Raw genomic sequence first — 288,358 nt, forward strand, 5'->3', positions numbered from 1 at the left:
TCTCATCCACCTAACCTTTAAAACTAAGTATTGGCATTATGAAAATAGGTATCCTTCAGGTTGATGGCACACTGCCAGCCCCACAGTGTCAGCCATGGCTCAGCTGGCAGCACCCTCGCCTCGGAGTCAGAAGGTTGTGGGTTCAACTCCCACTCCAGAGACTTGAGCACAAAAATCTAGGCTGGCACTCCAGTGTAGTACTGAGGGAGTGCTGTCTTTCGGATGAGACGTTAAACTGAGGCCCTGTCTGTTCTCTCAGGTGGATGTAAAAGATCCCAAGGCACTATTTCAAAGAGCAAGGGAGTTATCCCCAGTGTCCTGGCCAATATTTATCCCTAAATCAACATCACTACAGCAGATTATCTGGTTATTATCACATTGCTGTTTGTGGGAGCTTGCTGTGCACAAACTGGCTGCCACATTTCCTACATTACAAGTGACTACACTTCAAAATAGTACTTCATTGGCTGTAAAGCGCTTTGGGACGTCTGGTGGTTGTGAAAGGCGCTATATAAATGCAAGTCTTTTTCTTTATGATGCTGGGCAAAGTAATCATAAATTAATCCAGGAACAGTGCATCAAACAGCATTTGAGTATCAATAAAAAAAAATGCATCCAACCAAACTTCAAAGGATCTCCACTCGCCTAGTGAATGAAGCATCAATGCCATAGTATATACATTTCATGAAATACACCTCATTTATTTATGGCACCTTATGTTGAGTCCTATTTGATAACTGCACAAAAAACTCAAATTTAGGTGAGATTCCCGACATTGGAATGCACAGACCTAAATGGAGGAATCTGAAACCCGGATATCTTTGGTGGTCTTTACTCACTGATTTGCAAACTGCAACAGAGAGCGCCTCTCCCCCTCAGAGTGATTGGACTGTGGACACTCAATCTAGGCTGCCTAACCTCATTTGGTGAAGAGACCATGTTGATTTTCGTGCTCTTCCCTGCTGCCATTGCTAGAGTGGGGATGAGATTACTTGGAGAAGCATCAAGTCTCTTTTTAGGTATAAAAGTGCTTGTGCACGGGAAGGTGCCGCTCTCTCCCGATGGTATCGTGCTTGGGAATTCATGCTTCAGGTAAGCATTGCCTGCTGTATCTCTTTATACCTTGATGTGCCTCCTGATACACTTTACCATGGTTTGTGGAAGAAACTGAAGGCCCTGCATTTGTTGTGCTGTGTAAGGTTCAACAGATTATAGAAATTTTATTCGACACAGTTCAATCAATATGAAATATTTTTAGTAAACTAAGAAAATCAGCTCTGAATACAAGTATTCACCAAATCAATTTTTTCCCCTGGTTGTGTTACATTGAAAATAGGCAGTGTTGTGACGCAGGTAGGTCCCTATTAGGTAGAAAACACAGAACCCCCCCCCCCCAAATTATGTACATCTTGAAACTTACTAAATGCAATGTATTATATAAATGAGGGCAGTTTTTTATTGAGTAAAATTTTGGTTGTTGTGCATTTTTAAAAAGTCATGCGTGTATATATAACAAACATTTAGTCAATTTAAATGGGAGAGTTTGGAAAAGTTAGTTCTGTTCTCATTGGAACAGAGAAGGTTAAGAGGTGACCTAATAGAGGTTTTCAAGATGATGAGAGGTTTTGATAGAGTAGAGAGAGAAAGGCTATTCCCTCTGGCGAGTGGGTCAATAACTGGAGGTCATAGATTCAAAATTATTAGCAAAAGATCTCGAGGGGAGATGAGAATTGTTTTTCACTCAGAGAGTTGACTGGATCTGGAACGCTCGACCTGAAAAGGTGGTGGAAGCTGATTGCATAAATAGCTTTAAAAAGGGAGTTGGACAGGTGCTTGAGGATGACGAACTTACAGGGTTACGGACAAAGCGGGGGTGTGGGACGAAGCACGACTGCTCTTTCAAAGAGCCAGCACAGGCACGACGGGCCGAATGGCCTCTCTGTGCTGTAAGTTTCTATGACATAATACCATGAATTTGGCTTTAAATAAACAGCTATGCAGTGAATGCACCCCACTGAAATTACTTGCTTGGTCATTTTCACAGGGTAAAAATAATTACTTTATGTGCATACCTTCAAGAAATGTGCAATTTCCCCTCGTTCCTGGAATGCATAAAATCAAACAGCTAAATTTCAATACAGTGCAGTACTGAGAAATATATTGATGCTGTTCTCTTTACATTAAAGTATCCCTGGAATGATACTTTGGGACCTTGTTTATCTAGACATTGTCTACAATCCTGCGTCTGCAAACATCATATGTAAACTCAACGGGAAAGCTGACTTTTCCTACTTTGCACAGAGCTGTCAATTGGATTAAAGGCGGCTGATGGACAAATATGGGACACTGCAATTATGATGGTTTATGTTCCTGGGGAACTTTGTTTCGATAATCTTGCTATTTACATGCAGCTTTAAATCTCAAGTCACTCAGACTTCGAAACTTCTTTGTGTCTCATCTGTTTTCAGTTGTTATTAGTTGTAGGCTAATTATTCTTTGACTTAATGTAATCTGAGCCAACCATCAAAAACAAAAATGAGCAAAAAGTATTCTGAAGCATGTCTTTCATTGAGAGATGAGGCGAGAAACATCTGGATTTTGCGGTCAGAATAACGGTGAGGCTATCAGCACTCACCGTTATTATGGAGTAAATCAGACAGCAACTTCTGGTGTCTGCATGTGCACAGTAAAAAGCAGAAATGAGGAATTTGCCCTGCTCCTCCAGAGGCTGCACTATACCGGTACCTCACCGAGAGACTCGGCATTGAAATACGTGGAAGGGCGTGAAGTTGCTGTATTTATCCACTAGATACCCACTAAACACGCCAGAAAAAGTTAGGGCTTGTCCAATCCAGTGTAAGTGAACTTTTAATGGTGTGATAAGTCTTAATTACTGCCAAACAACCTCTCTGGCACTGAAAATTAACTTTTACAAGTGTGGAGTCTCATTCCTTCAGATTTTAATTATTGTTGGCAATTTAAAAAAGTTATTTTTTTTACTTTTTCTTTGTCTCTTTTATCTCTCCTAATCCCATCTTTCTTTCCCTCTCTTTATTTTACTTTCTGTACATGATTTGGCATTGAATTAAATATTCTAACTTACACTTCCTAGGTTAGACTCTGCGAGCCTCAGTAAGGATTCTTCAATCTGATTAGTTGAGGAGACACCCTGTTGCTTTCCCTGTTCACACATGCCACAGATCCCCTGTAGAGGGTGTCGCGCTGTATCAGACACCTGATGACCGTAAGTTGCAGCACAAAGGCCCATGAAAAGTCTGTGGGCAGCTGCAAGCGTAATGAATGACAAGCGCCGTTCATTTGCTGCTAACCGCAAAATCCGAGCCATTGTAAATAATGGGCCGTATTTTCCGATCGGAGGCTTCCCGCGTGTGGAGGCTTCCAATCTGGAAAAATCTACGCACTTACCTGAGGGCTCCCGCGGTCCGGACACTTCCGCTCCTGGGCCTCTCCAGCTGGAAATGCGCAGGGCCCACGTATCCCAGAGGTGCAGGCAGTTCGCAAGCGTCCCTGGGATCACATGGGCCATGGGGAGCCAATAGGTGAAGGGAATCTCCCTTTATACACTTGAAAGATAGACCTGTCAAATATATGAATGGAGATCACCCCAAAAACACTAAAACATAAAACAATTTTTTTTTAAATCACATTTTTAAAATTAGTTGAAATTACAATAAATTAAATATTTTAAACAAAAATTTAATGTTTTGAAAAAAATTAAAGTTTTTTACAAAGTATTTTTGAATGATAAATGAGTGAAAAGAATGTTTTAAAAAAAACACTTTTTTCAAATCTTATGCTGGTAAAAGGCCTTACGCCCACTTTTACCAGGCGTAAGATTTCTAAGGGTTTTCCGCGGGCGGAGGTTCTTCAGAAAGCGGAACTCTCCGCCCGCAGAGGCCCTTCTCCAGGGCAGGCGCCCGATCTGTCAAGAGGATTCTTGACAGATCAGAAATGCCGGTTTTCAACGCATGCACTCCGCCTGCCTGAAACCTGCATGTCCAATGTCCCTACGGGCGTGTAAACATCGCGTACATACCCGTAGGGATCGGAATATCCAGCCCATTATATCCATGTATTTGTCCCAGATATTAATTTAAAAACATAAATAATAACACTCACTATATAAGGCTCCTTCTGGAACAGTTTTCCCTCAATCAAGGTAAGGCTCATAGGCCTGTAATTTCAGGATTCATCCTATTTGATAAAATGGGCTACTCCTGCCCCTAGCCATGTTTTTGTGCACTGTGCGGCAAAGGCCTCAGGTATGGCCTGCTTGGCATTAAATTACCTGCAATGGCCAAATAGCTCTAGCCCGCGGCTTTGCTCCTGCTGGTTCGCCATCGTTTAGCTGAAACAGTCGCACCCCAGCAGGGAGTTTCCACCTGCGAGGGCTTGGATCACAACCCCCTGCACCCTTCCCTTGAGCAGGTAAGACACAAAATTACCTCTTTCCATATGAGGTGGAATGTGGAAAGCTTTTCCAAAGGGAGCCTGTTGTCATCTACCCGAGTGGACAGGAACAGACTCCTTGGATAACATGCCTCCTTAAAATTGGACTGTGCTGCAAGGTTGGAGATCTCACTAAGCCGCCTTCCATAGAAACATAGAAGATAGGAGCAGGAGTAGGCCATTCGGCCCCTCGAGCCTGCGCCGCCATTCAATGCGATCATGGCTGATCATCCAAATTCAGTACCCTGTCCCTGCTTTCTCCCCGTATCCCTTGATCCCTTTAGCCTTAAGAAATATATCCAACTCCTTGAATATATTTAATGTATTGGCCTCTACTGCCTTTTGTGGTAGAGAATTCCACAGGTTCACCACTCTCTGGCTGAAGAAATTCCTCCTCATTTCTGTCCTAAATGGCCTACCCCTTATCCGTCGACTGTGACCCCTGGTTCTGGACTCCCCGACCATCGGGAACATCCTTCCTGCATCTAGTCTGTCCAGTCCTGTCAGAATTTTATAAGTTTCAATGAGATCCCCTCTCATTCTTCTAAACTCCAGCGAGTACAAGCCCAATCGACCCAATCTCTCCTCATACATCATTCCTACCATCCCAGATATCAGCCTGGTGAATCTTCGCTGAACTCCCTTCATGGCAAAAACATCCTTCCTTCCTCAGATAAGGATCCAATCTCTTGGGTGGAGTAAACGGACTTCATTCAGTCCCAATCGGCTCGCTACCCAGGCTCTCCGGGACAGTTGGATCCCCCCAAAAAAGCAAAATACAGGGAATCAATATAAACAGAACTGGAAACACGCTGCAGAGAGAACAGACAGTTGATTGTTCAGGTTAGATTCTCCTTCAGAACAGAAAACATCTGGGCTTGGGAGTCTCAGCGGAATCTGGGTGGTATCGACCGAAAAATAGCGTTCAAAAGATTGCGGAATTTTAAATGCGAGTTATGCCCATAACCACTTACCTCGAGTTTCCGCGATCTTTTGCGCTAGGTTCAAAAGTCAATTTGCACAAAGCAGTCCGCTCCCACAAAACTGGCTATGCCCCCCAGGTCAGCATGGTGCGTGTCTGCCGATTGTGGCCGTCAGGGATGGTCTTCACATTGTGCCCAGGTACAGGCACCCGTGGTCACATTAATCCATCGTTATTGACCCGCAGCCACCGCGACCAGCAGCCAATTGAAGCCTCGCTCAAGTCTATCTCTCATTCTGATGCTACAATTACTTTCAATTCAGTTTAAATGAGTTCAAAATCAGTCAATTGATCTGCCCTTGCTACACATAACCTGTGACCAGCAATAATTGAAACCACTGAATGGCCTGTTTCTTCAGCTGCAGCAATGACTTGAACATATTTTTAGTTGAAATTAGAAATTATTCAGTAATCTTGAGGCCCCAGTGGCCATGTTCCAGCCAATACTCGATTATTCAATTACACTGCTTGGTTACGCTGATTCGTGGGAGATTTTGCGTTTGGGTTTATGCAAATGTGGTTTGCATGGAAACTTGGGTGTAACTTCACCGCAGTGTTCAGCATATGCCGGCCGCATTTTCCCAATTGCACCCCTGGCAGAAACTCGAGCCCCAGGTCTCTGCTCGTCCCCGACTGTTCAGGTGGTGAAACCTACTGCCCTGAAACATGCGGTCAGCGACCTTCATCTTTTCCACGTCAACAATCACCGGGGCACAACTTCCTGTAGCGACGTAATCGCCCAAATTTACGTCCATTCGTACGCAGAGATTTCCTGGGTACCAAATCCGATTGTGGTGGAGCGTAAATGTAATGTAAAACTGTCCTCTGCTTTCGCCAGTGTTCCAGTGTTGTTCCGACTATCAAATCTCTCTACAGCACGTTAAGTTAACCACTCAACACTACTGTTGTTCTGTGGGTTGTAAAGAGGACAGAACGTTTTGCTTCATACCCTATAAAAAAGATTAATTTTCTTGATTTAACATCACTTACTCGCACACAACAGAACGGAAATGTAGTTTCACAGCTCTCCCAGCTCACTGTCATCATTTTAACAACCAATTATAGGGTCATTTAACTTCAACATCACTGAAAGTTCACAAACCTTTTAATCAAGTTGTGTATTTAGGGGCTTATTCAAGTAATAATAACTACTATAGAGTTAGACTCCATTCCCTGTCGAGTACCTTACTTGTGTCAAATGAATTAAATTTGAAGACATGGATGGAGAGACTTCCTTACATGTCTATTCTACAATGTAATTACAGCCTAAGGCACAATAAAATTGATAGGTGGTTTCTGAATTATTGACATATCCACGCTTTAGAGCTGAATGAAATGAGCCAAGTGCTTTAGCCACACTGTCTCTGGTTTTGCATTCCAGGACTGGGATTGTATTTGTTAATCTCTTTGAAGAGTGCAAATTCAAAGGAAGCCCGTCTGCCTGAAATTCTGGGTGTAAATTTACCCATTCTGAACCTGTGCTGAAGAAGGAAATTTGTGTTGTATACTCTTTCGGATAGGGGTGGAGATATGCGAATGAGTTGCAGAGGGTCTGGGTGAATGATTCAAAGAATCGTGCAAAGGATTGAGGAAATTTGGGCGTAGTGCAAGAACTGGCATAAATCACTCGCGCCCAAATTTCCTTGGTATTTTGCACCACAAATATGCATTGCGCTGCAATTACGCTGTTTTCTAGGTGCAAATTGACATGAAATTCATGGCCATCATATCAACCAGCCGTCTCCTTGCTTGTACCGCACGACATTTCCATGACTGCACCACAGACCCTTTTAAAGAACAGCAGTTCTTGGCACTGTGACCTACATCTATTTTTCAAACAGCTCCTAATCTTTTTGGCACCACTTGTGTGTTCTGATCCGCTGTATGGAGGGGTTGATCTGCTAGTTCAGCAAGTAGCTCGCCAGATGAATAACAATGGGGGAAATGACCTTTCACCCGCGGTAATGATTTCCTGATCATGAAACTGCTCGATTGACCAATACTTCTGACGAAGCAATCAAGCTGGAGCTGCTTCAAGAACCTGATCCCTTAATATTAACTGACAGAGTCCCTTATAATCAGATACTCCCCATCTAACCAAGTATCCTTCAGCTAGGCTACTAATTCTCTGAAAGTACCATGTGGCGCTTTCTGCAACACATTTTGCCCATATGGTTTGCAATTTCATAGTCTGCATTGTTAGAGCCACGCGTGAAAATGCTGCAAATATTTTACCAAATGATGATGCAGGCCGCAGGGCTCATGAAGTGCCCCCATTACACAATATTCAATAGATTAGCTATTTTGAATTAAAACAATAATCTTCCTCTTTGAAAATATATTTAATCACAGAAATCCCACAGTGCAGACAGAGGCCATTTCGGCCCATCGAGCCTGCACCGACACATATCCCACCCGATCCCCGTAACCCCTACACCAACACATATCCCACCCTATCCCCGCAACCCCACGTATTTAATCCCCCTAACAGTAAGGGTCAATTTTATCATAGCCAATCAACCTAACTCGCACATCTTTGGACTGTGGGAGGAAACCGGAGCACCCGGAGGAAACCCACGCAAACACGGGGAGAATGTGCAAACTCCACACAGACAGTCGCCCGAGGCCGGATTCGAACCCGGGTCCCTGGCGCTGTGAGGCAACAGTGCTAACCACTATGACAATACAGAGGATTAATGGATGGAAAAATTACAAACTACGCACTCGACTTTTAAAGATGCCCTCAGTAAGCGTTACTCCCTGCTAGAAATGTCAGATTGTGGAATCGCATCTAATATTAGATAATGGACTTAATTTTATAATTTGTCAAACTATCTGATCTCATTTTTATGAGTTTCAGAAGTTCTAGTGTAGGTTGCTCAATTGTGTACCAGTAGCGATGGACGATATAATTTCGCTAAGTATATGAAAAATAAAATTACAAACGTAATTTAGCATACAGCCGGAATCAAAAGTTGAATTTTTGTAATTCTATTAACTCATGTTCAAAGCAGAACTGCAAGCCTTTCAAGTACTGCGACAAAATTCTAGTTATCTTCATGATAAATCAATGCGTTGCTGTTGGAAGAGGCTGCGTTTCCAACTTGCATGCTACATATTAATACAAGAATGATAATACCACTAATATAGTGAGTACACTGCACTATTAGCTAAATAAATGTTACCCAACATCAGTTTAGCACATGAAAAGCCTAATGATCTTAGACAGCACTTTAATACTCTTGCAGCTATTAGCTCATGTTCAAAGCAGAACTGCAAGCCTTTCAGGTATCGCTACAAAATTCTAGTTATCTTCATGATAATTAACACCTTGAAAGGAACTGCATCATAATAGAACAGGTGGGAGCAGAAATATTTCTGTGAGGTACAGGTCGGAACAACACCTCTGCAGTAGAGTTAGATCCTTGGGTGCAATCGGCAATTCGGGCACAAATTGTGCTCAAAATGCCACTAGTTTTCTGAATTGAATTTTTCGTTCAAGTTTCTGCTCAATCTCATTTGCATATCACCAAACGTTAAACTCTTCCATGATCCAGCGCAATGGGGCAGTGTTTTAGAAAGGACGTTTTTTTTCTTGCATTAAAAGATATTCTGATGTATTTAAGCGTGGTACCCAGGTGCAGTTTTATTAATACAGCTACATCACCAAAAATAAGCATTTTTAGAAAGCGTCTAGTCGACCAACTGTGAGTAACCAGATTTTAAATAACTGAAAAGGACTACAGAACCATTTACCAGTTTCATTGGTGTACTGTAGTCAGTTTTAGTAAATAAAATATATTAATATTCAAAAGCTTTTAAAAGGTGCGTATTAGTGCCCTTGCACCTAAAAGAGAAAGGTTAATTTTAAGAGCCTCCTCGAAGGCCTGCAAACGCACGATGCTGATAATTAGATCTGGGGGCGTGGCCAGTTGTGTGCAGAGTTGGCTTCCAGCAACATGTATTTTTAAACCAGCGCAATAGATCACGGAAACTTTTTGTGCGGGACATCATTTGCGCTTGAAATTCTGCAATGTTTTGCGCTGGTTTGGCCGATTTCGGGTGAATTACGCTGAAAAACCCGCGCAAGCGAGCGGAAACTCTAGCCAAAGTATCATGTAGAACAACAATCTGCAACATATTAGGTCAAATGCATTGAAGGGTTGAGAAGGCATCATAAACCATTAAACATTCTGCTGCCCCAATGTGATGAAATATTCCATTCATCACTGCCTGTGACTGTGGTTGGTTTCAGGTTTCCCCTCACCATTGTATTGCCTGTGACTGTGGTTGGTTTCAGGTTTCTCCTCACCATTGTATTGTATATTGGAATGTATGGAATGTGTTGTGTGTAGGGCTCCGCCCATACCTGGCCTCTATGTAAGCCAGCTCAGTCTGGCCTCATATCCAGTACTGCAGAGCTCCAGATGGAAGATACCTCTCTCCACTGCGTGTTATCTTCTAAGTTAATAAAAGCCTTGTTTTGTTCCGCTAACATCGAGTCTCGGGATTATTGAGGCACATCACCCAACACATTGCTGAATTAAATAAATATAGATTTAAGTATTCCTTAGTGTTGTCTGTCAGTGGGAACACAATGGTGGATAAATTCTATTATTTAACAAGCTAGGATAGCTGAATTTATATCACAATGCAATAGTAGTCTGAATATTATACAGTAATGACATACACTGTACAATGGCACCACACAATAACTTAACAAGTGTTTTTTTTATATTCCATGGAGATAGCATCACAATCGAGGCTAGACAGCACTATGTTGGGGGTGGAGTTGAAGTAGATTCACATCATGGTCAACCAGAACACTAATCCATACATCAGTCAAACTCTCTCTCTTTGCCCAATCAGAACAGAATAGACAATGTGCTGAGGAATATGATCAGTGCTCTACCCTCAGTGGTGACCATAGTTCACCTGACTGTTCCTGGAGCTTTTTCCATCCAACATGGGAGATAAATTCTGAATCATGAATCTTCCAATTGTGCTCTAGCATTCAGTGTGCTGCTGAACAATGCAGAGTGGCCGGGGGGGGGGGGAATGTAACCACTTCATCATACCATCTTGAAACAAGTCAACAACCCAACACCCTGAGTGTTTGACATTCCACTTTTTTTTTTTTAAAGTACCTTTTCAATGAACAGTATACAATATGGGGAAACAGTGTTATAATAAATTTATTCCATGTATGAGCAAAATGTTTGCAACTCCTCCATTATGCAAGTACTGTAGATTGCAAATGCTGCACACTTTTATAATTTTTAGGCACAACTGCAGTAATATAGCTTCTTACAACACAAATTTGAGGATCTCTTTTGTTCATTTATTCAAGTGCAAGTACTTTAAGGATGTTCCAGTCCATAACTTATCTGTAAGCACAATTCAAATTGCCAGGTTCAGGAGCAATGTTCAAGTTTCTCATTGAGTGATTCTTCAGATACAAACTGATCCCTTGCTTTGTATCCAGGCCTGTTACCCTATGTGTTGGCTTGACTATCATTTGGTCACAGCTAAGGCTGCTGTAAATATGCAGGCTAATAAATTGGGCAGTTTCTTAGTTTTACTTTGTGTTTGGTGAGAACTTACAAATTCCCAACATCTCAAACATCTTGAAAATAGAGACCAACAATAGTAGGAAGAAACAGAACCAACCAATATTCCACTAAATAATAAAACAAATCCAGATAGGATGGATTCTGCATATGCTGTCGGTCGCTATTATACCAAGTATCAGGACTTGGATTTTCCATTAAGGCACATCAATATGCATTGACAATTTGGAGATCTCTAGTTTGAGGTTTACCCTGGGAAAACTGAGAAGGACGCAATGTTGGTTCTCCACTTGGTGGTTCTTGTGCTTGGAATTTTTTTCTTAAAGTCTTGCGAGCAGATATCCAATCTGCAAGACCTTGCTCCCGCGGAGACAGGCAGCGGTGATTTTAAAGTGCCGTAAAGTATCAAGGCTTTCCTCCCACCCAAAAAAACATGTCTGATTTGCTTGTTGAAGTACCCACTTTTATGTTATTGTAATGTGCACAAAGATAACAATGGGACATTCTGATGCACTATTTAATACTTTAATAAACATACGTTTAGTCTAAGCAAAAGTCCTACTTATATATGGTAAGTTTACAGCATACATGGCAATTCCAACCATTGCAATTTTTTAAAAAAACCTTGAAACTGGTATGACAAATCGACTAAGCCTGATATTTTTCCTCAGCAGAGATGGATGTTGCTTTGAGACAACTGTGCAAAGATTGATGTTCGGATATATTTTAGAAGTGAAAAGTTATAATGCCCCCAAAACAGGAAGGTAATTATTAAAAGTTATCTGCACCTGCTTCACAGAAGTGAACATATTATTAGCACAATGCACTCTTCCGAATTAATGATTCAACTCTCGTTTCTGACTAAAACCCAAACTGTATTCTACAGGCTTCACAAGGCTTATATATACACACATTATGTGACTGAATAATTTCCCATTCACACAACAGGTTTTCACTGTATAAAAATGTACAGCGGTTTTATTGACATATACATTCCATATGTTTACAGCTGCAAGATAGGAGGCACACCCAGTATTGCACTTCATTAAAATTTCAGGCTCAAACATAACCCCAGAAGTTTAAATGAAAATTGCAGTGTAACGTAGCAACTTTGTAATACACCTAACACTGATACCATATATACATTATGATATTCATACACAACAAGCCCTAACACATCCTCAACAGTCTATCAAATGAACCAGAATATACTCTCAACCCGTGACGTGGTTACGATTTTCAAGAATACTGTACAGGGTTACCCAAAAGTAGTACTCTGTGTACTTGTAGCAATTTTTCAGATGTGTAATTTGGAAGCTGTCCTTGTCCATAGATCCCAATTGCTTTTAGAAAAAGCATCTTCTGCCAAGGTACCGTGTAGGTGTGTGATGCTTTACAGCCGAGGATTACAACGGCAGCATGCAAACACTTCACAAGTTTAAAGCCTTTTGGAAAACTCGAGTCATTTACAGCAATAAGTATGTACACACAAAAAAAAGAGTTCATTTTTGTGCACAACGTTGTTCTTTCATTCAGGTGATAGTGAGCCAACCCAGTTTGCTGACTTCAGTTCAGAAACTGAAGAGACTGAAAGGCTGGAAAATCTGAAGGAGCTTCGCTGTTGCATGTTTAGAATGTATGAGCATTTCTGCATACACCACAACCCAGAGCAAATTCTTCACCAGTGGTTGGGTGGACAACATGAAGAGGACACTCTGCTCCCTCAAGCTGTTTCCCTTTAGGACCTGGGTAAGAGAAGATGAAATGCAGTTGGGTCAGGTAGTTAATCATTTATATGCCAAAACTGAAATTTGATGATTGAAGCTACAGCTTTAACATCTCTCTACTGCTCCTGCACCACATACGTGAAAAGAGAACTGAACTTCTAATAGGTAATCCCACCTCAACTCCCCTTTCATTACTATTTATTCTTCCATTTTTCTTGTATTGATACTACGATAGTCACTGTTCCTCTCTTGTTCCTCTGAAGCTGCTAATACCCTGTCCTGTAAGTGCTTCTTCCTCTTTGCATCCAGTGTTGAAATTAGGATTTATTGCACCATCTACTTAAACTGCTCCTTTCCCAGATTCTCAGAACTGTGGAACTCCTTACTTCCTTCGGTTGTCCCTTCCTTTTTCCTACAAGCTACAGGCATTTAAAACCCAATCTTAGCTTCACTTAGCCACCACTTAATTAATCCAATCTTTTCTCCCCCTCTTCTCAAGCTTATTAGCTCTTCACCCAAGTTTCTCAGTTTAAAAAAAAAAATCACAGAATTCATAATTTCCAGAACTTCCATAATAGTGCTTAAAATGTGATGACATTACATGATCAAGGATAAAATACATCTCCGACAAATAGCAGTGCACAAACAAATTTCTGGCAAGTATGAGACTTAAAGGCTCACACTGCCGAGTATCCAGGAGATGTGGACACAGAGGAAATCTATGAATTCAGCTTCCTCTTCTCAAGCCCATTTCCAATTTTGCCTCCAACTTTTTCCCCTCCCCAGTGCTGAATACTGGGCTATGGTTTGACAGGCACCAGCAGGTCCCTGGGACTTCACTCAAATGATCATTGTTCTCATACCAGCATGATTAGAGAGAGGTGGTGGGCAATATTGCCAAATTTGACTGTCCTCACAGATGCTTTTCCAGCAAGTCATTACTTACCAATCAGGAATGTGGAAACCTTGTCAAATTCTCCTCCTCAACTAGGGGCCAATTCCAAAAGCAGCTCAACTGCTGACCTGACTGGTATGTGCTGGCAGCACACACCAATTATTCCACCTGGTACCTTACTGATCTACTCACAAATACATCCTTCCTTACACATGCATGCAACAAAACAGTACAACATGAAAAGTTTTTAAAAACGAATCCAGAAGCCCAAGTGCCATATTCATACTAGAACTAGCCGCGCCTCTAGCCAAGCTGTTCCAGTACAGCTGCAACACTGGCATCTATCCGACAATGTGGAAAACTGCCCAGGTATGTCCTGTCCACAAAAAGCAGGACAAATCCAATCCGGCCAATTATCGACCCATCAGTCTACTCTCAATCATCAGCAGAGTGATGGAAGGTATCGTCAACAGTGCTATCAAGCGGCACTTACTCACCAATAACCTGCTTACTGATGCCCAGTTTGGGTTCCGCCAAGACCATTCTGCTCCCGACCTCATTACAGCCTTGGTCCAAACATGGACAAAGGAGCTGAATTCCAGAGGTGAGGTGAGAGTGACTGCCCTTGACATCAAGGCAGCATTTGACCGAGTGTGGCATCAAGGAGCCCTAGTAAAACTGAAGTCAATGGAAATCAGGGGGTAAACTCTCCACTGGCTGGAGTCATACCTAGCACAAAGGAAGATGGTTGTGGTGATTGGAGGTCAATCATCACAGCCCCAGGGCATCGCTGCAGGAGTTCCTCAGGGCAGAGTCCTAGGTCCAACCATCTTCAGCTGCTTCATCAATGACTTTCCCTCCAATATAACGTCAGAAATGGGGATGTTCGCTGATGACTGCACAGTGTTCAGTGCCATTCACAACTCCTCATATAATGAAGCAGTCCATGCCCGCATGCAACAAGACCTGGACGACGTTCAGGCTTGGGCTGATAAATGGCAGGTAACATTCGTACCACACAAGTGCCAGGCAATGACTATCTCTAACAAGCGAGAGTCTAACCACTGCCCCTTGACATTCAACGGCATTACCATCACCAAATCCCTCACCATCCTGGGGATCACCACTGACCAGAAACTTAACTGCACCAGCCACATAAATACTGTGGCAGCAAGAGCAGGTCAGAGGCTAGATATTCTGCGGCAAATGTCTCACCTCCTGACTCCCCAAAGCCTTCCACCATCTACAAGGCACAATTAAGGGGTGTGCTGGTATACTCTCCACTTGCCTGGATGAGTGCAGCTCCAACAACACTCAAGAAGCTCGACACTATCCAGGACAAAGCAGCCTGCTTGATTGGCACCCCATCCACCACCGGCATACCGTGACTGCAGTGTACCCATCTACAAGATGCACTGCAGCAACTCGCCAAGGCTTCTTCGGCAGCACCTCCCAAATCCACGACCTCTTCCACCTAGAAGGACAAGGGCAGCAGGTGCATGGGAACACCACCACCTCCAAGTCACACACCATCCTGACATGGAAGTATACCACCGTTCCTTCATCGTTGCTGGGTGAAAATCCTGGAACTCCCTCCCAAACAGCACTGTGGGAGTACCTTCACCACACGGACTGGACTGCAGTGGTTCAAGGCGGCGGCTCACCACCACCTTCTCAAGGGCAATTAGGGATGGGCAATACATGCTGGCCTTGCCAGTGATGCCTACATTCCATGAACTAATACAAAAAAGTTTTTGTAAAAAAAAAAAAGGTATTAAAATGTCTTATGTATGCTTTGAGCATATTACGTTGCATAGTGACCAGTTACTCTAAACAGACAAGAAAAGATATACTACCTGCAGGACAATGGGGGAGTTCTTCTTTAGGGATACTCGTCATTCTCTGGAAGTCGTCATGGCAAGCATTACAGAAATGTGTTGTTCCAAAGCAAAAAAACACTGCCACAGAGCAGCAATACCGACACTTGTATTCCAGGAAGTCAGTGCCATGTTTGGGGCACATCTGTCGAAGAATATTAACATGTCATATACTACTAACAGATTGCATTGCTACAAGATTGAAAACTGTAATCTAAATTCTTGATTGGCTTGTTACCAGCAATGGGATATGTATTTCTGAATTTGAAGATTAATGATCTTTTGTCTCCCTGACCTTACAGGTGGGGAGATGACCTGTTGCCAGACCTCTGTCAATGGAACTCCTTAATCCAGCCTCTAGGATGAGGAAGTGCCTGGCATGTGCTTATGACAAACAGCATTGCAGTTTGGGGAAACTTGTACTATTTTGTGGCTTCTCTCTTTACCCCTCCCACCCACACAAACCATAATGTTTGAGTAGAATTTAGTCTACCTTTTTTTAAAAACTCACTAAATTACCTAGAATGTCATTATTTTAAAGAATTTCCAATGAATTAATTTTCAAACAAAATAAACAACTTCAATGCTGTAATATCACATTTAAGTAACCTCCAGAATATGGGTAAACAAAGAATACCTGCGCTCTAGAAACATCTGAGCAAGCACCGCAGATCAATTCCCGTGGGTCATAGTCATCACCCTGGCCTGCTTCAGCATCACATCGCGCTTCACCACCAAAATAAGCCTACATGAAAGAGTTAGCTGTATTAATGTAGGCAAAAAATAGAAGGCTTTCAACTCAACGCATACAGTCAACACTAGAGATACTGTCACTTAAGTGCGCAAACCGTTTTAAGAAAGTGAAAAGTCTGTAAGTGACTTACTCAGCTCTTAAAGATACAGAATGTGTGTTCATCTCCTCCAAGCAAAATCCTAAAATGCATTTTGACTGCTTTATATAGCCTTCAAGGTGGCAGTATAACTTTTGCTTCTAGAATGCCACGCAACCTCAGGCTTTACAAAACATTAACCTGGGAGACGTTGCCAAGTTGACTGGATTTCTTCAAATTTGTTTTCTTTAAATTGCACTGAAAATTCTGGTTATATTGTTGGTTGGATTAAAACGCTCCCTTAAATATTGGCAGGACCAAAATGTGAACTTGGGGAAAAAAAACACAAAAGTAGTTGAACTTTACTCTAGATTTCTCTTTAGACTGAACTACAATGAATTCCAGTGAAACCAAGCACTGATAAGTGGCAAAGAAAACGATTTGTGTGTGCAGACAAGAAGAATATCTGTTGCTGATTTGTATGTAGAGGTTGAACAACTGATATACACTAAGTGTATGAGTCGAAAAAAAATAATTTTCAATAAAATAGTGTGCTGCAGATGATTAAGAGACTAAATTACTACTTTAAAAAAAAGTTAAGATTGACCACATGTAAATTGACAACTTCTTTTATGGGTCTATCTTTGTTGCATCAGAATACGAGTTTCCTGGTTTGATTGTATTATGGAATACAGACTGCCCCCCTGCCATGTTACGATATCACACACTGTTTTCTGGTTTTAACAGAGCAAAAGGGTAGTTAATAACATTGATAAAATGATTCTGCTTTGGGCTATATCTCTGAAAAAGGAAACATCAGGCAGACTGTTCATTCCAACTAAAAGGTACAACTAGGACTCAAAATCCATCAGTTAAATATGACTTCTTCAAACGTGCACCTACCTTCTTACACTTGTAGCAGACGTAGTAAGCGTATCTATTCATTGCAAATCCAGCAGGATCATTGTAAAAACGAACACCTGGAGTAGTGATAGCATCACTTTTGTGTAACCCTTCATATTCTAGCCTCATTAGAGCCTTCCTCCTTACATCTTCATACAGGTCTTTGATGGGATCAAGTAGATCTTTTAATACTAGATGATTTATTTTGTTCTGAAATTATACAAAAAGCTGAAGTTTTTCTCAAATTCGTCACTTGCTCAAATCAGTGCTGCAAAGGCTAATCCACAGTGTAAATGGAAATCAATCTGCAGGATTCTCACCTTACATATTGGACATGCCATAAATCCAAAAGTTATTCTTGGGCCAAGCCACTGATTTTCAAGAACTCGTCTACAGCAATGTAGATGGAAAACGTGACTACACTCCAACTTAAAAGAGCAAAACACATGAATCAGTCATTATATAATGTTGGGACACGCACAGACCGTAGATCTTTAAAATATACAACAAATTTCTTCTATCTTGATAGTGAACATGTAGAGATCTGTGAATGACACGAGCACAAATAAACATTGAAACTTGAATTTCTTGGGTTCGTGCTCTCCTAATGGTCAGCTAAAAGGGTTGGACCAGCTTGGGTTGATAAGTGGTAAGTAACATTCACGTCACAAGTGCCAGGCACTGACCATCTCCAACAAGAGAGAGTCTAACCACCGCCCTTTGACGTTCAACGGCATTACCATCGCCGAATTCCCCACCATCCTGCGGGGTCACCATTGGCCAGAATCTTAAATGGACGAGCCACATAAATACTGTGGCTACAAGAGCAGGTCAGAGGCTAGGTATTCTGCAGCGAGTGAGACTCACCTCCTGACTCCCCAAAGCCTTTCCACCATCTACAAAGCACAAGTCAGGAGTGTGAATGAATACTCTCAACTTGCCTGGATGAGTGCAGCTCCAACAACACTCAAGAAGCTTGACACCATCCAGGACAAAGCAGCAGATTGGCACCCCGTCCACTACTTAAACATTCACTCCCACCACCACCGGCACACCGTGCCTGCAATGTGTACCATCTACAAGATGCACTGCAGCGACTCGCCAAGGCTTCTTTGACAGCACCTCCCAAGCCCGCACCTCTACCACCGCGAAGGACAAAGGCAGCAGGCGCATGGGAACACCATCACCTCCAAGTCACACACCATTCTGACTTGGAAATATATCACAGTTCCTTCATTGTCACTGGGTCAAAATCCTGGAACTCCCTCCCTAACAGCACTGTGGGAGTACTTTCACCATCCAGACTGTAGTGGTTCAAGAAGGCAACTCACCATCACCTTCTCAAGGGCAATTAGGCATGGACAATAAATACTGGCCTTGCCAGCAACACCCACATCTCGTGAACAAATTAAAAAATGTCCTAGGATATGACACAGTGACAGACACAAGAGCCTGTCATAGCTGTAGCTTTGGAAACAGTCAGCTGGTAGGCCGAGAGAAGGTGCAGACTTCAACCTGGTACAATCAAAAACTGTTGTTATTGTTCAGCCTTGACAACAACTTGCATTTATATAGCGTCTTTAATGTAGTAAAACATCCCCAAGGTGCTTCACGGGAGCGTTACCAAACAAAAAGTTTGACACCGAGCCACATGAGGAGATATTAGGACAGGTGACCAAAAGATTGGTCAAAGAGGTAGGTTTTAAGGAACATCTTAAAAGGAGGAGAGAGAGAGGAAGAGGGGCAGAGAGGTTTAGGGAGGGAATTCCAGAGCTTAGGGCCTAGGCAGCTGAAGGCGTAGGCGCTAATGGTGGAGCGATTAAAATTGGGGATGTGCAAGAGGCCAGAATTAGAGGAGCGCAAATACAGAAAACATTCTGGTATCCGGCACTGACGGGACCGAGCTGGTGCCGGTCGATCAACACTGCCGGAGAAACGAGCGCTAATGTTAAAACATACGGAGCTCAGAGCTCCGTCTGAAGCAACAAACCCTACAGCTTCAAAACAGTCGGTGCAGCTTGCATGCGTCTCTAGCTAAGCAACAGCTTCAGCTAGGCGCTTGCAGAGCCACAAATGGAGAAAAAAAGCAACTACAAGTAAAAAAAAGTTATCTGAACCGACTCCTGAATTTTGCCGGTGGGTAGAGCATTCCGGATATTTAACCTCCGTTTAAACGAAAGTTTCCTGTATCTCGGAGGGTTGTAGGGCCGGAGGGGTTGAGAGAGAGATCGGGAGAGGCGAGGCCATGGAGGGCTTTGAACACAAGAGAATTTTAAAATCGAGGTGTTGCCGGACCGGGAGCCAATGTAGGTCAGCGAGCACAGGGCTGATGGATGAACAGGACTTGGTGCAAGTTAGGATACGGGCAGCAGAGTTTTGGATGAGCTGAAGTTTACAGCAACAGCGTTCCAATATTTTTGTTTTTTAAAAAAGTAACGTTAATTTAGCAAAATTACTAGTGGACTGCTGTTTTAAGAACATAAGAAATAGGAGCAGTAGTAGGCCATTCGGCCCTTCGAGCCTGCTCCGCCATTCAATGAGATCATGGCTGATCGTCTGCCTCAACTCCATTCACCGGCTCTAGATGCCCTTACTAGTCAGAAATCTATCGACTTCTGTTTTGAATATACCCAATGACTGAGCTTCCACAGCCCTCTGGGGTAGAGAATTCCAAAGATTCACCACCGTGTGTGTGAAGAAATTTCTTCTCATCTCAGTCCAGAATGGCCTACCCTTTATCCTGAGGCTGTGGCCCCTGGTTCTAGACTCCCCAGCCAAAGGAAACATTCTCCCAGCGTCCACCCTATCAAGCCCTGTAATAATTTTGTATGCTTCAATGAGATCCCTCTCATTCTTCTGAATTCAAGAGAATACAGGCCTAGTTTACTCAATCTCTTCTCATAGGACAGTCCCGCCATCCCAGGAATCAATCTCGTGAACCTTCGTTGCACTCCCTCTATGGCAAGTATATCCTTCCTTAGGTAAGGAGACCAAAATTGTACGCAGTACTCCAGGTGTGGTCTCACCAAGGCCCTATATAATTGGAGTAAGACTTCTTTACTCCTGTACTCAAATCCTCTTGTAATGAAGGCCAGCATACCATTTGCCTTCCTAATGGCTTGCTGCACCTGCACATTCACTTTCAGTGACTCATGTACAAGGACACCCAGGTCCCTTTGAGCATCTGCATTCCCCAATCTTTCACCATTTAGGAAATACTCTGCCTTTCTGTTCTTTCTACCAAATTAGATAACTTCACATTTATCCACATTATATTCCATCTGCCATGTTCTCGCCCACTCACTGAGCCTGTCGAGATCCCCTTGAAGCCTCTTCACATCTGACACCGCCACTTAGCTTTGTATCATCAGCAAATTTGGAAATGTTACATTTAGTCCCTTCATCCAAATCATAGCTATGATAGAGCTCTCACACACAAGACACAGCTTAACAAGGGTAAAAAAAACCAATTTTCATGAAGTTAGAAGACAATTTTAACAAGATTGAAAACAAGAGTCTCTAACTAACCAGGTGAAATTTATTTTAAAATGCTTAAAATTTGTAAATCAGAAATTTACCTCCATAAATGATAAGACTTACCTGAATTGCAGGAGCTGCTGAAAGTGCCTCAGTAAAGCAGATCATGCACATATCATCGGCATCTTGCTTGAGACATGTTGCATTTTTGTCACAGCCATGTAAGCAAGGTAAACAGTGCTCTTCGCTTTTAACTCCCCCACAGGGGTGCCCACAGGAATGGGTTTTGCCGCAGGCAGTTTTAGCATATTCCTTGTTTTAAAATGATTAAAAGAAACACTCAGTACCATGAAAACAAACATTTCGGAAAAGCCAGATGTGAAACAAGATTAAAAAGACATTATGCAGCCAATTAGATGAAGCGAGCCGTTTGAATCATCTGTGGTCGACAACATTCTGCACAAGACTCCATTTCACTCACCTGGCAGTCTGCATCAGAACACACGCTGCCCACCGCCGACAGCTCTGTTCCATTTCTTGATCCACAGAAGCGACATGCTTCAGGGCTGCTTGACGCAGGTTTGCCTATAAATGAAGAAATCAGATTTTGTTTAAAGAAAAAATTTGACGACTGCTTCTGAAGTTTTTATCGACATAAGCAAGCCATATATTTATACGCTTTATTTACATTAATAGAAGTATACTGTCCACACGTGTATGCTTCATTAACAAGTGTATGAGTAAATTACATACAACAGCGTCAACTGATGGCTTTGATCACAAAAACACCCGCTCTACAATTGATTTCTCCCTCCCAGATGAAAACCTAGATATTATCAAATTCACAAACAGGTCACTAGTAAGCATACCAGTCAAACCTACTTGTGGGAATATTTACCATCGATCATGATTGGCCAAATATGTTTTATTTTCAATGCGGAGCCTTTTTAACTGTGTGTTTTACAGTTTTGAATGTAGGGGAAAAAAAATAACAGTACATGTACAGAGTCTTTTCTCTCCCAATATTCCTCCATCAAAAATATTAAGGTGTAGTCTTCCTTGCTCTGCAGATACTATCTGAAGAGCAAGGACATTATTATCTCCATGCACATGTAGAAAATCCTGCCAGTCCACAAAGACACCTAGGACACCGTCCCTTTAAATCTGAATACATGCCTATCATATCTCCCCACTCTGATGTACATGTAGAAATAGATCTTCAGTTCTGTCAATAGAGGAGGTAAAAAGAAATCCAAATTACAAGCCCCAGTAGTTCATTGCAACAGATCGGACATAAAATAGATAGGCAGGAAGGGAGTTCTGTGTGTGGAGATCGCACTGCATTTGAAGAACAAGAAATACACTCAGGATGATTAATCAAATGCTATTCCTCAACTGTCAATCCTCACAAATATAAATATAGAAAAGCAGCTTGATAAAACTGGAGGAAGGGCTGAGTGATCTATCCTTTTGAGGCATGAAGAAGTTAGAAGACATATTTTCAATTTTAACAAGACTGAAAACAAAGCATCATTTTTCTCTTCACAAAACTGTTGTGAAATGGGTGAGATGATGCAGGAGGGTCCTCTTTATACCCTTCCACCGAGCTTGGCTCACTTGATCAACATACAAGTCCGCATTTCCTTTTTGAAAATATTGACTTGGTGTATCTTTCTTAGAAAGAACATCGACGGCACAGTTTTCTGGGAATGAAGCCAGGAATTACAATGAAACTGTTGCTATTGTTCGTAATTAGGAAGGACGGCAAACTATTCCCAAATAGTTTTTTTCCTGGCAAAGTGGACAGCCAGTATTCGGTTTAGCAATTCCGGGGAAATACCAAAATCCTCATTCGGAGCTATTTGCACTGTAGAATGCCTTGAGCATCTGTGCTCAATATATTCACGTCCAATTGCTGCAATAAACCGGATAATCTGCAAAGTGTTCTAGCCTCCTTCTGTGCTGTAAATTTCTATGATAAATTTCTATGGAATACTGGTACATATCAAAAGTCTTGAGGCACCAATCTGAAGAATTCAAATGAACTTCACCCCATATCCTCGATAGGGCATCATATACATCTGCAGCATCCCTGGTGATACAACCATATTGCTCCAGGAATATAAACAACTAGCTTTATGTCTGGAGGTACAGACAGCCTTTGTAAAAAGGTGTCCTCCATATTTTGTCTGAACTTGGTAGACCACGAATGAAGTCTGGGCAAACAGGGTTTCTTCCATTCATAAGAGCAACTTGCCTCAAGTTCTCCAAAACTGCCTTTGTGGTCCGTGTATGAGGGGAAAAGCCAGAAACCATAGAAAGTGCGCTGAGCTAATAAGCAACCAAATCAATAAGCAGTGAGCATCAACCACCTTATTCCCAATTCAAGGAATGGCCATGGACCACCACTGTACTCAATCTGAGGTAATTCGTCCCGGTATGCATGCCCTTCCCATCTACCACCTACACACACACAAGTGAATCTTCAGAGACGATGGGATAGACCTAAGGAGGCTTTGGATCAACTGATTCTGTTTAAGGACAGTCCATCAACCTCTCAGTCTCAGGTGTAACCAAGATTTTTGTATGCATTACTAACATCAGCAACACCTGCTTTGAAGCCAGCATTTTCTTTAGGGCATCATGGTCTGCTATTAAAACTACTTAGGCAAGATTGCCATTTACTGTATCTGCAGAGAGTTGAGATGGTCCTCATCAGAGGCTTAAGATCTGCTCAACGAGTCTTCAGGAGGCAAGTTACTCCTCCATTTGCAGGAGGATAACTGCATAAGAATTTCAGCTAATAATACCTGGTATCAAATACAGATATCGGCATTAGTCAAGAACCTTCTCAATTATTTTAGACAATGAAGCAGCTACTTTAACCAGGGCCAAAGTTTGCATCTGTGGGGATAAATCGATTGTGGAGCCAGTGAGTTTCATCTGTGGACAGAGGTAAATGTACCTCACAATGACAGATAATTATTTCAGGTGACAGTTCCACTTCCCAATGAAAGCTGGACCAACAGATCCAATGGCACCCCTAAGATATTTGAATGCCCATCATAATTTTGGATGCTTCCATGGAAGTACCCCAATCACAGTATAGCAAGCTTGGAGTGGCACTTGAAAGAAGACATGCCACATTGAGCAAGCATTGTCTTATTGGCTGCAACCAAGATGTCAACTACTTCTGAAGCCCCTGGCACAACTACCTAGCACTGATGATATGAAACAGTTTTCACAGTCTGGGTCAGCAGACAGCTGGCTTCAATGCTGCGCCATCTGTTGCAAGGACACCTGCAGTTACCATGGAGAGTAAGGCTAGCATATCTAGTGGTAAAATGTTGGAGTCCATTATTAAGGAAGCAGTAACAGGACATTTGGATGAGCATAATTTAATCGGACAGAGTCAGCATGGTTTTATGAAAGGGAAGTCATGTTTGACAAATTTGCTCGAATTCTTTGAGGACGTAACAAACAGGGTGGATAAAGGGGAACCAGTGGATGTGGTGTATTTGGACTTCCAAAAGGCATTTAACAAGGTGCCACACAAAAGATTATTGCACAAGATAAAAAATCACGGGATTGGGGGTAATATACTGGCATGGGTGGAAGATTGGCTGTCTAACAGAAAGTTGGGATAAATGGTTCATTCTCGGGTTGGCAATCAGTAACTAGTGGTGTTCTGCAGGGGTCAGTGCTGGGACCCCAACTCTTTACAATCTATATTAACGATCTGGAGGAAGGGACCGAGTGCAACGTGTCCAAGTTTGCCGACAATACAAAGATCGGAGGGAAAGCAGTGAGTGAGGAGGACATAAAAAACCTGCAAAAGGACATAGACAGGCTAAGTGAGTGGGCAGAAATTTGGCAGATGGAATATAATGTTGGAAAGTGTGAGGTTATGCGCTTTGGCAGAAAAAAATCAAAGAGCAAGTTATTATCTAAATGGAGAGAAACTGCAAAGTGCTACAGTACAAAGGGATCTGGGGGTCCTGGTGCATGAAACACAGAAGGTTAGTATGCAGGTACAGCAGGTGATCGGGAAGGCCAATGAAATCTTGGCTTTTATTGCAAGGGGGATGGAGTATAAAAGCAGGGAAGTCTTGCTTCAGTTATACAGGGTACTGGTGAGGCCACACCTGGAATACTGCGTACAGTTTTGGTTTCCATATTTAAGAAAAGATATACTTGCTCTCGAGGTGGTTCAGAGAAGGTTCACTCGGTTGATTCCGGAGATGAGGGGGTTGACTTATGAGGAAAGGTTGAGTAGGTTGGGCCTCTGCTCATTGGAATTCAGAAGAATGAGAGGCGATCTTATCGAAACATAAGATTGTGAGGGGGCTTGATCGGGTGGATGCGGTGAGGATCTTTCCACTGATGGGTGAGACTAGAACTAGGGGGCATAATCTTAGAATAAGGGGCTGCCCTTTCAAAACTGAGATGAGGAGAAACTTCTTCAGTCAGAGGTAAGTTGTGGAAGCTGCAACATTAAATAAATTTAAAACGGAGATAGACAGTTTCCTAGCTGATAAGGGAATTAGGGGTTACGGGGAGCGGGCAGGGAAGTGGACGTGAGTCTAGGTTCGGATCAGCCATGATCCTATTGAATGGTGGAGCAGGCCCGAGGGGCCGTATGGCCTACTCCTGCTCCTACTTCTTATGTTCTTATGTGTCAAAAGCACAATCAACTGTTGTCCGAAACTTGGCCGTACTTATATGCTGTATTGCTAACATATGGGAACGGTGCTATAGAGTGGTACAGTGGATAATGTCCTTGCAAGTATATTACAATTTTGAATATCAATAGACTTTTAATAAGACATTAATTGAAAACAAAACACAGTAAAGAATAGTGTAACTAGAATAGTACAGGTAGACTACCCTTTATCCGAACTTCCGAAAACCGAAACCCTCTAAAAACCGAAGGTTTTTTTGTTCAGCGTAAGTCGTGCGCACGACCCCGACCCCCGCCGACCCCGACCCCCGCCCCCGACAAATTTCCCAGTCTTATAAAATACCTTCTGAAATCCGAAATTTTCCGAAAACCGAAACACGGCTGGTCCCGAGGTTTTCGGATAAAGGATAGTCTACCTGTACTGGTAAAATTAGCTTAAAAGTTAGGTCTTCAATTCTCACCCGTGTGTTCTCTGAACTCTACCATTGCTTTCATGGTTTTTGAGTCTGCAAGTGCCATAAGCCAGAAGAGCTTGGTTCTTCCACAGCCTTCATGAAGATCCACTTTAATTGCTTCCTCCTCCTCTTTAAATACCTATAATTTTCAGAAAATTTGAAAACTAGATTATTTCAATGGGAATGATTAAGTGGAATAACTTGTCATATTGGGAAAGTTTCACCTTAGAAATGAACTGTACTTTTATTAGCACCTTACAGAGCAATGACTATTGTCTGTATAACCAAGTGTAAATAACTTGGCTTGCAAACTTCTGCTTATGTCGAGCTAACATAATTCTGCTCATTCATGCAACAAATTTAGAAAAAAAGATTCCACCACTGCTCTTCCACCTTTAAAAAAACAGAATCAGGAATTTGTTCATAACATTTTACAAATATTGGTGAAAGTGTCTTTCTGAAATGGTAATTTTTTTTTGCTCACAATTCAACAGAGGGCAAATAACTAAGAATATGACATTTGCAGAAATGTTGAGGGAAATAAATACTTTCCTAACTGCTAACTTTTCAAAAGTTGAATGTGGAGGTTGACAACAGATGAATTATTTCTCTTCTTTGTTTCCCCCTCTGTTGTGCACCATTCTTTGCACAAGGTTGAGTAGCTTTCCCTTTTTTTGTGTAGTCTTTTACAACTGGTTGTTTGAAGTAGTTTAGCGACCCAAAGCAGGGTTCCTATCATTAAGCTTTCTACAAGAGTGCAAAATATTGCTTCAAAACAGTTCTAACATTGGTTAATATTCTACAAAAATACTTTTAATTGACTCCTTGCCTGTCTTTGATGTGTTCTTGTCCTTCTGTGAAGATGGAGGAACCGGTCACAGTCTGTGCAAAGATTCCCACACACATTGCAGTGGATAATTGCTGGAGTCTCACCATCATCATGGTTGTCGCACATAGGCTAAGAAAAAGATAACTTGACTATTAACTTAGTCACCAATTAAGATAAATAATGCAGAAGGGAATGCCTTTGGCTAAGTGATGGTTCAAAGATAAAACAATAGAATGTTTCTCAGCGCATATCTCTAGGCAGGATTTATTGGTTGCTCCTTGCAAAGAGAAACAGCATCTTCTAAATATTAATTTTATATTGACAGAATAAGATTTGGCTATCCAATAAACCTTTATTTTTAAATTCAATACTTGTTTTCTACATAAATTAAAATTCAAGACATTCTTTAAACTGGAGTCAACAAATTTTTTTTTTGCATTTATTTGACTGCTTCATCTCTGCAAAATACAAAGTTAACTTTTAACTGGATACCATGTAAGTAAAGGACAAGGATCTTCCCAAACTTTGCCTGAAGGAAGTATAGTCAACAAGTATATACTGTAACTTAGCCATCATAAAGCATTATCTGGCTTCATTCCCTCAGGGGAAGAGAAAGGAGAATGCTTTCAGTATAAAGTTGCCCTAATCTATAGAATATCAAACAAACACACATTAACTCCTCCCTCTCCAGTCACCTACTATTTTGCACCTCCCATTGGACTAAGGAGCTGATTCAAATACGTTGGCACCACAGGAAATGGCAAACACGTCGAGATCAGCTTGGATGGCAATCCAGATATGGCTAAACTAGGAAAGTTATTTTGGAAGGGGGTGGAAAGCAAAACAGATATGGAAAATTAAGATAGCATGTATGAGATTTTTACCCAATTTTTTGTTGATAGATAGGACAGTAGTATTTTATACTGAAAGTGCTCGCCCCTACACGACACTAACCTTCAAGCTAGCAGTACAAATACAGGTTAATGGTAACCTGAATCAATATTCATAAAGGGTTAAAAACAGGCATCAAGTCCAAGTAATGAGGCGGCTTTTTTATATTATCCCCTCTTGCAAATTGGTTAAGATTTTTCAGCTATTTTATATTCCTTTCGTCATGGAAATATGCACTTGTTTATTTGCAGAACTCAAATGTCCACACTTTTTCTACACATTATACACAAACTGGAAGCCCCATTTCACTCTTGATCATAATTCTTAGCAGGTAAAATTTCTTACATCAACAAGAGTATAGAGTATGTAGTTAAAATAACCCAACATTTGGAAAGCAGTTATTGACAAAAGCAAAGTATCAATGGCAGAAATGCAAGATTCCAATGGCTTCCCTTTGATCAAGGGAGAGTTACTAAAAAGGTCAGCACAACCTCCTCTGACCTACATTCATTTGGTTTGGCTATGATGTTCAATATTCAACAGGCTTCTCTGCATTGGCTGGACATATTTAGTCTCAAGTCTACTAAGGCTCTTCCTTAGTTATTTCAACACCATTCATGGAATACACGTGTTGTTTATTTTTCTGTCTTATGTTCAGTATTGCTCGTATTAAATTTCATCTACCACCAATATGCCCACATACTTATTTTGTCCAACCCACGCTGTAATTTGAGTTGCTTCCTTCGATTCCAATTTGGTATCAACAAATATACCTCTCTGAATGGATGGTGTGGAGATGCCGGAGTTGGACTGGGGTGGACAAATGTAAGAAGTCACACAACACCAGGTTATAGTCCAACAGCTTTATTTGAAATCACAAGCTTTCGGAGCGCTGCTCCTTCTTCAGGTGAAGTGGAGAAATGCATAAAGACACAGCTTATATAGTCAGAGAATCATGTCAGATGTTTACAGGTAACCTTTCCAACTGCCATTTATCACACCTCGGCAGAGAGATAATCACAGCAGTCAAAGGTGTGAATGGTGTCCAAACAGGTCAGTCAGGGAAACATTACATCAAAGAACAATGAGGTGGGGTCAAATATTGCAGATGCTGGGGTCTGTATGTCTGTATGTCACCCGAGCACAACGCAACGCCATCCACGCTCTCAAGACCAACCGCAACATCGTCATCAAACCAGCAGACAAAGGAGGTGCCATCGTCATATAGAACAGAACGGACTATTGCAAAGAAGTATACCGACAACTGGACAACCAGGAACACTACAGACAGTTACCCGCAGATCCGACCAAAGAACACACCCGCCAACTCAACAGACTGATCAAAGCCTTCGATCCAGACCTTCAAAGCATCCTACATGCTCTCATCCCACGTACTCCCCGCGTGGGAGACTTCTACTGCCTCCCAAAGATACACAAAGCCAACACACCTGGATGCCCTATCGCATCAGGCAACGGAACCCTGTGTGAGAACCTCTCTGGATATGTCGAGGGCATCCTGAAACCCATCGTACAGGGAACCCCCAGCTTCTGTCGCGACACTACAGACTTCTTACAGAAACTCAGCACCCACGGACCAGTTGAACCAGGAACACTCCTCGCCACGATGGACGTCTCGGCACTCTACACCAGTATCCCCCACGATGACGGCATCGCTGCGACAGCCTCAGTACTCAACACCAACAACAGCCAATCTCCAGACGCCATCCTACAACTCATCCGCTTCATCCTTGACCACAATGTCTTCACCTTCGACAACCAGTTCTTTACCCAAACACACGGAACAGCCATGGGGACCAAATTCGCACCCCAATACGCAAACATCTTCATGCACAAGTTCGAGCAAGACTTCTTCGCTGCACAGGATCTCCAACCAACGCTATACACCAGATACATTGACGACATTTTCTTCCTATGGACCCACGGCGAAGAATCACTGAAAAGACTACACGATAACATCAACAAGTTCCATCCCACCATCAAACTCACCATGGACTACTCCTCAGAATCGGTCTCATTCCTGGACACACGAATCTCCATCAAAGATGGACACCTCAGCACTTCACTCTACCGCAAGCCCACGGACAACCTCACGATGCTTCACTTCTCCAGCTTCCACCCTAACCACGTTAAAGAAGCCATCCCCAATGGACAAGCCCTGCGAATACACAGGATCTGCTCAGACGAGGAGGAACGCGATGGACACCTACAGACACTGAAAGACGCCCTTGTAAGAACGGGATATGACGCTCGACTCGTCGATCGACAGGCCACAGCGAAAAAGCGCATAGACCTCCTCAGAAGACAAACACGGGACACAACCAACAGAGTACCCTTCGTCGTCCAGTACTTCCCCGGAGCGGAGAAACTACGCCATGTTCTTCGCAGCCTTCAACATGTCATCAATGACGACGAACACCTCGCTAAGGCCATCCCCACGCCTCCACTACTTGCTTTCAAACAACCGCCTAACCTCAAACAGACCATCGTTCGCAGCAAATTACCCAGCTTTCAGGAGAACAGCGACCACGACACCACACAACCTTGCCACAGCAACCTCTGCAAGACATGCCAGATCATCAACACAGATACCATCATCACACGTGAGGACACCACCCACCAGGTACATGGTACATACTCATGTGACTCGGCCAACGTTGTCTACCTCATACGTTGCAGGAAAGGATGCCCCGGAGCATGGTACATCGGCGAGACCATGCAGACACTGCGACAACGGATGAACGGACACCGCGCAACAATCACCAGGCAGGAGTGCTCCCTCCCAGTCGGGGAACACTTCAGCAGTCAAGGACATTCAGCCTCCGATCTTCGGGTAAGCATTCTCCAAGGCGGCCTTCGAGACACACGACAATGCAAAATCGTCGAACAGAAACTGATAGCCAAGTTCCGCACCCATGAGGACGGCCTCAACCGAGATCTTGGGTTCATGTCACGCTACATGTAACCCCACCTGACGCAGGGTCATCCAGACTCGAGTCGACATTGGCTTGTTCTCTCTACACAGATGTGGCCGGACCTGCTGTGATTTCCAGCCAAAAAAAAATGTTTTTTGTCTAGTTTTTTTTGTTTTTCCATACAGACCCCAGCATCTGCAATATTTGACCCCTTGTGACCCCACCTCATTGTTCTTTGATGTAATGTTTCCCTGACTGACCTGTTTGGACACCATTCACACCTTTGACTGCTGTGATTATCTCTCTGCCGAGGTGTGATAAATGGCAGTTGGAAAGGTTACCTGTAAACATCTGACATGATTCTCTGACTATATAAGCTGTGTCTTTATGCATTTCTCCACTTCACCTGAAGAAGGAGCAGCGCTCTGAAAGCTTGTGATTTCAAATAAAGCTGTTGGACTATAACCTGGTGTTGTGTGACTTCTTACATCTCTGAATGGAGTTCAAGTCCAGCTCATTTATGCAAACAAGAATGGTCCCAACATATTAACAATCCTTTTCCTTACCATTTGTTTTTGCTGGCCATCCTTCCCCATCCATCTGCCAGAGGAAAGCCTATCAACGTGGTCTTGATCCAGCACACACAGTGAAGCCAGAGCTAGCCATAGCTGAGGAGCAAAATGTTAAGCAGAAAGAGTTAGAATAAAATGTTAAAGCAGAGAGAGTTAGAATCTTATCCAACTTCCAGGTACATTTACTTTTGTTAAACCACTTTATTCTGTTTCAAATATACTTTCCATATAAAGCAATTAATCCATTACCCTGGTTGTTGTAGTACACTGAACAGGCACTCTGTATTCTTCTTCCATTTTTGTTAGAGCAATAATTGTTTCAGCAATAGCATTCTTTGTGACACGAGACCAGGCTTCTGATAGATGCCCCTAAAAATAGATAATTCTACAAGTTAAACTATTTTATCCAAACAGATAATCCACAGAAACTGGGGGCAAATTTATTCTTACTGGATATCAAAATTCTTTAGATTGGAATTCTTCACATTAGGTCTTCAGAATCTTCCACTTCAGCAGTAAGCAAATTAGTTACAGATTATGGTGATTGGTTGGTGAGTATTAAGGTTTTTTTCTCCAAATTAAAACAGTGGTTTAAACTAGGAGCGGGAAACTATAACATACTGTATTAAATTTATAGCTTAACTAGTTAAACTAATTAATATAACTATAAATAATTGTTGAATAAAGACTTTAATTAAATAAAATAAGGCTAGACTAGGGCAGGCTGTGTGTCTGGACTGCAGTATGTGGGAGTTTGCGAGACTGTTCCAAGCAAACACGTCTGCAGGAGATGTCTGCATCTCTAATCTCTATGGCTCGGAGTCATTGAGCTGGAGACACTCCGACAAATAAGGGAGGGGGAGGAATTTCTGGACAATTTTATCCAGAATACAGTCACACCCCAGAGGAAAGCACAGGTTCAGGAAAGGGAGGGTGTGACTGTTAGGGAGACAGGTAGCAGGGATTTAGGAGGTTGAAAAGGAGGTCCCTGTCCAGCAGGTACGATGTACTCGCTACCTGCGAGGACAAGGAGAAAGACTGCAGGGAGGACAGTCACAATGCAGACCAAGGCACCGTGGCTCAGAAGGCTGTCCAAGGGGAGGGGGGGGGGGGGGGGGGGCGGAAAGAGAGCAGAGTAGAAATATGGTAGTGATAGGGGACTCTATAATTAGGGTGATAGATAGCGTCCTCTGCAGTCAAGAACGAGAATCCCGAAGGGTGTGTTGCCTACCCAGTGCCAGGGTAAGGAATAGCTCACGGCAGCTGGAGAGGAACTTGGAAATGGAGGGGGAAAATCCAGTTGTTGTGGTCCATGTTGGAACAAACGACATAGGTAGGAGGACAAGGAGAAAGACTGCAGGGAGGAGGTCCTGCTGAAAGAGTATCAGGAGTTAGGATCTAAATTAAAAAGCAGGACCTCGAGGGTAATAATCTCTGGATTATTGCCTGAGCTACGTGCACATTGGCATAGAAGCAGACAGATCAGGAGAATTAACACGTGGCTAAAGCGCTGGTGTGGGAAAGAGGGGTTCCTTTTCATGGGATACTGGCACCAGTTCTGGGACAGGAAGGAGCTGTACCGATGGGACGGGCTCCACTTGAGCTGGGATGGGACCTGTGTCCTAGCAGTAAGGGTAAATAAGGAGGTGGCAAAGGCTATAAATTAGTCAGATGGGAGGAGGGACCCACAAGAAACGTAACCAGCCTAAATTTAAACAAAACCGGAAAAGAGAGTATAAGAAAGAATAAAGTAAGGTAGAACATTGATGGCAAGGGAATAAATAGAGTTATAGAACAGGAGTCTAAAAAGATGGTTAAACATAAAGTGAGAGGAAATCCTATTGAAAATGAGTTAAACTGTCTGTACAGCAATGCACACAGTGTCCGTAATAAAACAGGGGAGCTGGAGGCAAGCATGCGTTGCGAGGAACCAAACATAGTAGGGTTTACTGAGACATGGCTACAGAAAAATCAGGACTGGGAATTAAACATTGCAGGGTATAACATATTTAGAAAAGATAGAGAGGGAAAAGGGGAGGTGGAGTAGCTGTACTTATTAGGGATAACATAATGGCAGTGGAAAAAAGTGACGCAGATACCAGCAAGACAAAAATAGAATCCATATGGATAGAGATAAAAGATAATAAAGGATCAATCACACTAATAGGCGTAGTCTATAGACCACCTAATTGTGGAAGGGAGGTGGAGGAAGAAATATGCAGACAAATTAGGGAAATGAGTAAAAAATATAGAATAATAATCAAGGGGGATTTCAACTACCCCGATATTAATTGGACAGAAGAGGTAGGTAAAAGGGATAAAGGAATGGAATTCCTACAATGTGGACAGAACTCCTTTCTAACCCAATACATAAAAAGCCCAACAAGGGAGGATTTGCTATTGGATCTAGTAATGGGGAATGAACCAGAGCAGATAAGTAGTAAAAGTAGGGGGACATATAGGCAATAGTGACCATAATATAAGACGCTTTTTAAGATGATAATTGAGAAGGACATAAGTATGACGAAAACCAGGTTAATAGATTGGAGAAAAGCTGATTGAGGGGCTGAGAATAGAACTTGGGGGAAAAAAAGGGCAACAACATTGGCAAACAATGATGTAGAACAGCAATGGGAAACATTTAAAACAGTGTTCAACAGAGTGCAGGAAAAATATATTCAGCTAAAAGGAAAGAACAAACTAAACAATAATGAGACTCCATGGATGAATAAAGCCATAAGGGAACATTTAAGGGTAAGGAACGAGGCATACATTGAGTACATAGACAGCAAGGGTGTGCATGATAAGGGAGAATACAAAAAGATTAGGAGAGAAGTCAAAAAAAATAATTAGGGAGGCAAAGAGGAGCTATGAAATTAAATTATCAAGGAACATAAAAAAAAGTAAAATATTTTATAGGCACATCAATAAAAAAAAGTTGGGATGGGAATAGGGCCATTAAGGGATAGACAGGATAATACCACAGGTAACGATAGAGAGATGGTAGAAATATTAAATAATTATTTTGCTTCAGTATTTACCAAGGAGATAGAACAGGTGGACATGACATTGGATGATGCGATTAATAAGAGATAAGTGCATTTAAATTTTTTTAAAAAGGGGATATACACTAAATAAACAAATCAAACTCAGGATAAAACCCCTAGTCCGGATGGATTGCATCCACGCATTTTAAAAGAATCAAGGGAAGAGCTAGCAGAGGCATAACTACGCATATTTAATAATTAGTTAGAAAAAGGTGTAGTGCCCTGGTGGATAGCTAACATAATACCGATATTTAAGAAGTGGGATATAACATGTCCAGGGAATTATAGACCAGTCAGCTTAACATCGGTGGTAGGAAAATTAATAGAATCCCCACTAAAGGAGGTCGAGAAATAAAAATAGTCAGCATGGATTTCAAAAGAGAAAGTTTTGCTTGACCAACCGTATTCAATGTTTTGAAGAGGTAACAGAGACAGCAGACAATGGTAATGCGGTAGATGTAATTTATCTGGACTTTCAAAAGGCCTTCAGTAAAGGTCCCCCATAATAGACTGACGAACAAGGTCAGAGAATGCGGAGTCAGGAGACAAGTAGCAGAATGGATTGCTGGCTGGCTTCAGGACAGAAAGCAGAGAGTAGGGGTAAAGGGCAGCTATTCAGAGTGGCAGAAGGTGGGTAGTGGTGTTCCACAAGGATCAGTGCTGGGACCACTGCTGTTCACAATTTACATCAACGATTTAGACTTTGGAATCAAAAACACAATTTCTAAATTTGCGGATATACCAAATTTTGGGGGGGGGGGGGTGGGGGAGGATAGTCAATACTGAGGAGGACTGCAACAAATTACAGGAGGCCATTAATAAATTTGCAGAATGGACATATAATTGTCAAATGAAGTTCAACACAGATAAATGTGAGGTATTACATTTTAGTAGGAAGAATAGGGAGGTCACTTATCATTTGGAGGGTGCGAGTCTAGGTGGGGTAGAGGAACAAAGGGATCCGAGTACAAATACACAAATCACTAAATGTTGTGACACAGGTTAGCAAGGCCATAAAAAAGCAAACCAAGCACTAGGGTTTATTTCTAGAGGTATAGAATTGAAAAGTAGGGAAGTTATGCTAAACCTGTATCGAACCTTGGTTAGACCACACTTGGAGTACTGTGTACAGTTCTAGTTGCCATATTATAAAAAAGGATAGAGGCACTGGAGAGGGTGCAGAGAAGATTTATAAGGATGATACCAGAAATGCGAGGGTATACACATCAGGAAAGCATGAACAGGCTGGGTCTCTTTTCTCTTGAAAAAAGGTTGAGGGGTGACCTAATAGAGGTTTTTAAAATTCTGAAACATTTTGATAAAGTGGATAGAGAGAGAATGTTTCCATTTGTGGGGAAGAGCATAACTAGAGGCCATCAATATAAGATAGTCACCAAGAAATCTAATAGAAAATTCAGAAGAAACTTCTTTACCCAAAGTGTGGTGCAAATGTGGAATTTGCTACCATAGGGAGTGGTTGAAGCGAATAGTACAGATGCATTTAAGGGGAGGCTGGGCAAGCATATGAGGGAGAAGGGAATAGAGGGTTATGCGGATAGATTTAAATGAGGAAAGGCGAGAGGAGGCTCATATGGAGCATAAACGCAGGCATAGACTGGTTGGGCCAAATGGCCTGTTTCTGTGCCGTATATCCTATGTAACAGAACTACTTTTAAAAGGAACTTGCAATCTATTGAGACATTTATGAAAACTTGACCAAGATGATCTTTACTGTATTTAAGAAATAAACCAAATTAGTGCCAATTCATAATGTAGTCTATGTGCATATTTCCTTCATGTAATCACATGGTAAATTTGACTCCTTTGATTTTCCACAATATTTCTTGATGCTTCAATTATTCTTTAGCCATTGGCTCTAGCCCCATAACATACATTGCTGCCACTTTGAATTGCTGGCTAAAGCTCCCTTACAAAATCCAGCGGTTGATAACACAACTCAAATAGTCAACACATCCATCAACCAGAATAGCAGATGTGACGGAATCATTTTCAGTGAAGTGTTGCATCACTATGGCAATCCATAAAGTTGTGTATACAAGAAACTTTCGATTAACCGGCCCCTAAATAACCGGAAATGTCGGTTAACCGGCAAAATTCAGGAGTAGGTTCAGGTAACTTTTATTACTTTTTTTACTCCATTTGTTGCTGTGCAAGGGTGTAGCTGCAGCTGTTGCTAAGCTAGAGACGCTTGCAACTTGTGCCGATTGTTCTGAAGCTGTAAGCAACAGGGTTTGTTGCTTGAAACGGAGCTCTCAGCTCCGTATCTTTTACTATAGCGTTCGGTTATCCGGAATGTTCGATGAACCGGCACCACGTCGGTCCCGGCCGTGCCGGATAAAAGGAAGTTTCCTGTATATTACTATTCAGAGGAACTGCTCTGTAGTGCCAAACTTTATTATATGCTTATTGAGCATGTGCACAGCTCAATAGAGGCTGAGGAGGTAGGTGAGCAACTTCTAGTCGGGTCTCTTCCAATGCTCAATCCGCGACCTAGTTTTGAAGAGGTTTACAAGACCAACCCAGGAATGACAGCCTCTACTCGGTTCCTCACAGTTACATTGTGGCTAACTATGAAACTTGTTAACCCACAACAAATAGATGTGTCAACCTTCTACATCAGCAATCAAAACCCTTTTACTATAGAGGGTGAGAAAAAGCTCTAAAATTTACAAATATTTCTCAATGAGGCCAACTAAATCATCTAATATAAAAAGAGAAAATACTCAGCAGGTTATCGGTTTGCTCATTTCCATCAAATGTGATGCCCATATGCAACTCACTCTGAAAGCTAAACCTTCACCCTCTCAAAAAGGCCCAGAATAACTCTCAATTCTGTCCAATATTAAAACTTGTGAATGAAAGGAAAAAATCTTAAATTACTGCAAAGTACAATATACACGAACTAGTGCAAAACCCCAGATATCCAACATATGAAATTAAATTCACTTTGATATCCCTACAGTTAAACCATTTAGGTTTGCCATATTTAACATATACACAAAAACTGTTCTATTATTGATAATGTTTCTTATTGAAGGCTTTATAATGAAGTAACAATACCAGGAGATGATTACAACTTACTGCTGCCATGTCCTTGATCAGTTTAATGATTATTTCTGAAATTTGTGGGGGTGTGGAGCCTTTCATCCACCAGTGACTTTCACCTCTGCGAATGGAGCTGTGGAAAGACCGATAAACCATTAGGCAAATTGCTTTATCATCTTATTTGCAAGCCATTTTAAATAGGTTTTATAATTAATATACAAACGAGTCATTTGATCTCCTTCAGTTATCAGGAAACTGTGATGAAATCTAATTAACCATGCCAAGCATTTTGAGTGAAAAGTAGATTAATCACTAAAGGTGTAATATTCCTTTCAACAAGTCTCCTCCACAAACGCCATATCCATAACTACTACATCAGCACCGCTATGGAAGAACCCACACACCTGAATTACTGGAGCGCATTTTACAGTGTATGAGGTCCCTCATAATAATGTATCAGGCCAACTTTTAGTCTTTGTCCCGGCTCTGATCAGATACACAAGATAAACCTTCATAAGAATCAAATTATCCTACAAGACGACCCACTGTACAGGCTAAAGACAGCCCTGAAATATATTGGCCAGCTGATGGAATTAAGGAAATTAAGAGAAAAGATGGAAGGCTGAATGCTATCAGCAGTAGGAACCCTGGCTGCATTTCTGTTCACTAGACAAGGGATGCTGAGGCCAACTGTAGCCTTCTTACTGCCAGCTTGGGTAAGATAGCTGTATCAAATTTGGGACCGTCTGGTTTTTGTGGCTCAGTTAACCCAATGAACAATCTGGGAACCATGCAGGTGTTTTAATCAGTAGCATATACACTGATTATGGAGCAGCAGGAGCTGGTGATCAAATTAACAATTTTGCCTAAGCTATGAATAATGTGGATTCGAGAACTTGCTTCCAAGAATGCTTCAAATACGCACCAGTACGACAGGCAAAAAGAACATGGAACTTGAGAGGTTTAGTACTCCTAACAAAACTGATGCTACACAAAATGGTTCTATTACGTGGATTACATTTAGAACGTAGACAGCACCTCCCAAACCAGTGACCTCTACCACCGAGAAGGGCAGCAGGCGCATGGGAACACTACCACCGCCAAGTTCCCCTCCAAGTCACACACCATTCTGACTTGGAAATATATCGCTGTTCCTCCATCGTTGCTGGGTCAAAATCTTGGAACTCCCTCCCTAACAGCACTGCGGTAGTACTTTCACCACAAGGACTGCAACGGTTCAAGAAGGTGGCTCACCACCACCTTCTCGGGGGCAATTAGGGATGCGCAATAAATGCTGGTCTTACCAGCGACGCCTACATCTCCTGAATGAATAAAAAAAATATGCAAAACATTCTCCGAGGTCAGAAGTTCATCTTTGTTCGACTTGTATGACAACTTCCAGTTTATCACAAATATTAACATTTGACAAACAAAATCTAATCATTTACTTTTTGTGGCAATAATCACCGATTATGGCAGCGAAGTAAAAATTCCATCAGAACTAATTTTCCAACATGTCTAAAATAGCATGTGGGAGTATAAAATATAACCATTGTAATGTTAAAGCAACTAGAGTATTGATGCCATTTCTTAGTTCTCCTACAACTTAGAAGAGTCATTCTTACCCAGAGTTGAAGACCGACGGTAATGTAACGGTGGTCACCCCCTTCCCAGCAACTGTGCCAGGAAAACTACTCCCTTTGGCTTTTAACTGCACAGTGAGGGCTTTGGAAATGCATCCCAAGAACATGTCCAAAATTCCTAATTTATTCCAATCTCCTTTCTCTGTGGAGTGAATGATGTCGCTGATGTCTGCTGGCGGAAGAGATTTCACGCCTATTATGCTGGCAAGACGCACTGGCGTTACTTCTGGCAACACACGGCGTAGCAAAGACGTTACCTGCAAACATGAGAGTTTGAATTCCAGATCGTTTTTAAACGTATTGTTTCACGAAACACATACACTGGAAATAATAGCACATAAATATTCAAAAAGCATGTGTACGAAACTTGGCATTGCTGGTGCTTACAATTTTAAAAATTGGTTAAAAAATGATTCTCTGCTCTGGTGAAGTTTAAATAGATACAATAAAATCAACACTGACCTGTCTTTGAACCCTGGGTGAAGCAGTATGCAGTAAAGAGAAGAGGTCTTGCAATAAGGTGAGCTGCTGGGCCAAGTATTGTCTCCCTACATTGGAACCACTCAAAGCAAGCACCATAGAGAGCAATTCAAAACAGTATGCGTCCGAAGAAGCATCCTCATCATTTGGCTGAGAATTAGCATTTTCCTTGCTGGATATGGCATGTTCCCATTCCTCTCGCACACGTGTGGCTTCCATGCGTATAGCTTGAACTATATGCGCACATACCTGTTTAGAAAGATAATCAGCCGGTTTCAAGGATTGGATCAAGTTTGATCCCACAAGGAGTGGGTGAAGTTGAACACAGGTGACCCATTTACTTGATTAAGCGCCCGTGAAGTGCTTTGGGGCATTTTTCTACATTAAAGGCGCTATGTAAATGCAAGTATTGTTGTTGGGGAAACCATATGGTCTGTGATGGCCCTGGGAAGACATTCGACATGTTGAGCAGCACAGGCTTATGTGGTTGCCCCCATTCTGATCATCAGTGGAGCAACTAAAATATTCTCTGTTCTCAAATACTTCCCAGATGTTAGGTTGTGAATATAGCAAGCAGTATTGGAAAGTTTTCAAGCCAGTGAGCCTGCTTCAGACCTATTAATGGGATGGCTGGAGCTTTCTGTATTCATTTCCCAATGGAATAAAGTCTGCCTTTACTTTGTATTCAGATTTGAACTGTGTGTATTACATACAAAGCTTTACTCAATATTTTTTTCCATGGCTCCAGAAAACCGTGTTCCTTTGAGGGACAACTGAAGCATCCGCTTTGGCATCACTGTGTTAAGGTAAAAACTTCAATTGCTAGCGCAGGGAGCCAAGAATTTCCCAATACCTCCCAGTACCCAAAGGGCTAACCCCTTGAAGGACTGAAAATATTTCTGTACTGATTGTATGAAATAATCAAACACTCAACAGTATAATGTATTGTCTTGAAAACAGAGACAGCCAGCTCAAGCTGATAGGAAGGCCTACAATATGCTTACTTCCAGGTGTTTCATGTTTATTGTGTCAGCCATGGCAGCACCCTCGGCTCTGAGTCAGATGGTCATGGGTCCAAGTCCCACTCCAGAGACTTGAACACAAAAATCTACGCCGACACTCCAGTGCAGTATTGAGGGAGTGCTGCACTGTGCCATCTTTTAGATGAGACATTAAATGGAGGCCTCCTGCTCTCAGGTGGACGTAAAAGATCCCATGGCACTATTTCGAAGAATAGCAGGGGAGTTATCCCTCAATCAACATTAAAATAGATTATCTGGTCATCATCACATTGTTGTTTGTGGGAGTTTGCTGTGTGCAAACTGGCTGCTGCATTTCCTACATCACAACAGTGACTACACTTCAAAGAAAAAGTACTTCATTCACTGTGAAGCGTTTTAGGACGTCCGGTGGTCATAAAGGCGCTATATAAATGCAAGCCTTTCTTTAAGAGATGAATAATTACTACAATATACAATAGAGACTTAAATAACAATTTTCTGTGAAGATTCAATTAGAGCACAGCACTGGGCAGCTACTAATCCATGGACTACTATGGAGGAAACAACAGCTTGAAGTAGTTTGCAAATAAATCAGTGAACTAAGAAACAATCCAAGTACATAAAATGCCACTTGTATGAGAAATAACAAACCTGTTTCTGGAGATTGGTTAACTTGCTTCTGCTAAATATGATTCCGACCATGTGTTCCTTCAAATCAGCATCAGATGCCTTTATCAAAACAAGATGAAATCCAAGATGAAATATGGTCATTTTAAGCAAGCATGGTAGTTATTTACAATAAAAGTATACTAAGTGGATAGTTGTTATATCCGTACCTTTTCTTCTCCCTCTGGTGAAGACAAAATAGTCTTGTCTTCTTGCTCAGGTGTAGGTTCTGCATCACCACAAATCAGTTTGCCAAACACCTGCAACAATTTTATAAAGTCAGCCACATATCAAAAAGCTTAATTTATTCATCAGTTTTATCAACTAAAGAAACTCGGACAACTTCAATCCAATTATAGAAAGAATCTTAAAAACAAGAGCATACAGCATACCTTCACCAGGATGATGGGAAGTATAGTTATCAGGCCAGATCAGATTAGACTAGTTCCACTGGAGCACAAAAGGCTAAGAGGAGATTTAAAATTATGAAGGATTTTGATTGGGTAAATAGGGTAAGAATTTCCTTTGTTTGGGGAATCAGTGCCAAGGGGTCATCAACTTAAAATGGTCACTAAGAGTGAGGAGGGAGGGTATGAGAAAATTCTTTACACAGACTTATTATGAGCATGGAATGGTTTCTGGGGGGAGTAGTTGAAGCAGAGGCTACAGCATCTTTTAAAAAAGGAGCGTGAAAACATTTCAAACAGTGAAAGATACAGAGCTGAGAAGACAGGGCAGTGGGATTAGCTTTGGATTACTCTGGCAAAGACCAACGTAGATATGAGAAACCAAATGGACTCCTGTGCTGTAATCGTAAATGGTTCCTTCTTAAGAAATGCCTGCTTCCCATTCAAAAACCAGTCATTACCCCTCTTCTCAATAAACACACCCTCAAACCCTCTGTCCTTGTAAACTACTATCCCATCTCCAATCTCTTGGTCTCCAAAATCCGTAGATGTGTTGTTGGCTCCTAAATCCATGGCCACCTTGCTTTCAACTCCCTGCAAACACCACTCAAATCAGTTTTTTGCCCCGCCACAGCCCTAAGCAAAGTCACACATGACATCCTCTGTGACAGTGATGCATTATACCTCTTCGACCTCTCTAGCCTTTGGCAGTCGACCACACCATCCTCCTCCAGTGCCTCTCGGTTATCCAGCGCAGTTGGACTGCCTTTGCTTGGTTCCACTCTTCCCTATCTGATCATAGTCAGAGCATCTTCAGCAATAACTTCTCTTTCTACCCTGCACCCTTACTTTGAGTCCTTCAAGGAGCTATTCTTGGTCACCTCCTCTACATGCTGCGCTTTTGAAACTTCATCCACAGATGTAGGGTTAATGTCCACATGTACGTTAACTCCCCCCAGCTCTACCTCTCCACCACTCCTCACGGCCCTTCCACTGTGTGTTGTCAGACGGCTTGTCGGATATCCAACAATTTGCATTTATATAGTGCCTTTAACGTAGTAAAATATCGTAACAGGAGCATAATTAGATTAAATTCAACACCGAAGGAGACAGGACAGATGATCAAATGTTTGGTCGAAGAGGTAGGTTTTAAGCAGCGTCTTAAGAGACGAGAGAGAGAGAGAGAGGTTTGGGGAGTCCAAGAGGTTTGTGGAGGCAATTCCAGAGCTTAGGGCTGAGACAGCTGAAGGCAGGGCAGCCAATGGGGAGGCGAGGGAAGTGGGGGATGCACAAGAGGCCAGGGTTGGAGGATTTCAGAGGGCTGTAGGTTACATAGATAGGGAGGGGTGAGGCCATGGAGGGATTTGAACATGAGGATAAGAATTTTAAAATTGAGGCGTTGGTGGACTGGGAGCCAACGTAGGTCAGCAAGCACAGGGGTGCTGGGTGAACGGGACTTGGTGCGAGTTAGGAAATGGGCAGGAGAGTTTTGGATGAACTCAAGTTTATGGAGGGTGGAAGATCAGAAGCCAGCCAGAAGAATACTGGAACAGTCGAGTCTGCTCACAGTTACAACAGAGTCCAGTTTTACACAAATACCAATCTCCAGGTATTTTCTTTGAATTCTACTGCAAATTAGAAGTTATATGATTCTGCACATTTTTAATTATGACTTGCTAGACGAGAGACATATTTTACACATTATAACACCAGATGTGCACCGACAGTGGTCAATGAAAGCCATGATTCCGAAGAACAAAAAATGTAAATAGATTTAAAAATACAATATACCTGTGAGGTAATAAGTCGGAAAACTCTGAGGGTCTCTGCTTCACAGTTCTTCTGCTGAGCAACGCTTGCCGAGATTTGCCCGCCAATTTTGATGCTTTCACTTTCCTTCCATCCTAACACTTTGACTTGTCGAACTCTCAATGTGTTCTCAGGGCCTTTGAGTTCTATTTTAATGATATGATTGTCTCCTCCAGGAAGTTCACTGGTTACCCATCCCATATGCCTGGAATCCATGTCAGTCTAAGAACAGGAGGAAAAAAAAAGTGGACTCATGTTTATTCTTGAAAGCAAATAGATTTCTTTAGTGTAAAATCAGTTTTTAAACAAAGCAACTTTATTATAAAAATGAAGAGCAGCAACGTGTCTGTCAGGCAAGCTTAAAGATTTAAGTCTGGAACAAGAAAAGGTTATTCAGCACATAAAGCTCTTTCCACAGTCCATGCTTGACTATCTCATGGACATGCCTCCCCTCCAACTCAACATCTCTTTACTGTCTCTCATTTGAATCAAATTGATCTACAAACATTTCTGCAGCCCTCAAACCCTTTCCTCAACAGGTTTGGCGTTGTATTTTTTGCCTCTTGTACTATTTTATCTATATGGCGGAATTAACCAAGGTACTGAACAATGGTTATGAGACATCAGCAGTTTAAGATTACTGGTGGAAAAGAAATTAGAAGAAAGTTTACAATGACATGTTTCATACAACAAGGGGAAGGGGGAAGAGAATAAAACATACTGTAATAAAAAAAGCTTTGCTTCCAACAACAACAATTTCTTCCAAATTCTTACTTGTTTAATTCTGCTTAGATCTTCGGTTGCTTTTCCAGAAAAGAAAGTCATTGAAGACACCTTGTTCTGTAGAGGGGAAAAAGTACATTTCTAGAGTAAACATATGACAAAAAACACTTCATTTATCAAGAACATGCATTACAATTATGAGCACACAGCCGGCCGCCCAACCACCCCACCCTCCGGTTTAAGCTTTTCATCAGACCTTTGAACAAAGGTTACTGAAGGGAACTGCTAACGTTCTTCTTTTGAAATAAAAGATGCAAAGTTAAGTATTAAGAAAATGAGAAATAGGAGTCGTCGGCCGTACGGCCCCTCAAGCCTGCTCCACACCATTCAATAAGATCAAGGCTGATCTTCTATCTCAACTCCACTTTCCTGTCCGATCCCCCTATCCCTTGATTCCCTTAAGAGTCCAAAAATCTATCGATCTCAGCCGTGAATATACTCAACCACTGAGCATCCACAGCTCTCTGGGGTAGAGAATTCCAAAGATAACAACCCTCTGAGTGAAGAAATTTCTCATCTCAGTGCTAAATGGCCAGTCCCGTACTAAGTTTAAAATAATTGGCAAAAAGGCCGGGGCGGGGGGAAGGGAGGAGGAGACGATGATATTATCTTTTTCTCAGTGAATTATGATGATCTGGAATGCACTGGCGGAAAGGGCGGTGAAAGCAGATTCAGTAGTGACTTTCAAAAGAGAATTGGATCTCCACTTAAAAGGAAACATTTGCAGGGCTATGGGGAAAGAGCAGCGGAGTGGGACTAATTGGTAGCTCTTTCAGAGAGCCAGGATGAGTCGAATGGCCTCCTTCTGCACTGTATGATTCTATTGTAGGTGGTGTGCTTATCTGATGTATTGTTGATTCTGTATAATCAACACGTTTCAATTCAGAGTTATACGGTCTATCAGCATGGCCTTTTCCATCAGCTTAAAAAGAGATCGGGAATATATGGTGGGTACCGACCCTGATGTATATCCCCCACAGTGCTGTTATTCGCCCAGGACCTACAATCCCATATAATTCATGCACAAATTGCCATTTTAGTTCAGAGGAAATGGGAGCTTGCCTATGGAAATCCTTTTTTCTTTTGAGTAACAGTAAAAAGTATTCGGAAGAAGTTAGAATTGTAAAGCAAAGACTTTGAAATATTCCTATTTCTTACCCCCAAGTCTCGAGAGTTGTCCACATGAACAGATACATAACAAGCACAAATTCCTTTAACACAATTTATAGTTATGCTCTTGGTTTTATTCTTGTCTTCATCTCCCGACTCCCAGAAGGTTTCTGTTGATCCATCCGTCAAACTACCAATCATAGCTGGTCTACTAGATGTCTTAATATCTACAATCCCAGTGAGGTCTTTCAAACATGTTACTGTACAGAGCTCCTGCTGTGAAAGGAAAAAAACACTGATTTTTCCTTCTATGGGACATAACGCATAAAGAAAAAAAAATTGCTGTGACTCAAGGCCGATTATAGTCAAGAGCAACAATTAGCCTCTGGTCTTCTAGGTAAAATGTACTGATTTTTTTGACAAGATCACTGGGGAGGAAGGGGGGGGAATTGAAAAGAATGGAGAATCAATGCACTAAATAAGCTAACAATACAAATATGCTAGATTGCCTAACCTAGGTGTGGTCTTCATTTTTTCATTCCTTAAATAGCATTCAATCTCCACAAAGAAATGAACAGGCCATCAACAAAATGGAAAAAAAAACACCAGGACAGTGTCCCTTTAGGAATGTGACAGTCATTTGATCTTTGCCGATACCTACTTTGTGTGAAACCTGCTCTGGAAGCTTATCTCAGAGGCTTTAAAATGAAATAGCTGATATTCTGAATTGTTACAAGGAATATAATTGTACACAAAGAAATCTTCAAGTATGCACTAGATTAGATAAAGACAGTTTTTAAAGATTTGAACGGCACTTGAAGAATAAAGGAAGAATGCATCATATTAATTATACCCACATAGAAAAGCAGAGAGGTATTCCTCCAGTGGCTCAATGAGTTTATCCAGTATGCAGCTGAGCTGCAGGTCAGGTATGTCTCGATTTCGATCTAGCGGCTGTGCTGAGATAGCTGATCTCAGGTTGGGCAGTGATAGAGGTACCACAACTGGCCTCAGGAGGTGAAAATATCCCCGAGTGCTATCCAGTTTTAGCATGTATGTTGGGTGAGGAAAGGACTGGGCTCAATGGTAATTTGGTGGCTGCAAGACTATACCAAACAATATCTGGAACCAGGCAATGAGGGGCAAATTCTATACCTGGTCCGCTGTGTGGAAAGAAGCTAATCAGACTACACCCTCAAGAGTCTCATTTCATCTTGTTGCTATTAAGCAGAATATTTCTGTGTAAATGAGCTTTACCTGATTCAAGGCTTCATAACCAGACTGCACACTGATGTTAAAGCTTTCTTCACTATCGCCATCATCAGATTTAGAAAGGATATTATTGATGTGGTGGAAAACATTGCTCTGATGAAGGAATTGATGATCAGACTGCTTGAATTTCAGACTCCAGCATCTAGATACACAACCAATAAACATCAGTAGAGAAATACTTGTGATTCGAAGACCGATGCCATATTGGGGACTGGAGGTGGGGAGGGAAAGAGAAGGAAATCAATTTATAGACAGCCAAGGATTTAACGATTATACCTGGTCGATACTACCTACCCATCATGAAGCAATCTTCAAGCACTTAACAGTACATTTGATCATGCCAAGTGGCTGTACATGCTACATTTTCTAAATAATATATAATGGAATCGTGCGATTGGATTTCACTGCAAGTTCATGCAGTCTGGAGCACTAAACTAAGCAAATCATAGAATCATACAGCACGGAAGGAAGTCATTCGGTCCATTGTGTCTGTGCCGGCTCGTTTAAAGAGCTATCCTAAGAGCAAATCTTAATGTAGGTTTATAAAACAAAAACAGAAAATGTTGATATACACAAGAGACCAGTCAGCATCTAGAGAGAGAACCGACAAGTTAAAGTTACAGATGCAAATCCTTTTCCAAAACACAAACTGTTTTGAAAAAGGCTCCACACCAGAAATGTTAACTTGCCTACTCATGTCGCTGATGCTGACTGACCTGCTGTGTTTCCCCAGCAGTTTCAGTTTTTGTTTCAGATTTCCAGCATCTGGAACATACATACAAGTAACTAAAGTATAAAATCTTGAGCAGCATTTGAATATGGTTAACTCCATTTATAAAATGTTCAAATCACTTCCTGTTTCAATTGCTTTTTCATCACATGGATTTTAAACTCTTATTTAATTTTAAATATTAACTTATTTTTAAACCTTTCATGTGGTGGAAAACATTACTCATGATTAAAGAGCTGACGATCAGACTGCTTAGGCATATTACGAGAAATTTGAGAGTCTGATGTTCAAAAATACACTGGAATTGAACACGAAGCTGGAAGACAGTAATGATTCAGTCCATGGAGCTAAGTTTTTAACACTACATTCAAAGCACCTGAGGCAATATGTTGGCAATGTTAAAATCTCAAAACTATTTTCATTTCAGTGTAACAATGCAAGTATGAGACAGGATATTGTAACAGCCCATATTTTCTTTTGGGGGGGGGGGGGGGGTGGTGGAAATTTACACATCTACATAAAGTAATTTAAAAAAATTGTACAAAATGAAAGTGACAACTTTTCTGAAATTTTAAATTAAAAATAAACCCCAAACACTCATCTTTGTGTCATTTCTGTGGTCGAGTGCAGAAACATTAAATTTGTTTACTTAGTTGACTCTAGGAATCTTTGATTCCATTGACTAATAACAACCTCAATTAGGCGGCTATCCATCACAAGCTCTTTTTAAATAAAGAAAAACTCCGTACCCCCACCCTCCTTAAAGCAGTGACTCGGTGTATATAGTTCCATGGGTGCCAGTGACCCTCTGGTACCTCACCCAAGTGGTTATTCTTCAAGGTCTAGACACAGTGTCAGAAAAGTAATTCAACTGTGAGGGGGCATCAAAGCCAGGCCAAATCCTGTCCTTATCCATCCACATGCACTTTCCGGCAATGTTCATTGGACAGTAACCAGGAATGGAATCTTGGCTGATTTCCTCTTCCACAGCCTGCAGCTGCTGAAGCCAACTGTAGCACTTCAAGCTGATGTCTGCTAACTCAAAGATCACGGATTCAACCAAGGATCTTCTGCCCTGCATGACTTAGTAGTGCATTTACCAATAGTAACATGGAGTCCCATGAAGGAGATTTATCCCCCAAAAATTTGCAGGTAAGACAATTACAGGACTTAACCAGAAGCATTCCTTTAAGGACATTAATCTTAAGGGTAGGCCGGTTGGATAACTATTTCTGAATTGGTAAAAGTTATCAAATCATATGAAGATTATTCACAATTTCCTACTGATGCAGTTGAGGAAAACTGAAAATATTTTACAGCAAGTTAAACTTCAACACATACTTAAAAAATAAAATAAAACTGCACTTTACAACACAGAACCGGAACATTTTGTTCAGGTAGATGAATGAAATGTTGACAACTTAATCACTGCTCCTCTACTGTCCCAACACTAGAAGACTGAAATTTGATAAACAGATGATATTCCCTTCACATCTATGCAGTGTGTAGGATTCATTCTATATAGTTACAAAAGAGCAAGAGCCTACCGTAAAGCCATCTGCTGCAGTGAACTGCCACTGGGGAGTGACATCATCAGGTCTGAAATAGTTTGCAGCAGACGGTGGAAAGTTTGAGGCAAAGGATGAGCTGCTTCTCCTGCAATCACGATATCAGACAGTGGGTGCTCACACACTCCAGAATCTCTTTCCTGGTTTACAACATCAGAAAAAAGGCAATTAGTGGCTCCTTCGCTGAAAATAAATTTTGAAAATTGTTTGCAGTCTAGCAACATTGTTCATCATATATTTGCATCATCATATTCTTGGGAGGGAAGGACTTGGGTGAGGTGCTCAATAGAGGTGAAGGTGCTGGAGCAATAGGAGATTCATCTATAAATGAGATTGTAGATGGTGAAAGTCATGTTATTGAGGCAGCTGGCACCACAAACATAGCAAAAGGCATTGTAATTGTAGCTGTGTAGTTTAGTGTCAGTTGCAATAAGTGAAATCACAATGATCACGCATTGAAAGCATAAGTTTACGCATATGCTCGGCTGATTGAATATGCCAGGAGGGTGCATAGGGTTATTATCCATAACTAGAACTGGAGCTCTCCAATTGTTTCCTGACCCAGCTACAGAATCCAATGATCATAGCAATCTAAACATTTGACACGCTTCCCACTAGGCTGGTGCACTGGTGGAACTAAGGTGGGTGGGCACTTCCGCCTGTGGAATGTACTGTACGCGCTGCTGACCCTCATCTGTTTTCCAGGGTCAGCTCATTTACACATCAATGGCAACTGCCCACTAGCGAGCCACCACACATGATCTAGGAGCACAGAGGGGACAGGAATTGATGAGGTGGGTGCAGGATTTTAAATCTGGTCAGACAGCCATCACCTTTACTGCTGATATTAGCGGGGGCATCATCTAGATCAGCTCATAGTAGAGCACTAAGAGGCACATAGTGGAAGCTTTATTATCGTGATAGAAACTACCAGTAGGACTCAAATAGCTACAAAAAGCTATCAATAAATGCTGAATATTTTCAAATTTAATATTCACAAAGAATACACAAACCCAAGAGTAGAACAGATATACTCTCAAATACCACACAATTATAGGCCTCAGTGACAACCATTTAAAGCATTCAGACAATGAAGGAGAACTGCTTTATACACAAAGCTCTTTTGTTTGGCACCCAAAACAGTCTGCCAGTGGTGAGGCAGTAGCAAACATCTTGAGAAGAGGCTGGGAGGCATCACTTGCATTCTTGTGTCCATTTGTGGGCAGGCACTTTTATTAAGGGATGCACAAAATGCCAAAAATCCAGGAATTTCTACTTCTCGAGGCAGAACCCTGCCACTCTGCGACCCCGTGCTCATTTCTGCTCCCTCCTGTCCGAATTCTGTTTCACTCCAGCTGCACCAACATCGGAAAGCCGAAGCTAATGTGTCTAATTTCTGAATTTACCGTAGTATTGGTTTAATAATGCAGACAATCCAAACATCATAATTTCCTTTAGGATCATCACAGCGCCAGGGACCCGGGTTCGAATCTGGCCTCGGGCGACTGTCTGTGTGGAGTTTGCACATTCTCCCTGTGTTTGCGTGGGTTTACTCCGGGTGCTCCGGTTTCCTCCCACAGTCCAAAGATGTGCAGGTTAGGTTGATTGGCTATGATAAATTGACCCCTAGTGTGAGGGGGATTAAATACTTGGGGCTACGGGGATAGGGTGGGATATGTGTTGGTGTAGGGATTTTGGGGATCGGGTGGGATATGTGTCGGTGCAGGCTCGATGGGCCGAAATGGCCTCTATCTGCACTGTGGGGTTTCTGTGATTCTGTGATCAGACAAATATTCTAAGAGACTGCAATATTTAACCAACCTGTTCTATATTCTCTTTGTTCACCTTGTTATCATCAACTTCTTCATCCTCAAATTCCAAGGGAGCAGGAGTCAGAGATGCCACAAAATGCCAGAGAATGTCATGGAGAGCAGTTGTCTGAATTACACTGCACAATAGCCAGTTGAAGGCCTGTTTAAATTGAAAAACAGCCACAAAACATTTAGACTTTACTCTTCAGACAAAATGTCAAAGCTCATGATTAAATAAAACTAGTTCACTATCTTAATTAATCCTAAATGTAGATCATTTCTGACTTATCTGTTGAATGCATAAACTACATGCAGATATTTCGGTTGCTTAAAAATACACCTTGATTATTGTACTGACCTCCATAGCATACACTCTGCAAGCAGATTTCCTTAGAGCATGTCTCATAGCCATTTCCAACCCTTCCAAATCATGGTGTTGTATGACGAATGCTAGAACAGGCCACTGGAAATTTCGTTCTCCCTTGGGCAGCGAACTGTGAGCGGAGATCAGGCGAGAAAGCTCAGGGGATGGATGTCGAAGAAGAGAAGACCCCACTTCTGTTTAAGAAGAAATTTAGTGACTAAAAAGTTTAAACATAAATGAAACATGATTTGACATTAAAACATAAATTGGGGAGGGGAAGGAGGGGGGGCGGGGGGGGAGAGAAAGAGAACTTGCTGCCAAATTTTTTGTTTGTTTTTCACATGGCCAAGATTGTCGGACAGGAGGAATGGTGGAAATGGAATGGCGGCGCGCACAGACGCAGCGGCTTTGCTTCTCCCAGGACGGTGCTATTTACATTTAATGTTAATGTTATTTGTACTGGACTCATGGGAGCTTGCAAGATCACATTTCGTTGTTCATGTACTTGTGCATTGTACAATGACAATAAAGTTGAATTATTGAGTTTTTTTTGGGGGGGGGGGGGGTGGTAAAAAGTGCTGGAAAATGGGATTAGAATAGACAGGGCTTGATGGCTGGCGCAGACACGATGGGCTGAAGGGCCTCTTTCTGTGTTGTATAACTCTATGACTCTATAAAAACTCTACGATAAAATGTTTGTTTTATTGGATCAGATGTATAATCCATGATGATTGGGAGAGGCTCCCGCCAGCCATTCCAACACATGCAACAGCTGCGAGACTCACCACACCCTCCCAGTACCACTGTCAGCTGGAGTTGATAGTGGGCCCATTTTCAAGTAGAAAATACAGATAGATTCTTCATATATCTGCAAATTTGAGGAGCAGCAGCTTTGGGGCAATTTATCAGAACTGAAGGTTCTAACTGGCAGCATACACTGAAGCCCACAAACTTTTCTGCTGGCAATGTTCCCAAACGCATTCCGAATTGTCTTTTTAAAAAAGATATATATTAACAGAAGTTATCAAATTATAGAGGCATGATTCAAAAGCAATAAGGTACAAACGTAGCGCACTGAGAATTGGCGTTTTTTTTTTGAGAAAAAGGTTAAAAGTTTTAATGCGGGTGTAAACAGATTTCAAAAGAGAAGATAGGGAAAATAAGGAAACAGTAATTAGATGATGTCAAGCTTAGGTTTTAGAAGCCTGAAGACTGTAGAAGGAAGGAACGAAAGAGGGAGGCAAAGTGATGAGTCTTGATGACAACACATTGAGGGTGTCCGAGGGAAAGGAGGTGGAGTAAGCTGATACAAATGTAGGATAATGTCTTTGCAGCTAAGAATAAAGAGAGGAAATTTGACAATGGCACTGGTCACATCAATAAAACAGGAAGAGATGAGAAAGTTTGCTATGAAGAGAGGGAAGCTGTCAATGACAAACTTCTGAAGCTGTTTAGGTCTGCCATAGATACCTTCTCTGGTTCGGTGGCATCAGTTGCTCTTAAAGACATTTGAGCATCTTCCCTTTTATGGGAGTTGACTCGCACGCCCTATATAGAATCATACAGCACAGAAGGATGCCATTGGGCCCATTGTGCCTGTGGTGGCTCTGAAAGAGTTATCCAATTAGTCCCACTCCCCTTAGCCCTGCAAATTTTTCCCATTCAAGTAATTATCCAATTCCTTTTTGAAAGTATTATTTGAATCTGCTTCCGTAACCCTTTCAGGCAGTGCATTCCAAATCATGATAACTCAATGAAAAATGTTCTCATCTCGTCTCTGGTTCTATTGCCATTATCTTAAATCTCTGTCCTCTGAAAGGTTACTGACCTTTCTGCCACTGGAAACAGTTTCTCCTTATTTACCCTATCAAAATCCTTCATGATTTTCAACTCCTCTATTAAATCTCCCATTAATCTCTCTGCTCCAAGAACAACTCCAGCTTCTCTAGTCTCTCCACGTAACTGAAGTCCCACATCCCTAGTACCATTCTAGTAAATCTGCTGTGCACCCTCTCTAAGGCCTTGAAATCCTACCTAAAACGTGGTACCCAGAATTGAACACAATACTCCAGCTGGAGCCTAACCAGTGATTTACAAAGGTTTAGCAGAACTTCCTTGCTTTTGCACTCTGTCTTGATTTATAAAGCTAAGGATCCTGTATGCTTTTTTAATATCTTGATCAACTTGTCCTGCCCCCTCCTTTAAAATTGCACCATTTAGTTTATATTCCCGCTGCTCATTTTTCCTACCAAAATGCATCACTTCATACTTCTCAGCATTAAATTTCATCTGCTATGTGTCTGCCCATTTCATCAGTGTCTAAGTCTACTTGTATGATAGCATAACTTAGCTATCATCCCTTGTGATATGGAACAGATACTCATGTCTACTGCACATGTATTTCATCAATCTCTTTAAAGGTGGATTGAGCAAACACTTGGTGAGATGAGATTTGATGCAAATTCTTAAGCTGCTTTATTTTCCATATAGTGAACATACAGGATCATAGAAGCTTACAGCACAGAAGTACTAGAGAAACTAATGGGGTTAAAAGCCGACAAATGCCCTGGACCTGACGGCCTACATCCTAGGGTTCTAAAAGAGGTGGTTGCAGAAATAGTTTTGATCTTCCAAAATTCCCTGGATTCCAGAACGGTCCCATTGGAAGGTAGCAAATGTAATACCGCTATTCAAGAAAGGAGGGAGAGGGAAAAGAGTGAACTACAGGCCAGTTAGCCTGACATCAGTCATCTGGAAAATGCTGGAATCTATTGTTAAGGAAGTGGTATCAGGGCACTTAGAAAATCATAACATGATTAGGCAGAGTCAACACGGTTTTATGGAAGGGAAATAGTGTTTGACAAATTTATTAGAGTATTTGAGGATGTAACTAGCAGGGTAGATAAAGGAGAACCAGTGGATGTAATATATTTGGATTTCCAAAAGACATTCGATAAGGTGCCACATAAAAGGTTATTACACAAGATAAGGGCTCATGTGGTTGGGAGCAATATATAGTAGCATGGATAGAGGATTGGTTAACGGACAGAAAACAGAGTAGGGATAAACGGGTCTTTTTCAGGTTGGCAGGCTGTAACTAGTGAGGTGCCGCAAGGAACAGTGCTGGGGCCTCAGCTATTTACAATCTATATTAATGACCTAGATGAAGGGGCCGAGTGTAATGTATCCAAGTTTGCTGTCGATACAAAGCTAGGTGGGACAGTAAGCTGTGAGGAGAACACAGAGTCTGCAAAGGGTTATAGATAGACTGAGTGAGTGGGCAGTAAGGTGGCAGATGGAGTATCATGTAGGGAAATGAGAGACTTGTGCTCCAGAACTAGCCGCATCTCTAGCCAAGCTGTTCCAGTACAGCTACAACACTGGCACCTATCTGACAATGTGGAAAACTGCCCAGGTATGTCCTGTCCACAAAAAGCAGGACAAATCCAATCTGGCCAATTACTGCCCCATCAGTCTACTCTCAATCATCAGCAAAGTGATAGAAGGTGTCATCGACAGTGCTATCAAGCAGCACTTACTCACCAATAACCTGCTCACTGATGCCCAATTTGGGTTCTGCCAAGACCACTCGGCTCCCGACCTCATTACAGCCTTGGTCCAAACATGGACAAAGGGGCCGAATTCCAGAGGTGAGGTGACTGCCCTTGACATCAAGGCAGCATTTGATAGAGTGTGGCATGAAGGAGCCCTAGTAAAACTGAAATCAATGGGAATCGGGGGGTAAACTCTCCACTGACTGGAGTTATACATAGCACAAAGGAAGGTGGTTGTGGTTATTGAAGGTCAATCATCACAGCCCCAGGACATCGCTGCAGGAGTTCCTCAGGGCAGCGTCCTAGGCCCAACCATCTTCAGCTGCTTCATCAATGACCTTCCCTCCAACATAAGGTCAGAAATGGGGATGTTCGCTGATGATTGCACAGTGCCATTCACAACTCCTCAGATAATGAAGTAGTCCATGCCCACATGCAACAAGACCTGTCCTATGATGAGAGATTGTGTAGAATGGGCCTATACACTCTGGAGTTTAGATGAATGAGAGTTGATCTCATTGAAACATACAAAATTCAGAAGGGGATTGACAGGGTAGATGCTGAGAGGTTGTTTCCCCTGGCTGCCGTGTCTAGAACTAGGGGGCATAGTCTCAGGATAAGGGGTCGGCCATTTAAGACTGAGATGAGGAGGAATTTCTTCACTCAGAGGGTTGTGAATCTTTGGAATTCTTTGCCCCAGAGGGCTGTGGATGCTGAGTCTGAGTATATTCAAGGCAGAGACATATAGATTTTTGGACTCTAGGGGAATCAAGGGCAGGAAAGTGGAGTTGAGGTGGATGATCAGCCATGATCTTACTGAATGGCGGAGCAGGCTCGAGGGGCCATATGGCCTACTCCTGCTCCTATTTCTTATGTTCCAAGGCGGTCATTTGGCTCATCATGCCCATGTTGGATCTTTGAAAGAGCTGTCCAAAGGAGTCCTGCACCCCAGCCTTCTCCCCCTAAACCCTGCAAATTAGTCCTCTTCAAGTACATGTCCAACTGTCGTTTGAAATTTCCTATGGAATCTGCTACAATTGGTTTCACTTATTTTCAGCAATACAACATGATTTGGAATAATATAGAAATACTCAACACGCTATGCTACTCCATTTCAGTGGGTCATCTTGCTTGACTTAAAGCTAGATTTATTTTTAAAATCATCTCTCCTGTATTCCATCCTTCCTGCAGCCATTTGCTGCCTGACTGCTTCCTGCTTTTGCTGCATTCTCTTTTGTTTTTGCTAAGCCTGACTCTAGTGTCAGCTTTTAGTCAACTTATTATCCCCACAAAAAAAAGGGGACTACACCAGCCTAACTTGGCAATGATCCCGGATAGAGTTGATGCAGAAAGACAATATGGAAACTGTAATTTATGAACACAGGTGACACTTATTCTTCACATTTCTTTTTCTTCCTATAGTCATACAGCTTTTGGTAAAACCTTTAGCACATTTTAATGAGCATTTTGATTTTGACAAATGCAATTTTTGATTTTCACGTGCATGTGATATCAACTTAGACAATTTTATTCGCATGTTAACATTAAAAAAGTTAGTTCTTTGTCACATAGGGGGTCTCAAACAAGTTACAGAATATAAATAATATAGTGGACCCTCTCTCCAATCTGTGAAGGGCAGAGAGGTTAGAAATGTGGCTGCATACGGTCAAATTAGGTTGGGTTATTCTGACTTCTACTTTTAAGAGGTACTCTCAATTTAAAAAAATAACAATGTACAGAATATATTTCAGAAATTAAAGAACAGGTCCTAAAAGGGGATTCTGCCAATCACATTAGACTGGCCTGATATGGTTATGCATCAATTGAGGCTCGTGCTGCCTATGCATTCCAAATTCAAGAATGGCCCGCCTTTTCTTTAGAAGCAACTGTGAAAGAGACACTAAGAATCTACAAAGACCTTCTGGTATTGAGGCTGAATGGCAACTACAAAAAATTTCAGCAGGGAAGGGTGGTTAGACTCCTTTTATGCATTTCTAGAGTGTGAACCCACAAGTTAAGTATTCTGGTTAAACCTTTGGCAAAGGACTGATTGATGATCCTATTGATCAGGCCAATAACAGTATCACTTTCTAGTGTATTCCAACTGAAGTGGTATATACAATGGTCTAGAATTTGCTGTAACTGGTCAATGAACGGCACCCGCCGTTAGTTAGACTCGCCTGTGCCCGTTTGTGAAATTAATAAGGCAAGGACTGAGAAGAAAGTGTAAGTTAGAATGGTGAATTCAATGTCAAATCAGATACAGTAAGAGAAAGAGAGGAAAAGAAAGATTGGATTAAGACAGAGAGAAAAAAAGTAAATAAAAATCTCCAATAATTAAAACCTGACAGAATGAGACTCCACACTTGTAAGAGTTATTTTTCCAGTGCCAGAGAGGTTGACTGTCAGTAATTATCACTTATCGCATCGTTAAAAGGGTACTTAGGCTGAAATGGATAAGGCTTAACTTTCTGTTGAGTGTTTAGTTCGTATCTACCGTGCAAATACAGCAACTTCACGTCGTGCAATGCAATGGTGATCCAGTCGGCGAGATACCATTTTCGTGAAGCTAACGCCGGAGCGACGCATCTCCAACCGCAACTTTGATTTCCGCGCCTGAAGTTGCCGTGGCATTTGCACATAAATAACGGTGACGCCAATAGCCTCACCGTTAATTTTGACAGCAAAGTTTGGGCCAATATGTGCTTTTTAGATTGTGGATGTTAGCTGGTCTCCAAGGTATTAATGGCCATACTGTGGTTTGCTAAGATTTTCGATGCATTTTTGTGACACAAAAACATAGAAATGAAATTAAAGACAAAATGTTATGCATCATCACCATAGCAGCTACAGAAACCTCTCACCTGCATCACCACTGTTAACTCTTCGCCTAGGAATAGCCTTCACACGGGCAGGTGATATAGAGTGTTGTTTGTCATATTCCGATGCAACAACGGAGTACGATCGCTGGAAGACGCTACGTTTTGCTGTATCATTTTCCATTATAGGGCTGGTTTCAAGACTATAAAAACAGGCACAATGCACCATTACACAAACTCGATAAGAAAGGAACTATTAGTTTCTAAAACACCCAGAACATTCATCTTTAACACTACATGCCATCAATAAACAATTCTGTTATGGAAGTACCTAGGAGGCATTGATTTCAGGTTAGTTTCAGGCTCGTCAAAGACATGAGGGCAGGCATCTGGTGTGACGGATATGTATGGCGCCGGTACAGAGGTGGAACGAAGATATCTCATTTCATCTTGGAAGAGGTGATCATCATGGTAGCCAGTAAAGTTCTCTGAATGCTGTCTGTTTGGCAAAGTTTTACAATTGTGAATCAAAACTAAACAGCAGCAGCAAATAAAAGATTTTCACAAGATAATACCTATTCAAAAATCTATATATGTTAAACCCAATTAGAAACAGTGGACAGCAAGGAAAGTGATTTAAGTTAATTTGAAGAATCAATGTGATTTCATGAATGATACTCAATCCTAATCAGATCTCTGAATCAGAACTATCAGTGCAGACAAACTAAAGATCAATGTTACAGTGGGTAAATGGGAGCATTTGGTGTGGTACTGAATCATGCGGGCCAGAAAGGTTCCAGATTTGATCTCTGGTGTGTGCGGAGAAGCTCTCAGCCAGGGAAGCAAGTGTCCTCAGTCTCTCTGGGCTATTGAGCAGGGGTTTGGGGCGGGAGGATCAACCACGGCTCCTACCATTTAATATCTAGTGACTTTCCTCAGGGCTATGTGCAGGCTGCAGCAGCCAGGGTGCTGTTCAAGTTCTGTTCTCAGTAACTAATAGCATCTATTCTTCAGATTTCCAAAGTTGGCCATTTTTTTGATCGGTTGGTGCAAGATTAGAAGAATTTTGTGTGTGACTCTGCAAACTTACTGCCATACTCTCCCAAACAAGCCAGTTACTCAGGCAGGTATGTTTACCTCTCATCGGGTTTCTGCTTGTTCCTGATCCATCTCTCCTTACTGCTGGTCCCTACCGTCTTGCCACCACTGCCAGAAACCTTGTACAGTAGTTGGTTCCATGACTACGCCCCCCGCCTCCCCACCCCAAATAAAACCTATGTTAGTTAAGGGAACTTGATTTTAGATAGGGGCTAGGGTTGAGATAAATTTATTTCTTAATTTAATTGAAATGGAGCGCGTTGAGTTCGAACGGGAAGACTCTGTGCGAGATGGATTTGGCAGGGAGGGAGGTGGGATTCCATTAAGGGGGAAGGATAGGTTTTGGGCTATTTGGCCTTGTTACCACCCCATTTCTGCTACCAGTGCTTCCTCTCACCAAGCTGATAGTAAACTACTGTGATTGGATCTTTACTGAGAAAAAAGATGACGTTCATGTATTTCATGGTACATTTATGCAAAGAATTTTTGCAAAATACTGGATTTCTCATGGCGTTGCTTTTAGAAAAAACACTGGGCCGGATCTTGCTGGAAAAATAATAGCATATTAACAACACAAGACGTTATTAATGCGCAAATCGGACAGCAAGTTCAGGGGATGAAGAGATACGCCACAAGTTGTGAATCTCCAGAACTTGTGCGCTGATTTACACTACTCCGCCATTAGCTTCGCACAAATGGCATCTCGCCCTCAGGCGTCCATCCATTATTTTTAAGAACTGGATATGCACATTAATTGTCCAGTAAACATTAGGCCTGGAACTTAACAGCGCAAGTACGTTTTTAACGACACCATAATTGTTAATGCAATGCCAATCAACCTTTTGGCCCCAGAAAGGGAAGAATTTAAACTGTTCAATCTCATACCTGCATGGAGTAAATTGTTGAGATTTAAAAAATGCCAAATGTTAAAAAAAAATTTTACTTTTCTTTTGTCTCTCTCCGAATCCAATCTTTCTTTCCCTCTCTTTATTTCTCTTTTTGTACCTGATTTGTCACTAATGTATCCATTCTAAATAATCCTCATTCTCCATCGTTTCCAATTCATTCTCAATCCTTAAATCTCTTTGGTCCCAGATGCCCCGTTGCCCTCGCCGCGATTCACTTCCAGCAACTTATGGTGCAAATTTTTTATTTATTTATTTTTGAGTTGAAGGGTTTAGGGAAAAAGTCTATTTAACAATGCACGCCGCGAGATGCCCCATTATTTTAGGGTGACAGCAGCATTTTACCATGCAATATAGAAAGAATTATTGCACAGGTATATTTTCACTCTTATTGGGAATAAAGTGCATGTTACTTAAAAATAAATGAATGTAAAATTCTGTATAGAAATTGGAAATTAGTTTAACCAAAAAAATAGTTGAAGTTATATATAAACAGGTTTTAACATTAAGGCCTAGAAATTGGGTTGGGGCGCCAAAGTGGCGCAAAAGTCGCCCGAGCGCAGGTTTTAGCGCAGCGATCGGAGTGATACCGATCACCAGAAATTCAGTTTCAGTGCCCCTCGAGGGAGACGGGGCGAGGCTCGAGGCGCTCCACGTCCCTCTTAGGGTGCTGAAACTGATTATCGCAGTGCAACGTGCCGCAGCGCCACATGCTGCGGCACGGCACGCTGCGGTACTGCAGGCCTTCCTCCCACTGTTAAGGGGGAGGTGCCTGCAACAGCGCAAACCCTGATCGCGAGTGCCGGCAAATGAGCCAGACACCAAGGAGAAGTGCCGGGCTCTCGGGAAACAGCCGGCAATGCTGCGGGGGGGGGGGGGGGGCGGAGGTGGTTAGGAGGCTGGGGACGGAGGTGCTGGCAGGCGGCCGCCCAAAAAGCGGCCGCCCCGCACCTCCACCTTAACTTGTGCTGCTGCCGGCACAGTAAGGCCCCGTGGACCGGGCGCGGGTAGCGAGCGGCGCAACTGCGGCGTTCGCTACCAAATATCACGAACGGGGCATGAATGGGGCACTGCGCACAACGATGACGTCATCGGTGGCGGCGCAGCGCAAATGCCTAACGCCACCATTAGCGCCCCTACTGAATATCGCCAGAGACGCAGCCAGTGGCGCTACAGCCACTGACTGCCTCTTTAGGCGCTAACAGGTGGCGCTACTCACCCAATTTCTCCCCCTAAGAGTCCTAAGTATAAAAGGAAATGCCTGTTAAAAATGTTTGTAAAATAGGTTAAATTTTGATTTAAAAGGTATTCCTATAAAATTTACATCTGTAGATACTATTGGGAGTGAGACAGGGTATTGGGTCTGAGTATTGCCCAAAGAGATTGCCAGGACACCAGAGATAAGTGTATTCACCACAAGGGGTGGGGGGGGGGGGGAATCTTGGGCAACAGGATTATCTGTAGCCAGACAGGGATAGCTGGGTCAGAAGCCAGTGCATATGTGGGGCATGGCATTAACATATGCTGGGAGGAAGGGAGTTTGGGACCCGACCAGGTAGGGAAGGAGCAGAAACCAGATGGGAAAGGAGGTCTGGGCAAGACTGGCGTATTTATATTTTTTTGAAAATATTGCATTGCAACATCCTAACAATTCTAAAGCTGTGCATACTTTTAGAAAAGTTTTTCTTTTGCCTTATGTGAATAAGACCAAGTTATTTGTGAAATCCTACAGGGTGAAGGGTTGGGGTTAAAGATTGTGGGTAGAATCAAACTTTGCATGCACGGAGCCAATGCGACACAAAAAAGGGTATTCTTTCCACCTCTCCCACTTCAACAAATTCTACTTCATCCTTACCAGACTTGCTGGTTTAGGTTCAGTTTTGATGGCCAGACAGTAGATGATACTGAATGCCAAGACACCAACTTGCCAATTAGGTGAAGTGACGGCGGTGTGGGGCTACACTTATCTGCAGGAGCGTACTGCAACAGCAGGAAGGGCAAGGGCATAAAAATAAATCAAAGGAAAAGCTGCAGGCCTACAACAAAGACTTTGGCAGATCAGTTTGCATGATGTAAATGGATACCCCAACACTTTGCAGCTTACAAAGGCAGGGATATATTGGAGCAGGACTGTCCCCCAAACCGTAATGAGGTAAATGATTAAGCTATTTTTTTGGGGTGATAATGGGTGAGGGATGAGCATTCTTCAATAGTACCATGCATCATTAATACCCAACTCAACAGGCATGTGGTACCTTAGTTTAACAATTCACCCGAGATAATATAGTATTACTTCAGTGCTGTCCTGAAGTGTCAGTCTGGATTATGTATGCACGTACAATGTCTTGAACACAACAAGCTTCTGACTCAGAGACACGAGTGCTACCAACTAATCTGAACTGGTATGATAGTCAAAGTTTCAGTAAACATTTACATTTGTGCTACAAAATGACTTAATTTTTTTTGTACAATGGGATATCATCCTGTCCAACAATGCAATATTATCAGATTTTTATTGTAAAGGAATCCTCATCACTTTTGAGCAAATCTGTTGTACTGTACCTTGCAAGGGTCTGTAGATAAAGGCATGGATATTTATTGGGCATCTCATCAGAGATGCCCTCTTTCAGACTTGGAAGATGTGAATGAAAAGGCCTTGGGGTATGGTAACAGAGAATATTTGGTTCTGCAGCACTACTCAGCGACAGCAAGAACATAGAGTTTGCTTTAATCACTTGATGAGCTTCCATGGAGGGCAAGGCTCGTGGGGTCTTCACCTGCACCGGCTTTTTTCTGGCTTGTTTAACCTGAAAAAGAAAAGTACCAACATTGACAAGGTGCCTTTCTTCCCAAATTAAAAACAAACAGAACTATGAATATCAAACAGAAGGATAAAAAGTATAATCCATGTTAGGTATTAAAAATAAAATCACTAAGGCAGAAATCGAAGTTATTTTATTTATTTAGGTCTTAATCAATGTAAAAGTTAGAGGGCCAATAGAAACATCTACATTTTTATTTCTAAAAGTAAAAGGTTCCAACAACTGATGTTCTGCAAGAAGTACACTTTAAATCAGACTGCAGAGTTCATGCAAGAGCACAATTCGCATTTACTAGTAATAAAAGGCAGAGCACCACTTTTCTTCAAACTACTCCCAATGATTTGGGTAGTTCTACCTTTTGGATTATTTTCATTGCAGTGCCACAAGCCGACATTAATATAGGGTGTGTTCGAAAATAAAAACAGCAGTGTACAAAAAATACAATTTCACTCTTCACAGCATAAGCAGTACTTTAATTCCCCATCATACATTTAGTGCGTAAGGTGCCAGTACAAACTTTGAAAAATGTAACAGGTTCAGACACCAAGCACGCATTATAGTTTGGTAGGACTGCAGAATCTGGTACCAAGTTGCTTCTCTTTTTATTTTGATGGCAAATTACTGGGTGACAAGGCAAGAATCTCAAACATAAATATCAACTATACCTAAATTTGAATTGATCATTAATGGAACGCATTCTTTTAACTTTCAGAGAATCCCTTCCCAAAATGTTGGCAAGACAATCATGCAGCACATAAATGCTTCAGTGTTTCTTGTCTGAACACCCTGAAGAGAATTCTGAGTAACACTGGACGTGTTGGCACTCATAGCTAAATAGAATACTGGCAAACCGTAAATACTTCCACCTACTTCAACTTGATTTTGGTAAAATTTAACTGCATGGCGGTGAAGGCTTTATTTATTTATTTATATTCGTTCATGGGATCTGGACGTCGCTGGCAAGGCCAGCATTTATTGCCCATCCCCAATTGCTCGAGAAGGTGGTGATGAGCCGCCTTCTTGAACCGCTGCAGTCCGTGTGGTGAAGGTACTCGCACAATGCTGTTAGGGAGGGAGTTCCAGGATTTTGACCCAGCGACGATGAAGGAACGGCGATATACTTCCAAGTCAGGATGGTGTGTGACTTGGAGGTGGTGGTGTTCCTCCCATGTGCCTGCTGCCCTTGTCCTTCTAGATGGTAGAGGTTGCAGGTTTGGGAGGTGCTGCCAAAGGAGCCTTGGCGAGTTGCTGCAGTGCATCTTGTAGATGGTACACACTGCAGCCACGGTACGCCAGTGGTGGAGGGAGTGAATGTTTAAGGTGGTGGATAGGGTGCCAGTCAAGCGGGCTGCTTTGTGCTGGATGGTGTCAAGCTTCCCGAGTGTTGTTGGAGCTGCACTCATCCAGGCAAGTGGAGAGTATTCCATCACACTCCTTACTTGTGTCTTGTAGATGGTGGAAAGGCTTTGGGGAGCCAGGAGGTGAGATACTCGCCGCAGAATACCTGTTGCCACAGTATTTATATGGCTGGTCCAGTTAGGTTTCTGGTCAATGGTGACTCCCAGGATGTTGATGGGGGATTCAGCGATGGTAATGCCGCTGAATGTCAAGGGGAGATGGTTAGGCTCTCGCTTGTTGGAGACAGTCATTGCCTGGCACTTGGGTGGCACATGTGTCCTGTTTTTTGTGGACAGGACATACCCGGGCAGTTTTCCACGTTGTCGGATAGATGCCAGTGTTGCAGCTGTACTGGAACAGCTTGGCTAGAGGCGCAGCTAGTTCTGGAGCACAAGTCTTCAGCACGACAGCCGGGATGTCATTGGGGCCCATAGCCTTTGCTGTATCCAGTGCGCTCAGCCGTATCTTGATACCATGTTGCGTGAATCGAATTGGCTGAAGACTGGCTTCTGTGATGGTGGGCCCTCAGGAGGAGGACGATATGGATCATCCACTCGGCACTTCTGGCTGAAGATGGTTGCAAACACTTCAGCCTTGTCTTTTGCACTCACGTGCTGGTCTCCACCATCATTGAGGATGGGGATATTCATGGCAGCTCCTCCTCCTGTTAGTTGTTTAATTATCCACCACCATTGACAATTGGATGTGGCAGGACTGCTGAGCTTTGATCTGATCCATTGATTGTGGGATCGCTTAGCTCTGTCTACAGCATGCTGCTTCTGCTTTTCAGCATACATGTACCTGTGTTGCAGCTTCCCCAGGTTGGCACCGCATTTTTAGGTATGCCTAGTGCTGCTCCTGGCATGCTCTGCTACACTCCTCATTGAACCAGGGTTGGTCACCTGCTATGCACTGTTATTTATTATTTAGCTTAATTAGACAGAATATTGGAGAAGGGGGCATCAGAGTTAATGTCTTGCTAAGGGTTTCCAGCAGTTTCTGTTTTTATTTCAGATCTCCAGCCACTGCAGTATTTTGCTTTTTGATTTATTGGAGGGTTGGCTTAGGAGCACAACGAGGTTTTACCTCCGAGCTAGATGTAGCCCAGACAAATGGAATGAAAGTCTTCCCTTTCTCCATTGGCTGCAAAAATCCGACATGAAATTGCACAATCTCAAACCAGTTCTTCAGCTAGCATAAACTGGCATTAATTTGCCAAGTTCACTCAGAGAAGCAGCAAGAATGGTTGATGAATGGGAAAAAAATGCATACTGTTCATCTTGGTGCATGGGGAGTGCTCGGGAGGTTGGGTTTAAGGTATGTTGTTGAGGCAAATCTACTGAAATCTAGCTTCCCGAGGGCTGACTTGGAGGCCCCTAAAGGAAAGTGTTCCACTTACAATATTGATCACCACAGCAGAGACAGATCTATATAGAATATACCCTTGTAGGGAATTCACTTTTCCACAAATAACACAGGTTCAAAGATTTGTACCCGTTAAGAAATTGATCTTAAGCCATTTGATTTGAAGAGTAACCTGTTGAGCACAATACTTTTTTAAATTATTAGGCAGTTGAATGACAAACTTGGAACATATACAAAATGTTGTGAAAATGTTTAGAAACAGTAATACCAGTGAGATACAATGCCTGAGAATCACAGGGTTACAATGCTCCCCAAAACTCTGACAGGGCCCTCTTATCCAAAAAAAAAATTGGACAAATTCTACCCATGACCTAAAACTCTGAATCCACATAGGACTCGAGCTACGCAGTCTGAAGTAGCACGGTGGGATATTTTTCCCCCCAGAGTGCGCTGCTCAGATCGCCTTTTCTATGTACAGAAGTTAATTTTATCACATATACAAAGGAATACACACCTTTTCACGAGCTGCAGCTTGTTTCTCACGGAGATATTTTTCTCTGCAACGGTCACATACAAGATACCAGGTGCTTCCTCCAACACCACCATCACCACAGTTCCCTGCCCATCCGCCACAGAAGTGACCAATGCTATTATAGCCCTGTCCTCCAGCATAACGACCACAGCCTTTAGCAAAAAAAAACAAAAAATCTTTAGTCTTTATAGATGAAACAAAAATTGATTAACTTCATATTCTTTGAGGAACATAAATTTAATGCCAATTCAAATATCTGTATAGAATTAGTGACAATCACAACCATAGATATCCTAATAAAGTAGACTCCAAACAGAAGTGCAAACCCTGGCCTATGTTCAGTCTCCCAATCTGAGCCACGAAAGCAATGTGGTCAAGACATATTAATGCATTGCCAACAGGTTTTATGAAGTGGGTGGGAAGAGTTGCCAATGATTCCTGCTGCTGGTTGCAATCCAGCAACACTCGCCCAAAAGTGTGCATCTATGGAGGTCAGGTGAAAACAAGATCAGGTTCAGCTGTGATGCCCACTCTTGTATGGTTGATAATCTCAATGACTCTTGGGCCATGATATTAATGGGGAGAAGGGGAGGCAGATATCGGCCAAAGAACCCAGCAAGGCCGGGGACGTGGAAGCCCTGCCGACCTTAATAGCAGGGCTTTATTAGCATACTGACGAGTTGCCTCCTGCCCGAGTGCCGGATGAATTGGCGGCCTGACCAGTGGGCAGGAGGTCATAGCCAGTGACCCATGGGGAGGGTCCCCGGCACTGGGAAGGGAGTATCAGCTCCGGGCCATGATTGGGAGTGCTGGGCAAAGGCTGGCAACAGGGAAGGCTGGAGGAGGCTTTCTTGAGGGGCCTGGGGGGAGCACTCCAGCTCCTCCTGGCCCTTAAGGAGTGCTAAAATAGCCACTTAGCTTGGAGAGCCAGCAGCTCCTGCCTTGGATCAGCAGTGAGGAATCCCACAGTTCGGGCCTCCCCTCACTCAAATTGAGTCACGGCACCGATGGTGTCATCAGTCTATGACTTTGGTATGTTAATTAGGGCCCCGCCTGCCTTTTGCAGGTGTGATTTCTGCACTGTAAAATTGAAAGGGGCAGGAATGGTGTTGGGTTGCCCGATTTTGATATTTTAATCCCACCTTCCCCCCTCAACTCCGACCCTCTCCTGCCTGTCGGGTGGGGGTTAAAGCTCAAGCAGTTTACACCCTGACTGAAATCAGTCTTGAAACCTATTGCCAACTACTAATCTACAAAGTTCAAAAACTGATTAATTGTTGCTATACACAAAATGAATAACAATTTGCTGTTTTTCTCATTTAAAATTCAGCAGCCTTTTGAATTGAATCCTAAAAACCAAGGTGTACTAATGTGACTACAACTGTGAAGATAAATAAAAACAAATATACTTATGCTGTAGATACTTTTGGTCTTTTTAACTGATTGACTAACAAATAAATAAGTTAGTTACCTGGATGAACTTGTCTCATGTGATACGTTACTGGATATTGATGAGATTCACCACACAGCTCACATATCGTGTCTTTCTCAGGGCCTCCCATTGCAAGCTGTGCCATTTCTCCAAAGAGATTTCCTCTCGGTCTTGCCTCCGCTTTGTCTTTTTTCTTCTTTTCTTTCTTATTCTTTTTGCTATCTTTTTCATTCTCTTTTTTCTTCAATATAGCACTTGAACCAGGGCTAGGGAAGATCATGTTCTGAGTGGCTGCTTTTATGGTTGCCATTGAGATATCCTCCCAAAAGGCAACAAGATGTTGCAAAGTAAGAGGCAAAGGAGACCTACTCTTCATAGAATGATGGCTCGAAAGTTCAAAGGCTGTTGAATCTACCTTTCCATCTTCATTTTTCTCAGGCAGTGGGGGTTCTTTCAGCATTGAGAGCACCTTATTTTTATTAATGCTGCCCATTTTAGATATGTCTGGGCCATGAGGAGAAATATTAAACATGTTTAGAGCAGATGATATTTCCAATGAATGCCTATTCTTTAGCTTAGTCTCTCTTTCCTCTAGACCTTGTTGGCTGTGAAGGTTGCTTCTCATTGGTGCATGTTCTTTACTGAGGTCAGGATTGAACTTCAAGAAAGATGAACATGCCATTGCATCGTGGACAATCCCTTCATGCCATAAGAAAGCTGCAAACACTGCACGAGCACATTCTGCGACAGAAGGGGACATTGCTTGTTTCGGTGGCTCAACAGATGAATTACTCTCCTCCTTGAAAATGGTTCCCATTTTTTCCTTCTTGGGTCTAGTGTGCCTGGCAGTACTCTTACGACTCATCTTGGGGGACGATCTAGTTTCTTGTTCTTCTTTGGGTGGGGCTTTTCCAATGCTGAAATGGACCTTTGGAGAGGAGTCTTCAGGGTTTTGCATTTCAGCTATTTTTTCAGAGACTGTATCTGAATTACTGGTTGTTGTTAGAGTACTGGATGTACAGATAGCAACTATCTCACTGTGGAGATTTTCTTGCACTACCTGGGGCGACGGCGCTCTGTTCTCTGTGTTGGTGGCAGTTTTTGCCTCCTTGGGCAGTAATTTTGGTTTAGGTGAAGTTGACCGCCCTCGCAGAGGCTCCGTCAGAGGAACTTTTTTCTTACGAACTGTATCAGGGTCCAAAGTATACGAATCAGATTTTGATCTCTCCCGTGGTGGATCCAATCTAATTTTTGCAGCAGTGTTGGCTTTATGAGTTAAGTTTCTCTCATGTGGAGAAGATGGCCTTGGAGAATTAGGACTTGCTGGGCTCCCTTTCCCAGATGATCCCTTCTGCTTTGGCAATGCTGACCGTGACCCTGCTGTTGGTGACTCTGCCCTCAGTCCAGCAGTGGTCTTCTCATCTGTTTTTAGTGACTGCAATGTGTTATGATTTGGGGAAAGGGATCTACTATGAGAGTCTGATCTCAATTTGGCAGCATCGGATTTAAGCATAAGAGATTCACTTGCAGACAGATTTTCTGCATTTTTTGTCTTTGTTTGTTCTGCAGCAGCCTTGCTGATCCGACCTTCAATTTTTTGCAATCGATTTTCACTTTTGTGTTTGCAGGACAAATCAAAGTTTCCAGATACTACAATGTTTCCTTTATCACCTGAAAATCATTTTGGAGAAACAATCATTCACTACTTTACCTTTAGAACAAAAACAGCCTATTCCAATACAGGTAGACTATCCTTTATCCGCACTTCCGAAAACCTCTAATAACCGAAAGTTTTTTCGTGGAGCGTAAGCCGTGCGCACGACATGACCCGAGTGGCGCCAAACATGACAGGAGTGGTCCGGGAGCTCTGCCATTCCCTGTGAGCAGGGCAGAGGGTCACAGAGTTCCCTCCTGGGTAGGAGATTGCAGGCCGAGCCGGGCAGTGTGAAGGAGGTACCGGGAGAGTGAACCCAACAATACAGCGGCCCGTCCGATAGTCTTTTCTTCCCCCACCCCCCGACCTGAGTTGCGGGCCAGCTTAGTGTAGGAGTCAGCCGATATCCGGCTTTCCCACAACTGGCGGCGGCAGTCGAGCCCCAGACCCCCGCTAAGTCAAGGAATTCAGATACGGAGCAGGGGGAGCCGGAAACCTCGATCTAACGGCAGAAATCAACAGCCGTTTTGTTAGGTTTTTTTTCTTCCCCTAGCATTTTTTTTCTTCCCCTAGCATTTTTTTTTAAACAGTCAGGCTGTGGAAAGAGTCTCTGTAGCTTAGCAACAGCTTCAGAGACGCTTCCAAGGCAGGGCCCGAGTGTTTACAAGCTGTTGGTAAGCAACAGTGTTTGTTGTCAAAACCTTCTGAAATCCGAAAATTCCAAAAAACGAAACACAGCTGGTCCCAAGGTTTTCGGATAAAGGATAGTCTACCTGTATATACCCCATTGTCCAGCTGCAAAGATAGATGGAATTCCAGTAACACTCTTTAAATATGGTATTTTTAACAAGTAAATTTAATGCACAGGTAGCTTCCCTCCTTTCCTACAACAGTTTTTTAAGGCAAAACATAGAAGGAAGGAGTTTAAATACTTTATCTTAGCGTGAACATTTAAAAAAGAACTCTGGTTTGGAAACTGCAGTCCTGGCCAAGCACACAGCAGTACTGAGCCCAAATAGCCTATAAATAACTTTCAACAGATTAGATTAGAGCTTTTGTGGACTTTAGCTGTTTGAGCCATGGATTTGTCACTGTCCACTAACGAGCATTAGTGTCACTGCATAATAATACAATTCACATTCAGGTCTTGCTGCCTTGTAACATTGATGAGCAATTGTGATTTTTTTAAATTTTGTTTTATTTTATAAAAACGTGACTGAAAATACTTCAGATAAATAGCTGTTCTTTTGGTGCAAGACTACATTAGCAAAGGACCACTAAAGAGGTGTGGTGATCATTAACAAAAAGACCTGCATTTATATGGCACCTTTCACGACCTCAGGACGTCCCAAAGCGCTTTATAATGGAAAAAATGAATCACCAAAGCTGCTTCTATGAATTCTAAGCAGATTATCATGCTGGTTGATGGTCCAAAAAAAGTCAGAACAACATTTGCATCACTGGCAAATATATTTTTTCAATACAACTCTTTACATATCATTTCCAAATAAACCCGCAGTTTGATTTTCCTTTGCCCAGAACACACTGGGCATTTAAAAAAATGAACAGAGGCAGAACAAACATTTTTTAAAGTCGAAGGTGAAAACTACATCAAGCACGCCTCTCTTTTTCTCCCTGTTGATCCTTGAAAACAAACATTGAATGAAGCTCTGCTTTCAATTAAAAGTTTCACAACTAAAGTCCTCATTTTGTATAACTTTACATAAAAGAACCAAATTGCCATGGTTAGGCTATTGTAATATTGGTATTCCATAACTAGCTTACAAAATGGGTAAATAGGTCTGCAACTTTAATTGTAGAAGGAAAAGGATTTTGCAGTATAAAATACCATATTTAAGCCTTCAATAACTGCAGCTTATTCAAAAAGCCATCATTGGCTTGCCCAAGATTTTTCCAAGAGATAATTAATAGCTTTGTTCACAAACTCCAAAATAATTTTTAAATCTCGAACCCCACCCTCCAGAGCTTTGCGAAAATACTGTTCATTTCTGCAATACATACTAGGGAAAATTTTAGTTTCAAAAGTATTAGCAGAGACCAGTATAAGAAGCAATAAATAATTTTATATTGTAAGGTTATCAAAACATTGGTCACCGAATGTGCAAAAATGTAAAAGAAACAAATTTCAACATGAATCTATAAGCAAGAGCAAAAGCAGCACTGTTATCCTCTGCAGGAGTCCAATGTTCATAAAATCAGATCTTTAAAATTCACTGCATGCATACCCACCCTTTGACTTCAGAGATACAGAGCAGACACCTGACCCAGGCCCTGCGGAACTATTACTTTTGCATGAGCGCTCACGTGAAGCAAGGCTGCGTGATGAAGTGTCTACAGAGGAAGACAGTGGCAGGTAAGCAGCAGAGATTCAATGACAGAAATGCTACAGCAGCAAGAATAAGCAAAGAAGCTGTTTACAGATATATTTACATGTAAAGCACAGACTTAGTCAGCTGTATGCTTGCAAAAGAACTAAAACTTGAAGTTTTGTTTCTGATTTTAATTCTGACAATTCACCACATTTTGGCATTTTGTCAGTGCTAATGCAATGGAACCAAATACTTTTCTTTGTTGTATTTTTTTTTTAATTTTTAAAAATAATGAGCATCCCAGCCTGCACAAGTTACCATCAAGTAACATAACACTGTAAAATCTGCATCAAAAGACATGCTTAAAATTCATGTATAAAATTAAGTTACTACAGTACTCTACTGATGGAAGAGGGTATATAGAACTACAACAGTAAAGCCACAGGATGGAATATGTTAGGCAGGTGAGACAGACAGACTTACTCAGAAGCTGTGGTTGAGACTGCGGCAAGGAAAGGGGCTGTCCAAACACAAATGGGCTGTGAACAAGGGAAGAGGAAGGCTTTGCAGCTTGACCAAAGACGCTAGAAGCTGGGAGGAAAGGCGGTGACTGAATGGCATTCAGTATGGCACTCAGCTGGTCACCTGTAGCAGGCAAAATTATGTAAGACTATGTTTGGCTCCTTCACTCCCTCAATTGATACCTTCCAATGATATTATATTTGGCATGAAAGTCTGAGGAACATGAATCTGGGGTACACAGCCTATTATATTTTTCATGCCACCACATTTATCCAGCAAGTTAAAAACACGTAGTGGATGAATCAAGACCTGCAATCTGCTCTTAATTGTTGTTGAACTGCTTTTAAAGCATTTAGGAGACGATTCTTTATGACTAGGATATATGGGCAATCATTTCTAAAATCTAAGAGATTACGTTGTAGTAATTTAATAATATAATTCCCATAAATCTGGAAGACTACCATTCCAAATATATACGCTCACAAGTAGTAACATTTTGGACCTCAATTACTATCTCTGAACTTTGTCTTGAAACCTTTCTACTGGATAAAAGCCAGCATGGATTCTACTCACTCTACTCTTTTGGGGTGAAAATAACAGGAGCAAACAACCAAGTGTCCCTGGCCTAAAGGACCTTTCTTTATGAGCTCGTAAACAGAACTTACGCACATCTACCATCAAAAGTACTGTAAGAGTTCATTCTGCCGTGGGAAAATTCTCAAGCATTATGGGGATTTCAAAGAAAGACAGAGGCTAATCTTTCCCAAGTCTCCTGGGTAGCTATTTTCATTACAAGGATCTGCTTTGTTTGCCAAGTTTCAGATGTGATTCCCTCTTCTGACTATCCTGCTAATACCAGGGAAGCAGTGATTGTTGGGCAAAAGACAGCTTCTTTCAAGGTCCTTGTTATTCTTCTGCCTGGCTCTCTTTGAGGGCTCCCTACATGACTTAGAGTTCTCGATATTCTTGTGCTGAGAAGGAACTGGATTCACTGATGCATTTCAATCAATACCATCATATCTTTTAAAGTCATTTTCCAGTGCTTTAAGTATTCATGACATTTCTTGCTGAATAGTGTGCAACAAACTATGTTCGTATCAGCTTGGCTCAGCTGTGGCGCACTCATCCAAGCCAGAGGCTGTAGGTTCAAGCCCCACTCCAGGACTTGCACACATGATCTTAACTGACACTTTGATGGCGGTACTAAAGGAGTGCTGCATTGTAGGAGGGCGTGTCATTCAAGTCAAACACTAAAACAAGACTCTGCCTGCCTTATCGGGTGGATGCAAGATATTCCATGGCACCTTTTTTGAAGAGGAGGAGGAGCATGGCATCCTCTGGTGCCCCAGTCAACATTCATCCCTCAACCAACACCACTAGAACAGATTAACTGATTGTTCATCTCAGTTCTGCTTGTGAGACCTTGTTATACAAAACTTGGCTGCTTTGCTTGCCTACAAACAAGTGACAGCACTTCAAAACTAATTACAGTAAACTCTTTCGTATCCGGCACCTACGGGACCAGGATGGTGCCAGTTGATGAAAAATTCCAGGTAACAGAGAGGCAGGCAATTTTTAACAAAAAAAAATTAAAACAATGGACTAACTCGGCCACCGCGGGAAACTCGGACTCGGGAAAAACAAAAAATGGATGGATTCGGCAAGATTACCGGTTATCTATTTTGCCAGTTATTAAAGAATTCCGGATGATTAAGTGTCGTTTAAACAAGAGTTGGCTGTGAAGTGCTTTGGGATGTCCCAATGTGACAGGTGCTAGTTAAATAAAAATACTTTTGCTTTTTAGGCATCTCTTGAGACTGTATGCTGGCAGAAATGCAAGCACTTACTTTTCTTGTCATTTACTAGTGGGGCCTATACTAAGACTGACATGTTTTGAATTGTATTATCTAAAGTCAATGAAGCAAACTGCAAATTTTTGACCAATGCTGCACCCCAGACCTTGGTTGACAAACAATACAAAAATAACCATGCTTGAACACAGGAAATTGATGACTGATCCAAAGCCTTTCCAAACTTTTGATGAAAACTGTAGTAAGAGAATTTAACCACAGGAGAGCCAAATTAAAATACGCAGCATATCTATTTTGCAGGGTGCCAACAACTGAATCAGAAGAAATGTATACTTCAATCTGTGCTCCAAAATGGTTGACAGGGATTTGACGAGTGATCTCCAATCTGTAGAACTCAGCTTCTTTTTTTACTCCCAAAGCTGTCACCTCTATGCCCAAGTCTAATCTGCTGTCACCAAAATTCCGAGAGTCAGTTTTGTATCTACTTGGAGAAAATGTTTCACCACAGAGGTTTCAAGAACCTTCTGTCAGATATTACATTAATGGTTGACAATTATTTCCAGGGCACATGGGTAAAGCACTGTCCACACTCTCAACCACTCAGAGAGGAACACCATTCTGAAATTAAAATCAACCTGCTGGAAAGGACAATGCCCAGAGATGCTAGAAAACAGACACCTATAAAACAGAAGGCCATGTTGCAGCCTCAACAGAGATTGCCACAAATTATTGAGAAATGCATCACTCAAACATGGCGAAAACCTAGTCGCTGAAATGTGGTCCCTGCCGAGTCTTGAGAGGAGCATAAATGAGGATAGACACAAATGGACAGCTACCACATAAAGGCATTCCCTGTTCATAACTTGGAGGCAAAAAATTAGATTAAAAATTGGCTGTCTCAGAGATTGTACACATTGTGTATTTTAGAATTTCCTAAGCCGCTGGTAAATTGCAAAAATTGAAGCAAATATCCTTGAGGTTATATTCTGACAAGCACAATCTTCAGTCAAACTTCCTGAAGAATTTGAAGCAGAGGTTATTTGTACTTTAAGAGAAGAGCACCGAGTAGGTGGAAGTACAGGATTGGACAGAGTACCTCAGGACTACTTTTGGACAAGACCAAGAATAAAATCTCCTTTCTTGGCATGTTTGAAACTCCTTTACAGCACCAAAGGAAAGCCAGCTGGTCAACAACCTTGGTTCAGCTTACAAAATGACTCCAGTGTAGGGCTTCCTGAGCAATGTAAATGGACGGATTACTTGGAGAATCCCTGCTAGATGTACATGTAACTGTAACCTTGATTCCCTAGCCCAAGCACTGGCTGCGATATACCTCCACAGATCCTTAAAAAAAGACTGGGTCCTTTGTGAGTTCAAGGAATAGCTTCACTGCTGGGTGGCTATAGGAGATGCACTTGTAAAGTATTTGTTCACAAATCTTTATGGTTAAATCCTGACTTATAAGTGCCTGAGCTCTTCGTAGAGTGCCTTGTGGCCACAAAAGAACAGATGGTTTAGACAGTTATCAATGGGCATTATCCATTCTCCCTCCACCCATTGTCATTTTGGAGGAAACTTCAAGAGATGCGACTGGTGGCAATTATACAGATATACAGAATCTGCTACTTGAACTTGTTCTCTGGTGTGCAAAGTACTTATCCTAGACAAGTGCTTTGCCATGCTTCTGCTGATTCAGGAGTTTGACTGAAAAGTAATCACAGAGAAACATGAAGCAGTTCAGGAGGTGGTGTACAGAGACCATGTACTTTGGCTGTGAGAGGATCTATTAGGCTGGTCTTTACTACAAACCCCTTGTGCTTACTGGTACACAAGGAAGGAGGTTGGTGCAAAAGAGGCCCCTCCTCCTCCACTCCCAAAAAAGAACTCAAACAGGCATTTTGAGGGATTTGAAAATGTTCAACACCTGGGGAAGATGCCTTGAGACACCTTTGGACCAAATATACATTAGAATTAGAATGTCTGATCCAGAATGGGTTTGGCAAATAATGGATGTCCAACTGCTGGATGAAGAAAAACTCTGTAAATATAGAGTGTTTTCTGGCTCCATCAGGGCATTAGCAGCTCTTGAATCTCAAACCATACCACACTGGACGAAGTGTGAAACAAAGGCCTACTGTTTCTTTACAAAGAGGAAAGTAGAAAATAAGTATTCCATGTATTGTTAACCAGGCAACTCTAGGATTCCCTTGCATAGCTCACAGCGGCCAGTTTTAGAGCAGTACTTGGTCAGGAAGTAAGTCAATTAGGTCCTTGTTTGACCAGGAATGGTGCCAAGATAGTCAAGAACTAGGAAGGGGGGGGGGGGGGAAAAAAAAATTATGAGGGAACTTAATTTTAAACAGGGCAAAAAGGCAGCGTGCGGAGGTGAAAAAAGATATTAAATAATTTGACAGATATTTTACACATGATTGAGGTCATCAAATCTTGTTGAATACACAACAAGCTTGTTGAATCATGTTGTGCTTAAAATGTTTTCCATAAATAGGAGACAAAGATAGAACCTCTGCATTACAGTCCATTCATTTTGCAAGTCAATTAACAGAAAACATTTTAGACAAAAGTAATTAGATTCCTAAAATGTACCACTATGACCAAGTGAAAATTTGGAATGGATAAGGAATTTCTATCGAGACACAAAATGAATTACACGGCAAGTTACTTAAATTTCAAGCTGAGTTTTGAACATTGTGCTGTACTCGACCAATGTTACAAAGTCGCTGGGTGAATGAAGTTCAACAGATTCCATTGAATTAGCAAGGAAACAAACTTTATTTTGGAAGGAGGATGGCAAATGTTACCTTGTTACAGTTGTTAAAAGTAATATTTCTTCCTAGCTTTACTTGAATGCAGAAAAACAAATATATACTCCATAATATCCCCCACTTACCAGGCTCTGTGAAGGACCCTAAATCAAGGTCTGCAGTTACTTCATCTTTAAAAAAGAAAAATTGAGATATATTTAGCAAAAACCTCGTTAATTCAACGTTATTGTCAAGTTACTAGTCTTTTAGTTGCTTTAACACAAAATGGAAGCAATGGGGTGAATGAGCAATGATCGAACATAGCACATGTGACTCAAGCACCAGTATGTAAAGAAGACACCACTGAATTATCCTCAACATTTGCTTTGAAAATTGCTATGGCATATTTTGAGACACACCCTGAAGGAATGCTCCTTTATGCCAGTAAATATGGAGCTAGGAAGGCCCTCACTCCAGTTAATTTATTATTTCAAGAGAAGGGAGAGCGAGATTTCATTTTCAACAGCAATGAACTTAAGTATTTATCTTTTTAGTGGAACTGGACACAAGAGCTTAGGTTTCCTGATTGGCATAACATATTTTAACACCGGTGGTAATTTCAGGTAAGCGATAAGACACTTAGGATAAAAACAAGTTTACTAGCTATTAAAGTTAAAAAAGAAAATCTGAACCCAGCGAAAATTTAGGCGCCGACGAATAAGTGACAACAGGAATCCACTTTGATGCCAACCATAACACACTTCAAATACAAATGATTGTGTATGTTAAATATGGTTGATATTGCGTAGGCGCTACTGTACTTAAAGTATACTAGTAACATCTGTAAGTAGTCAGTCATTAATTATATCAAAGTCTGTCGGAAGCCTTTCCTGCTTTCCAAACCCCTCACCCCGCAAAAAACGTGGAATGGAGAACGCTCTAATCAGAGCATTTTGAGCCCAATTAACGAAACACCTCCTTGAGAATGATTTCTGAAACATACATGCATTTGTAAAGTAATCTTGAACTATTTTAAAATAATGGAGTTGATCCTTCTCAACACTCCAAAGCTCTTACGTCCTCTATGATACTGAAAGAATCTTTTGGCTTTTTGTTGGCTGCAATGTTGCAAAGCACCATGTGTAAACGTTTCACCAATTAACTGCTCTGACTTCACATGGTGCCTCAAGGTCTGCAAGTAAGTCAAAGGGCAGCACAGTATGCTGCTTTATCATTGAGTGGTAGGGTACATGAGGAACTACAAACATACATGCAGCAAGATCTGCAGCCAGATGAGCCAAACAGAGGCGTTCTCCAATAAGAAGAAACGGAAAAATATTAAACACTTTTGTACACTTAAGATGCCTGGTTGCAGTAACAGAAAAACACCTGTATACCAAACTGTCCACAAAGGGCTCGATTTTAATAGCCCTGAGGTGGGTGGGCGGGCGGGCAGTGAAAAATCGGAAAAAATGGCTTCAGATTGCCACGCCACCTCCATCCCGCCCCCATGCTATTTTCGTGAGTGTCGGGTCAGCCGCTTCCAAACTGACCTGACTGGAACCAGTAGGACAGATAATTAAGGCAGTTAATAGCCTGTTAACTGCCTTGCTAATCCTATTTTGATAGTGGTTTCCCATTTTCGTGCTTCTGGCTCCTGTTTCCCGTCTTGTCAGAAACAGGCCAGCTGGAAGGAGACGAGTTGCCGGAGGACACGATTTGCAGTCATTGGTGCAGCACTTCAAAAGCGCTCCTGTAACATGGCTGACATTCAAATGCAACAACTTTGGGATAAGATTTTGCAAATCTACTGACCTTATGACTGTTCAAGCTGACAGCCATCTGCAGTGTGACCTGATTGGAATAATTTCAGGCCACTTCGACTGTGCGCTTGCAAGCTTTTTGCCTCAAATGAAATCTATAGCAACGGGATGGGAACCATTTATAGCCTCTCATCCTGGTCGTCAGATTCGGAGGAAGAGCAGCCGCAGCAGCACCACAACCAGCCACGACAGTAGCACCAGCACCAGGAGCGCCAACCTCCTCCTCACCCGCCTGATGATGCACAGGGCGGAGGGTCTCAGCGCAGGGCTGCACCTCGTCGCAGGAGATACCCCCCAACACGGTTTACAGGCAGAGGATCAGCTTCCTCAACATGACGGAGCATCAGTGCCAAAGGAGGCTGAGACTTTTGAGCGACGTAGTCGCCGACATCTGCGCAATGCTGCACCAAAACCTGGAGCCCAGAGGAGCGTGTGGACATTCCTTGCCAGTTGCTGTCAATGTCACCACCGCACTCAACTTCTTTGCTTCGGGCTCCTTCCAGGGATCAGCTGCAGACATCAGCGGCATCTCCCAGTCGGCTGCTCACACCTGCCTCACGCAGGTCACTGATGCCCTCTTTGCAAAGGCGCACAATTACATCCACCTCTCCACGGATGGCCCAAGTGTGACGGTGCGTGCGGTTGGCTTTGCCAATATGGCAGGTTTGCCAATGGTGCAGAGCATCATAGACTGCACACATGTAGCCATTAGGGCCCCTATCACAACCCAGCTGTATTTGTCAACGGCAAGGGATTCCACTCCCTGAACGTCCAGCTGGTGTGTAACCACAGGAAGATCATCATGCATGTTTGCACAAAGTACCCTGGCAGTTGCCATGACTCCTTCATCCTGCGCCAGTCTACTGTGCCTCAGCTATTCCATCCGCCAAACCAACTTTCCAGATGGCTTCTTGGTGACTAGGGCTATCCCCTGAAAAAGCAGCTTATGACACCGATGAGGAGGCCATCAAACGATGCTGAGGAGCGGTACAATGTGAGTCACATATCCACCAGAAGCATCATTAAGAAAACCATCAGCTTGCTCAAAATGCACTTCCGATGCCTAGACAGATCTGGAGGAGCCTTGCAGTATGCACCAGCCAGGGTGTCCAGAATCATCGTGGTCTGCTGTGCGCTGCACAACATCGCACAGCAGCGCAGCTTAACAAGTGGCTCAGCACAGCCTCCGCGGAGGAAGAGCAAGAGGAGCAAGGCCTTGCGGGGCCGGATGTGGCCAATCCAGCAGCAGGCGATCACATTGCTGGCCGTCAGGCAAGGGATGCACTCATCCATGCCAGATTCGCGTAAGCTTACACTTCAACCACAGGTGGCTGGCATATGGAGATGAATACAAGTCTGACACTCTCAAAACCCCAGGCATCATCTGTCCAATAAACGGTGGTTTGCGCTCAGTGTCACCACCAACATTCTACATGGAACTCGCCCTGAGCCTTCACTCTTGAACTTCCATTTCCCAGAACACAGAGGCCACACTTTAGGTGATCTCAGCAGATCATTAAACCTTTTGACACTGAACCCATGTGCGTCTGCACACAGACCTCGAGCTCACCTCCTCAGCAATTTGCAGCCAAGCTGCTTTGGTTTGCTGAGGAGGCCTCCTCTTTCCGTTTCCAGGGACGAGGACCTCCTGACATCCTCCAACTCCCTCCACAAGAGCATGGAGCGAGCCCTCATTGAACCTGGGTGCAGCCTTAGTTTTTGGGGCTACCACTCCTGCAGCAGCCAGCACCTTTAAGAGAAAAAGACCTAATGCTTTTGGAAAGGGGATATGGCCCCTGTAAATTTTTACTCAAACAACGCATCATCAGAGGCGAGAATCTGACATGCTCCAAGCAATTGCCTGGAGGTACCTGCACATCAGCTGTAACGAGGCCAATCAAGGTAAAATCGTCACTGCTAGGCGGCGGCATCCGGGAGCGGGTCCGAAAGCTGCCGAGCAGCGGGCTCGCCCTTAATCCATTAATAAAATTGCGGCCAAAGATTTTGTTGTGACGGAGGAATTATTATTTTTTTTTTTAATGGATCTCTTAAATGACAGTCAGCTGGTGGCACAGTAGAAAGGTGAAGAGAAGCAAACTTAAAAAAAACATTTCAACATGCTTGTCTATTTAACCCATGCGGAGTTCATTTTTCTTACATCTTTTAGATTCACACAATGGTACATCTTTCCTTCCTTCCTTTCAGAGTTACAAAGAAAGGGTTTATATCGGCGAGCATATTTATAAAAGCTATTGCAGAGATTTTCGTATATTTGTCAGACAAATGCCTACTGTATTTAATAATTCCAAAAAGGGGCAGTACCAGAGATTAAATTCCAAATTTGATTTCTGAACATCCAAATGCTTCCAATTAATTAGCATAGAAACAATTAAAACAGACTTGGGTAAAATAAACCAAGCTGAAGGTGCTTTTTTTTTCTTTATTCATTCACAGGATGTGGGCATCGCTGGCAAGGCCAACATTTATTGCCCTTCTGTAATTGCCCTTAACTGAGTGGCTTGCTAGGTCATTTCAGCGGGCTGGTAAGAGTCAACCACATTGCTGTGGAATAACAACAGAAAATGCTGGAAAAACTCAGCAGGCCAGGCAACATCTGTGGAGTGAAAATAGTGTCAACGTTTCAAGTCAAACTCTGGGTCTGGAGTCACATATAGGCTAGATCCGGTAAGGGTCACCATTACTGATACTAGCTTTTTATTCCAGATTTATTAACTGAATTTAAATTCCCCAGCCGCCATAGTGGGATTTGAACTTGTGTCGCCAGATCATTAGTCCAGGCCTCCGGATTACTAGTCCAGTAACATGAGCACTATGCTACCGTTCCTTCAACTAGTGAGTAACAAAAACAAGACCGTGCAAAATTCATACAGTTATGTGGATTACCTCCAATGAAATACACACATGATTTTCACACACCTTTGGTATTTGCAAGGCTATAGTCAAATCCTTGAGAGTTGTTGCCACTAGCACTCCTGTTGAAGGTGGGAGCCGTGAAAGGACTGGGAGGAGGTGTCTGAGGTGCTTGATCCAGCAGTGCTTGTTCTGTCACAAAGAAAACTATTTTAAGAGCTTTTGCAAAAAATTGTAAATTAAGCTAGAGAAACTCAGCTCAGATTTAAAAATGCATTTATATTTGGGGTCAAAATTCATTAAGTGTAATCACGCTCTTACAACACAGGTTTGCTACTGCATTTATTTTCCCAAAAAAATTTATGCAAATGTTTGGGGTTACACAAAGATTAACAGCATGAGCCTTCCAGTCTCTGCATTAGACTTAATCCAGAATACCTTTTGGCTGGAGGGGTGGTGGGGGAAGAGAAAGGGGAAAACACTAGCCATGACTGAACAAAGGAGTTTGTGATTTGGGGTCCTTGGCCTTTTGACAGAGGTCTCATTTTAGGACTAGCTTAAATGGTACACTGGGTGAGTTTGTATTGGGAAAGAGTTCTGAAGTTGAGGCCAAAAGACAATTTTATAACTTCGGTTTGCACTCCTGGTAACATATTTACTCAGTGAGACACGCCTGAAGACAGCAGGCCCTGACTTGATCCTACAAAATCTCCATCCAAGGTAAAACACATAGGTAGGGACTATCTTCTTCTGGACGGAGTTACGGCAGGGCAGGACTTCTGCCCTCCCTTCCAATCCCACCCAGCCCCAATCCATTTACTTGCTGAGTGACTGAATGTGCATGGTATGCTCCTGGTGGGATGCCCACTGCCAAGGGGGTGGAGACTGTCATTGGTCCTCAGGGAAATACTGGCAGCGCTGCTGCAGCACCTGAGGAGATCAGGCCACAATTAAAGGGGCAGAAGCATCTGAAACACTGATGGAGTTACAGTCCTGTAGTTGTCAGCCGAGATCGAGGTCTGCATAGTTAAGTATTTGAGGCCAGACTGGAGAGAGGAGGCTGCTACAAGGCCCGCTCCCTCCATTTGGAGGGGGGAGGGTGGGAACCTCGGGGCCTTGACTCCTGCGTCCCAGAGCCTATCACCTTGAGGTGGTGGTAGACCATCACCCAAATTTTCCCTCATTCTCTATTGTGATCCCACTCAATTTTGCGGAGAACCACCCCTGCCCCAACATGATCCTTACCACAGTGTACCTGATCTGATCTATATCAAGGACAGATTCTCTCTCTGATATTTGCATATGCTCACTGAACATATCCAGCATTGAATGTAAAATTGATGCCGATAACATTGTGAGCCAGAAGGAGGAGAATTTAGGCAATCGTTTTCCCAATACTTTATGGCTGGTTTTCCCAGTCAGGAAAGGGAAGATTTACCCATCATTTTGGGCATGGTCAGAGGATCACCACATGAGATTCAATTTAACAGTTCTTGGAAAACAAACTATAACTGACCTGTTTTGTTTCAAGTTTACTTGAAATTTCTAGCCAACATTATGTGTTGCAAAATTGTCATCCATGGAAAAACACTGGTCATTACATGGTTACAGGGAAGATTTTCATACAGGGGGGGGCACACAGATTTTGAAGCCAATACTTGGCGTAAAATTCAGGAGGTTAGAACCTGATAGTTCTATTGAAAATGGAATGCACAGGGCTTACCATCATGAGAAATAAAAAAAGCCCTGTGATAGGAGGACGACATATGGACGAAAACCCATGAAAATGGGACACCCAAGGCTCTATGGTATAAAGTGCAAACTAAAGATTCATGTGATGGAAAATGATTTCAATGGGATAGCCATTTCAAGTGGCACCTCGTAGGATTCAACTTATACCTTTATATGCAGGATCACAATGAAGAATCAGGTTATAGCTTTCAACTTTCAACACCTTTTGAAAATACTATTGCAGACAGAAGTATTCTGCACGAAGAGATCAATTGAATTGTGAGCAACCTACCCTCTTCATGTCTTAGGTACTGGTTACCACCTCGGTCTCTGGCCAAGGACCAGGCCTCGCCATCACCGCTTTCACAGAATTCCACCATACTGTTCTTATCAAGCTGGATCCACGTGCCCTCATGGTTTGTCACCTATTATACAAATGACACTTTTGTCCTGCTCAATATTTAACAATAGAATTGGGGTCTCTGTAGAGCCGAGATTGTTGAAATAGTTTACATCTCAGAATTTAAATGTCTTAGCTGTTCCAGCTTGCAATTACTTGGAAAGACCCTCTACCTACAAATTATTGCAATATGTGATGTAAATAAAAACACTGAATACTTATGAAACAAATTTGGATTGTGATAGCTTCTTGAATTTCTGAAATTTTAAACCATTGACTGTTAAAAAGACTACTCTGGATTTAGACACAATGGGCCAGAATTTGCTGGAGCAGGGCATCTCACGCGTGCCCGGTTAGTTGAGACTTTTTCCTGCAACCTTCAGCTCAAAATGCTTTTGCCCTGCAAGTTGCTGGAAGTGTGAGCTGATAACTGGGCAGTGAGGGCAATAGGACATCTGGGACCATGGTGAACGACGGAACCAAGTGCGTACCTCCTTAACCAATTAGATTAAAGGATTCAAAAATAAACAGAGGAAGGATGGAGAAAGAGGGTGAATCCAATGTCAAATTAGGTACAGAAAGAGAAATAAAGAGAGGGAACAAAAGATTGGATTAAGAGATAGAAAAAGAGACAGAAAGGAAAAGAAAAAAAAAAAGATTAAAAAAATGTCAAATTTAAAATTAACAATTGAACACCTGAAGGACTGAGACTCCACACTTTTAAATGATCACTTTCTGGGCCAGAGGTTGAGTGGCAGTCATTAACAATTATCATGTCGTTAAAAGGGCACTTGCACTTATTAATTACTAGACAACTTTCTGTGGGGAGTTTAATGGGCAATTAATGTGCAAATGCAGCAACTTCATGAAATCCACGGGGAGGTTAAGCGCGAGATGATGTTTTCGCGAAGCTAACTATGGAGCGGCGCAAATCACCCAGCAACTTGTGTCAATTCACAATTTAAGGGGTATCTCTTCCTCGTCACAAATTGCTGGCCAATTTGCACATTAATAACCGTGTGCGTCGTTTGCATGCCGTTATTGTTTTCAGCAAATTCCAGCCCAACAGATTTTAAAAAGTGTGGTCTGTTAGAATTGTTTTTCAATGTACAGCACCATTCTTAAATGCTCTTTAAGATACCATAGTTAGAAATAATAAGGATCTACGTTAGCAAAGATTGGATCAGAGTAACTACAGTTTTTGAAATGTGTGAATTTTTTCACAGTTTCACTTAACACTTACTGCAACTACTAAATTTAGAATAAGTTTGACACTGGAGTTACACACACAAAAATGCCAGATTCTGCCAAGTAATTTCAGTAAAATCTGGCTTATAACACAATTATTTAGATGTCTATTTTTGGCTTTCAAATTATAAAAGGAGCAACCAGAATATATAGAGGGTTTACAGCAATTTATATAATACACAGGAATATAAGTTTTATTTTTATTGATCTGCCATTTAAAGATAGAGTGATCAACATGTGATATTTATAATCAGTAAAGAATATTAGTTTCTGAAGTTTAGAATGCACAAAAGAAAATTAAATCAAAGCAATAGGTCATAGTGAATCATAGGAAAAATTCTGTAGCTCAAAAGCAGAGTATGCACCTGAAGATCACCAACTTTGGTAAGCATGGTATAAAAGCTTCCACTATTTGTCACAGCACCCAAATGCATCAATTCCCATTTTCATAATGAAGAAATTATACCAATACCAGATGTCCTCTTATAATATTATGCAAAAGCTTGAGAAGACATCAGTTTTGCAGTATTTGCTCTAAAGTGTTGATTGGTACCTGCAAGAACACACTTTCATGAATCCATACCTCGCCTAATGCCTTGACTCTGTTCCCAAGAACTAACATTCCAATGGGGATACCTCTAAGGTTAGGGCAGCTCCTGATGTTGTGCCCTGAAGGCCCAGTCTTCACTACCTTATATACTCCTGGTCCGCCTTGCAGGAACATCTTTTCCTGCTCTTTCAACACTACTTCATGGGACCGACGTGAATTTACTTCTCTGAAGTAATCATCAGTGATGGATTTAGGCTCCTGGAAACAAAAGCAGACAGATATTTGTTGCGTTAAAGTATTTGAATATAGATTTTTAAACCAGACTCAACATGAAGCACAAATTAAAGGTCCCACGGTTGAAGCAATGTGAATAGCATTTACGCAACAGAACACTAGAATATAATCTGTTTTATAGGGTGAAATTCAACTGCCTTTGCCATCAACATGCAAATCTGAACACCCAGTCAGAATGCAACCATGTGGCACAGCATCACAGTGCCCTAGGATGAGACTTGCTAAACTCTTCCAACTAGAAGGATGTTCAATTGATAAGTCAGTTCTGAGACTCAAGTTTGCAACTTTCTCAAAGGTAGAGGATGCTCAACAATGGCCTGTTAATCAACTTTAGCGTTAAAAAAGAAAATGGCTTTTGCAAGGATTTCTGCACGATCAGTGAAAGTGTTTCAGTGGGAAAACCCTCACTTTGGACATATCACTTGATAAGTGTTTTTGGAAAAATGTTACAAAAAACATTCTGAAGCATGGCTAGTGCTGGTGGTGTTTTCACCATGAAATCAATAGTATAACTATTGGTACAAACTAATCTAGATATTTAATCCAAGATACTTTTTATATCCCACTAGAACCAATACAATTATAACCTAGCAAAAGAAAAAATAACACACTCTTCCTGCCAGCTGTAGCCAATACACTGTAATCCAGAGCAAAATTCCGTCTGCCATGTGATGCAAAGGTACCTATCCCGATTTGCAACACTAACAGTAATGGAAGTTACAAACATTAATAATAAAATGAGAGCGCTTACTAACAAATGAACATGTATACAAAGAAGATGTCACATTTCGCTACCTCATACGGTCTCCATTTTTACAATGTGTTTTTACCTTTATTTAGTATGCACATTTATAATACAATAATTAATTAAGAATAGCTTTCAAACTCTGATTCATTTGGGAGTTTGGCTGACATTCACAAACTCCTTGACATAAACCAATCCTTAACTCATCATTCTGGAGGACATTAGTGTTCATCTTTAACAATGGCTCGGTCTCTCTTCTACTGATGAGGCCATCCTGAAGGACCTCAAATGACGTATTCAATAAAATATCCCTAACCAAAACAAAAACAGAATGCTGGAAATATATACAGGTGGTCAGTCAGCATTTGTAAAGAAGACAGGTTTGCGTCTTCCATGTAACACTTCGCTAGGACGGAAAGGTAAGCAAACATTTTAGTAGGGTTGGGGAAAGAGAGGGGTGAGAAAATAAAGTCACTCCAATCAGAGAGGAGGATAATGGGTTAAATGACCTGCGAATAGATTATAAAAACAAGATACTGTTAGATGATGCAAAAGATCACCACAGCGAGGCAATGAAAAGACGTTAAGAGGACAAAAGAACTTGCTAATAGCCAAGATGGTGAAAAGGCGTGAGAAAGGCTCATATAAAGGGGGAAATTGAAAAAAGGGAAAAACCTACATAGGTTAGAAATGAACACAGAAATTTACAGTACAGGGAAATAGACCCTTCTTCCCCTTCGCTAGAAATTCTGTTCGGATGGTGGGTCGACATCTGAAATGTCAACCTGCTGCCTCCCATATCCCCAGCACACCGCCTATAATTAAAATGGGGGGAGATATATCCTTAACCTTGCTGGTAATTTAGCTGATCGCCCAGACTTTTCCTTCACATCCAATCCTGACTCTTGCACTATTGGTCTCACTAATGAACTGTTCTGATCACAATCTTGTATCTACTTAATATCCTATTACAAGTCATACTCTGGGCACCGCTCCCACCATGCTACCTTCTTTGATTTAAAGCATTCTGTAGCATTTACAGCAACACAATTTCATGACCAACTCCTTCCTAGAAAGTTAATTGTGTCACCTCACAATAAAATCAATTAGTAAGTAGCTAATATCTTGAAGACAATCTTGGCGACTACAGGCAGACTATCCTTTATCCGCACTTCCGAAAACCTCTAAAAACCGAAAGTTTTTTCGTGGAGCGTAAGCCGTGCGCACGACATGACCCGAGTGGTGCCAAACATGACAGGAGTGGTCCGGGAGCTCTGCCTTTCCCTGTGAGCAGGGCAGAGGGTCACAGAGTTCCCTCCTGGGTAGGAGATTGCAGGCCGAGCCGGGCAGTGTGAAGGAGGTACCGGGAGAGTGAACCCAGCAATACAGCGGCCCGTCCGATAGCTGCAGCGGCCCATCCGATAGTCTTTTCTTCTCTTCCCCCCCCCCCGCCCTGATTTGCGGGCCAGCTTAGTGTAGGAGTCAGCCGATATCCGGCTTTCCCACAACTGGCGGCGGCAGTCGAGCCCCAGACCCCCGCTAAGTCAAGGAATTCAGATACGGAGCAGGGGGAGCCGGAAACCTCGATCTAACGGCAGAAATCAGCAGCCGTTTTGTTAGGTTTTTTTTCTTTCTTCCCATATCATTTTTTTTTTTTTTTAAACAGTCAGGCTGTGGAAAGAGTCTCTGTAGCTTAGCAACAGCTTCAGAGACGCTTCCAAGGCAGGGCCCGAGTGTTTACAAGCTGTTGCTAAGCAACAGTGTTTGTTGTCAAAACCTTCTGAAATCCGAAAAACTCCGAAAACCGAAACACAGCTGGTCCCAAGGTTTTCGGATAAAGGATAGTCTACCTGTACAACATAATATATTCATAAACATTTTATATTGTGCTTGTTTGTGCCCAGTAGATCGAGAACCAAAAATCTAACCTGAAAACAAAGAGCAGTCATTTAGTACAAATCAAATGTCAAGATAGTCGATATGCAGGCGTATCACAAACTCATTTTAGCAAGACTGATTTCTAAAACCCATTTATAACCTTTCATTTGTTTAAAAAATAAGCATTAAAAGATACTTTATTTGAGAAGCCAAACATTAACCATCCCCACGTTTAAACTTACCTGGCACCATACAGTCTTAGAAGTCCATGATACGATATCCATGTCCCTGACTCCTTTGCTAGCATTAAAGACAATCTAAGCAACAAAGTTTAAGACAAACATGGATAGGGTCCTAATTAAGATGCCAGGATAATTTGATGAAATTGGCTGGGCTGATTTACTTAAAACATTTGCCATATTTATGCTAAAGCATTCAATTAGTCCAATTTAGAAATAGTCCATTTGTAATTAAAATGTTCAAGTTACATGCCTGACCAAGGGACCAAATCCCAGCCAGTGCGTGTCACTGAAATCCAACCAACCATACACATTTGACTTCCATCTGTTCTCAACTGGCTTACTAAGTGGGGCAGCAGAGCTGAAGAAATTGATGACACATTCTTCAATCTTGCAGCAAAGCAAGGCACCCTCCTGTAGAATAAGCAACCACAGCACTGGTATCCAAAGTTAGTGTGTGGCAAATCGCCTATCCTCCCTCCCACTTCAAATAAGGGCAAGCAGACGAAAATTGCTGCAAAAGCAAGGGACGAGATAAAACAGGGCAAATAGAAGAGAAAGGCTGAAAATAGTTAATACTGTTAAATACAAATTTCATTTCGGTTTCATTTTATCAGCATACAAAACAATTTTTTCTTGCCAGCTCAGAATCGCCTACATAACGGAGTTTTGCAATTAGCATGTGTCTGATGTGTGTGCAAGGAACTGAAAACTCTAAACAGGTACATATGATACAAAGTTTGCTTATTATGTTGTTTGTTTGGCTCAAAGTTCACATTTATCAGAGAACCCAAATATTTCACTCAAATAAATCATAAAACCAGAGCCAATCACATCTCTGAAAAATGTTGTCTAGTGCCCTTCCAGCAGCCTAAGCACCCCATTCTATACTCCTGATTTTAATGCTATAACATAATAAACACAAATTGAAAAATTTAAGGGATGGAGGAATGTAATAGTCACAAAACGTACCTTAAAGTTGACCTCTGCTATCTTATGCCTAAATTAGATTTCCACTGCAAAGGTCTGCTCTACTTTCAAGGGACCTGGGTCCATCCGTAGTACTCCAAGGGCCCAGCCCTAAGCATTGCATTGGCTCAAGCACCTGACCTCCAAGGGTACCAACACTCCACCACCCCCAAGCATATTCAGACTTCATATTCCAATCTCTACCAGCCCCGACTAGAGGTCCGAGGCCTCATCGTCCTTACCTCTGTGGGCCTAGCACTCAACTCCACACAGCGTTCCAACAGCCCAGCTTGGAGTGCTCCCAAGGCCCAGATCACTCGTCTTCCAGACCTGATCCGTCATATGTAATTCCAGTCTCAACCTCTTCTGTTCACTGCTTCGCATGAACAAATCCCATGGGCCATTCCTCCTTCCCACCCAGGTCCAGTCACACATTTCCCAACAGTTCCCATTCTCCCAACCTTGCCTTTCCCATGTGCACTCAAACAACTTCAAGACATTGTCTCATGATCCAGTATCCATCTCCAACCTAGCACATGTTGACTACCTTCTTGTTGAGTATCCTTGGCTTTAAAAAAATGTTAAATAGAAATTGAGTACATCATTAAAGAGGTTAGAGAAAACCAGAGAGATTGGGAGACATAAAAATGAGGAGATACAGCAAAGAAAAGACTTGCAAAAAGAGAGAGTTGGAGACAAATAGGCATGGGATGAGAAAAATAAGCAAGAGCCCTATAAAGAAAGAGAGTAATTAGAGAGGAGGAATGAATAAGAGAGTTATAGAAAGAGATACAATTTTGTTTTTACTTTTCTCCTAAATGTGGGAGAACAATTAGTATTCCAAAAATGTTCAGTCAATTGTTCAAACTTTTTGAACATTACAGATTTAAATGGTACAACATTTTCAATTATTAGAGGTTGACAATAAAAGTTCAGCTCGATAGACTAGTCAAAAAGGAAATGATTTTTACTCAAACATAGTTGAAAGACTAAAGCCAAGTGTTGGACAAGGTCAGACAGATTAGGAAAAAGAGGTTAGATGACAAGCTTCAGTTTTAGAAGACTGTGGATTGGATTAACAAAAAGAGTAACTGAGGGAGGGACAGAGTTTTTGTGCTACTGGGTAAAAGTTTTGAGTAGTTAGATGAGCAGATAGTGGGTTGAGTTGATTCAGGGAGGAAGAAAATAATACAGGAGCTTAAAAATAATTCAGAGGAGCTTTGATAAAATCGACAAGAAAAGGCTATGATGGAAAGAAAGGTTTCAAGCTGTAGAGAACTGCCAATGAGCTGACAACATGTTTTCCTTATATCCTCTGCAGAAGTGGAAGAGTGCTGGAAGACCAGAGTAGGCTTGCTAAAGAAATGCAATTATTTTGTTGGCACAAGACAAATTTAAGCACTTTCAGTCCAATAATTTCAGCACGGCAATATCACTTATTTTAGGAAGAAATCATCCACTTCAAATAAGCTGAAGAGAATGTACAGTGAGAAAAGTACGAGATTCAATATACAGTCATAAACATGAACTTGGTGTGTAACATCCGTATGGCCTTTAACACAAGAGTCACAACTGGTGCATGGCGCATGACATGGTGCGAACTAAGCAAAGATCCAAGTATCATTTAAAAATAACAATTGTTTAGAATACACATATAAAGAAAGGCAGTTAATTTCACTGTCCCTCTTTCAGGAAAGCTGTACTACACCGACAAATTCAAGATTAAATCTATGCCCTCATCAAAAAGCAACATCTATTTGAATGTCTTTATGGATGAAAGCAAAATGTGAAAATAATGTGCACAAAGTAAATACTATTCAGAAAAAAGCTGGTCTTTAATGCGCATGATTTGTTTAAAACAATTTGCTGAAATTTAAATAAACTTTTATTTAAAAAAGCAATAAAGCAAAATCTGATTGCACAACACTGAATGTACTAAACTAGTACCTCTCTTTTGACTTTTACTTGTCAAAACCCAAATACAAATGATGTTAACCTCCATCTGCAATTTTTGCACTGTATGCAACACAACCCACCTCTAATCTTGCAATACAGAAGTGCCAATATCAGCAAGAAGTCCTATTGCAGGTATCTAGCGTGCATGCCATTGGACTGTTGGTAACAAACCAGAATAAACGTGGCTTGCTCGAGAAAATCGTAAGTACAGCACATGTATTTAGCTTTCTCTTAACACCCTTGTGTTGCTCGATTCCATTAACCCGTATGCTGCCATTTGTGAACAATTTGTGAGTTCAGATATTCTTACTACTAATACACAGTATTTTACTGAAGATGGCTTTAATACATGCAAGCATAGTTTAATTTCTAGGATGTTAAGAGTAAATTAATTCACTTCATTTGCAAACAAAGAATTCGTTGCAAAAATGCACTCCATGCACACAAGCTTAAAAACTTTAAAAATGCAAGATTGCCCATATATTATTTTTGTTTGTAGCCAATTTAAATTAGAAAATGGATACAATTCAGATTTTCTTGCTTCCATAAATAATTTGGTTCACAATACACTATGATGTTGCCAAAGGTTAGTGAAATGCAGTACAAGTATTTCTACTTCACAATATTTACTAAGTGAATTTGACTTGAGGTTAAAAATACTGGATTCCTTCCCTCCTTTGCAAGCTTGTCCTCTCTTGCCTTCAATATTGGCACAGGTTAATAGCCCAAGCTGCCGATTACTAACGACCCACCAGTGTTAACTGCAAAGCTGCTGGCACTCAAATCTATTGCACTGATTTTTTATTATTTCTATTTTAGTTTTTTTGGATTGCATCTTTCCTTCTATTTTACATTTTAACTTCTCAGAACATGGACCCGAGGATTATCATTCTGGAATTAAGATCCTGCTGCTGAAACATGTAGCATTTATGACGGGAGAGTAGCGCTTTACCATTGCGTTTCTCCATGTTCCTTCCTCTTCCCCTACTACAGTCAAGAAAGAGTGACATGACTAGTAGCACAGCACAGTACAAGGCCAAATAATACCATTTGGCCTGGGGAAGGGAGAGGAGCAAGGGAAGAAGTAAAGAGGGAGAAGTTACATTGCCTTTTTTAATCATTTTAAATACAATCCAAACCTGTGGACAATCCCACATATCAATTAGGGTTCAAATATCCAACTTCCTATCAAATAGCAACGTGTCTGCACTAGAATTCTGGGGGCAAACCAGTTAAACAGGAATAGAAGTGCTCATGACAAATTAAGAATTTTACCTGGAGTTATATGTTTGTGTACCCTACTCCCTTAAAAATGAACAGTACTCCCCCACAACATGCTCTACATATCTCCAACACAAAATCTTCCGACTGAGTTTTGTCAATATCTTGCCTTAACTGTTAAATGCGATTCTGCATTGAAGTAATCTAGATCAGATGACTCCATGCATTATAAATGGTGCTGCACAATTAAGCAGTGATTTGATTGGATAACTGCTCAAATATTTCTTGAAATAAATTATATATAGTCCCAATGTAGTCAGTATTGCAGCCACTGATAAAGAGTTTAAGGCATCAAGGCCTAGAAATTCAGTGGGCTGCGCCACCCGTTAGCGCCCAAAGAGGGCACTTAGTGGGTTTTACGCCACTGGCCACGCTTCCCGCTAAATTTAGCAGGACGCTAATGGCGGCGCTAGCAGTTAGCGCTGCGCCACTACCGATGATGTCATCGGTGTGCACAGCACCCCGCTAGTGAGATTTGGGAGCGCCCCCTGCTTTAACGCCGGTTGCAATTTGCGACCGGTTCAGGGGGGCCTACCTGCGGTGGTAGAGGCGCTGAGGTGCGGGGCGGCCATTTTTTTGCTGGCCGCCTGCCAGCACATCCCTGCGCCGCTGTCCCCCGGCCTCCTGAGCCCCCCCCCACCCCCGCGTTGTGCCGGCTGTGTTCCAAGAGCCCGGCACTTCTCCTCGGTGCCTGGCTCTTTTGCCGGCACTCGCACTCTTTGAGCGTGCTGCAGCAGGCCCCGCCCCTTTAAGAAGGGGAGGAAGGCCTGCAGTATCGCAGCGCGCCGTGCCGCAGCGTGTGGCACTGCTGCACGTTGCGCTGCGATTTTCAGTTGCAGCACCCCAAGAGGGATGCGGGGCGCCTTGAGTAGCGCCGCACTTCCGTCTGGGGCGCTGAAACTGAATTTGCGGCGGGCGGCCGCGACTCCTTCCGGGGCGGTACTTCCAGCGCCCTGGCGAGACTGGCGCCCCTAGGCCAAGTATGCACAAACTTACACATAATCTCCCTCAATCACTGCTGAACGTCTGAACTTAAACGAGCAGTTTTCATTCATGAGCTGAAACTATTTTCCTTCTCTATTCTACGAAGCAATGTCAGTAATCGTGCTAAGCATTCCCTGGTTAAATATTGCATTAGTTTGGTGCAGCACTAGTTCTCCTGTGTTTTCAATAAAAAAGCAAACCCTTGATGGAGAACATTCTGTCCCTTCTCATCACACTGAACTTTGTGCCTAACTAAAGCATAGACTACTAAATGAGTTTTCTCATTCCTTGAGAACTAAATTACTATATCTTATCAATTGTAACAGTTAAAAGTTAAGACTAAAAGATACAAGCAAATAAATTTTAATTAATGCAGATTTTAGTAAATAGTGCGTTACAGTGCTCACAGACAGCAAAGGGGTTAAATTGCCGTAACAGGCATTTCACCATTGGCACCTTTACTTACATCAACAGGGACCAGAAGGCTCTTGCCCAGGTGTTGGTTAAAAGAGAGGCACCAGGCTTCAGTGTAACCATTCATGTTGGGAACATACTTCTTTACAGTCTCATCATTCAGTCTCAGCCATACACCATCATCATTGTGGATCTATGGGAAACAAGCAACAAAAACGAGCCATGCCCTCCTGTAACTGCCCCAGAGCTAAAAAGGACTATGAGGCTCCAGACTAGAGAGAAGGTGGGCATCAGAGACTAGATTTTAGCTTTAAGTGAATTGAAGAGAACAATCTTCTTTGACATGAATGGCAGACTGACCAGCATAAAAACCAGGGGCCTAATCTTTCATTCAACATGAACTTTAACAGCAAATGCTAATCTTGCGTCTGCTTAAAACTGGCCTAAATAGATGGGAGGAAAGAAACCACAAGAACTATAACATGGTACATAGAAGCCAGTAAGGACAGTATGAAGGAAGCCCAAGGAAATAAATTACAATGCACACTGGTTACTCTGTACTCTGGTTAACAGCCAGCCTTTGTACATTGTCCTCACTGGTAACATAATAATGCACTCTTTCGGTTTTAATATATTTAAATAATCAAAGCAATTCAGCTTACTCGCTAAATGCATTAACAAACTTCTCATACAAGACCCTATACCAATGGTTCGGTGCTTGTTCCCATTGGTCCCCAACTCCAAAATGTTAGTCACTAGCTGTCTGACTCTGGTTGCTGCAATTTTAACCTCATCTGAATAAAGTGCTTTTCTTCCCTCCTTCCTCCAGACTGAAGTTCCCAATCCTGCCAACACAGCCTGCTGAAAAAAAGGGTCCGCCATTGGCATGCCAGTTTTTTTTATAAAACAAATGCAGGAAAGGCTCCATTTCAATGAGGAATCCCACTGTGTATTATACTATTTTATTTTTCATCTGTGCACATCATTATCAATACCAAATACACACTGCATGTATGTGTATTTGGAATTGATGTTGATACAATGCAGTGTGACGATTTTGAAATCTTTAAAGGGAAAGTATTCTTCTAGGCTGCACTATAACCAAATTACTAGATAGTGACAATTTATATTTGCAATATCCAAGATAGTCTGAAGGCCCACAAAACCAAATAATTCCCATTCTGAATGGGAATACGATGAGTTCCTATTATCGCAGTACAATACAGATCTCATCTGCAGTCAAAGTAGAATCTAGAATCCAAACGATTTGCACTACTTCTGCTCACAACTGTTCCAATTTATCTAACCTCAAATAGTTACAATTGACGATTTTTTCCAACGACTGCATAAATGGACAGACATGTTGATAATATTCCTAATTATTCAAGTAGATGAGAGGTTTCACAATTTTTTTTAATTTAGGACATTTTTAAATGTACTGTATCAGAGCAAATGTGCATCAAGTGATATATGCAAACCCTAGAGCAAATTCCTAAAGATGCCCACTTACAGCATTTCCAGACTGCAGCCTCAAAGTTACTTGCATGTGTCAAAGCAAATCAAAAAATGAAACTGCATATACAATCTAACTGTTGCTGCAAAAAATTACTGAAGCTTGTGATGCACAGACTGCTCACTTTATTGTACTATTGCTAATGTTTAAACTTTATATAAATACTTTTGCCAACATTTATGCAGAACTTTTTTACTCCTCAACTATCAAACCTCCTCTTAAGTAATGTTCTTTACCTCATCATTGAAAGTGATGGTTCCATTGACCTTCACTATGCCTATCTGCTCACTCTGAAGAGAGGGATGGCTACGTATACGAAGCCCTGCACTGTCCTTTGTCACAAATTTGCGGACCTGAGAGAAGCAATGAAACAGTAAGACAAAGAAATAAGAAAAAAGCTGTTCAGATTAAAAGCAATAGATTAAACAGGTAAACTAAAACAGTTGTAGATTAAAAAGCTGACACTGACAGAGAGAGATTTATTTGCTTCAAGGAGGAGTTACAGGAAATTGGCTATTTCTCGGATTTGGTAGAACATTGCTGCAAGCACAGAATTTTGTTTTGTAGTAGAGATCCAGCAAGGTGAATGGGTACCCTTGCAGACAAAAGCAACACCTGCAATGCTTTAAGTTGCATGTATAAGTAGTTGTCAAAATTTGGTAACTTCAAACAGGCAGGAACTAAATTGTATACAAGCATCACAAATTACCAAAGTTTGCAAAGACAGCACAACTGTTAATAGAATGGGAATGAGTGCACACAGTTCTAATGCAGGAGACATGACTTGACAACCTTTCTTAATACAAATACCTGAATAGTGTGAACAACTACAAATCATATTTTTGTGTTTCTACTACCTTTACCACAAGAACATTAAAGTGCCAGCAATTTTACTGCAGCAAACCTCTATGATGCTGCGTTATCCAGTTTGTTAACTTGCGTGGAGTATCATACCTTGCTTGGTTGCGGTTCAGCCTTTGGTTTGATCATTTGAGATCCTGGTGGTATCATCCCTTTTGGTGGGTCTTTCACTTCTACTTCGAGACCAGCATCTGTCAAAGGAGAATGAACAACAAACTTCAAGCTAACATCCAAGCACACTATACATCAAGAAAAGGAATTTTAAAACTACAAGTCACTGTTAAAGACTAGGCATTTTTATACGAGAATGTGAAATTTGGAATTAAGGTTTAAAAATGGTTTATAAGTAACTGATGATTTAATATATGAAGGACAGCGCCATAGAATCTCCCAATGATCAATCCAAATATTTTAATAAACTGGCACTGATAATCCTTCGGAATGAAAAGCCTGGCTTTCATGCTACACAGCACCGTGGAAACTATTAGTTACTGTTGAAACAAAAATGGACCCAAAACGGCAAAAAACTGCTTCAAATGAATGCTATATTTTACTGGGCCACAGCTTCCAAAGTTCTGCTCCGGGGCAAGCAATGCAAAATCCTTAAGATGATGCATAAACATAAAATGGTAAAAAGCAAGCCGAAAGTAGTTTCAAATTCATCCAAACACCATTACGGAAATTAAATTGGACTGTATGCCTATTTTGTTTCTTACTTGCAGCCATTAATGTAACATGCAACACAATGAATTTACCTGTTTCAATCCCATCTATTGTGACATGGATACTGTAAAGACCTACAGCTCCAGGTGTCCAGTTTGCACTGTAGGTGCCATCATTATTAGCCCGGATTAACATATTTTCGCTTGGCCTAAAAAAGTTCAAACACAGTAAATAAGTCGACAAAGCCAATAATTTCACAGCTACTTTGCACCAATATTTTTAGGTTTATGTTTTTTTTTTACCTTTTAGGAGTGGGAGATGCAAACCGAAGCTCTTCAAATGAATAATTTTCATATGCCTGTAAAAAGAGGGTAGCATTTAAAAGGAATACAACACTATATCCACAAAGCAAGTATAGTAAGAGGGTTCAAAACTGACTGCTACAAGAGATCTGAGTCAGGCGAACCTGTCATGACAAACAGCTGGCAGAAACAGGTTTACACCAACTCCTCAAACGCCACTTTTCCAGTTTAAACTAGGCCAGAGAACCAAATCTGAAGGGATAATCAACCTGGGCTGTATCTCACTGGAGCCAGTTACAAAGGCTCAGAGCCAGAGGTCCAGATTTGGACACCTGCTGGAGGAGGAAACGGTTAGTGGTGAAACCAAAATATTGAAAAAGTGCATAACTACCTTCATCATCGTGATTGCTGTATATCGAGCTTCTTTTACTATCATTGGCTCGTAGGATGCTTCCAGTTTGGGAGATGGCAATCCACCAAATGTCATATCAGTACTTGAAACAATAGTTGGTGGGCTCCCAGGGATACGGTGCAGCTTTTTAGCATTCTCCTGCTGTACAGACTTCTTTTGAGAAAGAGGAACTGCTTTCACCTCAACCTGCCAAAAACAAAAACATTAACGAGATTTTACACAGACCATTTCCGTTGCTCTTGATGGATAAAAGTACAAGAAGCATTTCAACTATAAAAGTAGCCACTTGAGAAAATGACAAATTTTAGTTATTGACTCAAAGAAACTGCATGCCAATGCGTGGGAGTTCAATCCTACTTGTTATATGGTATATTTTTCACCAGGGGAACCCCTCATTTCATATAATGCATCCTAGTAAAGAAGACTACATTGTAGTCAGTTTATATTACAGTACATTATACCTTTACTGACAGGAAATTCAAGAGACAGGACAAAAATAAATATAGGAGGAAAAAGAAATTAGGCTACCACTCTCAATTTTGTTTTTCTCTAGTGCTGTGAAGCAAAATAAGTACCAATGGTCTTTAAAATAAATATTGCAGCAGCCAAGATGGAAACTCACTCTTAGGATACATTAATTGTATTTCATTGGTTCTGGTACATTTAGAGTCCATGGGCTAGAAATTCACTTTGGCCCCGCCAGCTGGCTAGCGCCCAAAAGTTAGCGCTGGGCGCGGAGCCAGTTTCGCCCGTCAGAAATTCAGTTTTTGCGCCCCAAGTCGGAACCGGGCGCTATTCCAGGGTGTGCCCGCCCCCGCTTGGGGCGCTGAAACTGAATTTCAGCGCTGTAGGTGCCGCAGCGCCACCCGCTGCGGAGCGGCAGGCTGCGGTACTGCAGGCCTCCTCCTTCTCTTAAGGGGGAGGTGCCTGCAACTCTGAGATCGCCGCTCGCTAGTGCCGGCAAATGAGCCCGGCACCACGGAGAAGTGCCGGGCTCCCGGAAAGCAGCCGGCAATGCCGCGGGGGGGGAGGGGGGGGGGGTGGAGGAGGCCGGGGAAGGAGGAGGTGCGGGCAGGCGGCTGCCGAAAAAGCGGCCGGCCGCACCTCCGCCTTAACTAGCGCCACTAAGGCTGCAGAACGGCCCGGTCTTCACATCGTTGTTTGCGGCCGCTGCGGAAGAGGCGGCCACAACGAAATATGGGGGTCGGGCCGGTAGCGGGGCAGAACCGGGGCACTGCGCACACCGATGACGTCATCGGTGCCGGTGCAGCGCTACCGGCTACCGCCGCCATTACCACAGCGCTGAATATCAGCGCAAACTCCTCTACTGGCGCAGAAGCCCTCTTTGGGCGGTAACTGGGCGCAAAGCCCACTGAATTTCTGGCCCCTAATGTTTTCAAGTTAAACTATAAAATACAGTTCACTCTCCCACCCAACCAGATAAGAAAATTGACAACTTTTTAAACAACCAGGGGAAAAAAAGCCCTAAAATGCCCTATGTGATTAATGAACCTATTTTTTTTTTTTCCGGAGCTGAAATAAAAAGTCAGAAGTGTAAAGTCAGACACAGAAACCAGGCACCCATCTCAGACTCGCCATTCCTCTGCCCTCCTAGTTTTGATCCTGGTTGTCAGGTGAGATACTTGGGATATCTTCACTTAATTTTGATCTAAATTTTTCATTTAAAAATACTACAAAACCAAAGGACTGATATGAAGCAGTAAATGTAAACATTTCTAAAAGCGAGACATTTACAAATTCTACACAATTCAAAAATCAACGGTTTTGAGTTATATGGCCCCTCTGAATGATACATTACACAAGGCCTTGGTGAGACCACACCTTGAGTATTGTGTGCAGTTTTGGTCGCCTTACCTGAGGAAGGACGTTCTTGCCATGGAAGGAGTGCAGCGAAGATTCACCAGGCTGATACCTGGGATGGCAGGAATGACGTATGAGGAGAGATTGTGTTGATTGGGCTTATACTCACTGGAGTTTAGAAGATTGAGAGGGGATCTCATCGAAACCTATAAAATTCTGTCGGGCCTGGACAGACTAGATGCAGGAAGGATGTTTATGATGGCCGGGGAGTCCAGAACCAGGGGTCATAGTCTAAGGATAAGGGGTAAGCCATTTAGGACTGAAATGAGGAGGAATTTCTTCATCCAGAGAGTGGTGAACCTGTGGAATTCTCTGCCACAGAGGGCGGTGGAGGCCAGTTCATTAAATATATTCAAGAGAGTTGGATATATTTCTTAAGGCTAAAGGGATCAAGGGATATGGGGAGAAGGCAGGGACAGGGTACTGAATTTGGATGATCAGCCATGATCTCATTGAATGGCGGAGCAGGCTCGAAGGGCCGAATGGCCTACTCCTGCTCCTATCTTCTATGTTTCTATGTATGTTTCTATGTTTACTAAAGACTGGTCTGGATAAGTAAAGAACTGTTAATTAATGTGCAATTGAATATAAACCATAGATAGCTATAATTAAATTGTGTTTCATTGTAAATTCCAACAATTTACATTTGCACACAGGGAAACTACATTGGAACAAACTTTTTGTCTGCATTTAAATTTGATAAAATACAAGTGTACAGGAAGATATTTAGAACTACACAGAAATGGAGGTACATTTTGGTACAGATTAATAGGGACTTGGGAGCCTTGATAGTGAAGAATTCTTCAGTAAACCTAATTTCAAGAAATTCTGCACACCTCTAATATAACAGCAATGCATAAGCCAGCCACTCTGCCATCTTTAAGCACATATTTCATGAAAGAAATTAAATGTCTTCCTTGGTGCTGAAAGAAAAGCAGTATTAGCTGGATCGGTGACTCAGAGCACCTAGAGAAAATTCTCACTATAGAAAGTATAATTTATTTCCAGTACCAAAAAGTGTTTCCCATTCACTTGTATCATCCAGGTTAAAAGTTCCCAACTCTTTCCAACATACAGGGATTTTTAATCATATGTGACTTGTGTACACAAAATATTAAATTAAGATGGTTCTTTGGTCAACCATTTCTGGATTACTTCATACCTTCAGGTTTGGAACATGAACTACATCTCCATATTGGTCCTTAGTTTGAACTGTGATGGTAGCAGGCCAGCCACACCTGATATAGTCCTTATTCAATATCAGGGAAGTTTTCTGGGGATCTGCGTAAGAATCCGGTTGAAGCCACCTGACATCATGAAAAGAGTATTAACAGAATTTACATACAAATTTTAACAGAAGCATCATATTTAAGATCTCAGTATTTTATACATTAATCTATGTATTACCTTGCAAGTCGTCCACCACTAGACCCAGGTAAGCAGGCAATGAAGTCCTCCAAGAAAGAATGTTCATTGCTCTGCAGATGGAGGGGAAGATTGCCTTCTAGTGCCTCCAAAATAGTTGGTGAATGAGACAAAGCAAGGCCTTTTCCTAATATGCCAGCATGGTTTTTACACACCTGGCAAAAGGAAAACGTAGGTGAGCAAGATGTTTAAGAAAAACGATAAATAATTCAAATATAGCAACTGAGAGCTCACCTGCAGAGCTGATTCTTCAAGAATTTCAAGATCCTCTTCTAGTTCATTGCCTGTCCAAACAAAGAGGTTTTAATAGTTGTACAATTTTGCTTCTACATAGCTAGCTTTCATTATTAATTTTAGATAAGCTGAAAGACACTAAAAATAATCAATATACAGGTACTGTTAAAGCAATGATCGATAGTGGATCCAACAACACAATAAGCTCAACATTTTGTGCAAATTCCCTCATTAATGTAATTTTTTGACTGACAGAAGTAAACATCCATACCAACAGGAAGCGCAAGGTCTTTTTTCATTAGTGATGCTGCACACATACTTCCAAGGTATGCCAATTCCTTTTCTAATTGTAGAATCCCCTGCAAAACAAATATATATTTGCAGCGTTTTTGGTTTTAGCAAATATCAAAATTTAAAAAAGATAGCATACTGGGAGTTATAAGGATTAGCACAATTGATAGATTACTTCTTCCAAGTGCTAGTGCAACCTTCAGATGGTTTAGGAAAATTGAGTTGAGAGAATAACTTACGACCTGAAACTCCCTCCCAAAACATGTATTTTACTTATAGATGAAGCGTTATAATGTATCTGACCGGCTACATTTGATCTTGGAGTTTTGATGCTGACGATATGCAACAAAGTAGGAAACTGTTCCATTCTCTAGAAGCATCCAGATTCAGATTCAGATTAGATTTATTTGCCATATGTAACAAGTACAATGGAATGCTTGTTCCCCGTAGGGACGCGTCAGCTATACATACAGCGCCGCGTTCAGAGTCAATACAATGGCTTCCCGTGGCAGTGGGAGCACGATGTCCCTCAGCCGCTCCGTCCTCCTCTTCACCGCGGCCTCCTCCTCACTGTTGCCGGCTCCACGTGTGGTGGCCTGCTTCTCCCGCTCTGGCCACCATGCCCGGCTCCCCTCCTCCCATCCGGACTGCGAGTTACCCGCCATGGAGCTGCCAGCCGACGTGCTGCAGCGTGTCGTGAGTCTGCTGCTGCTGCTGCTCATTGCGCTGCGACCCTCTGCCCGACTCGCCGAACACATCATCGGGATGTGAATGCATCCATTACATTGATGAGCATTTCTCTCCAAAATGTTATAAATTTATCTATTCCAACTAGTTGCAAGAAAGCAGACCAAGACTACAAATGTGCATCATCTATAAATTTGTTTCAATCATTAGGCAAGCAGATTACTGGGTGTTGGGACCTGGGAAAAATAATCAGAAAGGAGCCCAGTGTGTGAAAAATATCAGAGCTGAAGCAAGACTGCACCAAAAATACATAATCTCTTTCTCATTCACCTTTCTTTCACATATCACAGGTTATTCACACACTGGTGCTCTAATAGGAAGATGTACTTTCCTGGTTAGAAGGATTAGGGACTACCCAGTGAAAATTGTGAGTTGATCAAACTGAAATTCATCTACCGAGTACAGGAAACTTTGTGCTATCCGGAGGTGAGCTATCCGGCAATCTGGAGCCACCGGCAAAAATCAGCAGCCGTTTTTTATTCTTTTTGTTTGTTTTTTTTTGCTTTGTTTGAACAGTCAAGCTGTGCAAGGTCTGTAGCTATAGCAACAGTTTCAGCTACAGAGCTTTAGGGCCACACCCGAGTGTTTAGAAGCTGTTGCTAAGCAACAGTGTTTGTTGTCAAATACGGAGATAAGAATCTCCGTATCTCTCAACATTAACTCTGGAGAGTACGGCAGCAGCTCGGTCCCGTGGGTGCCGGATAGCACAAAGTTTCCTGTACAATACTATTTCCAAGACACTGACAACAAATATCCATAAGGCACAACTACCAATCTTCAACTTTTCCAGCGATGCACTCAACAAACCAGTTACTTTGATATCAGAGACAAGAATAAAATCTGCTTCAATTTGGTCTTAACTAATTCTTCAGTAGATTTCCAAGTGAAGTATGTTCACTCTCTAGGAGTCCATGCAAGCTGATTCAGCTCTTCTTGCATATGCCCAGAGTAGGTGGAGGAAGCCTGTGGATGCTGGTTAAGGCCTCCAACAGGTGTTTACACAGGATATAGATATCCAGACTCAAAGCTACCTATACAATGATGTGTGATTAATATTTAGCCTGAAGCCTATATGTTTTCCTTTCCATCAGACTTGAATCCAATAAGGAAAGGACTTTACTTAACACCTTTCTCGACCTCAGGATATTCCAAAGCACTTTTGAAGTGTAGTCACTGTTTTAATGTAGGGAAATGCAGCTGCCAATTTACACACAGCAAGCTCACAAACAGTAATAAGATACATGATGACCTGTTTTAGTGATGCTGGTTGAGGTATAAATATTGGCCAGACACTGGGAGAAGTCTCCTGCTCTTCTTCGAATAGTGCCATGGAATCTTTTACGTCCATCTGAGAGAGTAGAGGGGCCTCGGTTTAACATCTCATATGGAAAAATGGCACCTCTGACAGTGCAGCACTGCACTGAAATGTCAGCCTGGATTATGTGCTCAAGCCTCTGAAACTGGCTTTGAACCCACAACCTTCTGACTCAGAAGAAAGTGTGTTACTACTGAGCCACGATTTGCAATCTACACAATCCAATTATTGTACTTCGAATACAATTTGGCTAAAGCAGATCATCATTAATGAAACACAACAAGGACTGAAGCAGAATTTTTTTTGTCAAGAACCAAGCAGAGATCTACTTTTGAAAAGGGTCAGACAGCATGAGTTGCCTTGCTAAATTCTTGGCTACAACGGGCACTAAAGAAAACCATTAAAAAATGTCTGGATTGAGAACAAAGCATTGGCTAAGGGTCTTATTAACACATCATATTGGCTTAAACTCATGCTTTGATCATAGTGAGTGGAGGAAAAATAGGCCAGAAGGAAAGGTGTAATATGAAATTGCATACTGGTATTCTTCAAATGCCAGAATCTAAACGAACTACACTGGATTTATTTGTGCCAGCAAAGTTATAACAGGTGGCGTCAAGACTGTCACGGTACAGACACACACCTGGCCAAGAGAGTAAAAGAGTGCCTAAAGAGAAAGCGCAGAAGCTGTGTTGGCGAGTTGCTCGTGAACTACTCCAGGCCCAATTTGATGATACTTTGCTGCTGTTCCGATACACCACTTGTGTTGTGAATTACAGAAGCATAATAGAGATAGGTAACTATCTTACGCCAGAAAACTGCTCCGAGAAACAAAATGTTTCAATGCTGTCCTAAAGTCCAAAGGAATGTGGAAACAAGAAAATGCACAAACTCCAAGGTTTTTAAGATGAAACAAACCCTGAGGCAACAATCTGGAAATAAACAATGAATTTAGCACCAGTGTGGGAATTTCACAGAATGAGCCATTTACTAGTTCTAATTTTCCACTCTTGTATTAAGACTTGTACAAGGAATAGATATCATGCGATGTACAGCGAAACCTGTAAATTACTGATCCCTTAGGGACTGGCATCAGCTGTCCTGATTTTCAAAATGGTCATTGTATGTACTGTAAAAATGTTTCCAATATTCTTGAAGAACTAGCTGCGATTATGATCAGCATCTAATCAACTGCAACAATGCTAAGAATTCCTCTCCCACACACCAGTGTTCAGCTCTGTTCACTTAACAGTTTTATTCACTTAACAGTTTTACAGTCTAAAATCCCCTTTCATTTCAAACCGCTCTCACTTGGAGCAGAGTGTAACTTCAGTAATGAACTACATTTCTCAGTTCTACTTGCCAGCATTGGGGCAGTCACAGGACAAAAATGGGGGGGGGGGGGAAATGTGATGACTGGTTGTGCCGGTATATTAAAGCTTTCAAAGGCAAGTCTTAGAATGGGTTGAGAACATTTTGGGGGGGGGGGGGGGGGGGAGGGGGGAGAACACAACAGGTGTAGGAATGAAACCTGCAGGTGTGGGAATGAAACCTGCAGGAAGACAGACTGATAGCTTGGACTCAAAGGCCTGATAAACTCTATGGAGGGACAGCCATCCACCTTCACTCCGCAAAGCCAAAGCTTCTCAAAAGAAGCGATTTCACCATCAGCTGAGGGAAAGATGATGATGGCAGGGTCAGGGGGAGAGGGACTGCCAGCAGCCACTGAAAGAGTGTATGTACGCAGCGCTGGAGCAGGAAAGGGTGGCCCCTCTTGCTGTTGGCATGCGCTTCTCCTGATTCAGGAGGCTGGCGAGTAGGGTTGCCAATTCTGGTTGGAGGCAATCCTGGAGGCTTGACCACATGACACCCGCCCACATGATGCCGTCATGATCCCCCATTCCGTACTCTTCATCTCTCCCTCCACCGAGCCCCCATCTCTTCCCCCAGCCTCCATATCTCCCCAAGCCCTCATTCCCATCACTCCCCAAGCACCCATTCCCCAGTCTCCATCTCTCTCCAAGCCCCCACATTACAAAGTATCCTCCCCGCCACCCAAGTTTCCATTGCCCCGATTGTCGACTACCAAGGCACACCCCCCCCACCACGAGTGTTGACACCAGCCGGTCCCAGCTCTCTACGGCGGCGGTGGTGACATCACCGGAGGCGGGAAATGACACTGCACAGTGGAGTCCAGTGCAATCGGCACCTGAATGAAAACTGAAGGGGAGTTAGCGAGTGGTGTCCTGTGTTTTAAGTTGTAAAAAGAGTTTGGTGCATTGAAGGTTATCCGTAGTTCGGAATTTGAGAGTGTCCGTGGTTTCAGAGTGTCTCTTGCATGTTTTACCATGCAAGCTATTTGGATCTCCCAATAATAGCCCGTTTTTTGCAGGTGTCTGTTTTTGGGAGTGTCCGTTTATACAAGTTTCACTATACTTTGATATAGGAAGACGTTAATAGCACAGACTCGGCAACATCTCCCACTGATTTACTGGACTATTTGTGTAGGTCATGGAGAAACACTCAGTAAAACATTAGTTTTTCCAATTAGGTAAATTATTCTGATTTTGATCTAGTATTTTACATTAATTTTAATACAGCATTTGCTGGCAAAACTTCAATTAAGGTTTTATTTCTACAAAGCAAAATTTTCAATGTTCTAGCTGCTCAATTACAGAATAAGTTTTCTCTTATACAACAATTTATCAGATACACTTCAAAAAATTACCTCATCAGGTCCATGACTGAATTCGTAACCCACAGCGACACACTTGAAACCATAAAAACAGGCCTTCTCATCTTTCACGTAGTCTGATGCTGTCTCCAAAGAGAAGATGACATCATTTCCTGGAAAGATCACATTTAAATTTGAATCTCAAAACACATTTTGCAAAGTAAAAAGCCCCAACCCAACACCACTTACAAGTATCAAACCTCACTTAAACAGTACATTTTCCATCAAACTGCAATCTCGTCTTCTCCCCGCACCCCACCTTAATTCTACTCTTTGGGCACAACTCCATTGAAGAAAACATCTGATTTTCATGTGGTACAATCCTTTTCAATATTCAACGTTGCAAAAGAGAATCGTTTTTCATCTTTGTAAAGTAGCGTAAGGAATGTTATTTCAAAATTCTTAAGTAAGGCAAATATCACATACAATTCTTGAAAGGTATTTAACCTTGACTGTTGGGATCAATGAAGAGGATACAAGGGACGTAGTAATAAAATGAGATATACCGGAAGTAAAAGGTTGCATTCAATTTCACTACTTGGCAGCACAGGAATTTGGGATATTAACACCCTGTATATTAAGTACTTGCTCGGTTTGCCTTTCACTTTTTTTAATTTCCCGGTTATTCTTTGTTCCTCTGTGTTCTTTAGTTTTATAAAATATTGCATTGTGCTACCCAACTCTCAATTTTCTCTCTAATCTCAATGATATTTTCACTTTTCTTTCACTCCACCCCAATACCCTCGGGTAAGGCTCAAGTGCCACATTCTTTACCTAAACATACCGCATCCAGTGGAGACAAGCCCGTGAAAAGGGATATTCAAAGTCCAGAGGCGATAAAAACTCTTGAAAACTACTGCAGTCTCATTGGACTTTTGAACTGAAGTTTCTATTGTTGACCACAGAGATGTCACTCAAGTATTATTAAGCAATACTCCAGACCAACCAAGGTCACGAAAGTGGTCTCTACTTGTGGTGTAGGGCTTTGAGAACCAGTTAAATTGCAGCAACTGAATTCGTCAGGGTATTATTTTCTTCTTGATGAGAAGGCTCCTGAGGCTCTATCCTGTGAATGCAGCAATTCACCCACCACAAACTGCAGGATACAGCCAGTAGTTGGAAACTTTATATCCATCCCTTTGAACTTAAACTACAGCAGTGCCCATATGTAAATGATGCATTTTAGTTATGCTTCTATGTTTTATCTATTAAAACATGCGGAACATTTGTTTTTTTCCTTATACCTGGTAGAACAAGGACTGTAGTCGGCCATCCAGTAGAACCAGAAAATTTCTTTAATTCTATCCATGAATTCAGACTATCATGGCTTGTATTTTTAGGCCCAAATCCTGAACTTTGGAAAGCTTTATTTGGAATCAGCAAACGGAGCACATCCTCTGGTTGTGCAGTACCACACAATGGGTCGAACTCTATAGTCATCCACCTCACACAATCTGGAAAAGTTACCTAAATGAAAAGCAAACACGATTATTTCGAACTTCCAAATGGCAGCTATTTAAATTAAAGTCATTGGGCTGAATTTTCCATGGTGGTAGCGGGAGTGATCGGTGGCAGGTCGGGTGGGAAAGTTGTTTTTGACAGGGGGTCAGGAACCAGCTGTCAACTCGCTCCCACACGCCTTTCCCAAAGGCGCATCAGTCAGCGTGGAGCCGATCCGATCTGCAGCAGCAGGGGACCCAATTGAAATCATTATTAAGTACTTTACAGGCACTTAAGAGCTTTTTGCCCCCCCTACTTTTTAAATTTCCCTGCATGGCCACGTGATTCACACAGCGCGAGTTCCGTGGCCATTGCTCCAGCTGATTATTTGACAGCATGAAAAACAAACCAAAATAAAAACATGTTGATTACATCAGCTAACAGATTGATGGAGATTCGGTTCTACTTGAAAAGTTACTGGTAAATGTTAATTTTTCACTGGCCATTCTTGGCTGTTGCCTTCCAACTGAACAGTAATTGTAGTCAACTGATCTGCTCTATAAAAAATGACATATACCATTTAAATAAGTGGGTGTGTTGTTTCTGGTCAGGTTTTTCTCACAGTTTACTGTGATTGTCCAGTTACACATTAAATCAAGTCATCAACCGTAACAATTTCATTCTCATCACTCATTCCTCTGGTGCAAGAAATAGAACAGAAAAATAAACGGCAGCAAGGTCAGATAACGAGCACAAATGACCGAGGCCAGGACACGGAAGTGATGAGGCAGCCATAAAATACAAGACAACATGAACCAGAAAGTCTCAAAATGTTCTTAAAGAAACATAACAAGACCTTTAGAACAGAGATAAGGAGGAAAATGACCTCATGAGGCAGGGAGGGGGCTGTCAGAGATACCCTCTTCCTTGTAACTGAACAATGGGATGGGTAAAATTTATTCACACTAGGCAATCACCAGCCCATCGGAATAAAGTATAAAATAGGGGACTGAGAAGGAAAGTCAGACAGCTAGGGGCGAAGGCTTCCTCGAGGTGGAAATCAATGCTGGCGTATGCCTAACACCGTGGTCAAGTTTAGCCTATGAGGTGGATCAATGCTGGCTGACGGCCGAACACCTCCAACAGCTCGAGGGATGACCCAACTGAAGTGACTACTGCTGCAGGCTGCAGAGATCCGCTGGCCCAAGACCTCCTTGCTGTCTCATCGGGCATCTAACTGTCTGTCCGCCCAGTCGTGGCATTCCACTTTGGGAGTCGTAGATCACTCTCTACTGTCACAGGTTGTATGTCTATTATGCTCATCTTAACCACATGTAATATCCAATTATGCTTTGAACTATAGCTCTTTAATAAAATACCGTAAAACTCCCAAGACCCTTTGGGTATGTGTGTGTGTGAGACCTGTGATCCAAATCTTACACTGGTTCAATTTGCTTTCAAGTCCCTGAATATGACTAATTTAATTTTTCAGTCTAAGACTTTAGGTTGAATTTCTGCAGAGCGTCTCTCACTTGTCCATTGTTAACTTCAATGCAAGAGCTGCAGAAATCCCAGAAACACATTGTAAGCACCACTTACACTGTTTGTCAGGGTTTTCGCAGCTCTTCCGCTGATCTTGCATAAGGTTGTAAATCCACCCCTTTACAATTACATTTAAAATCTGCTTAATTTTATTTATTACCTATACAGGAATCCCGCCCCAACTGCGGTTTTGCCATACGCGGATTTCAAGTATACACAGTTTCCTCTCTGCGACAACTTTTGCCAACCGCGGCAGTGAATTTTGCGTTTACGTTGTTTTTAATTGATGATTAAGGTAAATAACATGATTTTATCGCTTTTATATTCTGTGTGTTATTTGAACATTTATACTGTATTTACCAACCACGACTTTACTAACCACGGGGGTTTTCAGGGACATATCCATATATATATATAAAAATACACACACACTTATTTGTACCAGTTACTGATACAGAAGTCGAAAGACTTGACTAAAGCATCAATAACTTCCCGATTAATGTACTTGTTAAATTATGTTCTTGATCGTATTTGTAGATGGAGTCATATTACTTAGATAATTTTATTTAAATATTTCTCTCTCACTCATATATAACTTATATTATTGTACAGTAAAGATTCAACACCCACTATGTTAGATTAAACTTAAAGGCCTAGAAATTCAGTTGTTTGCGGCAGCCGCTAGCGCCTTAGGAGGAGATGTGGGGCGCTAGGCGGCTAGCGGCCGGGCGCAGCGCGATCTGCGCCTCTCCCCAACTTCAGTAAAGATTTAGCGGCGGCGCAAAGCCTTTGCGCGCGCTCAGCTGCGTGCGCAGATCCTGCCGTCATTTCATCGTGCAATGCCCTTTGTGCGCCCCAAACCGGAAATTCAGTGGCGCCGGCCTATTGTGTGCCTGGCGCCCCTAGCGACTGGTAGAGGGGAATGGTTCCCAGTCGCTGCGGGCGCTAATTAAAGGGCACTCCTCCTACAGTAGAAAAGGCAGCCATTTTGCAACACTCCTTCTTTGTGAGAGACGGATCTTTGCAGAGAGACAAAGGTAGAGAGCTTTCTGGTTTGGCTCAACACTTGCACAGGTACTTGTGGCTTCAGGCCACAGCTTTCCACTTGTCTTTAACTTCAGAGCCATATCATTGATTGGAAACATATAATGGGGGCTGCAATGGGTGCAAACGTTGGCCTTCTCCATTGCATTCAAAGGACTCAGAGACGCCGTGAGAGAGTGGCAGTCAAACAAATCCACCCTCCCCCTTTAAAGAGCTCACCGGCGCCAGAGTGTCTGCCGTCAATCAGCAACTCGCCGCACCTGCGCTGCGCCCGCCCTTGGGGGTATCGCCCCGGGCCGCCGGCTTAGCGCCTAATGATAGTCGTGCATCGCCTGTTTTAGCGCAGCAGCAACCTCTTGGGGTGATGCCACTGAATATCGGTGAAACTTTAGCGGCCGCCCGGCTGTAGCGCCCCAAACGTGGCTATACTGAATTTCTAGGCCAAAATGTAATATGGCCAGGGTCCCTTTAAGGATCCCAGCTTAAAACATGTAATGAATGAAGTCACCAGACTCGCTCCATCTAATTGGGCCAGGTAATGTGCTGGGTGGGCTTAATAGGCCCCATTAAGGTAAGTTCATTTTGTACAACAGGATGGAGCCAGCAGCGGGGTTGGGACCCACCAGAGACACTAGCACAGCCAAGGTAAGGATAATTCTGGCCTTTGCCTTAGGATCTGAATTTCAGTCTAACCCAAACAGATGGGATGATTGCCTTCTGAAGGATTTTAGTTAAAATAGGTTTGAGCAATCTTAACCCTTTGCTTATTATAAATTCACAATGTAAAACTGTCCACAATTCAGCACAAATTTCACAGGTCAACAGAATGGATGCGAAAAATAGAAAATATCACACTCTGCAGAGCATGAAGAATAGGGACATTTAGCACACCAAGCCTATTTTCTAAAATATCATATGCAATCTGCTCTTTCATCTGCCTTTTTGATAATCTGAGCAAGATTCTACAAAGTTACTCTTTCTCCCACACCTTTCCCCAAGACAAACTAAGTGAAATTTTCAGTTTATTTATCTAACCTTATATCCTATACCAAGTACAGGAAACTTTGGTTTATCCGGAGGTTGTATGTCCGGAATACTCGATCTAACGGCAAAAATCAGGAGCCGTTTTCTGTAAGTTTTTTTAGATCTCGTTCTTTTTTTTCCCCCCAGTCAGCCACTGCAAGGTCTGTAGCTATAGCAACAGCTTCAGCTAGAGACGCTTGCAGCTGCAGCCGACTCTTTAGAAGCTGTTGCTAAGCAACAGTGTTTGTTGTCAGATACGGAGATGAAAACCTCCGTATGCTTCAACATTAACTTTGTATGTCCGGCAGTTTTGATAGATCGGCAACACGCCGGTCCCGTCGGTGCCGGATATCACAAAGTTTCCTGTACTTGATGGGTTGTCTTTTTTAGCATGATATTTCCATAGCCTCAGCAGCTCAGGAACCATTATGTTGGATACATAAGAAATAGGAGCAGGAGTAGGCATTCAGCAAGATCATGGCTGATCTTCCCTCAACTCCACTTTCCAACCCTATCCCTTGATTCCCTCCCTCAGTGCCCAAAAATATATTATCTCAGTCTTAAATATACTTAATAACTGAGCATCCACAGCCCTCAGAGGTAGAGTATTCCAAAGATTCACAACCCTCAGTGAAGAAATTTCTCATCTCTGTCCTAAATGGCCGTCCCCTTATCCTGAGACTATGACCCTTAGTTCTGAACTCTCCAGCCAGGGGAAACAGCCTCTCAGCACCTAAATACAACATTCATTCAGCTCTGTTTTTATAATTCTCAATCCCATTTACCAGATATTTATCAAGTTGGTTATTTTTTTTTTTAAACAAGAGAGATCGCCAATATAAGGAGCAAAGAGCATTTAACCAATTATCATTGTCTTTCTAGTTACATGTTCTAACTGCAACTCTTCTCTTAGCTCAAAAGGTGTGACACTATGGACACCCATTAGACAGAGAGCTTTTAATGACAAGATTAACAATTAGAATATACATTTGCAATACAGTAACAGTTTTATTTAGCACATACCTTCAATTGACTGACGCAAGCTGGTTTATAAGGATGGTCGCTCTCCACCACAGCATAATGGCTAGAAGTAGTACAAGCTGAGAGGCCTTGCTCAGGCTGATTCCCTGTTGCACTGTCTGTTGACTGATTTGGGTTGAAGGCAGGCGGAGCATATTTCTGGTTTAATGTTGCAACTGGGGGCAGGAGCTCCTGTATAAGACCAAAAACTTCAACTGCCGCCTATTCAAAAAAAAAGCAAAATGGCATTCTGTAAAACTCAAAAGGAATAATTCCGAGGGTGAGAGTAAGCACATGATAATAAAAACAGCACTAAATACGTTGAAAGAAAGAGAATTACTTACTTTTGGGACATTAGCAGCCACTGGCGCAATGTAAGCCAAAATAAGCGGAAGCAGCATAGATAATAGACTGGAAGAGCTAAGTAGTTCTGGAATATCTTCAGCTAAATAAAAATATAAACAGCTTTATCCATTCTTATAGTTTGTGAGTAAAACATGACAGTTTACTGATTTTAACACAAGTAAGTAGCATTATATAAAACATATACTGCACAGAAAGATATTTGTTAACTAGCAAGCTGTACATTCTTACTTCTCTGCAGGCAGACCCAGTTTCCTGACAGGTAGTGCATATAATGACCATGGTTAATATTTCCGCTATTATGCCATAGATGCTTCTCCAATGTATCAAGGTCTGCTCACCAGCTAAACTGAGACTGCATCACCCAAATCAGTGTAATCAAAAGAAAGCTGTGATTAGAGATAAATGGAAGAGAAGCCCCAACGACTTTCTATGTCGAGTGCATTTAAAATTTCGTTCAATCTATGTTGACCCAGCAGAGGGGACAAACAGGTAGTGTGTGCTCCCTGCCTTTGGCAAATGCTGCTCTCAAGGAGGTGCACAAGGTGGCCCTGCTGGGACCCACAGTGCACGGAATACTAATGAACAATAGTGCACCTTTAATGCCTACATACCAAATTCTGATGGAATTGAAAGTTGGGTTTTAATGAAACAGATCGCTTGTTTTAAAACAAGAAATTCCAGTTTCAGTAACTTAAATAAAGTTAAGCTGGCAGGCGATACACATGAGGGGTGCCTACAAATTTGCCCCACAGTAAAAGGGTAAATTCATAAAGAAAACTACCACATTTATCCAGTTTGCATTAAACTATAAGTATTTCCAGGTTAGGTACAAAAAGAGTTGACGGTACAAAAAAGTACTTAAATAGGCTATTCATCCTTGGACATGCAACTTCTACATAAAAGTATGATAATGCTGGGACAGTGTCACTTTTAGAAACTTCAGAGGCTGAATGGCCAGGGATCATCCTCTATTCTGCTTTATGAAAGACCTCATTCTGGGCCACACTAGCTCTTTCCTAGAGGCAGCAGCATTGGGATCCCAACAGGAAGAACACAAGGAACAAAACTAAATACAGCTACAATCCAGTTTAGAGGGATGCTGTGGAGGATTTTGTGTAAGTTCAACAACAAGTACAATGCTTAATGTAGGCAATTTAATATTCATCCAATTTTACCGATCTCTAAATATAAATGAGAAAAACACAAAGTAGTACAAAAGCTGGGAGTAGGTGACTTGTATCCTTATAGTTTGGAACACAAAGCTCAAAAGTCAGTACAAAATAATGTCCCTCAGCTGGTTTCCATATGTTGACCAAGATGTGACCACTGCACAAGCAAAATGAGGTTGCCAGGGAATAAATATAAGCAAGACCTTCACCACTACTTGATTGCTAACCTCATTTTAGCAATTAATTTCCCCAAGATCTCAATCCCAAATGAACTGACTGCACACATGGATAAACTCTCTTTTCCCCTATCTACATGGTAGACAAGTGCCTCTTTATATTGACTAAATAAACAATGGCAGAAAATAAGGTTCAGCAACTATGGTTTCCTGAAACAAATAAAGTTCACAAAAAACTTTAGCAAAAATTAAGGAAAGCTTGAGAACTGCGCAACTTGCATGTCAAATCACAAAGTGGATTTACCATTAAGATGAGGTTTGCTAATCTCTTTGCCAAAACACTGTTGGCAAATGCTCATATTTGTTGTACAGTTAATATGAATATATAATTATTGCAATACTGTATATACATTTACAGATGTCAAAGTACCACTGAATTTATTTTAGTCTCAACAGGATTTACAACATCTCACTTTTTCATCAGTCCTGACAATTTTACAGAGCAGAATGTTCATATTTTTAGAAGAAGATTGGATTCTTCCCAAACTATGCTGGTGCCCTTGAAAAATAACTCTTTCAAATATCTTCTCGTCTTGGGAGTAGACTGATGTGTAAAGTTTCAAACTTATTTTGCTTTGCATTTGATGAAATTAAGCTCAACAAGACTGCCACACTTGTTTAACACAGAACAGTTGGCAGCTGCCATAGCTCACTTCCTTCAGGCCAGTTCACCTGCCCAGCATCGGCCACATATTTTTCCCCTTAAAATGTCCACATACTACTGACAATGACTAACATTTCAAGTTACTGATTTAAGAAAATGCATACATACCATCTACAGCCAGGGCCCTATGCAACAAATCCTTAGCCGCACGAACAACTGCAGACACAACAGAAAGGGCTCTGCTGCAGTTTTTATCCTCCTCATTGGCTTTGCTGAGCAGCTGCGATTGCAAATCTCCATCAAACTCACTTCTAAAAGTTAAACGGGTACATATTACTAGTGTGAAATACTTCATTAGATTTGATTCTCTGTACATTGTAATTCAGCTAATCTATTTAATCAGAACAATATTTGACAAGCCCTTTTGTACAAACCAGAAGCCAACCAGTCACTGCATTGAAGTAAAGAGGATTCACAACAATGAGAACAGCCAAGAAAATCCCCCTAGAGTTTATGCAAAACCTAACATTAGAGAGTCTGGATTTTAAAACTGCAGTTTTCCCCAGACAAAATGTGACCAATAGCTCACAGAGAAAAAAAGAGACACAACCAGGAACAATGCTTTTAGTCAACACTAAGATAGCAAATATATTTGGGCTCCGCATTGGCTCCATGAGTTTACCTAGGGAGCCATACAGACTAAGAGGTCCCAGGTCTGATCCCCAGTGGGCTAGCTGATCTGAGTCATGGGACCATGTGTTAGAATTGGTGACAGCGCTCCTGGGTTAGGGAGAGAAGAACTGCTCTCGCTCCGAATTGCTAATCAGCCACTCCTACTGTAAATGCACATGTATGGATGTCATGTAAGGAGGGCTCCACCATTGCTGCAATATTCAACTGCCTTTCTGTAGATCAGCCAGAACTTCCATCAACTAAACAATAACCAGACCAAAGTCATCCAGTTCAGTGTGCACCATAAACTTCAAACCCTGGCCCTCGACTCCCCAGCTGCTTGCTCAGACCTCAACCAATGTGCAGCTGCTTTTTGTTCAATCCCGAGCCGAGCTTTGCCCCAACAAATCCAGAGTGCTTGTTTCTACCTCAGATATTAACCACTTCCATCATACCTCATTCCCATCACTCCCGAAACCCACAACCATCCCTTTGTCACCTCCATTTATCTAAATGTCTCCACAACCAACTCCCAAGCAACACCTTATAAAAACACCAACTCGTCTAGAACTCTACCGTCTATACTCTCAATCATCCCATCACCTGGTTTTGGCTATCCCCAATGGCCCACCCTCTACCCAATGTATTAAATTAAAAATTCTCATCTGCAAACCACACCATGTCCTCACTCCAACTTCTCCCCTGCAGCTTTCTTTATCCCAGCTCTCTCACTCTGCTCTTGAATCAGGACTACTATGTGTTCACACCTCCTCCTTCCATTCCACCTTCAGCGTCATGCTCTCTGCAATTTTTTTCCTAAAGTCCACCTTACTTTATCTCGTCCACCTTGAAAAACCTTTTCGTCTTTAGTTACCTTCCAACTCTTCTCCCACCTCTTGTCGTAGGGCTTAGATCTCAGATCTCCATGGTTCAATAGCCTGCCAACACTCAGAATTAGGGCTCACAAATGGTAGTCACTGGGGCGAGACTGCCTTGTATTTATGGAAACATATCCAAAGCTAGAAGTCAACATTTTCAGGAGAAAATTGGACAAAGGGTTTCCTCTCTTTCACACCCCCACTCCCCTCCAGTGATTATGAAACTACATTGGAGATTTTAACTTTCATGCACAAAGAATCAAAAGGTCCATTTTTAGTTAGATGAAGTTAAAACTTCTTAACCTCATCTGGCATCCACACACAAATCACTTTACCAACACTGGATTGGGATTAGGACCAGGAGAAACCTGGTAATTATTCATCATCCTAACCCAGGGGTGCAGAGGCCAACCATTGTACTCTTACCACTGGTCATCATCACATTGCTGTGTGTGGGAGCTTGCTGTGCGCAAATTGGCTGCCGCGATTCCTACATTACAACAGTGACTACACTTGAAAAGTACTTCATTGGCTGTAAAGCACTTTGGGACGTCCTGTGGTTGTGAAAGGCGCTATATAAATGCAAGTCTTTTTTTCTTCCTTCATGATTAGCAGATCCGCAGCAATTGGCATGCATTTTCTGTTTTAATTTCATATCTTCTGCATGCGCAGATTTCTCCCTCTCTTATGCTTGTACACAGGCCTCTCTTGTATCCTTTCACTCTCCCCTACAATCTTTTAATTCTTTTGTCCTTTCTACATGTCTGCAGTATCTTACTGCTGATGATCTTTCGTAGCTATCTTCTATTAAGCAGGGTGTAGGTCATTTAACAAGTTAACGCCCTCTCTGTGATTGGTGTATCCGTTGGCTCTCTTCCCCCACTTTTTATTTTTCCAACCTTACTAAAATGCCTATAATGCCCTAGCCTTCAATCTGACGAAAGGTACATAGATGAAATGTCATAAACATTTTCTTTTTACAGATACTAACTTATGTATTCCCCATCTCTCTGTTTTTATTTTGGATTATTTAATGACTTTGCAATTCAAGTATATTAAGCTAGAGGGAATAGGTAGTGTAGCAAACTAGCACACTGGTCTTTTACATCTAATGCCTGGTTTGGATCAAGTCTACCCAGACTGATGGTCTCCTCTCTTACTGTTATCTGAAGGGTCTTCCACAAAACGAGTTTGGGCAGACAATCCAGTACTGAATTAGGATGAGTCCACGATACAAAATTGTTCCTAGTTCAGTGAAAACTGACAATCTGTAAACAGGCCATCCCAAACTACCAATTGTCGAAATTCCTTCCTCATGCAGCAAAATGTTTGTAGAATTGTTTTTTAAAAAATTAAAAAGACACATTTGGGGCAGTGAATAGAAGCGTTAGGCTTCCCAATCATGAGTTTCAATCCTAGTCTTGGCTAATATTCTAGCTTGGTTACTTTCACAAGTTTAGAAGTTCTCACCCAGCTGTTCGAGGGAACACAAGACGGCTTCATACAAGGTGATCAAAAATCAGCAAGACTAATTATAGAACGCAAACCGCAATGCCTTTTGGTCATTCTTGGATAAGCTTTTTCATGCTAGGATGTATCTAAAGTTAAAATACAACTAGACTAGAATAACACAAAATGTCATGTAAAAGCAATAGCTTCAGGTATTTATTAGTACTTGGAGTCTCCTTAGTAATACTGTTTCATAAACACAAAAGGTACTGAATTATGTTGGAAAATCTTAATTTAAAAAGGATATACGTATTCTTACCTATAATAAAGTACCTGAGGGATCTGACCTCGAGTCTGATTAGTTCCATTACTGCTAAGGCTACAAGTACTAAAAGTGAATGTTACACCATCTGGGCATTGAATGGTCGTCATTCCTCCATCTCCATTTGCAGTGCGACTGCCATAGTTCCTTAGACGTACTGCATATTTTACATTTTCCTAGAAATGCAATATATTTAGTAGGCATTACACAGAACCTTAAAAACTAGGCACAAAATATATTAATGCTAGAAATTTGTAACATCATAATTTCTCATGTAATAGTTTAAATCTGCATTTGTTTCAACGGCAAAAGTGCTGGCCCATTTGCTACAAAAACCTTAGGGTACACTAAATGGGTTATCTAACCTTTTCAGAGCAAGGAGTATCTGCTCAAACATACCTTTAAAGGTACGGCTTTATCCAGTCTGATTTCTGCTGTGTCATTGGACGAGTCATCAGTGCTGTAAGTCCCTTTTACTAGTTCTAAGGATGTCCACCTGTGAGAATGTGCTGAATCACCAGTGTGCTCACTCTGTCAAAAAAAAATATTCAATTATAATCAAGGGACCATTGGATTCCTCAGAATAGAACATTTACTCAAAAACACAACTATTTACTATTTCAAGTTAAAAACAAACTAAACTTACGTCATCAACCAACACTTCCAGCTCGTATTCATGAATGCCACCTCCTCCATATACGTGGTACCCTACCACAACTACCCCAGGTTTGTCTACAGAAAAGCAGATTGCATCTGGTGACCCATTACCAGTGTTCCAACTTCGCCCTTGACTGGTTTTAATAAACCGGTTTGGTGTGGCTTTGACAGAATGGAGGGAACTCAATCCATCAACCTGTGAAAGAAACCAAGACGTTCAAAGAAGCTAGTCTTTAACCAAATACGGCTTTCTCCAGTCTTGCATAGTATTTACGGCACAGAAGCAGGCCATGGAATACTAAATGCTGAAAAAAAGGCTTCTGAAGCCCCTGCCCAGTCCCAAAAATAGCTCTGCATCAGTGGCATTTGATACATTTAGTTTTTATGCTTAATGTTACAAGAACTGGAGGATAAAACAATGCATTACAAGATGCATTACAAAACAATTACAAGATCGTGAAGAGTAATAAACTGAGGATAAAAAGCTCATTATCTTTCGGTTTGAGAATTAAACCAAAACCTTCAATTTCAGGGCCTAGCTTGCTAGATGATTTTCTTCCTCACTTTTTTGCTTCATTGTCCACCTGCCATCTCTGACTTACATCTTCAACATGTGGTACAGGTCTAGTAATTTTTTTCAAATGTGGATTTCTTGTAGCATTTCATTAATTCTTTATCGATATATAATTACAGCATTACATGTAATGTGTTGAGTGTGGCTACCTTATTTGACATGTTTATATGTATACCAGAGCACATGTTGTCTTAACTCAGTATTTCTCAAACTTAACTGCAAAGGTGATTCTGAAAATTACTACAATGTGCTCTACTTAGTACAACACTGAGTTAATATGTTGCTCACAAGAGTTATTTTCAGGCACAAGTACACAAAATTCATATGTTGTAGAATATTAAACTTCAAATAGTTCAGAAAGTCACAAAAGCCTGCTCTAAATCTTTCAGCTCAGGTCTGGACTCTTACCTCAGATCCCAGTGCTGACGCAGTGAGTTCACTCACTATACTGGCAAGGAGACCACAAGTATTGGACACTAGGAGAGGAGAGAAGAGTTCTACCTCTCTTCTGAGACTCTTTCGAACTGGAAGCACGACAATGACCAACATTTTTTCTAGCACTTCTCGAAAACTGGTCATACTTGTAATATTTTCTTCAAACTAGGGGAAAATAGATGAAGATTTTATTGCATATCCAAGAATATCTGATTTTCGTTCATTTTAATGTTTACTATTTATTCAAGCTCCTTTTAGCAGAATGCTCCTAGTCTCAGTATTCCATATTTTAACAAGATGCATTGGGCCTCCAGGATTTCATCCACACCATACCAGAAAAAAAAATATATATATATATATATATATTGTGAATTTGATTCGTGTTTCAAACTCAGATCTTGGCTAGCACAACTTCTGGTGTTTTTACATGAGTGTGAGGCAGCAAACTAAAGTTTACAATTTCACATTAGTCATCCAAATGGACAATTAATGTCAGTTACTTTTGCAATAGCTAGAGTATCAAGATGCAGGAAATATAATCTACAGCATTTTTGGTAATAATACTTTTGTTGGTGTACATGGAGGGAGACTTAATTATACATTACCCTAGTCTTGCTCAACTGGCTAATGTATTTTATAGTTCTTCAACCAAAAGGGGAATCCCTGAAATACAACTGACAACAACTTGTGTTTGCCTTTCTCACCTGGCTGAGTTTCTCCATATGAGCTACTAATAGAGCAAATCTGTGAACCATGGCTGATTCATTCTCTGTGCTAGTCTGCTTCACCAAGGTCCGAAGCATCACCTCACCATCATAGGCAATGGGAAGGATTGTGGTCAGTTTGACTGACGAGTGGCAGAGTGCAGACATGACTGCTGCAAGTAACCGACTACTCGATGTTTTGAAGTTAGCTTCCTGTATGTCCTAATGAGAAAAAAAACCCAGATTAATTGCCAAGTATAAAAAATTAAAAATTAACATGAAATTGTCCAGACTGCAGAAGACGAGACTACAGAGGCATTTTTTTTAATAATTGGTTTTGATAATCCAACTGTCTACCATTAGATTACTAAAAAATTCACCATTGATATTCAAGCAGAATTCACCTCAAATAAACAGATACTGGCTTAACTGTCAGAAATGAGCTCAGTAGTATTCTCCTTTACTCTAAGCAAGTAGCAAACAGCAACAACAACAAAAAATCACATTTAACATATCACCAAAACCAAACTTTTCCAATGTCTCAGTAAAAATATATTAAAAGCAAAAAACCCAAACCAGAATAATAATAGCATAAACCTGTCAAACAGCTTGGATTTATATTGGGACATTTTCCTATGTTAAAAGTGCAAGGTGCTTCACATAAGCATTACCAAACAAAAATTGACATTGAGCCGAAGAAGGAGATACTAGGATGGGTGATAAGTTTAGTCAGAGAGGTAGGTTTTAAGGAGGAGAGAATGGTAAAGAGGCAAAGAGGTGTAGGGAGGGAATTCCACAGCTAAGGGCAGCGACAGCTGAAGGTACGTCCATCAATGGTGTGGCAAAGGAAGTGGAGATGAGTAAGAGGCCAATGTTGGAGGATCGATTGTAGGGCTGGAGGAGGTTAGAGATCGAGAGGGGCAAGGTCATGAAGGGTTTTGAACACGAGGATGAGAATTATAAATTTGAGGGGTTGGTGGACTGGGAGCCAGTGTAGAGCATAGGGTTGATGGGCGAGCGGAAATGCAGGATAGCATATGGGTAACAGAGTTTTGGATTAAACTCAAGTTTATTAAGCGTGGAGGATGGGAAGTCAACCAGGAGAGCATTGGAATAGTCGAGTCTTGGAGTGACAATATCATGAGGTTTTTGGCAGCAGATGGGCTGAGGCAGGGGCAGAGAAGGGCAATGTTACGGAGGTGGAAGTGGGTCTTTGTGATGGAGGATTTGAGGTGAGAAGCGCTGCTCGGAGTCAAACAGGACGCTGAGGTTGCAAACAGTCTGGTTTATCACAATATGTTGGCCAGGGATGGAGATGGAATCGTGGAGAGGGAAAGAATTTTGTGGGGGGAGTGAAGACTATCGCTTTGGTCGTCCCAATGTTTGGTTGCAAGAAATTGCAGCGCATTCAGGACTGGATGTTGGATAAGCAGGCCGACAGAGGCAGTGGAGAGGTCGAGAGAGGTAGAGCTGAGTGGAACCTGATATGTCTTCGGATGTCACTGTGGGGCAGCATGTAGATGAGGAATACAACAGGGGCAAAGATAGATCCTTGGAGACTCTCCGGACGTAACGATGCGGGATGGGAAGAGAAGCCATTGCAGGAGATTCTCTGGCTATGATTGATAGTTAAGAGTGGAACCATCCGAGGGCAGGCCCACTCAGCTGGACAACGGAGGAGAGGCATTGGAGAAGGATTGTGTGGTCAATAGTGTCAAAGGCTGCAGAAAGGTTGTGAAGGACGAAGGCGGATAGTGCACCAAGTTCACAGTGGATGTCATTTGTGACTTTGATTAGGGAAAATCAGTGCTGTGGCAGGGATGGAAATTTAATTGGAGAGGTTCAAACATGACTTTGCAGGAAAGGTGGGCATGCATTTGGGAAGAGACAACACAGTCAAGGACTTGAGTGGAAAGGAAGTTTGGAAATGGGGTGGTAGTTTGCAGGGGACAGAGGGGTCAAGGGAGAGTTTTGAGGAAGGAGCTAATGATGCCAGTTCTGAAAAGGGAGGGGCGAGAAAAGGGAACTGTTTAAAATGTCGGGTAGCATGGCAACCAGGGAGGGAAGGAAGTTGGGTGGTCAGCAATTTAGTGGGAATAGAGTTGAGAAAGAAGGATGTGGGCCTCATGGACAAAATGGGCACAAGGGGAGATAGGAGAAAAACTAGAGGAAGATACGGGTTCAGTATATAAACTTGGGGAAAGTAGGGCTTGGCAGGCAAGGGGAAGGGGTTGATGCAGCAGAACCAGTGACGATCAAGTCCAGGAGCTCCTCGCACTTGTTGTAGGTGAGAATGGAGGGGCAGGGTAGATAGGTTTATGGAGATGATTGATAATGGAGAAAAGAAGCCAGAGATTATCTTTCATTCCAGGATGAGCCAAGAATAGTGAACAGTTGTGGCACAGGAGAGCAGAGCCTGGTAGTGCTTGATATGGTCCAGCCAGATCTGGTGATGAACGTTTAAACTAGTTGCCCACCAAATACATTTAAGTCTGCGCCCCTTGGGCTTAAGGGAACAAAGATGAGGGCTGCACTGGGGCAATGGCCAAAACTCAAGTTGGCACATTGTCAAAAATTGGTAAAGAATTTACCAACAGATGAAAGATTCCCTCTTCATCTTTGTCATGTAGGTTTTCATTTATCAGACTCCACTTGTCCCACACTACCAGTCGGAGACAGTTGCTATGCAGTGTGGAGTGCAGCTGGTAAGACCAGAGCTGTACTCTGGGCTGAAAATTGCACTCTGCCTTAGGCATATGAAGAGCTCTAATCTGCAGCCAATATGTTTTTTATTAGAAAAGTGCAAGTGGGAGCATCCATTTTCTCATAACATTGAAGACTCAATACTCGGTTTACAGAGTGCACAGGAGATCACGCAGAGTATTTTTTCATCTAGAGTTGTACTCCGCATGGCGTCAAGCACAAACGATACAAGACTCCCTATAACAGGCTCTCATACTATTTAGCTTTAGTGCATTCCAGAGATAAGCATCCAACTCCAGAGATAAACATCCTACTCCAAGAGTTATGCTGCCACTGGTGTATGTGCAAAATTACTTTACTTCAGAGCAAAACTGTGGCATTAGCGATACAAAAATTTATAATCAAAACTAGAATTTATAAAAAGACACGCGCATACATATATATCACACACACACACTAATTATATGTCTCCATTACAAGAGACTCACCAAATTTAGCTTTTGGCATAACGCAAAATCATTTTTATTCCAATAAAAATACCCCATGTATTGTATTATATTCAGATGCATATTAAAAACTAGAAAGAATTAAGCTTCTATTAAAATAAAGCAGTCTTTTTCTCTCCAACTTACCTGATCTAGGCAATTAAGCAGGTCACAAAGACAAGCCCACTGCAATCCAGGGGTAGGATAAAAAGAATGAAAACAGGCTGTAAAAGTGTTGTGGCATTCCTGAAGAACTGCTTCCAATAGAGTCCTGGGTTGTGAATGGTAGCCATGAGGATCATTGTCAAGCCTCAACATACAATGGTCAACTCCTTCTGATAAAATCTTTCTCAGGAGAGATCGAGTCTTTCCCACACATTCTGCCAGTTTGCTGGTTTCCTCCACCACTGCTTTAGCACCAACTGCAAGGCAAAATAACAACAGATCAACATATTCTAATAAACCTGCCATCGAATCAGAATTGTGATGGTAGATGTTGCTGAACTGGAGAATGCTAAATGCACTTTTAAATGTACACAAACTTTTAAATCAATGATCAACTACTACTAGTTTGCACTCAGTTTGGAAGCAGAATTTTTTTTTATTTTTTTAAAAACACTATAGCAAGCCTGATCAACCCATTACTAGAAATGTGTTGTAAATAAAACAAAGCACCAGAGCCATAGCTTTGTACGAAGAACTGCCAGTACTAGCGCCTTCCACTTCACCACCCCACCCATTGTTCAGTAAACTGCTGAATGTAGGATCCACTTTGACTGGGAGAAGGAAATAAAGGAGTCGCTGTACAAAATTGGGAGAAAATGAAAGAATTATTAAAAGAAATAAGTAAAACTGAAGAAAATAAATGTTTAAAATTAAGGTTAAAATGCTCTTTAAAAAAAAATATAGCATAAACAGTAAAGGAGTGAAGGCCAGACTGTGACATTCCACCCATTCACTTTAAAAGGAAGAAAATTATGGAGTGTCAGGTGCAGAAGCAAAATTTCCCAGCCAAAGTACTTAATCTTAATGGTATGTGTAATCTAAGAGAGAGCACCAATATTTTGAAGAGTATATACATCTACCAACATATGAATAAATGTTTTCTGTCATATTACCACTTTAACCAATCATTTCCTAGAACTATGTTAAAAGGGATCAATTAGATCCTAGAACCGTGTCGTTGATATTTCTAATTGGGTGAGTCACATCGCCTATCCGAATCATTAAGCCATCTATGACTTTAAGCACAGCCAATTGCTACACACAAACACGATCCTCAAATGGACTGAATGAAATGTACTCTTTGAATCAAATGCTGATCTAACATAAGGGCCTTACTGTACATCTGCTGTTCTGAGATCCACCAAAAGTAGTAAAAACTACATCCTGATCAATAATTTTTAATAACTCAATTGACAGTGCGTTCATTATTTGCTGGGCCTACAGTACCTGATATAGGGTATATCTCACAGATGTAGACACGCAGTAGTCGCAGGCAACAAGTACCAACAAATTTTAGCCGTTCCAAGTCTAGCAGAGTGGCTGTATATTGAAAGCCTTTTAACCCCTGCAGCTCCTCCACTCCCAATACCAGGGTTGTCCAACTCCACTGTAGAATGCTCAGCAATGACTCAAAACACTCCTATATATAGGATTAATAGATTTAATAAAAAGGTAATGTATTTCAACTGTATTTTCACATGTACACCCATGAAGAACTAAGTTCACGTTTCCTTTAGAATGAATTTACAACACACTTAAGTAACACTATCTTACCAGCATTTTATTTTTCAACTGAATACTCAACTAAATATATAATGATGAAATTAATGTAACAGAACATGGGGAATTTTCCAACCAGCTTCCCTTCGACTAACAATCTTATAAGAATTTTTTTCGGACTGAGATTATGTAGAAAAAACATTCATTGTTAATTCTCCTTCAAAATATGCCTCATCACAGTAAATATATGAGTTGTACTCCATTTTTTCCTCTCTAACTGGAGTAGCTCTTAAATATGCTTCTGCAAACATTAAAATACGTTCCCATTTAGTTTGAGATCTGGTAAGAGGGCGGGTGCCATGATTTCCAGCAACAAGTGGGGGAAAAGAAAATTATTGCAGAAAGGAGGGGGGGGGGGGGGGGGGGGGGGGGGGGAGTGTGAAAGCTGCCCTATCATGTGCCATGCAAGGTAAAGGGGGTCCACCACTCGCATCTGCAGTTCACAATCCATACAAATTTGAGGGCAAGTAAAGCAATCATCTCGAGTGACAGAAATCTAAACTCTCAGCCCAGAATTCAATGGACTCTAGATTTAGCTTGCTCAGGATCATAGAAAGTTCTCGATTCCTTTGACTTTTTTTCAATCCTACAAAAATACTTGCTCATCTCCAGCTTCCATTTCAAACAGTGGGCCCACACCCAAAATGTTAATCCATCTTATCTTTTTACAGAGATTTATGGGCTTCCTGTGTATTTCCAGTATTTTATTACAGATTTAGAGCATTTGATTACCCCCTACCTGCCTATGTTCTCAGAGCTTAATTATGCTGTATTAAGATGAGCTATATTAGACAAAACAGACAAATGTCATGGAAAGGATCTGTGGCACAATGGGGGAAGGGAACGGCCCATGATGGCCAGAGTTTAGATAGCCAAATTCCGAAAGCAATGTTATCCCAGTTTATTCCTGTCTAGATACTGGTCCCAATGATTATTTGCAGGCTGAATGAATGCAGAGTAATCTTGTATTTAAAGATGAACTCAATGAATACTTCCCCACCTCTAGGTTTGCACCATTTCAAATTACAAACAATGTTTATTCTATCAACCAAATAGTTCAGGAAGAATGTAATTTTGATTAGCTGTCTGTAAGGAACTGCTAGAACCACTCCAACAACAAAATTAGTTTGAAACTGTATTAGTTAGTCTGTAATCTGATGTCCATGTCAAAGGAATCTCTTATAGATAAGATTCTTGAATACATTGGCCGGAATTTTATTCGGGAGGCGGGGGGAGGGATGGATTGAGGCCGGAGCATTGGGGGTTGGGCACAAGAGAAGAATGGATTCAGGCTGGAGCATCGGGGGGGGGGGGGGGGGGGGGAGAAGGGGAGGGTGAGGAACAGGGAGGGCCTGAGGATCATCGATAGGGGTGGGGTGCAGGGGGAGAATCTTGGATCCCTATTGGGTTGGGGGGGGGGGGGGGGGGAGAGAGGGAGAATCTGAGGCCTCATGGGGGTGAAGGGGAAAAAAAAAATCAAAGGCCTTGCAGGGGGTTGGGGAAAATCTCAGATCACGGTGGATGGGTGAGGCAGGGACACTGGATCCAAGAGGTAAGGCACTTACCTCCTGGATACATCATTCCTTGCCTTACTTTAGCTGACGGGTTTCTCCGAGGCCTGCGAAACCCACCCGCCCACAGTTAAATTTTAAATGCTGGTTAAATCCGAGGCAGGCCAGCCTCATTATATTTAAATGAACGATCCACCTCCTGGGAGCGGGTTGGCTGCCCGCTGCCCCCCACCGCCATCCTGCCTCTGTTAAAGCTGGAAGTGGGCAGATTGTGGTTGGGATTCAGTTTAACCTCCCACCCAACTCCACCCTACCTGTTTTTTGGGGTTAAAATTCCCCACCATTGATGTACTAAACTATGGTTCTAGATAGCAAACTGAAAATAACTTGTATTAAAATTCATTCACTCACCACTGAGACAGTCCTTGCAAAAGATCGTCTCAAAATATGCACTGGTTCACTGGGTTGTTGCTTTCCTTTTCCAGAGTTTCCATCATTTGATGGTAACCTGCAACCAAGACAATCAAATTCAACATAACTTAATTCTAGCAAACGAATCAGCCAAATTATAAATGTTATAAAAATACAAGTTCAATGCCTAAATCAACAGATCATTTACAATGAAAAAAAATTGACCTTGCAATAACATACCTGTACAACAACTGCGGTATTTGGCCTGCATTCACATCTGTCCCATTGTTGGACTTCTTTGAGCTTTTAAACTGGAAAACAACCCTGAAACAGGAACATGTATATTTAAAAACACATTTATTAAAGTTACTCAGGTTAATCTTTCAGCCTGGTGACCCAAATTCAAATTCAGCCTAAACTATGTAGGATGCACGTCTCTTCGCTCTGCTGAAGTGTTTCACTTGAACCTAATTTGGGTAGTTTCAACCCTATTGTCATTTGGGAATTGGCCCATAGCACTAACTCGCACCAAACAGCGAAGGTGGAAACAGTCACACTTCCATAGGGATTGTTCGAAGCTTATAGTGTTGAAGCAGTGTTTGGTAGAGTTGAGGCTGTTTTACTCTGAATCTGGCCACGATGTACAGAACCTGGGAGAGTTTCAATGTGAAGATTGAATGTAAATTGCACTGACATGTCTCATTTGAGAAGCGAAAACATTTACCAACAAAGAAATAACTACAACATAGAAGTGGGGAAAAAATTCTTACCCATCATCAGTGGTGATAGAGGCCTGGCCATGGGAGCCACAATCACTGCTGGGCCCTGAAACTCGAGCCCAAGCCACGTACCACCAACCAGCCTGCAACAGCACAGGCTCATCAAACATCATTGCATATTTCTCTCTGAAAAATACAGAAGGTTGTGTGAACGGAACTCAGTATAAAATAAATTCTTTAATTTTGTAATTAAACTAGTTGATCGCTATGGCAAAGCGCACAGGGAGTCAAGACAAGTATAGTTTACAGATTAAGCAGCGGGGGAGGGTATGGGATAAATGGATCATGGCGCAGAGATACAATTCAGTCCCCATTTTAAAGCCATACATTCTTTCTGTATTTTTTTTTATAATACTTTGAAAATATATTCACAGTTAAGAAGCAGAGCATAGAGCAATTTGAGAAACAGAGAAATAGAATGGGATACAATGTAGAAATTTCTCTGTAGTACAGGTTGAGGAGCTGAGAAGCAAAATTGAGGTGCTTTAGTGTCATTAGTGGCAAGAAGCTGTAATTACAGTGTAACATGTTTACATAGGCAGCTTCAATTATAAAAGGTAGACACAAGTTTATAATGGAGAAAAAACTTGGGACAGGAAAGCGCATGTAGATTCAAAATTAATATATTTTTAAGATTTTTCAGCACAACATAAAACATTTGTATTCTAAAAATGATAGTTTGCTAAACATATCACAAGTACACGACAGAGCTGGTAAATACCTAAAAGGGAAGATTTAGACAGAAATTAAGTTACCAACTTACCAAAAATATAAAGTAAGTGTACAAGCATTTCATTTATGCACAACCAGATCAATAATATTGCTATATTGTTACTAAGCACTCTGGACACAATGCATTCTTAATAAATCACCACCAAATGTTGGCATTGACATTTTTATAGTACTCAACGTAAAACAATATCCGAGTGTTTTACAAAGGGAAGAGGTGGCTGTTATGTTTAGATTTTTTCTGTTCTAGATTTGTCAGCTTCTGAATTTGAGAGAACTCAGACAAGTCCTGACTCCCCGGGATTCGTAGAGTCTTTACTAGCCTGATCAAGATACACTAATAGGAACAATCATTCTGTTTATTTTTAGCTACCAAAATTATCCCATGCCTCATGTCGCACGTTGCTTCGTTAAGTGTTTGAGCATCACAACTTCAGATCTCATTTTAAGTTTAAATCATTAATTTATTTTACAAAAGATGAATAACCTATCAATACAATACATATATATTTACAGTAGAAATCCTTCTCTGCTCAAAATGAAAAAAGTTGCAATCTAACGCTAAGCTATTCTGTAAATAACACCTTTTTTATACAGTTCTTTTCTTATAATCTTTACCAATTATGGAAGCTAGCTAGTCTATCATGTCTTTGTGAAGATTTCAATATGCTCGACGTGGCCTCCACTCAACTCTTCTAACCCATTTTATATCGCTCAAATGGGTGCCGAGGCTTATTTTCATGACTGTCAGCCCCATTGAAAAATACCAGTCATATCCATAACTGAAGCAATTATGAAGTCGGTGGATTGGCTCCTTTCGGAAATCAGTTACCATAGAAACAACCACAAACCTTGCAACATCTAGTAATTCAGGTTAGGGCAAAGCAGGAGGCTTTTCAAACATTTTATGCATTATGACCAAATTTAACAGACAGCTACCAGATAAAACAGCTTCAACTTGTCAAAGTGGACAGTAAGCAAGAATCAAAGGAATCTGGGAAGGAGAAAAAATAAAGAAGACATGATCAAGGAATTGTTCTTAAATGGAGATTTCTGGTGCCGGGGCTGGGGGGGGGGGGGGGGGGGGGGCGGGGTGGGGGGGGAAGGGGAGAAGAGAGCGTGGTAAACTGGTTCTGAAAGAGAGCTTGAGAGAGGAGCGATGCTGTGGCTGAAAAATTAACTTCCAATGGTGTCCTGGAAAGGGACATGCAGGAATCTGGAGTCAGAGGAACAATGAGTGCGAGTTGGCAAATGGCAGGACAAAATTATTCAAAAAGGGTGAACCAAGGCAGTGGGGGAGTTGGTAACAAAAACAAGGAGCCCCTTGAGCTCAGTGAAGACAGGGCCGATGGGTGCTGCAGAGTTCTTTGAGAGGGCAATACAAAAATGCATTTGATAAAATCCACCCTCGAGGCAAAGGTAGCGAGAATATTACATGCAGTGTCCAATCCAGCACAAATTTTAATCATTAGCCTCTGTTCACTGTGTACATCAATGATTTGGATATAGGACAAGAGGGAGCGGTGTCTAAATTTGCAGACTGTACTAAATAGGAGGCATAGTAAATAATTCTGTGAAACCCAAATGAAGCTGGAAGGGGATATTGATAATAGAGAAACAACAAAAAAAGGTATATGAATTCAATGTCAATAAATAGGTGGTACATTTTGGTAAAAAAAATTAAATAATTATATGTTGAATGGTGGGGGTTGGGGGAGGGGAAAGCTGGATAATGTGGAAGAATTAGGAGGTTCTGGTTCGAAGATATTAAAAGCAGCACCTCAGGTAGATGAGGTCATAAGAATGCTGAAGGAATACTAGGTTTTAGGAACACCGGTATGGATTCACTAGGATGCTGCCCGCTATGATAAATAAATACAAAGAAAAAATTGGAGCAGTTCTTACTAGAACAGAGGAGATTAAAGGGATGATTTGGTATGAAGGACAGAGCAGATAGAAACAGACAGTTTCCAGTAATTGAGGGGTCGAGGGACATAGATACAAGATTAAATGCAAGAGGTTTAGGAGACAGCAGAACGTTTTTCTTTTACACAGATTGAGGCAGTGGAATTCATGGTTGAAGCAGAGAACATGTCAATATTTAAAAGGAGCTTAGATAGGTAGTTGACAGGGGACTATCAACATATGGGAACATAACATAAGAAATAGTAGCAGGAGTAGGCCATTTGGTCCTTCGAGCCTGCTCCGCCATTCCGTAAGATCATGGTTGATCTTCTACCTCACCTCCACTTTCCTGCACTATCCCCATATCCTTTGATTCCCTTAATATTAAAAAAAACTATTGAGCTCAGTCTTGAATATACTCAACGACTGAGCTTCTACAGCCCTCTGGGGTAGAGAATTCCAAAGATTCACCACCGAGTGCAGAAATTTCTGCTCATCTCAGTCCTAAATGGCCGACCCCTTATTCTGAGACTGTGACCCCTGGTTCTAGACTCCCCAGCCAGGGGAAACATCCTCCCTCCATCTACCCTGTCAAGCCTTCTATGAATTTTGTATGTTTCAATGAGATCACCTCTCATTCTTCTAAACTCTAGAGAATATAGGCCTAGTCTACTCAATCTCTCCTCATAGGACAATCCCCACATCCCAGGAACCAGTCTGGTGAACCTTCGTTGCACTCCCTCTATGGCAAGTATATCCTTCCTTAGGTAAAGAGACCAAAACTGTACACAATACTCCAGGTGTATATAATTGCAGTAAGATGTCTTTACTCTTATACTCAAATCCTCTTGTAATAAAGGCCAACATACCATTTGCTTTCCTAATTGCTTGCTGTACCTGCATATTAACTCAGTGATTCGTGTACAAGGACACTCAGGTCCCTCTGAACACCAGCATTTCCCAATCTCTCATTTAAAAAATACTCTGCTTTTCTATTTTTCTTACCAAAGTGGATAACTTCACATTTCTCCACATTATATTCCATTTGCCATGTTCTTGCCCACTCACTTAGCCTGTTTATATCCCCTTGAAGCCTCCTTGCATCCTCCTCACAGCTTACATTCCCCCCCAGCTTTGCACTATCAGCAAACTTGGATATATTGGCCCAGTAATTTGGGTCCCAACGCGTGAGTAAGCATCGTGTACTCACGCGTGGGCCCGATGGAAGTGCCGGTTTTCAGCATGCACAGCGCATGCGCGGAAAACCGGCATTTCCTTTCCTCTGAACCAAGGGGTTCAGAGGTGGAACGCGTGCGCGCAGGAGTCTGCGTGCGCGCGCTGAAATTCTTTTTTTTTTTTTATATACAGGGTTGCCCGTGCGATAAGGCCTCCAGTTTTTACGCGAGAAAAAAGCAGATGTAAGTACTTAGTTTTAAAAGGTAAGTGATCTATTAATTAAAGTTAGAATTTTTTTCCCACAGGTTTATTTTCAAAAATTTGAATAATTGTTTAAATTAGTTTTTTACACTTATTAATAGTTCATTTTATTAGTGTGATGTTTTTTTAACTTTTATTTGAAGTTTAAGTACTGTTTTGGGCGCCCGGAGTTTTCATGAGTTTGACAGTTCTTACTATCAAACTCACGAATGAACTTTTGCAACCTCCGATTGGTTGCCCAGTGCTCACGTGATCCCAGCCAGCTCATCGCACTAACTACGCCGCTAGATCACGCAAGCACAGCGCGCCGGGAGCTGAACCAGGCCACTGATAGGAAATCCACGCAGGGCCAAGCTTCAACTGTCGGCGCGCTATGTAAGTGTAGGTCGGGGGCTTGCACCCGCGGGAAGCCCCCCCGACACCAATTTCTGGGCCATTGCCTTTGGTCCCCTCATCCAAATCACTGATGTAGATTGTGAATAGCTGTGGCCCAAGTACTGATCCTTGCGGTACCCCACTAGTTACAGCCTGCCAACCCAAAAGTGACCAGTTTATTCCTACTCTGTGTTTTCTGTCCGTTAACCAATCCTCAATCCATGCTAGTATATTACCCCCAATCCCATGAACCCTAATTTTGTTTAAGAACATAAGATGTAGGAGCAGGAGGTGGTCATATGGCCCCTCGAGCCTGCTCCGCCATTCAATAAGATCATGGCTGATCTGATCTTGGCCTCAACTCCACTTCCCTGCCCACTCCCCATAACCTTTGACTCCCTTATCGTTCAAATATCTGTCTATCTCCACCTTAAATATATTCAATGACCCAGCCTCCACAGCTCTCTGGGGAAGAGAATTTCAAAGATTCACGACCCTCAGAAGAAATTCCTCATTTCAGTTTTAAATGGGTGCCCCCTTATTCTGAAATTATGCCCCCTAGTTCTAGATTCCCGACGTCAACCCGCCTCCAATCACTCTTCCCAAGTGTCGGGTCCCCAATTTGCGCATGGACCAGACACCTAGCAGCGGGAAGAGGATTATAGCCACTTAACTGCCTGTTAACAGGTACTTGATAGTTGTTAACAGGCTCTTTTTCAATTTTGCAGCTTCTGCCTCGGGTTTCCCGACATCCGGACGCCACGCCAGGTAAGTGTGGCGTGTTGCGAGTCTGCTGTAATGTTTCTGCACTGATGAGAGCTACAGAAGTGGTGTGAAGGATCCAATGGTACATTGGTGAGTTTCAGAGGTAAGAAAATGTTGGGAAAATCATTTTTAATGCATTTACACTTTTCTGTAGGTAACTAGTTTTGAATCTGATGTCTAGTCCCATCTCATTGGGAGAACCTCTCTCACCAGTGACAGATCACTTCTGTAACCTCACCTGCAGCTGCCATCTGTTCTAGCCTAAGGAGGGAATCACTGGAGAGCCTGGGTGCAAGAGCTCAGTTTTGTACGGTGATTGTCAGTGTTTGCAGCACCTCAATGCTGTCAAACACTGAGATATAAGCTGTCAAAAAAAGTGCGCGCGGTCCCTTTAAGAAAACCGGCAGATGTCGCGTCATCAAATTACTTCATCTGACCGGCTTCCTCTCAATTGGCCGGCAAGCCCGCAGGTCAATCGACATAAAATCACGTCCGTGGGCCGGATGCAGTTGGGGGCGGGACTGGAACCTGGAAAACAGCTGACCCGCTCCCAAGCCGCATCCAATGACAAAATCGCGGCCAAAGTATTTGTTCAATTTCTCTGCCATTTCCTTATTCCCCATTATAATTTCTCCTCTCTAAACCTGTAAGGGACCCACATTTACTTTTGCTAATCTTTTCCTTTTTACATACCGATAGAAGCTTTTACAGTCTGTTTTTAAGTCTCTCGCTAGTTAACTCTCATATTCTATTTTCCCTTTCATTATCAATTTCTTGGTCCTCCTTTGCTGAATTCTAAAATCCTCCCAATCCTCAGGCTTGCTACTCTTTTTGGCATTATAAGCCTCTTTCTTTGATCTAATATTATCGTTACCTTCTCTTGTTAGCCACGGTTGGCCCACTTTTCCTGTGTGGTTTTTTGTGCCTTAATGTATATTTATTGTAAATTATGTATTAATTCTTTAAATGCTAGCCATTATCTACCGTCATACCTTTTAATGTAGTTTCCCAATCTACCGTAGCCAACTCGCCCCTCATACCTATATAGTTTGCTTTGTTTAGATTTAAGACCCTAGTTTCAGATTAAACTAAATTACTTTCAAACACAATATAAAATTCTATCATATTATGGTCACTCTTCCCTACAAGGTTATTAATTAACCCTTTCTCATTGCACAATACTAGATCTAAAATAGCCTGTTCCCTAGTTGGTTCCTCAACATACTGATCTTGTCTACATTCCATGAATTCGTCCTCCGCACTATTACTGCAAATTTGGTTTGCCCAGTCTATATGTAGATTAAAGTCACCCATGATTACTGTATTACCCTTGTTACATGCACCTCTAATTTCCTGATTTATACTCTGCCCTACATTATAACTACTGTTTGGGGGCCTATAAACAACTCCCACCAATGTTTTCTGCCCCTTGCTGTTTCCTAGCTCCACCTAAACTGATTCTACTTCTTGATTTTCAGAGCTAAGATCCTTTCTCTCTACTGTCTTTATCCCATCCTTTATCAGGGCTACACCTCCTCCTTTTCTGTTTTGCCTATCTCTTCTAAAAGGTAAGTATCCTGGAATATTTAGTTCCCAACCTTGGCCACTTTGCAACTATGTCTCCGTTTTGGCTTTTAGAGCAAACTTGTTACTTTCTATCTGCGCTATTAATTCATCTATTTTGTTGCGAATGCTTCACGCATTCAGATATAGTGCCTTTAGCTTTGACTTATTCTATTTTTCCCCTGATGCCCTATTACCTTTGTTACGCTCTGTCCCTTCCTGACCCACTCTGCTTCGTTTTACCCAAAACTCTGCTCTAGAGCCTTGACATTTCTCTTGCTGCTTTTAAATTTACTCTTTCCTGAAGCCTCCCACCTCACCTTCATTAGTTTAAAGCTCTGTCTACTGCCTAGTTATTCGGTTCGCCAGGACACTGGTCCCAGGGAACATAGCAGGCACATGGGATTAGAACTACTGCCCGTGTGAAAGAAAAACACAACCAGCTGGGTCGATCTGTCTGTCCCCTGTTGTCATTTCTATGTAATTTGGGTACGAGTACAGATTTAAAAATCGAATTGTAAAAAGTGTGAAAGTGTGCAAGACTGCATCAACAATTTTACTATGGGTTAGTACCTGTGATCAATTCATTTTGGATATCAGTACATGAACTAGTACTAGTCTCCTGGTGCTATTTCAAATAATTCAAGGGAATCAAGTCACCGGTTATAAACTGGTTTGGTCAATGAAAACTTCACTTTAAATGTAGATTGCACATATACCTTGCAGCACAGTCATATGCCAGGACATCAGTTTCTGCCAGCAGGTCACCATCAGTTTCATGATCTCCTCCATCAGGACCCAGCTCAAACAACTAGTAAAAAAAAAAAATTCCAGTAATGTCAAAGTATACTTTATATTTTCAATTTAGGTTGTTGTATTCCTCTTTTTTTTTTAAAAAAAAGCAAGCACCATACCATCAGTGCGGCTTCTATGTTAAACCACCAAGTGGCATGCTTGAACGAACCATAAATCAGACCCAATTTTCTTTCATTTCCTTAGATAACTCAGCAAAATCCAAATTGCCCCCAGGGTATCAGAAGGGATGCCTTCTGCTGTTGTACAAGCTGTACTTGTACTAGTCCAGTACTCGTACCATCTGTCCCCAATTTGTACAGTTACTATCCTTTTAATAGGAATTTAGGACTACCTGCTGCTGACATAAAGCAAGAATAGATCATGCTTGAATTGCATTTAATTTGGTTACAAAGAAATATGAACTTTTATTAATACAAAAGCAAAATACTGCGGATGCTGGAAATCTGAAATAAAAACAGAAAATGCTGGAAACACTCAGCAGGTCAGGCAGCATCTGTGGAGAGAGAAACAGAGTTAACGTTTCAGGTCGATGGCCCTTTGTCAGAACTGGATTAGGCACTTTACAGCCTCCTGGACTCAACATCGAGTTCAACAATTTCAGACCATAACCTCGGCCCCTATCTTTTTTCCTCTCTCCCACATGGCAGCTGTCTTTCATTCTGCCAGTGCCATTTACACTTCATCTAGAGCCATCTTTTGTTTCTTAACTTATCCCATTACCATCTCCTTTTGCCTTGCACCATCATCTCTTTTGTCTCGTAATCTCTCCTGCCTTCCATCCTATCACAGACCTTCTCCCTTTCCCTACCCCTGCACTTGCTTAAAAACCTGTTCCATCTCTAACTTTTTCCAGTTCTGACGAAGGGTCACAGACCTGAAACGTTAACTCTGTTTCTCTCTCCACAGATGCTGCCTGACCTGCTGAGTATTTCCAGCATTTTCTGTTTCTATTTTTGAACTTTTATTAGTTGCTTTGCTAGTTAACTCACCTTTATTTTTGCTGTGTATTCACCTCTCCCACCAAACAGGCCAAGACCTCCAAGTAGTATGTCTGTATCTGCACAAAAGCGAATGGCTTCCACAGAATGAGCAGAATACCCCCAGCCACCTCCATGGCCTAAACGTTAATAGCAGATACAAATATAGTTAATGCAAATTGCTTGTCAGAAGCTAAAACAAAAATAAAAGGTAAATGTATTTATAGATATATAAAAACCTACTTTCAAATCGATTAACCACACTATAGTCTTCTTTGGAATATACTTTAGTAACTGCTTGTATCTCCTCCTCTGTATTAGTGACTCCCATTTTCAGGTCCTGCATAACAGCCAATGTGTCCAAACAACCTGTTTTAATATTTGAAAAGAATTATTCAGGAAAATAAATACTTCACACTTTGCACCCACTGACAGTATTGGACTAAGGAATTTAGTTCAGATGATACATAATTATTGTTTACTATATTTTTACTTCCTCCTCCCAAAAAAATACACAATTAGGACATGTCCATTCATAACAATCCTAAACTAAGTAATCATAAGTTGTGGGACTTTACAAAAGCTGAATGCTCAAATATTAATGGTATGGCCCAATTTCACTGAATGAACATGTTAAAAAAAACTGGAGATCAAAAATATATTAACTGCAATGTAAGAAATGTCAGCATTACTCAAGAGTGATGTGCAAATTAAAAGGTGCCATGATCTTCATTTCATGAAAAGTTAGTTCAGTAATCACTTACATATGCCAAATGATATCCGAGGTCAACTACTGTTGTGCAAGTTAAAAATCCTAAACAAACACTTTCATAAGCACTGGTGTTCGTTACATTAACTACAAACTTTGAATATACATTCATTGAGTACTTTAATCGCTATAAAAGCAGATAAAAAGTGACAACTCACTACTACACTGCAAAAAACAAACTGTGGCACCTATATGTACACAGCAACCATGAATGGTTACTTATTTTCTTATATCAGAGGGTCAAACTTTACTTAGAATAGACAATCTAGTGTCACAGGAGCATAACAGTGTTTTGAGGACATGGCGATTACTCAATGGAGCAGGACACGAAGGATTTGAAAATTAGAATTTCAGGATCCTGAAGTTGATTTCACTCGGCAGCGGGAGCAGTGAAGCTTATTGGGAATGGAAGATGATGGATGTGCAGGGGATAGATGGTGAAGTTCTGAACAAATTAGGAGTCTGTGGCTGGTGAGGAGAGGGTTAAGAAGTCAATCCTCAAGGTTCAAAAGTATGGATTATGGTTTAGGCAGCCATAAGAGGGATTTCGAGGCATACACAGTAATGATCTGAAGAAAGGCAAGACTCTTAACAAATGAACCTAATATGGGTTAGTAAGCTCAGGGTCAAACATGACACCGAGGATGTAACTAGGGAGATCTGATGGAAGTCTAGATTAAAAAGGGACATAGGCACTAGCAGGAACTGGAGAGAATGGCCTTGATTTTGAAGTGAAGGAAATTCTGACTCATCCAGGGCTTGAAGTTATATAGGCAGTCAGAAAATATTGCAACAGTTTTGGAATTGATTGTAGAAATGGAAGGTAGAATGGGACACCGTCACCATATTTGTGGATGCCGACACTTCGCTTCTAAATGATGACACGGGGGAATGGGGTTAGGTGTACCGTGTTAAGTGAAGAAGAGGAGACCAAGGACGGAGCCCTGAAGAATGGTCACTTGCACGAGGTACTGAAGTGCTATTACTGCATGCAAACTGTATTCCAACGTAAGCCAACGTAGTTACAAGAGCATGGGAGAAAATTTAGAAATTAAAAAGCAATCCCCTGAACATCCATGGAGAACGCAATTTTAATACTCAGTACCTTCCGAAAATTGTTGCTGCAAGTCTGGCTAACAAATTCAATACAAAAATCAACTGATAGCTACCGAAGATACTGGTAGAATTCCAATACGGCGTCAGCTAGTTTATTATAATGATGAATCGCGCACTCATTACTATTTTTTGCATCAACACCCCGACACATCAAGGTTGTACATAACCATACCCAACAATCTCACTGGTATCTGCGCGCCCCTAATTCTTGCCTCTTCAATGTTCTTGATTTTAATCACTCAACCATTGGTGGTCATGCCTTCAGCTGCCTAGGCCCTAAGCTCTGGCATTCCCTCCCTAAACCTCTCTTTCCACCTTTAAGATGCTTCTTAAAGTCTACCTCTTTGACCAAGCTTGGTGTCAAATTTTGTTTTGGAACACTTCTGTGAAGCGCCTTGGGTCGTTTTACTATGTTAAAGGTGCTATATAAATACAAGTTGTTGTTTTTGTTGGTGCTTAAGCATGAACGCAACTTTGCAAAAACTTCTGAATGAATACTGCATCTCGCTGCAGAGCTTCAGGATTAACATATGCACATAATAATTATCCAAGTAGCCATACCTAGAATGTGCAAAACCCCATGAGACCTGGTGGTATTTGCTTTAGATCCTGTTGGTAGAGCAAGTTCAGGACTCAGTATACTGCATCTACTGTGCATATCTGATGCTGCAGGAAGCCTGGCATCTGCTGTAACCGCATTGTAACACCAAACTTCTTTTGTACCTGGTATGAACCTGGAGAGAAAGAAGAACCTGTCAATTTTACAACTGTTGGGATTTTAAGAGTATTGGCTTATGAATTTAATGACTAAAGGTGACCCAAATTTTGCTCATCACATGCCCCATTTCTCTTTTTTTTTAAGATAGCAAACCAGAAATAGTGTTACACTTAGGAACAGGTGTAGGCCATTCAGCCCCTCAAGCCTGTTCCGCCATTCAATTAGATCTGTACCTCAACTCCATTTACCCACTGTAATGAAATGTGTTTGGCTTGCCTGTATTCGTTTTGCACTCATGTATATTACCCTCCCCCACACGGTGTATAGTTTCACTTCCTCTTTCCTGACTAACCTGGAATGTTCCAGGTCTTGGCTCTTGGCTCCACCCCTGACTTCTCTTACATAAAGATCCCAGGATCTTTATGACTCATTCCTGCGAGCCAGTCAGTGTGTTGAGATGTTAGCTCTGATCTTAGTGATTAAAAGCCAACTTGTTAAAGTTTATAACTTCTAGTTTTGTGGTTATTGAAGGCACATCACCCACCGTTGTTCCATATCCCTGGATACCCTTGCTGAACAAAAATTTATCAAAATGGGTCATTAAAATTGTAATTAACCCAACATCCACAGCCTGCGGAGAGAGGAGAGCAGAGTGGAGAGATCCAATTACCCTTACTACAGGGTTGGCATTTCAAGCATAAAGCAGAGGTATTCAGACATCAGTCATAAAATTTGGGAATGTGTCAATTTGGGTATTTGAAATGCAACTATAGTGAATTCTCTTCATGCACTTAAAACATCTGATAAGACTAAACTTGCTATACTATTTGATTTTTTAAAAAATAAAACAAATTAAGGACTGCATAAAATGTGGATGCCCAACATGGGTTCTGAAGATTCAGATAACAGCTCTCATCTAGCCTACTAAAATCAGGAAACAAAAACCTCAAATGAAAATAAGGGAGCATAATGGGTGACAAAGGCCAACAAGCAATAGTTATTAATACCAAGCATTGAGGGGAAAAAAACAAAAGCAGAGTTTGGCTATGGATTTCAGCAAGAAAGTTTGATGGAAGACATTGTTTAAACAGAGGCTAATGATTCATTGTCCAGTCTTGTGGTCATCATAGGAATGTTGAACTTAAATTCAAAGCAAAGGAACAAATCGTATTCCCATAAGAGCACTCCTAAATAATAGGAGCCAGCCTCTCTCAATCATTTAACAGGGTGCTTAGTTCTGTGTTTTCTCCACTTGTAAGAGTAGAAGAACTGAAGGAAAATGGAAAAATCACCTTTAATGTGGTAGAAAATGAAAGCTCAGGGATTCTCCAGCTGCACAAGAGCCTCCAATTAGCACCAACATAGCTATGGCAGCATAGCCGGTGTACTCCTTCCATGCAGCAATCTGGGGTAAAATGTCTTAAAAAAGTTTCTAAGCCATGCCAGATGTTGATCCAATTGTAAACCATGGCCCGTAATTTGCGGCCCCTACGGGCGCGTACAAGGTACAAGAATCTTCTAGACAGGTCATCCACATCCCCAGGAAAAGGGCATCCGCAGGCAGAGTGTTCTACCTAGTGAATGCCCGAGAAATTCTGACGCCTGGTAAAAGCAGACCAGCTTTTACTAGCGTAAGCGTTTAAATGAACATAAAAATACATTTTTTTCAAACATTAAAAAAACCTGTGAAATAAAGTAGGTTTATTTTTAGCCCCTTTAAAACATGTAAATTTATTTTTCAAATTTTTTAATTTGTTTTAAATATTTAATTAAATGACATTTTAATTAATTTTAAATGTAATTTAAAAACATTTATTTGGTGTAGATATATTTTTGGAGGTATTCTCATTCATGCTTATGGGGTTCCCGTACACACGGAATCCCCATAAGCATGAGTGGAGATCCCCTTCTTTCATTCATTGGGCTGGCCTACGTGATCCCAGGGTTGTTTGCAAACCGCCTACGCCCCTGGGCTACGTGGACCTCTACCCACGGGTACCCGGAGAGGCCCAGGACCGCGAGTCTCCGTACCTCCTGGACCACCAGGGAGGCAGGCATTTTATTTGCGGATCGGAGGCATTTCTCCGCAGGAAGCCTCCGACCGCAAATTCAGGGATAATGTTTTTTCCTACTGGGCTGGAGAATGCCCCACTGAATTTCAAGTGTAGATTTAATACATCAAGATTTATAGCTCTACAAATGAAATATTCAAACAAAATCAATTATGTAGGCTGTGGGACTAGACCTTACCCTCTGTTACTGGGAATGTGCTTTGCACAAAAAGATCAAACTAACTGTTGTAATAGTATTGTACAGAATCACTCTGAAGCTTGAACAATAGAAACTCAAGGCCTATTGTATTTAGTCCTACAGGTACACAGTGACAAGCAAATGAACTCATTTCCTTAACTGCATTTTAGACTCTTTGCAATAAACCTAAAGTAATCTTTTTTATAACATATGCTGCTGAATAAACTGCATGCAGATAGCACAATAAATGTACAAACCTATAGTTTAAGAGTTAGTCATCATGCTTTTCAATATTCAAATTCAATAGAACTGAAAACGAAAATATCAAGGCAACCTTAACATTTTCCCCACAATCTTTTCAATGGTGAATTGGATTTCAGTGCATATTTTCACACGCAACTGTAGGAAACAAACTTGAATATACAAGGCTCAGTAAACACAGCAACATGTTAATATGGAGTAAAGTATTTGAGACATCTGAAGATCCCCAAGATAATAAACAGTATACTGTACCAAACTTAGTTCCTTAAATACCCATTTTTCAGATTTCCGCAAGTTTACATGAGCATCTCATATCTGACTATGTCTACAAGTTTAAAATCCAAAAATGATGGAAAATTACATTACAGCTTTGTGCTCACAAGTTCTATTGCAGGGAAATATTGCAACATTACCTCCAAATTACATCATATACAGGATCCAAGCAAACTCCAAATCCTCTTAAGTCTTCCTGTTCTGAATCATTAAATGTCCTGCAGCTTCCGTCCACCTTATTGATTAACAGGCATTTAAAGGGCGGTGGTTCAGTTATGGATGCAGGAACCAAACCTGTATGAACAAACACCATAGATCAGACTTCCACAAGACATTTAGCCATACCATTACAGCTCTTCAAAAGTGTCCAGATTTGTAATAAAACTGGAAATCAAGAGCTCACCCCTATTTGCCCCTCCTCTCCAGCAACTTATCCTAGATCTTAGTTCCTAGTCTACATTGCTCAAAACAGCACACTGTACAGTGAATTTACCTCTGCAATATCAAGAAAGCCAATCTAGCTCTACTTAAAATTGAGTTATTTTGCTTTGTGGTATATTATTCAGGTTGCATTTTGATAAAATCTACATTTTAAAACTTTGGCTTCAATTTGCAACGAGCGCCTGATTTCTGTTAAGTTTTAAAAATTCACAGCACAATTGAGTACCAAAGTGAAAAATCTGTCTTGCCTATAATGCTTCTGCTGGCAAAGATTTCTGAAGTTGATAAAACATGCGAGTTGATAAGTGCTTCATCAATGCGTAGGAAGGTCTGGTCTCCACTTGCACCTATCCAGGTAGCCTTTCGACCATACTTTGAGCCTATGTTTGGCATAGGAGATGGTTTTGTGTTCCAGAAAGGCACATCCAAAATTGGTCTACCAAGTTGCCCTTTCTACAAGGGAAAGGAAAGATCTTAAAAATGTCACAGTTTCACTTCCACTAGTATGAACTTAATTAACAAACTGCATTTAACAGCCCAAGGTGCTTCACAGAAAAACAAATAATAAAATAAATAGACACCAAGCCACAGAAGGAGATACAAGGAGGAGCGATGAAAAACTTGGTTAAAGAGGTGAGTTTTAAGGAGGTTGATAAAAGTAGGAGAGGGAGATGGAGAAAGAGTGAGGTTTAGGGAGAGAATTGTAGCGCGTAGGGCCCAGGCGGCAGAAGCCACCGCTGCCAATGGTCGGGAGAGTGATGTACGAGAGGCTGGAGTCAGATACAGAGAACTTTTTTTTGGGGGGGGTGGGGCGGGAGAGATTTGCACTGAAGATTACAAAAAGGTAGGGGACGAGACAAGGCCATGGAAGAATTTAATCATGTGGATGAGAATTTTAAATTTGAGACACTGAGGAAACCAGGACCCAATGTAGGTCAGCGAGGAGGATGGGAGGACAGCCAGAAAAGCATTATAATAATTGAGTCTGGAGATGATAAAAGCATGAAAAGGTGTTTCAGCAGTGGATGGGCTGGGTGGGAAATGTTATGGAGGGTGAAATAGGCAGTCTTTGTATTGGAGAGAATATGGGATCAGAAACTCAATTCAGGACTGAATAGAGCATAGAGGTTGAGAACAATCTGGTGCAATCATCACTTAATACATTCAAAAGGTCTACATTTCATTTCAACTGAAATTATTTTGGGGCCAATTTTATGCTCAATAAGGTGAGGGACACTAAGGAACAAAACACTTTTCACAGAGGAGTCCCAAGTAATTTAGCAGGAAAGGATATAACTCACAAGCCACAGTTGTGACTCAGCAATTACATCTTCATCTTGAAAACTAATAATCTTGTACTAAATGATTAGGATCATTACACAAGAAAAAAAGTGAATTAAATGGTGTGCAGGCTGCTGTCATAATGACAGACTGCATTTGAAAATAGTGAGGAAATACATCTTCAAAAAATTCTCTGTTACATTTATTCCATATAATCTACAGTCTGATGTTGTAAAGCAGAGATTTATCATGGCTTCTGAAGCACTCTGCTTTGCTTCTGTTGTTATATTGCATGTAAAATGTTTTATATCAATACAATTAACTTGTATAAATCCTGATTTATTGAAACATTACTTAAAATAGCAAGCAAATCCTAAAAAATAATTCTTACAGAGAAGCTTCCAAATGTGAAGACTTGTCCATCTGCTAACAGTAGAGCTGTGTGGTTACTGCCTGCAGTTACTTGGGTGCAAGGAGCTGGTAAGGCCTGTACCAATGTGGGTGCCCCTCTGAAACAAAGAAAATATTTAGCAAGGTAATGCAAAAAAAATACAAATGCAAAGTTTTCATTGTTTTACTTATTACCTTGAATTTACATCGCCATGTCCAAGCTGACCATGTTGTCCATATCCAAATGTGTACACATCACCATTCTCCATCAGAATCACTGTAGATTATTTGTAAAACATTAAAAACCTTGGAGTAATAATTTGAGTACCAGTAGCATATAAACATTTACTCCTCTGCAAAAAATGCAAATATATTGACTAGTGCAAGTCAAAATTTTACGCAACTGTCAATTTACAAACTTTTCGAATTACTGGAAATTACGAAAATTTTCCAGTCAAGTGTTGGAATAAAAAAAATGCTTGGCTCCTCTAAAAAGGTCAGTGAGTTTAGCCAGCAAATAGCTTGGTCATACAGCCCAAAAAGGGCACAAGTACAATGCTCAGTCTATCCCGAGATAGCTGGCCTCAGCTCAGGCAGTACTGAAGCCACAATTTACTAGTGTCCTTGTATTTTGGGGGTGGCCTGGGATGGAGAAAGAGGGGATAGGGGGATCAGGGAGGGAAAGAGGGAAGGAAATATTAGCAAGGTTTCCAACTCCCTATCACAATCCAGCAGAAACTGCTGGTATTGTTTGTGTATGCATGGAGGTCAGGTGACGATAAGATGGACACCACTGCCGAGTCCTACCATCGAGAATTAGCCTTCTTACACGAAGCATCGAAGCTCAGATATGAATAATGACCACGTGGAAAGGGTACCAGAGGATGCCCAGAACCCATATCCCAGGGATTCAATGTCTTTAGGAGAGGAAGGTGTGTGGAGAAAAAAAAAACTGGAGAGAGAAATTTTAAAATTCCAAATAGTATTGTTTGAACAATATTTGAAATTCAAGTACCATAGCTTTCAAAGGGATAATTACTTCAGTTAATAAATAAGTTAGCTACTGTAATTACGGAATATGTCAAGACTAAAACAGATCAATAGCTGAACTTTGTTGTGGGTCTCAGGAATGTATATGAATTAATATTTTAGAAACACTGACGGGCACAATAACATCTTTCTCACTAATGTTGATTTAAATAGAATGTAAACTAAATGATCTTATCTAAATATGATATAATTCAATTATTGTCCCTTAGGTCAACGAACAGGACTTTCCACTTTGCTGATACATTAACAGCTCCTGGTCCACTTCTCGATTCATATAATGTTCACAGACCTATTCTCATAATTAATGAATGCTATTACCCAGAGTTGGATTTAAAAATGATGATCCAATACTTCTACATTTGGAACATGTTTTGGAACATTTTATAGAACAAATTATGCTCATGTGAGCTTTATGCTGACTTTTCTACACTCAGAATTACTAATAAACCACTCGATTTACAAATAGTAATGTGCAAGCAACAAGAACATAGTTCCCTTGGAGGATCACAATTCTTCCTAAAATTGTTCTGTGAATTCCACAAGAACCATATTGTTTTTAAACAAGTTTTCTTTAAAAAAAGTTATACAAGATGAGAGTATTGCAGCCTTTATGGGTTAACATGGACAACTTCCGAGTTGAAATAACCCTATTAATTAAAAATAAGTCTGAAAATTGTTTTTTTGATTATGGGTGAACTATTTTAATAATCCAAAAGAAATGAAGTATGCCTACATACCTAGCATCAGACACCTTAGCTATAAAGAGAGCCTACAGAAGCTTTGAGGGGAACTTATGGAGACATTCAAGATTCTTAATGAAACTGGGTCCTGAGAAACTGCTTGCCATGACCCAAGGAACAACAAGGGGCTGTGGGATCAAACTCAGAAAAGGGATGATGAAGAGACCGATCAAATATAACAATTTTTTTTTTTAATGGTGAATGTCTCGAATGGACTATCCAGGGAGTCAATTAGTAATTTTAAAGTGGGTTGGTCAGATATCTGGTGAGAAACGTAACCAAGGATACAACAGTGAACCGTGCATCATGTTTTTGAACATTGGGGTCAGGAAGATGGACCAAAATGGTCTCTTCTGGTCCTGTACGTCCCTGTAACAAAAGTGACTGCACTTCAATGTGATTCATTGGATGTGAAGCACTTTCAGATTTCCTGAGAACGTGAAAGGCACTGTATAAAAGTTATTTTTAAAATGTCTACTTATTCAGCTCCCAACATAGTATGCGTACCGGAATGATGGAATCCACAGCTAACCTGGACTGCTTGGAGCTCATAGTCAAGACATACAGCACCTGGAGGGTATGTTGTAATCTTGCTGGTGTCCTTATCCCCCCTTTCTCCATTTGCATCTGAAAAGAAATTCCCAACCACAGTGATCCACAACATTGAAACTGAGAGAAAAATCAGCACAACAGTCAAGCCTTATATTTGTAGAAATTTCTTAACTATAACACATGGCAACTTAGGTATCACCACAAAGCCAAAACACTCCTTTTGCAAACATTATGCAAATTTTGAAAATGCAGTCTTTGTACTTTTCCTATTAAACTGAAATTGTGGGTGTGCATTATTTAGAGTCACGACCACACTATATCTGGATTTATTTCCTTTTTTGAAAAAAAAGCGTAGTTATGAAAACATACCAAAAATACAATTTCGTATAATGTTTATACAATGTGAATACATCAAAATCTGCAGCTACTTGGACAGTCATAAATCATTTGACTTGCAGTGTGAAAGCCCGCCCGCCCCCCTAACTCAACCCAACCCCCAAGTGGGGACAAAAAAAAATAACCATTAGTGGAAAGGGCAGCAGATATATGCAAGTCTTCTTTTGGAATAATGTTCCTCTGGAGAAATATACAAATGAAGGGCTAATGATAGCTTAACTTAGACATCAGAATTATTATTATTTTTTTTTTTTTTTTTAAACACATCATTGGTATACTTGTCCTCATTCTTTAAAAGTTAAACCTCCACATCCATAGGGGGGGAATATACCAAGGTGTTTGTCCTCTAAGGAGGTCTCATCATGGGGGTCACTTGATCTTTCCTAGTCACATTTTCTTCTGGTCAGCTGGGTGCCCGACACATGCAGAAACCCAACATGTTTAAAAATCTAGAAACCAAGCTACTGAAAAATCGATACCTATTTTGAGGCCTTCTGTTTGCCCAATATGCAATGCACACACTACCTCTGTAGGGATACATCCTACTTACCCAAGTCCAGAAAGATGAGATGCTGTTGGCAAAGCTGAAGTTTCGAATTATGTAGAATGTTACAGCACAAAAATAGGCCATTCGGCCCAACTGGTCTATGCCAGCGTTTATGCTCCACACGAGCCTCTTCTCATCTGACTTTATCTCACCCTATCAGCATATCCTTCTACTCCTTTTTCCCTCATGTACTTATCCAGTTTCCTCTTAAATGCATCTATACTATTCACCTGAACCACTTCATGTGGTAGCAAGTTCCAGATTCTAACCATTTTCTGGATAAAGAACTTTCTCCTGAATTCTCTATTTGAATTAGTAGCAGCTACCTTATATTTATAACCCTAGTTTTAGACTCCTTCACAAGTGGAAACATTTTCTCTTATGTCTATATATTAGTCAATCTCAGTGAGTCGGAGGCTATACTGTTCTAGAACAGGGGTGTGAATGCCACATAACATGCAAATGCATTATCAGGGCCCCTGATCTGTAATGACTGAAGGTGAACGGTATTTTGGATTTTTTCCCACCTGGGGTTTTGGCGATCAAGCCTCATGACTGTCCATTTTACTATGGACCGAAGTAGAAACAGAGGTATTACTGGAGTTTAATCAGTTGGAACTTTACAGCTTACTAGAGCTGTTTCCTGCTGTCAAGGTGATGCTTTTGCTGAACATTACTACGCATAAGGTGGCTGCCTGGTAGTAGGTCTCGAGAGAGACCCTCACCATCGCTGAGACCGAGCTCCAACTTTCCCTGCCATAGAGTAACACAAGGGGATACACTCCACCACCCCATTTTCTACCTCAAGTAATGGGTTTCAGTAAAACCTTGCTCATAAGGAAAAAGATTTATGTTGAAGATCCTTGTACTTCATCTATAGGGAAGGCTGCTACCCTGTGCACATCAACTAATACTTTCAATTAAAGCAAGATGAGGTAGTGGACAAAACCTGGCACCATTATTTCCTGATGCAAGCAAAATGCAATCTGACAAAACCGATATATGGGGCTTGTGAGCACATGCCAGACAAGATAGGATAGTCCACCATTAATAGATTCAGTTAATTTTCAGCATCAATAGAACTGTTTTGAGCAAAACTAATTTTCAAGAAGCCCCAACTTCCAAATGTTCTTTCATTTGCTTAGAACCAAGCTGAAGTCCTAAGCAGGAACAAACTAAAGGGACAAAAGGCCAAACTTTTAAATAACTTGTGTAAATCATTTCACCAGGAGATATTCTTCCAGGTAGTCAGTAGTGGTCCCTATGCCAGATCTAAGCTAGAATGAGGTCAGTACCAAGGGAGTGGAGTTTATGGATGGAGTCAAAAACAATGGCATAGATTATCTTGATGTTCAGTTGGGAGTAATTTTTTCCCCCATCCACTCATTAATCAAAGTAAGCCAGACCAAAGAACACAAATTAAAACTAGCATTAAGTATATTTGAACTGCTAAAGTAAATTTGAACCAAAATGAGAAAAGATTACTCAAAAGATATGACATGTTCCTCCAAGTAACTGATTACATTCAAAGTAATTAAAGGGCATTTAAAATGATGGAGTCTAGGCTAGAAGAGTTAAGAGTACTAGAAGAACGAGCTCCCATGGCCAAATGGCCTTTTTTCAGCCTTGGCTTTCTCTGAATGCTTGGCTGTAAGCATCATATGGCAACCTTGAATGCACCACAATAATAGCCTTCACAACTAGGATATGAGGTAACAATGCACCTATATCCCCGATCGTGGTTAAGTCATACATGAATGGTTGTCAATTTGTCTGATCGGAGGGAGACAAGTCCGATTTGCTTCCGGTGACATCTAAACTATTCCTGCAGCTGGGGTGAGAGAGGGGTAAATAATCCCACGTGACCACCTTACTGAGGGAAAAAAAAAGACAAAGATGCCACAATTCTCTAATATCAAGAGAAGTCCAGCTTCAACATTCTTCAGCCATGACCGCCTTCCAGTTTATGAAATAGTCCTTGTGCTGAGTTTCAGATTAAGTAATTTTCACAGTTCAAATCGCTGTGCAAAGGAAAACAGAAAAGATGGATGTAATTCAAGGCAGCCACTGGGAAGGATTCAGAATGTGGTGAAAACTTCAAAACTCAGTGCTGACATCAACTCATGGCCAAGGCAGGATCTACTGGGGTTGGCCCGATTGGGTTAGGCTGAATTAAAGACTGCATTGATTAAAGACACAACTGTAGATTTAAGCTACAAATAAAAATGAAAAACTTGGTAAAGAACCCAAAAGTATATTTACTCCACATGTTCCAGAACTGTGGATCAGCATAAAATTATTTTTTTTTTAACATAAAACAAAGAACCCAGGAACAGCTTGTTCTGGTGTGGGAGATAAGTGACTGGTCTGCTTCTGATAAAGGCAGAAAAAGGACTCAATGGTACAGCTCAAAGCAAAACAGTGGTGTAGGGGATCATTCAACAACATAAGACAAAATCACCAGGAGTGTGTTCACAGGTCTTCCACTTGAGGTCCCAGTATCTTTTGTGTGGAGGCTAACTGGTGTTACAGACTACAGGGATCAAAAGCTTCATTACTAATGTTTAACACATCAATAACAAAGTGTACAGTCAGGTTTACTGTGCACTTCCCATTACATAACCAAGAGTGTTTTCTCTAGAGGAACAAGCTCAGAAAAAAATTGCGCAGGTATACAATTTTAACATTCATAAGCTGCAAATCATGCAACCAAAACACAAGAAAAGTGTGAGATATGGCTATATGATTACTACCAATTACCTAGAATCAACAGTTTGGAAATGAACATAAAAAAGCATCAACGGCTGGAAAATAAAGCGTTGCTACTAGGATTTCAGCAAAGTATTAACTGTGTGTAAAATGTTCATACAATGGTACTTAAGTGTGAAAAACACCCAGCAGTACAATTGTCTTTCTATATTTGTAGTATATCTGGAGAAGTGCATATCAACACAAAGAACTGGTGGTCACCTATTGGTCACTCAAGTGGTGGGAACAACTTGATATGATTTATTTAAAAGCATCACGCAATATTAAAGCCCAAGTGCAATTAAAGCTGAAGTACAATCTTCATAAAGTAGATTAGTGCCAATACATTAAAGAAGCATGGCGACAACACGATAGTTAACTGTGCATTCAATCCTTGAGTATTTAGTCCAGGGGGAAAAAAATGGGTTGCTTGACCCAGAACTCAATGCAGAATTGTGCCCAAGTTGGCCAAACGCGTGAGTAACAAGACATCAAGGATCAGTCTGTACATTTTCAATAAATACTGATGAAACCCTCCAATTTGTTTTTAAATGTGGAGAAATTAAAATGAATTAATCAGACTGCTCACTTGCAATTACATTTTGTCAGCAGAGTTCAGGTTCAAGAAGAAAATTCATACATTTAACCTTTTTCAGTCAAAACAAAAAGCATGTACCAATCACATTTTTTTTACAAGGAGTAATCTGATCTTTACTCTGCCCAACTCGGAGATTAAATGTTAAGAGATTTTAATACCGCTCAAAAGGAGGCAATTTACACGAGTATTCTCATCACAAAGTAACTACGTGCATCACAATTGCTTCCCTAATTCCATCATAAACCAGGTCAAATGGCTTTAGTAATTTAATTATTTCCATTTTTTTTGGGTACATGGACCAACAAACCTCAAAATTTAACGTTAAGTCTCAAAATAGAATCTGCGAAGAGAAACAAGATAGCCAATTGATTCTACTCATTAGGGGAGGCCCTGAAACTATAAGTCAGCCAATTGTGGATCATTAGGTGCATTAAATTGAAAATCTCACTATTATCCATTAGATGGAGCGTGCATACAAAGGCAGAGAGATGGTCAATGCAACACAGTGACCACTTACAATCAAGACATTTTTGACTGGAAAGGGTTAATAGCAATCATCAAAACAAATCAGCTGACAAGTTACTTTCAACTCAAGAGAAAGCACAAATGCAATGCAGTAAGTGATATAATGTACAGCAACCTGTAAGCAGAGTAACATTTGAGCATATACAGTAACTTATTCTCCCTTTCTTCAATATAACAATCTCCATTCTTCAAAATGGAATTGCACAATTTCAGAACAAAACAATGACAAAGTACAAACATCTGAATAAAAGCAAGAGGCATTATTTCTTGTACAAAGTAAAGCAACTAAGCAATGTTCCCATTCCCTAGCCAATCTTAAACCAGAGTGCTTTATTTTCTCCTCTGGTTACTCAACATTAAGACATAAAAAGCAGAATCAGTTCTGTACAGTTGTCCACGTTAGACAGAGACTCAGCTGACAGAAGAATATGACTGGCAGGATAGGTTGCAGTCCTCCAGCCAGTAAGGAAGGATGACCAAGTACCTTTATGCTTGTCCCGTTTATGCTTTAGCTTTGCTGGTAAGGGTCTTAGCCTGGCTATGGCCTGTTCTCGATGATTCAAATAAATGGGACCAGGAAATACAATGGGGCCTGAGGAGAAATAACTTGCACATGCATAGGAAAGCTCACAAATGAAATAACTGTCAAAATTAAAAGCAAAAAATATAGTTTGTCTATAATATAAAAAGAACAATGGCATCTACTGCAATTGAGGCATGAGTAAAAGGCTACATTGAATGTAGTAATACGGTATAGAAAATTAAGGAAAAATATGAACAGTAAAGTGGTAACATGACAAATTATAAACATGACAAATTTCAAATTCTGGTGTGCTCTGTTTAATCAATGACAGCCCACACAAATCTCAATAAATTCACAATTACAAATTTTGTAGACTAGAATCCAGTTCCCTTGCTAAAGTGGTAGCTTAGATTTTATTTCCCATATTACTATGTTAAAATGCACATTACAAAAATGCCTGTGTAAGAAAATTTATTTAACTACAATGTAATTTTGTACATTTTTTTTTAGCACAAAATAGCAGATACTTTAAAAATAAACACTCAGTATTCAGGTTATCATGCTGCTGCTTTGAAACTACGGTTCCAAATAGAATTCAGTAAACCCCTTGCTCCCACTAACAATCATGATGACCTCATCAAATAAGAGAATTTATATAGTGATGTAGGCAAAACATTTATAAGACAGGTGTGGTCTCAAACCATTTTAAAAGCTTAACTGAAACAGATTGCCATGATCATTTTTGTGAATGATACTTTTTATGAAATAATTACTCGTGTCATAATAAGCTTCTATATAAATACATTTAAGTCTTTAGGGCATGTCTTCACCCAAACAGAGGTCGCTTTTCAGTAAAGAAATACTGTGCACCTAAATTGGTAATTATAGTATTGGAACATATACTTGCAACACTTCATAACACAGAACAGAAGCAATACAATATTCCAACCTATTAAAAGCTAAGGCTAAGGGAGTTAATCTTTGACTTAAGACAATTAACTAATCTAAAAATGTCCACACTGTATTGATATGGATAACTAAAGTAGAGAAAAAGCCAAAGGAAAATAAATTATATTACTTTTAAAATTAAAGATCTACAAACATTGCAACCAACATTGGAACTACAGACCAGTTAGCCCAACATCAGTAGTAGTGAAAATGCTGGAACCTTTTTATAGGTTTGGGCAGAGTCAACACGGATTTATGAAAGGGAAATCGTGTTTGACAAATCTGTTAAGAGTTTGTTGATGTTGTAACTAGCAGAATAGATAAGGGGGAACCAGTGGATGTAGTGTATTTGGTTTTTCAGAAGGCATTCGATAAGGTGCCACACAAGAGGTTATTAAACAAAATTAGGGCTCCTGGGATTGGGGGTAATATACTAGCAAAGATTGAGGATTGGTTAACGGACAGAAAAAGAGTAGGAATAAACGGGTCATTTTCGGGTTGGCAGGCTATAACTAGTGGGGTACCGCAAGGATCAGTGCTTGGGCCTCAGCTATTCACAATCTACATCAATGATTTGGATGACATGACCAAATGTAATATATCCAAGTTTGTTGATAATACAAAGCTGGGTGGGAGTGTAAGTTGTGAGGAGGATGCAAGGAGGCTTCAAGGGGATATAAACAGGCTAAGTGAGTGGGTAAGAACATGGCAAATGGAATATAATGTGGAGAAATGTGAAGTTATCCACTTTGGTGAGAAAAAATAGAAAAGCAGAGTATTTTTTAAATGGTGAGACATTGGGAAATGTTGGGTGTCTAGAGAGACCTGGATATCCTTCTACACAAATCACAAAGTTAACATGCGGGTACAGCAAGCAATTAGCAAAGCAAATGGTATGTTGGCCTTTATTACAAGAGGATTTGAGTATAAGAGTAAAGATGTCTTACTGCAATTATATAGGGCCCTGGTAAGATCACACCTGGAGTATTGTGTACAGTTTTGGTCTCCTTATCTAAGGAAGGATATACTTGCCATAGAGGGAGTGCAACAAAGGATCACCAGACTGGTTCCTGGGAGAGGGGGGGATTGTCCTATGAGGAGAGATTGAGTAGACTAGGCCTATATTCTCTGGAGTGTAGAAGAATGAGAGATGATCTCATTGAAACATACAAAATTCTTACAGGGCTTGACAGGGTAGATGCAGGGAGGATGTTTCCCCTGGCTGAGGAGTCTAGAACCAGGGGTCACAGTCTCAGAATAAGGGGTCAGCCGTTTAGGACTGAGATGAGGAGAAATTTCTTCACTCAGAGGGTGGTGAATCTTTGGAGTTCTCTACCCCAGAGGGCTGTGTAGGCTCAGTCGTCGAGTATATTCAAGACAGAGATCGATAGATTTTTGAATATTAAGGGAATCAAAGGATAGTGCAGGAAATTGAGGATGAGGTAGAAGATCAGGCATAATCTTGTTGAATGGCAGAGCAGGCTCAAGGGACCAAATGGCCTACTCCTGTTCCTATTTCTTATGTTATGATATCTGAGCATGGGAAAAAGGAATGTTACTGAGTTTAGACATTTACCAATCTAATCAGTGTAGCACTTGTGCCTCTGGGTCAAAAGCTGTGGATTCAAGCTCCAAGCCAGGAGTTAGGGTTCATAACTTAGACTGACATTCCAATGCAAAACTGAAGGAGTGCTCTATTGTCTGAGGTGCTATTCTTTAGGGGAGACATTAAATCGGGGCCTCATCTGCCTATTTCCATGATTCATATGGACATTAAAGATCCCATGGCACTGTTTAAAAAGGAGCTGGAAATTCTATGTCCTGATAAATATTCTCTACTAGTACCATAAACAAATTAATCGGTTAATTATCGCATTACTGTTTATGGGACCCTTCCAACAGCTGCTATATTTGCCGAGATAACAATAACTGCACTTCAAAGTAATTCAATGTATATGAAGCACCTTGAGGTGTTGAGACGTGATCAGGAACTACATAAACACAAATCTTTCTTTGTAATCTGGATCTGCTTGAAGTTCAAGTCTAGTCAGTTGCTGTGTGAAGCAGTCAAGCCACTTAAAGTGAGATCCCCGCCCTACAAGTAACTAAAGCCAGCAAACGGTGCCAAGGCTGCGCAGCTGCAGCTCAGTCACCAACGGTAACCATCCAAGGTGGACAAACAACCATGCTGTGTGTTGACTTCTTCAGACAATAGAGAATATGCAAACCACTTGGCTGAAGCTATTTCTCTGTAGCAAATAAACCTTTAACTAGCAATCTTCTAGAGTTTGTAAAAGTTCTTTATTTGTTCACCTCAGACTACTTATTTTAAAATTCTCATCCTGGTTTTCAAATTCTCCATGACCTCACCCCCCCACCCTGTAACCTCCTCCAGCCCTACAAATCTCTGCGCTCCTCCAATTCTAGCTTCTTGCGCATCCCTGATTTTCTACACCCCACCACTGGCAGCTGTGCCTTCAGCTGCCTAAGCCCTGGAATTCCCTCCCTAAACCCCTCTGCCTCGCTACCTCTCCTCCTTTAAAACCTACCTCTCTGGCCAACCTGTCCTAATATCTCCTTATGTGGCTCGGTGTCAGATTTTGATTATCGCTCCTGTGAAGTACTTTGGGACGTTTTAGGTTAAAGGCAATATATAAATGCAAGTTGTTGTTAGTTATGATTCAACTTTTTAATTTGAGAGTACTTTTTAGGCCAGCTAAAATGTGCTATATATTATAGCTACAGTGCATTCTCCAGTAGATTGTATGGTGGAATATAAGACACAATTAATTAAGCAATTACATACAAATGCAAGATCAAAATGCACAGTTAACGAACTGAAGATTGTACTACAACCATTAGTAGTTTTAAATCATTCAATCATTCAGGGTGACTCTTCAAATTTAGATTTTTATACTGTGCATGATTCAGGAGTCATCCATTCAAAATAGTTAAAATGTGTAAAGATAATCTTTAACTTGTGTCTGAAAAACACCAGTTTAGAAGGATGTCAACTGTCACTCAAGCCGTTATAGAAAACATACCTCTCACTTCTTCCAGCCTGTGTCTTCTGCTCAACCGCTGCCTCTTCTCTTCTTGTCTTAGTTGAATATGTTCTTCTATATTAACTCCTGGTGGGACAGGTCCTGCTGAAGAAAACACTTATTTAAAGAAAACAAAACCGGTGTGTGCAGTGGAAGCAGTACTGGAAACATATACTGTTGAAATATTCTTCCAATATTCTCAATTTCATTTCATCTTGTAGCAATAAGGAATAAAAATCTCCCAAAACCCTATTTGAGAGTATTTTAACAGCTAAAATTGAATTTATAGTAACCATTTCATTTATTTTATACAGAGCATTGGGGTTTTACTGAAAGCTTTCTTCTGCATTTCAAAGCTAAATGATATTCTTCCATCCTGCAACAAACTTAATTTAATGCAATGTTTTCTGTTATGTTGTGTAGAGCTGCCAATAACTAAATACTGCAGTACTATGTGATATTTTATCAAAACAGCAAACATTTTTCAATTGTTAGGGTTGAATGTCCAGAATTAATGAACGGTAGTCATCCACGATAAACTGAAAATGTAGTTACTAGTGAGCAAGTTTTACAAATAAGTGCCTGGAATGCTTCAGCACAAAATGGTTATCAAAGCAGAAACTTTCACGTCAATTAAAAGCGAAGTGGGTACGTATTTAAAAAGGATACAAGGAAAGAGAAGTGGGAGTAGAACAGATAGCTCCAGTTAGAGAGCTAGCAATCCCCATAAGTTCAGTATGCCAAAGGGCCTCCAGCTGTGTTGGAATTTCTAGGATTCTATGAAATATATTTTACTGCATCACTTAACATTATATCCTTCTACAACCTAATGTTAAAAGTCATATCAAATGGAAGCTACTTCGTGGATTGTAAAGATCTAAACCAGTACCTATAAAACTCATTAATCTGAAATTGCAGGGCAAACCAATTACTTCTCAAAAAACTTATTTTCCTTTCGGCTGAAATTTTAAATACACTGCAGGAATTCTGCTAACACACATTGTTGGATCTTGTTTTGATACATGCTAAGCGGAACTTCAGAGAAATCAAACTGTGCTGATAAAAACACTCACCTAAAAGAAGATCTAAAGGGATCATCTCTTTAACAGCATCAAGAATCCCTCGCTGCCTTGCCTCTTGTCCATCCAGCTCTCGGGCACAGGCCTTACAGCAACCGCATAGAGCACAACCAGACTCACCAGACCCACATCCACAAAGCCTAAAATAGACCACGATAAAAACATCTAATTGAAGCAAATAAAGACTTCCCTATACATGTTCCCAGCGTTTATTATAATCCACTAATGCAGTTACCTTTTAACTTGGATTTTCAGACACCACAAAAACAACAGATGCAGCACTGACTTTACAAGTTATAACATAGAAGATTTCTAACAAACTGAAGATGAATCAGCAAAAAGATAATGCGGCAGTCAGTAATGTGGAGAGAAACGTACAGCAGTGAAACCAGAGCCGACAAGTAATATTAGACTAAATGCTCTAACAGTTGATGCAATTGATTTGGACTTTTACAGAATTGGAACTTGATCACTCAAGTCAACCAAACTAAATATTTTTAAAGGATTAGAAAGAAAATATGAAAAAGCAGATGTACAATATATAATAAACTGAGAAACTATATATAAATTGAGGATGCATGCGAGACTCATAGGTACATTCTGGTCAGAGTGCGAAGAATTGAAATTGGAGCTAGTCTTCCTCATGCGTTGACTGAAGTTCACCTCAAATTAGGGCAACTGAGAGAGAGAAAAAAAATCATCTAGGGACAGTGTCCTTTGCCGCTTTGATCAGATGATCTTCCCCCACTCTGTCTTGTGTACAATACCCCGTTCTGAAATAAACTTAGTTCTTTGCATAGAGTAGCAAATACTGCAGGCACGGCAATACAAAAATTAAACCGAGCACCAAGATTCAGGTTAATTTAATGCTGAGCAGCCATCAATAGCCACAACCGATCACCTATTTGCCATTTAGTTGAAATTATGATACTTCAGAAATTCTATTTAGAGAAACAACCTTGGGTGTCACTTTGATCAAAAATCATGATGGATGAACTTTCAAAATGAGCAATTGGGAACTCTGCCTATTGAGTCTCACTGCTAAGGCGGACCTTACACCTGCTGAAAGTACCCATCATGAAGCTCTGAATTGGAGCAAGGTGTTGAGCAGAAAGGAGTGGAAGTTTGACTTGATTACATCCACAATTTACTATGTCCAACCTTGTGAAGGAAGCAGAAACTACAGCGAGATGGGCTAGAGACTAGAAAGTGAAGTGCATAGTTCACTGAAGTTTACCATCTCAATGAACAGCTAGTGTACTCAATCTTGACTTTTTTGGATTTTGGAAGTGTGTTAGTGACCAGGTTCAGTTACTGTAGTCTCATGAGCTGCCTTGATTCATTAACTATAAATACAGCTGCTGCCATCAGCCTTAGGATATGCACTACAGTGTCCAAGACTGGAGAACTTGATCTGAAAGCCCAAGGTATAGTTTCACCATCGATTGTGCTAATGGTAGTGACAGCACAACCTGAAGGTCAGAGAAATGGCTTCTTAAGAACACAATGTCCTGCAATAACTGGCATTCTTCTCAATTTACAATAAACCCTCAACTCAGATCTCAGAAATTGTTGGATGAATGCTGGTGCTACATTCTGGAAAGGATCTCTAATCAGCCATTCATCTGGAAAGAGATAGATGAATAGGTAGCCAAAGGTTGAAAAATGTTACTTCTACCAACAGACATTTGGCAAAAAGCACTTGTTGCGAAAGTCCAGGTAACAAGATTATCAGTAGTTTAACTGAAGAGACTCTAACGCCAAAACAAAGTATGCATCTTTTGAGAATTGCCAGCTGTCAGGCAATCTCCTGAACAAATCACCAGAATTGTTTCCACTAGTGTCACCATCTTCAATTTTTATACATTTATATTAAACTACTTCCTATAGCTTGAAAAAGCAGCAGTTTCTGCATTTAACAGGTTAATCCCTGATCAAAAACACTCCGCTGAATTGTGGGGGTCAGTGAAATATACATCCTCCCCTGCTGAAGTATCTAATGAGACAAACAGGCAGGCATATAATATAAAAGCACCCACATATAATTGAGCTCACTACATTCACAATTTTCTGGTGCTCTAGGGCACATGCCAGCAACCGTGAAGGGCTGCCAGCTGCCTGTTCTGCACTCCGATTTTCTGCTGCGGCAAGGAGGGGCGGCCGATATACAGACCACTCAATTATGGGGCAGCTGCCAAATTTTCATCAAAGTCAGAACATAATTGTTTCAGTTTGCAAGCAGGCTCCCAAACGCCTCTGCTCTACTTGCATGTGTTTGAGTGCATTGGGCACCTTATAGGGCTTAGACCGTTGCACCCAATTATACAAGGAGCAAGAGATCCATGTGCACATCGAGTGCCTGGCATTGCATGATCAAAACTAAAATCTCACTTGCTTAAAAAAAATATGGACCTGTACTTCAGAAGCCATGACCTCAATTAACTGCTGGTGAGTGAAGGAGTTGAAGTCATGTTCAGGGTCGCTTTTAAACTTAGCTTGCGTTCGATGAAGCCCTTTAGGGTGGCCTCCATTTAATTGTAGAGCCCTTTAAGAAAGGTAATTCCAGAGTTTAATTTGGATGCCCATCAAGAACTGAAATTCTTAGTCATGCACACGTGCACAGCAAGGAACATCAAGTGGAAGTCTTGGCCTCCAGATCAAAAGCCTTCCTATGGACTGCTGCAACAATCTGGGTTGTATTCAGCTTAGCATACTGGCAACTGTCATAGCAGTTTGTGCTAGAGTAGCACTGATCTGACAGAATCTTCTACGTAAAGAAACCAGAGTCAGATACAAATATATCCTCACTTAGAAAGTGCCTTGAGAATGTCTTATTTTGGCTTCTGGAAGAATTGATGCATTGATATGAATTGAGCATTTTCTACACTGGGTTTTATGCACCAATGACCAGATGTTCTGTTACAGGCCATGTAAGCAAGTGGCTCTAAAAACTCAATTTCTGGCTAGATGGAATGCTGTATTTATTGGCCCAGAAATTCGGGTCGGAGGCTTCCCGTGGGCTCAAGCCTCTGACCTGCACTTACCTAGCGCGCCGGCCATTGGGCTGTGGGCCCGCGTGGGATTCCAATCCTGGCCTCCTCCAACTGCCGGCACGCAGTTAGTTCGAAGCGTCCCCTGGGATCACGTGGGCCATGGAGAGCCGATGGCAGTTGGGAATCTGTATTCATAGATTTGACAGGAAGAGCTGTCAAATCTATGAATACAATTCAGCCCCAAAACATCACTAAAACTTCAAATAACTAAGTTACATAAAATAACTTTTAAACAATAATGTAAATTTTTGAAAAAATTAATTACAGTTTCTAACGGGGCTAAAAATAAAGTTACTTTTCATTAAAGTATTTAAAAATAATAAACTTGTGGAAAAAATGTTTTAATTTAACTTAATTCACCACTTACCTTGTTAAAAGCAGGCCTTGCGACTGCTTTTTACAAGCGTAGCTCCTGGAGACTTACCCTCCCGGAGAAACCTGCAAAAAAACTGGAAGTTCCAGGCATACGCGCTGCCTCTCCGGCGCACGCGTTCAACCTGTGAACCCCTTCTTTTAAGGGAATGGAAGTTCCGGTTTCCCGCGCATGCACGAAACCGGCACTTTCGTTGGGCCTATGCGCGAGTACTCACCCGTGGGGACCCGAATTTCTGGCCCATTAGTAGTGTCAAAAACACTTTTTCTTGGAGAAATTTGACAAGTCATTGCCAAAAATGAGAGAGAAAGGACTGAAGCCTGGTTCAGAATACAACAGAGTGAGAGAACATCACTGGACAAAAAGGCAGAAAAGACATGTTATTTTTAAAGAAAAGGAATTTCTGTGTGGTTTGCTTTTCTTCTCTTACTGTACTCCCCCTTGCAAAATACAAGGCCATGAATCATATTTGATGTGGCATTTGAATAAGATGACAATGTCAATTGGATCACCACATTTAACCAGTTTTGTGTTAAGCAAGGCTAATCCATTATGTATATAAAAGACACAAGACCTCCACAGGATTAAAAAAAGAAAAAGACTTGCATTGGATATAGTGCCTTTTATGACCACCGGACGTCTCAAAGCGCTTTACAGTCAATGAAGTACTTTTGAAGTGGAGTCACTGTTGTAATGTGGGAAACACGGCAGCCAATTTGCACACAGCAAGCTCCCATAAACAGCAATATGATAATGACCAGATAATCTGTTTTTGTTATGTTGGTTGAGGGATAAATATTGGCCAGGACACCGGGGATAACTCCTACTCTTCTTCGAAATAATGCCATGGGATCTTTTACGGAAAGCAGACGGGACCTCGGTTTAACGTCTCATTCGAAAGACAGCACCTCCGGCAGTGCAGCACTCCCTCGGCACTGCACTGGAGTGCCAGCCTAGCTTTATGTGCTCAAGTCTCTGAAGTGGGACTTGAACCCACAACCTTCTGACTCAGAGGCGAGTGTGCTCCCAACTGAGCCACAGCTGACACAACAAAGAAGCTGCAAGATGAACATTTTTATGGAGGTTGATTTAAAAAAAAAAACGATTTGACTGTTTTGAACTGCAGCTTCTGACTGGCACAAAGAAAATGGATAATTTTGTTTCAAGCAGGTGCATAATTAAATTGACTAGACTACTGATCAAGTTTTGACGAAAGATCATCGACCTGAAACGTTAAACTCTTTCTCGCTCCACAGATGATGTCTGACCTGCTCAGCGTTTCCAGCATTTTCTATTGTTATTTCAGATTTCCAGCATCTACAGCATTTTGCTTTTGTTAGATTATGTTTACTAACACTTCAGTACATTTCTCAGTTATTCATTTTACTGGCTGATACTTTAAGACATACATTACTGGCTTGTGGTGATTATTCTTTATGTTTAGTAAGAAGTATTGTGATTGGTTGTTTGTTTCCTGCCTTGGGATATATGCTGTAATCTCATTGGTAGTTGATGTCATGTGATTTGTGGTGGCCATCTTAAATTCAGTTCTTTCCAGCCTTTAGTTGGGACTGGGTGTTGAAGATGTGCTACAGGCTTTTTAAGTTAATAAAGCCTAGATTAGAAAGGCAAATCTATTCTTTATTTCAATTTATTAACTTTGTGTCAGAATGGAGCGATATCTTCAACCAGAACGATTCAATGCTGACCCTAATTCTGCAGGAGTGGATGATAAATGGAAACACTGGTATTGTACATTTAAAAACTTTTTGGGCGTGTTGGATCAAGAGTCTCTAAATAAGCTGAATATGCTGATCAACTACATTGCTCCGGATGTGTATAAGTATATTTTGGACTGTAAAACTTACGAAGTGGCTATTTCTACATTGGAAAAGATTTTTGTTAAACCAAAGAATGAGGTATTTCCACGTCACCTTCTATCTGCCCATAGGCAGCAGGTGGGAGAATCTTTGGATACTTATTTACAAGCACTTCGGTGCCTTAGTGTTAACTAATTATAAGGCCGTGACGGCTGAAGAATGTAAGGAAGAATCGGTACGGGATGCTTTTATTAATGGATTACTGTCTAGATCAATTCGTCAGCGGTTGTTAGAAAATAAGACTTTGGATCTTAAGAGTGCTTTTGAGCAAGCTTCTACATTGGATGTGGCTCAGAGAAGTTCGGATTCTTATGCTCTTTTTAATCGGCCTGTGACTGTGGTTTCGGCAGTTCCGGATGAAAAGGAATTATGTGGACTTAATAGGAGTGGTTTACTAGATTCTGAAACAGTTTCTACTTCAGCGGCTGTTGCCTCTAGGATTCAGAAGTGTTATTTTTGTGGGAACGTCCGGCACCCTCGTCTGAAGTGTCCTGCTCGGGAGGCTGTGTGTAGTAAATGCGGCGAGAGAGGTCATTACACACGTGTGTGTAAATCATCAGGTTCAATTACCTCCTCTGTGACTATTCAGCCTTTAGACAGGGCGTTTATTGCATCAATTTCTGCTGCATTTGCTCATGGCCTAAACAAAGCTATAGTTACGGCCCAAGTTAATGGGTTGGAAGTGAAGGCCCTTATAGATACGGGCAGTACCGAGAGTTTTATAAGTCTTCAGTTGGCAAAGGAGAAGCATTTGAAAATTTCACCTGTTTCCTATCAGGTGTGTATGGCTCAGACGACTCTCACTTCACAAGTAGCTGGTTGTTGCCTTGTGAAATTGATTCTTCTAGGTAATACGTATACTGATATACGCCTATCTGTTTTGCCTAATCTCTGTGCGGATATTTTGATTGGTCATGATGTGCTTCAGTTACAAGAGTCTCTCAATCTTTCATTTGGAGGGACTAAGCCACCTTTATCTATTTGTGGATTAACCTCTATCCATTTCTCCATTATCACTTTTTTCCAATTTGATGCCGGATTGTAAGCCAATTGCTACCAAGTCAAGAAGGTATAGCAGTCAGGATAGAGAATTTATTAATTCTGAAGTTCAATGTCTCTTATTGGAAGGAATCATTGAACCTAGTTGTTCGCCTTGGCGGGCACAGGTAGTTGTCACGACTAACGAGAGACATAAGAAACGAATGGTGATAGACTATTCCCAAACTATTAATAGGTATACTCAATTAGATGCGTACCCTTTGCCTAAGATTGATGAGCTTATCAATAAAGTATCTCAGTATAAGGTTTTTAGCACTATTGACCTAAAGAGTGCTTATCATCAGATTCCTATTGTTAAGAAGGATCAACCATATACGGCCTTTGAGGCTGGTGGAAAGCTGTATCAGTTTTGCCGAATACCATTTGGTGTTACTAATGGTGTTGCTTGTTTTCAACGGGCAATGGATGCTTTTATAAGTGATAACTCCCTCTCTGACACCTTTTCATACTTAGATGACATCACGGTGTGTGGCAAATCAAGGGTGGAGCATGATTCTAATTTAGAAAGATTCCTTCAAGCTGCGGAAAAAGTTGGTTTAACTTTCAATAAAGAGAAGTGTACCTTTTCGACCACTGAGGTAAATCTACTGGGGTACATTATCTCGGGAAACAAGATTAAACCAGACCCAGAACGTCTGCGACCATTGATTGATTTACCTTGTCCTACTAATTCTAAGGCTTTGCAACAAGTTGTTGGACTGTTTTCTTACTATTCTAATTGGATTGCAAATTTCTCACAGAAGATCCGGCCTCTTATTCGGGTTACGACATATCCTCTATCATGGGAGGCCAGGACGTGTTTTGATAATTTTAAAAAGGATATCCTTGGAGCAGTTGTGCATTCTATTGATGAGCAGGTTCCTTTTGTGATTGAGACGGACGCTTCTGATTTTGCAATTGGGGCTACTCTGAACCAAAATGGAAGACCTGTGGCCTTTTTCTCACGTACCTTGAACAATAGTGAAAAAAGGCATTCTTCAATAGAGAAAGAGGCGTATGCAATAGTAGAAGCACTGCGTAAATGGAGACATTATTTATCGGGGCGACATTTTACGTTGGTAACTGATCAAAAGTCTGTGTCCTTTATGTTTGATGTCAAACATTTTGGAAAGATTAAGAATGATAAAATAATGAGGTGGAGGATTGAGTTGGCATGTTACCATTTTGATATAGTTTATCGTCCGGGGAAGGATAATGTTGCTGCTGATGCGCTGTCGAGGGCTTATTGTTCTGTGATTCACGGAGATACGCTTATTAATCTTCACAATGCCTTATGCCATCCTGGGGTTACGAGGATGATACACTTCGTACGCAGTAAGAATTTGCCCTTTTCAGTTGAAGACGTCAAGCGGATGACTTCATCATGTTCTATCTGTGCTCGGTGTAAACCGAGTTTCTTTAAGCCTCAACGAGCTCATCTTATAAAGGCTACTTCTCCTTTTGAACGTTTGAGCGTCGATTTCAAGGGGCCTCTTCCTTCAACTACTCAAAACTGATATATATTTACTGTTGTGGATGAGTTTTCAAGGTTCCCTTTTGCTTTTCCTTGCGCAGATGTATCAGCTGCTACAGTTATCAAATGTCTGACTCAACTTTTTGTCATCTTTGGGATGCCTGCGTATATCCATTCGGATCAGGGAAGTTCTTTTATGTCTTCCCAGTTGAAGGAATACCTTCAGAGTCGGGGAATTTCTACTAGCAGACTACCCCGTATAATCCCCAGGGTAATGGACAGTGCGAACGATACAATGGGGTGATCTGGAAGGCAGTTATGTTGGCTTTGACATCCTGGAACCTTAAGAATACACAGTGGGAAATGGTACTGCCTGATGCCCTGCATTCCATTAGATCATTGCTTTCAACGGCTACTAATGTGACCCCCCATGAAAGGCTCTTTAACTATCCGCGGAGATCTACTACGGGATATTCGGTACCTTCATGGCTTACTATGCAGGGACCTGTGCTGCTTCGACGCCATGTTAGATTGTCAAAATATGATCCTTTAGTGGAGGAGGTGGAGCTGTTGGAGGCAAATTCCCAATATGCTCATAATCGATTCCAAGATGGGAAAGAAAGTACCGTTTCAACTAAAGACTTGGCTCCTTGTGGTGGCCAGCCCTCTTCTGAGGATATTAACAATAGTCATGATTCAGATAATGTGGATGCTGTTACAGATACTACGAATATTTCCAATCCGACTGCAGATAATTATACTTCTATTAGTCAGCCTTCGATGGATGTTCATGACCGTCCCAGTTTACCTCCTGATGGGATTTCTAATCCGGAAACCGTTGAAATTCGGGATATGGATAGCCTTCCTGCAGAAGATACTTCTGTGTCTCCTGGTGTGGGAGGGCAAGGAATTTCACCAAGGTTAAGAAGGTCGACACGAACAAGATATTCGGTCGACCGATTGAAAATGGACTTTTAAATTGATAGTAATGTTTTAAAATTGTTGAAATATTATATTATATTGTTTTAGTTGAGAGATACTTAATACTTATGTACAATGTTACTATTTGTTGTTGCTCACTTAGTATTGTGTCATGTTGAATAGTTTTATTTTGTCTGTGCATAGTTTTAGTTGTAAATAATTAATTATAAATTGTAAAGGTTATTTAGGTTGGAGTATATTTTAAAAGGAGGGGTGAATGTGGTGATTATTCTTTATGTTTAGTAAGAAGTATTGTGATTGGTTGTTTGTTTCCTGCCTTGGGATATATGCTGTAATCTCATTGGTAGTTGATGTCATGTGATTTGTGGTGGCCATCTTAAATTCAGTTCTTCCAGCCTTTAGTTGGGACTGGGTGTTGAAGATGTGCTACAGGATTTTTAAGTTAATAAAGCCTAGATTAGAAAGGCAAATCTATTCTTTATCTCATGGCTCAATACGAAACAATGGCACATTGTAAACCCACCCTCCAGGGACTCTGTCTGGTCGCCCACTGCTGACACAACTGGCTCCATAGCCTGTGCAGTCTCCACACACAGTGCAGACCATGCACTGGTCCAGCTTCCATTTGTGCATTCCAGGGGAGCACATTATGGATTTCTCATCCTTTTCATCCAGCTCCTCTTCCAAATCCTCATCCATTGCTGTTGCCATGTTTTCCACATTGTAACCTACTTAAAAAAACAAACATGGGTCACTTCATTCACAATATTTCTGCCTAAATTAGTCTTACCATTTATTTAACATCCAATTAAAACTGGCCAAGAATAAGACTGTTCACGCCATTAAATGATTGTACAGAATGATTACGTTGAAGTGCCTTTGGATTTTTCCTATTTGTCAAGGTGTGAAATATCCAAGGATGTCATCTCATCCCCCAGCATCATCTTCTAGTGAGTCAGCCATCAATAGGTCACTCACCTTGCAAAACTACAATGCTGGGAGACAAGCGCAAGGCACTGCTCCTAAATGTCATAGCACTGGATATTTGAGGGTCTCAATCACCATGCCAAGTATTAAAGGATGTGGAAATGTGCTCTAACCATTCCAGCACAACATCCAATGGGGGAAGAGGCTATTTTTTGTTGCTATTTTCATATTTGACACAACATGGTAAGTGTAACAAGTCTGACTGAGCTCAAAGTATTAGTGCTCATCAAAAAAGTTCAGTGAAGCACTAATTGGTTGTCTCAGTCAGAATAGCCATATGGAGAGCTGGTATGGAAAACTGAAATGTTCTGACTCAGAGATTTTCCCTTCATTTAACTTGCTGGATATTAAAGCTAATGCTGGCTGCAAACATGCTCCAATCGTCAGCATTGACCTTTCTCACCTTATGGAAGAAACACCTACACCAGTACTTTAAGTTTTAAGTACTTTTGGACAAAGATACATGCTTTTAAAAAAAAAAAAGTACCTGCTACCTTGGAGGAAAGAATTTCAATTTAGAGGGACACTGTCTTGTACCACTGACCATTTTCACCTGCACTCAAAGCCGTTCAATGATAACATCCAAGTAGCTTCATACCAGTCTAGGTCCAATCTGGAGGCAACTAAGTTATAAAACAAATTCGTAATGCCCGCGTATGCAGCATCCATGCCTGAATTAACTTTTCCCATCTTTGGTACCTGTATCCAGGCCAATCCAAAGCACCATCGTCCATGAAAACCAATAGTGCTGCCCTGGCACATATCAGTTACCTCCATACTCTTAATTCATTGGTAAGACTACAGGTGCAAATGGAGACTAGAGTGGATCTCCATGGCAGGATGCTGACAAAAATCAAAATTCTCTCCTGCTTTAAAAATAATACAACACTTTTACAAAGGTCTCTACCCAAAACATTAACCTTTTCTCTTTTCAGATGCTGACAGATCTTTGTATTTTCGATTTATAAATCACTTACAATACAAAATACTTTTTACAAGGTAGCAGACTTTACAAAGTTCCTGGCAAGAATCCGAGTTTGCTCAAAGGAAACGGATTATACGTAATAGATTCTTTTACCAAAATGGAGTGCTCCCGACAACAAATATGCTTCTCACAAAGAGAAAGTATGAGCTGCTCCTGAATGACACGGCTTACCTTTCCCCCCTTGACAGAGTGCACCAGTCTCCCTTCCACATTGTCCTTTATTGTTCACACCAAATGTCCAAACCTCTCCATTCTTGGTCAATACACAGGCATGAGCTTTACCCATGGCTACTTGTGTCACAAAGTGGCCCTTCAACTCAGTCACAAGACCTATTTATAAATAAAAGTTTAAGAACATGTGCTTAACCAAATGAAAGATCATTGAAGAAAAAACTTTGGCAGAAAGACAAAATACAAATATTTATGTATTGACCATTTTAGATTACCAACCTGAGCTGTCACAGTAAACAGCATCTTTTCCAAACATGTACAGTTCTCCCTCCTTTGTTGTGATAGCGCTGCTTCCATTGTTACATGCTGTATAGATTGCAGTTTTACTTTCCATTTTAATCATTTTCTTTGGCTTATAAGGTTTTGGTTGGCGTCTGCTTTTAGCTACAAGGGAGTAGAAAATCTAAGTCAATAGTTATACATTTCAATTGTAGTATACACATTAATGGTTATGTCTATTTGAAAAGAAAGGCAATTCCAGAGATAATTAGCTCCTCTAGAGCCTGGATTATGCTTTGCACTCAGTTTATTTTTAAATCTTAAATGTCCAGGCCTTCTCTAGGGAGGACAGTTGCATGAAAATGATAAGGCTATCAGGAGGAATGGCAGTACTTTTGTTTATGCGATGTACCCAGCTGAAAGCATGTTTTCCCCATGGTTAGGTGGTTGTGCATCAGCTTGTAAGCTAGTTTCAAGTGGCAAACCCCAATGAAATGAATGGGGCTGCTCCATGGTACAGGTATCTCCACCCCATCACTGACAGCATTGGAAGGCAAACGCCTCCAAATGGGATGTGTTCAGAGAGGGAAATTTTAAAGACTTAGTTTTAAAGTGGTACTTATATGTTGTTTCCAATTGTCCATCTCCTCAGGATATCAGAGTAATTTGAACAGACTTTCCTTCAAGACAGTAATCCAGATAAAAACCAAAAAAAAACCTCCTGGGACAGAGCAGCTAGACCAATGACTTAGAAACTATGATAAAGATTTTTCTATTTTTACTCATCTTAGACTAGTAAGATTTTGTGATACTTGTAATCACTTAAAATTGTGTATCCATTTAAACACGGAATGTCAGGAGGTGGTTCTTTTCCCAGAGAATGGTGGGCCTCTGGAACAGGCTGCCATCTTGTGCGGTGGATGCTGATTCACTGAATTCCTTCACCTGGACCCGTTTCTGGTTGGGGCAGAGATCACCTTATAGAAGGTAGGTACTGTAGGGAATTCAGGACCCGAGTGATCTTCTGGATTAGTCTGATCACCTAGATGGGTCAGAAAGGAATTTCCCAGATTTTTCCCTCCAAATTGGCCTGGTTTTTCGCACCTCCCAGGAGATCACTTGGTTTCGGGTGTGGTGGAGTGTATATATTGTGATACACCAGGTATCGCAATTTTGTGGGACAGGCACGATGGACCAAGGGGTCTTTACCTGTCAGTCATTGTTTTTATGTTCGTATACCAGGATGTTGCACATTTTTCTATTAAGCAATTTTTTTCATTGTTCATAGCTCTGAATATGAAACATCAAAACCTTGCATTATTCCTTTTATTTTTTTTAAATTGGCACGGAAGAGTTAACTTTGAAGGATGAGTTCGCATTAAAAGGATCCTTTTGGAACTCTTCATAAAGTAGGGTTCCATCAAACTCATTTCCATCATTTCCAATAGTGCTAATCATTTTCCTATTTATTGTTGTCATACATGTCTGACTACCACTACAATTTTATCTCCCTGCTTTTAGAAGTACTCGTGCCCTGAAATGGCTGAGTAGTTTTATACGCTCATAGCTATTTCATATCAGCAAATGACACACACAAACATTCTTAGTTAAATATGTCCACTTCCAAGCTTGTACCTGATTCACCATCCTCTCCTTTACTAGCCAACCCAGTGAAGAAAACGCTTCCATCTTCAGCCACCATTAAGGCATGAGAACCATCATGGCCCACAGAGAACTGTACAATCTTTGGTGATTTTGTGATGGGCAGTTCAACCCATTTCCCTGCAGTAGGACCTCCTTGTTTGATTCCAAGACTCTGATATTTGCCAGTATAATACATCTAGGGACAAAAAAGAAAAGTGAACTCTTTGAAAAAGTAACTGCACGATTTTAATATCCATATTCTATCACTTTTTAAGCAGAATAGCAACATCCATCATGCTTTATCTGCAACCCTGCAGATTTGAAGAAGAAATTATTGCAGGGATATGGCTGAAGAAGAAAACAATTGCAGGGATATAGGGAAAGAGCAGGGGAGTGGGACTAACTGGATTGCTCGAAGAGCCAGCACAGTCTTGATGGGCCAAACGGCCTCCTTCTGTGCTGCACGATTCTATGATTAACCACAGTAAAACCATAAAATCACAACTAAAAATGTAATTGGGATTGAAGATGCACATTATTGTCACAAAAAATTCATGTTCCAAAATATATACTGTACTCCATATATTGGAATTAGCCGAGTCCAAGTATATTTTTGCAGGCTGTCTTTTGCCAGACAAAGAACAAATTTTCTTTTACTGCGATGATCATCAGTGTAACAGCATTCATTCTATGCTATGTTTACTAACAGCCATACAAGACCACATCACATTGCTGAGTTAGTACTGGGTTAATTATAAACGACTTGTAATCAATATCCCAGAAAGAATTCATTTCAACTTCAATTATGCCAATACTAAGCCCGTGGCCAAATTATGCAGATCAAAAATTAGACATCTAACCACTCAAACTTTGACCTGGACTTTGCGGTCAGCGGCAAACGAATGGCGTTCGCCCTTCATTATACCTACCCACAGACATTCTGTGGGGTTTTTTGCACAACAACTTGCAGTAATTAGTGTGAAAACATTCTGGACCTACCATGTTTTTTTTCTTTACAATGGATTAATTACCAGATCAAAATGACTCAATCCATAAAGTGGACCATAATTGACAAACACAAATCATTCTGAACTCATTATTTCATACAAGATACAGAAACTCGCTTAAGCCTTTGCTATAATACTATATGCCATTATAAAAATGTTACTATTCGTAATAGTTGCATGGTAGATTTACCAAACTTGTACACAGTGGTGGAAGAAGTAAAGTTTGTGCCTTAAATTAGCAATACAGAAATCATCACAGGCACATACAGGCAAAGGAAAAGAAAAATCAACTTGCTATACAGGGGATCTGTGTGAAGAGGGCAAGCAATGGTGTTGCCTCCTTAATCAATCACATTGAAGAATCCTTACTAAGACACAGCAAAGGTAAGTTAAAATATTTAATTCAATGTCAAATCATGTATAGAAAGTGAAATGAGGGAAAGAAACACGGGATTGAGAGAGAGAGAGAGAGAGAGAGCGAGAGAGAAAAAAGACAAAATCTCCAACTATAATTAAAATCTGAAGGAATAAGACTCCACATTTTAAAAGTAAATTTTCAGTGCCAGAGAGGCTGTTTGGCAGTAATCATGACTTATCACGCTGTTAAAAATTCACTTCCACTTCAATGGACAAGCCCTATCCTTTTTTTGGCATAGTTAGTGGGTATCTGTTGGGTAAGTACCGCAATTTCATGCCCTTCCATGTGTTTGAATGCCGAGTCTGTCGGTGAGACACCGGTGTAGTAAAACTTCTGGAGGAGCAGGGTGACTCGAACAGCAACTTCCTTATTTCCACGTTCAACTATGCATGTGCAGATGCTGGAAGTTGCTGTCCGATTTACTCCTTAATAACGGTGAACGTTGATAACCTCAGTTATTCTTCCTGCAAAATCCGGTCCATTGTGTCGAGCAGCAGTAGAAAGTAGAAATTATAAGATCTGGCCCTTCAGAAAATGATTTAGGTTTTCAGCTCATACTGTTGCACTATTGCAGTAATAAAAGGGAGCTTTATTATAGTATTGACGCTACATAACTAAAACAATTGGAAACACTAGTTCTGCACATTCCACCTGCGCCCGCTAGCTCCCCCTTTTCTCTCTTTTGCTTTAGTTTTAAATTTTAATTCTTCTGCCCGCCCCACCCCCCACCCTAACTTATACTTTCTTTTCTAATCCTAAAAAATCTTTTCATTTGTCTTGTTTCTTTCTCCTTCTGGCTTCCAATGAGAGTTTTGGAGATGGATGCAATTTTTTAAAAATATGAGTTTTCATGAACTGAACACACTTAATAGTCTTTTGTAAGTAATCAAAAGACCAGTCAGTCAGTCACGTAGGCAGTTCACAGCTATTGCAAGACGAGCTTTAAAATGGTATGGGGTCCCATTGTTTCTCCACAACCCTCTCCCCTCATTTCAATAGCCCCACTTATTCGTTTCGATGTAGAACCTGAATAAATGAGGGGCATCATGATCTTTTCAAACATTTCACAAACATAGCAGTTAATAAAAATTAGAACGCAATTATTTTAAAAAGACGGAGAAAAGGTACAATCTCTGAACAAAAATTCCAACAGATGGGCATGACAATGGATTCTTTTGCCTTCACATTCTGGACCTACCAGGTTTTTTTTCTTTACAATGGATTAATTACCAGACCAAAATGACTCAATCCATAAAGTGGACCATAATTGACAAACACAAATCATTCTGAACTCATTACTTCATACAAGATATAGAAACATGGCCAATCACTCGCTTAAGCCTTTGCTATAATAATACTACATGCCATTATAAAAATGTTACTATTTGTAATAGTTGCATGGTAGATTTACCAAACCTGTACACAGTGGTGGAAGAAGTAAAGTTTGTGCCTTAAATTAGCAATACAGAAATCATCACAGGCACATACAGGCAAAGGAAAAGAAAAATCAACTTGCTACCCATGTACATTCTATGTTGGCTGGCTGTAAAGAAAGATCATCAAAATGGAGTAGGCTTCTGCCCATCATAATCATGATCAATGAACAAAAGCCTAAAAAATACTGTTGGCTACATTAGTAGATGAATGGTTAATGTGCTCATATGACTTCCTATGCCCACTATTTTAGCAGAGGCATTAATGCATTTAAAATAAATGGACCACCACCACATCCAAATAGAGGACAAAAGAACGTCATACTATTAACCAGTCATTAACTGACATTGCCAACAGTAGGCTTTATTTAAAAAAATAAAATAAAACAAGTCAAGAAACAGAACTATTTCTACACATACCTTTCCATTAGCAGTTTTCATTAGTGCAAACTCTCTGCCGGCTCCTACAACAGCTGACTCCTCATCAAATCCTGTACCTGATAAAAATGAACACTTGTCAAGACTTCAGTATATTCATATAATGCAAAAAGATTAAGATTTTTTTTACATAGACTTAATAAATGCTAGAAATTTATCGGACATAGCACCTAAGATTTGTCAGCGTGAGGAACTACCAAGAAATTTGTAATGCTGTGTACAGAAAGAGAGTCAACACCCATGTGCAAATAGCAAAGGATGTTTAAATACAAACACATTAACCATTCAATAACATTACCAATAGAAATTTCTATTGGCACATTTTTTGAAAAATAAAGATAGACAAAACAGAGCTATTTCTATATATCCCTTTCTATTAGCGGTTTATCTATTGGAAAATCATGTTTAAAAGTGCCAACCTTCATAATCGGTTACGCCTGTACGTGATGCTGTGCTATGGCGTTTTCAACGTTAAATGTCACGTAATGTTACCAGTGTAGCGACAGCTGTGGCGTGAACAAGCGGCGGCTGACGAGGTCACATGGTCGGCAGTAGCGCAAAAGAGCAGGTGGCCGATGGGTCACATGGTCGGGCCGGCACGAATCATCTTGCGGCGCGAAGAAACAGACGGCATGGGTCACGTGGTCGGCGGCAACGTGAAGCAGAAGAGAGCAGCTTAGGGAGCACAGGTCCAGGGAGCTCGTAAGAGATGCAAGAAGAGGGGAACGATACAGAGAAGAAAGGGGTAGCTCGGGGGCAGGATGCAATGCAATAGAAACAAAGAAGGTAAAAGAGAAGCAAGATAAAAAGAGAGAAGCAGACTAAGAGGTGCAGGGTAAGTGAGAAGCAGGGTAAGAGAGAGAAAATGCAGAGTAAAAGAGTAGAGCAATGCAACAACTGAAGATCTCCTCATTGTCACGGGCCTGAGGGTATTGTTATACATTATATGTAATTGTGTTCTGTAATAAACAAGTCGCCACATTTAATTGACTATCTAAACTTACGTAGGATAATTATTAAAGTGTAAGATTAATAAAAAGGAGTTCAGAACCAATGCGAATAGAGTTTAGTGATTAACAAACAGCAATTAATCAGGCCCCAGCTGAACCTTATGGGAGAGAGATTCTCTTATAGGCTAAAACAGTAGCGGATAGTACACTTGAGAATTAATGGTTAAAAACAAGTGGAGTCACCAGTTACAAATTACAGCATCACCTACAGGCATAAATGGTACAGCAAGCAAATGTTGACACCTGAATGAATGCATTTTCACAAAGATAGCATGACACAGGACTTCTCAATAGAATAGAATGTTGCAAGCCACTCAGCAATTTTAATATATATTCTAAATTTAATCCTTTGTTTCCTCATTAATTTTGTCCGCCCAGTCCTACATTCATTAACTCCTTGCTGGAGAGTTTCAGGGTTGGTCGTCACCATCCAGTGCCGCGCCCAATTAGCTACTTTCACGCGAGAGTCTTTATAGTCAGTCAGAAGACACTCTGATTACAGTCTGATCCTGCCATTATCTGAAGTTCATGCAGACTCTTCCAGCAAGCATTACACACCAAAAGGTGGCACTTCAGGCTGGGTTTTCCATCCCCACTCCAGGGCAGCTAGGTCTACCCATAGCACCTCAATGGCTACCGTTCAACAACAACTTGTATTTATATAGTGCCTTTAACATAGAAAAACATCCCAAGGTGCTTCACAGAAGTGTAAAGAGACACCGAACCAAAGGGTATTAGGAGGGGTGACCAAAAGAAGTGGATTTTAAGGAGTCTTAAAAGAGAGGGAGGTGGAGCGGTGGCGAGGAGTCGGGAAGGAACTCCAGAGCTTAAGGCTTAGATAGCTAAGGCATAGCCGTCAATGGTTGGGGCCAAGTGAGCGGGCTGAAGGCATGGCCGCCAAAGATGGGGTAAAGCGAGTGAGCTGAAGGCATGGCCGTCAATGGTGGGGAGAAGCGAGCGGGCTAAAGGCATGGCCGTCAATGGTGGGGTGAAGCAAGAGAGCTGAAGGCATGGCCGCCAATGGTGGGGAGAAGCGAGTGAGCTGAAGGCATGGCCGTCAATGGTGGGGAGAAGCAAGCGGGCTAAAGGCATGGCCGTCAATGGTGGGGTGAAGCGAGTGAGCTGAAGGCATGGCCGCCAATGCTGGGGAGAAGCGAGTGAGCTGAAGGCATGGCCATCAATGGTGGGGAGAAGCGAGTGAGCTGAAGGCATGGCAGTCAATGGTGGGGAGAAGCGAGCGGGCTAAAGGCATGGCCGTCAATGGTGGGGAGAAGCGAGTGAGCTGAAGGCATGGCCGTCAATGGTGGGGAGAAGCGAGTGAGCTGAAGGCATGGCCGTCAATGGTGGGGAGAAGCGAGTGAGCTGAAGGCATGGCCGTCAATGGTGGGGAGAAGCGAGTGAGCTGAAGGCATGGCCGTCAATGGTGGGGAGAAGCGAGTGAGCTGAAGGCATGGCCGTCAATGGTGGGGAGAAGCGAGTGAGCTGAAGGCATGGCAGTCAATGGTGGGGAGAAGCGAGCGGGGGGGGGGGGGGTGTTTACAAGAAGCCCAAGTCAAAGAAAAGCATCCCAATTCCCCCTTCCAACCCAGTTTTCTTCTCTATTCTCTCCTTTTCGAGGGAATGGTAGCAGTGGTTATGTTACTGGACTAGTAATCCGGAGAGGCGAGTTCAAATCACATCGTGGCAGCTGGGAAATTTAAATTCAGTTAATTAAATAAACTTGGAATGAAAAGCTAGTATCAGTAACGGTGACCATGAAACTATCAGATTGTCGTAAAAACCCATCTAGTTCACTAATGTCCTTTAGGGAAACAAATCTGCCGTCCTTACCCGGTCTGGCCTATATGTGACTCCAGACCCACAGCAATGCGGTTGACTCTTAACTGCCCTCTGAAATGGCCGAGCAAGTCACTCAGTTGTAAAAAGCCGCTACGAAAAACAATAGGAATAAAACCGGACGGACCACCCGGCATCGACCTCAGCACTGGCTACGGACACGACAACGGCACACCCAGCCCAGTCAAACCTGAAAAGTCCTCCTCACCAACATCTGGGGGGCTTGTGCCAAAATAGGGAGAGCTGTCCCACAGACTAGTCAAGCAACAGCCTGACATAGTCATACTCACAGAATCATACCTTTCAGCCAATGTCCCAAACTACTCCGTCATCATCCCTGGGTATGTCCTGTCCCACCAGCAGGACAGACCCACCAGGGGTGGTGGCACAGTCAGGAAGGAGTGGCCCTGGGAGTCCTCAACATTGACTCCGGACCCCATGAAGTCTCATGGCTTCAAGTCAAGCATGGGCAAGGGAACCTCCTGCTGATTACCACCTACCGCCCTCCCTCAGCTGATGAATCAGTACTCCTCCATGTTGAACACCACTTGGAAGAAGCAGAGTAGCAAGAGCACAGAATGTACTCTGGGTGGGGGACTTCAATGTCCATCACCAAGAGTGGCTTGGTAGCACCACTATTGACTGGCCAAGTCATGAAGGACATAGCTGCCAGTCTGGGCCTGCGACAGGTGGAGAGAGAACCAACACAAGGGAAAAATCTACTTGACCTCGTCCTCACCAATCAACCTGTCGCAGATGCATCTGTCCACGACAGCATTGGTAGCAGTGACCACCGCAGTCATTGGGGAGACGGAGTCCCGTCTTCACACTGAGGACACCCTCCACTGTGTTGTGTGGCACTACCACCATGCTAAATGGGATAGATTCAGAACAGATCTAGTAGCTCAAAAACTGGGCATCCATGAGGCGCTGTGGGCCATCAGCAGCAGCAGAATTGTATTCCACCACAATCGGTAACCTCATGGCCCAGCATATCCCTCACTCTACCATTACCATCAAGCCAGGGGACCAACCCTGGTTCAATAAGGAGTGTAGAAGAGCATGCCAGGAGCAGCACCAGGCGTACCTAAAAATGAGGGGCCAACCCGGGGAAGCTGCAACACAGGACTACATGCATGCTAAAAAGCAGTAGCAGCATGCTATAGACAGGGCTAAGCGATCCCACAATCAACAGATCAGATCAAAGCTCTGCAGTCCTGCCACATCCAGTCGTGAATGGTGGTGGACCATTAAGCAACTAATGGTGGAGGAGGCTCCAAGAATATTCCCATCCTCAATGATGGTGGAGCCCAGCACGTGAGTGCAAAAGACATAGCTGAAGCGTTTGCAACCAACTTCAGGCAGAAGTGCCGGGTGGATGATCCATATCGGCCTCCTCCTGAGTTCTCCATCATCACCGAAGCCAGTCTTCAGCCAATTCGATTTACTCCACGTGGTATCAAGAAACGGCTGAGCGCACTGGATACAGCAATGGCTATGGGCCCTGACAACATCCCGGCTGTGGTGCTGAAGACTTGTGCTCTAGAACTAGCCGCACCTCTAGCCAATTTGTTCCAGTACAGCTATAACACTGGCATCTATCCGACAACGTGGAAAACTGCCCAGGTGTGTCCTGTTCACAAAAGCAGGACAAATCTATTCCGGCCAATTACCGCCTCATCAGTCTACTCTCAATCATCAGCAAAGTGATAGAAGGTGTCGTTGACAGCGCTATCAAGCAGCACTGACCAATAACCTGCTTACTGATGCCGAGTTTGGGATCTGCCAGGACCACTCGGCTCCAGATCTCATTACAGCCTTGGTCCAAACATGGACAAAAGAGCTGAATTCTAGAGGTGAGGAGAGTGACTGCCCTTGACATCAAGGCAGCATTTGACCGAGTGTGGCATCAAGGAGCCCTAGCAAAACTGAAGTCAATGGGAATCGGAGGGAAAACTCTCTACTGGCTGGAGTCATACCTAGCAGAAAGGAAGATGGTTGTGGTGGTTGGAGGTCAAACATCTCAGCCCCAGGACATCGCTGCAGGAGTTCCTCGGAACAGTGGCCCAGGCCCAACCATCTTCAGCTGCTTCATCAATGACCTTCCCTCCATCATAAAAGGTCAGAAGTGGGGATATTCACTGATGACTGCAAAGTGTTCAGTGCCATTCACAACTCCTCAGCTAATGAAGCTGTCCATGCGCGCATGCAGCAAGACCTGGACAAGTGCCAGGCAATGACCATCTCTAACAAGCGAGCGTCTAACCACTGTCCCTTGACATTCAACAGCAATGCCATTGCCGAATCCCCCACCATCAACATCCTGGGGGGTCACCATTGACCAGAAACTTAACTGGGCCAGCCACATTAACACTGTGGCAACAAGAGCAGGTCAAAGGTTGGGTATTCTGCAGCAAGTGTCTCACCTCCTGACTCCCCAACGCCTTTCCACCATCTCCAAGGCACAAGTAAGGAGTGTGATGGAATACTCTCCACTTGCCTGGACAAGTGCAGCTCCAACACTCAAGCAGCTCAACACCATCCAGGACAAAGCAGCCCACTTGATTGGCACCCCATCCACCACTTTAAACATTCACTCCCATCACCACCGGCGCACCATGGCTGCAGTGTGTACCATCTACAAGATGCACTGCAGCAACTCCCCAAGGCTCCTTCAGCAGCACCTCCCAAACCCGCGACCTCTACCACCTAGAAGGACAAGGGCAGCAGGCACATGGGAACACCACCTCCTCCAAGTTCCCCTCCAAGTCACACACCATCCCGACTTGGAAATATATCGCCATGTCAAAATCCTGGAACTCCCTCCTTAACAGCACTGTGGGAGTACCTCCACCACACAGACTGCAGCGGTTCAAGGTGGCGGCTCACCACCACCTTCTCAAGGGCAACTAGGGATGGGCAATAAATGCTGGCCTTGCCAGTGACACCCACATCCCACAAACGAATAAAAAAAAACTCACTTTTTGGAGTATAATTCCTCAGGCAGCAATTCCCCTCCAGTACCATGACAATATAATCATTAATCATTTGTGAACCTTCATAGTGTGTGCCATCAGGCTATTTGCAGAGGACAGCACAGGTGTATCTAATCTTGTATACAGTGTATACAAACTCGAAGCTGCAGCAGAGAATGCTGGATAGGAATTGAGCAGGTACACCGACCTTTTCTTTCCCACCCCCCCCTTCACATCCCTAACCCAGGGGCATTGTGAAAATTGCAGTGGTACTACCAATGCCCCAGCTGAAAATTTAAGTACAGGAAGTGTTTCCAAGTTTTCTCCAGGTTTTCCACCAGATTGACAGGCTAGCTGCCTGTCGGGAAAGCCTGCAGAAGGACACAGCGGGGGGGGGGGGGGGGGGGGGGGGAGAGAAAGAGAGAGGGGGGGGGTAGCGAGAGAGGGTGATCCGGGTTTTTGGGGGGGGGGGGGGGGGGGGGGGTGGCAGGCGGTTTACAGGGTAGCTTGTTAGGCCTGGAGCAAATACTCCTGCTTCTCCTGGCCCATAAGCAATGCTGTAAATGCACTTACCTTATGGACCCAGCCCTGCTCACCTGTCGGGTTGCCCGAGGCCAGTGAAACCCGGCCGACACGAGTTAAAAATAGAAATTGTTAAAATGGAGGCACACAGCCTCCTTAAAAGCTTCAAAATGACTGAACCGCCTCCTGGGAGTGGATTGGTTGCCCGCCCCTCGTTCCCCCCTCCGTTAAAACCGGAAGTGGGCAGGCTGGAAATTTTTTACATTTTTATATCCCACCCAACCCAAACCCACCTGTTTGAGGGTTCAAATTGCCCCCATATTCTCAAGGCAATGGCGACCAACACTAGTCGCCCCAAGTCTCAGTGTTATCAGCTATTTGAGTATCTACTTTCTGAACAGTGGAAGGAACTAGAGACAAAGGACAGCGCGAGTCATGCTAGCCATCATGATGTTTTTGATGTCCAAGCTCAATGCTGTAAACCTAGTTACTCATTACTGACTGTGTGGTCTGTGCATCCCACTGACAGAGGAGAGTTTTCACCCCAAACTTATTTCCCCCCAAGCACTGAGCATCTGAGAAGGGATGCAGTAGAGGCAAGATATTTATACAAAGTGAAGAAAGCAAAAAAACGAGAGAGAATCAGTCTCTAAACAAAGTGTTAGTGACATAAATCAATCAAAAAAAAATCAAGAATCCTTACTGATGATGTGCAAGTCTTTCTCTAGATCAAACAAGGAGAGGCCACAAGCATGTACACACTTCCTGGCTAGCTTGAGCTGCAGCTCCTGTTGAAGCACAGGCTCTGTGCTTGTTGCGTATATCCGAACTACAAAACCATCCTACAAGAGAGGGGGGAATAATATTGCTGATTACCTCATGTAAACTTCATTAGGTAATAAAGCATGCACCAAATTAAAACTGGATAGTACTGCCACCATAAAAATACACTTTCAAGCAAAATTGTTTGAAAAGTTCATTGTTACAAATAATATACTTGCATCTTTCGATGCTGTAATTTGATTGATGTATTCTCCATCTGTGAAAAGGATGTTCTGTCCTTCAGCCTGGCAACCTGAAGAGAGAAATTACATTAATTTGTAATCTATGTTTAGTTTTGTCAGCACAAAACATTAAGAATGCTTTGGAATTAAGGTAACATTCATGTATACACAAGCCTCTTGCAGCAATGATTTTAAACAAACAGTTTAACTTCGAGTTATCCATTTGTTTTAACAGCTAACCCTTTGGTCCAGGGGTTTGATTTGAGATTCCTTGATACTGAAGTTATTGTCCAATGCAGTATTTGCATCTGCAAAGCCCATATACTGAACTGATCACTTCTCCTACTTACATCTCACTATTTAACAAGAAAATATACACTAAGCTCTGCTTCCAATGGTCTTGGAAGCTGCGAAATACACATTATTTCCTTTTGAGACACAATTCTAAAAAAAGTCATTTAAAAAATGTTACAATGTCAAATCAAGAAGATGGGGTTTTGATGAGAGCAGATAGGGTGACACTGTTTCCACCGGCAGGAGGGTCAGTAACCAGAGAGGACGCTGATTGAAGATAATTGGCAAAAGAACCAGGGGACATGAGCATTTTTTTTTTTTTTTTTTTTTTTTTTTTTTTTTAAAACAGTGTGTTGATGATCTGGAATGCACTGCCTAAAAGGGTGGTGGAAGCAGATTCAATAGTAACTTTCAAAAGGGAACTGGGGTTGAAAAGGAAAAAAAGTACCGGCTGTGGGGGAAAAAGCAGCTGAGTGGGAATAATTGGACAGCTCTTCACAGGCATGATGGGCCAAACTACCTCCTTCTGTGCTGTATGATTCTATGAAACAGGGTGGAACAGCTTGCATGAAAATTATCCACGACGATCCCTCTTTGGTCACCTGGTCAGAAAATCAAAACACCCTAGGAGAATTATTTGAATTCAGAATTAAACCTTTTTTTTTTGGGGGGGGGGGGGGGGGCGGGCGGTGAGGAAAGCGAGGGGAAGAGACACCAGGCAGATTGCTGGACCTTTCACAAATTTAACCTCGACAGTCTAATTTTGGACAGCTTTTGTCCAAAGTCTGCTATGGAACATCCCAATGGATTACTTTTCAGTAAGTAGAAGTTTACTGAAAGTTAACAAATCCTAGCCTTCTACATAAAACACAGTCATCTGTGAAAGACCACCCTTTACAAATTGCGATGCTAATACTACAGCAACTATTATTCCAATACTCCATTCCCCTCCCCCGAATAAAAGCTATTTTATCATTTAGATTACTATCAATTTATTACATACCTGGAAGATTAACTATGCTTTCTTGCTCCAATGTTTCTGGGTTTATGGACATGGCGGTCATATTATGGTTATTTAAATCCCTATATAGTAAACAACCCTGTTCAAATGGACACAAGAAGGAACAATTACACCTTGGGATGCTTATCTTTTTGTCTAAAATAGCTCATTTCATTAACTACAAAGAAAAACACAAGTTACGTAACATTTTTAAGTATCTCTCACCAATGCAAACTCAGATTAAACACTACACAACTATTTATCCTAGTAAAGCTCTGTAATTAGATACATGTCTGCATATTATCAATTTATTGCTTTAAATGTAGAATCTTTTAGCACAAGATATTGCATCTTTGAAATTGCAACAACATAAAATTAAAGATCCAGAAACAGTTCTACACTACAAACTGCAAAGTACACACATTAAATGCAATGTACATTTCAATTATCAGATCCAAATGTATTCTATAAAGTGTGAATAGACATGAAAATAAATATGTTTGCAGAGATTTTTTTTTTTTTTAAATAAACAAAATAATTTCCACTCCCTCCCAGTGCCCACTGGCATTGCTTTCTCCCCTTATTAAATAGAGGGCAGGAGAATCAAAGCCACAGGATTTCTCTACAGTCACCATCAATAAAACACCATAATTGGTTGGCTGGCTGAAAGAAGTGTTCTACTTAACAGTACAGGATAGAAATGTCTTGGGGTTTTTTCCTCAATTATTACTGAATTCAGAAGGTAACAAATGAAACATAAGCACATTATTATATTGAGCTTTTTAAAAAAAACTTTTAACTTACCTGTGCAAACCCCAGCCATGATTTTCTGTCCTTTCTGTTCCTTATGCGGGAAGTAGAGTTGTACACATGGCCCTTTGAAAAATGAAATATCTCAGATATAGTAATCTTGTCTGCATTTAAATAGATAAAAAATACTACTGTACATTACATCATACATCTGAAGGAGTGCGTAAAGTACGTCCACAGCTTACAGGAAACTTTTTTTTTTTAAATCCGGCACGGACGGGACCGACGTGGTGCCGGTTCATCAAAAATTCCAGATAACCGAAAGCTATCGTAAAAGATACGGAGCTGAGAGTTCCGTATAAAGCAACAAACCCTGTTGCTTAGCAACAGGTTCAAAACAATGGCCACAAGTTGCAAGCATCTCTGTAGCTTAGCAACAGCTGCAGCCACACCCTTGCACAGCAACACATGGAGGAAGGCAAGTAATAAAAGTTACTTGAACCTACTCCTGAATTTTGCCGGTTAACCGAGATTTCCAGTTATTTAGGTGCCGGTAAATCAAAAGCTTCCTGTATTTTGTTTCTCCATAATTTGCAAAAAAAACGTTATATTTTAATAACTGACTCGCTGATCTGTCATGGCAATGCTCAAAAGCTTCTCTTTCCTTCCTTCCCCCCCTCTTTCTTCTATACATTGCCCATTCCTTACATTTGCCCTTTTTCCTCTCTCCTCCCATGGAGACCATGAGTCAAGGCTTGGGGCTCCGATCTTAGAGCCACGGAAATGATCAGAGTCTGCCCCGAGAGCAGGGCAGTGGTGTCTCCAGTCAGATTTGCTTAAGATTGTCCAGGTCACATGTTTCTCCCCCTCCAAACCCCAGCTCCATCGCAGCACGCAGCCCACCCCTCCACTACATTCTCCGGGCAGGAGAGCGCCAGCAGGAAGGTTGGAGAAATGTCAATGGGTTTACAACTTAAATTTACGACACAAGCCGCCGAGTCCACATCGACACAAACCTCCTTCTGTAGTGTAAATTATGATTCTGTGATAATACACAATGTAATGAGGAAATCATTCCCCTTTTTGATCAAGTCAATTTGTGTCCGTTCCAGAATTATTACATATATTGCTGAGTTTACAACTAACCACAATTCCAACTACAGGCATCTTTATATAGGCATCACATGGACATTGATATTTTTACTTTCTTAAATGCCCTCTGATTAAATTCCTTGCACAGTTTAAATAGGATGGCTTATTTTTATGATTATACTGAGCATATGCTCAGTATAAAAAACAGAGGCACCTACTTCCAAGTAGCGATTTTGTGGCAGCTTTTGCTCAAGTTGAATTTAATTACACCCACTTAAAATAACTGAATTATGCTAGACGAATGAAAAAAGTACTCTTCCTAAACCCTTGCACCTTGCTAAATCTCTCTCCACTTTCAAAAGCTTAATCGTAACCCTCTCAGACCACATCTTCGGTCCCCGCTCCTAAATTCCCCAGCTCCCTCTATAAAGCGCCCAGGGAATTTTCACTAGTAAAAGGTGCTATACAAGTGCATGCTGAAGCTTTATTGCTCTACGTAGTCCACTGCAGAAACCTAAAAACACTTCATTTGCACCACCTGCTACTGGCCTAGCTAGCTGACTTGCATTGGTTAATAATTCAGAATGCACAGAGCCATGAGGTTACGTCATGAAATGCATCGATTCCTGGCACTGTTGCCAGCAGAGGAGGTGAGGCAGCCAAATCAAAGCATGATTCCGCTGCGCGACACCAGAATTTTTTTCCCCCCAGATTTCATGCTGCAACCAACATAAAGCTTAGTATAATAGGGGAAAATGTTTGATCTCCCTCAACCCTTCCTTCTCCTTCATCTTACGACATTCTTTTCATTTTGTGCAGCCACAGAAGACGACAGCCGACAATGCTGCAGATGATAATCCGGCAATCCTCCTAAAATACAGTTTAAGCAGCCATATTTTCTGACTTATTTAGTGTCCCCGGCCCACCACAAAGATCTTCATCCTGCACATCAGTCTGCTAAGAATCTTATTCATTGAATGGCCGGGGAGTCCAGAACCAGGGGTCACAGTCTAAGGATAAGGGGTAAGCCATTTAGGACTGAAATGAGGAGGAATTTCTTCACCCAGAGAGTGGTGCACCTGTGGAATTCTCTGCCACAGAGGGCGGTGGAGGCCAGTTCATTAAATATATTCAAGAAGGAGTTGGATATATTTCTTATTAAGGCTAAAAGGATCAAGGGATATGGGAAGAAGGCAGGGACAGGGTACTGAATTTGGATGATCAGCCATGATCTCATTGAATGGCGGAGCAGGCTCGAGGGGCTGAATGGCCTACTCCTGCTCCTATCTTCTATGTTTCTATGAAAAGTAATTTAATAGTTGAAGGAAATTCAAACTGTACAGAGCTGCTTGAGCCTGCAAATAAACGCAGGTCACAATGAAGATTAAAAATAATTCTGTCTTGTGGTCACAGATAGCACTGGAACCTTGACGAATACTCCAAGCACTGCTCAGGGAGATGCTGAAAAATTCTGACATTTATTAGAGGTCACTGGCTCTTTCCCTATATAAAAAAGGAGAATTGTGTGTAATAGGGTGCTGCCAGAAACAGTTAGATAAAGTCAGAGGTTCCAAAAATCTGGTCCCGATTGTTGGGACCATGAAGACAGAATAATTAATAGGGCACCACCAAGCAAGGCACAGACTTCCTATAGTGTAGTACATCCTTGAATACTTTATTATGCTCCTTGCTGTGAGCCACCATCTGATCCCAAGCACTACTGCCAATTTCCAAACATGGTTTTCAGTGCACGAAAGCACTGTTATGAAGCCATATAACAAGATATTAAGTGATATGGCAGACTCTCTATGTACATTGCACTACCGCCCTGTATTATCCCATTCAAACTTTTTTTTAAAAAAAGCACCAGATCCTCAATAGTATTTTAAAATCAATACCAAACAATTAACCACACAAATAAAAAAGATTGTTCCATCCAAATCATTAAAATATGCACTAACCATCAATTGGAGTATTTATGACCAGTTATACAAATCTGCTGCTTTAACAGATAACAGAAGTCTTCTGTACTATTATATCCTAGCTGTGGCCTAAAGGATGGCCAGCTTTAAGTTCCTCGGAGTCCACATCACGGAAGACCTCCCCTGGTCCCTCAACACCTCCTCTCTGGTGAAGAAGGCCCAGCAGCGCCTATATTTCTTGAGGAGGCTGAAGGGATGTAATCTGTCACCCCTGATCCTCTCTAACTTCTACCGCTGCACTATAGAGAGCATCCTGACAAACTGTATCACGGTATGGTACGGCAGCTGTAGCTCCCATGACCGGAAAGCCCTGCAGCGGGTAGTCAAAACTGCCCAACGCATTACTGGCACCCGGCTACCGACCATAGAACATATATATCAGAAACGCTGCCTACAGAGGGCACGGTCCATCATCAAAGACCCTACCCACCCCAGCCACAGTCTGTTCGCCCTCCTACCATCTGGAAGACGCTACAGATGCATTCGCACCCATACGACCAGATTTAGGAACAGCTTCTTTCCCAGGGCTGTCATCCTACTGAACTCCACAAATAAACACTAAAGCCTGCACATCTGCCGATGCACTTTATTATGGTCATATTTATGCTAATATATATGTACAAATGTATGTTGAAATGTTTAAGTGTCCTAATCCAAATTGTACACTCTCAGGAGCCGCAAGCCTACATTTCGTTGTACTGCACTTGTGCACTAACAATGACAATAAAAGTTGATTTGATTTTTGAAATCACAGTGGAGCTCCTCCAAATAAACAGAGCCTCCAAATGTCATCTTAGCCAAATAATATTGCATAGCAGCAAGCATAAAAGTTCAGAATTACACTGGGAAAGATACACAACTAAAAACTGCATGAAAATCATCACGGAGTGGTTCCACGGAGAAGTCTTTAAAGCACAAGTCACCACTTCTATTGTGGCTCCTGGGAAGAACTAAAATCCATGACTGAATCGCAAAATACCCCAGTGTAGAAAGATCCAGACATGGTTTTGTGAATGTATAGGGCCAGCACACAAGCACCACTCAAACAAAGCTCATCCAGATAATACAAGTAGCTCGACATGCGCTGTGCAACCAGCAAGAGCAGAGTCGGCACCAATCCAGCAGTATAAATGCTGCTATCAAATAGAAAACCCTCTGGGCTGGGGTTTCATTTTGCAGAGCTGGGGTGAAGTGAGCCATGGCTGGATTTGTAGAAGAGCAGGATTTTGAAATCAATGTCCCGGTGGACAGAGAGCCAATCAAGGTAAGCCAAGATTGAAACAATAACTTGTATTTATATAGTGCCTTTAACATAGTGAAACATCCCAAGGCACTTCACAGGGGCGTTAAAATTGGACACCGAGCCACATAAGGAGATATTAGGACAGATGACCAAAAGCTTGGTCGAAGAGGTAGGTTTTAAGGAGTGTCTTAAAGGAGGAGAGAAGTGGAGAGATAGAGGGCTTTAGGGAGGGAATTCCAGAGTTTAGAGCTTAGGGAGCTGAAAGCACGGCTGCCAATGGTGGAGTGATTAAAATAGCAGATGTACAAGAGGCCAGAATTGGAGGTGCGCAGAGATATCGAAGGGTTGTAGGGCTGGAGGATGTTAGAGAGATAGGGAAAGGCACACATTATGGAAAAGAATGCAGGCAGAATTGTGTGAGGTATTGCATGGAAAACTACAAAGGGGAACATTGGACGAGTTGAGCATGGCAGTGTCAAAGGTATGTATTAGGGCTTCAGCTACACTAAATGTAATGCAAGGATAGAGGCAGACAAGATTTCTGAGATGGAAACAGGTGGCCATAGGACTGGATGTGGGGCTTGAAGCCAAGCTCAGGGTCAAGCTGCACACTGATGTTGTACATTTCTTCCAGCTTGACCATACAACCAGGGAGGGAGATGGCTAAATCAGGGGCTAAAGTAGACAGGAATAAGTCTTGGCACATCCATTATTTGATGTTATACAGGCAGCTGGCCAACACAGCAACAGTGTGATGGATGGGTATATGAAAATGGGGAAGGGCCTGAAGATGAAACCTTTGGGTACGTTTAAGGTGACTGCACGGACACAGGAGGAGCTCATACTGCAGGAGATGTGGTAGCTATGTTGTGACAGGTTGAATGGAATCATGAAAGAACAGTAATAACAGAAATAGACCATAGGGAAGAGGCGATAGAGGTGGGTGGAGCAGCTGAATAGAACAGAAGTCATAGAAAAGAAATTGCATTTACATAGCGGCTTTCACATCTTTGGGGTTTCCCAAACTGCTTCAAAGCCGATGAACTGTAGTCCTGGTTTGCACCAATTTGCGCACAGCAAAGTTCTAAAAGTGGCAATGAGATAAATGACTAGACAATCGCGTGCGGAATAAGGCAAGGACAAGAGGATAACTCCCTTACACTTCTTCAAATAATGCCACGGGATCTTTCACATCCACCTGAACAGGCAGGCTGGGCCTCGACTTAATGTTTTACCCAGAAGCTAGCATCTCAGAGAATGTAGCAATCCTTCAGTAGTGCACTGAAGTGCCAGCCAAGATGATGCGCTGAAGTACTGGGACTGGGAGTTGAACCTATAACCATTTGAGCCAGAGTTGAGAGTGCTACCACTGGGCCAAGCTGATACTCAAGGAGGAATGATAATGCAATGTTGCCAGGATATCATTGATACCTTTGACCAGGGCTGTTTATCACCTAATTACAACATATCAATGAAAATCATGTGAAATGCCTATCATATTCTTTAATGTCCCAAATGACAAACTACCATATCAGACCAGTGCATACAGATTAAAAATTAGTTAGATTTATTTATAGGTTGAATACAGAGCAGTCGGACACAGCAACAAGAACTTGCATTCATACAGTGCCTTTAACATAGTAAAATGTCCAAAAGGGCACGGCCCAGGAGCTTAAATCAGACAAAACTTTACATTGAGCCAACGGAGAAGATATTAGGACAGGTGACAGAGGTAGGTTTTAAGAAGTATTTTAAAGGGAGAGAGAGATGGAGAGGTTTAGGGAGAGAATGCTAGTGCTTAGGGCCTAGACGGCCAAAGGCACAGTGGGACAACGGGGGGGGGGGGGGGCAATGTTCAATAGGTCAAAATTGGAGAAACGCAGAGTTCTCCGAGGTTTGTAGGGCTGGAGGAGGTTAGGGATAGTGAAGGGCGAGGCCATGAAAGGATTCGAACACGAGGATGAGAATTTTAAACTCAGGATGTGGATGGACCGGAAGTCAATGCAAGACAGAGAGCACAGGGTTGATGGGTGAGCGGGACTTGGTAGAAGTTAGGACCCGGGCAGCAGAGTTTTGGATGAAGTCTAGTTTATGGCGGGTGGAAGGTGGGAGGCCAGCCTGGAGAGTGTCGGAAGAGTCGAGCCTGGAGGTTAACTAAAGCATGGATAAACAAAACTGGTCCACAAAGTGTTTGAGAAGTGACAGGACTTTTTGATGACAGTCTTTTGTAGGCTTTCATGATGTAATGCACAATATGAACATCCAGTCAGATCTGGTCATCCACAGTGTTTGTATTTCCAGTTATAACTAAAGCTGTGATTTATGCCATCAAAATCATATGCTATACCTATTTCTTTTGAGTTGACGAATGCGGAGATGTTGACGGAACCTGCACCTTGAGATGTCAGCAACAGTCAACTATCCTTTCTCTTGGGCATAATTTCATGGAGTTCACAGAATCATAACAGCACAGGAGGCCATTGGGCCCATCGAGTCTGCGCCGGCTCTTTCGAAGAGCAATCCAGATAGTCCCACTCCCCCGCTCTTTCCCCATATCCCTGCAATTTTTTCACCTTCAAATAATTATCCAACTCCCTTTGAAGGCTACTATTGAATCTGTTTCCACCGCCCTATCAGGCAGTGCATTCCAAATCCTAACCACTCGCTGCGTAAAAACATTTTTCCTCATGTTACCTCTGGTTCTTTTGCCAATCACCTTAAATCTGTGCCCTCTGGTCATCAACCCTTCAGCCATTGGAAAGTTTCACTTTATTTACTCAATCTAAACCCTTCATGATTTTAATAATCTCTATCAAATCTCCTCTTAGCCTTTTGATACTGAAAACGATTTGAAGAAAAAAAATATTGGATTTGAGAACAACCCTAGCTTCTCCAGTCTATCCACGTAACTGTAATCCTTCATCCCTGGAACCAGTCTAGTAAATATCTTCTGTACCCTCTCCAAAGCCTTCACGTCCTTCCTAAAGCATGGTGCCCAGAATTGAATATAATACTCCAGCTGGGGCCGAACTAGTGTTTTATATCGGTTTAGCATAACTTCCTGGCTTTTGTACTCCATGCCTCTAGTTATGAAGCCTAGGATCCCGTATGTTTTGTTAAGCTGTGCTGCCATCTTCAAAGATTTGTGCACAAGCACCCTGAGAGCTCTGTCCTTGCACCTTTTAAATTGTACCATTTAGCTTTTATTGTCTTTCCTCATTCTTCCTACCAAAATATAATCACCTCACACTTTTCTATGTTGAATTTCATCTGCCATCTGTCCGCCTATTCCACCAGCTGTCTTTGCCCTCTTGACGTCTAATACTATCTTCCTCACTGTTTACTACACTTCCAAGTTTTGTGTCATTTACAAATTTCAAAATTGTGTCCTGGACCCCCCAAGTCCAGGTCATTAATCTAGATCAAAAACAGCAGTGATCCTAGTACTGAACTTTGGGGAACACTGCTCCCTCCAGTCTGAAAAACAGCCAGTCACCAGAACACTTTTTTTCTATCCCTCAGCCAATTTTGTACCAATGCTGCTGCTGCCACTTTTCTCGCTCAGGCTTCAATTTTGCTAACAAGTCTATTATGTGGTACTTTATCAAAACGCCATCTGAAAGTCCACATACACAACATCAATTGCACTGCCCTCAACCACCCGCTATTACCTCATCAAAAAGCTCCAATCAAGTTAGTCAATCACGATTTGCCTTCAACAAATCCGTGCTGGCTCTCCTTTATTAGTCCGTGCTTGTCGAAGTGGCTGTTAATTTTCTTCCGGATTATTAGTTTCTAAAAGCTTCCCCACCACTGACGTTAAACCTGGCGATAACAGGCCAGTCAGTTTAACAATCTCCCCTTTTTTGAAGACGGATGTAACATTTGCAATCCTTCAGTCCTCTAGCATCACCCTTGTATTTAAGGAGGATTGGACGATTGTGGCCAGCACCTCTGCAATTTCTACCCTTACTTCCCTCAGCAACTTAGGATGCGTCCCATCCAGACCGGGTGACTTATCCACTTTAAGTACTGACAGCCTTTCCAGTACCCCTCTCTTTATCTCACCTAGTATCCCAACAACCTCCTCGTTTATCATAGCTTTGGCAAAGTCCTCTTCCTTGGTAAACACTGATGCAAAGTACTCAAGTGCCTTCTGCCTCCACCAATAGATCTTCATTTTGGTCCCTAATCAGCCCACTGCTCCTGACAACCCTTTTACTGTTATTATGCCTATAGAAGTTACCTAATGTCTCTGCATTTAGAGACAAGAAGGTAGTCTTCATAGTCTTTCAATCCATATGTTAACATTTCAATTAAGCTGTTTCAGTCACAAACCACTTTAACTTAATTTCTGAACAAAGGTATAGACACAAAGAAAACCATTTTTCACTGAATAAGCAAATAGGTCTAGCCAGTTACAAGTATTAAAACAATCTAATTGCCCCAAACAAACAGCTAGCTGCAGCAGTTATTAAATCGGGACTGAATCTATCTATCTATCTATCTATCAAATAACCTACAGAGATCTTCCCATTTTCTCACGTTTCCTCTCTGATGGTACTCGAATGAATTTACGGGCCGTAATTTGCGGCCCCAACAGGTGCGTACGAGCCCGTAAGGGCCTCAAGTTCTGGGTTTAGGTGTGCGCAAAAACCCGGAACTTGCAATCTGTCAAGAATCTTCTTGAGATCCTCCGCATCCCCGGGAAAAGGGCATCCGCAGGCGGAGAGCTGACCAGCGAATGCCCGTGAAATTCTTACGCTTGAGTTTTTAAAAAAATATTTAAAAATTTCAACAATTTATACATTTAAAAACCTGTGAAATAAGGTAAGTTTATTTTTAGCCCCTTTAAAACATGTACATTTAATTTTCAAAAAAATGTAATTTGTTTTAAATATTTAATTAAATGCCATTTTAATTAATTTTGAATATGTGGTGGTTTTTTATTTATTTATTTATTTATTTAATGAGGATAGGTATTTTTTTGGGTATTCCCATTCATACTTATGGGGTTTCCGTACATACGTAATTCCAATAAGCATGAATGGGGATCCCCTTCTGTCATTCGTTGGGCCAGCCCACGTGATCCCGGGGCGCTTGCGAACCGCGTGCGCATCTGGGATACGTGGGCCTCTACACACGTCTACACAGAGGCCTAGGAACGCGATCCAGAGGCAAAAGTAAGTCCGTAGATTTTTTGCCGGCCAGAAGCCTCTGACCACAAATTCAGGCCTATGGTTGCACTTTTCATGATTCCAATATTTTTTCTTCAAATCTTTTTCAGTAAACAACTACATGAACCAGCACAACTCAAGGTTGCATAAAAAAAATAAAAGTACAAGAATAATAACTGAATTGTTTTGATGTAATACTTCACTGCCCAATCTGAACAAGTAAAGATGACACTAGATAACTTGGGACCTTGTAAGAAGACTGCTTCAGCTCTTTAGAAATCTTGCTGATAGGGAAGATGACATCATAGAAAGGTTACAACTGCGATTTCCTCCTGGTTCCCTTCCCTTTCATGAGGGGGGTCATTGTAATGTCCACAAATCTACTCAATGGCTTGATTTTTGGTCACGATCTGCTAAATGACTAAAACCCAAGCACACACAAATCTTGAAGATGGAGATACACTACCAACAATTTGTGAAAACCCTAGAAGCTGCAATAAAGTGGAAGTTACCAATAAGCGCAGAAACCCTGTTCAGTTCTGCATCGACTACCACATTGAATAGACATTACTGAGGTTGATGGTTGCAATCCTGAAACCATGGTATGCTGCCTGGTTTTTGCTTCTTGAACAACTTGCTCATACTCCCAAAAGGTTCAGAATAAGCAAAGATTCTCACATTCTACTGGCCTTGAAACACAAAATCAACAGCAACACAGGAGTCAAAAATTCCTCCACTCATGAAGAATCAGCTTAGAAACTTCCTCTTCGATATGACTAATGCCACAATCCCTCAAAGCCAAGGTTTCTGAAGTTGCAGGACATACCCACTAATTAACCTCGCTTAATGTGCAGAATTTGAAATCTATCAAAGTGTATGCAAATTCTACAACCTTACAAAAACATTTGAAAAATTGAACTGCCTAATATTACAAGGATACAGTAGTGTAATAGTTATAGCACTGGACTGGCAACCCAGAGGTTGAATTCACTATGGGGAATTATGAAATTGAATTTGATTTAAAAATCTGGTACATTGTGGGCTGGCATCACTACAAATGAATATGGAAGTCGGTTGATGTTTCCGTCATTTAAAACCCAACTTGCTCACTAACATCCTTCAGGAAACAGAACCTGCCATCCCTACCTGGTCTGGCCTACATGCGAGTCCAACCCTACACTATGTGGCTGACTCTTAATGCCCTATGAAATAGCCTGCCAAGCCAATCAGTTGTACAAACAATTGCTATGAAGCAGGGCAACTGGGCATGGCAATACTGTGGCACTGCCATAAATTGAAGACTTGTTTCAAGAAGCAATAGGTTAAAGCAAACAGATGATGGTTAGACAAAAAGAACTGACCAAGCACTGTAACACAGCACATTTGGCTTCGCCTCAAAATCAGTCTTCTCAGATGTATTGGTCACTTTATTCATGATATGAAACAAATGTTATTTTCTAATATACACACACTAAACTTTAAAATACTCATACTGCGCAAATGTAAAAATGTTTTCTTACCCTGACTGTTCCACTGTAACCAGAACCAATTTTGTACAATCCATCTTTAGCCAACAGATATAGGAATGAGCCATCACTCTGTAGTAGGCACCAATCATCTTCATCTGTAAATATCTCCTTTAGAATCCATTTGTGCATTAAAGCTACCTTCTTTATTCCATTACTGAACCAGTCCTGTATTTGAATTTTTCCAACTAAGACTGCTTGCACACTCCTTTGGAGAGCATTTAAAATGGTTGGCACCTAAAAGCAAGTGATACTGAAATATTAAGATGGGAAAGCACACAAAAATGCTTACAATATAGAGCTATTAACTGGATAAGCAACCCTGAACACCAAGCAGCACTAGCTTCATTTGATGCAAGATATTTATTAGATAATGTATCACATGCAAATAGATACAAACAGCATACCTCACATTTGCATTGCACACCTTCAGTGTGGATAAAATGCATACTCCATGAATAATAAGGACAAGGAAATAGGCTGACCATTTGATTAGCCTAGCAAATTCTCCCAATGGCTTGTACTTTCACATACATGTAAATATCTTTTCTTTATAAAATAGGTTTTGCATTAAGCCAATAGTTCATATTTTATATCTCAAATAATTTATACCAGAACCCATCCAGCACACATCACTAAACTTCATCTCCCAAGACACCTGGAGCAATGAACACAATTAGGGAACCTACTGACCTTTTTACTACTTCACATTTTAGTCAGGAAACTGGACTAGGCTGTGTGGGGGTAGCAATGTGCATCTCCAATTTGCTTGGCTTACCTACAGTCCAAATGACAGCACTGAAAAGGGAGCCAGAGTGCTACTGCACCTAAACTTTGATAACGTTTTAATACATATTTACATTTGGCAAATTTAATTGAATTATTAGTGATGTGAAGAGAATACTTTTTTTTGCTGAATTACCCCTTCATTAAAAGCATATACGGTACAATTAAAACCCTATCCCCAGAGATCTGTGCTATTGTGCAAATAACCATTATGGATGGTTCCCATTAGTACAAAATAGCAAAAGGATCTCACATAGGATATAGTCTGCAAGTAAAATTAGTTAATGCATTGTTTTGTAGTCTGAGCATTAAAATACACATTTACAAAGCTTGATATTTGGTAAAATGAATTTAATTTGTTGTAAGTGTTATCTGTGAGTCAGGAATTCAATACAAGAGAACAGTATGGAAAGTGATTTAGCATGCCTAATTTAGAATGATTCTTGGACACTTGCCTAGTTCTTAATGCTCTACAAAGCCAATGGCTTGAACATTGATTTCATATTTGAGGAGGGTCTTTCAGCACCCCTCTCACACAAGAGAAAGCTTATTGCGTAGGCGAGCCATCACTCACCTCCAATCTCAGTCACATCCATCTTTCTCTCTTATTACGATTACAATCAGTCCTCTTCTGAACTTTCCTTTCAGCTTCCTTCTAACCTCCAAATACACCACCCTACATCTCTTCCTCCTTCCTGTGACCGCACTGCATGGAGATGAAGACTCGTCGTGCAGTCTCCTTTTTAAAAAAATTCGTATATGGGAGCCGCTGGCAAGGCCAGCATTTATTGCCCATCCCTAATTACCCTCGAGAAGGTGGTGGTGAGCCGCCTTCTTGAACCGCTGCAGTCCGTGTGGTGAAGGTACTCCCACAGGATCGGCGATACACTAAGTCAGGATGGTGTGTGACTTGGAGGTGTTCCCATGTGCCTGCTGCCCTTGTCCTTCTAGTTGGAAGAGGCCGCAGGTTTGGGAGGTGCTGCCAAAGAAGCCTTGGCGAGTTGCTGCAGTTCATCTTGCAGATGGTGCACACTGCAGCCACAGTACGCCAGTGGTGGAGGGAGTGAATGTTTAAGGTGGTGGATGGGGTGCCAATCAAGAGGGTTGCTTTGTCCTGGATGGTGTCGAGCTTCGAGTGTTGTTGGAGCTGCAAATCCCAGCAAGTGGAGAATATTCCATCACACTCCTGACTTGTGCCTTGTAGATGGTGGAAAGGCTTTGGGGAGTCAGGAGGCGAGACACACCGCAGAATACCTAGCCTCTGACCTGCTCTTGTTGCCACAGTATTTGTGTGGCTGGTCCAGTTAAGTTTCTAGTCAATGGTGACCCCCCAGGATGTTGTTGGTGGGGGATTCGGCGATGGTAATACCTCCTACTCTTAACTTCATCGTCACCAGGATCCCAAAACTTTGGAATTTACCTTGGTCAGACTTTTCTTCATCAAAACAATCTTTTAAAACCAAAGTCTGGCATCACCTAATCACAACCTCCTAACTCGCCTTACCTCGTACTTCAGCAGTGTCTTCATTATGGACCATGGCCTTTTACCTTGGTTTTGCAACAAAAAAAATCCTACATGCTACTGCTGCACTAAGTGCACTCACCAAACTGCTATCCTACCTCAAACTTCCATATTGTTAGATTCAGCCCATCAAATCATTCAATCACATCATGGCTAATCTGCACCTCAACTCCCATTTACCCACCTTACCCAACAAAAATCTATCGATCAGTCTTGAAAATTTCAATTGATGCAGCATCCATAGCCTTTTGGAGGAGAGTATGTTAAACTCTCTAGAATGATAAGTGACAACCAAAGCAAATTTAGGAAACAAAAAAATGTTCTGACCAAAATCAAGTTACCTGAATAGGTTGGCAAGCATGGCTGCCGTTACTGGTAAGAATTGCTGACACAGCCTGTAGAATCTTGCCTGTATCTCCCCAAGCAACTACCAAACTGAAGAGGCAGGCACAAGATAAAGCAGTCAGTGACTGGCTGATATGGTCTGCCATTCCAGTGCTTCTTATTGTTGTTTCTAACAATAAGTGGAAGAGAGATTCTGCGGACAAAATCACATTAAGCATCGATTAAGACTCATACTACTAGGACATGAATGGCTCAATGTATAATTTTGTGTTCTGAGTCAAATAAATATGATCAGATCTTTCACTTTCACCCATAAACGGCATCTCAGAAATATTAATGAGGGAAACCGCTTCTTCACCACCACCCACCCCCCCCCCCCCGCCTTAAATTATTTTTGAATTTACCATGGACACAGACCAGAGAGAAAGAGACAAGAAAGACACCTGCTCTCAGGCTTCCAATTAAATTGCTACAACCAGGATTAATGCAATCATAGTCCCGGAATTGTCTCTTTTCTCACCAAGTGCCCACTGTCAACATAGTATTCCCCCACGATGACACTGCGGAGACCAGGAATTCAGGGATGTTGGATGCTATAATTCACTTAACACATATACCATACTGCCATTCAGGAAAATTGAAGTGGATACCGTCTCGTATTATTGAAAGACAGTTATCTATATTTTACCCATATGGAAAATCAGAATGTAAACTTGTGAAATGTGCTATATTTATAATTTAATGCAAGTTTTAAAAAGTGGGGAAAAAATCAAAATATCCATCTTGTTTCTCAAGACCACACACGCTCTTGTGCAGCAGCAGCCATGAACAAGTCACATCACATTAAATGAAGGGTTTTACACAATGGAAAACAAAATTTACTACATTTTTTTCCAACCAGTTTGCATTTGGCATTATACAATTTTGGCGACTAATTGAAGCTTCAGTAACACTTCAAAACTCTGGTCATTTTCTTCCTTAGCACTACATGACATGCACTGAATATCACAAAAATGTACATAAAATAATCTATAGTATGGGATCACTAACTTAGCTCTACTACATTGCTTCATTCATGAAGCCTGACACTTGAACCTGCCTCAATTCTGATATGTTTAGGAAGTTCCCATTAGAACTAATCGGTGGAATCGCTCAGAATACCAGAGGATTCCATCCAACAGGATGGGAAAATAGATGTGTCTGTAAAGCACAGGGCAACACTGACAGTAACGATGGACATATTTGCTCCACTGTCCAAGATGAAATAGCCTTCATGAATACTAGGTGTGTAAGCAAAGGGGGAGAGGAGGAGATTGTTAAAATATAAATGCAATCAATAATTTCTGCTACAAATATACAGCCAACCACTCATGTGAGGGTATACATCTAGCTGTACAGAAGTTTCATCAGACAATCCAATTAGTGTTTTGCTAAATTGTTAAATTTTCAAATATCTCGATAGATCCAAAACTTAGCTTGTTATTAACCTTACCTAGAACATCAGGTGGTTCTGACTGGAGCCCTTCCGGCTGTTGCCCCTGAAGCATGTCGAGTAGAGCCTGTAAACTTCTCAGACACAGTGCAGGATGAGAGAACCTAGTCTCTTTTATAAGCTCAAATACACCACAAAGCCCAATTCCTATGATCTGTTAACACAAGAATTAATACAATTGCATACTTATGAGTAACAATGAATACATGGCAGCTGTGTTTAAGTTTCCTATGGGAGGCAAATGCAGTTACTCTTGCCACAATTCAAACTACTGTACTTACTAGTAAGTCTCTCCAGGCATTGCTCATTGCAAATCAGAAAACAGACTGTTTTACAAATACAGAAGCATTATATGATGTGATGACCAACAGGGAGCAGGGTCTCCGAGGCCATAAGGCGTAATTATTGCTACAGGTCACTTTAATGGTGGTATTGTGAAATGCCTCTTTTTTTTAAAAATGATCTCAAACAATATTTCCAGTATTAAGCTTACTGGAGAAACATAGGTGGCAGATGAGAGGATTTTTGAAAAACTCTAATTTGGAATCATTTGATTGGTTCCTCTTTAGATTGCTATTTGCTTGCTGAATGCCAAGCTTTGATTAGAAGTACTGATTATTAGTTCCCATTGCAACTGGCCATGTTAATTAGTGCGGTCCATACCTGTTCAGTTGCGATTTGTCACTGCTTTGTGAACATAAAACTTCAAAAAATCAAGTACATTTTTGATTTTGCATGAACTACACATTGTGTCTGGGAAGATTAGGTATTACAGGAAACTTTCTGATATCTGGCACTGACGGGACCGAGCTGGTGCCGTAACATCAAAAGTTTAATGTTTAAACATACGGAACGGAGAAGCTCCGTGTCAATCAACAAACCCTGTTAACAGCTTCAAAACAGTCGGCTGCAGCTGCAAGCGTCTGTAGCTGAAGCTGTTGCTATAGCTACAGACCTTGCAGTGCTTGACTGGGGAAAAAAAAAGCAACGAGAACTAAAAAAAACATAGAAAACGGCTCTTGATTTTTGCCGTTAGATCGAGTATTCCGGACATATAACCTCCGGATAAACCAAAGTTTCCTGTATGGCCCAGAAATTCGGGTCCCCATGGGCGAGTACGCACAGGGTACTTACCCGTAGACCCAACGGAAGTGCCGGTTTCGTGCGTGCACTGTGCATGCGCGGGAAACAGGAACTTCCGTTCCCTTAAAAGGGGTTCAGAAGTCGAACACGTACACCGGAGAGGCAGCACGTGCGCATGGAACTTACCCTCCCGGAGAAACCTGCAAAAAAACGTAAGTCTCCAGGAGTTACACATGTAAAAAGCAGGCACAAGGCCTGCTTTTAACAAGGTAAGTGGTGAATTAATTAAAATTAAAACATTTTTTCCACAGGTTTATTATTTTTACTTTAAAGTTTATTTTTAGCCCAGTTAGAAAATGTAATTAATTTATTCAAAAATTTAAATTATTGTTTAAAATTGTTATTTTATGTAATTTAGTTATTTTAAAAATGTGATTTAAAAATTTTTTTTTTTGAAGTTTTAGTGATGTTTTGGGGCTTATAGTATTTATAGTTTTGACAGCTCTTCCTGTGAAACTTATGAATGAAGCATTCCCTGCTACCATTGGCTCTCCATGGCCCACATGATCCCAGGGGACGCTTCGAACTAACTGCGCCCCTGGGATACGCAAGCACTGCCCGCCGGCAGTTGGAGGAGGCCCAGGATCGGAATCCCATTCAGGCCCACAGCTGAACGGCCGGCGCGCTAGCTAAGTGCAGGTCGGGGGCTTGCACCCGTGGGAAGCCTCCGACCCGAATTTCTGGGCCAATATATTAAAAAAATTCTAGCAAATACAATCTCAAGATAAATCTTATAATGATAAATGCATTGATTAAGATTCAGACAGATCTATTGCATTCAAAGTCTTAGTTACTTTTTAAGTTTAAAAAAAAAATCTCATTCCCCACCCATGAGCTTTCAGTTTTCTTGATCAGGAAACAGACATTAAGCATTTTTGCATCAATCATGAAAGCAGTTTTACACTCCGAATTTGCGTACATGGCCGGATAGCCCAACACTCATTTTACTTGAAATAATTTACAGCCAGAAAAGAATGCCTGCATAGTGTGACCATTCTGCTCTCGGCTCAGTCAAAAAAGGCACAAAATGCAACTTTCTTAATTGGCAATTTGTTGCTCGTCAAAAGACGTAAAGATTGGCAGCCACTCAAACAAGTCTACTTTGGACTTCGTATAGAATTGGCTGGAATGTTTATTGGCAGCACCTAATTTGCAATTAAGGACAATAGATGTCACCAGTGTTGATGCAGCACTGACAAAATGAAAATTATCATATTTCAGGACCAATCTCAACAGTATTTAGTAACTAACTAATGGATCTCTTCCAGCTTTGCCTACAGAGAGTCAAGACAAAGCAAATTTTCCTCAGTGTACATTAGTGATTCTATATGTATAGAACCTGACGAAGGAGCAGCGCTCCGAAAGCTTGTGATTTCAAATAAAACTGTTGGGACTATAACCTGGTGTTGTGTGACTTCTTACATCGATATGTATATATGTATAGGAATTTGTAGCTTCTGGAGCTTATGAAACTCCATCTAATGGCAGCAGTATGCAACTGCAAGTGTGACTGTGTCACAGAATGGTGATGGCCAAATAAGGAGTGCACAACATACATGACAAATTAATTAGACAGGTGTTGCTCATTACCAAAACACTCAATATATTAAAAAGAAACTGAAATGATACACTATAGCATTACATCTAAAAGCAATTAAGTTCAATTCATCAACACTTCAATAAATAGAATTTAGCTGCTTACCTTGGGTAGCTTAATTGGAGGCTCCCTCGATTCCTCTTCCTCATCACTGTCTGACTCTCCACTCTGGATAGAATTCTTCGAGGCCAAAGTCATGGAGGCTTCTTTCCGCTGCCATTCCAGCACACACTGACGTACATTGCAGTAAACATTGAAGGCTGAGGGGTTACTATGGACTTTGATATCTGGAATAGGGGACGCATTTTCCAAATTCTCTGTCTAAAAGGAGAAAGCCATAGTTCAGAATCATACTGCAGCTCGAATCATAGAATTGTTTTATCAGTAATGATGAAAATCCTGAAGCACATTTTATGGCTCATGACCAATGCTCATCAAAAAGAACACAAATATCATCAGCAGTAATCAGCATAGGTCATGCCTCGCAAATATACTGAATGTAGAGTAGACAAGAAGTATCCAGCAAATATAATTGAGTTGGGATTTTCAGGGGGTATTTGGCAATCTCTTTACAGAGGTCTTCAAAACTGCTGTTCCATGAGTATTAATCTCGTTTAAGTAGCTGAATTGAAAACTGGCATCGCATTAGAAAGCAGGTGGCAATTGGAATCGACTCTGGTGTGATAGACAGCAATGACTAGCGTAGCACTGCAGTGTTGGGTCACTTGGTTTTTATATTATTCATAAAAAGGGAAGGGTACTTCTTGCGTTATTAAATGTATTCATGTCACCAAGCTAGCCAGGTGGCCAGTGTAAGGAAGACAGAATATTATGAGAAATCTGGACAAATTAAGCAGATAAATTTAAATGCGACTTTCAATGGAAGATAATGCAGATCAGTACAGGAAATATGAAACAGGCACACAATCAATTAGTTTTTTTTGTAAACCATCCATTGACAAAGAATGAAAAAGAAAAGAATGAGTGTAACTGACTGCAAGTATCCAGTATATGTGAAGTACTTATTGACAATGATAATCAAGTATTCAGATGCACATGAATGATTTTTGACTTTAAGCATTTTAACATGAGATGGAACAACATTTAATCTTCGTTACCCTATTTTCAAAAGGGTCAGGGAAAAATTACCACGGATATTTTTAGAACTTGAGCCAAAAATGATGAGGCTCAGAACTGAAATCGTATTCACTGCCAAGAGAACAGAGGACAAGATCTTTAAAATGCAATGTAGATCTAAAGAGGTTATTTAATTTAGATCATGCACAACTTTAAAAAGGACACAAGCACAATTAACAGGCCTCAAGCAAGACAAAAGATTAGAATCTTTTTTTACAAAATACTGGATATATGTACAAGACTTCAGATAAATGTACCATGTTCAACTGCTGTTAATGAATTCCAAAATAATTGGCTAAAATGTTGATTAACAGGCTTGAAGATTAGAAAGGTGACTATAAACACAAACAGACTTACAACACAATGGTTCTGACACGACAAGACCACGGAACACCTGTGAAGCCGGTCAGAGTTGAATAGTGTAAGCTCACGATTAGACTGATAACATGTGAGTTTGCCTAATTAACTCGGCAGATGGGGAGAAATTTTGCAGAAGTTTATACTCCTGAAAATAAACATATAGTCAGCCATGGCTCAAGGCGATTAAGACTACAATTATAAGGAGAATGCGAGCATAAGTGTTTTGACTGAGGAGACCCAGCAGAAATTCATGTGATGCAACGAGCTCTCGCGATTGATACTGAAATCTATTATTCATATTGCGCAGTGTATGGGAATGTAAATTACATTGTGATTTTGCATGCGGGGAAGATGTTAAAAGGTTAATGATCTCTCCAACGGTTAATGAACGCTACCAGGCAAATGGAAAACACTCAATACAAGGGTCATTCAGGATCTCTGTATTTTAAAGAGGAAATAGCTAATATGCCCAATTAGGACAAATGGGTAAAGCATTGCCTTCTTTTGCCAACCTTAAAAAAAAGACTGATGCTTAACCTTTCCAATGATTAAAAGTTAAGTAGGTAAAGCAGTTAGGCTCTAAGCCACACAAACCTTCTACTTTCAACTTACCTTGTCAACATTCTTAATTTCAGTATCTCTTCCATGTGAATGTATGACTCAGCACAGATTGTACCCACACAGTAATAATTTCATTCGCAGGCAATGGAAATTTTAATGAAATTACTGTGTTCATTTCTTAAAAATTTATTAATACATTTTTGCTCTGCATTTCCTGCCATCTCCTCTAGTTCTTAAATGTCTTACTTTAAAAGCTTCAGGAAATTCATGGCATAGTAAAGTACAAGGAAAGGATAACTTTATTGAACAAAAAGCAATAGCCCAGAGTTTGCGTTAAGAATAACGGTTAGGCTAACCGCACTCAACCTTGGAGTAAATTGGACAGCAACTTCTGGCGTCTGCACATGCGCAGTAGAAGGCGGAAATCCGGAAGTTGCTCTCCAATCTGCCCTGCTCCTCCATGAGCTTCGCTACGCCAGCACCTCACCAAGAAACTCGGCATTCAAACACATGAAGGGTGTGAAGATGTGGTACTTACCCACTAGATACCCATTAAACACACCAGAAAAGTTAGCGATTGTGCATTCAAGTGTCAATGAATTTTTAAATGTTGTGGTAAGTGTTAATTACTGCCAAACAACCTCCCTGGCATTTAAAATTTACTTAAAAAAATATGGAGCCTCATACCTTCAGGTTTTAATTATTGTTGGCGATTCTCTTAATCCCAATTTTCTTTCCCTCTCTATTTCGCTTTTTGTACATCATTGGGCATTGAATTAAATATTGTAACTTACACTTCCTGATTCAGACTCTACGGGCTCGATTTTCATTGGGCCGTTGAGGCTGGATTGGAGGCGTGTGGGGGGTTAAAAATCACGAAATCGGGGGGCACGAACCCATCCCGCTCCCATGCCAGTTTCAAAGGAGGCGGATACCCGACCTGTGCTGGGACCCGCCTCCCTGAGGCGGGAAGGGGATTAGTGGCAGGCCAATGACAGGAAACTTTGGTTTATCCGGAAGTTGCATGTCCGGATACCTCGATCTAACGGCAGAAATCAGCAGCCATTTTGGTTAGGTTTTTTTTCTTCTCCTAGCATTTTTTTTTTAAACATTCAGGCTCTGGAAAGCGTCTCTGTAGCTTAGCAACAGCTTCAGAGACGTTTCCAAGGTACGGGCCGAGTGTTTACAAGCTGTTGCTAAGCAACAGTGTTTGTTGTCAGATACGGAGATAAAAACCTCCGTATCCTTCAACATTAGCGCTGGTCTATCCAGAAGTTTTGATAGATCGGCAGCAGCTCGGTCCCATCGGTGCCGAATATCGTGAAGTTTCCTGTAAATACATATTTTGGTTCTGTCTTCACAAAGGAGGACACAAATAACCTCCCAGAGATGTCGGGGAACATAGGGTCTGATGAAAGGGAGGAACTGAAAGAAATCAGTATTTGTAGGGAAATGGTGTTAGGGAAATTGATGGGATTGAAGGCCGATAAATCCCCAGGGTCTGATAATCTACATCCTAGGGTACTTAAGGAAGTGGCCCTAGAAATAGTTGATGCTTTGCTGATCATCCTCCAGCATTCGATGGAATCTGGAACAGTACCCATGGATTGGAGGGTAGCTAATGTTACCCCACTATTCAAAAAAAGGTGGTAGAGAGAAAACGGGGAATTACAGACCGGTAAGCCTGAAATTGGTAGTGGGGAAAATGCTAGAGTCCATTATAAAAGATGCAATAGCAGAGCACTTGGAAAACAGTGACAGGATCGGACAAAGTCAACATGGATTTACAAAAGGTAAATCGTGCTTGACTAATCTACTGGAATTTTTTGAGGATGTAACTGGTAAAATAGATAAGGGAGAACCAGTGGATGTGGTGTATTTGGACTTTCAGACGGCTTTTGATAAGGTCCCACATAAGAGATTAGCGTGCAAAATTAAGACACATGGGATTTGGTGGCAAGGTATTGACTTGGATAGAGAACTGGTTGGCAGACAGAAAGCAAAGAGTTGGAATAAACGGGTCTTTTCCGAGTGGCAAGCAGTGACTAGTGGGGTACCGCAGGGATCAGTCCTTGGGCCCCAGCTATTCACAATATATATTAATGATCTAGACAAGGGAACTAGATGCAATATCTCCAAATTTGCAGACGACACAAAGCTGGGTGGGCGTGTGTGCTGTGAGGAGGATGCCGAGAAACTCCAGGATGATTTGCACAGGTTGGGTGATTGGGCAAAAGCATGGCAGATGCAATATAACGTGGATAAATGAGAGGTTATCCACTTTGGTGGCAAAAACAGGAAGGCAGATTATTATCTGAATGGCAATAGATTGGGAGAAGGGGAAGTTCAACGAGATCTGGGTGTCCTTGTGCACCAGTCGCTGAAGGTAAGCATGCAGGTGCAGCAGGCGGTTAAGAAGGCAAATGGCATGTTGGCCTTCGTAGCGAGAGGGTTTGAGTACAGGAACAAGGATGTCTTGCTGCAGTTATACAGGGCCTTGGTGAGACCACATCTTGAGTAGTGTGCGCAGTTTTGGTCGCCTTATCTGAGGAAGGATGTTCTTGCCATGGAAGGAGTTCAGCGAAGATTCACCAGGCTGATACCTGGGATGGCAGGAATGACGTATGAGGAGAGATTGGGTCGATTGGGCTTGTACTCGCTGGAGTTTAGAAGAATGAGAGGGGATCTCATTGAAACTTATAAAATTCTGACAGAACTGGACAGACTAGATGCAGGAAGGATGTTCCCGATGGTCGGGGAGTCCAGAACCAGGGGTCACAGTCTAAGGATAAGGGGTAGGCCATTTAGGACAGAAATGAGGAGGAATTTCTTCACCCAGAGAGTGGTGAACCTGTGGAATTCTCTACCACAGAAGGCAGTAGAGGCCAATACATTAAATATATTCAAGAAGAAGTTGGATATATTTCTTAAGGCTAAAGGGATCAAGGGGTATGGGGAGAAAGCAGGGACCGGGTACTGAATTTGGATGATCAGCCATGATCACATTGAATGGCGGAGCAGGCTCGAGGGGCCGAATGGCCTACTCCTGCTCCTATCTTCTATGTTTCTAGTGCCAATTAACTGCCTGTTAACTGGTAGTTAACAGGCAGTTTTTAGCCTAATCTCTATTTTTATCCCTCATGTGTGGGATTCCCAATGGCTCCAAACCATGCCAAATTAGTGAGGCGGACCATCGGGCTGAAGGGTTCGAGATGTCCGGTGTTCAGGCGAGTGATGTGCGCATAAGTGCAGAGGTAAGTGTGTTTGGTGTGTGTATAAAGTGTTTAAATAAGTTTTACTTCCCTTTACTTACCTTCCTTCCTTCAGGTCTCGGGAGTCCCTCATCTCACCGGCACAGAAAGCAGAATGGCCGCGAGCTGTCAAAAGTTGCAGCATTCAGCTTTCTGTTCTGGAGAGATCTCTAAATCAGCCCAAGAGGAAGGAATTAACTTAGTGTACAGATTGTCAGTGTTTGACAGCTTCAAAAAGCTGTCAAACGCTGATATTTCATCTGTCAAAAGTTCTTAACAGATGAAATGTCGATCTGTGACGTCACCTGTTGCCGGGTGGCCCTGAATTGGCCTGCTGAGCGGGCTCAACAAGGTCAATCAAGGGAAAATCACGTGGGTTGGCCACAACTCGATGGAGGTGGGACTACAACCCCAAAAGTTGTAATCCCACCTCCTACACGCCTCCAGTATCAAAATCCAGCCCTACGTGTCTCAGTAAGGATTCTTCAATCTGATTGGTTAAGGAACACACAGTTGCTTGCCCTGTTAACACAGGTCCCAGATCCCTTGTAGAGGGCGCCGCGCTGTTTTGACTCTCTAATTATTGCAAGTCGCAGTGCAAAAGCCCACAGAAAGTCTGTGGAAGTGAAAGTGTAATAAACGGCACGCGCCATTTGTTCGCCGCTGACCACAAATTCCGGGCCCATGTAGCTTTTCATGACAATTTAAAATTATCTAAAGGTTTTAAAGAAGTCATCCTCGAGTACAAACCAGTTTTTGATGATCTACATTAAAAACTTAAGCTATTAGCAAAAGATAGCTTTCGGGCGGGGGGGGGGGGGGGGGGGGGGGGGAGGCGGCATATTAATTATTTTTTATCTCTCCTACAGACTTCTATAAATTTGCAGCAGTAGTGTTTAATTCTGTATGGACAGACAGTAGCATTAACTTGATTTTCTGGCACATTACACTTAGTCAGGTTAGTATGCAACTGTCAAATTAATAAAAAATTCTTGTAGGCAGCAAGCATAAAGTGTTTTGTTTGGGAGAACTTATAAATTGATTAGGCTGTTTTTTCTTTTCAAAAAGAAAGACTGTCTTCCGTCTAAGTGTAAATGGTCCCAATGTACTTTTAACTACCTTTACCAAGGAGTATCATAGAATCATACAGCGAAGGAGGCCATTCAGCCCATCGTGCCTGTGCCAGCTCTTTGAAAGAGCAATGCGATTAGTCCCACTCCCCTGCTCCTTCCCCATAGCCCTGTAATATTTTTTCTCCCCCTTCAAGTATTTATCCAATTCTCTTCTGAAAGTTACTATCGACTCTGCTGCCACCACCCTTTCGGGCAGTGCGTTCCAGATCACAACAGCTCGTTGCATAAAAAGAAAATTCTTCATGTTGCCTCCGGTTCTTCTGCCAATCACCTTAAATCGGGGTCCTCTGGTGACCGACCCTTCTGCAACTGGAAATCATTTCTCCTCATTAACTCTATCAAATCCATTCATGATTTTAAACACCTCTGTCAATACTCTTCTTAACCGCCTTTGCTTTAAAAGGAGAACAACCCCAGCTTCCCCAGTCTCTCCACATAACTGAAGTCCCTCATCCCGGGTTGCATTCCAGCAAATCTCTTCTGCACCCTCTCCAAGGCATTGACACCCTTCCTAAAAAGTGTGGTGCCCAGAATGGAACACAATACTCCAGCTGAGGCCTAATCGGCGTTTTATAAAGGTTTAGCATAACTTCCTTGCTTTTGTACTCTATTCCTCCAACAGCCTTCTCAACTTGTGCTGCTACATTCAAAGATTTGTGTACGTGCACCCCCAGGGGTCGCTCTTCTTGCATCTCCTTTAAAATTGTACCATTTCGTCTCTCATTTTTCCTACCAAAATGTATCACTTCACACCCTCACAACATTCAAGAAGCATTTGGATGAGCACTTGAAATGCCATTGCATACAAGGCTATGGACCAAATGCTGGAAAATGGGATTAGACTGGACAGGGATGGATGGGCGGCGCAGACACGATGGGCCGAAGGGCCTCTTGACTCTATGACTTCTCTGCGTTAAATTTCATCCGTTAGATGTCTGCCCATTTCACCAGTCTGTGTGCCCTCCTGAAATCTGTTCCGATCCTCCTCGCTGTTTATTATTTCAGAGTTTCAGGTCATCTGCAAACTTTGAAATTATGCCCTGTATACAAAAGTCCAGGTCATTAACATATACCAAAAAGAGCAGTTGTTCAAATACCGACCCCTGGGGAACACCACGGTACACTCCCCTCCAGTCTGAAAAGCAAGCGTTCACCACTACTCTCTGCTTTCTGCCGCTTAGCCAATTCCATATCCCTGTTGCCACTTTCCCTTTAATCCCACTGGGTTTAACTTTGCTTGCAAGTGGTACTTTGTCAAATGCCTTTAGAAAGTCCATATACACAACATCAACCTTCAAAGAACTTGAAGTCTAGAAGTACTCCCTCAGAAAGATAGTTTAAGAAATGTATATTACAGCACATGCTCTTTGACAGTAGGATTTAAAAAGTAGCCCAATAAAAAGAAATCCTGTCGGATTCCCATGTCCTGGAATGGTCTTTGGGTTCACCATTCTACTAGCCCAGTACTGCTTTATGCTGAGAAGTTATTCTCTTCTCTTTCCAACACAATGGAAAGTTCCTTGCTCTTCATGTGGCAGATCATAGAATAAACTTGCAATGTATATTTTTTGTAAAAGTAATGTTAGTCCATTGATGGCTGCCTCGGGTTTACTGTTCTGCCTCATTATAAAACTTTGCAAAAGCAACACACGTCCTTGAAGAGATTCGAAAGAACACCAACAGCTGTACCTAGACAGGTACACAACTCAAGGTATCTACTCCTGATCAGCATCCAGTGTTCCCTGTTGGAAATGCATGTGGGGATGAAGGAGGACCAATCAGGTTCAGTTTTAATGCACACATGGTTGAACAGCCTGCCAACACTCGCCGTTAAACTCACATAATAACCATACACCAAGAAGTTAGCGGCAATGGGAGAAAACCAGCACAGAAAATTGGCAAAAGAATAAACGGCAAAATTTAAAAAAATGGTGAAACTATCAAAGGGTAGGTAATCTTGTATCCATCGTTCAATCTTAAAATGAAAAATATACAACAACAAAAAAGGTACAGCATATAGAGATCTAGCTTAATACTGAAGCCACAGAAACACTCATCTGGAGACTGCGCAGACAATAATGCTTTCTGAAATATTAAGCCTAATGCCCCAGAAGCGCTCTTGGAACTAAGTGAACTTTACTTTATATTGGCCCGGAATTTGCGGTCAGCAGCAAAGCGAAGGTGTTCGCTGCTTGCCCCAAAGTACGCTCTGCACAAGGATCGTGCGATCCTGGTGTCGAGAACTTTGGGTTTTCTGACCTTCAATTCAAATCAACAGAAGTTAGTGGGTATTCTCTTGTGCGAACTGCTGTGGCGTCAACAGGCTGCCTTAGCAGCCAATCAAAACGCAGAATTCTCAGACAGCAAACAAGGAAGTGACTCAGCTTTTAAAATTCTAACTTTTTAAAAATGTTAGACTGAGCAAAACAAAGATTGGGGCGCGCACCTGGGGAAAAGGCAAACCTGAAATAAAGATGAAAAAACTTTTATTAATTTTTGAAAAGTTTCTTAAATGTTTTCTGTTAAAACAGACAAATGTCACACTGCACAAAATTAAAATTAGTTTTCCAGGCCCTTAACCTTTGTTTAGCAATCAATACACTGTTAAAACCCCAGTTACAGCTAATTCCTTTAGGTCTAACTTTTAGTGGGGAATTCAACAGCATACTTGCTGCCGAAGAGCTTAAGTTTATCATCGGTTTCCCTGATTTGGCTAATTACACTGATTGCCGGCTCTGGGGTGGGCCCGCCACAGCGCAGCCTGTGGAGGAACAGTGAATGACTGCAACTTCCGCATTAGGCTGCGCATGCACCAAATCCCGAAGTTGCAGCCAGTTTCAAAGGCGGAATGACGGCAAATGCTGTCAGTTTGCCGTCGTCCCGACTGCAAATTCTGGGCCATTACCGTGTAGCTTACTGGCAACAGAAAATGCAACGTAACTAGCGATTAAGTTGACCAAGACAGGTTTACTTAATATATTACAGTAAATGAAAACAACTACCCAAATTGGTATATATGCTTGGATCTCTCAAATCGAAGGCTCTGCAAAAGAAAGTAATGTTTTCTCTGCAGGAGAATCTCATGATAAGAGATTGCAGGGCTAAAATTTTACTTGAAAAATAAAAATCAGATACAATTCCAGGCAAACATTTTGGTGATGGTCTTAGGACCAACCTATCTAAATCCCAAATATGAAGTTGATTTACCAACACAACTTGAAGCTCACTAACTCAGCCAACACAAATGAGCAGAACCAGTATAGTAATCCTAAAAGGTAATAAACTCAAAATCAGACATTGAAATCAGGCATGTGTTTGTGAAGAGCAAGATGCAAATACTGAGTAGGCATTCCCATCAGTTCTACTTTCGAAACATTCATGAACCTGGGCTGCCAACAAATTTTCTGCCAGAGATGGGAGATATGTTAGGTTGCAATAATATTACATGAATCTGTAACAGGGTGTAGCAGTTGGAATCAATAGAATAGTCTGGATCACACACCCAAAAAAGGGTGTAAGTTGGCATCATTGCACCAAACTTGCAATTATAAGCTTTCGATAGAGAGTGCTGACAACTGGAGAAATTCTTCCATAATTAAGGTGACTCACTCAGGAACAAGTCATGCAATGGAGTCCAAGAGGAGGGCACTTCATCTGACCCTTCATGTTCCCATCTATTTACAGTTGCTATGGATCAGTGTCAACAAAAAAAGCTGGTTTTCCTTAACCAATATTGGAGCTGGAATGCACAGCTATGTTGTAGGCCTCCTGTGTTCCCATGGAAACAACCCTGCCTTCCTCTAGCAGGTGTATAATTGACTGTAAAGAGAGATGCTTCTCTAAAAATTACATCTCAAAGTGCTTCACCTGCAGGTTAATTGGAAAATCTAAAATTCTCAAAAAACAAACTTCCTTTTGGACTACATTCCAAAATGCCTTCACCTCAGAAATCAAATACCGAATGTTGGAAGAATGTTATCTGTCTGTACTAATCCAACATCTGCCAATAAAGTTAACTCATTGGAGTTAGTAAACGTCAATCCTCATCCAAAGGGTGCAGAGGTCACAAACACTCCCCACTCCTCCAACACGCCATCTCATGTTTTCTCATACTAGGTCAGTATAGCTACCACCATGGTACTAGGAACTCCACAACTCGAGCACGCTGGACAAAACCAAATAAAACTGTTTTGTTCAAACTTGCTGTGTGGTATTCCACAAAGGAGGTGGAAACCAAACCTTGAGGATTTGAGGGTTGGGGAGCCTCAGATCCAATGAAGAGTCCCAGCTCAAGACAGGGTTCTCCGGGATATAAAAGGCTCAATTCAGAATCTTATGTAGAAATAATCAAATCTATCGTAGTTAAAGTATAGTTACTCCTCTGCGTCAAGAATCTAATCCTCCATTCTAGAGTTATCTGAAGTGTCCTGACACTAGTCCCAATTACAAGGTTCTGTAATTCACTCTTAGAGCCTCAAGTTGCTTTAGTTTAATCACCAAAAAATCACCCCTCACTTCCTAAGGTCACCCATTGGGGACTGGAGTGGGGAGGAAGAAAAATGAACAAAAGCATGGAAGGAAAAAACGGATTAATATTCTGTTACTCAGCAGGTAAACTTTAGAAAGAAACGGAATGTGATCACGAGAAATGTAGGCAAGAAAGCTTAGGGAGCACGAGCAACGTGTGGGAAAGAGTGTCATCGAGGGACTTTGTAAATCTAAAAAGTTTCAGTACAACAAAATGTGATCCAAATGTATTTTATTCTTATGTATAGCAACAGAATGAATGAGAAAATGAACAAGCAAATAAAACGGAGGTGCAATATCAGATTCAAGCCTTACATGCAGCAGAAGCTGGGAACAGCGACTTGTCCATGTAAGTGCTGTGGTGGTGTCAATTTAAAAAAACAAGGACAGGGTTTCACCATTTGCCCCTTCCCTCTCCCCACAACCCCATCACCATTACAACTGCAACAATTTCAACTGCATAGAAAAGTTGAATATACTGGTCATTACTCTAAGTGAAGTCAGCAACTACTTTTCAAAGCTAAAAATACAAAACAACTTACATTTATATAGCGCATTTAACGTAGCAAAACATCCCAAGGTGCTCAACTAGAAAGATGTCAATAAAAACATTTTTGACACCAATTCCTTTGACACCAATTCCATTAATCCACAGCAATCTCATCCGCAGCTCGAGGAACTTCGGCTCAGAGTTGATGGGCTGGAGTCCGAGCTTCGGACACTGCGCTACGTCAGGGAGGGAGAAAGTTACCTGAACGCTTTGTTCCAGGAGGTAGTCACACCCCTTAGGTTAAAGATTTGGTCCAGGGACAGGAAGATGTGACTACAAGTAAGGCAGGTATGGGGGTCCAGAAGGTAGCATTGGAGGAACCTTAGCCCTTGCACTTGTCCAACAGGTACGAGGTTCTTGCAGCCTGTGTGGACGAGTGCAGGGAGGATGAGCAAACTGACCAGAGCACCATGGTACAGAGGGCCATTCAAGTTCAGAGAGTAAAAAGGAATGTAGTAGTGGTAGGGAACAGTATAGTTAGGGGGATAGATACTGTTCTCTGCAGCCGAGAGTGCGAGTCCTGAAGGTTGTGTTGCCTGCCCGGTGCCAGGGTTAAGGACATCTCCTCGGGGCTGGAGAGGAACTTGGAGTGGGAGGGGAAGAATCCAGTTGTTGTTAGCCACATAGTCCTACCTATGTCGTTGGTACCTAAGAAAGAGGTTCTGCTGAGGGCGTATGAACAGCTAAGGGCTAAATTAAAAAGCAAAACCACAAAAGGTAATAATCTCTGGATTACTACCTGAGCCACAAGCAAATTGGCATAGGGTCAATAAGATCAGTGTGTTGAATGCGTGGTTCAAGGATTGGTGTGGGAGAAATGGGTTTCAATTCATGGAGCACTGGCACCAGTACTGGGGAAAGAGGGAGCTGTTCCGTTGGGACAGGCTTCACTTGAACCGTGCTGGGACCAGTGTCCTGGCGAATCGAGTAACTAGGGCTGCAGATAGGGCTTTAAACTAAATAGTGTTGGCGGGGGGGGGGATTCAGATGAGGGGAAACTTAGAAAATTAAAGAGAAAGGACAAGGCAATAGTGCAGGGTAGCAATAACCAGAGTGTGACAGTAAGAGACAGAGCTTACAAGCATAAAGATTAAAAAGCAGGACCTCAAAGGTAGTAATCTCCAGAATACTCCCGGTGCCATGTGCTAGTGAGTACAGGAATAGGAGGATAGAACAGATGAATGTGTGGCTGGAGAGATGGTGCAGGCTGGAGGGCTTTAGATTCCTGAGGCATTGGGACCATTTCTGGGGAAGGTGGGACCTGTACAATCCAGACGGGTTACAACTCAACAGAGCCGGGACCAATATTCTCGCGGGGAGGTTTGCTAGTGCTGTTGGGGAGGGTTTAAACTAGTTTGGCAGGGGGATGGGCACCAGCATATAGGAGTAGAAAAGAGGAATAAGGTGCATAAAAGAGAGAGTGTGTTGGATATTATTAGAGAAGAAAATAGTACTAGAGGCAGAAGTAGTACCATTTTAGAAAAGGAGCAGACTAAGACTACGAAAAATTCAATAATGGGATTAGAATGCACGTGCGTAAACGCACAAAGTGTGGTGAATAAGGTTGGTGAGCTACAAGCACAATTAGCCATGTGGCAATATCGGATACGTGGCTTAAAAATGGTGAGGACTAGGCACTTAATATTCAAGAGTACAAGGTGTTCAGAAAAGATAGGGAAGGAAAAAAGGTGGGGTGGCAGTGCTGATTAAGGAAGACATTGTCGTGTTGGAAAGGGAGGATGTTCTTGAGGGGACAAGGACAGAATCCATTTGGTTAGAGTTCAGGAGCAAAAAGGGAATGATCACGCTACTAGGGGTACTCTATAGGCCTCTAAATAATGAGAGGGAGGCAGATGAGCAAATCTGCAGGGAAATCACAGAGATATGCAAGAGCTATATAGAGAGTGGTGATATTGGGGGGACTTTACTTACCCAAATATCGATTGGGATACTGCTAGGGTAAAGGAAAAGGAGGATGAGGAATTTCTGAAATGTGTTCAGGAGAATTTCCTTGACCAGTATGCTCTTGGCCCAACTAGGAAGGAGACATTGCTGGATCTGGTGCTGGGAAATGAGGTGGTCCAGGTCGACCAAGGGGGGAATTTTCCCAGCCCTGGGGAGGAGAGACTGCCGGGAAAATGGCAGAAGCTGGGAGCGGGTGCCGACCTCGCTCCCAACCCACCTCCGTGCAATCTTCCCGGGAGGCGGGTCTCCGAGTCGCGCAGGGACCCATCTCCTCGAGGCGGGAAGGTGATTAGAGCCAATTGACTGCCTGTTAACAGGTAGTTAACAAGCAGTTAAGAGGCTTTTCCCCATTTTACACCTGCAATTGCGGGCTTCCCGACGGCTGCAAACCTCGTCAGGGTCAGCGAGGCGAGCAGTGGGTCTGCGGGGGTGAGAGGGATCGAAGTGTCAGCTGTAGAGGTGAGTGATGGGTGCAAGTGTGGACAGGTAAGTATGAGAGGTAAGTGTAAAGTGTTGGAAATAGTTTCCTTACCGTTGCTTCTTTCTGCAGCCTTCAACCATTGAGAATCCAGAGGTGCCTCATCTCAACGGCAGAGATGACAGAATGGCTGCTGCATTCTCAGATGCAGCAGCCATCTGCTTTCTGCTGAGGAGAGGTGTCTTGGTGAGCTTTTGTGCAAAGGCTCACCTTAGAACAGAGATTGTCAGTGTTTGACAGCTTCTCAAAGCTGTCAAATGCTGACAATTCATTTGTCAAAAAATGACAGATATAGAAGATAGGAGCAGGAGTAGGCCATTCGGCCCCTCGAGCCTGTTCCGCCATTTAATGAGATCATGGCTGATCATCCAAATTCAGTACCCTGCCCCGGCTTTCTCCCCATATCCCTTGATCCATTTAGCCTCGAGAAATATATCCAACTCCTTCTTGAATATATTTAATGAATTGGCCTCAACTGCCTTGTGTGCTAGAGAATTCCACAGGTTCACCACTCTCTGGGTGAAGAAATTCCTCCTCATCTCTGTCCTAAATGGCTTACCCCTTATCCTTAGACTATGAGCCCTGGTTCTGGACTCCCCGCCATTGGGAACATTCTTCCTGCATCTAGTCCTGTTAGAATTTTATAAGTTTCAATGAGATCCCCTCTCATTCTTCTAAACTCTGGCGAATATAAGCCTAATCGACCCAATCTCTCCTCATACGTCATTCCTGCCATCCCAGGTATCAGTCTGGTGAATCTTCGCTGCACTCCCTCCATGGCAAGAACATCCTTCCGCAGATAAGGCGACCAAAACTGCACACAATACTCAAGGTGTGGTCTCACCAAGGCCCTGTACAACTGCAGCAAGACATCCTTGCTCATGTACTCGAATCCTCTCACTATGAAGGCCAACATACCATTTGCCTTCTTAACCGCCTGCTGCACCTGCATGCTTACCTTCAGCGACTGGTGCACAAGGACACCCAGGTCTCATTGCACTTCCCCTTCACCCAATCTATTGATGTTCAGATAATCATCTGTCTTCCTGTTTTTGCCACCAAAGTGGATAACCTCGCATTTATCCACATTATACTGCATCTGCCATGCATCTGCCCAATCACCCAACCTGTCCAACTCATACTGGAGTTTCTGGGCATCCTCCTCACAGCACACACACCCATCCAGCTTTGTGTCGTCTGCAAACTTGGAGATATTACATCTAGTTCCCTCGTCTGGATCATTAATATATATTGTGAATAGCTGGGGTCCTAGCACCGATCCCTGCGGTACCCCACTAGTCACTGCCTGCCACTCGGAAAAAGACCCGTATTTTCCAACTCTTTGCTTTCTGTCTGCCAACCAGTTCTCTATCCAAGTCAGTACCTTGCCCCCAATCCCATGTGCTTTAACTTTACACGCTAATCTCTTATGCGGGACCTTATTGAAAGCCTTCTGAAAGTCCAAATACACCACATCCACTGGTTCTCCCTTATCTATTCTACCAGTTACATCCTCAAAAAATTCCAGTAGATTAGTCAAGCACGATTTACCTTTTGTAAATCCATGTTGACTTTGTCCGATCCTTTTCACTGTTTTCCAAGTGCTCTGCTATTACATCTTTTATAATGGACTCTAGCATTTTACCCGATGTCAGGCTTACCGGTCTATAATTCCCCGTTTTCTCTTTACCACCTTTTTTGAATAGTGGGGTTACATTAGCTACCCTCCAATCCATGGGAACTGTTCCAGAGTCTATAGAATTTTGGAAGATGACCAGCAATGCATCTACTATTTCTAGGGCCACTTCCTTAAGTACCCTAGGAAGTAGATTATCAGGCCCTGGGGATTTATCGGCCTTCAATCCCATCAATTTCCCTAATGCCATTTCCCTACAAATACTGATTTCATTCAGTTCCTCCCTCTCATTAGACCCTATGTTCCCCGACATCTCTGGGAGGTTATTTGTGTCCTCCTTTGTGAAGACAGAACCAAAGTATGTATTTAATTGGTCTGCCATTTCTTTGTTCCCCATTATAAATTCCCCTGATACTGACTGCAAGGGACCTACGCTTGACTTCACCACTCTTTTTCTCTTCACATATCTATAGAAGCTTTTACAGTCAGTTTTTACGTTCCCTGCAAGCTTACTCTTACTCTATTTTCCCCATCTTAATTAATCCCTTTGTCCTCCTTTGCTGAATCCTGAACTGCTCCCAAGCCTCAGGTTTGCTGCTTTTTTTTGGCCAATTTATATGTCCTCTACTTGGATCTTATGCTATCCCTAATTTCCCTTGTTAGCCACGGTTGAGTCACCTTTTTTGTTTTATTTTTATGCCAAACAGGGATGAACAAATTCTGTAGTTCATCCATGCGATCTTTAAATGTTTGCCATTGCCTATCCACCGTCAACCCTTTAAGTAACGTTCCCCAATCCATCCTAGCCAACTATCATCGTAGTTTCCTTTATTTAAATTCAGGACCCTAGTCTCGGAGTCAAATACTTCGCTCTCCATCTTAATGAAGAATTCTATCATATTATGATCGCTTCGCCCCAAGGGGCCTCGCACAATAAGATTGCTAATTAATCACAGATCACAGAAACCCCACAGTGCAGATAGAGACCATTTCGGCCCATCGAGCCTGCACCGACACATATCCCACCCGATCCCGGTAACCCCTACACCAACACATATCCCACCCTATCCCCGTAACCCCACGTATTTAATCCCCCTTACACGAAGGGTCAATTTATCATAGCCAATCAACCTAACCCGCGCATCTTTGGACTGTGGGAGGAAACCGGAGCACCCGGAGAAAACCCACGCAAACACAGGGAGGATGTGCAAACTCCACACAGACAGTCACCCGAGGCCGGATTCGAACCCGGGTCCCTGGCGCTGTGAGGCAACAGTGCTAACCACTATGCCACCGTGCTGCATTCTCTCATATTATAATAATACCCAGTCTAAGATGGCCTGATCTCTAGTTGGTTCCTCGACATATTGGTCCAGGAAACCATCCCTTACACACTCCAGGAATTCCTCCTCCACAGTATTGTTACTAATTTGGTTAGCCCAATCTATATGTAGATTAAAGTCACCCATGATAACTACTGGGAATAGAAAAGCAAAATATTATTTATATGGAGAGAGACTATAAATAATAGAGGGATCTGGGTGTCCTCATACATGAAACACAAAAAGTTAGCATGCAGGTACAGCAAGTAATTAGGAAGGCAAATGGAATGTTGGCCTTTATTGCAAGGGGGTGAAGTATAAAAGTAGTGAAGTCTTGCTACAGGGCGTTGGTGAGACCAGGGCGTTGGTGAGACCACACCTCGAGTACTGCGTACAGTTTTAATCTTATTTAAAGGAGGGATGTACTTGCATTGGAGGCAGTTCAGAGAAGGTTCACTCGGTTGATTCCTGGGATGAAGGGGTTGTCTTATGAGGAAAAGTTGAGCAGGTTGGGCCTATACTCATTGGAGTTTAGATAAGAGGTGATCTTATTGAAACATAAGATTCTGATGGGGCTTGACAGGGTAGATACCGAGAGGGCGTTTCCCCTCGTGGGGGAATCTAGAACTAGGGGGCATAGTTTCAGAATACGCCCATTTAAGACGGAGATGAGGAGGAATTTCTTCTCTGAGGGCTGTGAATCTTGGGGATTCTCTACCCCAGAGGGCTGTGGAGGTGGAGTCATTGAATATATTCAAGGCTGAGATAGACAGATTTTTGAACTACAGGAGAGTCTAGAGTTATGGGGAACATGCAGAAAAGTGGAGTTGAGGCCAAGATCAGATCAGCCATGATCTTATTGAATGGCGGAGCAGGCTCCAGGGGCGGAATGGCTTACTCCTGCTCCTATTTCTTGTGTTCTTAAGACATGCGCAAGTTGTAGTGGAGTGTATGCATGACAACCATATTTAAGAGCGAGAATAACAGAACCATACTGAAGAGTGGGAACCAAGCAGGCATATCCAACAACTTGACATTTGTATAACACCTTTAACATAGAGAAAACATCTCAAGGTGCTTTACAGTGGCTTATGGGGAAAACATGAACGCAGAGTCAGAGAGAGATATTAGGAGGGGTAACCAAAAGCTTGGACAAAGAGGTAGGTTTTAAAGGAGGGCAGGGAATTGGAGAGGCAGAAGGGTTTCGGGAGGAAATTCTCGAACGTGACAGCCGGTGCAGCTGAAGGCTGTATTTCACGTTAATTATTGCTAACCATGAGCCATTCCCTGCTGCCACAGTGCAACCTTTTCCTTTTCAAACTACTCGGCAAATAGATCTACTTGCCTTTGTTCGTGTTTTCACTTTGGACTTGGTCTTCTGCTTCCTTTTAAGTTTTTTCTTGCTCAAAGCTTTTTTATTTCTGAAACAGAAAAGAAAAATGAACAATTTTACGGTTAAAGATACGTTACACAATTTAATCCTAGTTTTCATTTATCCTTGCAGCCTTCACCTCCAGAAAAAAATAGATGAGACTTGCATTGGAAAATTTAACTAAAATAAATTTGAGTCACATCTTTACAGGATTTGAGACTATCTACTTGTAGTTCTGCATTGGTGCTGATGATTATCTTAGTGGCACTGCACTGATAACATACTTGCTGTGTTCACTATTAGAGCAGTGCGAAAAATAAAAAGGATAGGTTTACCTTGAAGTTTAAGAATTTGACACTTCAGCAATTTGCTTCTAACAAATATCTGTATTTATGCACAAAGTAGAACTGAGCCACTTTGTAAATACTTGTCTCCTATAATATACGAGTCAGTAAACAGCTTCTAATATGGCAAGAACCCTCGTGTTTCTTTTATAAACTGTAAACTTTGTGCACTGCATTTTTCCAATCCACAGTAATCGTTCTCATTGATTTCCAAAAGCAAGACAACAGCACAACTGTGTTAAGTAGACAACCGATTTACCATACCTCATGGGTAGTGCGGAGTCTGCATTCTGAAGTGATTATATGCTGTGCTGTAACATGGTTTCTCCCCCCCCACCCCCGCCACAGTGAATCAGATCCTCTGGCTCCCCATATTCTCCAGAGGAAATAGGCCAAGCCCAGTGTGCTGGACTGTCCCAACAACCTTTGGTCTTTCAAGTTTGAAAATTTGGAACTATTTTTATGCTTGGATGTGCAGCAGTGTTCAACAACATATTCCACTACAATTATTTTTTTAAAATTGAAATTTAGAGCAGTACAAAAAAAAAGTTGTACAAAAGCAAAATACTGCAGATGCTGGAAATCTGAAATAGAAACAGAAAATGCTGGAAACACTCAGCGGGTCAGGCAGCATCTGTGGAGAGAGAAACAGTGTTTTCGTTTCAGGTCGATGACCCTTCATCAGAACTGGAAAAGTTGGCGATGTAACAGGTTTTTTAAAAAGTGTAGGCGCAGGGAGGTGGGGGGGGGGGGGGGGGGGGGGGGGGGAGAACAAAAAAGGGAAGGTCTGTGATAGGATGGAAGGCAGGAGAGATTAAGAGACAAAAGGGATGATGGTGCAACAACAACTTGTATTTATATAGCGCCTTTAATGTAGTAAAACGTCCCATGGCGCTGCACAGGAGTATTTTAAGACAAAAAATGACACCAATCCACATAAGGATAAATTAGGGCAGGTGACCAAAAGCTTGGTCAAATAGGTAGGTTTTAAGGGGCGTCTTAAAGAGGGAAAGAGGTAGCGAGGTGGAGGGGTTTAGGGAGGGAATTCCAGAGCTTAGGAATGGGGCAACAGAAGTCACGGCCACCAAAGGTTGAGCGATTATAAATCAGGGATCCTCAAGAGGGCAGAATTAGAGGAGCGCAGATATCTCGAGGGGTTGTGGGGCTGGAGGAGATTACAGAGATAGGGAGGGGCGAGGCCATAGTGGGATTTGAAAACCAGGATGAGAATTTTGAAATCGAGGCGCTGCTTAACCGGGAGCCAATGTAGGTCAGCGAGCACAGGGGTGATGGGTGAACGGGACTTGGTGCGGGTTAGGACACGGGCAGCCGAGTTTTGGATCACCTCAAGTTTACGTAGAGTGGAATGTGGGAGGCCAGCCAGGAGTGCGTTGGAATAATCAAGTCTAGAGGTAAAGGCATGGTTGAGGGTTACAGCAGCAGATGAGCTGAGGCAGGGGCGGAGACGGGCGATGTTACGGAGGTGGAAGTAGGTGGTCTTTGTTATACTGCGGATATGTGGTCGGAAGCTCATTTCAGGGTCAAATATGACACCAAGGTTGCAAACAGTGTGGTTCAGCCTCAGACAGATGTTAGGGAGGGGGATGGAGTCAGTGGCGAGGGAACGGAGTTTGTGGCGGGGACCGAAAACAATGGCTTCGTTTTTCCCAATATTTAATTGGAGAAAATTTTTGCTCATCCAGAACTGTATGTCGGACAAGCAGTCTGACAATTTAGACACCGTGGAGGGGTCGAGAGAAGAAGTAGCGAGGTAGAGCTGGGTGTCGTCAGCGTACATGTGGAAACTGACGCTGTGTTTTCGGATGATGTCGCCAAGGGGATGGTAATGAGACAAGTTAAGAAACAAAAGATAACTCTAGATGAAATGTAAATGGCAATGGCAGAATGATCGACAGCTGCCATGCGAGAGAGAAAAACGGATAGGGGCCGAGGTTATGGTCTGAAATTGTTGAACTCTATGTTGAGTCCAGAAGGCTTTAAAGTGCCTAATGCTGTTCCTCGAGCTTACGCTGAGCTTCAAAAAAAGTTGTGTTTGTAGCACAAACAGCTTCAAAATGGTAACAAGAGGTTGGTTCACCATTTGAATTAATTGACTTTTTTTGACAAATAAACAGGAGTCTTCACTTGTTCTTGGACTCCGTGGGACTTTTACAGGGAAATCAGGAATTTTTTCAATGCAGATGCTACAGGTGGAACAGTATTCAATGTACATTATCCAAGTGAACATTCTGCACCCATACTGTACAATAGATCACTACTCATATCCTCTACATCACAAAGACTGCCGACTTCTATCAATGTAACATTGCCCATTTCAACCCACCCACTTCTGAAATCCTGAGCAATGTTTTTGTTGCCTTTAGGCTTGGCCAATCCAATGCGCTCTTGACTGGCCGCCTATCTTCCACCTGCACAAACTGGAGCTCATCCAAATCTCTCCTGCCTGTATCGTAACCCACACCAAGTCCCACTCACCGACCTACATTGGTCCCCAGAGCACCGACACCTCCATTTTAAAATTCTCATCCTGGTGTTCAAATCCCTTCATGGCCTCGCCTCTCCCCATCTCCAACCTCCTCCAGCCCTAAAACCCTCCAAGAACACCGTGTTTCTCCAACTCTGGCCTCGTACACAATTTTCCCATTCCATTTGCCTCACCATTGGCGGCCATGCCTTCAACCATATGGACCCTAAGCTCTGGAATTCTCCCCCGTAAACCTCTCCACTTTGCTTTCCTCCTGCAAGACCTTCTTAAAACCTACCTCTTTGGCCAAGCTTTTAGTCGCCCCTCTTAATATTTCCTTCTTTGGCTCAGTGTCAGTTTGTGTCTCATTATGCTTCGTGGAGTGTCTTGGGATGCTTTCCTACATTAAAGGCACTACAGAAATGCAAGTTGTTGTTGCTGTACCATATCCTCTTCCTGATGTTCCCAAGCAGGAAAGAACTTCCTTACTTTTGTTTTCCCAGAGGAAATATTCGATGCAAAATAGTTAAAAAAAATAAAACCACTAGTTTACATACACAATAGCAAATTCTGCATAATCTGGTACTGTCTCTCCTACTTCACTACCTTGAAACATTCTCAGTAGACAAACTTGGCTACGGTATCAAGTGTGATCAGTTTTTGGAAACCTGTGGACAATCTTAAGGACACAAGAGTCATAACGGCACGGAAGGAGGCCATTCGGCCCATCGAGTCCATGCCGGCTCTCTGTAGAGCAATCCAGTCAGTCCCATTCCCCCGCTCTATCCCCGTAACCCTGCAAGTTTATTTCCCTCAAGTGCCTATCCAGTCTCCCCTTGAAAACATTGAGTGTCTCCACTTCCACCACTTCCGTTGGCAGCGAGTTCCAGGTCATCACCACTCGCTGCGTAAAAAAGTTTTTCCTCACATCCCCTCGTATCTCTTGCCCAAAACCTTAAATCTGTGTCCCCTAGTCCTTGTACTATTATCTACTGGGAACAGCCTTTCCCAGTCTAGCCTATCCAAACCAGTCATAATCTTGTACACCCATCAAATCACCCCTCAACCTCCTTTGCTCTAATTAAAACAAATCCAGCTTCTCCAACCTGTCCTTGTAGCTAAGATCCCCCATCCCCAGAACCAATTCTGGTAAATCTCCTCTGCACCCGCTCAAGGGCCTTCACATCCTTCCTAAAGTGTGGTGACCAGAACTGGACGCAATACTCCAATTGTGGACTAACCAGCACTTTATAAAGATTCAGCATAACTTCTCTACTTTTGTACTCGATACCTCTATTTATGAAACCCAAGATCCCATATGCTTTGCTAACCACTTTCTCAGTATGTCCTGCCACCTTCAGGGGCCTATGCACATTAACTCCCAGGTCCCTCTGTCCGTGCACACTCTTTAAAACTCTGCCATTAAGTGTATATTGCCTCTCCCTGTTCCTTCTGCCAAAATGCATCACCTCACACTTCTCTGTATTAAATTCCATCTGCCAGTTGCCTGTCCATTCTGCTAGCCTTTCTATGTCCTATGATTGTGGCATTGGATATCGATCTGTTACAGCATTCACAGAAGACCTTTTCCCACTTAGTTTCATGCATTGCATTTGCAGTGAAGAAACATACTCCTTAACATCTTCGGATGTAGGCTTTTAGATCAAGAAAATGGAGAATGAACCTACATATGAAACATCCAAATTAATTCCTCATTGGGGTGGAAATTGCGGTCGGAGACTTGGCGCAGGCGCATGCCTCTGAACCGCAAGAAAACTCCGCACCTACCCGATTGCTCCGGACCTTCGAACATTTGCGCTCCTGGGCCTGCAGGTGTATGCCTGCGTAAAGGCCCACGTATCCCAGGGGCGCAGGCGGCTCGCAAACATCCCTGGGATCACGTGGGCCGGCCCAACCAATGACAAAGGGGGATTCCTATTATGCTTATGGGGATTCAATTTACGTGAGGAATCCCCATAAGCACAATAGGAATCCCCTAAAATATACATTTTCACAACACTGAAATAAAAATAAATCGCAGGTTCAAAATTAATTTTAAAAACCATTTAATTAAACATTTAAAATAAAAGTTTATTTTTTCAAAAATAAATTTAAACATTTTTAAATGGGACAAAAATAACCTAAACTAATTTTAAATGTAAGGGAATGTATAAATCATTAAAAAAAATGTTTTTAACATTTATTTAAACCCTTACGCTGGTAAAAGGTGGTCTTATGGTATTCACTGGGCAGTAGACCAACTCTGTGCCAGCGGATGTCAATTTCCAGCAGATGCGGATGATCTGTCGAGCAGAAATTTGACAGATCACAAGTTCCGGGTTTTCGCGCATGCGCATCGCATGCAGAAACCCAGGACCTGCGGGGCACTTACGATGGCGTACGCTGTACGTATGCAGTAAATCCAGGCCATTATAATCAATGCCATTTCACCATAAATGTACAACTTTTATGCAAATTATCAGCATTTGATATTAGTGTTGCAAAAATGTCACTCAAACTGAAAAATAATTTTGGGTTCTGAACTTGACAGACATTAATGACTTCAAATTATGTGGATTCACATGCCACTTATCAAACACCATTTAAAAAAAAAAAAAGAAATTATAGACAAGTGTGGCTACAAGTGCTATTTTTGAGAACTATCAGAGCAGGCCTAGGAAGAGTGAAAGTACATAATTCTCAAATACTAACACTAGGATAAGAAACATTACAAGGATTAAAGGGATTTTTTTTTGAAACAAGTACACTTCACAGCAGGTAGTTAGCATTGCTGCACTGTACATACCTGACCACTTGAAAAACCTAAGCTACCATTGAAATTAAACAGATTTCACTTTCTACACCTTTATATAAAAAAAAAGTTTTGCCATAGATTAGGAGACTCATTTCCTCTCTCCCCCACCACCCCCACCCCAATCATCTAGCTCTGTTCCCTGATGGGAATCAAGTAAATTGTTCTTCACACAAGTAAGCATAGAATGAAAAAGGTCCTTTAGCTCATCAGGCCCATTCCTTCCACAGCTCAGTTACAATACGCCTCATCAAGGGCTCTGCACCAACCATTTAATCTCCCAAAATACATTTCTGCATAAATACTCCCTCCAAGGATAATGCCACGCTGTAACTGGCAGCTACAAAAATACAAGTCACTCAGACTTCCCACTTCCACTATCCGAGGGAAACATCTTATATTTCAAGACATCACCTCCTAACAGCCAAATTAAGACTGCAGGCGCGCTATGCGGAAAATGACCCAAGTCAAGAATCCACATCCTATACAAAATGGCATAATAACGCAAACATACTGAGGACAAGCAATTCAGAAAGCAAGCCTATCCTATGAATAAATAAAATAACCTAAAATAAAGCATTTTAAATTAGTAAAACAGATCTACTTAAAACAAATAGCTTATGGCTTCTACCACTAGCAATTTGACTATTAGTAAAAGTTGTATATGAAGTCTTATAAAAATCCAAATGAATTTGCATTAGACTATTAACACTGGTTAGTCCAAAGTAGATAACTGCACAATTAGATTACTGAACAATCAGATTAGCATCAATAAGAATGAAGGTATAATCTAGGAAACTATACCAAATTGGCTTACGCCAACTAAACCCGTCCCTGGAAGTACTATGGAACTGAAAACCTGCTCCTAATCACATATGATTTCATATAAACATTATTATCTAATTGCCAAGAAATATGTTATGCTTTGATCAGAATTTCTATATAAACTACAAATAAAACAGTCAATTAACAAACCTTAAATCACTGCCCATCTAATCATTCTTTCAGCAAAGCAAACTAAACAGACAATATTTATCAGAAGGTACCTTTGTAAGCAGTTTACGGGTGCAAGCATTTTAACTTGAACTTCAACCTGCAGCCCAAATAAATCAACCCTAATTGCACTTATATTTCTTAATAATTGCCGATTTATTTGGATTTTTAATTTTTGTGGACCTGGATATGGAAAGGGTTATTCCTCCACTGCTCCCCCACCCACCCAACCCCTGCCACTGTTGCCACATTGGTGGCTAAATCCTGATCGGAATACCAAGATAAATTAGTATTCACATTTTAAAATATGCAAATGAATGGCAACATGGAATTAAACCTGGTGTGTGGCTCCCAAGCTGTCATGGTACCCATCCTTATGTGACCCACAAAGAAAAAATTGAAGATCTCTGCATTAAAGCCAAATGGTATAAATACACTCAAGAAGTTTGTGACCATAATGTCTTTAAAGGGAAAATTTCTGTATTTTTTATATGACCAGAAATAGACAGGGTAATACTATTGCTGTTTAAAAAATTTTTTTTTTTTTTTTTTTTAAAAAAAGGTTCAGGTGTGAACGGTCTCGCAGCTGCAGGCAGGCTTCCTTAGCTGTAGATTATCCAGGATACTGTTTTGTTTGAAGAGAGTAGGTGAAGCCATTGTCCCTGAAAGGACAGTGGAAATTTGAAGACCAGACATTAAGTATTTTCTGTAAGTCAGATGTCAAGAGCAAAATGAAGCTCCAGATAGCCAACGACTGCCTCATCTACTTAAAGATTATTAATAGTTAATATCGTTGAAAATATCTGATCTTGGACAATGAAACCTGCCTTTAAAGTCCCAGAAAATTGTACATGAGCGATGGGATTTTCTTTAATCTTTAACTTCCTGTCTCTCAGCCTATTCCTTACAAGACAACTAAATAGAGCTGTAGTGGAATCACCATCCACATAATATTTCAAAGATGAGAGAGTAACCTGCTGCAAAAATACCAAGATTTTGGACCTTTTATTATTTTGCAACAGTTTACTTCACTTCTCGATATTTCAATGCTGGTCTCACTGTATGCTTATGTTTGTGAATTTTATTAGCTGTAAATAAATTTATTAATTTTAGCCTGAACTTCACAATGTCACATTGTGATACTAACTGACCTTTGAAAGGGACAGCGAGGTGGTTGTGTAGTTTAAGTAACTGCAGCCGACTAGGTCTACAGCTGGCCTTTCCAATGTCAAGTCTTTAGCCATTGTAAAAATGCAGTCTGAATTTAAGTGATACAAAATCTGATCGTTCAAGCTCAATAATCAGTTGGAATATCCCTTGGAATGTACCAGTTTCCCAATCTAACAAGAAATACGGACTTCTCTGGAGAATCAAGATATCAGGGGTCAGCATTTGGCAGCAGGGTCAACTCGGAGACAGAAAGTTGTGGATTCAAGCCTCACTAGAAACTTCAGCACATAATCTGGGATGACACTTCACAGAAGTACTGAGGGAGTGCTACACTGTTGGAGTAAACTGTAATGTATATACCTTTAAGGGGGGGAACTACTTTTTACAGCTCATGTATACTATAAGTACCGGCAGTGACCACACCTGTATATAGCACTGAGTAGTAATCTGTACAGGCAGTTGCAGTATGAGCCACGTTGAGTAAACACCTGTTGTACCGTTCTCCGCAGTCTGTGTCTTTTTATACCCGGACACAACATTGGCGACAAGGCAAGTTCGAACCTACCTGCAACTCTGCATCACCTCCTGGGGATTCGTTCCTGGAGATCAGTGGATGGTAGGTCAAGGCCAGAGACTCTGGTGTCGACCACGGGCAACCGCCCAGTCATCCAGCAGAGACTCCAGAATTGCGAGGGAGGCTGTCGAAAGCCAGGCTTGGCTTTCCAGTCGAGGTGGTCCAGCGAAACGGGCTGGCAACAGGTAGTGCGCAGACCCTTCCCGGACAGCGGCGGGCTAGAGCCCGACTGAGCGGCACAGCAAAGGGCCGAGCAGCGTCGACGGGGGGGGGGGGGGGGGGAAAAGAGAGAAAAAGGAGAGAGAGAGAGAGAGAGAGAGAAAAGAGCGCAGCCGGTGTTCAGGGGCCGAGCAGCGTCGAAGAGAGGGAGAGAGAGACGCGCAGAAACCCGTGAGGCGCCGCCATTGCCACGAGGACCGCCGAGAGCGGCGTTGGCAGCAGCGCAGGAGAAGCGCGCGAAACCTACAGGGCGCTGCCATTGCCACGAGAACTGCCGGGAGCGGCGTTGGCAGCAGCGGGGGAGGAAGGAAAGCGCGGGAGACGCCATTTTAAACCACACCCAAAATGCCGAAGAGTGGCAGTATCACCGCATTTGACAAAGAAGTCGAAGATTGGACTACATATGTCGAACGAATAGAGGTGTACTGCAAGGCAAATGAGGTGTCAGATGACAAGAAAGCGTCGGTATTGTTAAATTTAATGGGTGCAAAGACGTATGGTTTATTACGAAATCTAGTAACCCCAACGAAGCCAATGAAAAAGAGTTGAAGACATAGTAACGATACTACAGGAACATTTAAACCCCACACCACTGCTGATAGCAGAAAGATTCAAGTTTCACAAATGGAACCAGCATAAGGATGAAAGCAATGCTGATTATTTACCATAACTGCGCAAACTATCGAAACACTGCCAGTTTGGCGCGGGACTGGCAGATACCTTAAAGGACAAGTTTGTGTGTGGGCTTCAAAGTGAAGGAACCCAGAAACGGCTTTTATCTGAAAAGGACCTTACGCTGGAAAAGGCTTTCAGCATTGCGGTATCATATGAAGCAGCAGCACGGGGCGCTGCAGAGATACAACAGAGACCGCAAGAATATGGCACAAACGAAATGTCATATGGAACAGAGAAGTGCTATCGCTGCGGCAGAACAACACACGACCAGAATGATTGCTGGTTCAAAGACAAAGTGTGCAGACAGTGTGGAAAAGTAGGACACATAGCACGAGTCTGCAGGTCGGGAAAGAAAACCAGCAATAAGAAACCTACCAAAGGAAAGTACAAGGTGGTACAGAAGATGACGGAGAATAGTTCAGACGAACAAAAGAGTGATAACGACTCCGAAAGCAGGGAACTGAGTTGTCTGAAACTACATAATGTGATCACAACGGAGGATCACCGAACCATTTGGGTCACTCTCAAGATAGCAGGAGTCCAGGTAAAGATGGAATTGGACACAGGATCAGTCATAAACCGACGGGACTACGAGCAGCTATTCTCACACATACCCTTGAGAGACACAAAAATTTTGAAGACGTACACGGGGTAAAAAGTCTACCCCAAAGGAAAAATAAGGGTGACCGTTATATATAACGGTAAGAAAACACCAAAACTAGACTTGTATGTATTGCAAGATGGAGGACCACCATTACTGGGACGTGAATGGATCCGGAAAATACAACTGGATTGGCATTCCATACAGGCACTGACTGTGGCTGACAAAAAGGATGACGACGTCACACCTGGGCGACTGTCAAAGATCCTAACTGACACGAAAGAAGTGTTCCAGCAAGGACTCGGAACACTAAAAGGCATGACAGCGACGATTAAAATTGAAGAAAACGCAAGCCCAAAATTTTTTACGGCCAGACCGGTACCTTATGCGTTCCGCCCAGCCGTCGAAGTAGAGCTGGAGTGTCTGGAACATTCAGGTGTACTGTCCAAGGTAGACTGGAGCGAGTGGGCTACACCCATCGTCCCTGTGATGAAAAAGTCATTGAGCAGCCCGCCTGGGGAACCAAGGAAGGTTTGCATCTGTGGGGACTTTAAGGTAACAGTGAACCCAGTCCTTCACACTTCCGCGGATTGAAGATATTTTCGCCTCGCTATCTGGAGGGAAACGCTTCACTAAGATTGATCTGGCCCAGGCGTATCTGCAAATGGAGGTAGAAGAAGCATCAAAAAAATTTCTCACAATCAACACCCATAAAGGTCTCTACCAATACAACCGGCTGGTATTCGGGGTAGCATCAGCTCCAGCTATTTGGCAGAGGGCAATGGAACAAGTCATGCAAGGGATCCCAGGGACCCAGTGTTATTTGGACGACATCCTGGTCACGGGCGAAAATGACAGTGATCACCTTGCCAACCTGGAGCAGGTGCTCACTAGATTGCAGGAATATGGGCTCAGAGCTAACCGCCCCAAATGCGAGTTTTTTAGAAAACAGATCTCGTATTGTGGCCACGTTATCGATAAAGAGGGGTTACATAAGTCCCCAGAGAAGATTGAGGCAGTAGTCAAGGCTCCAGCACCGGAAAATGTGTCACAACTGAGGTCGTTCCTCAGGCTGGTAAACTACTACCATAAGTTCTTGCCAAATTTGTCTACAATACTACACCCACTGAACACCCTACTGCAAACTGGGGTGCCATGGAAGTGGAGTGACGAATGTAGACGAGCTTTCCAGAAGAGCAAAACACTAATCACATTGAAAGAGGTATTGGCCCATTACAACCCGGCATTACCAATTCGGTTGGCATGTGATGCGTCACCCTGCGGCATTGGAGCGGTGCTGTCGCACAAATTCTCGGACGGCTCAGAGAGGCCAATAGCCTTTGCGTCACGATCACTAACCTCAGCCGAGCGTAACTACGCCCAGATTGACAGAGGCCCTCAGCCTAGTGTGGGGAGTGAAAAAGTGCAATCACTATCTGCACGGGCAGAAATTCACCTTGCTGACTGATCACCAGCCTCTTGTCTCCATTTTTAATCCGAAGAAGGGCGTTCTGGTGATGACTGCGCAACGACTACAAAGATGGTCACTTTTTCTAGGGGCGCACCACTATGAGATTGAATATAAGGGCACGAAACAGCATGGAAATGCTGATGGGCTATCACGCCTGCCACTGCCTACTGCGGAGGAAGCACCAGCAGTGGATCCTGTCGAAATATTCCATTTGACTATAGTTGAATACCTACCGGTAACTAACGCTTGTATCGAAAAGGAAACCCGAAATGACCCGACACGGTCTCGGGTATATGATTTGACGGTGAAGGGATGGCCAGCACATGGCGACTCACTGTTGCCAGCATTCTCGACAAGGAGAGAACAGCTGTCAGTGTGCCGGGGGACCTTGATGTGTGGATCCTGAGTGGTAATTCCACCCAAGTTAAGGGATAGAGTGCTCAATGAGCTTCATGAGGGTCATCTGGGAGGGGTAAAAATGAAAAGCCTAGCCAGGGCTTATGTGTGGTGGCCGGGAATCGATAAACAAATCGAGGTCCTGACCAAGAGCTGCTCAGGATGCCAGAAAGTCCAAAATGCACCACCACAGGCCCCTCTACACCCATGGGAGTGGCCCTCATCTCCATGGCAACGGGTGCATATTGACTTTGCTGGTCCATTCATGGACTCAATGTTTTTAATAGCCGTGGATGCGCACTCGAAATGGCCTGAGGTCATCAAAATGTCCTCCACCACCACGGAGAAAACTATTGCAATCCTACAGACCATTTTTGCCAGGAATGGCTTGCCAGAACAGATTTGCTCCTACAACGGACCACAGTTTGTGTCCGAAGAGTTCCGGAGGTTCTTGAAAAAGAATGGGGTAAGGCATTACACATCCGCCCCGTATCATCCAGCCACAAATGGATTGGCTGAGAGGTTCGTACAAACCTTTAAGAAGGCAATAAAGGCTATGTACAATGACAACATTCCGCTGCAGCACAAGGTGGACAATTTCCTGTTCGCCTACCGGAATGCGACACATGCAGTCACCAACCAGGCCCCGGCCATGATGTTCTTTAACCGAAGGTTAAGATCTCGCCTGGATTTGCTCAGACGAAACGTACGAAGAGATGTTGAGAGTAAGCAATTCCAGCACATCCATGAGAAGCCAACAAGGAGCTTCAATGTAGGGCAACCAGTCTTGGCCCGCGACTACCGAACAGAAAAATGGCAGCCAGGAACGATATGCACACGGCAGGGGCCACTAATGTACACAGTGGACGTTGGGGAGAGCATCGTGAGACGCCATGCTGACCAGATCCTAGTCACAGGAACAAGTCAACCCCATGCCTCGCCCATACGTACCTGGTGATGAGCCCGATGTACAGGTCGCATCTACCCCAGAAACAGTAGCATCGGAGGCTGATGAACCAACCGACGACAGGGGGCCAGAATCGCCTCCGCACCAAGAGCAAGACACTCGGGAAAGGATCAGGAGGCCTCACCAAAGACTGAATATATAAATAGACTATTTTCAGCTAATGTTGCATGTTAAAAGTGTTCATTGTAATTAGTTTGATATTTAATTGTTAAGAGTGTTATGGTACTGTTAATCTAAAAGGGGAGGAATTGTAATGTATACACCTTTAAGGGGGGGGGGGGGGAACTACTTTTTACAGCTCATGTATACTGTAGTACCGGCAGTGACCACACCTGTATATAGCACTGAGTAGTAATCTGTACAGTCAGTTCCAGAGTGAGCCACGTTGAGTAAACACCTGTTGTACCGTTCTCCGCAGTCTGTGTCTTATTATACACGGACACAAAATAAACCACCTGCCCTCACAGGTGAACATTAACGATCCCATGGCACTATTTGGTAGCCTGGCCAATATTAATCTCAACCAACATCCCTAAGGAACAGATTATGCAGTCATTAATCTTACTGGTGAGTGGAATTTTGCGTGCAAATTGGCTACTGTCTTTTCCTACGTACAGTGACTATACATCAAAAAGTACTTCATTCGCTATGATGCACTTCAATACATCCTGAGGCAGTGAAAAGCACCAACTTAATGCAAGTTTGTTCTTGCTTATCCATCTGACCCATCACGAAGCACTGCCATTATTCAGCGTTTATGTAAACATAATTGGGTCTCTTTTGAAACCAACTACAGGAAACTTTTTTTTAAATCCGGCACCGACGGGACGGGCGTGGTGCCGGTTTATGAAAAAGTCCGGATTACAGAGAGGTATAGTAAAAGGTACGAGAGCTCCGTACACAGCAACAAATCCAGGCTTCCCTGTTGCTTAGCAACAAGTGCAGGAACCCCGGCCACAGACCAAGCGTCCCTGTTGCTTAACAACAAGTGCAGGAACCCCGATTACACGGCCACAGGTCCAGGAACGGCCACTAATATGAAGTAAAACTTACCTGAACCGACTCCTGAATGTTGCCGGTTAACAGAGATCTCTGGTTATTTAGGCCGGTAAATCGAGAGTTTCCTGTATGCAACTTAGAAAACACTCCAGCCTAGAAGGATTTGCTGCATTTCCTTTGAAATACGTTCATCTTCCAAACGATATAGATGATCACTTTGAGAGAAGTTATTGGGCTTGGCAACTTAGCTTCACCAAGTAATTCGGGGTCAGGAATGTGATTGTCCCAGTTGATATTTAGAATACCATGAAGGCAGCAGTTGTCGAACGAGGTTAGCCTTATCTGGACCCCATAACGATTGACCCTGCATTAGTAGCAGTTGGAAATTTTCGCCACTGATGAATAAAACGGTCTCCCAGCAAACTCAAGACCCACTGAAAAGATGCCCGTATGGAGTCAAAACAGTATGATAAGCCAGTGATCTACAGGTAGGTACCAATCATTTAAAGGTCAACGCAATCACGGTGAGCTTGCAGGGGTGAACCATGCTCTAGCAGCAGGCAAAGCGCTTGATGAGGGGTTCTCCAACTCCAGTGTGAAAGTACACATCCTTGAACTGCCCAGCCACCAGCCAATCTTCCTGAATTAGCTACAGTCATGGCATCTTCAAATTTTCCTTCAGAATAAAAGGAGTTCAAGGTAGGTCCATGATGGGTTGGGATTCTTCTGTCCTTGTTGACTATAAAGCAGCGTGTAGAGCCCAGAGGTTTCCTTCTTAACTGTGCTTCCTCAAGACAGAAAAAAAAGCTCTACACAGTGCTGCCCTTTAGAGCTTGCCAACTAATTATGGGCGTCCAGGTAGCAACTGTCAGCAGGCTCGTCAACTAATACATAGAAGTATACAGAAATTACAACATGGAAACAGGCCATTTAAACCATCCAGTACATGTTGGTGCTCATCCTCCACACGAGTAGTGTTAATCCCACATGCCCACCCAGTTTCCATAACCCTTTATCCCCCTTTCCTTTAACCACCTATCTAACCTTAAATGCGGACATGGGGGTAATTTCAACCTAACTCGCCGGATGGGAACCCACGGGATCGGACATCAATGGAGAGCAAAATCAGGTTGGGTGTAAAACCAGCGTTGCAATCGATCCCATCAGTTTCCCAATAGGCACAGGTTAGGTTAAAATTGGCCCCAAGATCTCTGCTTCAATCCAGTAGCAAATTCCACACCTTCACAACCCTCTAAAAAGTTTCTCCTGCTCTATCCTAAATCTCTTACATTTACTCATATATCTATGTCCTCTCATTCGAGATCCCTCAACCACCGGAAACAGTCAGTTTCTATTTTATTTGTCCATTCGCTACATAATTTTCAACACCTCTATCAAATCACCCTGGAATCTCCCTTGTTCTAATGAAAACAGCTCCAATTTTTCTTTGCATTTCCTCGTAGCAGGCAGTATCCTAATGAATCTACAATGCACCCTCTCTATTGCCTCAATATCCTTTCTATAGCCTAGAACCCAAAGCTACACACAACACTTCAACTGTGGTCTTACTAAGGTTCCCATCATTACACCTCGACTTTTATGTTCTATACTGCTCACCATAAAACCCAGTGTTCCATTAGCTATTTTTGTGGCTAATCCACTTGAGATCTGCTTTCAATGTCTTGTGAATCTGAACCCCCAAATCCCTCTGCTCTTTCACATCACCCAGCAGTCCCCCATTCAAACTAAACTATAATTACTATTAACCAAATTGTGCCACCTCACATTAACGGACCATCGGCCACGGTTTTGCCCTGCCACCGTCTTATCACTATTCCCTTGCAGTTTCGTTTGGTCCTCAGAACTATTTACTGTGCCTATTTTAGTATCATCTATAAGTATATGGACACCTATCCTTCTAGCCCTACATTGATGTACACAGTGAGTAGAAGCAGTCCCAGAACAGAGCCTGTGGACACTGCTTCCCACTTCTAGTAATCTATTGCAGAAGTGCTCAATTCTATTCTACCCAGGATATCAAAACTACTACTAACGGGGATCACTAGAAAGTGGTCAGAGGTGGAAATGCTGGCCAATTTTTCCTCATTGCAATTCAGGGTACTGTTTTTAACTTCCTCACTGGCAGCCTGACTAATTGGCTAACTCAGAACACCAAAAATATGTTACTGTGGTCAATGGAGCTCAGTGCAGTAAAAGGAGAACTCTCAAACCAAAAAGAAATATAATAAATTTTACAACATGTATATTAAAAAGTTGTTGCTCTACAGAAGAAACATGGGCATTCCTAAAATTCCAAGTAGAACTCTGAAACACACAAGACTGCTCTACACCTAACCTGGTTTGACCCTTTTCCAACTGGCAGAGATAATATACATACATAATACAGCTAGACTGAGAGGGGAGAGCGGCTGGCATATTCAAAGAAATGTCACATCACGCTTCTGTTTCCCAAGCAGGGAATCACCAGGAATACTGCTGCTTCGATCAAAAGGCCTGCAGCAGTGTGGGCTTTTGATAAATTATAAAGCCTTATTTTTAACTATTTCTTTTCTGGCATCATGTCAAATGGGAAATACAAGTCTGCCAAAATAAAAATGAAACTATATAGATCTCTGGCTACAGCTTTCAAAATGTACACAGCCACAGCATTAAAACTTCGGTAAAACAGACCTGGTTCTAATGCTGGATAGTTAAAAAATATATATAAATCAGTGTCTTAAACTTATAGTTTGTTCATACCTACTGTATTATTTGATTGGCGTGAACCATAATTGTAATGAATATTAATAATATAGTTCAATTCTCAGTAAAACTGAGTGAACTCAGTGAAACTGCAATGATGTGTTTCATCACCTACTGATGTCGCAGAGCACTGGGCAGGATTCAACATTATATAAAAACACAGAATACACTATTTAAAATAAAATCTGAAACTATGTTAGTAGGTAGCAACACAAAAAATCTCCATCCAAACATGCATCCTGCATAAAATCAAGGAAGGTTTCCCATTGTATTTTAAGCATTACACACTTCCACATCAAGAATAAGCCATCACGCCTTAAAAATGAGTACACTTGAATTGTGAATCACATCCCCAATGCTGATTGCTCTTAAGGAACTGAGAGGTGCAGGATCTCCAATCCATGCAGTCTGTTTTTCGTTTGGTGTAAAGTATAATAAACCCAATATTAACTACAGTTAGAAGCAAGATGGTAAACCATCAGTCGTCCCGGTTAAAGCTACAACACCCTTGGCTTCGTGGCTCAACATCTCATTCGAGTGCCTCAGCGCAATTATTTCCTACTTTTAAAAAAAAAAAATGTTGTTTGCAAATTTAAAGTATGCATTTAAAAACACAAGATTCTTGTTTCATTGCAATATTATCCATGTTTCATCGCATAATGATCCTACCAGTAGCTAATAATGACCTAGCAATAGGATCAACAAACCTCTATCATGTAATAACACAAGCACTAAATTTCACAAAAAGCAATTCGGAACAATGACTTTATCCATTGCTTACTGTTGTGAAATCGGATTCCAATGTCAATCACCTGGCCATACAGAGTACACTTGATAGCAATTAAATGGGAGTAGATAGTCTATTCTACTGAATTTTCAAATAATACTGAATGCTGTAAAGCTATTTAATCTCAAATGTAAAAGATATTAGAATTCCGTGTTACCATATTCACTGCTAAGTAGATACACCCTGGAAATAGACGCAATAACACACTGGCCAGTTCTTCAAAATATGAAGGTCCATTTCACAACACTGCAAATGAGACCCTGGCTCATGGAGTTCAGTAATGTCATATAAAGGGAGCAAACGTATCTAAATATTAAAAAAAGACTAATCTCTTTTTACAACAACTCCTTCATAGTGGTCTAATGGCCGCATATGTATCTGGGTAACAATCTATAAACTGGTGTAGCCTGGTCGAGTAGCACAGCACAGCGCTCTGCAGTGCCAACACTCGGTAGCTTGGACGGTTGCTTGATTAGCCGCTCCATTCAGTTTCTAGTTTTAGCCACTCTATTGTAGACAGGACTGAGCAGAAACCAGGATCCCAAATAGTGGGAGAGAAATATCAAATGGAGAGTCTCAGACAACTCTTGTACACCTCTTAGCAACCTAAGAGAGCATGATTAAAACAGGCTACCACCTGCAGAGGCACGCAAATTCATAAGAGGATAACACCGTCCAACAAAATATAATCTGAGCATCCTGATTTCATTCAACATGAAGTTCATATTTGCATTTAATGAAGTAGCAACAATTTTAGTGAATATGATCCTATGGAGTTCTGCAACTTAAATAATCAATGGCAAAATCAATTTCTAAAACCCCATTATTACTGTTTTAACCCAGAACCTCTCAGCATTAGAACCCACCTAGGAGTAGCAACAGACCCGATAACTTGGTCACATCTCACGCAGTTACAAATTAATGTTTGAATTCTGGGCTAACCATTGCTTTCTTATTAAGGTGTTAATTGTGTTTCGTGTGGAGGAATCACTAGCACAGTTGCAGTTCCTGCATTCACAGTCCCGAATATACAACCATCCCATTTTCTGAGTTAGATACAAAATATCTGCCATAGTACAAAAATTGAACACAGTAAATTTCAATCTTTGACTATATTTATGTATGGTTTGTTAAGTGAAGTATTTTTATTTAAATTTGCAGTTTTTAAGATTGAAATATCAATGGTCTTACAAAAGAAGTTAAAGGACATTTCAAAAGCCTAAACCATTTCGGGAAAAAGCCCACTGTACAAAAATTAAATGGTTCCATGCGCGTGCAGCAGACCTTCCAAACAGGTATTTCAATTTCTTGTGTTCAAGGGGAGGTTATGCTCGATAATTAATCCAATGACAGCTTCAAGCATTCCATTCCATTCTCAAAAGAACACCTTTCATCACAGCAGCATGAAACTTCTCCACTTCCCACACCAACCAGATTGCAGTCAGAGACTGCCAATTTAGTGTGAATTGGTGCCAGATTGTTTTTTGCTGTGCTGTTGGCCCAGCCATGTGTCCTGGGAACTGACTGAGCCTGTCCTTATTTCATGTCGGACCCTTAGAAGGGGAAATGCAGGTGTCTAGCCTACCGCAACATTCTGTCCTCATGTATTTTCTGTTATTCTTTGTTACTCAACTTATAGGCAAAGTAATGGCTAGAATTGCAGGATAGAATCCCCAAAATTTGACTTATTCACTAAGTCTGTGGCCCTCCTTACAGTTCTTTAAAAATGTGTAACAAAATTTGTATAACATGTCACTAAAATTTTAAGGCTCTTACTAAAACAAAATGTATTCCAAGTACAGAGAATTACCCAATCTCAACTAATTTTAATGGGAGCCTGTAGTAAATTGGAAACTACTTTGTGACATCAACACACGCTATATAGCTTGGTCACCAGACCCTCAAGCTTGCTCTCCAAGACCACAAGTACTTTATCAACAATTATCTACTGCAATAGATATTGTGGATAACGAAATACCACAAAATCAAGTTTTTAAAAATCCCTACGGCACCCCAATAACCAGCAGGCACAGGAATCTCTCAAATTAGTAGTATATCATGCAAATTACATACAGGCAGGATAAAAATGAGGCAACACATTAATTCATGCCCTAAAATTAGTCACCCCCTCACCCAAATGCTGACAGTTCAAATATCATCTTAATCTGAATGGTGTGAAGCCTGAACCTTAACTAAGATTTTTAAGTATAGATGAATCCTTGGTGCGATGTTCAGTTCGATGTTCCTCAAAAAAGAGAATGTGATTTTGTCCAAAAATGAACGTTAAGTTATAAATTAACCATATCTTCAGAGATTTTGCATTTTAAATTAACTATTCTCTACATTTTTTAATGTATTGGTGGATCGATTTATATTTCAGTGATTTCAGTTCATTTGGTCGCTGGTATCCAACGTTTCTGGAAAGATGGACTATTCGAAGACTTGCATATAAAACCACAAGTTATTAACCTATTGAGCGAAAGTTGATAAAAATAATTTTAGCCTGATTTTACCTATTACTTAGCACCGCATGAATAACACCTATTAAAATAAACTTCAAGAGTTATAGCTTATGTACCTGTAGCACATACAAGGTCAGGTTATCATTTGTCCATGATGTTTTGTACACAGATTACAATACTTTTCTATTGCATAATTATAAAAATGAAAGCCACAATAGTATTCAGTAGGCCCCAAGCTCTGGAATTCCCTGCCTAAACCGCTCCGCCTCGCTACCTCTCTTTCCTCCTTTAAGACGCTCCTTAAAACCTACCTCTTTGACCAAGCTTTTGGTCACCTGCCCTAATTTCTCCTTATGTGGCTCGGTGTCAAATTTTTTTGTCTTTTAATACTCCTGTGCAGCGCCTTGGGACATTTTACTACATTAAAGGCGCTATATAAATACAAGTTGTTGTATTCCATCAGAGTAAAGCTTCTTCAATAGACACTACAATGTCAAAAAGAATCAAATTGAATCACCATTATATTGCCATTTATATCAAGATATATGCACATATCACTTCGCGTCACTGTATTGCAAGATTACAAATGTCACCTCAAGCACAGTTGCATATTAAGGGCAGTGAAGTCTCAGTATTATGATATTCAAGGAAAACTGGGTCTATATATTAAACATCAAGTGCTTAATTTTAGTTTATATTTTCTTGCTCACTGCAAAAATGTTGCTAGCTTATTTACTAAGCTCCCTGCATCAACTGTGAATTGGCCATCAACTTATACCAGTTTTTATATGGATTGTACCAATCTTTGCAGGAGCGTTGAAACTAACGGCAAACAAATAGGAACATAGGAACATGCTGACTTGCAGTAAGTCATCTCCAACCATTAACCCATTGCACTCAAAATATTTTAAAGTTACAAAATGCAATAAATACGCTGTCTTATGGCTCAATTCAGTAGATATGCATTTGTGTCACCCATTTTGGGATCTAGTTTACTAGTGTGTGTGTTCTGAGGACAGTTTTTTGTAAAAAAACAAAATCCAGAACACATGAGATGTTCAGGGTTTCTTGTCTCAAGATTCTGTTATTGACCCCTGCTCACCAGGGGCTCTAAAGCAGCTTTATAGCAAAGAAGACAGACTCAAGGTCGGATATGCTCATTAACTCACAGTATGGGTGTACAATTATCCTAACTATACATGTGCCTGTGACCCTTATTAGTTCATTGCAAACCTGTAACAATGTTTTCCAGATTAAGTCATAGGACAATATGGTTAAATTAAAGAACATCTAGATGCTTTGTATTACAACCTTTTATGTACAGTGTATAACTTTAATCAATGAAATTAAAAGATTAGCTCAAATCACAGGATTCTATTTTGGGAACTCTGTCCATCATTGGGAAATAAAACAGATGCTGCAAAAACTGAATCAGCCTGTTTTGCAGATTCCACTTGTATATATTATGTACAACAATCTAGAGTGTTACAAGGTTGTATCACAAAACAGATGGTGTCATCTCAACAACTCAATGCATTGCATTGTAAAACACTTCATCTGTATGTTACTTGTATGTAATAAACTGGTATCTTTGCACATAATACATAAAGGACTCATTTTGATAGCTTAGTCTGAATAAGGTGCGTGCAGCAGTAAACAGGAATACAGAAAGGTTCACATGTTGTCAATATCCACTGCAGTCACTGAAAGGATGTCATAATCGAATGACAGCCAAACAAACTGATTCATAATGGAGTGCCATGAACTGGTTTCAACATTAATAACGAGGAATTGCTAATCTTCTGAGGAACATAGTGTATCATGGACATGATGTCATTGCGAAATTGACCGGAATATTTTCATCAAATCTCAAAAGTGTTCACGGCTTCTAAGTGAAAGTTACATTTGGTATTTAAGCTGGCTTCATTCGTGGAAATAAAAATTATATTTCACAAGGAGGCTTCGGGAATTCAATTTTTCAGACGCACTCCAGTATTCAAGGTTCAAAAAAATGTTTTATATAAAAGGGTTGAATATTGAGAAGGTTGCGAACCATTAGGTGATGTAACCAATATAACCATGGTGCCGTATGCTGAGTTTCTACACTTGGCAGTTCAAACATATATAATAATAATAAAAGCATCCTAAAAGGTGGCCAGTAGTTATTTGCACATTCTAACAATCTAACGCACTTTTGTGGGTTCCTGTCTTCCTCTCCACTTAGTTTTGTAATTTGCACCATCACACCACATTGGTGAAAATTTTCCAATGCACAAGATGTAGTGTTAATAAAACTGAGGATTATCACGAGTATTAACGCCTCGCAAGAAGGTGCTTGTATGTTTTTGTCAGCTGCATATCTCCACATACTGCTATAATCCTACAAATCTGCAGTCTGCACTCATTCCTTCCACCTCTCAATAAATCCCCCTTTCTCTCCACAAAAAGAATGTTTTGGCACTAATGCGTTTCCACCCATTATTATTGTTCACTAAAACAATACTATCTCAGTGCAGCGAGCTCTGGGCATTCCTCGTCTGTTGCGTTTACTGCTGATTTGCAGTTGAATCATAGGAGAAAAACAAAGCTCCACCCTACACCGTCCAAATGGATTAGGTAATTCACGTACGCTGCGTACTACATCATATTGCAAATAAAAAAGAATCTGTCACTGCAAGAGCGAGTGCATTATATAAATTTAAATTGCCCGGTATTGATGACATTTTCTAAGATATACTATGTGCTGTTAATTCGGTCAAAGATTAAATGAAAGGCCAGTTTCATTGTCATGCACCATAGGTTTCGTTTTCACCGACGCACGTGATTAAGTGAACACCATTTCACAACATTATGAAATCTTGATCCGGCCTATTGTGTGTTAAAGTGAAGCCGTAGGGTCAGAGAAAGAGAAATTCATAACCAAATTTTAAACTGTAAATGGTCCTGACCGACCCCAAAGCAGATCAGAATTTGGTGTTTTTAAATGTCTGTCAGTGTTCAGTCGGTACTAAGATCCGCGGCTCTGTTTTAAGAGGTGCAGTGGGTCACGACCCCACATTTACCCTGAAACACAGTGACAGCGAAGGGCCTGGGCTCAATGTTTAACCCCCTCAGAACCACTTTCCACTCGTCTCTCTGGGGTTGCTACCACCTACAGATTTGTTGTCCTTCATACGAAATCGTTCAGGAGAGAGAAACAGGAACTCTAACCCCAGCATCAGTGCAGAGCCAAGGCAAAAAACGCAGCAAAGAACAAAAAAAATCACAATCCTCTTGCTAGACATTCTTCATAACCTCCCACCCACAACATGGGCGTGCAACGTTAATGAGGAAACTTGACATCACTCGCCCACCCATCAAGACAACGCCTCACATTTCTCTGCAAGAACAAATCGTGCCCAGAGCTGTCAAGTCACGCCGGGCTTGGGCACACAGGCTGAAGGTGCAGAGTGCCCCAGTCCAGCCCATGTTCTCCTCTCAGGCCGTTCACTCACTTCCCTTGTCTCGATCACACAATAAAGAGACCCTACATTTTGTCAGCCAACCCAACAATCTGACCATTGTCCTGGGCCCCGCTGACAACCCAAAACATCGAACAGGATTTTAAAACAGAAACAGCTCGACCCCGCGTTCATGGTGTAAATCCACCCCAAAACTTGACAACCGCGACCAAACGGCGGAGTTTTAACACTGCACGCCTATCAATTCGTACAAGTACGTTGCAAACTGTGACTTGCACAGCGGCTCTAATGCAAGTTGTATTTGCATTTACAAACTGCTCGTATCTATAATCTGTAATTGTTTTAATGTGTTTATAATGTGCACACATTCAGCTTTGTTGCAATCGTCCTAAAGACATTAAAGTCTGCAGGGTTCGGATGGTTGTTGTGTGCTTGCACCCCTTCTGTTTATTCATTGTGTGATTGCACCCTTTGTATCCAGACTGACAATCTCCCCCCCCCCCTGGCTGCTTTACCTGCTGTGCTGGGTGTCCAGGGCGGCGGCGAAGAGCTGCTGGTACTTGTTCCCGAGCAGCTTCCCTGACAGCAGCTGGTGCTGGACCCGCCCGGCCCCGGCCTCCATCCCTCCTCCTCCAGCTGGAACAGCAGCAGTGGCGGCAGCAGCAGCCCGGGCATCCGCCGCCGAACCAGGCGGCAGGAAGAGCAGCGAGTCGGTGTAAAGTGAGACGGCGGCCGGGTAGTCGGTGCATGAGAAGAAGCCGGCCTGGCCAGGCCCGGCGCCGCCGCCGCCGCCGCCACCACCGGCCCCGGGAGCAGGAGGAGAGGGAGCCGAACACATCATCCTCCGGGGGCAGGGGGCAATAGGGGGGGGAAAGAGAGATCAGGGGGATGGGAAGAGAGGGAAGCGGCTTCTCAAGCCGGCCGAAAAGACAAGAGAGCGCGGTCGATCGGTGACAGGAGGCCGGCGGCGGCCGCTCGACAGCCCCGGGGGCTCTCACTCTCAAATCGCCGGCCCGCCTCTCCACATCCTCCTCTTCCTGCCGCTATGAACGAACGAGACACGCCGGCTGGGCTTGCAGAGGGTGGGTTTTGGGGAGGGGTAGAAAGTTTCGGTGCTCAGCTGCCTGTCTGGCCGCTGCTCAGACTCTGACCCGGCGACGCCGCCATCTTGAACGGGCCGTTCTGACGGGGAACGCACTGCGCGCCGGGATACGTTGACAAGCCTGGGAGGACCGGCGCGCTCCTCCCAGCCCGCTAGGAGGAGCCAGGGGGGTGGGGGCTAGCACTGCAACACACCACAAGCTGCACTGAGACTTGCACTTATTCAGCGCCTTTCTGGACGTCCCAAAGCACTTTACCAATGAAGTACTTTTTGAAGTGGACTCACTGTTGTAATGCAGGAAGCCAATTTGCGCACAGCAAACTGCAGTGACCAGATAATCTGTTTTTAGTAATGTTAGTTCAGCTGCTCTTCTTCGAAATAGTGTCATGGGTTCATCTGCGAGACCAGACAGCGCCTCAGGCTAACGTCTGGTCTAAAAGATGGCACCTCCGTCAGTGTGGAACTCCCTCAGTACTGCACTGAAGTGTCCACCGAGATATTGGGCCAGAAATTCGTGTCCAAATGCGTGAGTACGGTCTGGGTACTCACGCATCTGGCCGGTGGAAATGCCGGCGTTCAGCATGCACAGCGCATGCGGGGAACGCCGGCATTTCCAGTCCTCTGAATGAAGGGGTTCAGAGGCACAGCGCGTGCGACTGCACAGGCAGTGCTTGCACAGTGAACTTCGTCGATTTCATTCATGGATTCAGTGAGGGTAAGTCCTTACAAGTTACACTTGAAAAAAGCATGTGTAAAGTTGTTCCAAGGCTGCGGAGGAAGATATATTTTATCGTGGAGCTTCTGAAAGGCAATATTTTTGTTTGGGAAAGGGAGGGAAGTTATTTTAAGAAATTTTAAGTAAGTTTTAAAGTTTAATTTATTTTTTTTAAACGGGTTTTCAGAACGGTAGGTAGAAGGAGCAATTGTGGCTGTGTGAATGGAATGTGAAAATGAGTGTTCTAAAATGAGTAATGTAACATTTCCAGCACTTTTAAGAAAGAAACTTTTCATCAGTAATAAGTAATTATGTATGTATGTCCGCATATATTCCTTTACGTATATGTATGTATGTTTTATATTCCTTTACTTATGTGTATGAATGTATGTTTTTAATTATGATTTTCCAATAAGTTACTTTCTCTGAAAGTCATAATTAAATACATACATTCATACACATAAGTAAAGGAATATATACATAACACGCAAAGGAATATATACAGACATACATACATAATTACTTAAAAGAATATATTACTGATGAAAAGTTTCTTTCTTAAAAATGTTGGAGTCATTTTCACATTTAATAAACACAGCAAATTCAATTCACATAGCCACAATTGATCCTTCTACCTACAGTACTGAAAATCCGTTTTAAAAAACGAAAATAAACTTTAAAACTTACCTCAGCATTTCTTAAAATAACTTTCCTCCCTTTCCCAAACAAAAATATTGCCTTTAAGAAGCTCCACGATAAGAAATATCTTCCTCCGCAGCCTCTGGAGCAACTGTACTCATGCTTTTTTCATGTGTAAGTTGTAAGGACTTGACCTCACTGAAAGCATGAATGAAAGCGGCGAATTTTACTGCGCACGCGCTGCCTGTACAGTCGCACGCGTTCTGCCTCTGAACCCCTTCGTTCAGAGGACAGGAAATGCTGGTTTTCCCCGCATGCGCTGTGCATGCTGAAAACCGGCATTTCCTCCGGCCAGACGCGTAAGTACCCCGACGGTACTCGCGCGTTTGGAAGGGAATTACTGGGCCAACATTTTACATGTCAATAAAATGAAAAATTTAACAATTGCACGATTTGCCCCCTCGCATCTGCGACTGAGGGTCCAAGGAGGTGCATTGCGCAAGAGGTCATCGTCGTACGTATCCTCACACTGTTCCCTTTCGGGAACTGTATGAAGTGGTGGAAGGATTTCTGGTCACGTTAACACTCCTTCCGTGACCATAACCATCTTCATACCAGCCATTAGGGTGGTTAGTCCTATGGCGTGAGGGTTTTACGGGCTCCCACAACCCATCTGAGGGGGGGGGCACCCACACCCGCGGACGCAAGTATCCCGCTGGATGTCCACCCAGAATTTATAGTTGGAGCTCCGACTCCACTTGCCGGGACTGTCTGGAGCGGGGTTCGAAACCCTACTCCTTCTGGCCCAGCGGCGGGGATGCTTACCGCTACGCAAAAGGCCCACTCCGTGCAAAAGGTGACACCCATACGTTTCCTGCGCCTTTTCCCTCCCCGTGACTGGAGCCCTATGCTGCCACTTGAAAGACCAAGCTATCATCTGTCCTTTTTGCGGCGCCTTTGACTTCTCATTACCAATGATGAGCAGGCGCTGCGCCTCCACCTCGTTGAGGAGATTGCTGAGGTCATCATCAGTTCAATTGTGAGTTCTTTTAATGCCGTGAATTGTGCTCATTCCAGCCATTTCACGTTGCTAATCGGATTGGGCCTTTGGCGTAGCGGTAGGATCCCCGCCGCTGGGCCAGACAGGGTAGGGTTTCGAACCCCGCTCCAGACAGTCCCGGCAAGTGGAGTCGGAGCTCCGGCTCTAAATTCTGGGTTGACATCCAGTGGGATATTTGCGTCCGTGGGTGTGGGTGGCCCCCCCTCCTTGTATAGCTTGTGGGAGCCCGTAAAACCTTCCCGCCATAGGACTAACCACCCTAATGGCTGGTTCAAAGATGGTTACGGTCACGGAATGAGCGTTAATCACGGCCATAAATCCTTCCACCACTTCATACAGTTCCCCAAAGGGAACAGTGTGAAGACACGTATGATGACGACATTGCTAAATAAATAAATGGAATTTAAAAAATTCTTTTAGGGCTTTTAAAAGTCTTTAAATTGCTTTAATTCTGTTTAAAACTACTTCAGATTCTTCAAAATAATGTAAACGTTTTTAAAAGTTTATAAAAGTTACCAAAAGCTTCATAAAAATACCAAAAACCTATTTAAAATGCTGCTTTGCATGTAAAAATGCTTAGCAGCTTGTGAAACATTGGGGGCGTGTCCTATTAAACTGAGACCTCAAGGGGCGTGTCTCAGTTGCACAGCGCACTACAGGCTTCGCGCTGGCTGCACTCCTGGGCGGCGTGACGTCAGACGCTGCCCGGGAGTCAACATTTTAAAACAGCAATTCCAGGCGTCCCTGAAGCTCAACGGCCGGCGCGTCGGGTAAGTGCAGATCGGGGGCTTACACGTGCGGCAAGCCCCCGACTCGAATTTCTGGGCCAATGTACAGAAGTCTCTGGGGTGGGACTTGAACCCACAAGCTTTCTAACTGAGAAGTGAGAGTGTTGTTACTGAGCCATAGCCGACACACAAAGGACCCCCTTGTTCAGGTTCGCACGCCCTTCTTTTAAACAGTGCCACAAGGATTTTTTACGTCCACCTGAGAGGACAGACGGGGCTTCCGTTTAACGTCTCGTCCGAAAGACAGCATCTCCGACAGTGCAGCACTCCACTGGAGTGTCAGCCTAGATTTTTATGCTCAAAGTCCCTGGAGTGGGACTTAAACCCACAACCTTCATGACTCAGAGGCAAGAGAACTACCCACTGAGCCACAGCTGGTACTGTCCTAAAGTTCCCTTTATTCTCATATACTGCACAATTCATAGTCCCACAATATTAAAACCCTCACATTTTATTATTTTAAATAATTCATTATTATTAAATATATTCGTACTTTGTTTAAAAAAATCTTAAATCAATCATCATCAAGTTTGTGGACATGTAATAACTTATTTTTTTGATGTATTTATAATAGTCTTTTGACTACTCTTCATTTTGAATTTTTCTTTCCCCTTTCCACCATACCGTGTTAATTTTGTTCCTTATTCTTTTTGCCATAATTTGACTGTTTTCCCTTTCTCGTTTTATTTTTATTCCAACTGTCTACAACTGTATTGATCTTGCAAAATTTCAAAATGCATCTATTTTGTGCTGCCGTAAACGGCATACACATTCCATGCAAAAAGCGAATTCCTTGTTTCCATTGAATGGAACATCTTTTCCTACTCTCTTATGCTCCCTAAAATAAACAATTCTACAATTTTCAATGTAATATTTTTGGTTACTGACTTGGAACATGATTAATATCCCTTTCTTAATATTTGCAACCCAATAGCATCACACAGTATTTTGCATACATTAGTGATCATTGATAACTGACTGAAACATAGTAAATGTAAATTTTGTCATAATTTCATGATTGAGTACAAAGAAAATCATTGGAAAAGAAAAAATAAACTATGAAGGTCAGAAAAAAAGCGAGATGTCGAAAGTAGAGAAACTGTTGAAAAAAACGTTATTGTCCAGTATGGCTGTTTGGACACTTGTATGATCCCCCACTGAGAAATTAGGTCTCTGGACATAATATTTAAAAATGATTAAATATTGCCATATTTGGCTGGTATTTTCAATAAACTAAGGTAACAGATACATGCTAAACCGTATTTTGTAGTGTACAATATAAATGTTTATTTTTTAGAATACTATATGTATTTAATAGCCATGTAGCATAGATATAAAATTAACTGATTGAATTTTTATAGCAAATATTGGTGTGCTTTGCAAATGTCCAAAAACGTTTGATTTAATACATATTCCGTTAAATATCTATGTCCCAAAAATAGGCCTGTATTCTCTTTAGGGTGGAGGTTCAGCGGGCTGGTACTTCTGTCTTCATAATGCTTTTATACCTCATTAGTCCAGTATCTCAGCTCTACTTCAACTAGAGGCTAGGGCCAGGATTGCTGCTGGGTGATGAGGGATACCCGTTACTCCTGTGGCTCACGATGTCTTTTTATTGGACCACTAGTGCTGCATAGGAATGCTACAATGATGTACACATCAAGTAGCCCATTACAAAGAGTCAGCCTGTCCTGTGTCCATTCCAGCACTTGGGGGACCTGAGAGAAAGGTCACGTCCATCCCACGAAGCTCAAAATATTTTGCAGCAACCATCAATATCTCAGGCCCTCAGGTGGCACATAAAGAAAATGTTAGAATAGGGCAGAGAAAAACTCACAAGAATAACAATTGGGCAAGCCATTGGAATGCTCAAAGGAAGGTTTAGTGTCTGAACCAGCACTGTCTTGAGAATTGTGGTGGCATATTGTGTGATTCACAACTTTGCAATTAGGAAAGAGCTGATGGTGGATGTCCCAGAGGATGCCAGAGAGCCTGATGACGACACTATGAGGCCTTTCTTAATGAAGAACAGAAAACAGATGCAGTGGTAGTGCCTGCTAGACATCTGAGAGAACGACTCATTTGACACACTTTACAGATTCATACAGCACCATTATTTGGCAGTCTCAGCTCAGCAATGATCTGGCTTGTCTCGCCAAACTAACAATGGTCTATGTAAAATCCTTGTTGCTCACAGCTAGCTACCACATCCTAATCCAGAGCCGTAACATCAGCACATTGTATGATACCCATTGTCATATAAGAGAACCAAACATGAAGCTATCCTTACATCAAATATTCCACTGATATAGTACAACCATTTACAAAACATAATTTGGTCTGTCACCATGTACATCCCTTTGTTTTCCCTGCTCTATTCTAACACTTTCTTTATGTGCCACCTGAGGGCATGGAGCCTGAAATATTAATGGTTGCTGCAAAATATTTTGAGCCTTGTGGGATGTACGTGTCCTTTCAGGTCCCCTAAGTCTTGGAATGGACACAGGACAGGCTGACTCTCTGTAATGGGCTAATTGAGAGTCTGGTCCTGCACAGATAAAGGCTTCTGTGGGAAGTTGCTTTATGTTGCTGCCGTGAGGAGGTGCAGTTTCTGAGGCACGCACAGCAACTTCTTCACTGGCACTGGGAACATAGAAACATAGAAGATAGGAGCAGGAGTAGGCCATTCGGCCCCTCGAGCCTGCTCTGCCATTCAATGAGATCATGGCTGATCATCCAAATTCAGTACCCTGTTCCTGCCTTCTCTCCATATCCCTTGATCCCCTTAGCCTTAAGAAATATATCCAACTCCTTCTTGAATATATTTAATGAATTGGCCTCAACTGCCTTCTTTGGCAGTGAATTCCACAGGTTCACCACTCTCTGGGTGAAGAAATTCCTCCTCATCTCTGTCCTAAATGGCTTACCCCTTATCCTTAGACTGTGACCCCTGGTTCTGGACTCCCCGATCATCGGGAACATCCTTCCAGCATCTAGTCTGTCTAGTCCTGTTAGAATTTTATAAGTTTTGATGAGATCCCCTCTCATTCTTCTAAACTCCAGCGAGTACAAGCCCAATCGACCCAATCTCTCCTCATACGTCATTCCTGCCATCCCAGGTATCAGCCTGGTGAATCTTCGCTGCACTCCTTCCATGGCAAGTACATCCTTCCTCAGATAAGGTGACCAAAACTGCACACAATACTCAAGATGTGGCCTCACCAAGGCCCTGTACAACTGCAGCAAGACATCCTTGTTCCTGTACTCAAACCCTCTCGCTACGAAGGCCAACATACCATTTGCCTTCTTAACCGCCTGCTGCACCTGCATGCTTACTTTCAGCGACTGGTGCACAAGGACGCCCAGGTCTCGTTGCACATCTCCTTCTCCCAATCTATTGCCATTTAGATAATAATCTGCCTTCCTGTTTTTGACACCAAAGTGGATAACCTCGCATTTATCCACGTTATGTTGCATCTGCCATGCTTCTGCCCAATCACCCAACCTGTCCAAATCATCCTGGAGTTTCTCGGCATCCTCCTCACAGCACACACGCCCACCCAGCTTTGTGTCATCTGCAAACCTGGAGATATTACATCTAGTTCCCTCATCCAGATCATTAATATATGTTGTGAATAGCTGGGGTCCAAGGACCGATCCCTGCGGTACCCCACTAGTCACTGCCTGCCACTCGGAAAAAGAGCCGTTTATTCCAACTCTTTGCTTTGTCTGCCAACCAGTTCTCTATCCAAGTCAATACCTTGCCCCCAACCCCATGTGCCTTAATTTTACACGCTAATCTCTTATGCGGGACCTTATCGAAAGCCTTTTGAAAATCCAAATACACCACATCCACTGGTTCTCCCTTATCTATTTTACCAGTTACATCCTCAAAAAATTCCAGTGGATTAGTCAAGCACGATTTACCTTTTGTAAAGCCATGTTGACTTTGTCCGATCCGGTCACTTTTTTCCAAGTGCTCTGCTATTACATCCTTTACAGTGGACTCTAGCATTTTCCCCACTACCAATGTCAGGCTTACCGGTCTGTAATTCCCCATTTTCTCTCTACCACCCTTTTTGAACAGTGGGGTAACATTAGCTACCCGCCAATCCATGGGTACTGTTCCAGAGTCTATAGAATTTTGGAAGATGACCAGCAATGCATCTACTATTTCTAGGGCCACTTTCTTAAGTACCCTAGGATGTAGATTATCAGGCCCTGGGGATTTATCGGCCCTCAATCCCATCAATTTCCCTAACACCATTTCCCTACAAATACTGATTTCTATCAGTTCCTCCCTTTCATTAGACCCTATGTTCCCCGACATCTTTGGGAGGTTATTTGTGTCCTCCTTTGTGAAAACAGAACCAAAGTTTGTATTTAATTGGTCTTCCATTTCTTTGTTCCCCATTATAAATTCCCCTGATTCTGACTGCAAGGGACCTACGCTTGACTTCACCAATCTTTTTCTCTTCACATATCTATAAAAGCTTTTACAGTCAGTTTTTATGTTCCCTGCAAGCTTACTCTCATACTCTATTTTCCCCCTCTTAATTAATCCCTTTGTCCTCCTTTGTTGGATCCTAAACTGCTCCCAATCCTCAGGTTTATTGCTTTTTCTGGCCAATTTATACGTCCTCTCCTTGGATCTTATGCTATCCCTAATTTCCCATGTTAGCCACGGTTGAGTCACCTTTTTTGTTTTATTTTTATGCCAAACTGGGATGAACAAATGCGATCTTTGAATGTTTGCCATTGCCCATCCATCGTCAACCCTTTGAGTGACATTCCCCAATCAATCCTACCCAACTCGCACCTCATACCATCGTAGTCGCCCTTATTTAAATTCAGGACCCTAGTCTCTGAGTCAACTATTTCACTCTCCAACTTAATGAAGAATTCCATCATATTATGATCGCTCCGACCCAAGGGGCCTCGAACAACAAGATTGCTAATTAATCCTTTCTCATTACATAATACCCAGTCTAAGATGGCCTGATCTCGAGTTGGTTCCTCGACATATTGGTCCAGGAAACCATCCCGTATACACTCCAGGAATTCCTCCTCCACAGTATTGTTACTGAACAGGATTCTGGTTACCAGCGATCAGTGGAAGAACGGACCAAATGGAATCAGAAAGATCCTTAAATCTGCTGGGAGAGAGTCAATCATTAGCACTCCAAGATGATGCCCTGTATACTTTGCAATCCAGTTAATGTTGACATCTCCAGACGGTTCGCCAAGACCTGCAGTCCTTCATTCAATGCCTCCACATTGAGCTGACTGAATTGTCTGGAGGAGTCAGAGTAGAATGGGAGGAGAGGCAGCGCGGACCTAAATGGAGTCGGCACTGGAGGAGGCGGTACCAATCCAGTGAATTCTAAAACAACAAAAAAACCAAGGAGTGACATCACGGGACAGCAGGTAGGTGATTGCTGGCCAAGTATTAAAGTTTTTTTTTTCTCTAAGCTAGGACAGTGGTTTAAGCTAAGGGGGTGATTTTGCCAATGGGGACGTGATGGAGGCGGGTCTGCTGCTTGTCGGGTTTTAGTCCCGCCTCCATCGACGTCCGGCCAACCCACGCTATTTTCCCTTGATTGACCTTGTTACGTCATCCCAACGGGCTTAGCCGGGCAATTAAGGGAAAGCCAGTTACTGGTGACATCAGCGAGTGACGTTTCATCTGTCAAGAGCTTTTGACAGATGAATTGTCATCGTTTGAGAGCTCTGTGAAGCTGTCAAACACTGACAATCTGTCTTCTAAGTTGAGACCTGGGACACAGGCTCACTTCGAGATCTATCCTGAGCAGAAAGCAGAAGGCTGATGCTTTTGAGAATGCAGCGGCCATTCTGCTTTCTCTGCTGGTGAGATGAGGGACTCCTGAGACCTGAAGGGTTGAAGCCTGGAGGAAGAAGCAAAGGTAAGTAAAGCTTTTAAAACTCTTAAGACTCACCTCACATACTTACCTCTGCACACATGCACCCATCACTCACTTGCACACCAGACAACTTGACCCCTCCGACTCCCGCAGACCCACGGCTCGCCTCGCTGACCCTGACAGGGTTTGGAGCCGTCAGGAAGCCCACACTTTAGGGCTCAAAATAGGGATTATCCAAAAAACTGCCTGTTAGCTACCTGTTAACAGGCAGTTAATTGGCACTAATCCCCTTCCCACCTCAAGGAGGCGGCTCCCTGCGCGAGTTGGGTACCCGCCTCCTGGGAAGATGGCATGGAGGCAGGTTGGAGGCGGGATGGGTACCCGCCCCCAGAATCTGCCATTTTCCCGGCCATCCAGCCTCCATACCCACCTCCCCAGGGCTAGCAAAATCGCACCCTAAGAGTGGGAAACTATAAAATACTTTATTAAATTAAATACTTTACTAGATAAACTAATTAATATAACTATAGATAATCGTTGAATAAAGATTTTAATGAATTCAATAAATCTTCTTCTTAAGCAGTCCCTCGGAGCCGAGGATGACTTGCTTCCACATTAAAAATGAGTTCGCAGGTGGCTGATGAGTCCAATGCGGGACCTACAGTCTCTGTCACAGGTGGGGCAGACGGTGGTTGAAGGGGCGGGTGGGTGGGGTGCTTGGGTTGACATGCGCTCCTTCTGCTGCTTGCGCTTGGCTTCCGCTTGCTCCCGGCGAAAAGACTCGAGGTGTTCGGTGCTTTCCCGGATGCTTCTTCTCCACTTTGTGCGATCCTGGGCCAGAGATTCCCAGGTGTCGATGGGGTTGTTACACTTTTTCAAGGAGGCTTTGAGGGTGTCCTTGAAACGTTTCCTCTGCCCTCCTGGGGCTCTCTTGCCGTGCCGGAGCTCTGAGTAGAGCACTTGTTTTGGGAGTCTCGAATCGGGCATGCGGACGATGTGACCCATCCATCGGATGCTGGGGATGTTGGCCTGAGCGAGAACACTGATGTTGGTGTGCCTATCCTGCCAATGAATTTGCAGGATCTTGTGGAGGCAGCGTTGGTGGTACCTCTCCAGTGCTTTGAGGTGCCTGCTGTACATGGTCCATGTCTCTGAGGCATACAGGAGGGCAGGTATCACTGCTGCTCTGTAGACCATGAGCTTAGTGCTGGGTTTGAGGTCCTAGTCTTCATACACTCTCTTCCTCAGGCGACTGAAGGCTGCACTGGCACACTGAAGACGGTGTTGGACTTCATCATTGATGTCTGCCTTTGTTGACAGTAGGCTCCCAAGGTATGGAATAAAACAAGGTTAGACTAAGATATGGCAGAGCAGGACTGCAGTATGTGGGAGTTTGTGGACAGCAAGACTGTCCCAAGTGAACACATCTGCAGGAGATGTCTCCATCTCGAATCTCTCTGGCTCAGAGTCATTGAGCTGGAGTGCGAGTTGGAGACACTCCGACCCATAAGGGAGGGGGAAGAGTATTTGGACAGTTTGCTCCAGAGCTCGGTCACACCTCGTAGAGAGGTGCAGGATCAGAATGGGGTTGATGTGACCGATAGTGTGCAGGTTAAAGGGGAACCCAGGGAAGAAAGGAAATGAGGATCCGCAGAAACTGATCCTATCCAACAGGTACAATGTACTTGCTACCTGTGAGGATAAAGATAAAGACTGTCGGAAGGACAGCCAGAATGCAGACGATGGCACTTTGGAGCAGGAGGCTGTCTTAAGGGGGGAGGAGGATGAGGAGAGGAAGCGTAATGTCGTAGTTGTAGGGGAACAGATAGCATCCTTTGTAAGCAGAATCAAGACTCCCACATGGTATGTTACATATCTGGTACCAGGGTAAGGGACATCTCGAACCAACTTGAAAGGATACTGGAGATGGAGGGGGAGGATCCAGTCATTGTGGTCCAAGTTGGGACCAACAACTTAGGGACAAGAAGGCAAGAGGCCCTGTTTGGGGAGCACCAGGAACTAGGAGCTAAATTAAAGAACAGGACCTCAAGGGTTATAATCTCTAGATTATTACCAGAACCACGTGCAAACTGGCATAGCGATAAGCATATTAGGGAGGTGAACACGTGACTAAAGGAGTGCTGTGGGAAAGAGGGGTTTCATTTCATGGGGAACTGGCACCAGTATTGGGACAGGAAGGAACTGTACCGTTGGGATGGGCTCCACCTGAACCGGTCTGGGACCAGGGTCCTAGCGGAAATGATAAATAGGGCATTCACAAGGGCTTTAAACTAGTAAATGGCGGGGAGGGCTCAGGAGGAAATTGTAGTACAAATAGAAGTTCAAAAACAAACAAAAGGGAAGAGAATAGAGTACCAGTCAGAAATTGTGCTTTAGGCACTACAGGTAAAGGGGAAACTAAAAGATGTAAAGTGATTAAACCAGGAGAGAGAAATAAGAAACAAGTAAGCAAAACATTAGAGCTGAAGGACAAGTTAGGGTGTGTGGCCCAAATAAACGTTCTTTATACAAACGCACAGAGTATAAGGAATAAATTGAATGAACTGCAGGCGCAAATTCAACTTGGAGGGTATGACATGGTAGTCATTACTGAGACATGGCTGCAAGATGGTCAGGATGGGAAACTAAATATACCAGGTTATAAGGTCTACAGGAAAGATAGGGAAAATGGCAGAATCGGAGGAGTAGCCTTAGTGATTAAGGATGCAATCACTTCAACGATAAGAGAGGATATAACAAAAGGGTAGCAGGCAGTGGAGACTTTATGGGTAGAATTAAGAAATAGGAAAGAATTTAAGACTGTAGTGGGAGTTGCATATAGGCCCCCTGGTAGCAGCTAGATTGTATAAATGCAGAAATTAGACAAGCATGTAGCAAAGACAGAGTGGTTTTAACGGGGGATTTTTGTAGTGTCCACGTATAAATAACACACGGACTGCAGGAGAACGGTAATAACAGGTGTTTACTGAACAGAGGGTATGCTGGAACTAACTGTACAAATTACTACACGGTGTTATATACAGGTGTGGTCACTACTGGTACTGCAGTATACAGGGGCTGTAAAAGATAGTTCCTCTCTTAAAGGTACATACATTACAATTCCTCCCCTTTTAGATAAACAGTACATAACATTCATTTAACAATTAAATAATAACTAATTACAATTACAATTTTCTTTGTACTATATACATCAGCTGAAAATAATCATTTATAAATTCAGTCTTTGAGGAGGCTTCCTGATCCTGTCTGGATAGCGCCTTTCTCGAGTATCCTGTTCTTGCGGCGGAGTCGATTCTGGCTCATTGTCATTGGTTGGTTCGTCAGCTTCCAATACCACTGATTCTGAGGTAGACGCAATCTGTACTTCGGGTTCATCACCAGGTGCGTATGATCGTGGCATGGGTTTGACTTGTTCCTGTGACTCTAGAATCTGGTCAGCATGGCGTCTCACGATGCTCTCTCCAACGTCCACTATGTACATTAGTGGTCCCTGCCGTTTGCATATCGTTCCTGGCTGCCATTTTTCTGTTCGGTAGTCACGGGCCAAGACTGGTTGCCCTATCTTGAAGCTCCTGGTTGGCTTCTCATTGATGTGCTGGAATTGCTTATTCTCAACATCTCGTCTTATGTTTGGTTTGAGCAAATCCAGGCGACATCTTAACCTTCGGTTAAAGAACATCATGGCTGGAGCTTGGTTGGTGACTGCATGTGTCGCATTCCGGTAAGCAAACAAGAAATTATCCATCTTGTGTTGCAGTGGTATGTTGTCGTTATACATCGTCTTTATTGCTTTTTTAAAGGTTTGAACAAACCTCTCAGCCAATCCATTTGTGGCTGGATGATATGGGGCGGATGTGTAATGCTTTACCCTATTATTCCTCAAAAACCTTCGGAAATCCTCGGACACAAACTGTGGTCCATTGTCGGAGCAAATCTGTTCTGGCAAGCCATTCCTGGCGAAGATGGTCTGTAGGACTGCAATAGTTTTCTCCGTGGTGGTGGAGGACATTTTGATGACCTCTGGCCATTTCGAATGTGCATCCACGGCGATTAAAAACATTGAGTCCATAAATGGACCAGCAAAATCAATGTGTACCCGTTGCCATGGAGATGAGGGCCACTCCCATGGGTGTAGCGGGGCCTGTGGTGGAGCGTTTTGGACTTTCTGGCATCCTGTGCAGCTCTTGGTCATTTCCTCGATTTCTTTATCGATTCCCGGCCACCACACAAACGCCCTGGCTAGGCTCTTCATTTTTACCCCTCCCAGATGACCCTCATGAAGCTCATTGAGCACTCTATCTCTCAACTTGGGTGGAATTACCACTCGGGATCCACACATCAAGGTCCCCCGGCACACTGACAGCTGTTCTCTCCTTGACGAGAATGCTGGCAACAGTGAGTCGCCATGTGCTGGCCATCCCTTCACCGTCAAATCATAGACCAGAGAGAGTGTCGGGTCATTTCGGGTTTCCTTCTCTATACTTGAGTTTGTAACAGGTAGACATTCGACTATGGTCGAATGGAATATCTCAACAGGGTCCACTGCAGGTGCTTCCTCCACCGTAGGCAGCGGCAGGCGCGACAGCCCGTCAGCATTTCCATGCTGTTTCGTGCCCTTATACTCTATTTCATATTGATGTGCCCCTAGAAAAAGGGACCATCGTTGCAACCGTTGCGCTGTCATCACTGGAACGCCCTTCTTTGGGTTAAAAATGGAGACAGGAGGCTGGTGATCAGTCAGTAAGGTTAATTTCTGCCCGTGCAGATAGTGATTGAACTTCTTCACCACCACCCCCCCCCCCACACCAGGCTGAGGGCCTCCCTGTCAATCTGGGCGTAGTTACGCTCGGCTGAGGTTAACGAGCGTGACGCAAAGGTTATTGGCCTCTCTGAACCATCAAGGAATTTGTGCGACAGCACCGCTCCAATGCCGTAGGGAGACGCATCACATGCCAACCGAATCGGTAGTGTTGGACTGTAGTGGGCCAATACTTCTTTTGAAGTGATTAGGCATTTACATTTCTGAAAGGCACGCTTACACTCATCACTCCATTTCCATGCTACTCCAGTTTGCAGCAGGGCATTCAGTGGGTGCAGAATTGTAGACAAATTTGGCAAGAACTTATGGTAGTAGTTCACCAACCCGAGGAACGACCTCAGTTGCGACACATTTTCCGGTGCTGGAGCCTTGACTACTGCCTCAATCTTGTCTGGGGACTTATGTAACCCCTATTCATCAATCACGTGGCCACAATACGAGATTTGTTTCCTGAAAAACTCGCATTTGGGGCGGTTGGCTCGTAGCCCATATTCTTGTAATCTAGTGAGCACCTGCTCCAGGTTGGCAAGGTGTTCACTGTCATTTTCGCCCGTAACCAGGATGTCGTCCAAATAACACTGGGTCCCCGGGATCCCTTGCAGGACTTGTTCCATCGCCCTCTGCCAAATAGCCGGAGCTGATGCTACCCCGAATACCAGTCGGTTGTACTGGTAAAGACCTTTGTGAGTGTTTATCGTGAGGTATTTTCTAGATGCTTCTTTTACCTCCATTTGTAGATACGCTTGGGCCAGATCAATCTTCGTAAAGCGTTTCCCTTCAGATAGTGAGGCGAAAATATCTTCTATCCGCGGAAGTGGATATTGTACTGTGTGAAGGACTGGGTTCACAGTTACCTTAAACTCCCCACAGATGTGAACCTTCTTCGGCTCCCCAGGCGTGCTGCTCAATGATTTCTTCATTACAGGAATGATGGGTGTGGCCCACTCGCTCCAGTCCACCTTGGACAGCACACCTGAATGCTCCAGACTCTCCAGCTCTGCTTCGACGGCTGGGCGGATCGCATACGGTACCGGTCTGACCTTAAAAAATTTTGGGTTTGCGTTATCTTCAATTTTTATCGTTGCCGTTACGCCTTTTAGAGTCCCAAGTCCTTGCTGGAACACTTCTTTCGCGTCAGTTAGAATTTTTGACAGTCGTCCAGGTGTGACGTCGTCATCCTTTTTGTCAGCCACAGTTAGCGCCTGAATGGAATGCCAATCCAATTGTATTTTTTGGATCCATTCACATCCCAATAATGGTGGTCCTCCATCTTGTAGTATATATAGATACAGTTTCTGTGTTTCCTTGCCATTGTATTTAACGGGCACCCTTATTTTTCCTCTGGGGTAGACTTTTTGCCCCGTATATGTCTTCAAGACAATGGACGTGTCCTTCAAGGGTATGTGTGAGAATAGCCGCTCGTAGTCTCGTCGATTCATGACTGTTAGGGCTGATCCTGTGTCCAATTCCATCTTTACTTGGGACCCTGCTATCATGAGGGTGACCCAAATGGTTCGGTGATCCTCCTTTGCGATCACGTTGTGTAACTTTAGACAACTTAGTCTCCTGCTCCCGGAGTCATTATCACTCTTCTGATCTTCTGAACTACTGTCTGTCATCTTTTGTACTTTCTTGTACTTTTCCTTAGTAATTCTTTTAGTGTTGGTTTTCTTTCCCGACCTGCAGACTCGTGCTATGTGTCCCACTTTTCCACATTGCCTGCATACTTTGTCCTTAAACCAGCAATCCTTCTGGTCATGGGTTGTTCTGCCGCAGTGATAGCACTTTTCTGCTCCATATGCCATTTCATTGGTGCTATATTCTTGCGGTTTCTGTTGTATTTCCGCAGCTCCCCGTGCTGCTGCTTCGTAGGATACTGCAACGCTGAAAGTCTTTTCTAGCGTAAGGTCCTTTTCCGAAAGTAGTCGTTTCTGGGTTCCTTCACTCTGGAGCCCGCAGACAAACTTATCCCTTAAGGTATCTGCCAGTCCTGCTCCGAACTGGCAGTGTTTCGATAACTTGCGTAGTTCCGTAAGATAGTCAGCATTACTTTCGTCTTTGTGCTGGTTTCTTTTATGGAACTTGAATCTTTCTGCTATCAGCAGCGGTGTAGGGTTTAGATGTTCCTGTAAGATATTGACAATCTCTTCAAAGCTTTTCTCCATTGGTTTAGCTGGGGTAATTAAATTCCGCAATAGGCCGTACGTGTTCGCGCCCATCAAATTCAATAATACCGACGCCTTCTTTTCATCGGCCACCTCATTTGCCTTGCAGTACACTTCAATTTTTTCCACATACGTGGTCCAGTCTTCTATTTCGTTGTCGAAAGCAGTGATGCTGCCACTCTTCGGCATTTTGGGTGGTTTAAAATGGTGCCTCCCGCGCTTTTCCTTCTTCCCCAATGGATTAAAATGGCGCCTCCCGCGCTTTTCCTTCTTTCCCCGCTGCTGCCAACGCTGCTCCTAGCGTTCTAAATAGTAATGGCAGCGCCTCGCGGCTTTCTGCGCGTCTCTCTTTTGTTAATTAATTTTCTTAGTTTTATTCTTCTTCGACGCTGTCCACTGCACATCTCTTTTCCTTCCCCCTTTTTTATTTTCTTTAACGCTGCCCGGCTCTTGAGCACCAGCCGCACCCTGTGCACTCCACCCTCTCTCTCTCTTTTTCTTCCCGACGACGCTGCTCGGCCCCCTTGTAGAGCCGCTCGATCGAGCTCTAGCCCGCCGCAGTCCGGGAAGGGTCAGCGCATTACCTGCTACCAGCCCGATTTGCTGGAACACCTTGACTGGAGAACCAAGCCCAGCTCTCCACAGCCTCCCCTGCGATTCTCTGAACTCCGATGGATCACTGGGCGGTTGCCCGCGGTCGACGCCCGTTGCTCTGGCTTCGACCTCCAAGAAGCTTCTTTTCAGGGATGGATCCCCGTGCGGTGATGCAGTACTGCAGGTGAGTTCGAACCTGCTCGTCGCCACTGTAGTGTCCGCGTATCAATAACACACGGACTGCAGGAGAACGGTAATAACAAGTGTTTACTGAACAGAGGGTATGCTGGAACTAATTGTACAAATTACTACACGGTGTTATATACAGGTGTGGTCACTACTGGTACTGCAGTATACAGGGGCTGTAAAAGAAAGTTCCTCTCTTAAAGGTACATACATTACAATTTTAACCTTCATATAGATTGGGATAAGCAGACTAGCACCTGTCAGAAAGGTAGTGAATTTCTTGAGTGTGTCCAGGATAGTTCTCTGCAACAATATGTCCTAGAGGCAACAAGGGGGCATGCCATATTAGATTTAGTAATGAATAATGAGCCAGATTTAATTAACAGCCTAACTGTGCATGAACATTTATCCAATAGCGATCATAACATGATCGAATTCAACATTGCGTTTGAAAGGAAGAAATGCAAAACAGTTAGAAAGATTCTAGATTTAGGTAAGGCCGACTTCAAAGGGATAAGACAGAGACTGTCCACAATAAACTGGGCATATCTGTTAAATGGGTAAAACGACAGAAGATCAGTGGGAGATGTTCAAAAAGAATTTAAGGTGATACAGAACCAGTTTATACCCCTGAGGGTCTACTTGCCCCAAAAAACAGCCATGAACGACTAAAGCAGTAAGGGACAGCATAAAACTAAAAGAAAAAGCATACAAAATGCAAAAATAGCACAGATCCTGGCGAATGGGAAAGATACAAAGAACAGCAAAGGGTCACAAAACAGATAGTAAGAGCTACAAAAAGGGAGTATGAAAAGAAACTTGCAAGGGATGTCAAAATCAACACGACTTTTTTTTTACAATTATATTAGGAAAAAGAGGGTATTCAGGAGCAATAATAATAATAATAATCAACTTTATTGTCATTGTTAGTGCACAAGTGCAGTACAACGAAATGTAAGCTTGCGGCTCCCGAGAGTGTACATTTAGATTAAGACATTTAAACATTCAACATACATTTGGCTTGTAATACATTAACATAAACATAACCATTATAAAGTGCATTGGCAGATGTGCAGGCTTTAGAGTTTATTTGTGGAGTTCAGTAGGATGACAGCCCTGGGAAAGAAGCTGTTCCTAAATCTGGTCGTACGGGTGCGAATGCATCTGTAGCGTCTCCCAGATGGCAGGAGGGCAAACAGACTGTGGCTGGGGTGGGTAGGGTCTTTGATGATGGACCGTGACCTCCGTAAACAGCGTTTCTGGTATATGTGCTCTATGGTCGGTAGCCGGGTTGCAATGCTCTATGTGCTCTATGGTCGGTAGCAATGTTGACCCCTTAAAAACTGAAAGCTGTGATATTATCAATGATAATAAGGAAATGGCGGACATGTTGAATAATTACTTTGCGTCAGTATTTAAAGTAAAAGAAGAGGATAGCATGCCAGAAATCCCAAGGAAACTAATACTGAATCAGTGACAGGGACTCAATAAAATTAATGTAAGTAAAAAAACAGTAATGAAGAAAATAATGACACTAAAGAGTGACAAATCCCCAGGACCAGATGGTTTCCATCACAGGGTTTTAAAGGATGTATGTGAGCACATTGCAGAGGCCCTAACTATAATCTTCCAAAGTTCTCTTGATCCAGGAACCGTTCCTGTAGATTGGAAAATTGCACCTGTCACTCTGCTATTTAAAAATGATGAGAGAGGGAAACCAAGGAATTATAGACCAGTTAGCCTCTGTTGTCGGGAAATTGTTCGAGTCTATAATTAAGGATAGGGTGACTGAACACCTCAAAAATGTTCAGTTGATCAGAGAGAGCCAGCATGGATTTGTGAAAGGCAGGTCATGCCTGATGAATCTGATTGAATTTTTTGAGGAGGTGGCTAAAGTAGTGGACAGGGGAATGTTTATGAATATTATTTATATGGACTTGCAGAAAGCATTTGATAAAGTCCCACATAAGAGACTGTTAACTAAGGTAGAAGCCCATAGAATTGAGGGCAAATTATTGACCTGGTTAGGAAATTGTCTGAGTGGCAGGACACAGGCAGAAGGGATATTGGGTAGGTACTCTCATTGGCAGGAGGTGACTAGTGGTGTCCCGCAGGGATCTGTGTTGGGGCCTCAACTATTCACAGTATATATTAACGACTTAGATGATGGCACAGAAAGTCATATATCCAAATTTGCCGAAGACACAAAGATAGGTGGCAGTGTAGATGGAAGCATAAAATTACAAAGGGATATCGACAGAATGGGCAAAACTGTGACAAATGGATTTCAATGTAGGCAAATGTGAGGTCATCCACTTTGGACCTAAAAAGAATAGAACAGGGTACTTTCTAAATGGTGAAAGACTAAAAACAGTGGAGGTCCAAAGAGACTTGGGGTCCAGGTACATAGATCATTAAACTGTCATGAACAGGTAGAGAAAATAATCAAAAATGCTAATGGGATGCTGGCCTTTATATCTAGAGGACTAGAGTACAAGGAGGTAGCAGTTATGCTGCAGCTGTACAAAACCCTGGTTAGACCACATCTGGAGTATTGTGAGCAGTTCTGGGCACCACACCTTAGGAAGGATATATTGGCCTTGGAGGGAGTGCAGCGTAGGTTTATCAGAATGATACCCGGACTTCAAGGGTTAAGTTACGAGGAGAGATTACACAAATTAACATTGTGGTCACTAGAATTTAGAAGATTAAGGGGTGATCTGATCGAATTTTTCAAGATATTAAGGGGAACAGATAGGGTAGATAGAGAGAACTTATTTCCGTTGGTTAGGGAGTCTAGGACTAGGGGGCATAGTCTAAAAAATTAGAGCCAGACCTTTCAGGAGTGAAATTAGGAAACACTTTTACACACAAAGGGTGGTAGAAGTTTGGAACCCTCTTCCGCAAATGACAATTGATGCTAGGTCGATTGTTAATTTTAAATCTGAGATTGATAGCTTTCTGTTAACCAAAGGTATTAAGGGATATGGGCCAAAGGCGGCGATATGGAGTTAGGTCGCAGATCAGCCATGATCTCATTGAATGGCGGAACAGGCTCGAGGGGCTGAATGGCCTGCTCCTGTTCCTATATGAAGCAGGGGAAGGTTTATAGATGCTTCTGCAGCTGCCACTTTCTTCAGACTGCCCTGCAGTGAATTGAACCCCTCAGATGTTGGCGCATCGTAGGGCAGTGGACCTCAGCCAGTTGCTGCATATTATGGGAGAGGCCACTCAGAACCTCCATTTATGTTGAATGCTCTGCTCGCATCCACCTTCTCATGACAGGACCTCTGAGATCATCTTCTATTTGCTCTGCAGCCTCTGCTCAACTACTTCAGGCTCCACTGCCAAATCTACACTCTCTGGCTTCCTTGTGCTCTGTCTCACTATATGTCAATTCCTTACCTACACTATCATACCCCTCGATTGGGTATCTCTGGACTATGGTGTGCACGGGAGAGGATGGGTGGGTGAGTGCTCACCAATGTTCCCGGAGGCAGATGTTCCCAGACTGCAAGCCTTTACTCTTTAGAAAACTTCTCCACTCTGTCCTGGCTTGCAACCTCTGGAGTTAAAAAAAATACTGTTATCTTTGGTGTGGCTGAGCAACAATCTATCTTAATCAGCTAACGTGTAAATTTCTTATGAGGAAAGCAGTGAAGAGATTGAAGAATACATCGAAACATTTATTATAAGTTTACGTTCTCATGAACCCACTGAATGCACACACAGTTCCTTGTCCAACCCCAAAATCCAGGCCAGAGTCTAATTATGGTCATTGCTTCCACTTCAGGTGGCATCAAATGCTGGATAGTGCAACATCCTCCTCCAATATCCCGCCGCTCCCTGTCATTGTTTTCTGTCTTTCTCCTGGAGGAGGAATCCATCGTGTAAATTGGCTGCTGCAGTCTCCAGATCCTCCAGTCACAATCAGTCAGGATTTATGACAGGGAACAAGGACCCAGGTTGTGAGACTTCAGTGTGCTAGCATGCATTACAGGATATGAAACATTTAACATGAATTCTGCCAAGTGATTTTGCTTCTGGGACAAGGGACACCCCATGTGATACCCTAAAGGGCAACGCTTGACTACTGTGCTTAGGGGATACCCATGTACTTTTCCGTGATTCCGTTATCTGCCCTGTTATTCATCTGAAAACACTCTTGGCTTTGCTGATCTAGCGAGGTCATTAAACCTCTTCCAACATTAGAAGGGGGCCCTTGAGGTTATGGAGGTCTCAGTCACAGCAACAGCCACCTCCTTCCAAATGGCCCAATGCTGCTGCATGTGATGGCACCTTCCCTGGTTTTCCAACAATGGTGTTGCCCAGTTCTTGTATTTGTGTCATCAGAAAAATTAAAAGCTTGCCTTTTTCTTTCATCAGCTCCAGCCATTTCAATCCCTCTTCCAAAAGCCTATTCAACCTTTTAACTGCAAGGACTTCTTTAAATTGTGAAGTTACACCCTAGTTCCATTCCCTTACTGAATTTCCTGGCATATCTGGCCCCTTGCTGATGGCCTCCCGCCCTTATTCCATTTGCATTATTTAGACGAACAGACCCTGGAATTTCTGACGGGGTCAGTCTCCTCTTTATCATCGGGCAAAAATCCAGCTCTGCTGCACTTTCATCGGCGGTGTGGTCCCCCAGGAATTTCCAGGCCACAATCTCCAAGCCACTCCCTGCAAATAAATGAATCCCTTTTTAAGAAAAACTGTTCTCAAAGGCCAGGAAGTGAGGTTCAGCAAGCAGCAGGTTGGGAGCACGACATCGATCCTGGCTGCCCGAGACCTGCCTCGATCGGCGAAATCGCAGCCTTAGATTCAGAGCAAAGCCTCTGCCCCAACAATATGTACCAGTAAAATTACTGAGAGGGTAAATTTTGCAACACAATTTGCTGGATCACAGAGACCAGCTTCTAATGAGCAGGTAGCGCTGCAGTACTAGAGGCTTTTGACCACAGACACTCCATAATGATGTACATGAGGGTGGGACTTCCTTACTCCTCAGGTTGCACGGTTTGCCCAGGAGATGAGACGTCATCGCTCCAGGAAAGTAAAAACCTGCTGCTTGCTGAACCTCACTTCCTGGCCAACAAGGGGGCATGTCATATTAGATGTAGTAATGAGTAATGAGCCAGATTTAGTTAACAACAGAACGGTACGGAAATATTTATCTAATAGCAATTATAACATGGCTGAGTTCAACATAGAGTTTGAAAGAGAGAAACGCGAAACAGCTACTAAGCCGCGATTTCACCGACCGAGACGGGTCCAGGGTGGCCGGGGTCAGTGTTGCAGTCCTAGCCCGCTGCCTATTGCAGCCCGCATTCACCAAGCGATTTTTCGTTGATTGGGCTTGTTAAGCCTGCCCTGCGAGGTTCCCGGCCAATTAATAGGAAGCGGGTCTGATGACTTCATTTGATGACATGTCATCAGCCGGTTTCCTTAAAGGGACCATGTCCAAATTGATCTTGACAGTTCTGCTGTCAGTGTTCTACAGCATTGAGGTACTGCAAACACTGACAAGCACTGCAGAAAGGTGCAGGGCTGCACCCAGGCTCTCCCATGACTCCCTCCATATGCTTATGGAGGGAGTCACAGCATGCAGGGAGGTCCTCTTCCCTTCCAATGGGCAGCAGAGACCGCCCCAGGAGATCAATGCAGCCTAGTTGCACATTGCACAGGAGGACACAAGCAGGGATGTTATCAGGAGGGCCAGGCTGCTGTGGCGCAAACCTTTCAATGATCTGAGCAGATCACGAAGCATTACTGCAAATACACACCCAAACTCATCCTGCTGTGCCACACATCACATCCCCATCACTCTCCTTCCCTATCCTACTCCTGCACATCCTTACTCACATCAACTTACCTTGCACCTCTACCCATCCCTCTCCATCTACATTATCACTTCCCCATCTCACTAGCCACCCCTAACACTCACCCTCATCCAACTGCAAGCATACAAACTAGCAACACACAAGGGTAGGCACCTGGGTGGGTTAGCCAATGTTCATGTGAAGCTTCTGTTAATGTGTTGTCAAACATTGAAATCTATATTTTCAACACTTTACCTTATTGGACAGATCGGTGCTCACCTTTGGAAGTGTCTTAGTGAGTTCCAGTGAATGTTGAGACATTACTTCCCCCCCCGCTCCCAATTGTGATGAGTTTTAAAGGAATGGCTTGGACATTGTCGGGATGCTTTATGGTGCTGGTGTGGGGTGGTGTCAATCTGGCAAATCATGTGGCAGCCAGGGTGTACAGCGTCAAGTGAAGTAAATCTGGCCATGGTGAGGCCGTTGCTGGCCTCCCAGGTAGCAATGTTGTCGGGTGCTGATGCCCTGTGTCCTGTGCAGCATCAGGTGATTTGAGGAGAAGGTTGGTATTGTTGTTGGTGATGTTGGTGTGCCTGGTAATGTTGGTGCTGGGGCTGATCGTGGAGGGATTCAGAGGACCAAGATCGGGCACTGATGTTGCTGGAATAGATGGCAGCTGAAGTTGAGATGACAGAAGCGATCTGTCAATGGTGAGAGAGCTTGCTCCAAGGAGGTGACAGTGGATAGAGAGTTTACTCCAAACACTTCCAAACTGCATTCAGCTCAAAAGTGTCTTCCAAGTCCTGAAGGCTCCAGCTTCTGATATTGGAAAGTGAACAGCTGTGAAATGGTAGCTTTCAGACCACTTTTGCAGCTGACACCTATTCACAGCAATGAGGAGACAAAGAACCCGACCTACTTACCTGACAGGATCTCCGAACAGCATGAACCTCGTTAAAAAAGTGGGAAAATAGAAATAGGCTGGTAAAATAGTAGTTAACAAGCGTTTAACAAGCATTTAACTATCTTACATGCCTCCCCCGCCACTTGGTGTCGGGTTTGTTCTGAAATTGCAGACCCGACACTTTGGAAACTTACATGGAGGCAGGGTCGGAGCGGGTTCCCAACCCACTGTCAATCATTTTGATTTTGACAGCGGACCCGCCTCTGAACCTGCACTGTGAACGCTGGCAAAATCGCGGCCTAACAGTCTTATACCTGAACACTTGAGCACCACAAACATCCACTCCCTCCACCACCGTGGCTACAGTGTGTACTATCTACAGGATGCAGTGCAGCAACTTGCCAAGGCTTCTTCGACAGCGCCTCCCAAACCTGTGACCCCCACCACCTAGAAGGACAAGGGCAACAGGTGCATAGGAACACCACCACCTTCAGATTCAAGTCACACACCTTCCAGACTTGGACATATATTGCTGTTCTTTCATCGTCGCTGGGTCAAACTCCTGGAACTCTGTACCTAATAGCACTATGGGAGCACCTTCACCACACGGACTGCAGCAGTTCGAGAAGGCCCATCACCACCTTCTCAAGGGCAGCTACTGGTGGACAATAAATACTGGCCTTGCCAGACACACGCACATCCTAAGAATGAATAATAAAAAGAACTGACAGTACTTGAAGCTGATGTTGGGTGCTCAAAATGGAAATTGTTGCATTCTGCGTTACTAGCATCCCTCACTCTAATGAGCGCAAACATGCTTTGCAAAGAACATTTATGTGTCAAAATGTATAAAATAGTATTGTACAAAACAAAAACAAAACTGCCAAATACTTCAGATGCTGGAAATCTACAAGAAAAACAGAAAATACTGGAAACACGCAGGAGGTCAATTATCATCTGTGGACTGAACAAGCAAGTTTGGATTTTGGGCGTAACCCTTTGTCAGAATTTGTTTTGCTGTTTTTTGCATTGTTTAATTCACTGCTACTTCTCTTTCAGCTGTTGTAATGAAGACTTATATCCGAAACATTAACCTATCCGTTTTCTGCATAGATGCAAATTGACCTGCTGTGTGTTTCCAGCATGCTCGGTACAGGAAACTCTTTTTTTATCCGGCACCGACGGGACCGGCGTGGTGCCGGTTTATCAAAAAGTCCGGATTACAGAGGGTTATAGTTCAAAGGTACGAGAGCTCCGTACACAGCAACAAATCCAGGCTTCCCTGTTGCTTAGCAACAGTTGCAAGAAGCCCGGCCACAGACCAAGCATCCCTGTTGCTTAGCAACAAGTGCAGGAACCCCCGGTTACACAGCCAAGAATCAAGAAACGGCCACTAATATGAAGAAAAACTTAACTGAACCTACTCCTGAATTTTGCCGGTTAACCGAGATTTCCGGTTGTTTGGGTGCTGGTAAATCGAGAGTTTCCTGTAATTGTATTGTGTCACGACAGTCTCTCACGTATTGTCCGCCTTCACAATTCTCCGTTAGTTTATTGTTTTAAAGTCATTCGAACATGTTGCGCACTCTCTGTCCACACTTGCTTGTTTGCAGTTCTATATTTCAACCCTCACTGGTGAGGCAGCACATTCATACAATGACTGAATCAGCGGAGATTGCAAATGAACACCACTGTGGAGAATGTGGTTGTGCAAAAGCCTCAGAAACCATAGCTACTGAGAGACACAGCTTCTGCAAAGCATAAGAAAGAATTAATGGCTGCCCGGAACAGCGATAGAGTTGTCTTTCCTTGAAGCTGCAGAAGTCAGAGAAGAGAAACAATGTAAATTAGTATGACAGCAATAGACAGCCGAAATTCAAATATGTGGACTACGATAGACTTACAAGAGACTGTGTTACTGCCATGTTCAAACTCTGGGATATTATTCAGACTGACATTATTGATAGTCAGGATGCTATCAGATAAAAGCCTGCACACAGCTACATAAGCATGGATTTGCAAGCTGGTTTATGACAAATGCCAAAGTAATTGGCCCATGCACAGAACCTGTCACAAATTTGAAACGCTTTCTCACCCAGGTTAGGGATTATCCTTGCCGGACTACCTCTGCGGCAGCAGCCTAATTGAAGAGAATGTCAAGTCTTTCTCCATTATCACCCTGATTGATGTGCCACATAAATCATCAGCTGACTGGAGTTTGCTCATCCAGGTCTCATCCTCCCATCTGCAGTTCACCAAAAAAGAGGTGAATTGAAGCACTGAGCCACTATTTATGAATTTATCTGTAACAGATTGAAAGTTTTATATATTGCATGCAATTCCTGTGCTGCCGGGAAGGTCACTCCCATGCTGTTTCTCTCATGTCTTCTGAATATATGGGGGGAATTTTGCCAGCCCTGGAGAGGTGGGTATGGAGGCGGGACTGCCGGGAAAATGGCAGAAACTGGCAGCGGGTACCGAACAGGGTAGTCGCGCAGGGACCTGTCTCCTCGAGGCGGGAAGGGGATTAGAGCCCATTAACTGCCTATTAACAGGTAGTTAACAGGCAGTTTTGAGGCTTTTCCTCATTTTACCCCTGCATGTGTGGGCTTCCCGACGGCTGCGAACCTCACCAGGGTCAGCGAGGCGCGCAGTGGGTCTGCGGGGGTGAGAGGGGTCGAAAAGTCCACTGTGGAGGTGAGTGATGGGTGCAAGTGTGGAGAGGTAAGTATGAGAGGTGAGTGTAAAGTATTAGAAAAAGTTTCTTTCCCTTTGCTTCTTCCTGCAGGCTTCAACCCTTGGGGATCCGGAGGTGCCTCATCTCAACGGCAGAGATGACAGAATGGCTGCTGCATTCTCAGATGCAGCAGCCATCTGCTTTCTGTTGAGGAAAGAGGTTTTGGTGAGTCTTTGTGCAAGGGCTCACCATAGAACAGAGATTGTCAGTGTTTGACAGCTTCTCAAAGCTGTCAAATGCTGACAATTCATCTGTCAAAAATTTTCGACAGATGAAACGTCATACGCTGATGTCCTCTGTCACCGGCTTTCCCTTAATTGGCTGGCTAAGCCCACAGGGTGGGCTTAACAAGGTCAATCAAAGGAATATAGCACGAATTGGCCAGACTGAAACCCGTCAACCAGCAGTCTTGCACCCAACGCGTCCCCATTGACAAAATCTAGCCCTTAGTTTTAAACTGGTAAGGTTTCAATTTCTCATATCAGTTGTCCCAGTTCCTGAGATTTCCATCTCCAAGGTAAGTGGCACGTTGGTGCTATGCTCTACAATACTAATCATTTCACACTAATTTTCTCCTGTTTTGATTGGATCAATGAGTAGAAACTTGTTAAAATAAATGAGAATGTTTGCACCCATGTCTACTCTGCGCTCCAGTCCCTGCAGCTCCCACCTGTCGCAGAAGGCACACTGAATTTCTTCCCCTTGCACGATCACCTCCGATGTCCACCACTTGGACGTTTGACCTCCAGGCTTAATCTTTGGCCCCACCCTCTAGCCACCACCTGTATCCCAAAAATAATGCACCCTCCCAATCAACTGCCATCCAAAATGCAGCCTCTGAGCTGGATCCACTTCTCCCGAACCCCCAAAAATAACAAAACAGACAAACAGAGAAGTAGAAGGCAAAAGAAACAGACACAATAACAATAAAAGGAAACAAGGAGAAGACCAAGAAGCAAGAGAGAGAAAAAAAGCTAGATAGATAGATAGATAGATAGATAGATAGATACAAACATACAAACAAATGAAATACAGTTTGCCTTACCATGGTAATACCACATGAAATCCACAACCAATATTATAACAATGATCGCTCAGAGCATGCTACCCGAAGATAAGCTACTGAGCTGGAATGTAGGCCTGCCGATCCTGTCCAGCACTGAACTCACTGTAATTTCTGGGGTCAGGTCATTTGCTTACTCACTGGCATTGGTGTAGCACATCTCCCATGGAATACAGGAGTACTACTTGGGAGAAGGAGAGGACACTTCAGATGGAGCCTAAAAAATCAGCACTGACTTTAAACTGGATGGAAGCAATTCGAAGGGGACAGAAAAGAGCTCAAAATTTCAATTAATCTGTGTTATGTTCATAAATAAATAGACGTTTTCATTATGAACAGCTAGCTTGAGCTAGTCATTTATTCAGCCATGTGGACTAGTGTACAGGCATCCATCTTGACTACTGCCTTGTGGGTAGCCCCTTACTAAACATACAGCTCCACCTAGTGTACCATTCTAGAATGACATGTTACTGATCATTACATCCCCCTTCCTTAGAGGTTAAACAAAATCAATATCAATCAATATCAATCAATCATAACGACATAAACATCTTCACAACAGTCAACACATTTTCAAAGCTTTACTTTATGAACTCTAAGCTTTTCATTCTTTTGTTATAGTTTTCTTTGTACTCAAAGATTAAGTCTATCAGGCTTTTTTACTTCACATGTGGATCTTCTCAGCACAGGTAAGTCTGATGTGTTTTCATGAGAGCCTGTATGTGTGTTTGTGTTAGATTGTTCTGGTGGTGAGTGAAAAGATTCAGTTGCGGCATTGTCATCGATTTGCTCTTGGATAGTTTCTTGTGTTTTCAGGAGGGAATGGCGGTTCCTCCAGAGAATCTGTCCTTCCTCAGTTCTAACGGTGTATGACCTTGGTCCTACTTCCTCAAGAACTGTAGCTTTCCTGTTCCATGCATTTGGATCCTCAATCCTGACAACATCATCCCTTGTCAATGGTTTCAGAGTTTTGGATGACTTGTCATAGTGTGATTTCTGTTTCAGCTTTAACAGTTGAAGTCTCTGTCTTAGTTCCTTACTCTGCTTTTCTTTTGCACAGCAGGGTAGCGTGGTGCGCAACTTGCGACCCATTAGGAGTTCAGCAGGTGAAGAACCACAGTCTAAAGGGGAAGCTCGGTAGCTCAGCAGGGCGAGATAAGGATCAGACTTGCTTTCTGTTGCTTCCTTCAGTAGCTGTTTGAGAACTTGAACACCTTTCTCTGCCTTACCATTCGACTGAGCATACAGAGGACTGGATGTGATGTGTTGAAAGTCATAATGTGCTGCAAACTGTTGCCACTCCTTACAGTTGAAGCACGGACCATTGTCACTAACGGCAATCCTGGGAATTCCATGTCTGGCGAAGATGGATTTAACATGCATTATGACATTGCTTGCTGATGTGCTTGAGAGCAGTGCCATCTCAGGATAGTTAGAATAGTAGTCAATCACTATTAAATAGTCTTTACCATTCAAATGAAAGAGGTCCATACCAACCTTTTGCCATAGTGCTGTTGGTAAGTCAGCTACTATCATTGGTTCCTTTGCTTGTTTGTTTTGGTGTTTCTGACATGTCTCACATATGCCTATCATGTTCTCAATGTCCTTATTTATGCCAGGCCAATAAACAGTGTCTCTTGCTCTCCTTTTGCATTTTTCAATTCCGAGGTGTCCCTCATGAATCCTTTTGAGCATGCCTTGACGTAGAGCCTGTGGAATGACTATTCTGTTCTGTTTTAGTAATAGTCCACTTGCGACACTTAACTCTGACCTGATGTGATAGTACTTTGGACAGGAACCTTTTGGCCAACCATGATGAATGTTCTCTATTACTGTTTGTAACACTGTGGCCTAGAAATTGAGTTGGTGCCGCGCCAGGGCTTTAGCGCCGGAAATTTAGCGCCGGCGCTAAGTCCCCCTGCGCGCGCCAAAAATTCAGTAGCGCCGCGCCCAGACGGCTGCCGGCGCTACTGGCGGGCGTGAGCGCCTCCCAATGGGCGCTGACTGCCGCATTGCGGCGCTAATCCGGTGCTGCGGGACCCGATGCGGTGCGGCAGGCTGGGGAAGTGCAGGCCTCCTCCTTCAGTTAAGGAGGAGCTGCCTGCACCCGCCCGCTGTCCGTTCAAATATTGAAAAAAATGAGCCCGGCACCTCGGACAAGTGCCGGGCTTGCAGGCCAGACGCATCTGTTCCGCGGTGGGGGGGTGGAGGAGTCCGGGGAGGGAGGTGCGGGCAGGCGGCCGGCGGGAAAGCGGCCGGCCGCCGCGCGACCTTAATGCGCCGGCGCTAACTCGGGGAAGACTCGGTTGAAAAAATCTTAGTTGCGGCTGCCACGGGCGAGGCGGCCGCAACTCAATTTCGGCGCTGGGGCCCGTCACCACGGCAACCGGGACGCTGCGCACACCGATGACGTCATCGGTGCCGGCGCAGCGCAACCGGTGTAACGCCGACGGAAGGCCCCCACTGAATTTTCAAACTGGCCATAACTGCGGCGCTAGGCCCTCCAGCGCCCCAAATGGGGCGCTAAGCCTACTGAATTTTCAGCCCTGTATCTTTTACTGTTTCTTCTGCTAATTGCTTTGATTTTGTGTCTGACACGGGCAGCGCAGCAGTGACCATACTCACATGAACATCCACGTCTTCCTCAGTAGAGCTCACATGACTCATTGTGGGTGCTCGGGATAGTGCATCTGCTAACACTATGTGTTTGCCTGGTGTGTAGATCAGTTCAAAGTCATATCTTTGCAACTTCATCATGAGTCGTTGAATCCTTGGAGACATCTCATTCAGATTTTTTTTTATGATGGCAACCAGTGGGCAGTGGTCTGTCTCAACTGTGAAGGTGGGAAGTCCATATATGTAGCCATGGAACTTTTCTAGTCCAACTACCAAGCCTAGACATTCCTTTTCAATCTGGGCGTATCGACACTCAGAATCAGTCATAGACCTGGAGGCATAGGCAACAGGCTTCCAATCTTTACCCTCTGCTTGTAGCAAGACCGCGCCTAGGCCATCTTTTGATGCATCCATTGACACTTTGATTCTCTTTGTTGGGTCAAAGAAGGTGAGTACAGGTGTGGTTGTCAGCACTGTTTTGAGGTTCATCCACTCTTGTTCATGTCTTTCTGTCCATGCGAACTCATTTGTTTTATGTAGCAGGTCTCGCAGACAGGCTGTCTTGGCTGACAAGTTAGGAATGAACTTTCCAATGAAGTTTATCATCCCCATGATGCGTAGCACTCCTTTTTTGTCAGTGGGTCGGGGCATGTTGAGTATGGCATTTACTTTTTCCATATCTGGCTCTATTCCTTTACCAGATAGATTATCTCCTAGGAAAGTGGCTTCCTGGACGCCAAACTGACACTTGGCTTTGTTGAGTTTCAGTCCATTCCGGCATATGCTCTGTAGCACTTTAGTCAGTCTCTCATTGTGTTCTTTCAGTGTGGAGCCCCAGATGATGATGTCATCAACATAGACCCGAACTCCTTCCAGACCTTCAAGTATGTGTTCCATCTCTCTATGAAAGATTTCAGACGCAGATATTATCCCGAAAGGCATTCTGAGGAAACAATACCTGCCAAATGGTGTGTTGAAGGTACAGTATTTGGTGCTCTCTTCATCCAGTTTTAGTTGCCAAAATCCTCGTGAGGCATCGAGCTTTGTGAAGTATCTGGCACCTGACATTTCACTGGTGATTTGTTCACGTTTTATGTTTGCATTTAAGTCCTTTGGATCCATGCATATTCTTAGATCATTGTTCTTTTTCTTTACACATACCATGGAGTTAACCCAGTCTGTTGGCTCTTCGACTTTCCTGATGACTCCTAGTGTGGTCATTCTGTCCAGTTCTTTCTTGAGCCGGTCATGCAGGGGTGCTGGAACTCTCCGTGGAGCATGTACCACTGGCTGAGCATCCTCCTTTAGCTGGATCTTGTAAGTGAATGGTAGAACTCCAAATCCTTTGAACACATCCTGGAAATTACTCACTACAGAATCCACTGAGTCATCTGGTCTGCTTATGGCACAGTTTGTACAGTAGATTCTCTTGACCAGTTCTAAGTCCTCACAAGCTTTGTCACCTAGTAGTGAATCAAGTCCTTCAGCCACAACAGAAAACATGATGATGCACTTTGTCTTTGACTGTCACTTTAAGTCTGCATACACCTAAGCTATCTATTTTCTGTCCATTATAGTTCTTCAGTAGTACTGACTTTTTCTGTATTTTGGGCTTTTCTTTCATATTTTTAATGTCACTCATACTGATTAAGTTTGCTTTTGCCCCAGTGTCTAGTTTCAATATAACTAATGCTCCATTTACCTGCAGTGGCATTATCCATTTGTCCTCTTTTACTGCATTAACTTTATGTTCAACATTGTCCATTCCTGAGGGCTGCACATTTTCTGTATCCTTTTCTATATTGTCACATGACACCATTCCTACAAAAAATGTCTCACTTAAATCAGTGTCCTCAATCACATTGACTTGTTGCCCTTTCTTTGTTTTTACTTTTGAAAAGCATTGTTTGGCAAAGTGATTCTTTCCATTACATTTTGTGCACATTTTGCCAAATGCTGGGCATTGTCTTGACTGGTGCTGGTAACCACAGCGTTTACAATTAAAAATTCCATCCTCCGATTGCTTTGCATTTCTGTTCTGCCCACGTTTCTTCCCTTTGTAGGACACAGCACCGACAGTAGCACAGTCACTCATTACAGTCGCATCATTATTAATTTCACTGAAAGTCTTTGCACGCTGTTGAGCTAGCTCACTGGCATGGCATATTTTCACAGCATCCTCCAATGTTGGTTCGGTTTCTCTCAACAAACGTTCCCTGACCTTTTTATCATGAATACCAAACACAATCTGGTCACGAATCATGGATGAATTCAGTTCAGAGAAATTACATGTCTGTGCTTTCAGTTTCAGATCGGTCACAAAGCTATCAAAAGTCTAATTTTGCTGCTGTGTCCGTGAACGGAACACGTACCTCTCATAGGTCTCGTTCTTTTTGGGAGAACAATGTGTATCAAACTTCTTTAGCACATCGTCCATTTTTTCTCTGTCCTCCTCTTGATCAAATACAAACGTATTAAATACCTCTATTGCCTGCGGGCCTGCAACCATGAGCAGTAACACTATTTTCCTTGCGTCTGGCATTGTACCGAATCCGATGGCAGCAATATAGAGTTCGAATTGTTGTTTGAAAGTCCACCAATTGCAGTCGACATTCCCCGTGAGTTTCAAACCCTCCGGTGGCTTCAAATTCTCCATGTCGCATTTTGCAATATTCAGCAGATATTACCACTTCTGGTACCATGTTATTCATAAATAAATAGACGTTTTCATTATGAACAGCTAGCTTGAGCTTGTCATTTATTCAGCCATGTGGACTAGTGTACAGGCATCCATCTTGACTACTGCCTTGTGGGTATCCCCTTACTAAACATACAGCTCCACCTAGTGTACCATTCTAGAATGGCATGTTACTGATCATTACAATCTGAACTCGTGACTGAAATGCATCAGAGGAGAGAAAGATTGTTGGTTATTGATGGGATGAAACCTTAGAAAACTGTGTTGAGAGCCGTGTGGAAGTTACAATGGGTACTGTTTCACTCATCTCCAGAACTGCAGGTCAGTGCAGGAAAGCTTTAATGACTAGACAAGAACAGGCAAGGTAAAGACAGGCCAATATCCTTTCTGTTTCTTGGGCAACATGGGCAACACCGTTAACCTTCTCATATGATATCCTGCACAAATTCTCCTTCTCATTCTGCAATGGATTCAGAGGTTCAATGACTCTGTGTCATGCATTATACATTGGTAACTACCTTTACAAGAATGACTTGCATGCAGAGTCTTAAAACCTTTCTTCACTTTAACAGGGTGCAGACTGAGCTCAACTGGAGGGGGGCATTTTTTCTGTTTTTGTCTCAAATACTAGCCTTCATCTAATGCAGCCCGCAGCAGGTCCAAGCTGCCACGAGAAAAGGGTCAGCTCCATTTCAGGACCCTGTTGAACCATAAGAGCCACCAACCATGAACGCGATACTTGCCCTCAGGCTGCACCTAGCAGAAGCACTAGAATAGGAGAAAGAAAGGTACATTTAGACCTTCAGGAAAGCATGGTGTGAAGAAGGAATAGGATGGCTATGTTGATATTTATTTTAGTGATAATGAAAGGGCAGGTGCATTTATTTCATGCTCATTTATTCATGAAGCATATTAGGAATTTCCCAGCCTAGTATCGACAAAAAGATCTGAGGCGATGTTATGTTCCAAGATGTAATTGAATTGAATTGAAAGATTTGGATATGATCTGTAAGTATGGGATAATGAAGTAGTGGCATTGGTGACAAATAAAGACACTTAAAGACAGGAGAATATGCCATTAGTTAGTTGAATTCTGGTTACACTTGCAGCCATTACTGAAGAATCCTCCAAATCCTCGGAATGCTCCCCTCCATGCTCCTTTGTCGCCAAAGCAGCTGGGGCCATTTCCTCGAGATTTTCCATGCCCAAAACTTCTTGGACTCCAAAGTCGTGCAGAACACAGCAAGTTGCCACTGTGCAGGATAGACACTTGCCAACATGTTACAGAGTCCCTTCAGATCTACTGAGGCAGTGAAAGTGCCTCTTGAAGACCACTATAGTTCTATCAGTTAAAAATCTTTAAGAAGCAACATGTGCCTTGTTGTAGATTTCCTCAGCTGCTGTTCTTGCAACTCACAGAGGGGTCATGATCCATGACAGCAGGGGTTATGCTTTGTTGCCCACAATCCTTCTGGTAACTTCAGATTCTTCTTTGAAGAGATCAGGCAGGGCACAGAATTCGTAAGGACAATTGCATCATGGCAAATTCCAGCAAATCTGGCATTGACATACTCAATTGTTTGAAAAACTCAGAAAGAAAGACTTGCATTTATATAGCGCTTTTTGTGACCACAGGATGTCCCAAAGCGCTTTACAGCCAATGAAGTGTACTTACTGCTGTATTGTAGGAAATGCAGCAGCCAATTGGTGCACAGCAAGCTCCCACCAACAGCAATGTGATAATGACCAGATACTCTGATTTTTAAGTGATGTTGGATGAGGGATAAATATTGGCCAGGACACCAGGGAAAGCTCCCCTGCTCTTCTTTGAGCAGTGCCGTGGCATCTTTTACGTCCACCTGGGAGGGCAGATGGGACCTCGGTTTAACGTCTCATCTGAAATACGGCACCTCCGACAGCACTCCCTCAGCACTGTGTTGAAGCATCAGCCTAGATTATGCGCTCAAGTCTCTGGAGTGGGACTTGAACCCACAACCTTCTGATCTTTGCATGATTTGTACAGTCAGTGAATGGAAGCCCTTATTATTTAGAAGGTTTGGGTGTTTATTGTCGAAGCTATGTGGGTTCCATCTATTGTACCTTGCACTTTAAGGAACCAGCAGCTTGTTAAAACTATATGGCTGTATTACGGAGTGTAGATCGGAACAGATTGTTAAGCTGCGAGTTTGGTGAGTGAGGGAGTGAGGGGAGTTGAGGGAGTGAGGGAGGTGTTCCTTTCTTTTTCCATCTTTGTCAGCTTCCAGGAGAGCAGGAGCTAAAAAGCTGCACAAGAGGGAACAGAGAACCAGCGGTGAGTATTTCTACAGTATTTCTACATTCCAGTAATTAAAGTAAAAGTGTCTGTAATTTAGAATAAGTAGCGTTTAAAGGGAAGTAAGGTCCCTAGGCCTAGAAATTCGCTATCGCCGCGCCAGGTCTTTAGCGCCCGAAAGTTAGCGCACGCCCGGATTCCCGTAGCACCCGCCTGAAATTCAGTTGCAGCGCCCCAAGACGGAGGCGGGCGCTATTGCAGGGTTTGGCCGCCTCCGCTTGGGGCGCTGAAAGTCAATTTCAGGCGTCCAGCTGCCGCAGCGCCACCCGATGCGGTGCGGCAGGCTGGGGTACTGCAGGCCTCCTCCTTCTCTTAAGGAGGAGCTGCCTGCAGCCGTGAGATCGCCGCTGGATTCCCCCGGCAAATGAGCCCGGCACCACGGAGAAGTGCCGGGCTCGCGGGGGTCAGAGACCAATGCCGCGGGGGGGGGTGGTGTGGGAGTCCGGGGAGGAAGGTGCGGCCAAGCGGCCGCCGGGAAAGCGGCCGGCCGCACCTCCACCTTTATGCCCCGGCCTCTCGGAGCTGCAAGGCCCCGTTTTACAAAGGCTCTTTGCGCCCGCTACGGGAGAGGCGGCGGCAACTGAATTTGGGCGTCGGGCCGGCATCGCGTTGGAACCGGGGTGCTCCGCACACCGATGACGTCATCGGTGCCGGCGCAGCGCTACCGGCTAACGCCACCATTTGCGCGACACTGAATTCCAGGCTACCAACAGCGCCGGCGCAAAAGACCTCTTTAGGCTCTAAGTGGGCGCTAACACCACTGAATTTCTAGGCCCTACTGTATTTAATATTCTTTAATTTAAAGGGAGTAAATTAAGGGTAGGACATGGCAGGGTAGCTCGGCAGCGTGGAGTGCTCCTCCTGTGCTATGTTGGAAGTCAGGGACACTTTAGGTGTCCAGGGCAAACACATATGCAGGAAGTGTCTCCAGCTGCAGCTACTCGAAATCCATGTTTCAGAGCTGGAGCTGCGGCTGGAGTCACTGTGGAGTATCTGCGAAGCTGAGATCTTCATGGATAGCATGTTTAACAAGGTGGTCACACCGCAGGTAAAGAATGCACAGGCAGACAGGGAATGGGTGAACGCCAGACAGAGTAAAAGAACTAGGAAGGTAGTGCAGAAGTCCCCTGGGTCCATCCCCCTCTCTGACAGATTTTCTGTTTTGGATACTGCTGGGGGAGATGGTTTCTCAGGGGAATGCAGCAAGAGCCAAGTCTGTGGCACTACAAGTGGCTCAGCTGCACAGGAGGGGAGGGAAAAGAGTGGGAGAGCAATAGTGATAGGGGATTCTATCGTAAGGGGAACAGATAGACGTTTCTGTGGCCGCAGACGTGACTCCAGGATGGTATGTTGCCTCCCTGGTGCCAGGGTCAAGGATGTCACTGAACGGCTGCAGGGCATTCTGAAGGGGGAGGGCGAACAGTCAGAAGTTGTGGTTCACATTGGTACCAACGACATGGGTAGAAAGAGGGATGAGGTCCTGCAACAAGAATTTAGGGAGCTAGGCAGCAGATTAAAAAGCAGGACCTCAAAGGTTGTAATCTCTGGATTACTCCTGGTGCAATGTGCTAGTGAGTATAGGAATAGGAGGATAGAGCAGATGAATGTGTGGCTAAAGAGTTGGTGCAGGAGGGAGGGCTTTAGTTTCCTGGATCACTGGGTCTGTTTCTGGGGAAGGGGGGGACCTGTACGAGTCGGATGGGTTGCACCTGAACCGGAATGGGACCAACATCCTTGTGGGGAGGTTTGCTGGTACTGTTGGGGGGGGTTTAAACTAACTTGGCAGGGGGATGGGATACAGAGTGGAGCTATAGTAGGGGGTGATGCACAGCCAAATATAGAGGGGAAAAAAACAAGTCAGCCTGGAAGGCAGATCAAATATGTATCGGCACAAGGGAGTATGGCAAGGCTGGATGGCATTTATTTTAATGCAAAGATTCTTGCGAGTAAGGCAGATGAATTGAAGGTGTTGATGTACACATGGGTGTATGATATTGTTGCTATCAGAGAGACATGGTTGAGGGAGCGGCAGGACTGGCAGCTCAATATTCCGGGGTATAGAATCTTCAGGCGAGACAGAGTGGGGTGTAAAAGAGGAGGGTGTGTCGCAATATTAATCAAGGAGTCAATTACTGCTGTAAGGAGGGATGATATCTTATCAGGTTTCTCTAATGAGGCCATATGGGTAGAACTTAAAAACAAAAAGGGGGCAAGCACTTTGCTGGGAGTGTACTATAGGCCCCCAAACAGTCAGGGGGAGATAGAGGAACAGATATGTAGGCAAATCTCCGAGAAGTGTAGAAATAGTAGGGGATTTCAACTTCCCCAATATTAACTGGGATAGTCAGAGTGTGAAAGGCTTAGAGGGTGCGGAATTCTTAAAGTGCATCCAGGAGAGCTTTTTGAGCCAGCATGTAGAAAGTCCTACAAGAGAGGGAGCGGTATTGGACCTAATTCTAGGGAATGTAGTCGGGCAAGTGGTAGAAGTGTTAGTAGGAGAGCATTTTGGTGACAGTTACCATAATTCGGTGAGATTTAAGGTAATCATGGAAAAGGACAAAGATGGGCCGGAAATAAAGGTTCTAAATTGGGGGAAGGCTGATTTTTAATATGATCAGGCAGGATCTGGCCAAAGTGGACTGGGATCAGCTACTTGTAGGAAAATCCACATCAGGGTAGTGGGAGTCTTTCAGAAAGGAAATAGAGTACAATGGCAACATGTTCCCGTAAAGGTCAAGGGTGGGACCAACAAGCCCAGAGAACCCTGGATGTCAAGGGATATACGAGAATGGATTAGGAAAAAAAGGGAGGATTTTGGCAGGTCTACAAAGGACTAAAAACAGTGGAAGCCCTAGAGGAGTATAGAAAGTGCAGGGGGGTACTTAAAAAAAATAAAAATTAGGAGAGCGAAGAGGGGGCATGAAAAAACACAGGCGGGCAAAATAAAGGAAAATCCCAAGGTGTTTTATAAGTATATTAAGGGCAAGAGGATAACCAGGGAAAGAGTAGGGCCCATTAGTGCCCAAAGTGGCAATCTGTGTGTAGAGCCAGAAGATGTAGGTGAGGTTTTAAATGAATATTTTGCATCTGTGTTCACTATGGAGAAGAACGATGTAGGCATAGAAATCAGGCAGGGGGATTGTGATATAATTGAACAAATTAGTATTGAGAGGGAGGAGGTACTAGCAGTTTTAACAGGCTTAAAAGTGGATAAATCCCCAGGCCCAGATGAGATGCATCCCAGGCTGCTGTGTGAGGCAAGGGAGGAGATTGCAGGGGCTCCGACACAAATTTTCAGAATCTCTCTGGCCACAGGGGAGGTGCCAGAGGACTGGAGAACAGCTAATGTAGTACCATTATTCAAGAAGGGTAGTAGGGCTAAACCAGGGAACTACAGGCCAGTGAGCCTAACATCAGTGGTAGGGAAATTATTGGAAAAAATTCTGAGGGACAGAATTAGTCTCCACTTGGAGAGGCAATGATAGTCAGCATGGCTTTGTTAGGGGGAGATCATGTCTGACCAATTTGATTGAATTTTTCGAGGGGTTGACTAGGTGTGTGGATGAGGGTAGTGCAGTTGATGTGGTCTACATGGACCTCAGTAAGGCTTTTGACAAAGTCCCGCATGGGAAACTGGTCAAGAAGGTAAGAGCCCATGAGATCCAGGGCAACTTGGCACATTGGATCCAAAATTGGCTTGGTGGCAGGAGGGAGAGGGTGATGGCCTACAGTTGTTTTTGTGACTGGAAGCCTGTGTCCAGTGGTGTACCGCAGGGATCGGTGCTGGGTCCCTTGCTGTTTGTAGTTTACATTACTGATTTAGATATGAATGTAGGAGGTCTGATCAGTAAGTTTGCAGATGACACGAAAATTGGTGGGGTGGTAAATAGTGAGGAGGGAAGCCTCAGGCTACAGGACGATATAGATGGGTTGGTTAGATGGGCAGAACAGTGGCAAATGGAATTTAACCCTGAAAAGTGTGAGGTGATGCATTTTGGGAGGACTAACAAGGCAAGGGAATACACAATGAATGGTAGGACCCTAGGAAGGGCAGAGGATCAGAGGGACCTTGGTGTGCATGTACATAGATCCCTGAAGGCAGCAGGACAGGTAGATGAGGTGGTTAAAAAGGCATATGGGATACTTGCCTTCATTAGCCGAGGTATAGAATATAAGAGCAGGGAAATTATGATGGAGCTGTACAAAATGCTAATTAGGCCACTGTGTGCAGTTCTGGTCACCACACTATAGGAGGGATGTGATTGCATTGGAGAGGGTGCAGAGGGGATTCACCAGGACGTTACTTGGGCTGGAGCGTTTCAGCTATGAAGAGAGACTGGACAAGCTGGGGTTGTTTTCCTTAGAGCAGAGAAGGCTGAGGGGGACCTGATTGAGGTGTACAAAATTATGAGGGGCATAGATAGGGTAGATAGAAAGGAACTTTTCCCCTTAGTAGAGGGGTCAATAACCAGGGGGCATAGTTTCAAGGTAAGGGGCAGGAGGTTTAGAGGGGATTTGAGGAAAAGCTATTTCACCCAGAGGGTGGTTGGAATCTGGAACTCACTGCCTGAAAGGGTGGTAGAGGCAGGAACCTTCACAACATTCAAGAAGCATTTAGATGAGCACTTGAAACGCCATAGCATACAAGGCTATGGACCAAGTGCTGGCAAATGGGATTAGAATAGACAGGGTTTGATGGCCGGTGCGGACACGATGGGCCGAAGGGCCTCTTTCTGTGCTGTATAACTCTATGGGGGAGAAATTGGGTGAGTAGCGCCACCTGTTAGCGCCTAAAGAGGCAGTCAGTGGCTGTAGCGCCACTGGCTGCGCCTCCCGCGATATTCAGCAGGGGCGCTAATGGTGGCGTTAGCCTTTTGCGCTGCGCCGCCACCGATGACGTCATCGGTGTGCGCAGCGCCCCAATCGCGATATTTGGTAGCGAATGCTGCTGTAGCGCCGTTCGCTACCCGCGCCCGGTTCACGGGGCCTTGCTGCGCTGGCTGAGGCGCAAGTTAAGGTGGAGGTGCAGGGCGGCCGCTTTTTTGGCGGCCGCCTGCCAGCACCTCCGTCCCCGGCCTCCTGGTCCCCTCCCCGCGGCATTACCGGCTGTTTCCTGAGAGCCCGGCACTTCTCCTTGGTGCTGGGCTCTTTTGCCGGCACTCGCGATCGGGGCTCGCGCTGCTGCAGGCCCCTCCCCCTTAACAGTGGGAGGAAGGCCTGCAGTACAGTGGCGCTGCGGCACGTAGCGCTGCGAAATTCACTTTCAGCACCCTAAAAGGGACGCGGAGCGCCTCGAGCCGCGCCCCGTCTCCCTCTAGGGGCACTTCAACTGAATTTGCGGCGATCGCTAATGCGGCGATCGCGGCGCAAATTCCAGCGCCCAGGTGAACTATGCGCCGCTTGGGCGCCTCAGGCCAATTTCTAGGCCTATGACTCTAACTCTATTATGCTCTTGCCTGGCAGTCATGCCAAATGCAATCAACTCCCCTGTTGTCCTACAACCTGTGTCAGTGACGGCACCATGAATGATGTTGTACAGGTCCCCTGTGACTGCTTGAAATGAGGCAGTTGCATAAAAGTTGAATGATCATTCACTGCCACAGGCAGAGCTGTCTCGGCAGATGATCTTGGACGCGGGTCTTCATGGAGAAGGTGGCAAAGCTCCCCATAAGCTATTGGGTGAAGCATACTTTTCTCACACAGAGCTCCTCACTGAGATCTTTATAAGATCTGATGATTTGCTTGTAAATTCTGTGGGAGCGGGGATCTTGTTGGGCGCATCCTCACATGCTGACTCACCCTCCTTTACAACACCTTGAATTGCTTCTCCTCAAATGTAGCAAACAAGCTCATTGTGAATCCTATAACTTTAGCTCAGAACCTCTTGTAGGGGGTGGGAAAATTCCCAGTAGTCGCACAAGCCCTTATGCTGTCAAAGTCAGCTATGTTTGGGTGCGTAGCAAAAAAAATCCACTCCAAAAGCTCTCTCGTAAGTCCAGCATTCACTTTTTAAAGCTCCTCTAGGCTGCAGGCTCCAAAGTAAAGTATTTCCGCCACTATCGGCTGATGCTTGCAACAGATAAACCTCTATTATTTTACATAGAGATAGGAACAGGAGTAGGCCATTCGGCCCCTCGAGCCCGCTCCGCCATTCAACGAGATCATGGCTGATCTTCGTCTGAGATCATAGCTGATCTTACCAGTTCAGTACCCCGTCCCCGCCTTTTCTCCGTAACCCTTAATCCCCTTAGCCTTCAGAAATATATCCAATTCTCTCTTGAAAATATTTATTGAATTAGCCTTCACAGCCCTCTGTGGCAGGGAATTCCACAGGCTCACCACTCTTTGAGTGAAGAAATTCTTCCTCATCTCTGTTTTAAATGATTTGCCCGCTATTTTTAGACTGTGGCCCCTGGTTCTGTGCTCCCCGGCCATTGGAAACATTCTCTCTGAATTCAGCCTGTCCAGGCCTGCCATAATTTTATATGTTTCGATGAGATCCCCTCTCAATCTTCTAAACTCCAGAGAGTACAAGCCCAAACTATTTAATCTCTCTTCGTAGGTCATTCCCGCCATTCCAGGTATCAGCCTGGTGAATCGCCGTTGCACTCTTTCCATGGCAAGAACATCCTTCCGCAGATGGGGCGACCAAAACTGTACACAATACTCCAGATGCGGTCTCACCAGCACCTTGTACAGCTGTAGTAAGGTATCCCTATTCCTATACTCGAACCCCCTTGATATGAAGGCCAACATACCATTTGCCTTCTTAATCGCCTGTTGCACCTGCATGCTCTCCTTCAGTGACTGGTGCACAAGAACACCCAGGTCCCTCTGCACTTCCCCATCTCCCAATCTATTGCCATTTAGATAATAATCTACCCTCCTGTTTTTACCCCCAAAGTGGATAACCTCGCATTTATCCACATTATAGTGCATCTGCCACGTATCCGCCCATTCCCCCAACCTGTCCAAATCACACTGTAGCCTCCTGACATCCTCATCAGAGCCCACCCCTCCTCCTAGTTTAGTGTCGTCAGCGAATTTGGAAATATTGCATCCAATTCCCTGATCCAGATCATTTATATATATTGTGAACAGCTGGGGTCCCAGGACAGATCCTTGCGGCACCCCGCTGGTCACTGCCTGCCACTCCGAAAACGAGCCGTTTATTCCAACTCTCTGTTTTCTATCCGCCAGCCAGTTCTCTATCCACGTTAATACTTTGCCCCCAATCCCATGAGCCTTAATTTTGCATGATAATCTTTTGTGTGGAACCTTATCGAAGGCTTTCTGGAAGTCAAGGTACACCACATCCACTGGCTCTCCCCCATCTATTCTACCAGTTACCTCCTCAAAAAATTCCAGCAGATTAGTCAAACACGATTTACCCTTTGTAAATCCATGTTGACTCTGTCCGATCCTTTCCCCATTTGTCAAGTGCTCCGCTATTTTATCCTTAATAATGGACTCTAGCATTTTGCCCACAACCGATGTAAGGCTTACTGGTCTATAATTCCCTGCTTTCTCTCTACCCCCCTTTTTAAATATTGGGGTAACATTAGCTACCCTCCAATCCACGGGTACTGTTCCCGAGTCAATGGAGTTCCGGAAGATGATCCTTAGAGCATCTGCTATCTCCAGGGCCACCTCCTTAAGTACCCTAGGATGTAGTTTATCAGGCCCTGGGGATTTGTCGGCCTTCAGTCCCCTCAACTTACCCAACACCATATCCCTAGAGATACTAATTTCTGTCAGCTCCTCCCTCTCATTAGTCCCTATGTTTGCTGATATTCCTGGGAGGTTATTTGTGTCCTCCTTTGTGAATACAGAACCAAAGTATGAGTTTAATTGGTCTGCCATTTCCTTATTCTCCATTATATATTCTCCCGAATCGGACTGCAAGGGACCGACTTGGGATTTTACCAGTCTTTCCTCCTGATATACCGATAAAAGCTTTTGCAGTCTGTCTTTATGTTTGCTGCAAGTTTACTTTCGTATTCTATTTTCCCCTTCCTGATTAATCCCTTTGTCCTCTTTTGCTGTATCCTGTACTGCCCCCAATCTTCCGGTCTGGTGCTTTTTTTTGCCAGTTGATATGCCCTTTTTTTTGATTTTATGCTGTCCCTAATTTCCCTCGTTATCCACGGTTGAGTCACCTTTTTAGGTTTATTTTTATGCCAAACCGGTATAAACATGTTCTGGAATTCTTCCATTCTATCTTTGAATGCTTGCCATTGTCTATCCACTGTCAATCCCCCCAGAAACACCACCCAATCAATCTTACCCAATTCCCGTCTCATACCCTCGTAATTCCCTTTATTTAAGTTCTGGACCTTAGTCTCTGATTCAATTTCCTCACTCTCCATCTCGACTGAGAGCTCGATCATATTATGATCGCTCTGACCCAAGGGGCCTCGTACAAGAAGATTGCTGATAAGTCCCTTCTCATTGCACAATACCCAGTCTAAAATGGCCTGATCTCGAGTCGGCTCCTCGACATATTGGTCCAGATAACCGTCCCGAAAACATTCCAGGAATTCCTCCTCCTCAGAATTTTTACTAATTTGGGTAGTCCAATCAATATGTAAATTAAAGTCACCCATGATGACAGCTGTGCTCTTATCGCACGCTTCTCTAATTTCCCTTTTTATGCCTTCCCTCACCTCCATATTACTATTTGGAGGCCTATATATCACACCCACTAACGTTTTCCTCCCCTTGCTATTTCTCATTTCTACCCATACAGATTCCGTTTCATCCGAGTTAATATCCTTCCTTTCCATTGCATTAATCCCCTCCTTTACCAGCAATGCTACCCCACCTCCCCTACCTTTTTGCCGATCCTTCCTAAATATTGTATATCCCTGGATGTTAAGTTCCCAGCCTTGCCCACCCTGCAGCCACGTTTCTGTAATCCCAATCAAATCATACTTGTTTACCTCTATTTCCACAACTAATTCATCCACCTTGTTCCTAATGCTTCTAGCATTAAGATACAAAGCCTTCAGGCTTGCTTTTTTCACACTCTCATTATGAATTAGTTTGGCCCTTTGTGTTTCTCTCCTTTGCTTATTGCTTCTCACCTTTCTACCATCTATTTCTGACTTCATATGACTTCCCTCTTTTCCACTACCTAGGTTCCCATCCCCCTGCCAAATTAGTTTAAATCCTCCCGAACCGCCCTAGAAAATATTACCCCGAGGACATCGGCTCCCTCACAGTTCAGGTGTAGACCGTCCCCTTGGTACAGGTCACTCCTCCCCAAGAACTGGTTCCAATGCCTCAGGAATTTAAATCCCTCTCCCTTGCACCACTGCTCAAGCCACGTATTTAGCTTATCTATCTTATTCTCTCTAAACTTATTAGCTCGTGGCACTGGTAGCAATCCAGAGATTACTACCTTTGAGGTCCTACTTTTCAATTTAGCTCCTAACTCCCTAAATTCAGCTTGTAGGACCTCCTCCCTCTTTTTACCTACATCGTTGGTACCTACATGTACCACGACAACTGGCTGATCCCCCTCCCCCTTCAGAATGCTCTGCACCCGCTCCGAGACATCCTTGACCCTTGCACCAGGGAGGCAACATACCATCTTGGAGTCTCGGTCTCGGCCACAGAAACTCCTATCTATCCCCCTTACAATTGAATCCCCTATCACTATAGCCCTATCCCTCTTTTTTCCGCCCTTCTGTGCAGCAGAGCCAGTCATGGTGCCCTGAACCTGGCTGCTGGTGCCTTCCCCTGATAAGTCATCTCCCCCAACAGTACCCAAAACTCATTATCTCATCATGAATCATAGTTGACTCTTTGGGAGTGCAACTCATGGAATTTGAGCACGATTATATCATTACATCACGATCAGGAGGCCCCAGACCTGACCTGAGATGGCAGGGCAGGATTACAGGGTAGAAATCTGGCAGAAATAGGATCCACCGCACTTTACAGGCCTCAATGAGTAAAAATGCCATTCTAGTGCCAAAGAAATGCTGAATGAGTTGAGCAAGTTTGGGGCCAGTATGTCTAGCATGTGGTTTCATGTATCACACCTTAGCATCAGAGCTTCTAATATTGAACAAGTTTCAGTTTTATTTCCGGCAAGCTCACTGTGAAACTATCATCAAACGCTTTGAACTGTTATAAATGGTTTCATTTTCACTTCAGAGACAGAACCTGTTGAAAGAGATGGGGGAGAAAAAGAAACCATAGCCTTGATTTAACTTGGGGCATGAATCGGGTGGGTGGGGGGAGGGGGGCTGGGGGTTGAGGGATGGGTGGGAATCCCCCATGTTGTCGCCGGTGTGAGGCCCAGGCAATTTGTTACATATAATCTAAGGCTACACACGAGCCTCCTCCCACCCTGCTTCATCTAACCGTATCAGCATATCCTTCTACTCCTTTCTCCCTTGTGTTTATCTAGCATCCCCTTAAATGCTTCTATGATTTTAACTCCCAGGCTCCATTTCCATTTGACTGATGGGCTATCCTCCGGATCACGTTGAGGAGTGGGCAGTCCGCCCACCTGCGCGACTTTCTGGCATGACTCTGGATGCCTAGTTAAAGCGGGAATGTACCTCTTAAAGCGAGGTTGCATCCCCTGCTTGGATTTTTCACTGTTCTACTTTTCAAGACATCTTGGCTACTAAAAGATCTGTCCCCCCGCTTTTCTGATGCCTCCCTAGTGGACGTTGAGAGCAAGGAGGAATGTACTCTTCCCCAGCATAAGCATCTCTGAGGCCATAATCAAACAGGCCTGGACAGAGGTGGTTGACGGGGTCAATTCCACCAGCGTCACCCCCAGGACTTGGGTTCGATGTGGAAAGTGGTTCAACGACCTCACGAGCAGCAAGGGTGGGTACACCTCTCTCAACAACACATGACAACACTCCCTTCAATCCCTCCACCACCACTCTCAACAATCCCCTCCCCTCCCATTCATCACATCCTTCAGCATATAATCCCAAGAACACACTTCAACACCTCTCTTTCCGGTTCCAAACGCACCCCTTTGCTCTCTTCACACCATTCTGTTAAGGACTGTTAAGCAGAGGGACTCTAAGTTTTCAGGGCAGGGGAATGAGCAGGTC

The 288,358-nt window shown here is 42.5% G+C and overlaps 1 protein-coding gene across 14 annotated transcripts; it reads right to left on the reverse strand.

Moving 5' to 3' along the window:
- Positions 1 to 11,525: 11,525 nt before the first annotated feature.
- On the reverse strand, positions 11,526 to 242,330 carry mycbp2 (MYC binding protein 2). Of its 14 annotated transcripts, XM_085998524.1 has the most exons (86): positions 241,644 to 242,330; positions 217,923 to 217,998; positions 199,763 to 199,978; positions 196,918 to 197,071; positions 195,422 to 195,618; positions 192,767 to 193,009; positions 181,807 to 181,878; positions 181,006 to 181,102; positions 179,706 to 179,779; positions 179,408 to 179,546; positions 172,344 to 172,420; positions 169,057 to 169,261; positions 167,422 to 167,586; positions 167,143 to 167,301; positions 165,523 to 165,727; positions 156,234 to 156,379; positions 155,161 to 155,265; positions 151,130 to 151,237; positions 145,787 to 145,906; positions 143,685 to 143,766; positions 143,491 to 143,608; positions 142,067 to 142,271; positions 141,518 to 141,671; positions 138,437 to 138,609; positions 136,234 to 136,359; positions 136,003 to 136,130; positions 134,917 to 135,008; positions 127,415 to 127,549; positions 126,885 to 126,968; positions 126,645 to 126,741; positions 124,390 to 124,582; positions 123,085 to 123,359; positions 119,750 to 119,971; positions 119,019 to 119,210; positions 118,026 to 118,232; positions 117,779 to 117,910; positions 117,377 to 117,555; positions 114,227 to 114,369; positions 112,028 to 112,128; positions 111,687 to 111,905; positions 106,859 to 107,081; positions 105,609 to 105,727; positions 100,799 to 100,886; positions 100,528 to 100,577; positions 100,276 to 100,448; positions 100,031 to 100,175; positions 96,967 to 97,173; positions 96,576 to 96,631; positions 96,366 to 96,481; positions 95,704 to 95,801; positions 94,986 to 95,102; positions 93,289 to 93,429; positions 84,510 to 84,734; positions 82,571 to 82,703; positions 80,614 to 80,739; positions 76,000 to 76,044; positions 71,242 to 71,403; positions 70,679 to 70,780; positions 66,814 to 68,445; positions 65,325 to 65,494; positions 61,788 to 62,032; positions 57,554 to 57,721; positions 57,268 to 57,425; positions 50,844 to 51,043; positions 50,496 to 50,645; positions 48,654 to 48,814; positions 46,362 to 46,518; positions 45,153 to 45,380; positions 43,986 to 44,051; positions 43,194 to 43,433; positions 41,166 to 41,255; positions 40,981 to 41,058; positions 39,311 to 39,577; positions 38,831 to 39,105; positions 37,242 to 37,338; positions 31,342 to 31,461; positions 31,087 to 31,188; positions 26,697 to 26,825; positions 25,874 to 26,006; positions 21,213 to 21,316; positions 20,855 to 21,043; positions 17,575 to 17,682; positions 17,255 to 17,464; positions 16,159 to 16,266; positions 15,501 to 15,666; positions 11,526 to 12,767 (listed from the first exon to the last, which is right to left on the reverse strand). In XM_085998524.1, the coding sequence occupies exons 1-86, from the start codon at positions 241,967 to 241,969 to the stop codon at positions 12,652 to 12,654; spliced, it is 14,334 nt and encodes a 4,777-aa protein (XP_085854650.1). In that variant the 5' UTR covers positions 241,970 to 242,330; the 3' UTR covers positions 11,526 to 12,651. The 14 variants fall into 14 exon arrangements, with proteins under 14 accessions (XP_085854650.1, XP_085854651.1, XP_085854638.1 ...); XM_085998525.1 differs by lacking the exon at positions 71,242 to 71,403 and having other exon boundaries at positions 45,153 to 45,377; XM_085998512.1 differs by lacking the exon at positions 71,242 to 71,403.
- Between the last annotated feature and the right edge of the window lie 46,028 nt (positions 242,331 to 288,358).

This window comes from Somniosus microcephalus, chromosome 10 (genome assembly GCF_052327205.1).
Source record: "Somniosus microcephalus isolate GS21.2 chromosome 10, FLI_Smic_1.0, whole genome shotgun sequence".
Classification (NCBI taxonomy): Eukaryota; Metazoa; Chordata; class Chondrichthyes; order Squaliformes; family Somniosidae; genus Somniosus; species Somniosus microcephalus.

What these genes read in the sequence shown, in the direction of transcription:
- mycbp2 (XM_085998524.1), bottom strand. Translation starts at nt 241,969, where the DNA reads ATGATGTGTTCGGCTCCCTCTCCTCCTGCTCCCGGGGCCGGTGGTGGC. An exon ending in TGGGGTTTTGCACATTCTAG is followed by an intron (nt 136,360 to 138,436) that starts GTATGGCTACTT and finishes ATATTAAAACAG; the next exon opens with GTTGTTTGGACACATTGGCT. An exon ending in TAGCCTTGCAAATACCAAAG is followed by an intron (nt 76,045 to 80,613) that starts GTGTGTGAAAAT and finishes TCTTTTTTAAAG; the next exon opens with ATGAAGTAACTGCAGACCTT.